Raw genomic sequence first — 288,358 nt, 5'->3', positions numbered from 1 at the left:
TCACCACCTGTGCACTTGACCCCATCCCATCCCACCTCCTCCCCAACCTCACCACCACACTTATCCCATCTCTCACTCACCTCTTCAACCTGTCACTAACTTCTGGCACCTTCCCTTCTGCTTTCAAACATGCCACAATCACACCTATCCTTAAAAAGCCAACCCTCGACCCAACAGCTATGTCCAACTATCGCCCAATATCGCTGCTCCCATTCGCTTCCAAACTCCTGGAGCAGCATGTCCACGCTGAACTTTCCTCCCACCTCTCATCTAACTTGCTCTTTGACAATCTACAATCTGGTTTCTGCCCCCATCACTCAACTGAGACAGCCCTGACCTACTTACAGCCAAAGCTAATGGACAATACTCTGTACCAGAGGCGTAGCTAGGGTTTTGGTCCAGGGGGGGCGAAGCTTCTGAGTGGGCCCCTAACCAGGTAACCTTGATTACAACTCGGTGACGTGCCCAAATACTGGAGGAGAACCTCAGCAGATGACCACGCTGTTACTGAAGATAATCTCTATATAAAGACCAATATGGATATTACCGCCATATGGTCAGTGGTAGATACCAGCCCTACAGAACATATAACAGATCACAGCACAGTTACAGATGGTGACTTACCGCTGACATTCTTTCTGATGAAATCTTTCATTTTTCCCGTCTTTTCCATTTGACCCAGACCGACATGACAACTTCTTCCAGCAACGACTCACCTGCAGAGAATACAACAAAGACATATTTAACTTCTCATATTCCAGCCCCATCACCAGCTGTTCCCAACCTGCACAAACTCCTCATCCTGCTGATACCCCATTACTGAGCCGCTGCTGCCGTATGTGTCCCTATTACTGCACCTGATACCCCAATACTGAGCCGCTGCTGCCGTATGTGTCCCTATTACTGCACCTGCTGTGTGGTTCTCTGTGCCCTCTAAATTCTAAAGCACCCCTCTATAATATAGTAATGCCGGGTGCAAGTGCCCTAGAAAACAGTGCCCATATTTTGCCCCTAGAAAGTAATAATGTCAGGTGTGCCCCTTTGATATCCACAGTAACCTGAGTTCCCCTATAACAATAAGTGCCCACTTTACATTTAATAAAGTCCCGAGTCTCCCACAGTACAGCTCCCCTTTACACAGCATGATGCTCTTATACACAGTATACTGACCCCTTAGTGGCCCCCAAACTGTTTGATGGCTTCAACAATGTATAATGACCTCCACACTGTAATCTCCATACTGTATGAAGGCCCCCTAGATAGCCTCCATATACAGTAGCATAATGCACCAAATAGTCCATATTATAGTATAATGCACTCCCCATAGGCAGACTCTATAACATAAGACAGCCCCCATAGGCAGACACTGTAATAAGGCAGCACCTGTAATAAGGCAGCACCCCCATATAGGCAGACCCCGTAATAAGGCAGTACCCCATAGTCAGACCGTGTAATAAGGCAGCACCCCCATAGTCAGACTCTGTAAAAAAACAGCCCCTGTAATAAGGCAGCACCCCCATAGTCAGACCCTGTAATAAGGCAGCACCCCCCATAGTCAGACCCTTGAATGAGGCAGCACCCCTATAGTCAGACCCTGTAATAAGGCAGCACCCCCCATAGTCAGACCCTGTAATGAGGCAGCACCCCTATAGTCAGACCCTGTAATGAGGCAGCCCCCATAGTCAATCCCTGTGATAAGGCAGCCCCCTTAGTCAGACCCTGCAATAAGGCAGCACCCCCATAGTCAAACCCTGTAATAAGGCAGCCCCCATAGTCAGACCCTGTAATGAGGCAGCACCCCTATAGTCAGACCCTGTAATGAGGCAGCCCCTTTAGTCAGACCCTGTAATAAGGCAGCCCCCTTAGTCAGACCCTGTAATAAGGCAGGCCCTATAGTCAGACCCTGTAATGAGGCAGCCCCCATAGTCAGACCCTGTGGTAAGGCAGCACCCTTAGTCAGACCCTGTAATAAGGCAGCCCCCCATAGGCAGACCCTGCAATAAGGCAGCCCCCATTTAAAAAAATAAATAAATACTCACCTCTCTTCTTCCTGGTTCCTTTGCTGCTCCCGCTGATCTCCGGCAGCAGGCGCTGGGTAGTGACATCATCACGCCCGCTGTCAGTGTCGGCGACGCCAGACACCGGCACTGACAGGGGGATGATGGGAGAAGGAGCGCAGTGCTCCTTCTCCTATCAATGCAGTCAGCTATATCGGCTAAATGCCGGTACAGCTGATCTTCCGATGACGGCGGGGGACCCACTGCTCTGTCACAGAAGGTAACTGTATCGGCGAGCTGTGCGCGCCGATACAGTTACAGTAGCGTAGCTCCGGGTGGGCCCCCTCAGAGCATCGGGCCTGGGGCACCTGTCCCCTCTGCCCCCCCGGTAGCTTTGCTACTGCTCTGTACTCCTCCTTCTAGACCTGTCCTCTGCTTTTGACACAGGTGACCACTGCCTCCTACTACAGATTCTCTCCTCCTTTGGCATCAAAGACCTCACCCTATCCTGGATCTCCTCATACCTTTCCAACTGCACATTCAGCATCTCCCACTCCCACACTACCTCCTCATCTCACCCTCTCTCTGATGGAGTCCCCCAAGGCTCTGTCCTAGGACCCCTACTCTTCTCAATTTACACACTTGGCCTGGGACAACTCATAAAGTCCCATGGATTCCAGTACCACCTTTATGCTGATGACACTCAGATCTACCTTTCTGGCCCAGATGTCACCTCTCTGCTGTCCAGAATCCCGGAGTGTCTATCAGCCATATCCTCCTTCTTCTCCTCTCGCTTCCTCAAACTCAATGTGGACAAATCTTAATTCATCATCTTTCCTCCATCTCATAGATCTTCCATACCTGACCTATCTATCGCAATTAACAACACCACGCTTTCCCCCATACCGGAAGTCCCCTGCCTCGGAGTAACCCTTGACTCTGCCCTGTCCTTCAAACTGCACATCCAAGCTATTTCCACCTCCTGTCGCCTCCAGCTCAAAAATATCTCCAGAATCCGTCCTTTCCTCAACTGTCAATCTACTAAAATGCTTGTGCATGCCCTCAACATCTCCTTGACTACTGCAACATCCTTTTCTGTGGCCTCCCTGCTAACACCCTTGCACCTCTCCAGTCCATCCTTAACTCTGCTGCCCGACTAATTCATCTTTCTCCTTGCTACTCCTCCACTTCCCCTCTCTGCAAATCTCTTCACTGGCTCCCATTCCCTCAGTGTATCCAGTTCAAATTACTAATACTGACCTACAAAGCCATCCATAACCTGTCTCCTCCATATATCTCTGAACTAATCTCCCGATGTCTTCCCTCACGTAATCTCCGGTCCTCCCAAGACCTCCTTCTCTCCTCCACACTTATCTGCTCCTCACCCATCCGCCTCCAAGACTTCTCCAGAATATCCCCCATCCTCTGGAATTCTTTGGCCCAACACATACGACTATCAACCACATTCGGATCCTTCAGACAGAACCTGAAAGCCCACCTCTTCAGGAAAGCCTACAGCCTGCACTGCCCCCTCTGCCTCCTCACCACTACTGAAGCTACCGCCTCACCAACACCGGAGCTCCTACAACCCTCAACCTATAGTCTCCATCCCCACCATCCTGTAGAATGTAAGCCCGCAAGGGCAGGGTCGTCACCCCTCTGTATTAGTCTGTAATTGTTAGTTTGCTTACTGTAAGTGATATCTGTAATTTGTATGCAACCCCTTCTCATGTACAGCACCATGGAATCAATGGTGCTATATAAATAAATAAATAATAATAATAAATAATATGGCGCTTCTTTCCTTCTGAATTTTGCACTGTGCCTCAAAAGTAGTTTTCAACCACAAATGGGGTATTGGCGTATTCAGGAGAAATTGCACAACAAATTTTGAGGTCCATTTTTTCCTGCTATCCTTGTGAAAATAAAAAAATGGGGCTAAAATAACATTTTTTGTGAGGAAAATGTGATTTTTTTTAATTTTCACGGCTCAATTTTATTAACTTCTGTGAAGCACCTGGGGGATCAAGGGGCTCACCACACATCTAAATAAGTTCCCTGAGGGGTATCGTTTCCAAAATGGTGTCATTTGTGGGAACTTTCCACTGCTTAGGCATATTAATTGCTCTCCAAACCAACACGGCATTTACATTACTCCAGTAAATTTTACATTCAAAAAGTCAAATGGCGCTTCTTCCCTTCCGAGCTCTGCTGTGTTCCCAGTGAAAAAAACTGTAGTTTTTCCCCACATATGAGGTATCAGTATGCTTAAGAGAAATTGCAAAACAAATTTTAGGGTCCATTTTTTCCTGTTACCCTTGTGAAAATAAAAACAATTAGGTCTAAAGTAAAATTTTTATGCCAAAAAGTTAAATGTTTATTTTTTCCTTCCACTTTCCAAAAATTCCTGTGAAGCATCTGAAGGGTTAATAAACTTCTTGAATGTGGTTTTGATCATATTGAGGGGTGCAGTTTTTAGAATTTTGTCACTTTGGGGTATTTTCTGTCATATAGGCTCCTCAACGTTATTTTAACATTGCAGAAAATAGCATACTGAACAGGGTTGGAGCAAGCACACAGCCTTGTTTTACACCGTTTGTTACTGGGAAAGCCTCAGATTCGTCTCCATCATTCAGAACCTTCACCATCATGCCATTATGGAGCTGCCGGACGATTGAGATGAACTTGCTCGGGCAGCCGAATTTTGCCATAATCTTCCACAGGCCGTCTCTACTGACTGTGTCGAAAAGCCTTGGTCAAATCAACAAAAGTTACATAAAGGTCACGGTGTTGCTCCTGGCACTTTTCCTGAAGTTGACGTGCTGAAAAGACCATATCTACTGTTCCACATTTAGCACGGAAACCACACTGGCTTTCGGGTAATAGGCCTTGCTCAAGGTGATGTAAAAAGCGGTTGAGCAAGAGACGAGCCAATATCTTGCCTGCAGTGGACAGAAGGGAGATGCCTTCGATGGTTGTCACAAGATTGGCGATTACCTTTCTTCTTGTATATGTGAAGTATGCTGGCATCTTTCATCTATTGTGGAACCTGTTCCTTTTTCCACATATACTGGAATAGTTTGGTCACGGTTTGCATCAGAGCAGGGCCTCCAGCTTTATATACCTCAGCAGGTATAGCATCATTTCCGGGTGCTTTTCCACAAGAAAGTTGTTTTACTACTTTTCTGACTTCATCTCCAGTTGGAAGAACCTCAAGGTCCTTGTTGATTTCTTAAGTATTATACAACCAGGTAGATGGTAGACCTTACAAGGAGTTTATCAGGCAACCTGGTTGCTACCCTGCTTTTCAATAAACCAATGAACTTTTTTTTAGGACAACTTCCCTAGCACGTTATGTGAATCTCATAAACGGGAATATCGTGCTTGATATTCGCCACTCTAACTGCAGAAATTGAGACTGTGGAGTCCCTGTGAACATAGCTCTAGTGGACCTGAGATGTGCAAGTATTTCATGGAGATCCATGCAGTTGAAATTATATGGCTAGATGTAAATTTGACAATCAGTAGTCACAGCAGTGATGCATTAACAATAAAATTATTGTAATAACTTTTAATTTAAGAGAAACTCAAGTCTCCTCTATTTCCCTACACTTCTGCTCCTTCATAAATAGTTTATGTTTAATAATTATAAATATACAGTACTAACATACTGCATAGATTTACAGTTAATAGAAAATGCAATATTTATATAATTAAAATGTATTCATTTCCCTAGCCTCTTATGAAAGTAAACATGTGACAAATTAGGCATTTAATAAATTAATTATACAATATTTATAATATATAATAATTGAAGTTAAAGCTGGACTTGGTACATTTAAATGTTAATTCATCTCTACCACTAGGTTGTGCTAATGTATCACACCATAATCTGTCCGAATGCTCTTGCCAACATCAAAAACATTTCTGTTTTACTTTAGATATTTCCACAGAAAAAAAGCTATATTCTCTACTTTCTCCCTTTTATCCTCTGTCTCTCTGTCTGATAATGTTCTGTACTACATTTTTTACTTTATGCCTCACATTTTTTCTGTTTACATTAATATCAAAAGCCAATTTTCAAATGGAAGAACAGTTAGATCTTTAGGGATTTCCATCCGGAACTTTAAAAAAAAAAAAAGTGTGCCTAAACACTAACAGGTATGTAGTTGTTAACTACCTGCCTGTTGCCCTTCTTCGCCAGCACAGAGTGGACATAGATTGCTCCTGATGGCATTTCAGCTGTCTCGACTGATGTCATTTTGACAGAGGCAACATATTTTTCTGTCCTGCACTGTTTACAGAGTGGTACTGAACACGTCATTCTTATTGAGGGCTGGATCCCTGCAGCCTATCTGGGGGAGCCAGCTATCAGCATGACTTCAGTAGTCTGCCCCTCCACAGGGCAGAAAAGAAGCCGTTGGTCTGCCGACATGATGTCAGCAGAGGCAGCTAAATCACCACCAAGAGCGGACTTTGACTGCTCTGTGCTGGCATAGAACGGCGCCGGGCACAACAGGAAAGTGGGTATCAACTGTCGGCCTGTTAGCACTTTTTTTTTACAAAGTTCCGGATATCCTCTTTAATGCTCTTAATATATTTCTGAAATTTGCATTACTTTTCTTTACAAAATAAACTAATCCTTATTTCAGAAAATTGTGCAAAACCCTCCTTTTAACCCAAAAAGACAATAAAATAGTCCCGTAGATGTGACATATGTCCTGTCCCATATGTGTCCCTCCAATGATTGTGGTGCTTGTGGAATAATGATTTTTTTTTTTCACTTCACATCAGCAGATCATATTCTGCATCACATCAACTATGGCTCAGTAGTTATCACAGTAGCCTTACAGTGCTGAGGTCCTGGGTTCAAATCTGACCATCAGCTGAACGGAGTTTGTTTGTTCTCCTTATTTTTGCATGTTTTTCTTCCAAATCTCCAAAACACACATAAGGAACTTGGATTGTGAGTTATGACAATGTTCTCATGGAAATCTCAGTGGAATAAGCATAATAAATAAACAAACTATACATTATTGTAAGAGTTTTTTTCCATTCACCACTAAATTGTTGGTAGACTTTAAACATCTAATTGTAACTTATGAGATAAGCATTTATAACGCTAATGATTGATTTTGCACATGTTAAAGTCTAAAGGGAATGAAAAATATTTTGACTATATGACTTGATTAACAGTGTTAATTAGTGATTCATAGTCATTTTGCGTAAAGACTTGCAAGACCAACTGTGACTTGGCAAACCTTGCAAGTATAATTTATTCCAAGCAAGTGGAGCATTGCATATTTTGATTTATATTATTTGTAGTTTAAAAAGCCCTCTTTTTAGTTAAATGGTGCCATCTGGAGGTTACATTATGGAAAGCTCTTCAGGACTGTAATTGAATATCCCTCTACAATAAATGTAAATTAAATAGAGACAGAAAAGCAAACAATGTATCTAAAATGATAGCTCAGAATAACAAATTAATTATTTTATTGAAAATAGTTGGAATGTGGCTGATTTTATTTGTAAATGTCATACCTCTCACTCTAAAACTCTGAAGATGTGTTTCTTGAACATATGTGCACACTACATATTATGAATCCATCAAACTTCTGAGTCTATGAAGCCGCAATGTACCCAGTGCTTCCAAACTACTTCAGTGTTCTGTACTAAGGGAATATTTTCATTGAAGATATTGATGGCAAATACACAGGATAGACCATAAATCCATGTGAAATGTAGTGTGTGTCCAACCTCTCCCAGACTACCAGAGAGGCTCCTACTTAAAACCCCCAACATATGTTATATAAGGGTTCCTGGAAAGATGAGAGGAGGACAATCTATATTGGCATTACAGGCAAACATGTCAAAATCATCATTACCTTAAAGAAGTTGTCCACTACTTTTTCATTGATGACCCAACCTAAGGATAGGTCATCAACGTCTCATAAGTTGGAGTCCGACACCCTGCCCCCCGCCGATCAACTATTCTTGGTGGCCAGAATTGCTCAATTGCGGAGCTGCTCTGCTGGGAGTTGGATATATAGTACCCTGCTGCAGCCACTATCAGAAGACAGCAGCTCCGCAATTGGGCAGTCCCTGCCGTCGCCACCAAGAACAGTTTATCTGCGAGGGTATCGGGAGTCGGACACCAATCGATCACACATTGATGACCTATCCTAAGGATAGGCCATCAATGAGAAAGTAATGGACAACCTTTTTAAGAATGCCCAATGACTGTGATAGCCACATTATCCTCATAACTTTGACAGCCATGAGTGCTCACCACAATTCCTTCAATTGATGTGAACGATAGTTCCCAACTAGTACTAGTCACAGTATCCTCAACAACCAGTGTCCTCAACCAAACAACTCCAGTGCCCCCAAGTAGGACCATGTGGCAGTAACCATGCCCTCATTGATGCAAATCACAGTGACCCCACCCCATGAAAGGCATGCCTTCATATACTCAACTTCTTGTGTTATGTAAGTTACATATAAGCAGCCATCAGAGGTCACTAACATGTAAATTACCATTGATTGACCAGTTTATACCTCCAAAACTATGCTCATTAGAGAGACATTACACATACTGCTAAGATTCTCTCACAAGTGCCTGTTAGAGCTAGCCAAGATGAACCCTCCAGCTTACTGTAACTAAGACACCTATTAGATGATATCATTTAAAGAGGTCTACTGGCTTACAGATCAGATTATCTTTAAAGAGGCTGTCATAAATTCTAAAATAGGTAAAACGCTTATTAACCCCTTCCCGACCTTTGACGCATACGCTGCGTCATGAAAGTCGGTGCCAATCCGACCTGTGACGCACTGTATGCGTCATGGAGGGATCGCGTCCCTGCAGATCGGGTGAAAGGGTTAACTCCAATTTCACCCGATCTGCAGGGACAGGGGGAGTTGTACTTTAGCCCAGGGGGGGTGGCTTTGCCCCCACGTGGCTACGATCGCTCTGATTGGCTGTTGAAAGTGCAACAGCCAATCAGAGCAATTTGCAATATTTCACCTATGAAAATGGTGAAATATTGCAATCCAGCCATGGCCGATGCTGCAATATCATCGGCCATGGCTGGAAATCCTGATCTGCCCCCCCCACTGCCACCGATCTGCTCCCCGGTCCTCCGTTCAGTCCGGTACTCCCCTGCGTCCACCTGTCCGCTCCCCCGTCCTAGTGTCCGCTCCCCCCTGTGCTCCGATCCACCCCCCTGTGCTCTGATTCACCCCCCCACCACCCCTTCATACTTACCGATCCTCCCGGAGTCAGTCCGTGTTCTCCCTGGGCGCCGCCATCTTCTCCCTGGGCGCCGGCCGGCAGATTCGTTCAATGTACATTTTGATCACTGTGATATAACCCATCACAGTGATCAAAATAAAAAAAATAGTAAATGAACCCCCCCCTTTATCACCCCCATAGGTAGGGACAATAATAAAATAAAGAAAATATTTTTATTTTTTTTTCCACTAGGGTTAGGGTTAGGGGTAGGGTTAGGGTTAGGGGTAGGGTTAGGGGTAGACTTAGGGGTAGAGGTAGGGGTAGGGTTAGGGCTAGGGTAAGGCTATGTGCACACGTATTCTGGTACTCTGCGGATTTTTCCGCAGCGGATTTGATAAATGCGCAGTGCAAAACCGCTGCGGATTTACCACGGTTTTTCTGCAGATTTCACTGCGGTTTTACAACTGCGTTTTCTATTGGAACAGTTGTAAAACCGCTGCGGATTCTGCAGAAAGAAGTGACATGCTGCGGAATGTAAACCGCTGCGTTTCCACGCAGTTTTTTCCGCAGCATGTGCACAGCGTTTTTTGTTTCCCATAGCTTTACATTAAACTGTAAACTCATGGGAAACTGCTGCGGACCCGCAGCTGCGGAAACGCTGCTGCGGACCCGCAGCTGCAGAAACGCTGCTGCGGACCCGCAGCTGCGGAAACGCTGCTGCGGATCCGCAGCTTTTTCCGCAGCGTTTTCCGCAGCATGTGCACATACCCTTAGAATTAGGCTATGTGCACATGGTGCGGATTTGGCTGTGGATCCGCAGAGGATTGGCCACTGCAGATTTGTAGCAGTGTTCCATCAGGTTTACAGTACCATGTAAACCTATGGAAAACCAAATCCGCTGTGCCCATGGTGCGGAAAATACCACGCAGAAATGCTGCGTTGTATTTTCCGCAGCATGTCAATTCTTTGTGTGGATTCTGCAGCGTTTTACACCTGTTCCTCAATAGCAATCCGCAGGTGTAATCCGCACAAATAACACTGGAAATCTGTGGTAAATCTGCATGTAAAACGCAGTGCCTTTTACCTGCGGATTTTTCAAAAATGGTGCGAAAAAAATCTCACACGAATCCGCAACGTGGGCACATAGCCTTGGGGTTAGGGTTGGAATTAGAGTTAGGGTTGGAATTAGGGCCGGGGTTGGAAATAGGGTTAAGATTAGGCTTGTGGTTAGGGTTATGGTTAGGGATAGGGGTGTGTTGGGGTTAGGGTTGTGGTTAGGGTTAGGATTAGCGTTAGGGTTGGGATTAGGGTTAGGGGTGTGTTGGGGTTAGGGTTGTGGTTAGGGGTGTGTTGGGGTTAGGGTTGTGATTAGGGTTATGGCTAGAGTTGGCATTAGGGTTAGGGGTGTGTTGGGGTTAGAATTGAGGGGTTTCCACTGTTTAGGCACATCAGGGGTCTCCAAACGCAACATGGCGCCACCATTAATTCCAGCCAATCTTGCGTTCAAAAAGTCAAATGGTGCTCCCTCCCTTCCGGGCCCTGATGACGTGCGCCCAAACAGTGGTTTACCCCCACATATGGGGTACCAGCATACTCAGGACAAACTGGGCAACAACTATTGGGGTCCTATTTCTCCTGTTACCCTTGTGAAAATAAAAATTTGCAGGCCAAAAAATCATTTTTGAGGAAAGAAAAATGATTTTTTATTTTCACAGCTCTGCGTTGTAAACTTCTGTGAAGCACTTGGGGGTTCAAAGTGCTCACCACATATCTAGATAAGTTCCAAGGGGGGTCTAGTTTCCAAAATGGGGTCACTTGTGGGGGGTTTCTACTGTTTAGGCACATCAGGGGCTCTGCAAATGTAACATGATGCCCGCAGGCCATTCCATCAAAGTCTGCATTCCAAAGCGTCACTACTTCCCTTCCGAGCCCCGGCATGTGCCCAAACAGTGGTTTTCCCCCACATACGGGGTATCAGCGTACTCAGGAGAAACAGCACAACAACTTTTGGGGTCCAATTTCTCCTGTTACCCTTGGGAAAATAAAAAATTGTGGGCTAAAAAATCATTTTTGAGAAAAGAAAAATTATTTTTTATTTTCATGGCTCTGCGTTATAAACTTCTGTGAAGCACTTGGGGGTTCAAAGTGCTCACCACATATCTAGATAAGTTCCTTGGGGCGTCTAGTTTCCAAAATGGGGTCACTTGTGGGGGGTTTCTACTGTTTAGGCACATCAGGGGCTCTGCAAACGTAACATGATGCCCGCAGTCCATTCCATCAAAGTCTGCAATACAAAGCGTCACTACTTCCCTTCCGAGCCTCGGCATGTGCCCAAACAGTTGTTTTCCCCCACATATGGGGTATCAGCGTACTCAGGAGAAACTGGACAACAACTTTTAGGGTCAAATTTCTCCTGCTACGCTTGGGAAAATAAAAAATTGAGGGCTAAAAAATCATTTTTGAGAAAAGAAAAATTATTTTTTATTTTCATGGCTCTGCGTTATAAATTTCTGTGAAGCACTTGGGGGTTCAAAGTGCTCACCACACATCTATATTAGTTCCTTGGGAGGTCTAGTTTCCAAAATGGGGTCACTTGTTGGGGAGCTCCAATGTTTAGGCACACAGGGGCTCTCCAAACGCGACATGGTGTCCGCTAATGATTGGAGCTAATTTTCCATTCAAAAAGCCAAATGGCGTGCCTTCCCTTCCGAGCCCTGCCGTGCGCCCAAACAGTGGTTTACCCCCACATATGGGGTATCATCGTACTCAGGACAAACTGGACAACAACATTTGGGGTCCAATTTCTCCTGTTACCCTTGGGAAAATAAAAAATTCCGGGCTAAAAATAATTTTTGAGGAAAGAAAAATTATTTTTTATTTTCATGGCTCTGCGGTATAAACTTCGGTAAAGCACCTGGGGGTTTAAAGTGCTCACTATGCATCTAGATAAGTTCCTTGGGGGGTCTAGTTTCTAAAATGGGGTCACTTCTAGGGGAGCTCCAATATTTAGGCACACAGGGGCTCTCCAAACGCGACATGGTGTCCGCTAACGATTGGAGCTAATTTTCCATTCAAAAAGTCAAATGGCGCGCCTTCCCTTCCGAGCCTTGCCGTGCACCCATACAATGGTTTACCCCCACATATGAGGTATCGGCGTACTCAGGAGAAATTGCCCAACAAATTTTACGATCCATTTTCTCCTGTTGCCCATGTGAAAATGAAAAAATTGAGGCTAAAAAAAATTTTGTGTGAAAAAAAGTACTTTTTCATTTTTATGGATCAATTTGTGAAGCACCTGAGGGTTTAAAGTGCTCACTATGCTTCTAGATAAGTTCCTTGGGGAGTCTAGTTTCCAAAATGGGCTCACTTGTGGGGGAGCTCCAATGTTTAGGCACACAGGGGCTTTCCAAACGTGACATGGTGTCCGCTAACGATGGAGATAATTTTTCATTCAAAAATTCAAATGGCGCTCCTTCCCTTCCGAGCCTTACCATGTGCCCAAACAGTGGTTTACCCCCATATGTGAGGTATAGGTTTACTCAGGAGAAATTGCCCAACAAATTTTAGGATCCATTTTATCCTGTTGCCCATGTGAAAATGAAAAAATTGAGGCTAAAATAATTTTTTTGTGAAAAAAAAAGTACTTTTTCATTTTTACAGATCAATTTGTGAAGCACCTGGGGGTTTAAAGTGCTCACTATGCCTCTAGATAAGTTCCTTGTGGGGTCTAGTTTCCAAAATGGGGTCACTTGTGGGGGAGCTCCAATGTTTAGGCACATGGGGGCTCTCCAAACGCAACATGGTGTCCACTAAAGATTGGAGCCAATTTTTCCTTCAAAAAGTCAAATGGCGCTCCTTCCCTTCCGAGCCCTGCCGTGAGCCCAAACAGTGGTTCACCCCCACATATGAGGTATCAGCGTACTCAGGACAAATTGGACAACAATGGGAAAATTATTGGGAAAATAAAAAAATTGTTTCTAAAAGATCATTTTTGTGACTAAAAATTTAAATGTTCATTTTTTCCTTCCATGTTGCTTCTGCTGCTGTGAAGCACCTGAAGGGTTAATAAACTTCTTGAATGTGGTTTTGAGCACCTTGAGGGGTGCAGTTTTTAGAATGGTGTCACTTTTGGGTATTTTCAGCCATATAGAACCCTCAAACTGACTTCAAATGTGAGGTGGTCCCCAAAAAAAATGGTTTTGTAAATTTTGTTGTAAAAATGAGAAATCGCTGGTCAAATTTTAACCCTTATAACTTCCTAGCAGAAAAAAATTTTGTTTCCAAAATTGTGCTGATGTAAAGTAGACATGTGGGAAATGTTATTTATTAACTATTTTGTGTCACATAACTCTCTGGTTTAACAGGATAAAAATTCAAAATGTGAAAATTGCGAAATTTTTAAAATTTTCGCCAAATTTCCGTTTTTTTCACAAATAAACTCAGAAATTATCAACCTAAATTTACCACTAACATGAAGCCCAATATGTCACGAAAAAACAGTCTCAGAACCGCTAGGATCCGTTGAAGCGTTCCTGAGTTATTACCTCATAAAGGGACACTGGTCAGAATTGCAAAAAACGGCCAGGTCATTAAGGTCAAAATAGGCTGGGTCATGAAGGGGTTAACAAATAATTTTTGTTCTGAAGTTTGGATGAATTTTTAATTTTATAGCGTACAACTCATTGCCTAGATTACTGACCACCCTGCAGTCTCAGCTTGGCCATTAACCTAGGTAAGGAGCTTACGCCACTTGAAGGCCAGGGGCGGATTATCAGAGGGTCAATATGGGCGGTAGCCCAGGGCCCAGTGGCTTGGGGGGGCCCTGGGCCACCGCAGATTGACCCTCTGATAATCTGCCGGAGTGTGACTGAATGCCCGGCCCACTGGAATTTATGTGCCCCGCCCCCCGGACCCGGTGGGCAGAGAGAGGGGGTCCACATCGGGCCCCTTCTCATCTGCTCACCGGGCCCCTTCCGGCGCTGCGGCGCTTTCCTATTGACGTGCGTGCGCGCGCCCGCACCTCAATAGTTAACAACAGCCGCCAGCCAGCCAATTGGAGGCTGGCAGCTGAAGTCGGCCGCAGCTCACACGTCTCCGGCGTCTGACGTCATTGTCAGTCGCCGGCGAGTGTGTGATCTGCTGGAGGGAGCTCGCCGCGTGGAGCGCTGGTAAGGTGAGGAGACTGTTTTTGGGGTTTTTTTCGGGTTTTATTTATAAGCTAACGGTGGACTGTGGACACATTGGGGGCAATGCTGTAGACACTAAGGCAATGCTGGAGACACTGGGGCAGATTGCTGGACACACTGGGGCAGATTGCTGGAGACACTAGGGCAATGCTGGAGACACTGGGGCAGATTGTTGGAGACACTGGGGCAATGCTGGAGGACACACTGGGACAGATTGCTGTAGACACTGGGGCAATGCTGGAGACACTGGGGCAGATTGCTGGACACACTGGGGGCAATGCTGGAGACACTGGGACAGATTGCTGGAGACACTGGGGCAGATTGCTGGAGACACTGGGGCAGATTCCTGGAGACACTAGGGCAATGCTGGAGACACTGGGGCAATGCTGGAGACACTGGGGCAGATTGCTTGACACACTGGGGGAGATTGCTGGAGACACTGGGGCAATGCTGGAGACACTGGGGCAATGCTGGAGACACTGGGGCAGATTGCTGTAGACACTGGGGCAATGCTGTAGACACTGGGGCAATGCTGGAGACACTGGGGCAGATTGCTAGACACACTGGGGGCAGGACTGGAGGCATGGGCAGAATGTAGACACGGGGCAGAATGAAAGACATGGGGCAGGATTGGATCATGGGGCAGGAGAATACGATGGAGACAGATGGGGCAGGATGGGGAGATCACATGGGGTAGAATGGATACTCATGAGTGCAGGATGGGAGAACATATGGCTGGAGCCAGGAATGAGACACACGGGGCCAGGGTGGGGAATATTATTACCATAGGGGCTAATTAAGGGATATTATTACTGCAGTGATGTATTTATTTTATTTTTTGAGTATACTGTTTTAAATGGGGGGGCGGTCCTGTTACTGTGCAGAGTGACTCTATATCGCCTTTTTTCTCCATGTGTAATGTAGAAGTTGTGAAAAATTAAGTAATGTGTTCTGCAAGCAGAGCTCGAGATAACTGTGTTATTTCCTGCAGAAACGAGTCCTGGCTGGAAGAAATGATGGCGGTCTGTGCTGGATGAAAGATGAAGGACTTCACCTAGAGACGTCATTGGTGAGTCAGTGTTACCTGTCATGTTCTCAATGGCAAGAGAACATAGCATCAGCATATATAGGAACTAGCTCTTGGAAGATGGGAACTGAGCTGACCATGAACTAAACCTAACGCACAACTAGCAGTGGCCGGGTAGCATGCCTACGTTGATTCTAGATGCCCAGCACCAGCCGGAGGACTAAATAATGCTAGCAGAGGAAAATATTAGTCCTAGCTCACCTCTAGAGAAATACCCCGAAAGGAGACAGAGGCCCCCCACATGTATTGGCGGTGAATTAAGATGAAATAACAAACGTAGTATGAAAATAGGTTTAGCAAATTTGAGGTCCACTTACTACATAGCAGAAGACAGAAAGGACACTTTCATGGTCAGCTGAAAACCCTATCAAAACACCATCCAGGAATTACTTTAAAACTCTGGCATTAACTCATAACACCAGAGTGGCAATTCCTGTTCACAAGAGCTTTCCAGACACAGTAACGAAACTACAGCTGTGAACTGGAACAAAAATGCAAAAACAAACATGGACAAGAGTCCAACTTATCTAGTAGTTGTCTAGGAGCAGGAACAAGCACAGAGAGGCTTCTGATAACATTGATGACCGGCAAGAAACTAACAGAGCAGCAAGGTTATATAGCGACTCCCACATCTTGATGGGAACAGGTGAACAGAGAAGATGAAAACACCAGTTCAATTCCACCAGTAGCCACCGGGGGAGCCCAGAATCCAAATTCACAACAGTACCCCCCCCTCAAGGAGGGGGCACCGAACCCTCACCAGAACCACCAGGGCGATCAGGATGGGCCCTATGAAAGGCACGAACCAGATCAGAGGCATGAACATCAGATGCATTCACCCAAGAATTATCCTCCTGGCCGTATCCCTTCCACTTGACCAGATACTGGAGTCTCCGTCTGGAAACACGAGAGTCTAAGATTTTCTCCACAACGTACTCCAACTCACCCTCAACCAACACCGGAGCAGGAGGCTCAACGGAAGGCACAACCGGTACCTCATACCTGCGCAATAATGACCGATGAAAAACGTTATGAATAGAGAAGGATGCAGGAAGGTCCAAACGGAAGGAAACAGGGTTAAGAATCTCCAATATCTTATACGGGCCGATGAACCGAGGCTTAAACTTAGGAGAAGAGACCCTCATAGGGACAAAACGAGAAGACAACCACACCAAATCCCCAACACAAAGCCGAGGACCAACACGACGGTGGCGGTTGGCAAAAAGCTGAGTCTTCTCCTGGGACAACCTCAAATTGTCCACCACCTGCCCCCAGATCTGATGCAATCTCTCCACCACAGCATCCACTCCAGGACAATCCGAAGATTCCACCTGACCAGAGGAAAATCGAGGATGAAACCCCGAATTACAGAAAAACGGGGACACCAAAGTGGCAGAGCTGGCCCGATTATTGAGAGCGAACTCTGCCAATGGCAAAAAAGCAACCCAATCATCCTGGTCAGCAGACACAAAACACCTCAGATATGTCTCCAGGGTCTGATTAGTCCGCTCGGTCTGGCCATTCGTCTGAGGATGGAAAGCGGACGAAAAAGATAATTCTATGCCCATCCTAGCACAGAATGCCCGCCAAAATCTAGACACGAATTGGGTCCCTCTGTCAGAAATGATATTCTCAGGAATACCATGCAAACGAACAACGTTTTGAAAAAACAGAGGAACCAACTCGGAAGAAGAAGGCAACTTGGGCAGAGGAACCAAATGGACCATCTTAGAGAAACGGTCACACACCACCCAGATGACAGACATCTTCTGAGAAACAGGCAGATCTGAAATAAAATCCATCGAGATGTGCGTCCAAGGCCTCTTAGGAATGGGCAAGGGCAACAATAATCCACTAGCCCGAGAGCAACAAGGCTTGGCCCGAGCACAAACGTCACAAGACTGCACAAAGCCTCGCACATCTCGTGACAGGGAAGGCCACCAGAAGGACCTTGCCACCAAATCCCTGGTACCAAAAATGCCAGGATGACCTGCCAACGCAGAAGAATGAACCTCAGAGATGACTCTGCTGGTCCAATCATCAGGAACAAACAGTTTATCAGGTGGGCAACGATCCGGTCTATCCGCCTGAAACTCCTGCAAGGCCCGCCGCAGGTCTGGAGAAACGGCTGACAATACCACTCCATCCTTAAGGATACCTGTGGGCTCAGAGTTACCAGGCGAGTCAGGCTCAAAACTCCTAGAAAGGGCATCCGCCTTAACATTCTTAGAACCCGGTAGGTATGACACCACAAAATTAAACCGAGAGAAAAATAATGACCAGCGCGCCTGTCTAGGATTCAGGCGCCTGGCGGTCTCAAGATAAATCAAGTTTTTGTGGTCAGTCAATACCACCACCTGATGTCTGGCCCCCTCAAGCCAATGGCGCCACTCCTCAAAAGCCCACTTCATGGCCAAAAGCTCCCGATTCCCAACATCATAATTCCGCTCAGCGGGCGAAAATTTACGGGAAAAGAAGGCACAAGGCCTCATCACGGAGCAGTCAGAACTTTTCTGCGACAACACTGCCCCAGCTCCGATCTCAGAAGCGTCGACCTCAACCTGAAAAGGTAGAGCAACATCAGGCTGACGCAACACAGGGGCAGAGGAAAAACGGCGCTTAAGCTCCCGAAAGGCCTCCACAGCGTCAGGGGACCAATCAGCAACATCAGCACCCTTCTTAGTCAAATCGGTCAATGGCTTAGCAATATCCGAAAAACCAGCAATAAATCGACGATAAAAGTTAGCAAAGCCCAAAAATTTCTGAAGACTCTTAAGAGAAGAGGGCTGCGTCCAATCACAAATAGCTTGAACCTTGACAGGATCCATTTCAATGGAAGAGGGAGAAAAAATATATCCCAAAAAGGAAATCCTCTGTACCCCAAAAACACACTTAGAACCCTTCACACACAAAGAATTAGACCGCAAAACCTGGAAAACCCTCCTGACTTGCTGGACATGAGAGTCCCAGTTATCCGAAAAAAATCAGAATATCATCCAGATACACAATCATAAATTTATCCAAATAATCGCGAAAAATATCATGCATAAAGGACTGGAAAACTGACGGAGCATTAGAAAGACCAAAAGGCATCACTAAATACTCAAAGTGGCCCTCGGGCGTATTAAATGCGGTTTTCCACTCATCCCCCTGCCTGATTCGCACCAAATTATACGCCCCACGAAGGTCAATCTTAGAGAACCACTTGGCCCCCTTTATGCGAGCAAACAAATCAGTCAGCAACGGCAATGGGTATTGATATTTTACAGTGATTTTATTCAAAAGCCGATAATCGATACATGGTCTCAAAGAGCCGTCTTTTTTTGACACAAAGAAAAAACCGGCTCCTAAGGGAGATGACGATGGACGAATATGTCCCTTTTCCAAGGACTCCTTTATATATTCTCGCATAGCAGCATGTTCAGGCACAGACAGATTAAATAAACGACCCTTTGGGTATTTACTACCCGGGATTAAATCTATGGCACAATCGCACTCTCGGTGCGGAGGTAATGAACCAAGCTTGGATTCTTCAAAGACGTCACGATAGTCAGACAGGAACTCAGGAATTTCAGAGGGAATAGATGATGAAATGGAAACCACAGGTACATCCCCATGAGCCCCCTTACATCCCCAGCTCAACACAGACATAGCTCTCCAGTCGAGGACTGGGTTGTGAGATTGCAGCCAAGGCAATCCTAGCACCAAATCATCATGTAGATTATACAGCACCAGAAAGCGAATAATCTCCTGGTGATCCGGATTAATACGCATAGTTACTTGTGTCCAGTATTGTGGTTTATTATTAGCCAATGGGGTGGAGTCAATCCCCTTCAGAGGAATAAGAGTCTCCAAAGGCTCTAAATCATACCCACAGCGTTTGGCAAAGGACCAATCCATAAGACTCAAAGCGGCGCCAGAGTCGACATAGGCGTCCGTGGTAATAGATGACAAAGAGCAAATCAAGGTCACAGATAGAATAAACTTAGACGGTAAGGTGCAAATGGAAACAGATTTATCAAGCTTTTTAGTGCGCTTAGAGCATGCTGATATAACATGAGTAGAATCACCACAATAGAAACACAACCCATTTTTCCGTCTAAAATTCTGCCGCTCGCTTCGGGACAGAATTCTATCACACTGCATACTCTCTGGCGACTTCTCAGTGGACACCGCCAGATGGTGCACTGGTTTGCGCTCCCGCAAACGCCTATCGATCTGAATAGCCATTGTCATGGACTCATTCAGACCCGCAGGCACAGGGAACCCCACCATAACATCCTTAATGGCATCAGAGAGACCCTCTCTGAAAGTCGCCGCCAGGGCGCACTCATTCCACTGAGTAAGCACAGACCATTTACGGAATCTTTGACAGTAAATTTCCGCTTCATCTTGCCCCTGAGATAGGGACATCAAAGTTTTTTCTGCCTGAAGCTCCAAATGAGGTTCGTCATAAAGCAACCCCAAGGCCAGAAAAAACGCATCCACATTGAGCAACGCAGGATCCCCTGGTGTCAATGAAAAAGCCCAGTCTTGAGGGTCGCCCCGGAGCAAGGAAATCACAATCCTGACCTGCTGTGCAGGGTCTCCGGCAGAGCGAAATTTCAGGGACAAAAATAATTTGCAATTATTTCGAAAATTCTGAAACCCAGATCTATTCCCCGAGAAAAATTCCGGCCAAGGAATTCTCGGCTCAGATACAGGTGCATGACAAACAAAGTCTTGCAAATTTTGTACCTTCGTGGCGAGATTATTCAAACCTGCAGTTACACTCTGAAGATCCATTACAAGCAGGTGGACACAGAGCCATTCAAGGGTTAAGAGGAGGTAAGAAGCAGCTAGACAGCAATTAAGGGCTAGGCAGCAAAACTCTGAGGGGAAAAAAAAAAAAAAAAATTCCCTTAAACACTTCTTTTTCTCCTGCTTCAGCCCAAACAATTAACACTTTGTGGGCCGGTCAAACTGTCATGTTCTCAATGGCAAGAGAACATAGCATCAGCATATATAGGAACTAGCTCTTGGAAGATGGGAACTGAGCTGACCATGAACTAAACCTAACGCACAACTAGCAGTGGCCGGGTAGCATGCCTACGTTGATTCTAGATGCCCAGCACCAGCCGGAGGACTAAATAATGCTAGCAGAGGAAAATATTAGTCCTAGCTCACCTCTAGAGAAATACCCCGAAAGGAGACAGAGGCCCCCCACATGTATTGGCGGTGAATTAAGATGAAATAACAAACGTAGTATGAAAATAGGTTTAGCAAATTTGAGGTCCACTTACTACATAGCAGAAGACAGAAAGGACACTTTCATGGTCAGCTGAAAACCCTATCAAAACACCATCCAGGAATTACTTTAAAACTCTGGCATTAACTCATAACACCAGAGTGGCAATTCCTGTTCACAAGAGCTTTCCAGACACAGTAACGAAACTACAGCTGTGAACTGGAACAAAAATGCAAAAACAAACATGGACAAGAGTCCAACTTATCTAGTAGTTGTCTAGGAGCAGGAACAAGCACAGAGAGGCTTCTGATAACATTGATGACCGGCAAGAAACTAACAGAGCAGCAAGGTTATATAGCGACTCCCACATCTTGATGGGAACAGGTGAACAGAGAAGATGAAAACACCAGTTCAATTCCACCAGTAGCCACCGGGGGAGCCCAGAATCCAAATTCACAACAGTTACCTATACATTGACACTATACACTATACTATATACAGAGGTCCTGTGTACAATGTAACCAGTGATCACTGTATTACCTATACACTATATACAGAGCTCCTGTGTATAATGTCACCAGTGATCTCTGTATTACCTCTACACAGACACTGCATACTAAGTATAGATCTCCTGTGAATACTGGCACTTATGGTGATAGTATTGTGTTTTTTTTTTTTATTATTACTGATCAGTATTGTAGTATTCAGTCACTATGTGGTGGTAATATGTGGTCTGGAAATGGTGTTGTGGTATTTGTCCCTTGAATGTGCTATTTGGTCACCAAGTGGTGGTAATATGTGGTCTTGACATGGTGCGGTGGTATTTGTTCCTTGTATGTGATATTATTCGATCACTGTGTTTGTAATTTGTGCTCTGGTCATGGCACGGTGGTATTTGTTCCTTGTATGTGATATTATTGGTCAAAATATACCTAAATTATATTGCAGATTTTAACAAATATTTAATAGGTTACAGTAGAGTAGGGCCCGGCCATTTTTCTGGAATAATCTGGTTCGGGTATAATATGACCCCCCCCCCGTCACATGACCCCCCCTGTCACATGACCCCCCCCCATCACATGACCCCCCCCCCCGTCACATGACCCCCCCGTCACATGACTCCCCCCGTCACATGACCCCCGTCACATGACCCCCCGTCACATGACCGGGGGGGCCCACAGTGTCTGAACAGCCCGGGGCCCTGGCTACCCTTAATCCACCCCTGTTGAAGGCTGTATGATTTTCTGCCTGTTTGCTGCACTCTGCAGCTGACTGGATCGCTGGATCTGGCCGGCTTTAGCATACCTTCCTTTCTCCCATGTTGCAGAGGCAAAGTTGCCTTTGTTATCAACTAAGTGAACTCAGTTTGGGCCAGAAGCACGACCATGTCACTGGTCCAAACTGACTTTCTTCAGAAGTACTCTACCCTAGCAAAGCAGGAAGGGTGGGAGGTATGGGGCAGGATCGACGTGCTCCTGGAGAAATAACAATACAAAATATATTCAAAACTAAATAGAGCTATCAGAATTAATAAAACTAACAGCTCAGTTGATTGCCTTGAGTACTAGAATACATATTTTGCTTCCTTTGTATTCAGTAAATGCAGCTAACTAACCTTTTGTCCACTACTTTCTTAGAGAATATGAGTTTTAAGCTTGTTTAGCTATTTATAAAGGACTTTTTACTTGTATTGTCTGTAAGCATGAGTAATACTGATTCTATTATTAATACATTGTGTTTGGTCCACAATAGGAATGCCAGAGGAAGTCAATTTTTTCACCATTCTTTATGGAGAACACAAATTACTAAAATTCCAGTAATGTATTCTTCAGCAACTAACCAAACATGAAGAATAAGACTAGATTTCCTCCTCTGTGCTTGATAATTATTTTTTATGTTATAATGTCATTTTTAGTAAGTGCTTAAATGGCAGCAAGACCCAGTTTTAGCTCATTATTCCGCAGTTATAAATATGTTCTGGTATAGTAAAATTGTCCCTCTGGAGAAATGTGCTATTAAAATGACAAATATTTAAGAAAAGTCACACCCTGCTCTGACCAAATGGTTCATGTCATATACTATTAGATCAGACAGTTTAGCTACTTTACAACACTGAGAAACACAGTGCTCTCTCAAAAACTAAACTTTATGAAAAAGCACATTTTTCCTGAAATAGTAAGTGAATTCATAAATGGTTTCCTCTGAATAAGTAAACTTGAGATCAGCATTGTTGAAATACATGTATTCTGAAGGATATGGATAGTTTTACACTAACATTTCAACTGAAGAGCAAAAGGGTGATAATACAGTAAAAATGCAGTGACATGACAAGAGTCTGCATAACTAATCATATGCTAAAAAGTTGCAAGTCAACTTTATGTATGGGATAGCCAAGATGATTGTCTATGAAATTATGGTAATCTCATGTTCAAAGCAATAGTGGATGGTGAGATATGGAGTCTGAAAGTCAAAGGTTCAAAACATTTATACTTGATGAGTGAATACATTCGGCACTATTGGTTACTCGCATGAATAGTACGGTATTCGTGCAATTTGTTACTCGGCGAGTAATTAGAATTAGGTATTCGCCTCGGTATATTGGAGTAACCTGCCCAGCATGTTTGGCGCTTTATATGCAACCAATGAACATGCTGGGTTGGCTTGCCAATCACAGTAATGCTGGCGCCATTTTGGTGTGGCATTATTGGAATTGGCCTTCAAGCATCATAGAGGATATTTAAAGGGTGCCGTCGCCATCTTGCATACATTGCAGCTGGAAACGGAGTAAGGGGGGCGTAGTTTGAGGATAGGGAGCATGATAAAAGTTTATAGTGAGAATTATTCATTCTAAAAAGCTCTTTTAAAAGCTGAAGATTGTAAAGATTAGTTGTTTGTTAGGTGGGGATCGTGTAGGGAGAGATTTAATAGGAGGGTGAGGTAAAGTCGGGCACACGGGTGTTTAATCATCATTGCATGTACATGCTGCAGATCAATGCTATTTTACACTGTGTTGTAAAGTAGTTAGTATTAGGAACAGACTGTGGGTTGGGGTGAAATAGATAGGCATACACGGCTGTCAAGGGAAAATGCAGACAGACTGACTCTTATAAAATTGAACAAGGGCTAGATTTCCTCTGACTTTGTAAGCCCTACAAATGACAGCAACTTAATGTAAATGCAGCCCAAATGTTGTTGTTTGGAAGTTGTCTTAGCGTGCATCCCTTGCCATCCAAACCCATTTTGTTCAGGAAATCACCTCCTCCTCCTGCTTCTGCAACAAGTACTCAGTGTTCATTTATGTATACCCCATGTGGGGAATGTTTTGTACTTTTTGAAACCTTTGCACTTTGTGCAATGGTGATACTTGTGCTCCATATCTCTTCCTCTTGTTATAACTGCAACGTGTATTGTGATGTCACCATCACGGTCTCTTTCAGCTGGTCTGATAGAGACCCCTTGGGTAATTTTTTGAAACCTTTGCACATTATGCAATGGTGAAACTTGTACTCCATATCTCTTCCTCTTGTAATAACTGCAAAGTGTATTGTCATATCCCCATCACGGCCTCATTTAGCTGGTCTGATATAGACCCCTTGGGGTAATTTTGTAAACCTTTGGACATTGTGTAAGGGTGAAACTTGTACTCTCTATCTCTACCTCTTCTGATAACTGCTAAATGTATTGTGAGGTCCCCATCACGGCCTCTTTCAGCATGTAAGATACAGACCCCTTGGGGTAATTTTTGGAAACCTTTGTACATTGTGCAATGGTGAAACTTGTTCTCCCTATCTCTACCTCTTCTAATAACTGCTAAATGTATTGTGAGGACCCCATCAAGAGTGTATGATACAGACCCCTTGGGGTAATTTTTGGAAACCTTTGTACATTGTGCAAAGGTCAAATTTGTACTCTCAATCTCTATATATATTATATTATTATAACTTTTTTATTGTATTGCCCATCTCATGGTCTCTTTATGCGTGTATCTGATAGCCGGATGTTGATTTTTGGGTCTTCACTTGGACATTTTGGAAAATGAATGCATTAATATGCTTCACACAATTCCTTAGGTTTCAGCCTTATGCAGAATAATATTATGAGTAATGAAACACGATCTATATATATGCTGCTAGTTAAAAAAATCTTACCCACACATCCCTCTATAAAGGGCAATTCAACATAATACCTCTGTTAGCATATACTGCTCATATACAAAGCACCCCAGTAGGTGGGCGGAATGGCCGAGTGTAAAATCTGTGTCTGACAGTGAAACACTGGCCCTTCCCCTGTGCGACGTCCTTCCCAATCTGCTGTCCAGGAAGGAGGCGCTGATGCTTCCTGTCCACAACCTGCAGTTGCACAGGCACAACAGTCAGCGACTCGTCCACTTCGTTGTCTAAGCACAGAATTCAGTTGTACCTTGTCAGCATATACAGTATGTCTGTTTACAAATTGTTAGTTAGATAGGGCATACATATTCGTTAGCAATTTACATTGTCCGGTGCTGGACAAAGACCATTGTTGACTTTTCTAGGATCCTAAAGGAGACCTCTGTCTCTTTATTAAACTGTCACTTCCCTTACATTTTCTAAATTTGGGTCCTTACAAAAAAATGGTGGTTTCTGTACATTTTAAGCACGTCTAAGAGACTGGGATATTTACGCTCCAGAGACCTTTTCAGGCTGCAGCTTTACACATATTGGGACATGGTCATTGCCACACTAAGGCCTTTACCTGAGCTCTGTAGCATTGCCTGTCACCTGAGTAATACACTCCACAGACCTTGACATGCTCTAGGACATATCCTGTAATTACTCCATTGGTGGTCAAAACCAAGCAAATGATATATTCTGCCTGGTTGGGTAGTTTCCAGAAGAAGTGCGTAGGCTTGTGCAGATTGGTCAATGACCATGCCTGTCTCTTTCCCTTGAGGAGTCTGCTTCCAAGTAAAATGAGGCTTGTACATGATCCTGACATGGGTTTCAAGCATGACAGACTGAGCACAATACAGGCCCTCATTTGCATACACTGTATTCAGAATTTAATTCTAATGCTTTTGGTGTCTTGTAGAATTAAATTTAATGACATTGATTATACAGCTCCCCCAACTCCTGTATTATATTCACCAACGAGTTGCATTTTGGTGCGGTCGCCGCATCGTCAAAACATCGCATGCGGAGGCATCCGCATACATCGGCATGGCCTGCGTTCCTAATGGTAAAGATAGGGTACGCACGCCGCATGCCAACGTAGGCGGAGCTGATCGGAGGAGGTGCGGCAGTGGGCGGAACTTCACAGAGGACGTATGCAGCCCTCCGCAGCACCTCCATCCACAAATGTGAAACCAGCCTTACTTAATGTGTGCACATACCCGAAAAGAAAAGTCTGAAACTAGGAAGAGTCTAATGCATATCAGTGGGTCTGAAAATGAAAGAATGAATGAAGATTGCAGAGTGAAACTTTGTACCTTTTTAATTATTACTTTGCGATAAAAAGTTATATTTTATGTTAAAACATCTTTTTCAATGTCAAAGGTATGATGGCCTTTAAAAAATAAAATTATAAATTGTTATTATTACCATACTATGTTACTAAAAAGAGTTTTCTATAGGAACAGTGACATATAGGCCACAGATGCTTTATCTTTGAAAACACTTGCAAGAAAGTAAAGTAAAAAAACAAAACAGCAAACACTGAATCAGTTTACTTTCTGTCTTCAGAAGTTCATCCAGTTAGGAGCATTGTTGCTTTCCTGGCAGACAGGGCGTCTGTCTCAGTGTTGCAAGGTCAAACAAAGTTGAAGAGAAAATTGACGCTCCTGTATAAATGTGGAGTAGGATGTATAATTGTACATAATTCAAAAACTTGGGCATACAGAGTGCAGCATACAGGTCAGAAAAATAGTGTGCATTTTATCTGTGTAATGAGGGCTCATACTCCTTGAGACAACAGCGACTTCAAGCTGTGGTCCTATTTCAGCCCCGAACCACAGTGCAAATTAAACCAAGAGAAGGCAAAGAAAGCAATCTAGTAACACTATTTCATTCCCGCGGAGCAAAATATATGGTGTGGAAAACTGTATCACAGATTGTTTCAAAAGTCTGCAAAGTGTTCAAAGCCAGAAAATTAGAGGGCATATGATATATAAAACGAGTATTAAAAACGCTCTAAATATTTATAGAAAACATTCAAAACAATTGGAAAAGAATGATTTGATGGACCATTCATTTCTGAATTTTACCTTTTTTGCTTTTCATAGGGTTACAAGCTATGAAACGTTATATTTTGATAACTTTTATGTGATATATATATATATATATATATATATATATATATATATGAAACTTACAGTAGTCCTAATCATCACTAGAAATGTCTTACAACTTAAATTAGTCTAAAGTATCTTTGACAGGATGTACATTTGTAATTGTTTGAAAATATGTGTTGTAAAGGTTTATACCTGTATTGTAATCCACTGCTCATGAAATGTTTGATGTTAGGATTCAACTGTTTTATTCGGATGAATGCTATGCATGATTTTGATGAATAGCACTCGTACCCATGTTAATTTATGGGGGTGTGCAAGTGTCCGATTTTTTTCCTCGGACGCAGGACCCGAGAAAAAACTATTGCGGTATGCATGATTTGCCTCCAAGAATCAGGAGGCACTTGCCCATTCATGTCTATTGTTCCGTGAAAAAAAAAATCATAAAGCACTTGGATGATATCTGAGTGCAGTCCGATTTCCAAGGACTGACAGAATGGAGAGGGTGGAAAAACTTTTTCTGCCCACCACCGAGAAAATCTGTTCTCACTCTGGTCAGAATCGGATTGGCATAATCAGACCATTTCTCTTGGATGGAGACAAAACAAAACAGTTGTGTGACCCTAGACTTAAGTCTCTTGTAAGGTTGCTTTTAAGAATGTCATTTAATCATAAAAATACCTTGCAAATACAAAAAAAGAAGTTGGATATAACAGAAAAAATGTGATATATTTATTACAAAAAGTAAAAAATGTATAGAACTAAACAACACTTAATAAAGGAGTTAAGTGGTCTTCAAGAAAACTTTCGGTAAGTACAAGTGGTTAAAGAGACTCTGTCACCTGAATTTGGAGGGAACAATTTTCAGCCATAGAGGCGGGGTTTTCGGGTGTTTGATTCACCCTTTCCTTACCCGCTGGCTGCATGCTGGCTGCAATATTGGATTGAAGTTCATTCTCTATCCTCCGTAGTACATGCCTGCACAAGGCAATCTTGCCTTACGCAGGTATAACACAAGTGGGTATAAGAACCCACAGAAAGCAGTTACTATGAGCTATTGCACCATTGCCCAGCAGTGGATAAAAAGAAAACAGTGTGACCCAAGATTATAAATTAGGACACTGAAACTGCTCACAACTGTGAAAAGATCATGTATGTACAGGGTCGCACTGGAGTGCCTAGGGCCCACCAGGGGAATTAATTCTAGGGGCCCACTCTACAGCTACCATAAATATTCTTTTTATATAATACTAGAAATAGGCCCAATGCTATCGCATCGGGAGTGCCTTAAAAGGATTGATAAGAAAAGGCCATTCCAAAATTTAGGGGAGATTCACAAGGAGTTGACTGCTGCTGGAGTCAATGCTTCAAAAGCCACCACACACAGACATATCCAGGACATGGGCTACAAGGGTATCATTCCTTGTGTCAAGTCACTCATGACCAATAGACAACGCCAGAAGCATCTTACCTGGGCCAAGGAGAAAAATAACTAGACTGTTGCTCAGTGGTCCAAGGTGTTGTTTTCAGATGAAAGTAAATTTTTGCATTTCATTTGGAAACTAGGGTCCCAGAGTCTGGAGGAAGAGTGGAGAGGCACACAATCCAAGCTGCTTGAGATCTAGTGTGAAGTTTCCACAATCAGTAATGGTTTAGGGAGCCATGCAATCTGCTGATGTAGGTCCATAGCATTTTATCAAGACCAAAGTAAGCGCAGCTGTCTACCAGGAAATTTTAAAGCACTTCCTGCTTTCCTCTGTCGACAAGCTTTTTGGAGATGGAAATTTCATTCTCCAGCAGGACTTGGCACCTGTCCACACTGCCAAAAGTACCAGTACCTGGTTTAAAAACAACAGTATCACTGTGCTTGATTGGCCAACAAACTCGCCTGACCTTAACCCCATAGAGAATCTATAGGGTATTGTCAAGAGGAATATGACAGACACCTGATCTAACAATGCAGATGTAGCACAGGTATTCAGATGCATTGACACAAACGCACAGAGCAGGGGTTAACAATTACTTATTTTATGAAACAGATATAACCTCCTCGCAGGGAGCAACAGGGAAAAAACAAATAAAGGATGAGGGGAAAACAAGGGGGAAATGTCATTCAGAATGGCAGTCTATATATCAATTCCACTTAGCATGAATCCACTGTACATTTCTACTCCTGGATCAGACGGTTGGTTGGCCACTGGCTGAGGCCAGTGATGAGTTCTTCAGGCTTCCCCACCTAACAAGCTGTCCTCACTTCTGGTGGCAGCGGGCGGTCACCAGTCTTACCCGCTGAGCCCCTAGTCCGATATACCACAGCTCCAGCAAGTGATGTTCACCACAAACCCCGGAGCCCGCACTGTTCCCGGTCTCTATCAGTACTGCACAACTTTTCTTTCCCCGCAGTTCAGCACCGGTCCTCCCTGACTACTTTCTCTGGCAGGAAGCCCCTCTCTTTTCCCATGCAAACCCTTTTATACCTTTCTGGCTCACCACGCCCCTTCTGCCAGATTCAAGGTTTGCTCCATCTGTTATGATCCCAATGGCAGAGGATCTCTGATATTCCGGCAAGATAGCAAAAATATAAATACTGCTCTAGGGAGGTGGAAACTGGGCTAACCGCATACCTGATCCTGACACAAACAACTAAAAGTAGCCGGTGAACGTGCCTACGTTGGTTCTAGACGTCTCGAGCCAGCCGGAGAACTGACTACCCCTAAAGGGAAAAAATAAGACCTCGCTTGCCTCCAGAGAAATTGAACCCCAAAGATATAGAAAGCCCCCAACAAATAATAACGGTGAGGCAAGAGGAAAACACAAACGTAGAGATGAACTAGATTCAGCAAAGTGAGGCCCAATAGTCTAGATAGCAGAAAATAGATAGTGGACTATGCGGTTAGCAGAAAACCCTACAAAACATCCACGCTGAACATTCAAGAACCCCCACATCGACTGACGGTGTGGGGGGAGAATATCAGCCCCCTAGAGCTTCCAGCGAGTCAAAAATCAAATGTAAAGCAAGCTGGACAAAAACACTGAATAATGCAAACGATCCAAATTGTACAAAACAGACTTAGCTTTTCTTGCATGAGGCAGACTGAAATTAATCTGGAGGAGACCAAATAGGTCTGGATACAACGATGCCAGGCAAGAGACTGAGAATAGAGGAGACTCAAATAGGAAACACCCGCTGCTTAACGACACAGCTGGAGCTCAGGCCTGCAACAAGACATACCTAACACAATACTGTTAGTGACCACCAGAGGGAGCCCAGAAACACAGTTCACAACAGTACCCCCCCCCTTGAGGAGGGGTCACCGAACCCTCACCAAGACCCCCAGGGCGATCAGGATGAGCAGCGTGAAAGGCATGAACCAAATCAGCCGCATGAACATCAGAGGCGACAACCCAGGAATTATCCTCCTGACCATAGCCTTTCCACTTAACTAAATACTGGAGTTTCCGTCTAGAGATACGAGAATCCAGAATCTTCTCCACCACGTACTCCAACTCGCCCTCAACCAAAACCGGGGCAGGAGGCTCAACAGCAGGAACCATAGGCACCACGTACCGCCGCAACAAGGACCTATGGAACACATTATGAATAGCAAAAGACGCTGGAAGGTCCAAGCGAAAAGACACCGGGTTAAGGATTTCCAAAATCTTATAAGGACCAATAAAGCGAGGCTTGAACTTAGGAGAGGAGACTTTCAAAGGAACATGCCGAGAAGACAACCAAACCAAATCCCCAACACGAAGTCGGGGACCCACACCGCGACGGCGGTTGGCAAACCGCTGGGCCTTTGTCTTGTGACAATTTCAAATTGTCCACCACATGGTTCCAAATCCGCTGCAACCTATCCACCACAGAATCAACCCCAGGACAGTCAGAAGGTTCAACCTGACCCGAGGAGAAACGAGGATGAAAACCAGAGTTGCAGAAAAAGGGTGAAACCAAGGTGGCAGAACTAGCCCGATTATTAAGGGCAAACTCGGCCAGTGGCAAAAAGGTAACCCAGTCGTCCTGATCAGCGGAAACAAAACATCTCAAATAAGTCTCTAACGTCTGATTAGTTCGCTCGGTCTGGCCATTAGTCTGAGGATGAAAAGCCGACGAAAAAGACAAATCAATACCCATCTTAGCACAAAAGGATCGCCAGAATCTGGACACAAACTGGGATCCTCTGTCAGATACAATATTCTCAGGGATGCCATGCAAACGAACCACATTCTGAAAGAACAAAGGAACCAAATCAGAGGAGGAAGGCAACTTAGGCAAGGGCACCAAATGGACCATTTTAGAAAAATGATCGCACACCACCCAGATGACAGACATCTTCCGAGACACCGGAAGATCCGAAATGAAATCCATGGAAATGTGCGTCCAAGGCCTCTTCGGGATAGGCAAGGGCAAAAGCAACCCGTTGGCATGAGAACAGCAAGGCTTAGCCCGAGCACAAATCCCACAGGACTGCACAAAAGAACGCACATCCCGCGACAAGGAAGGCCACCAAAAGGACCTGGCCACCAAATCTCTGGTACCGAAAGTCCCAGGATGTCCCGCCAACACCGAAGAATGAACCTCAGAAATAACTCTGTTGGTCCATCCATCAGGGACAAACAATCTCTCTGGTGGACAACGATCAGGCCTATCAGCCTGAAATTTTTGCAGCCCTCGTCGCAAATCTGGGGAAATGGCAGACAAAATTACTCCCTCTCTGAGAATACCAGCCGGCTCAGAGACTCCCGTAGAATCAGGCACAAAACTCCTAGAAAGTGCATCAGCCTTCACGTTCTTCGAACCAGGCAGGTACGAGACCACAAAGTCAAAACGGGAGAAAAACAACGACCAACGGGCCTGTCTAGGATTCAGGCGCTTGGCAGACTCGAGGTAAATCAGATTTTTATGATCAGTCAAGACCACCACACGATGTCTAGCTCCCTCGAGCCAATGTCGCCACTCCTCAAATGCCCACTTCATGGCCAACAACTCCCGATTACCAACATCGTAGTTCCGCTCAGCAGGCGAAAATTTCCTTGAAAAGAAGGCGCATGGCTTCATCACGGAGCCATCAGAACTTTTTTGCGACAAAACAGCCCCTGCACCAATTTCAGAAGCATCAACTTCAACCTGGAAGGGAAGAGAGACATCCGGCTGGCACAAGACTGGCGCTGAAGTAAACCGACGCTTCAGCTCCCGAAAGGCCTCCACGGCCGCAGGAGACCAATTCGCAACATCAGAACCCTTCTTGGTCATATCCGTCAAAGGTTTAACCACGCTGGAGAAATTAGCGATAAAACGACGGTAAAAATTAGCAAAGCCCAAGAACTTCTGCAGGCTCTTAACAGACGTGGGCTGAGTCCAGTCATGAATGGCACGGACCTTAACTGGGTCCATCTCCACAGTAGAAGGGGAAAAAATAAAACCCAAAAAAGAAACCTTCTGTACCCCAAAGATACATTTTGAGCCCTTCACAAATAGAGCATTCTCCCGCAAAACCTGAAACACCATCCTGACCTGGTTCACATGGGACTCCCAATCATCAGAAAAAACCAAAATATCATCCAGATAAATAATCATAAATTTATCCAGATATTTCCGGAAGATGTCATGCATGAAGGACTGAAACACAGAAGGAGCATTAGATAATCCGAAAGGCATCACCAGGTACTCAAAATGACCCTCAGGCGTATTAAATGCCGTTTTCCATTCATCTCCCTGCTTTATGCGCACAAGGTTATACGCACCATGAAGATCTATCTTGGTGAACCAACTGGATCCCTTAATCCGAGCAAACAAATCAGACAACAATGGCAAAGGATACTGAAATTTAACAGTGATCTTATTCAGAAGACGATAATCAATACAAGGTCTCAGAGACCCGTCTTTCTTGCCCACAAAAAAGAATCCTGCACCAAGAGGGGACGAGGATGGGCGAATATGTCCCTTCTCCAAAGACTCCTTTATATAACTCCGCATCGCGGCATGCTCTGGCACAGATAAATTAAAGAGTCGTCCCTTAGGAAACTTACTACCAGGAATCAAATCTATAGCACAATCACAGTCCCTATGAGGAGGAAGGGCACTGGACCTGGCCTCATTAAATACATCCTGAAAGTCTGACAAAAACTCAGGGATCTCAGAAGGAGTAGAAGAAGCAATAGACACCAATGGAGAATCGCCATAAATCCCCTGACACCCCCAACTAGACACAGTCATAGCTTTCCAATCTAAAACTGGATTATGGGCCTGTAACCATGGCAGACCCAAAACGACAACATCATGCATTTTATGCAGTACCAAAAAACGAATCACCTCCTTATGTACAGGAGTCATGCACATGGTCACCTGCGTCCAATACTGAGGTTTATTCTCTGCCAATGGCATAGAATCAATTCCTCTAAGAGGAATAGGATTTTCCAAAGGCTCCAGGACAAAACCGCAGCGCTTGGCAAACGACAAATCCATCAGACTTAAAGCAGCACCAGAATCCACAAAAGCCATAACTGAGTAAGAAGATAATGAACAAATTAAAGTCACAGACAAAATAAACTTAGGCTGAAAAGTACCAATGGCGACAGGATTAACTTTTTTCTTTAAACGTTTAGAGCATGCTGAGATAACATGTGTTGAATCACCACAGTAGAAACACAACCCATTTTGACGTCTATGATTTTGTCGCTCGGCTCTGGTCAGAATTCTGTCACATTGCATAGAATCAGGTGACCGTTCAGACAGCACCGCCAAAGAATTATCAGATTTGCGCTCCCGCAAACGTCGATCAATTTGAATGGCTAGAGCCATTGAATCATTTAGACCTGTAGGGATAGGAAACCCCACCATCACATCTTTAATGGCTTCAGAAAGACCATTTCTGAAATTTGCGGCCAGTGCACACTCATTCCATTGAGTAAGCACGGACCAGTTCCGAAATTTTTGGCAATATACCTCAGCTTCGTCCTGACCCTGAGAGATAACCAGCAACATTTTTTCAGCCTGATTTTCAAGATTAGGCTCCTCATAAAGCAAACCAAGTGCCAGAAAAAACGCATCAACATTCACCAATGCAGGATCTCCTGGCGCCAGAGAGAAGGCCCAATCCTGAGGGTCGCCGCGCAAGAAGGAAATAACAATCTTAACTTGCTGAGCGGAATCACCAGAGGAACGAGGTTTCAGAGACAGAAACAATTTACAATTATTCCTAAAATTCAGGAATTTAGATCTATCTCCAAAAAACGGCTCAGGAATAGGTATTTTTGGTTCAGACATAGGGCTATGGATAACAAAATCCTGAATACTTTGCACCCTAGCAGCAAGCTGATCCACACTAGAAGTCAGAGTCTGGACATTCATATCTGCAGCAGAGTTTCAGCCACTCAGAGAAAAAGGGGATAGAAGAAGCTAGGCAAACTGCAGCAAAAAAAAAAAAACAACAAAGCAAAAAAAAAAAAACTCAGAACTTCTTTTTAATCCCGCTTCTGCGATGCATTAAACATTTTCTTTTGGCCTGGCATTCTGTTATGATCCCAATGGCAGAGGATCTCTGATATTCCGGCAAGATAGCAAAAATATAAATACTGCTCTAGGGAGGTGGAAACTGGGCTAACCGCATACCTGATCCTGACACAAACAACTAAAAGTAGCCGGTGAACGTGCCTACGTTGGTTCTAGACGTCTCGAGCCAGCCGGAGAACTGACTACCCCTAAAGGGAAAAAATAAGACCTCGCTTGCCTCCAGAGAAATTGAACCCCAAAGATATAGAAAGCCCCCAACAAATAATAACGGTGAGGCAAGAGGAAAACACAAACGTAGAGATGAACTAGATTCAGCAAAGTGAGGCCCAATAGTCTAGATAGCAGAAAATAGATAGTGGACTATGCGGTTAGCAGAAAACCCTACAAAACATCCACGCTGAACATTCAAGAACCCCCACATCGACTGACGGTGTGGAGGGAGAATATCAGCCCCCTAGAGCTTCCAGCGAGTCAAAAATCAAATGTAAAGCAAGCTGGACAAAAACACTGAATAATGCAAACGATCCAAATTGTACAAAACAGACTTAGCTTTTCTTGCATGAGGCAGACTGAAAGGAATCCGGAGGAGACCAAATAGGTCTGGATACAACGATGCCAGGCAAGAGACTGAGAATAGAGGAGACTCAAATAGGAAACACCCGCTGCTTAACGACACAGCTGGAGCTCAGGCCTGCAACAAGACATACCTAACACAATACCATTAGTGACCACCAGAGGGAGCCCAGAAACACAGTTCACAACATCCATCCTCATTCTCCTCCCCCCTGCAACAGTAGGTGCGATCCCAACAGTTCCGGACCCGGTTTCCTGTCAGCACTCATAGCCCGGTCTTCTCTCCTACTTACCTGTTCTCCTTTAACTCGCCATTCTACAGATGAGAGCTCCTTCACCAGATGTTCACATTTCTTCACATCCTGGATAAGTGGGAGGCACTCCAGCCATTGTCTGCCCTGATTAGCGTAATCCAGATTGACTGATAGAGGTTCGAGAGCTACTCTAACCCGACGGTCCTGTCACTCCAGTGGCTTCAAACATTGTTGCTTCAATGTTCACTTCCCGGGGAGTAACAGGCAGAAAATCGTTGCAGTCTGGGGGCAAGACTAGCATCTCTTCTTTGTCAAAGTCGAGAAATGTCGAAGTGGGTACCTTGGTGCTTTTTGGTGATTCTCCTGCCTCTTCGGGCCCTTTGGACAGGCAGGGCCGTAAAATGCTATGGTGAACTACACACATACATTGGTCCATCAGAGCCGACTCGTCATGTTTCTCAATGCGGAGTCCGCTCCCATCGGCTTTCCAGCTTTCCTCGGGGTGGCTTTTTCCGGACCAACACTCAGTCTCCTGATCTCAGAGCTGTCCCTCGAATAGGTGTCGCGTCATGATGCCTGGGTTCTTGAAACTTTGTCTGCACCAACCGGCGGATGGTCTGCAGTCTATGTCAGTGTTCTCGGACCCAAGAATACATCCCCATCCATGGGTAGTACTCTTCAGGGCTCAACTCCAACTCAGTGATCTCTCGTCCCTTTTGCCAGAACGGTAAAGTATATGGAGTGAACCCTGTCATACGGTGCACTCGATTGTTGTATACCCACACAAACTCAGCAACGAACTCAGGCCATCATATCTTCTGATCTTCCTCTAATGTTCAAAGCATCTGGATCAGCGTCCGACTGAAGTGTTCACAGGCCCCATTTCCCTGAGGGTGGTAAGGAGTAGTTCTTGACATCTCAATCCGGTACAAAGAGTGCAACTCTTCCATCACTCGGCCTTGAAAGCAGGCTCCCTTGTAGGAGTGGATCTTTTTTGGACATCCGTACACTCAAATGAAATCTTGACAGATGTCCTGCACAGCTGATTTAGCAGTCTGGTCTCAGGTTGGGGTTACCACAGCAAACTTCGTGAAATGATCGGTCGTTACCAGTCAATCTTCATATTTGAGATGCCCCGGCCCTACAGTCAAGCAATCGATCATTAAGTCCTACAAGGGAGCAGAAGTCACAATGGTCTGTATTGGAGCCCTCTGTTCTTGGGGCTTGGCCCACTCACAGTTCCAACATTGTTGGCAAAATTCCTCCACCGCAGCCCTCAAACGTGGATGATGCACAAACTTCTGTAACCTCTGAAAAATCTTCTCTGGACCGAAGTGAGCCCCTCTCTCATGGGCCTCTGTAGCCACTACTCTGATCAACTTCTCCTGGAGCACTACTTGCCAAGTAACCACCACTTCTTGCAGCAGCTGTACTCTCCGGTATAGTAATTAGTGTTGAGCGATACCGTCCGATACTTGAAAGTATCGGTATCGGAAAGTATCGGCCGATACCGGCAAAGTATCGGATCTAATCTGATACCGATACCCGATACCAATACAAGTCAATGGGACTCAAGTATCGGACGGTATCCCTGATGGTTCCCAGGGTCTGAAGGAGAGGAAACTCTCCTTCAGGCCCTGGGATCCACATTAATGTGTAAAATAAAGAATTAAAATAAAAAATATTGCTATACTCACCTCTCCGACGCAGCCTGGACCTCACTGAGGGAACCGGCAGCGTTCTTTGCTTAAAATGCGCGCGTTTACTTCCTTCCGTGACGTGACGGCTTGTGATTGGTCGCGTGCCGCCCATGTGGCCGCGACGCGACCAATCACAGCAAGCCGTGACGTAATTTTCAGGTCCTCAATGCCTAATTCTAGGCATTCAGGATTTTAAAATTACGTTCCGGCTTGTGATTGGTCGCGTCGCAGTCACATGGGCGACGCGACCAATCACAAGCCGTGACGTCACGGGAGGCAGGAAACGCGCGCATTTTAAAATTACATCACGGCTTGTGATTGGTTGCGTGCCGCCCATGTGACCGCGACGCGACCAATCACAGCAAGCCGTGACGTAATTTCAGGTCCTGAATGCAGAATTAGGCATACAGGACCTGAAATTACGTCAAATTTACCCTGGTTACCCGGGGACCTCGGCATCGTTGGTCGCTGGAGAGCGGTCTGTGTGACAGCTCTCCAGCGACCAAACAGCGACGCTGCAGCGATCGGCATCGTTGTCGCTATCGCTGCAGCGTCGTTTCGTGTGAAGGTACCTTTAATGGTTGGTAGGGGATCAAATACTCATTTCTCACTGTAAAATGCAAATACATTTATATAATTTATGCAATGTGATTTTCTGGATTTTATTTTTGATATACTATCTCTCAATGTTAAAATTAACCTACCCTTAAAATAATAGACTGGTCCTTCACCTCCCACATACAATCTCTTACCCGCTCGTGCCGCTTACACCTAAAGAACATCTCTAGAATCCGCCCTTTTCTCACCATGGAGACAACAAAAACTCTCACTGTCGCCCTAATCCACTCCCGCCTGGACTACTGCAACTCTCTTTTAATTGGCCTCCCCCTCACGCGACTTTCCCCTCTCCAGTCTATCCTTAATGCTGCAGCCAGGGTCGTCCATCTGGCTAATCGTTACTCGGACGTTTCCGCTCTTCGCCAGTCATTACACTGGCTGCCCATTCATTACAGGATACAATTCAAAGTACTTGTTCTCACCCACAAAGCTCTCCACAGTGCGGCACCCCCTTACATCTCCTCCCTCATTTCTGTCTATCGGCCTAGCCGACCGCTGCGCTCTGCAAACGACTTTCGACTAACCTCTGCACTAATCCGTACCTCCCACTCCCGACTCCAAGACTTCTCCCGTGCTGCGCCAATCCTCTGGAATGCTCTACCCCAAGATATTAGGACCATCCACAACTTGCATAGCTTTAGGCGCTCACTCAAAACTCATTTGTTCAGAGTGGCCTATCACCTTCACTAATCAGTCATTTTATGTTTGTGTGTGTGTGTGTGTAGCCCATTCACTATCTCATCTACCCCCCACCCCCTGAAGATGGCTGGACCATCATTGTAAATACATCATTGTAAATACACACCTGTACTTTGTATCTCCCCACCTCATTGTAGATTGTAAGCTCTCACGAGCAGGGTCGTCTTATTTTGCTTTATTGCTGTATTGTTAACATTGTTACCTATGATTGTTGTTTGAAACTGTTAAACTGTAAAGCGCTGCGGAATATGTTGGCGCTATATAAATAAAGATTATTATTATTATTATTATTATTATGTCTTTGTCAGTGGGCAAACTTACAAAATCAGCAAGGGATCAAACACTTATTTCCCCGACTGTACCTGTCTATCTATCTATCTATCTATCTATCTATCTATCTATCTATCTATCTATCTATCTATCTATATCTTTGCACATTTTTAGCACCTAAAAGTCTTTCATTTCTGTACACATGGATGGTATGTATGAATGGCCAACAGAAAATTTGTAAAAACGGACCGTCTCTCGAGTACATTTTTTTAAGTGGACATGTTAAGGGAGCCTAGATCTCCTGGAGCAAGTGTTTTATGGAGAGAGTAACTATTTGATGGCCCCAATGCTGATTTTCAGTCATAGGGGCGTACACAGATCGATTCTGGCATCAGTCAAATGTCCCTTCGGCAGATATTAGCTACCCAAATATGGCACCCTTACAAAATCCAGCTTCTGCAGCATCTTAACAAGGATTACCCAGATCGGTGAGCTGAATTTGCAGAATGGGCAAAACAAAAACTGGAACAGGACCCTCAGTTTACACAAAACATTATGTTCAGTGATGAGGCAAACCTTTTTGGGTGGGCCATTTATATGGATACACCAAAATAACATGGGAATGGTGACAGTTTTCTTGCATAGGGTGTCTTGCATTGAAATCTGCTGCAATGACCCAGTTACTGCGTTCACCAGACATCAACACAATTTCTATCTGCTCCTCACGTGTTAACCTCTGTGACATGTCAATGGCTGTAAATAAAGAGAAACTTGTAAATAACTGATGAAATAGCAAGGTTACATTAAAACCAAGCACACCATTGTTTTTCTTGTGAAATTCTCAATAAGTTTGATGTGTCACATGACCCTCTTCCCATTGGAAAACATAAAGTTGGATCCAAAATGGCCGACTTCAAAATGGCCGCCATGGTCACCACCCAACTTAAAGTTTTCCCCCTCCCATATACTAATGTGCCACAAACAGGAAGTTGATATCACCAACCATTTCCATTTTATTTAGGTGTATCCATATACATGGTCCACCCCGTATATAAAATTCAACTCTTTTGCCACTACGTCTTCTTGAGCAATGCTCACCATCTCACAAAAAGTTCCAGGACATGTTTACAGGTAACCGATACATTACATTCATATGACTGAAAGCCGGGTGCCCCCGAGAAGATGTAAGTTCATTTTTAGCAAGGCAGCCGGGCAGCATTATAATGCTGTTTAGCTGCAGATTATCCCAATATCTGCAGGTAAATAGTGTTTTCCGAGATGATAGGTTCCCTTTAACTGTAATATTGACAGGCTGTAATCAAATGAAACACAAATCATCATTATATATAAACTAAATAAAACACAGCTTTAGCATTGTTTTCAGGCCCTTTCAAAAAACAATTGTTGGGATTGAAATTGATGGAAAATATTACATAGGCTGAGAATGCTTTTGTGTAACATCAGACATTACAAATAGAATCAAAGACTATAAGCTAACAGAAGAAAAATTGTAGTGAATGTGTTAACATCAAGGTCAGTGAAAGAATATGCACATAATAATTTTTAATGCAACTCTGGGTCAATAGAAAAGCAAGACTCAATATTGCTGTTACATAACAAGAGTAGGCTTTGTAAATCAACACTTTGATGCTATGTTCCTAGTTTTTGGTGAATTTTTGAAGCTGGAGAATTTCTGCTCCATTTTTGCACCTATTATTCAAATTAGCTTACTTGCGGTTTTTCATTCGTTTTTTGTGTGCTTTTTTAACATGCATTTTCATCGTGTTTTTGATGCTGCATTTTTTGTCTCTTTTCGGTTTGTCATACCTTAAATAAAGCTACTTTATTTTGGATACTTCCTGGTATTTGGCTTTGACAAAATTTTATTGACATACTTATGTGCAGTTTAAATGTGTTTAGTATACGTTTCTGCCTTGAAAACGCGCTAAACTCTCATGTACGTTTTTTCCTAGTGGATTCTCAATGGGGAAAATCTGCAAATAAAACTCCCCATACCCGCAAGAAAAATTGACATTGTGTGTATTGAAACACACACTGCAGGTCAGTTTACGCTGGGCAGGAGATTTCTATATATCTATATAGAAATTCTATTCTAATTCTATATATCCCATCCACTTTGCTGTATCAAAAATACACCAAAATCTCATTGTGGGAACTTAGACTGAGTGCAAAGTTACCTTAGGTGACTATATACTAAAATTAAAGTTCTGTCTATAGTTAAGCATCAACTGTGTACACGTGAATCAAGATGGCAACTTTCCTCTATCTCTCTGTAGGAGAAGCGGCGGCATAATTTGAAGGTGCTGACACACTGAACACTATAAAAGTGGTTAACAATTTAGCTCTATCATGTAAAATCTTTTCTAAGTCCTTTGACTTCCTTAAAACTCTTGCATCTGCTAAACCTACTGAATGGTTTGTGAAGCTGTCATTTCCTTCCTTTCAAGAATGTTCCCCTCCTGCAAACTCCACAGTTCTCAACAAGAAGCCGCTCACAGTGCAAAGCAAAAAAGAAGCCTTTCATCATGCTGTTTACATATTCACATTCATATAGTTAACATTCAGATGCAAGATGTGATTAAATTCTGGGAGCATAGGCACAACAAAGTGTCTAAACTGCATGTGGAAAATAATAATGGCTAGAGCATTGCTTCCCTATATTAAAGGGGTTATCCACTACTTAGACAACCCTTTCTCAATCCTCATGTTCCCCTTTGTAAATTAATAACACTTATACTCACCTACAGCTTTCTGGATCTCCCAGGGACTGCGTCACAGTTTTGTCACGTGATCCATGTGGCCAATGAGCTTTGGCTTCAGTCTCCCTGCCTTCGGACATACCACATACATCCAGAGGAAATAAGAGAGCAGCAGCTCTCACTTCCTCCAGATGTGTTTGATTTGTCCGAAGGCATGGCCCCCCCAGCACCCAATGTTTCACAGAATATGTCAAATTATATTTTTGGGAGGTCATGTGATGAACGCACATGCTCTGGTGCACATCTGTAGACCCCAATTTTTTTCCCTTGCGCACAGCGCTAAACATAACATTACAGAATACTATGAAATAAGGGTTGGAGATATACAACAAATCTTCCCCTTATGTTCAGCGCTGAACATAAGAGAAGTCCATGAATATTAAGGGTTGCCACTCTACATACTAAGAATGTTTCTTTTGCCAAAAAATTATTACTACAAATATCTCTATGCAAATAAAGCTGAATTTACACTGAAAGATAATCATTCCACGCGTTCTTATGATATATCTGGCACAGGGCTACCGCAACAGAGAGGAGCTAGAAGACCGCAGCGTCTACTCCTGCACTGAAAAGAAGCACTTCTCCTTCTTTTTAAATGGTGTTTATTTCTTTTGGCAGAACACAGATTAATCGGCCATGATGGAAACTCTGGGAGTATGAGCTCTCAGCTGAGCTAAGTTATCCACTCCCATCCCCATTATAATCTGGGTCCTGATTCAAACCCATGTCAGAGCTAGCTTTTGCTACATGGCTGGGTGGAGAGGTGTTTATATGAGAAGGAGTTTTGGAGGAATTATCTGTGACTGTTGTGTAGTTTGTAAGTGTGATAATTCCCCCGTGCTCCACTTCCGGTGCATTCCTCTGTCATGTGAGTGAATTTTTGTATGCTTGATATTTCAGTTTACCCTTATTTGTGTTGCCTTGTTTGTCGGGTTGGTGTACTGCGATGCACAGTAGGCCCCCTCTTCCCTGAGTGGGGGAAGTGAACAAACAGATGGCTGATTCAGTAGATAAGGCAAGGGTTACGGCCCTGGCATCTTCACCTTCAGAAGGATCCTGGGGAATAGGGCGAACTAGGGCACCCACTAATGGTAGGCACAGGGAAAGAGCCCCTGGTAACCATTTTCTAATCCATTATGGATCCTATTACTGCTTTGAAGGGGCAACTGCAGCAGCTCAGTCTGGAGGTGGCAGATTTAAGCACGGTTCTGTTGCAGCATCCCAATACATTTGGTGTAGGAATCACGTCTCCCAGGCAAACCATAGTGGAGCCCAAGATCTCTTTGCCTGGCAGGTTCTCTGGGCAGCGTGACAAGTTTGTCCTTATTTGCCTTTATTCTGTCTATTCAGTAGGACTATCAGCTGTGTATCCACCAGACTTCTGCACAACACAACTGATGGTCCCAACCCCATTTATAAGGCAAGAAATCCCACTTATTAAACCTGACAGGGCACACCTATGAAGTGAAAACCATTTCCGGTGACTACCTCTTGAAGCTCATCAAGAGAATGCCAAGAGTGTGCAAAACAGTCATCAAAGCAAAAGGTGGCTACTTTGAAGAACCTAGAATATAAGACATATTTTCAGTTGTTTCACACTGTTTTGTTAAGTATATAATTCCACAAGTGTTAATTCATAGTTTTGATGCCTTCAGTGTGAATTTATAATTTTCATAGTCATGAAAATACAGAAAAATCTTTAAATGAGAAGGTGTGTCCAAACTTTTGGTCTGTACTGTATTATCTCTGTTCCAGAAAAGCAGGCCATGAAGGACTACATCGTGGAAAGTTTGGCAAAGGGTCATATCAGACTATCGTCATCCCTCATTGCCATGGGGTTCTTTTTTGTAAAGAAAAAAGATGGGGGGGTTCCGCCCATGCCTAGATTTCCATGAACCCAATATGATCACATTCCGAGATCCATATCCATGCCCTCTCATCCCAGACCTCTTTAATTAGATTGTAGGAGCAAGATGGTTTTCAAAACTGGATCTCAGGGGGGCGTATAATCTCATTTGCATTAAAGAGAAGGATGAGTGGAAAACAGCATTCAATACACCTGAGGGACACTATAAGAACCTGATGATGCCTTTTGGGTTGACAAACGTGCCTGCCGTGTTTCAGCGCTTTGTAAATTACATCTTTAGTCACCTGGTAGGCAGATTTTTGGTTATCTATCTGGATTATATATTAATTTATTCACCTAACCTTGAGTCACATCAGGTACATGTCAGGCAATTCTTACATATTCCCAGAGACAATAAATTATATATCAAACCCGAAAAGTGTATGTTCTCAGTTAAGGAGATCCCTTTCCTAAGATAAGTGTTGTCATCCACCAGTTTTCACATGGATTCGGAAAAAGTCCGGGCGGTATTGGATTGAAATCACCCTGAGGATTTGAAGGCATTACAAAGGTTTTTAGGTTTCGCCATCTACTAAAGTAAGTTCATCAAAAACTTTTCGGTAGTAGCCAAACCTCTCACGGATATGACTAGGAAGGGGCCTGACTTTTCCAAGTAGTCCAGTCTGGCCAGGGAGACATTTTATAATTTGAATAGGTGTTTTTTATCTGTGCTGATCCTCATACAGCCAGACGTCTCTCAGCCTTTTATAGTTGAGGTTGTGGTGTCTGGGGTGGGAGTGGGCGCTGTGTTGTCACAGGGTGTGTTTCCTGGTGAATGGCGTCCATGTGCTTATTTTTTGAAAAACTGTCATCTGCAGAGAAAAATTATGACATCGGTAACAGGGAACTCTTGGCAATCTAGTGGGGTTTTGAAGAATGGCGTCATTTTTTGACGGGAGCTATTCATCTGGTTATCGTGATCACGGGTCAGAAAAATTTGGTATATTTGGAATCGGTGAAACATCTAACGCCTCGACAAGCAAGATGAGCATTGTTCTTTACCAGGTTTAACTATTTTGTCACATATAATAATAATATAATAATAATTTTTATTTATATAGCGCCAACATATTCCGCAGCGCTTTACAACTTATAGAGGGGACTTGTACAGACAATAGACATTACAGCATAACAGAAATCACAGTTCAAAACAGATACCAGGAGGAATGAGGGCCCTGCTCGCAAGCTTACAAACTAAGAGGAAAAGGGGAGACACGAGAGGTGGATGGTGACAATTGCTTTAGTTATTTGGACCAGCCATAGTGTAAGGCTCGGGTGTTCATGTAAAGCTGCATGAACCAGTTAACAGCCTAAGTATGTAGCAGTACAGACACAGAGTCCTATTAACTGCATAAAGTGTATGAGAACACGATGCAAGGAACCTGATTATGTGTTTTGTTTTGTTTTTCTATTTTTAATAGGCCACACAGGGATAGTTAGGTTAATGCGTTGAGGCGGTAGGCCAGTCTGAACAAATGCGTTTTTAGGGCACGCTTAAAACTATGGGGATTGGGGATTAATCGTATTAACCTAGGTAGTGCATTCCAAAGAATCGGCGCAGCACGTGTAAAGTCTTGGAGACGGGAGTGGGAGGTTCTGATTATTGAGGATGCTAACCTGAGGTCATTAGCGGAGCGGAGGGCACGGGTAGGGTGGTAGACTGAGACCAGAGAGGAGATGTAGGGTGGTGCTGAGCCATGGAGTGCTTTGTGGATGAGGGTAGTAGTTTTGTACTGGATTCTGGAGTGGATGGGTAGCCAGTGTAATGACTGGCACAAGGTAGAGGCATCGGTGTAACGGTTGGTGAGGAATATGATCCTGGCTGCAGCATTCAGGACAGATTGGAGCGGGGAGAGTTTGGTAAGAGGGAGGCCAATTAGTAGAGAGTTACAATAGTCCAGACGGGAATGAATAAGAGAAACAGTAAGAGTTTTTGCAGAGTCGAAAGTAAGAAAAGGGCGAATTCTAGAAATGTTTTTGAGATGCAGATAAGAAGAGCGAGCCAGTGATCGGATGTGGGGGGTGAATGAAAGCTCGGAATCAAGGATGACCCCAAGGCAGCGGGCATGTTGCTTTGGAGTAATGGTGGAACCGCACACTGAGATGGCAATGTCAGGCAAAAGTAGGTTAGTAGAGGGAGAGAACACGAGGAGTTCAGTTTTTGACAGGTTCAGTTTCAGATAGAGGGAGGACATGATGTTAGAGACAGCGGTAAGACAATCACTGGTGTTTTCTAAGAAGGAGTGAAAGCAGGAGAAGAGGTGTATAATTGGGTGTCATCAGCATAGAGATGGTACTGGAACCCAAATCTACTGATTGTTTGTCCAATAGGGGCAGTATACATATAGGCCGGGGAAAGAAAACATTAAGGTAGATGCCTTTTCTCGTTGTTTTCCTGGGGGAGGAAATAATTGTGAACCAGTACCTATTCTACAAAAAAGGGTGGTTATAGCGTCTATGTGCTCTGATCTTGAAAGGGAGGGTTGTTGACGCTCAGGGGGATGCCCCTGCTGCCTGTCCACTAGGTAAACTGTTTGGTCCTGTTAATCTTCATCTAAGAGTCCTTAGTGAACATCATGATTTGGTCTTCGCCAGACATCCTGGTAATAAAGCCACCAATGAGCTTTTTACTCTGCATTTTTGATGGCCAGGGGTTCATCAGGATGTCCGGGAGTATGAAGCCTCCTGCAGTTTCTGTGCGCGTTCTAAAATCTCTCATACGCGTCCGTCTGGGGCTCTCCAACCATTGTAAATTCCCAGCAGACCTGGGACTCACTTTGCCAGTCGATTTTTTCATGGATCTACCCGTGTTGGGGGGAAAACTGTAATTCTGGTGGTGGTAGATAGATTCAGTAAGATGTCTCATTTTATTGCATTACCAGCTTTACTGAACGCAAAGTCCTTGCCGCAAATTTTCGTGAGGGGAAATTGTAAAATTGCATGAGATCCCAACCAATATAGTTTCTGACCAGGGGTACAGTTTGTTTCCAAGATTTGGAGGGCATTTTGCACCCATCTGGGGATACAGCTGTCATTTTCTTCTGCATTTGATCCGCAGTCTAATGAGCAGACTGAACGGGTTAACCAGAATCTGGAGACTTTTTGTTGTGTCTGAGAATCAGGAGAATTGGGTTACCCATTACCGTTAGCTGAATTCACAGTAAATAATCGCCATGAATCAACTGATAAGTTACCATTTTTCAGGGTGTATGGGTTCCATCCTCAGTTCAGCTCATTTAATAAAAATCATCCTTCTAGATTACCTAAAGAGGAACAGTTTTCATCATCTATTACATCCATATTGTAGGGGGTTACTAATAATTTGAGGAAGATGGAATCCAAATGGAAGTGCGTGGCTGATCGGAGACGTTTGGTGGTCCGGCCCTGTGTGTTGGTGACTTGGTGTGGTTGTCCTCTAGGAACATTAATTTGAAGGTTCCATCTTGGAAACTGGGTCCCAGCTTTATTAGTCCTTATAAGTTCGTAGTCATGGTCAATCCCTGACTCAGTACTGACTTTTACATGATATTGCCCTGGTACATCAGTAGTATTTTGTCCACCCAGCTTTTCCCTAGTCCATTTATGTTTTTGACCTTTCATTCACCCCTTACCTTCCTTCTTGTCCTCCTTCATCTAATTATATTGCGTTTATATGGATTTTGTATGACTTATTCTTATTTAAGTGTACAGTAAAAAATTTTGTAACTTTTATTCATATTGTGGTTTGTTGCTACTCCGTCTTCTTTTGTGGTTGTGATCATGGTCAATCCCGTAGCATTCTGCCTTGCTTTGCTGCCCACCTTTAGGATCCAGAATGCATTTAATCGAACTCTCATCAAAAAATGTTAGGCTGGGTTCACATTAGCTTATTTGTGCACAGCCTATGCCTGCGTACAGATCTGCATAGATCTGCATGCGTCTTGCATTCCTTCAACATTGTGTATGCAGGGACATGCATGTGCATCAGTTGGGTGTGGATGCGTCCGCATGCGTTGTTTTGCCGCGCACACTGAACGCAAAATTTCACATTTTTGATCCGTCAAATATGCGCAGGCATGGACATACGGATGAATGCGTCAAAACAACGCATTACTTTCTATGGGAATACATTGGTACGCATGGATATGCACATGGATGCGTTCGATACGCATACGTACTTCAGACTAAGCATGTCCAGGCACTGCTGCCGTCTCAGGGTTGTGCTGCCATCCCAGTGTTCTGCTGCTGTCCTGGTGTTGTACTGCTGTCCCGGTGTTGTACTGCTGTCCCGGTGCTGTGCTGCTGTCCCTGTTCTGTGCTGCCTGACTGTCTGCACCTTCTGTCTACACCTTCCCTTGTGTCTCTCCCTTCCAATGTGTCTATCCCTTCCAATTTGTATTCCACTCCTAAGGTGTCTTCTTCCCCCAATAAGCCAATCCTCCATTTTGTTGCCACTTCCCCTGTAACCACTCCCTCATCCACTGCTATCCAATTATCCCAGCCCGACACCCCCCTGGTCCACAATGTCACGCCATCGAACAGACCTCGAACCTAAACCCCATTTTTAATTATTGTTTTCAAATTAATGTTTGTTAAATTAAAAATTATTGTTATTTTTGTTAATAAAAAATCTTTTGTTTTCACAATCACTGTGTTTATCTCTTTATTTGAAAACGTACACATGTGTGTATTGCATAACAGGTGTTACAGTGGAGGTGTTATTATTATTAAAGTCAGCAAACAATACAGGTAGATTTAGAAGCGGATTAAACCATTTTGTCTTGCCATGCCACATATCCAATATCAGAAACAAAGTAAGCAGCAAAGTTATCCCTCACTGGGATAACTTCCAATGTAGTACTCAGCTACAGGTTCCGCAAGTTCTAAATGGTGTCACTCTTTCACCAGGATGTAATTGTACAGAACAACACACGCTTTCACTACCTCATCAATTGTCTCAGTTTTTAGATTTTTAGATTGATGGCTGTTCCCAAAATGCGCCATTTAGATGTCAGCAATCCAAAGGCACATTCCACAGTTCTTCGTGCCCTTGTCAATCAGTGGTTGTAAATCCTTTTTGTGTGATTCAAGTCCCGACTCGAGTATGGTTTTATGAGGTTGGCACACATTTGAAACGCCTCAGGTCGTAGTGTTGGAAAATTGAAATTATTCCCATACAAACGTTGGCCAATGTCAGAGTCTTTGTAAGTCTGAGAGTCATTTGCTCATTCAAATGAACCAACGTCCACGGCGACAAATCGACAGTCAGCATCTGCAATCGTCATGAGAACAAGAAAAGTATTTTTTGCAATTGAAATACTCAGACCCACTTCCAGCAGGTTTCAGAATCCAAATGTGTTTGCGGTTCACAGCCCCCAAACAGTTTGGAAAATTACAAATGTCCAGTAATTTTGCAGCATTTTCCAGCCAGAGTTTAGTTGTGGGTTGGGGGAGGAAGTCTTCACGCAGGACGTCACATAAAGTCTGGCTGGTGTCTGCAACTATCCCAGAAAGGGTGGACACTCCAATCCAAAATTGAAAATGTATAGATGATAAGGTCCCTCTAGTAGCCAGGAATCTGCGGAACAGAATGGAAAAAAAAATCAGTTGATGGCTTTTATAACAATAATAATAATGACGTGTTTCTTTTTCAAAATTATGTACCTCAGGGTCACCAACAGATGTTCCTCAGCAGGTATTGCTTGATGTAACTGTGTGTCCTGCCTGGTGATGGATCCTCAGACACATTGCAGCAAGTCATTGAAGTTTTGTTCCAACATCCTTTTGTAGTCGTAAAACTTCTCTGGGTTTTCACGCAGCTCAGTGTACAACGAGTGGTAAGCTCCACGGCTCTCTCGGACTTCAACGATGGGGTGTTGCCAATAGCGACTATGACATCTTCTCCGTCTTTCTTTTCTTCTTTCTTCTTCACAAGACACAGCTAAGGAAAAGCCAATTTCAGTGACAAATCATCTTGAAGCTGTATATAGCAGCAAAAGACAAGGATTTCATCTCTGCATGATATATATATATATATATATATAAATACTATGCGACACGCCCATTGTGTGTGGCTTGTGTCAAGGAAATTCTACTGGAAAAGCATTGTCCGCATACCCAATTCCCCTGGAAATATCAAAAGCATGCGCGAAAACAACACAAACGCATGCAAAAATGCATACAAACGCATGCACATGCAGCGTTTTTTTGGCGTCATGCGTAAGCGGATAAAAAATGCAGTGTAAGCATGCATTTAAATGCGTTTTGGCATGCGTTTACACATGCAGATGAAATGCTGTGCACAGATACGCTAATGTGAACCCAGCCTTACATCTTCGATACCATTACCACTACCACCATCTACTGTCATTGTAGATGGAAACTTTCAGATTGTGAGAATCATGGATTCTGGTTTAGTTCGTCGGTCGCTTCAGTATTTGGTACATTAAAGGGGGTATAGTCATGAGGAGAGGATGTGGGTACTGATGTCCATGTGGCCAGACTTATCCATTCTTTTCAATTGGCATAACCTGATAAACCTGGTCGTGAGGTTCCTGATGTCTCTCAAAGAAGAGTTACTGTCACGGGGTCACGACAACAGAGAGGAGTCAGAAGATGCAGATGCAGTGTCTGATTGCTCCTACTCATGCACTGAAAAGAAGCACTTCTTCATTTTAAATGGTGTTTATTTGTTTTGGCAGAACAGAGGTTAATCGGTCATGCTGGAACCTCTGGGAGTATGAGCTCTCAGCTGGGCTCGGTTAGCCACTCTGTTATGACCCCAATGGCAGAGGGTCTCTGCAATAAATACCAAGTCTGCAAACACAAAAAACCAGCTCATAGGGCAGTGGTAACTGGGCTGACCGTATATCTAATCCTAGCACCACAAATAGCAGCAGCCGGGGAACGTGCCTACGTTGGTTCTAGACGTCTCGCGCCAGCCGGAGAACTAACTAACCCTAGAAGGGAAAAGATAGACCTTTCTTGCCTCCAGAGAAAAGACCCCAAAAGTTGGATACAAGCCCCCAACAAATAATAACGGTGAGGTAAGAAGAAAAGATACACGTAACAATGAACTAGGAATTTAGCAAAGAGAGGCCCACTGACTAATAGCAGAATATAGTAAGATGACTTATACGGTCAGCAAAAACCCTATCAAAAATATCCACGCTGGATATTCAAGAACCCCCGAACCGTCTAACGGCCCGGGGGGAGAATACCAGCCCCCTAGAGCTTCCAGCAAAATCAGGAATCACATTAGTACAAGCTGGACAAAAAATAAGAGCAATACAAATTACCAAAAAACAAGGAAGCAGGACTTAGCTTAATTTTGCATGAACCAGGACCAGCAGACAGGAGCAAACAGAAAGGACTGATTACAACGATGCCAGGCACCAGACTAAGAATTCAGGAAGTTCATATAGCAACACCCCTGGACTAACGACCCAGGTGGGTGCCAAACTAGGGAAAGACAATCTCAGAGTCATACCACTAGTGACCACAAGGGGGAGCCAAAAAAGTCTAATTCACAACAGTACCCCCCCTTTAAGGAGGGGTCACTGAACCCTCACCAAGACCACCAGGGTGATCAGGATGAGCAGCGTGAAAGGCACAAACTAAATCGGCCGCATGCACATCAGAGGCAACCACCCAGGAATTATCCTCCTGACCATAGCCCTTCCACTTGACCAGATACTGAAGCCTCCGTCTGGAGAGATGAGAATCCAAGATTTTCTCCACCACGTACTCCAACTCACCCTCAACCAACACCGGAGCAGGAGGCTCAACAGAAGGAACCACAGGTACAACATACCGCCGCAACAAAGACCTATGGAACACGTTATGAATGGCAAACGACACCGGAAGATCCAAGCGAAAGGACACAGGATTAAGGATTTCCAATATCTTGTAAGGACCGATGAAGCGAGGCTTGAATTTAGGAGAGGAGACCTTCATAGGAACAAATCGAGAAGACAGCCATACCAAATCCCCAACACGAAGTCGGGGACCCACACCGCGGCGGCGGTTGGCAAAACGCTGAGCCTTCTCCTGTGACAACTTCAAGTTGTCCACCACATGATTCCAAATCTGCTGCAACCTATCCACCACAGAATCTACCCCAGGACAGTCAGAAGGCTCCACATGTCCCGAGGAAAAACGAGGATGGAAACCAGAGTTGCAGAAAAATGGCAAGACCAAAGTAGCGGAACTAGCCCGATTATTAAGGGCAAACTCAGCCAACGGCAAGAAGGTCACCCAATCATCCTGATCCGCAGAAACAAAACACCTCAAATAAGCCTCCAAAGTTTGATTAGTTCGCTCCGTTTGTCCATTAGTCTGAGGATGAAAGGCAGACGAAAACGACAAATCAATGCCCATTTTAGCACAAAAGGATCGCCAGAACCTGGAAACAAACTGGGATCCTCTGTCAGACACGATATTCTCAGGAATGCCGTGTAAACGAACCACATTCTGAAAGAACAAAGGAACCAGATCGGAAGAGGAAGGCAGCTTAGGCAAAGATACCAAATGGACCATCTTGGAAAAGCGATCACATACCACCCAGATGACAGACATGCCCTGAGACACCGGAAGATCTGAAATGAAATCCATGGAAATGTGTGTCCAAGGCCTCTTCGGGACAGGCAAGGGCAAGAGCAACCCGCTGGCATGAGAACAGCAAGGCTTAGCTCGAGCACAAGTCCCACAGGACTGCACAAATGACTGCACATCCCGCGACAAGGAAGGCCACCAAAAGGACCTGGCCACCAAATCTCTGGTGCCAAAAATTCCCGGATGCCCTGCCAACACCGAGGAATGAACCTCGGAAATGACTCTGCTGGTCCATTTAACAGGAACAAACAGTCTGTCAGGTGGACAAGAGTCAGGTCTACCAGCCTGAAATCTCTGCAACACACGTCGCAAATCCGGAGAAATGGCTGACAAGATTACTCCCTCTTTAAGAATACCAACTGGTTCTGCGACTCCAGGAGAGTCAGGCACAAAGCTCCTTGAAAGAGCATCAGCCTTCACATTCTTTGAACCTGGTAAATACGAGACCACAAAGTCAAAACGGGAGAAAAACAATGACCAACGGGCCTGTCTAGGATTCAGGCGTTTAGCAGACTCGAGATACATCAGATTTTTGTGATCAGTCAAGACCACCACACGATGCTTAGCACCCTCGAGCCAATGACACCACTCCTCAAATGCCCACTTCATGGCCAGCAACTCCCGATTGCCAACATCATAATTCCGCTCAGCAGGCGAAAACTTCCTAGAGAAAAAAGCACATGGTCTCATTACAGAGCAACCAGGGCCTCTCTGCGACAAAACGGCCCCTGCCCCAATCTCAGAAGCATCCACTTCAACCTGAAAGGGAAGTGAGACATCAGGCTGGCACAAAACAGGCGCTGAAGTAAACCGGCGCTTCAACTCTTGGAAAGCCTCCACGGCTGCAGGAGCCCAGTTAGCAACATCAGAACCTTTCTTGGTCATATCCGTCAAAGGTTTAACAACGCTAGAAAAATTAGCGATAAAACGACGGTAGAAGATAGCAAAGCCCAAGAACTTCTGAAGACTCTTAACTGACGTGGGTTGAGTCCAATCATGAATAGCTCGGACCTTGACTGGGTCCATCTCCACCGCAGAAGGGGAGAAAATAAAACCCAAAAAGGGAACCTTCTGTACTCCAAAGAGACACTTTGAGCCCTTAACAAACAAAGCATTCTCACGCAAAACCTGAAACACCATCCTGACCTGCTCTACATGCGAGTCCCAATCATCAGAAAAAAACAGAATATCATCCAGATAAACAATCATAAATTTATCCAGATACTTCCGGAAAATATCATGCATAAAGGACTGAAACACTGAAGGAGCATTAGAGAGCCCAAAAGGCATCACTAAGTACTCAAAATGACCTTCGGGCGTATTAAATGCAGTTTTCCATTCATCTCCTTGCTTAATGCGCACAAGGTTGTACGCACCACAAAGATCTATCTTGGTGAACCACTTGGCACCTTTAATCCGGGCAAACAAGTCCGACAACAGAGGCAAAGGATACTGAAATTTAACAGTGATTTTATTCAGAAGCCGATAGTCAATACAAGGTCTCAAAGATCCGTCCTTCTTGGCCACAAAAAAGAATCCCGCACCAAGAGGGGAAGAGGATGGACGGATATGCCCCTTCTCCAGAGATTCCTTGATATACGAACGCATTGCGGTATGCTCAGGTACAGACAGATTAAATAATCTTCCCTTAGGAAATTTACTACCCGGAATCAAATCTATAGCGCAGTCACAGTCCCTATGAGGAGGAAGAGCACTGGACCTGGACTCGCTGAATACATCCTGATAATCAGACAAATACTCAGGAACTTCCGAAGGAGTAGAGGAAGCAATAGACACCGGTGGGGAATCACCATGAATTCCCTGACAGCCCCAACTTGACACAGACATTGCCTTCCAATCCAAGACTGGATTATGGGTCTGTAACCATGGCAGACCCAAAACGACCAAATCATGCATTTTATGCAGAACAAGAAAACGAATCACCTCCCGATGTTCAGGAGTCATGCACATGGTTACCTGTGTCCAAAACTGCGGTTTATTTTCCGCCAATGGCGTAGCATCAATACCTCTAAGAGGGATAGGATTTACCAATGGCTCAAGAACAAAACCACAGCACTTGGCAAATGACAGATCCATAAGACTCAGGGCATCACCTGAATCCACAAACGCCATAACAGGGTAGGAAGACAATGAGCAAATTAAAGTCACAGACAAAATAAATTTAGGTTGCAAATTACCAATGGCGACAGGGCTAACAACCCTTGTAAGGCGTTTAGAGCATGCTGATATAACGTGTAGAATCACCACAGTAAAAACACAACCCGTTCTGCCGTCTATGATTTTTCCGTTCATTTCTAGTCTGAATTCTATCACATTGCATTAAATCAGGTGTTTGTTCAGACAACACCACCAGAGGATTAGCAGTTTTGCGCTCCCGCAAACGCCGGTCAATTTGAATAGCCAGCGCCATGGAATCATTCAGACTTGTAGGAATGGAGAAACCCACCATCACATTCTTAATGGCTTCAGAAAGGCCATTTCTGAAATTTGCGGCCAGAGCACACTCATTCCACTGAGTAAGCACGGACCATTTCCGAAATTTTTGGCAATACACTTCAGCTTCATCTTGGCCCTGAGAAATAGCCAGCAAGGCTTTTTCTGCCTGAATTTCAAGATTGGGTTCCTCGTAAAGCAATCCGAGCGGCAGAAAAAACGCATCAATATTCGCCAATGCCGGATCTCCTGGCGCTAGCGAGAAAGCCCAATCCTGAGGGTCGCCCCGCAAGAAAGAGATAACAATAACTTGCTGAGCTGAGTCTCCAGACGAACGGGGTCTCAGAGAAAGAAACAATTTACAATTATTCCTGAAATTCCTAAACTTAAATCGATCTCCAGAGAACAGTTCAGGAATAGGTATTTTAGGTTCAGACATAGGACTACTGGTAACAAAATCTTGTATGCCCTGCACACGAGCAGCAAGCTGGTCCACACTTGTAATCAGAGTCTGGACATTCATGTCTGCAGCAAGCTTAAGCCACTCAGAGGTAAAGGGGAGGAAGAAAGAGAGGAAAAAAAAAAAAAAAAACTCAGAATTTCCTTTCTTATTATCCCACTTCTGCAATGCATTAAACATTCAACCTTGGCCTGGCATACTGTTATGACCCCAATGGCAGAGGGTCTCTGCAATAAATACCAAGTCTGCAAACACAAAAAACCAGCTCATAGGGCAGTGGTAACTGGGCTGACCGTATATCTAATCCTAGCACCACAAATAGCAGCAGCCGGGGAACGTGCCTACGTTGGTTCTAGACGTCTCGCGCCAGCCGGAGAACTAACTAACCCTAGAAGGGAAAAGATAGACCTTTCTTGCCTCCAGAGAAAAGACCCCAAAAGTTGGATACAAGCCCCCAACAAATAATAACGGTGAGGTAAGAAGAAAAGACAAACGTAAGAATGAACTAGGAATTTAGCAAAGAGAGGCCCACTGACTAATAGCAGAATATAGTAAGATGACTTATACGGTCAGCAAAAACCCTATCAAAAATATCCACGCTGGATATTCAAGAACCCCCGAACCGTCTAACGGCCCGGGGGGAGAATACCAGCCCTCTAGAGCTTCCAGCAAAATCAGGAATCACATTAGTACAAGCTGGACAAAAAATAAGAGCAATACATCTTCACCTTCAGAAGTATCCTGGGAAATACGGCAAATTAGGGCACCCCTTAGTTGTAGGGATGGTGAAGGAGCCCCTGGTCCCAGGTCACCCAACAGCTGAGTCATGACAATATCCTTCCAATGTGAACAGGCTACTGATCACCTGATTAATGAGCATCAGGTGAAATTATTTTTTGTGCAGCACAAAAGATCATCATCTTCTGTAAACAGGACTCACACTGCTGAGAACAATGATCGTGGTTTGCTGATCATTGGTGTTTTGTGGCACTGATCACCCATGTAAAACTTTGAATGGTGGAAATACAGAATAAATATTTGCAGCCAGTAACTTTCCGCTAATGTCTTGACTCATTACAACCTTTTTCTTTGTTTTTTTTCTCCATCTTGCTAACCCCTTCACGTACATGTACGGCGCATGTTCTGTCCCTCCCTTTGATGTGGGTTTCGGCGCTGAGCCTACATCTTTCCTGGAACATGTCAACTGTTTTGAACATGGAGACTATTGAAACAAGTGAAAAAAAGTGAAAAGTTAAAAAAAGTTTTAAAAATATTAAAGTAAAAAAAATATAAAAGTTCAAATCACCCCTATTTGTCCCATTCAAAATAAAATAATTTAAAAAAATACACATATTTGGTATTGTCACATTCAGAATCGCCCGATCTAGCAAGCTATGATAATAATTAATCCGATCGGTAAATGGTGTAGCGAAAAAAATTCAAAATGCCAGAATTACATTTTTTGGTCGCCGTAACATTGCATGAAAATGTAATAACGGGTAATCAAAAGATCATATCAACATCAAAATGGTATCATTAAAAATGTCAGCTTGACATGCAAAAAAATAAGCCCTCACCCAGCCCCAGATCACGAAAAATGGAGACGCTATGGGTCTCGGAAAATGAAGGAGTTAATGCCCTGATGGCAGCACTGCACCATCCAGTCTCAGTAGCCAAGAGGCTGGGCTTCTGAATCCTCAACACGGTCCTCATTCCTGCTACCATCAAGAGTCCCAGGAGACATCCCCAAGGTTGGCCAATCTGAGGAACTGTTTACGTACCCTTGTAATTTGTCAGGCCTCTCAATGTGCACCATTAAAGATGGTCATGAGGAGGTTGAGTGCAGTGATGCCCAAACATTTGACACCCAGGAGAAAGCCACGTTGGAGAAGGTCAATTGATGTCTGAAGAGGTGGAAGATAAACATGATGAACATTTGCCATCAGTTCAGCCTAAAATCGCAACTCAGAAGGAGGATCAAATTGATGAATTGGAAGACAATGTGGTCGATGATGAGTCCACTGATCCAACCTGGCACAGCCGCATGCCTAATGAGCACAGCAGTGCAGAAAGGGACAGATCCATAACATGAAAACAGGCAAGAAGAGGTAGTGGTTTAACCCAAGAGAGAACCTGGTCAACTGTTCCACAGAGCCCCCCCCACTCAGCTACATAACAGGCTAAGGGTGCCTTGTTCCCCTGTATGGCAGATTTTCCTGATATTCCTTCAGACAAAACAACTGTAATTTTCAGCGTCTGCCAAACCAAGCTAGGAAGAGGCAAGAACACTGCCAACCTGAGTACCACCAGCGTGCAAAAGCACATGGCAGTCAAGCACCCCAGTAGGTGAGCGGAATGCCTGGGTACAAAATCTGTGTCTTATGGTGAAAACACTGCCCCTTACCCTGTGTTACAGTTTCCCATTCTGCTATCCATGAAGAAGGCACTTATGCCTCCTGTCCACAACCTGAAGTTGCACACACAACAGTCAGCAACCACATCCAGTTTGTTGTCCCAGAGCACTGTTCAGTTGTCCCTGCCCCAGATGCTTAACAGAATGCAGAAATATCCAGCCACCCACCCACAGGCCCAAATGCTAAACACCCACATTGCCAGATTGCTAGCCCTGGAAATGCTGCAGTTTCAACTTGTGGGAACCGAGTCTTTCAGCGATCTCTTGGCGGTGGCAGCCCCATGGTATTCGATTCCCAGCCGCCACTATTTTTACCAGTGTACCATCCCCGCGTTACGTAAGCACGTGTTACACAATATCAGCCATGCTCTGGCCAACACAATCACAGGGAAGGTCCAAGTAACCACAGACACGTGGTCAAGTTCTTGTGGACAGAGACGCTACATTTCGCTGACTGCACACTTGGTTACCCTGGTGGAGTCTGAGAAGGAGTCAGACACTGGGACATTACACATCTTATTAACACTAAGAATAGCAGGCCCAAATTCCATCAGTGTTTCAGTCTCCTCTTATTCCAGGTTCTGTCTCTCCTCCTCATCCTCAGCAGAACTTGCCTCCCCATCACTCCCCAGCTGGAAAGTCTGCAGCACTGCCTTGGCAAAGTGGCAGCACACTTTGCTGAAGCTCACCTGTTTAGGTGGTAAAGCTCACAATGCCTCAGTTGAAAGGGAAAAAAGAACAGACCAATCAGTGGCTCTACCCGCTGAACCTGCCACCAGGTTTGGTTGTGTGCGATAATGGGTGTAACTTGGTGGTGGCTTTAAAGCTCGTCAAGCTGGTACATATTCCATGCCTGGCCCATGTGCTGAACTTGGTTGTACAGCAGTTTTTAAAAACATACCCTGACTTGCTGGACCTACTTGCCAAGGTACGCCGTTTCAGTCAGCGCACATTTTGAAAGTCATCTCAGACTTTCACCTGTCTAGCTTCGCTGCAGGCTGACTCGTCTAAAACTGAACAAGGCCTGGATTTCCTCCAGCTTTGTAAGCTCTACCGATGACAGCAACGTAATATGAATGCAGCACAAATGTTTTAATTTGGAAGTTGTCTTAACATCCATCCCTTACCAATCAAACCTACTTTGTTCGGGAAATCACCTCCTCCTCCTGCTTCTGCAACTAGAACTTAGTGGTCATCTATGTGTACCCCATGTGGGTAATGTTTTGTACTTTGTAAAACCTTTACACAATGTGCAATGGTGAAATATGTACTCCCTGTCTATAACTCTTCTAATAACTGCAAAGTGTATTGTGATGTCCCCATCACGGCGTCTTTCAACTGGTCTGATACAGACCCCTTGGGTAATTTTTGGAAACCTTTGCACATTGTGTAATGGTGAAACTTGTACTATCTATATTTATTCTATTATTATAATTGTATTTATTGTGTTGCCCTTCTCATGGTCTCTTTAAGCATGTATCTGGTAGCCTGATGTTTATTTTTGAGTCTGCACTTGGACATTTTGGAACATCAATGCATTAATATGCGCCAAACAATTCCTCAGGTATCAGCCTTACACTGAATAATATGAGTAATGAAACATGCTTTGTACATGCTGCTAGTTCATACATCTTACCCACACATCCCTTTATAAAGGGAAATTCGACATAATACCCCTGTTGGCATATGCTGTTCATATACGCAGCACCCCAGTAGGGGAGTGGAATGCCTGAGTACAAAATCTTTGTCTGATGGTGAAACCACTTGCCCTTCCCCTGTGTTACGTCCTTCCCAATATGCTGTCCAGGAAGGACACGCTGATGCCTCCAGTCCCCAACCTGCAGTTGCACAGACACAACAGTCAGCAATCATGTTCAATTCGATATCTCAGTGCAGCATTCAGTTGTCCCTTGTCAGCATAGACGTCTGTTTACAAATTGTTAGATAGATAGGGCATACATATTCGACTTGTGTCTCTTTATTAACCCCTTAGTGACAGAGCCAATTTGGTACTTAATGACCAGGCCAATTTTTACAATTCTGACCACTGTCAATTTATGAGGTTATAACTCTGGAACGCTTCAACGGATCCTGCTGATTCTGAGACTGTTTTTTCGTGACATATTGTACTTCATGTTAGTGGTAACATTTCTTCGATATTTCTTGCGATTATTTATGAAAAAAATGGAAATATGGCAATTTTCAAACTTTGTATTTTTATGCCCTTAAATCAGAGATATGTAACAAAAAATAGTTAATAAATAACAGTTCCCACATGTCTACTTTACATCAGCACAATTTTGGAAACAAATTTTTTTTTTGTTAGGGAGTTATAAGGGTTAAAAGTTGACCAGCAATTTCTCATTTTTACAACACCATTTTTTTTAGGGACCACATCACATTTGAAGTCATTTTGAGGGGTCTATATGATAGAAAATAACCAAGTGTGACACCATTCTAAAAACTGCACCCCTCAAGGTGCTCAAAACCACATTCAAGTAGTTTATTAACCCTTTACGTGCTTCACAGGAACTGAAACAATGTGGAAGGCAAAAATGAACATTTAACTTTTTTTTGCAAACATTTTACTTCAGAACCATTTTTTTTTATTTTAACAAGTGTAAAAACAGAAATTTAACCATAAATGTTGTTGTGCAATTTCTCCTGAATACGCCGATACCCCATATGTGGGGGTAAACCACTGTTTGGGCGCACCGCTGAGCTTGGAAGAGAAGGAGTGCCGTTTTACTTTTTCGATGAAGAATTGACTGGAATTGAGATCGGATGCCATGTCGCGTTTGGAGAGCCCCTGATGTGCCTAAACAGTGGAATCCCCCCACAAGTGACCCCATTTTGGAAACTAGACCACTTAAGGAACTTATCTAGATGTGTGGTGAGCACTTTAAGCCCCCAGGTGCTTCACGGAAGTTAATAGCGTACAGCCGTGAAAATAAAAAGTCGCATTTTTTCTACAGAAATGATCTTTTTGCCCCCAAATTTTTATTTTGACAAGGGTAACAGGAGAAATTAGAAAACAAACGTTGTTGTGCAATTCCTCCTGAGTACGTCGATACCCCATATGTGGGAGTAAACTACTGTTTGGGCACACCGCAGAGCTTGGAAGAGAAGGAGTGTCGTTTTACTTTTTCAATGTAGAATTGGCTGGAATTGAGATCGGACACCATGTCGCGTTGGGAGAGCCCCTGATGTGCCTAAACAGTAGAAAACCCCCACAAGTGACCCCATTTTGGAAACTAGACCACTTAAGGAACTTATCTAGATGTGTGGTGAGCACTTTAAACCCCCAAGTGCTTCACAGAAATTTATAAAGTAGATCCGTGAAAATAAAAAATCCTTTTTTTTTCCTCAAAAATGATTTTTTAGCCTGCAATTTTTTATTTTCTCAAGGGTAACAGGAGAAATTGGACCCCAAAATTTATTGTGCAATTTATGCTGAGTAGGCTGATACCCCATATGTTGGGGTAAACCACTGTTTGGGCGCATGGCAGAGCTCGGAAGGGAAGGAGCGCCGTTTTGGAATGCAGACTTTGGTAGAATGGTCTGCGGGCGTTATGTTGCGTTTGCAGAGCCCCTGATGTACCTAAACAGTAGAAACCACCCACAATTGACCCAATTTTGGAAACTAGACCCCCCAAGGAACTTATCTAGATGTGTGGTGAGAACTTTGAATGCCCAACTGCTTCACAGAAGTTTATAATGCAGAGTTGTGAAAATAAAAACTATTTTTTTTTCCACAAAAAAGATTTTTTAGCCCCCAAGTTTTTATTTTCACAAGGGTATAAGAGAAATTGGACCCCAATAGTTGTTTTCCAATTTGTCCTGAGTACACTGATACCCCATGTGTGGGGGGGACCACTGTTTGGGTGCACGGCAGAGCTCGGAAGGGAAGGAGCGCCGTTTTGGAATGCAGACTTTGATAGAATGGTCTGCGGGCATTATGTTGTGTTTGCAGAGCCCCCGATGTACCTAAACAGTAGAAACCCCCCACAAGTGACCCCATTTTGGAAACTAGACCCCCCGAGGAACTTATCTAGATGTGTGGTGAGAACTTTTAATGCCCAAGTGCTTCACAGAAGTTTATAACGCAGTCGTGAAAATTTAAAATTAAAAATTTTTCCACAAAAAAGATTTTTAAGCCCCCAAATTTTTATTTTGACAAGGGTAACAAGAGAAATTGGACCCCAAAAGTTGTTGTCCAATTTGTCCTGAGTACACTGATATCCCATGTGTGGGGGGGACCACTATTTGAGCGCATGGCAGAGCTCGGAAGGGAAGGAACGCCATTTTGGAATGCAGACTTTGATAGAATGGTCTGCGAGCGTTATGTTGCGTTTGCAGAGACCCTGATGTACCTAAACAGTAGAAACCCCCCACAAGTGACCCCATTTTGGAAACTAGAGCCCCCAAGGAACTTATCTAGATGTGTGATGAGAACTTTGAATGCCCAAGTGCTTCACAGACGTTTATAATGCAGAGTTGTGAAAATAAAAAATATTTTTTTCCACAAAAAAGATTTTTTAGTCCCCAAGTTTTTATTTTCACAAGGGTAACAGGAGAAATTGGACCCCAAAAGATGTTGTCCAATTTATCCCGAGTACGCTGATGCCCCATATGTGGGGGTAAACCACTGTTTGGGTGCACGGCAGAGCTCGGAAGGGAGGGGGCACCATTTGACTTTTTGAGCGCAAAATTGGCTGTGGCGTTTAGAGACCCCCTGATGTACCTAAACAGTGGAAACCCCCCAAATCTAACTCCAACCCTAACCCCAACACACCCCTAAGGCTTCTTTCACACTTCAGTTGTTTGGCGTCAGTCAGCTCCGACATAGTGACGGATCGACGGATTCGTCACAATTGTTGAGAAAACGGTTCTAACGGATCCGTTTTTTTGACGGATCCATTACTTGGGGGTTGTCTGGGAAAATTATCTACTTTTTGGAGCATGCGCAATTGAAAAAGCGGATTGGGGCGACGGATCCACCGAAATGATGGTAACGACGGATCCGTCGCCCATAGGCGGCCATTCTATGGAACGATGAACGCGACGGATCCGTCGCAAACCGCCATTTCGGCGCAGACAAAAAAAGTTACAATGGCGTCAATGTCTAGATGACGTCCGCCAAATCTCGACGGATCCGTCGCATGGCAGATGGAACGGACGACCATCCGCCACAATCCGTCGCTAATGCATGTCCATGGGAAAATAGTGGATCCGCCCAAAAAAAATGGCAGATCCGCTATTTGACGAAAATGGCAGTTTCAGACTGACGCCAAAAGACTGAAGTGTGAAAGAGGCCTAACCCTAATGCCAACCCGATCCATAATCCTAATCACAACCCTAAGGATAATCGCAACCCTAACCCCAAAACAACCATAACCCTAATCAGAACCCTAAATCCAACACACCCCTAATCCTAATCTCAACACTAACCTCAAACCTAACCCTAGTCCCAATACTTCCCTAATCCCAACCCTAACCTTAACCCTAATCCCAAACCTAACCCTAATCCCAAACATAACCCTAATGCCAACCCTAATCCAAACCCTAATCCCAACTCTAACCCTAACTTTAGCCGCATCCCTAGTCCTAACTTTAGCCCCAACCCTAACCCTAACTTTAGCCCCAACTCTAACTCTAGTCCTAACTTTAGCCCCAACCCTAAGCCTAGCCCTAACCCTAAATTTAGCCCCAGCCCTAACCCTAAATTTAGCCCCAACCCTAACCCTAAATTTAGCCCCAACCCTAACCCTAGCCCTAACCCTAACCCTAACCCTAGCCCTAACCCTAACCCTAACCCTAATTTTAGCCCCAACTCCTCTCTCCTGCCGGCCGGCAGATGGCAGCAGAGAGCGGGCGCACTGCGCATGCGCCCGCCATTTTCTTTCCATAGGAAGAAGTCGGTGGGCAGGAGAGGACGCAGGAGGACCCAGGGACACCGGTAAGTATGATAGGGTCCCCGTATCCCCCTATTTCTCTGTCCTCTGATGTGCGATCACATCGGAGGACAGAGAAATTAAATGGGAAATCGCGTTTTTGCTTTTTTTTTGCGACCGCCGGTAAACGGTTAATTACCGGCGATCGCAACTCGGGGGTCGGTAAAAAAACCCCGAATCATGTTCTCTGGGGTCTCGGCTACCCCCGGTAACCGAGACCCCAGAGAAAATCCGACTCTGGGGGGCGCTATTCACTTTTTCCACAGCGCCGTTAATTAACGGCGCTGTGGTTTAAGTACCCTTAGCGGCCGCCGTTAAAAGGCGTATCGGCGGTCGTTAAGGGGTTAAACTGTCGTTCACCTTACATTTTCTAAATTTGGGTCCTTACAAAAAAATTGATTGTGGGGTATTAGCCAGTTTCGGTACATTTTAAGCATGTCTAAGAGACTGGGTTATTACGCTCCACAGACCTATTGAGGCCGCAACCTTACACATATTGGAACATGGTCATTGCCACATTAAGGTCTTTACCTGAGCTCTGTAGCACTGCCTGTCACCTGAGTAATACATTCCACAGACCTCGACACTCTCTGGGACATATCCTGTAATTACTCCATTGTTTCTCAAAACCATGCAAAATATACATTCTGCCTGGTTGGGTAGTTTCCAGAAGAACTTTGTAGACTTGAGCAGATTGGTCAATGGTACTCCTGTCTCTTTCCATTGAGGAGGCTGCTTCCAAGTAAAATGAGGCTTGTATATGTTTGTGACATGGGTTCAGGGCCGGCTCCAGGTTTTTGAGGACCCCGGGCGAAAGAGCCTCAGTGGGCCCCCCCTTTAACACATACCATGATTTATGATGCACAGATACAGCATAGAAATATAGGTATAGTACAATGCCAGATTTAACTTCTTACATGAGTGATAACTATTGTAAATTCTGCAGTGTATATATACAGGAGGAGTGGTACTGTGCAGTGTATATATACAGGAGGAGTGGTACTGTGCAGTGTATATATACAGGACAGGAGGAGAGGTACTGTGCAGTGTATATATACAGGACAGGAGGAGCGGTACTGTGCAGTGTATATATACAGGACAGGAGGAGTGGTACTGTGCAGTGTATATATACAGGACAGGAGGAGTGGTACTGTGCAGTGTATATATACAGGACAGGAGGAGTGGTACTGTGCAGTGCATATATACAGGACAGGAGGAGTGGTACTGTGCAGTGTATATATACAGGACAGGAGGAGTGATACTGTGCAGTGTATATATACAGGACAGGAGGAGTGGTACTGTGCAGTGTATACATACAGGACAGGAGGAGTGGTACTGTGCAGTGTATATATACAGGACAGGAGGAGCAGTACTGTGCAGTGTATATATACAGGACAGGAGAAGCGGTACTGTGCAGCGTATATATACAGGACAGGAGGAGTGGTACTGTGCAGTGTATATGTACAGGACAGGAGAAGTGGTACTGTGCAGTGTATATACACAGGACAGGAGGAGTGGTACTGTGCCGTGTATATACACAGGACAGGAGGAGTGGTACTGTGCAGTATATATATATATACAGGGGGAGAGGTACTGTGCAGTATATATATATACAGGGGGAGAGGTGCTGTGCAGTGTATATATACAGGGGGAGAGGTGCTGTGCAGTGCATATATACAGGGGAGAGGTGCTGTGCAGTATATATATACGGGGGGAGAGGTGCTGTGCAGTGTATATATACAGGGGGAGTGGTACTGTGCAGTATATATATACAGGGGAGAGGTGCTGTGCAGTGTATATATATACAGAGGGAGTGGTACTGTGCAGTATATATATACAGGGGGAGAGGTGCTGTGCAGTGTATATATACAGGGGGAGAGGTGCTGTGCAGTGTATATATACAGGGGGTGAGGTGCTGTTCAGTGTATATATACAGGGGGAGAGGTGCTGTTCAGTATATATATACAGGGGAGAGGTGCTGTGCAGTGTATATATACATTGGGAGTGGTGCTGTGCAGTGCATATATACAGGGGGAGAGGTGCTGTGCAGTATATATATACAGGGGGAGAGGTGCTGTGCAGTATATATATACAGGGGGAGAGGTGCTGTGCAGTATATATATACAGGAGGAGTGGTACTGTACAGTGTATATATACAGGAGGAGCGGTACTGTGCAGTGTATATATACAGGGGGAGAGGTACTGTGCAGTGTATATATACAGGGGGAGTGGTACTGTGCAGTGTGTATACTTCAGCATTTCAGCTGCAACCTGCAGCCGCCCAGCTCACCCAGAACCCCAGAATACAGGGATATCATTGCACTCACTCAGGCGCCGGTAGGAGCTCCTCCAGAATCTGCAGTTTAGCAGTGCAGCCATGGGCAAAGAGCAGAGCAGGAGAACGTGCTCTCCGCCCACAAACAGTCACGCTGGCTGCTTTCTTAACCCCTATGTGCCTGCCTGGCTGCACTGACTGAGTGAGAAGATGCTTGTGCTGTATCTATGACAGCGTGAGTGGGCCCCCCCATCTCGCCAGGGCCCCGGCACTTGCCCGGGTGTGCCGGGTGTTCACGCCGGCCCTGCATGGGTTTCATGCCTGACAGACTGACCACAATACACGCTTGTATACACTGTATTCAGAATTTAATTCTGATGCTTTTGTTGTCTGGTTGAATTTAATTTACAGACATTGATTATACAGCTCTCCCGACTCCTGTATTATATTCACCACAGCTTCACCCGCTATGACAGTGGCTCCATTGGGATTCGGTGGCCAAAATGAACTGTGGAGCTCACAAAACTCAGGTTTCACAGCACAAGTTGGCCCTCTGAAAATGTGAAGCAAGGGCCACATAATGACATGGCGGTGGACATGGTGATGGTGGTGGTGGACAAAGCCCAAAATTCTAATGGGCATTTTTTAACTGGCATTGTAAAGGGATGGGGAATGTGTATTCCACTATCTTGCTAAGTACAGTTGTGCTCAAAAGTTTACATACCCCAGCAGAATTTTAGCTTTCTTTGCCTTTTTTCAGAGAATATGAATGATAACACCAAAACTTTATCTCCACTCATGGTTAGTGGTTGGGTGAAGCCATTTATTGTCAAACTACTATGTTTTCTTTTTAAATCATAGTGACAACCCAAAGCATCCAAATGACCGTGATCAAAAGTTCACATACCCTGGTGACTTTGGCCTGATAACATGCACAGAAGTTGACGATGGGTTTGAATGGCTACTAAAGTTAACATCCTCACCTGTGACCTGGTTTGCTTGTAATCAGTGTGCGTGCATAAAAGCTGAGTGAGTTTCTGGAATCCAGACAGAATCTTGCATCTTTCATCCAGCCACTGACATTTCCGGATTGCCATGGGGATAGCAAAAGTCAGGTGTAGGAAGCTAAACCAATGAGTCTTTAATCTGGTCCAAAAGTCCAATATGGAACTGTTGGTGAAGAGCTTAATTGTTGATTTTGAGTAGCCCAATGCTGAAACTCTGTGCATTATTCTTCAGCAACACATTACCCCTGGTGTTGAGTCATAAGTAGTGATGAGCGAACACTAAAATGTTCGGGTGCTCGTTGTTCGAGTCGAACATCTCCCGATGTTCGAGTGTTCGTTTCGAATAACGAACCCCATTGTAGTCAATGGGAGACTCGAACATTTTTCAGCGGGACCAAAGCTCTGCACAGGGAAGGTCGCCTAAAAACCTGGGAAGCTCAGAAAATGATGGAAACAACACTGGAATGGACAGGAAACAGCAGGGGCAGCATGCATAGTTGCCTCTGAGGCTGCCCAAATGCACCATTACGCCAAATTATGGCCAACAGCTTTGTGGTGACAGAGTGACCCACTTTGATGAGGTAGCAGGTGAAACACACCGAAATTGAGCCTGACACAGCATGGCAGCTATGGGCACGGCATGCGGAGGCAGCATCAGGCCGGAGAGCGGCACAGTGACGGACCCTTGAGGAGGCGGCAGCAGCATCATTCCTTACACATTGAGGCCACAGAGTGGCACAATTACATAGTTTGGAGGTAGCGAAGACCCAGCATGTGGAGGCGTCAGCACGGAGAGTGGCACAGTGACGGACCCTTGAGGAGGCGGCAGCAGCATCATTCCTTAATCCTTACACATTGAGGCCACAGAGTGGCACAATTACATAGTTTGGAGGTAGCGAAGACCCAGCATGTGGAGGCGTCAGCACGGAGAGTGGCACGGTGACGGACCCTTGAGGAGGCGGCAGCAGCATCATTCCTTTCACATTGAGGCCACAGAGTGGCACATTTACATAGTTTGGAGGTAGCGAAGACCCAGCATGTGGAGGCGTCAGCACGGAGAGTGGCACGGTGACGGACCCTTGAGGAGGCGGCAGCAGCATCATTCCTTACACATTGAGGCCACAGAGTGGCACAATTACATAGTTTGGAGGTAGCGAAGACCCAGCATGTGGAGGCGTCAGCAGCGTCAGCACGGAGAGTGGCACGGTGACATGACAGACTTCAGTTTGAGCTGCTTTAACACGGTGGCGAGTGGAAATCTGTAGAAATCCATGCTTTATTCATCTTGATAAGCGTCAGCCTGTCAGCGCTGTCAGTTGACAGGCGTGTACGCTTATCGGTGATGATGCCACCAGCTGCACTGAAGACCCACTCTGACAACACGCTAGCGGCAGGGCAAGCCAGCACCTCCAAGGCGTACAGTGCCAGTTCTGGCCACGTGTCCAGCTTTGAAACCCAGTAGTTGTATGGAGCAGAGTGATCATGCAGGACGTTGGTATGGTCACCTAGGTAGTCCTTCACCATCTTTCTGTAAATCTCGCCTCTACTCTGTCTAGACTGTGGATTGGTGGCATACTCTTGCATGGGTGACATAAAACTGGCAAAGGCCTTGGAGATTGATCCTCTGCCAGCGCTTGACAAGCTGCCTGCTCCCCTCCTCTCCCTCGCTTGTTGGCCCTCAGAACCACGTCCTCTGCCGCTAGCGGTGTCAGATGGGAAGGCTATTTTCAGCTTGTGCACCAGGGCCAGTTGGTATTGATGCAGTCTCATACTCCTTTCCTCTATAGGAATTAGAGTGGAAAAGTTGTGCTTGTACCGGGGGTCCAAGAGGGTGAACACCCAGTAATCGCTGGTGGAAAATATTTTTCTCACGCGAGGGTCACGGGAAAGGCAGCCTAACATGAAGTCAGCCATGTGCGCCAGAGTCCCAACACGTAAGAATTCCCCCTCCGCAACAGGCCGACTCTCCATTTCCTCCTCCTCCTCCTCCTCCAACTCCTCCTCCTCAGCCCAAACACGCTGAACTGAGAAGAGGGAATGGGTACCGTCTTCAGTCTCGCCCACAGTCTCCTCCTCTTCATCCTCATCTTCCTCCTCCCCCTCCTCAGTTACACTCTGAGAAACAGACTGGCTGGTGTTCTGGCTCTCAGTCAACTCTTCTTCCCCCATCTCCTGTGACAATCGATGCGCCTCAGACTTCATGCTGAGCAATGATTTTTTCAGCAGACAAAGCAGCGGGATGGTGACGCTGATTATGGCGTCATCCCCGCTGACCATCAGTGTTGACTCGTCAAAGTGGCTTAACACCTTACATATATCAGACATCCACGTCCACTCCTCATTGTAGATTTGAGGAAGCTGACTAACTTGACTACCGGTTCTGGTGGAAGTGGTCATCTGACAGTCTACAATGGCTCTGCGCTGCTGGTAAACCCTGTTTAACATGTGTAGGGTGGAATTCCATCTCGTTGGCACGTCGCACAACAGTCGGTGAGCTGGCAGTTGTAAGCGCCGTTGCACTGCCCACAGGGTGGCAGCATCAGTGGTGGATTTGCGGAAATGGGCACAGATGCGTCTCACCTTGGTGAGCAAATCTGACAGATTGGGGTAGGTCTTGAGGAACCGCTGAACCACCAGATTGAACACGTGGGCAAGGCATGGAACGTGTGTGAGTCTGCCCAGTTGCAGAGCCGCCACCAGATTACGCCCGTTGTCACACACGACCATGCCTGCTTTCAGGTTCAGCGGCGCCAGCCAAAGATCCGTCTGAGCCGTCATGCCCTGTAACAGCTCCTGGGCAGTGTGCCTCTTGTCACCTAAGCTCAGCAGTTTTAGCACCGCCTGCTGGCGCTTGCCCACTGCGGTCCTGCTGCGACTGCAGCTGCCGACTGAAGGTGGCGTGTCCACGGATGGAAATTTACAAGTGGTGTTTGTGGAGGAGGAGGAGGAGGAGGAGGGGGGAGAAGTATAGTAATCCTGGGAAACAGTCACCGAGGTAGGCCCCGCAATCCTGGGTGTGGGCAACACATGAGCTGACCCCGGTTCAGACTCTGTCCCAGCCTCAACCAAATTAATCCAATGTGCCGTCAGGGAGATATAGTGTCCCTGCCCCCCAGCACTGGTCCACGTGTCCGTGGTTAAGTGGACCTTTTCTGTAACCGCGTTGGTCAGGGCACGGTTGATGTTCTGAGACACGTGCTGGTGTAGTGCTGGGACGGCACATCGAGAAAAATAGTGGCGGCTTGGGACGGAGTAGCGAGGGGCAGCCACCGCCATCAGGTTGCGGAATGCCTCCGTCTCCACCAGCCTGTAGGGCAGCATCTCCAAACTCAGGAGTTTGGAGACGTGGACATTTAAGGCCTGTGCATGTGGGTGGGTGGAGGCATATTTGCGCTTGCGCTCAAATGTTTCATGCAAAGACAGCTGAACACTGCGCTGGGACACATTGGTGGATTGTGGGGGGGATGGTGAAGGTGCAGGGGTGGTTGCATGGCGGGAGTCGCTGGTGCCGGGCTCCTGGGCTGGGGAGTTACTGGCAGAGCCAGCATGTGACACAGGGGAAGGAGCAGCGGTGCGACCAGAAGGAGGTGAACGGCCTTGATTCCAATGAGTTGGGTGTTTAGCACTCATATGCCTGCGCATGCTGGTAGTGCTTAGGTTGCTAGTGGTGGCTCCCCTACTGAGCTTGGTGTGGCACAGGTTGCACAACACAGTCCGTCGGTCCTCCTCACTTTCTTTAAAGAAGCTCCAGACTTTAGAACACCGAGGCCTCGACCAAACTGGTTCACTTGTTGAACCTCTGTCTGATGAAATTACTCTGGCCCTGCCTCTCCCTCTGGTCGCACGTCTACCTCTTGCAACGTTTTCTGATGTTACACTTGCCTCCCCCTCCGAAGCACTCTCTTGACTAGGCCTAACAACCCAGCTGGGGTCAGTCACCTCATCATCCACCGGCTCCTCCTCCTCCCATTCATCAGCCTGCTCCCCCCTGGGAATTACTGCACTGACAAGCACCTCACTGTCTGACACCCGTGTCTCATCCTCAGACACCTCTCCACAGACTATTTGTAAATCCCCACTTTCATCACCCACAGACTGGGAAAGCTCTCTATTTTGGGCATCGGGACAGACCCACTGGTCAGGTTGCTGCTCAGCAGTGCTTTGTGAATCTAGGAAGGGTTGGGAAAACAGTTCCTGGGAGTATGCAGGATTTGAATCACTAATTTCCAAGGAGGGGCCAGGCTGGGCGGGAGGAGGTTGAGCTGAAAGATCCTGAGGTCCACTCCCTTGGCTAGCGTTGGTGGACTGCGTGGAAGACTGGGCGGTGGATAAACTACTGGATGCATTATCCGCTATCCAGTTGATCACCTGTTCGCACTGCTGGGGATCCAATAGGGGTGTGCCACGTGACACTGTAAATTGGGACAGGAAGCTAGAAAAGGGTACTCTGCGGCGTTCCAGTGCTCCATCAGAAGCAGGTACTGTGTCACCCTGCCCAGGACTACGGCCTCTGCCTGCAACCTCACTTTGACGCCCACGACCACGTCCTCGTCCTCGTCCCTTACCCCTGGGGTTCACCATTGTAAAGGTTATGCTAGAAAAGCTAGTTATGAAGGTGAAATACACTCTATTTGTCCAAACAGAGGATATATTGCGTGTTGCAAAAAGGACTATTCGGTAAAGAGCGTATTTTATGCAACCAAACCTTGGTTTACAGCAAACTGATGTGTATCAGTAACAGATATAAAACTGTGTTTTATATTTGTGGTATTTCTTCAGATCAAATACCCCTTCTTTATGTAACTATTAGATATGGCGTGCACAAAACTGGCCACAGGCCTAGTCACTAAATACAGAGCTTATTTTTGGACCACAAAACTTGGGTACCAGTAACAGATATAAAACTGTGTTTATATTTGTGGTATTTCTTCACATCAAATACCCTTTATTTCTTTAACTATTAGATATGGCGTGCACAAATCTGGCAACAGGCCTAGTCACTAAATACAGAGCGTATTTTTGAACCACAAAACTTGGGTACCAGTAACAGATATAAAACTGTGTTTATATTTGTGGTATTTCTTCACATCAAATACCCTTTATTTCTTTAACTATTAGATATGGCGTGCACAAATCTGGCAACAGGCCTAGTCACTAAATACAGAGCGTATTTTTGAACCACAAAACTTGGGTACCAGTAACAGATATAAAACTGTGTTTATATTTGTGGTATTTCTTCACATCAAATACCCTTTATTTCTTTAACTATTAGATATGGCGTGCACAAATCTGGCAACAGGCCTAGTCACTAAATACAGAGCGTATTTTTGAACCACAAAACTTGGGTACCAGTAACAGATATAAAACTGTGTTTATATTTGTGGTATTTCTTCACATCAAATACCCTTTATTTCTTTAACTATTAGATATGGCGTGCTATAAAAATGCAATTTTTATCTAATGCGGTTTTTTGGACACACAAAACCTTGGATTAGAATGTAGGGTATTCTATACTATATATATATACTATATATGTGGCAGAATTGCGTATTCTGTACACTGCGCTTATGTGTACGCTAAACAAATATTTTTGGGCCAGGTGTGGTATATCTGTATCACTCAAAAATGCATTTTTATATCTTATGCGGTTTTATTTTTAGGCCGCAAATATTTCCTTTTTTAATTTATTAATTATTGTTATTAATTAATATTATTATTATTAAATGAGGTGACAGCGTGTGCTGTACCACTCTACGGAGTCTGAGGCACTACAAGTCCCAGACAGCAGCACAAATGAGGTTACAGCGTGTGCTGGAGTCTGAGGCACTACAAGTCCCAGACAGCAGCACAAATGAGGTTACAGCGTGTGCTGGAGTCTGAGGCACTACAAGTCCCAGACAGCAGCACAAATGAGGTTACAGACAGCGTGTGCTGGAGGCTAAATGGAGTCTGAGGAACATCCAGCAGCCGATATTCTAATAGTGCGGCGTTCGCCCAAAATGGCGGACGCCGCACTATAAAGCCCAGCCTAATGCACACACGATCCCTGCCTAATGCCTAATGCCTATAAAGATTGACTTGGAGACTGAGATTGAGACTTGGCACTGAGACAGTGAGTGCGCAGCTAAGATGGCGGCCGCTGCACTCCTGGTCCCAGCTGCCACACAGCTAGCCAGCAAATACAAGAGAGGACTAGTAGTAGTAAACGTAGATTAGCCCTGACAAGGGCTGTTGATTTCTGCACCCTGCCTGCCTGATTAATTCTGGTCTTTGTCCCTGCTCTAGTCCCTATCAATTCCCAGTCCCCCCAGCACGTCTGTCCCTATGCTCTTTCACACTGCAAATGGCTGAAAGCGCCGAACATAATGAAAGCAGTCTATTGGCTGGTCAGGTCACCTGATCTGGCCAGCCACTCACTGCTCTCGTCTTGTACATGTCCCTACGTCATGCTAGTAGCTTAGAAGGCTCACCTAACATGATTGGCTCCTTGAAAAACCGCCAAAAATGAGAAAAACAAAAACGAGATTTCACTCGAGTACCGCGAGATGTTCGGCCGAATACCGAACACCTTCGAACGCCCTAATGTCCGATCGAACACCAGGTTCGAGTGAACACGTTCGCTCATCACTAGTCATAAGCTTATTTTCCACAAATGCTAAATTGCCAGAGTTATCATACAAAAGACCAAGGGCTCCAAAAAGGCGTTGACTTAGAAGTAGTGTTGAGCATTCCGATACCGCAAGTATCGGGTATCGGCCGATACTTGCTGGTATCGGAATTCCGATACCGAGATCCGATACTTTTGTTGTATCGGGAATCGGTATCGGGATTAATATCAATGTGTAAAAGAAAGAATTAAAATAAAAAATAGGGATATACTCACCTCTCCGGCGCAGCCTGGACTTTACCGCCGTAACCGGGAGCCGTTGTACCTAAGAATGCGCGCTTGAAGGGCCTTAGATGAGGTCACTGCGCTCTGATTGGTCCGTAGCGGTCGCGTGACCGCTACGCGACCAATCACAAAGCCGTGACGTCACCTAAGGTCTTTTAAGCGCTTGAAATACCTTAGAAGACGTCACGGCTTTGTGATTGGTCGCGTAGCGGTCACGCGACCGCTACGCGACCAATCAGAAGCTGCGGACGTCTTCTAAGGTATTTCAAGCGCTTGAAAGACCTTAGGTGACGTCACGGCTTTGTGATTGGTCGCGTAGCGGTCACGCGACCGCTACGGACCAATCAGAGTGCAGTGACCTCATCTAAGGCCCTTCAAGCGCGCATTCTTAGGTACAACGGCTCCCGGTTACGGCGGTAAAGTCCAGGCTGCGCCGGAGAGGTGAGTATATCCCTATTTTTTATTTTAATTCTTTATTTTACACATTGATATGGATCCCAGGGCCTGAAGGAGAGTTTCCTCTCCTTCAGACCCTGGGAACCATACAGGATACCGTCCGATACTTGGTGTCCCATTGACTTGTATTGGTATCGGGTATCAGTATCGGATTAGATCCGATACTTTGCCGGTATCGGCCGATACTTTCCGATACCGATACTTTCAAGTATCGGACGGTATCGCTCAACACTACTTAGAAGATTTGGGGGCATCAGGAGTAAGGGAGAATGATTATACCTGGGGGGGCACCCTGCAGCAATGATATAACAAGTCCCACAAGATGATTTTCGGTGCTTGAAAAGTGTGGACAGAGGCGAAGATACAATTTTAAGCTCTCCATAAATGTAAACATTTTCTTGTAGCCATCAATGGAGCATTGCAGCTTTAAGTCTCCTCAGCTCGGCATGCTTAACATGTCACTCTCCATAAGGAGAAATTATACTTCTTAGATCCTGGTCAGTTGCCTCTCACACAGCCAAATCAGATCTCACACTTTGCACTGACGAGGTGCAGTACCCTGAAACACAGTGTCTGCAAACTGAGATTCTGGTTTGGCTTTTATCCTTAGTCATGTGACAAGGCTCATTAAAGGGTCGACATTGACTGTTAGGATTGCTACTTCCAATAGGAGTGCTAGTCCTCTTCCTCTCTGAAGAGACAATTTGCATATTTCCCAGAGGAGAATTGCGGCTTTAAGTCTCCTCATCTCGGCATGCTTAACACTCTCAACAAGGAGAAACAATACTGATTGTAGCCACCAGAAAAGGGGTCTGGTAAGTTTATGTTCAGTTCTTGGGGTGGTTGGTGAAGTCACAGCTGCTTGGGCCTGAGCAATTTCGTGAAGCTGGAGGCGTACCTTCAAATCATGAACCAGCTGGGTGAGGGATTGAATCTGCTCAATTACTGCTTAACCCCTTAACGACTGCCGATACGCCTTTTAACGGCGGCAGTTAAGGGTACTTAAACCACAAAAAGTGAATAGCGCCCCCCAGAGTTGGATTTTCTCTGGGGTCTCGGTTACCAGGGGTAGCCGAGACCCCAGAGAACATGATTCACAGGTTTTTACTGACCCCCGGGTTGAGACCGCCGGTAATTAACCGTTTACCGGCAGTCGCAAAAAAAAAAACGCGATTTCCCATTTAATTTCTCTGTCCTCCGATGTGAACGCACATCAGAGGACAGAGAAATGGGGTCCCCGATCGCCCCCCGATACTCAACTCTCTCCCCCGGTGCTCCTCGTGGCTCCCGATGGGCGCCGCCATCTTGTTCCGGCCAAAAAATGGCGGGCGCATGCGCAGTGCGCCCGCGGGCCAGCACTCGGAAGATCTTTGAGGTCTCGGCTGCCGGGGGTAGCCGAGACCCCGAAGAACATGATCGGGGTCGGTTTTTACAGACCCCTGTTTTGCGATCGCCGGTAACTAACTGTTTACCGGCGACCGCAAAAAAAAAAAAGCCATGTGTAATTCTCTGTCCTCTGATGTGATCGCACATCAGAGGACAGAGAAATAGGGAGATTCGGGGACCCTGTTATACTTACCGGTGTTCCTGGGTCCTCCTGTGTCCCCTCCTGGCCGCCGGCTTCTTCCTCCGGTAAGAAAATGGCAGGCGCATGCGCAGTGCGCCTGCCATGATCTGCCAGCCGGCAGCTAGAGGAGTTGGGGCTAAATTTAGGGTTAGGGTTAGGGTTGGGGCTAAATTTAGGGTTAGGGTTAGGGCTAGGTTTGGGGCTAAATTTAGGGTTAGGGTTATGGTTGGGGCTAAATTTAGGGTTAGGGTTTGGGGCTAAGTTTAGGGTTAGGGTTGGGGCTAAATTTAGGGTTAGGGCTAGGGTTGGGGCTAAAATTAGGGCTAGGGTTAGCGTTAGGGTTGGGGCTAAAGTTAGGGCTAGGGTTAGGGTTGGGGCTAAATTTAGGGTTAGGGTTAGGGCTAGGGTTAGGGTTGGGGCTAAAGTTAGGGTTAGGGTTGGGGCTAAAGTTAGGGCTAGGGTTGGGGCTAAAGTTAGGACTAGGGTTGCGGCTAATGTTAGGGTTAGAGTTGGGATTAGGGTTAGGGTTTGGATTAGGGTTGGCATTAGGGTTACGTTTGGGATTAGGGTTAGGTTTGGGATTAGGGTTAAGGTTAGATTTGGGATTAGGGTTAGGGGTGTATTGGGATTAGGGTTAGGTTTGAGGTTAGGGTTGAGATTAGGATTAGGGGTGTGTTGGATTAGAATTATGGATCGGGTTGGGATTAGGGTTAGGGGTGTGTTGTGGTTAGGGTTGGAGTTAGAATTGGGGGGTTTCCACTGTTTAGGTCCATCAGGGGGTCTCTAAACGCCACAGCCAATTTTGCACTCAAAAAGTCAAATGGTGCTCCCTCCCTTCTGAGCTCTGCCGTGCGCCCAAACAGTGGTTTACCCCCACATATGGGATATCAGCATACTTGGGATAAATTGGACAACTTTTGGGGTCCAATTTCTCCTGTTACCCTGGTGAAAATATAAACTTGGGGGCTAAAAAAATCTTTTTTGTGGAAAAAAATATTTTTTATTTTCACGACTCTGCATTATAAACTTCTGTGAAGCACTTGGGCAATCAAAGTTCTCATCACACATCTAGATAAGTTCCTTGGGGGGTCTAGTTTCCAAAATGGGGTCACTTGTGTGGGGTTTCTACTGCTTAAGTACATCGGGGGCTCTGCAAATGCAACATAACGCCCGCAGACCATTCCATGAAAGTCTGCATTCCAAAATGGCGCTCCTTCTCTTCCGAGCTCTGCCATGCGCCCAAACAGTGGTTTAAATTGCACAATACATTTTGTATCCAATTTCTCCTGTTACCCTTGTGAAAGAAAATATTTGGGGGTGAAAAGATCACTTTTGTGGAAAAATGATTTTTTTTATTTTCATGGCTCTACATTATAATCTTCTGTGAAGCAGTTGGGGGTTCATAGTGCTCAACACACATCTAGATAATCTCTTTGGGGGGTCTAGTTTCCAAAATTGGGTCACTTGTGGGGGGTTTCTACTGTTTAGGTACATCAGGAGCTCTGCAAATGCAACATGACGCCCGCAGATCATCCCATCAAAGTCTGCATTCCAAACAGTGCCCCCCCCCCACACATATGGGGTATCAGTGTACTCAGCACAAACTAGTCAACATATTTTGGGGTCCAATGTCTCCTGTTACCCTTGAGAAAAGAAAAAATTGCAGGCTAAAAAATAATTTTTGAGGAATAAAAAAGGATTTTTTATTTTCACGGCTCTACGTTATAAATTTCTGTGAAGCACTTGGGGGTTTAAAGTGCTCACCACACATCTAGATAAGTTCCTTAAGGGGTCTAGTTTCCAAAATTGTGTCACTTGTGGAGCGTTTCCACTGTTTAGGCACATCAGGGGCTCTCTAAATGTGACATGGCATCCGATCTCAATTCCAGCCAATTCTGCATTGAGAAAGTCAAATTGCTCTCCTTCTCTTCCAAGCTCTGCGGTGCGCCCAAACAGTGGTTTACCCCCACATATGGGGTATCAACGTATTAAGGAGAAATTGCACAACAAAATATATGGTTAAATTTCTGTTTTTACACTTGTGAAAATAAAAAAAAATGATTCTGAAATAAAATGTTTTAAAAAAAAAGTGAAATGTTCATTTTTTCCTTCCACATTATTTCAGTTCTTGTGAAGCACGTAAAGGGTTAATAAACTTCTTGAATGTGGTTTTGAGCACCTTGAGGGGTGCAGTTTTTAGAATGGTGCCACACTTGGTTATTTTCTATCATATAGACCCCTCAAAATTACTTCAAATGTGATGTGGTCCCTAAAAAAAAATGGTGTTGTAAAAATGAGAAATGTTATTTATTAACTATTTTTTGTGACATATATCCCTGATTTAAGGGCATAAAAATACAAAGTTTGAAAATTGCAAAATTTTAAAAATTTTCGACATAGTTCCATTTTTTTCATAAATAATCGCAAGTAATATCGAAGAAATGTTACCACTAACATGAAGTACAATATGTCATGAAAAAACAGTCTGAGAATCAGCTGATCTGTTAAAGCGTTCCAGAGTTATAACCTCATAAAGTGACAGTGGTCAGAATTGTAAAAATTGGCTCGTCATTAAGTACCAAATTGGCTCTGTCACTAAGGGGTTAAAGTTGCACCATGCGGATTCTATTTGGGTCACTTACAATGTAATGAACAGAGGCAGCAAGGAAGAGGTAACACAAGGTCAGGTAAGCTGTGTCAAAAACCAGGATATCGATAAGAGATGGCACAATCATCTGGCGAGAAGGTAATCAGAGATCAAGCCTGGGTCAATTACAGGATATAGTCAAGCAGAAAAACACAACCAGGTAGCAATGCTAAGCACAAAGCTATAACTGACAACCATGGACTGACTACTGAGTTTAAATAGCCAGGAACACCGCCCATGGCTCCAACAGAAAGCTAATCAAGGTTAACCCCTAAAGTACCAAACAAAAACAGAGAACAGAGAGAGCACAAGTCCAGCAGGCCTAGGATTTAGCTGAGCAACACTTATACTGCCCAGCAGCAACCATGACCTTAACGCTGTGCCGCCTAGTAGACGTGGCCAGCATGTTTGGAGCTTTATCACAAATGGATATACACCATGGAAATTTTATGCTAATTTAGTGTAAGTGCAATGGAGCTGGTTGTTAAGCTTGATTTTTTCCACAGCTCAGCCTCCCTCCAGTATATTACTAACAGGTCAATGCTTTTTCAGTGACCTATCTCCTCTATAGAAAATTTTGCGAAGGCGCTGTCATTTCCTGGGGTAGTGCATAAAAATCAATTTTCCAGCTCAATGGCATTATTTGAAGGTGCCTGCATGAGATTTTAGTCAGACAAGGCAGGTCACTGAAAAAATATAGAGAAGGAGATTACATTAGCTCACCGATGAGGGTAGTTGCTCCTGTATGCGTGTGGTGAAAGGAGGAAAAATCCAGCTACCTTATTAACACATGTTAAAAAATAGTTCAAAACATGGGAAACACTAGGTCTACATGTTTCAAACAAAAAAAGCTCTTGGTTAAGAGTTGACTAACCCCCCTAATACCCCCCCCCCCCAAGTGACCCCATTTGGGATATTATAAACCTTTGGGAATTTATCTACAAGTGTAGTGATGATTTGGCTACATTATATACCTATATTGCTATCTAAACAGGCTGCTCAGGATTGAATTAAGTGCCAAACGCCAGTGCCGTATATTCTTTCTGTTTAGATACCAAATATGTGTCCTTTTTTACATAAAAATATTTATTTATGGATACAATATATATATATTTTTTTATTTTTCCACATGGAGAAAAAAGAAGAACCGGAGGATAAAAGCCGCGCAGACCACAATGAAGATAACAGAGTTACACACACACTCTGTTTATTAGCCTACGCGTTTCGTGGCAGACAAGCCACTTCATCAGGGTTGCCCTGATGAAGTGGCTTGTCTGCCACGAAATGCGTAGGATAATAAACAGAGTGTGTGTGTAACTCTGTTATCTTTATTGTGGTCTGCGCGGCTTTTATCCTCCGGTTCTTCTTTTTTCTCCATGTGGATCCATACTGTTTGCAGGGAGCCTGCTGCGACCATACGTCCTTATCCAAGGGAGTTGTGACCTGTCACAACCAGACCAGGTGAGTCTGTTTTGTGGGGGTCCACGTGATTGCAATACCTGAAGGTATTACTCTATGTGCGCTTCTTTTTCTTGTTTTTTTATTTTTACAATTTGTTTTTACTTTGGTTACCAATTTTAGGCCACGCCTCTGACCACACCTATTTATTACTAGTCACACCCATATCCCCATCCCAACCACACCCATTTAGCACTGCTGATCACACTGTTTCATAAAGAATAATCATAAACAAAAAAATATGGCCACACATGATGCTCAATACTGTATAATGGCCCCACAATGCTCCACACTGTATAATGGCTATACATGATGCTCCATACTGTATAATGACTGCACATGATGCTCCATACTGTATAATGGCCCCACATGATGCTCCATACTGTATAATGACCGCACATGATGCTCCATACTGTATATTGGCCGCACATGATACTTCGTACCGTATAATGGCCACACATAGCTACTTCTACACACGCGGCTGCGCTCCGTACACTTTGCACACACGGCTCTGCTCCGTACACATGCACTCCGCTCGATACACCTTGTACACATGTGGCTCCGCTCCATACACCCCATACACACACAGCTCCACTCCATACACCTCATACACACACGGCTCCACTCCGTACACCTCGTACACATTCAGCTCCGCTCCATACACCTTATACACACATGGCTCCACTTCATACATGTCATACACACATGGCTCCGCTCTGTACACCTCGTACACATTCAGCTCCGCTCCATACACCTTGTACACACACGGCTCCGCTCCATACACCTCATACACATTCAGCTCCGCTCCATACACCTCATACACAGACGGCTCTGCTCCATACACCTCCGAGCGGAGCCGCGTGTGCGTACGAGGTGTACCGAGTGGAGCCACGTGTGTGTATAAGGTGTACCGAGCGGAGCCGCGTGTGTGTGTGTACCGAGCGGAGCTGCTTGTAATTTTTGCTGCTTACATTGCGGCACCCAAGCTGTGTTCAGCAGGTAAGCCCTGGTAAGGTGGTGACTGTGTTACGTACCTCAAAGAAGAAGTGTCCCTCTCTCTCCCTCTCTGAACTGTACCGCACACGCACACTGGAAGACTCAGGAACATACGGCAGGGGAAGGGGCGTGGCCTAACACAAGGGGGCGTGTGATGGCTGCTTCTCCTGTTGTCTGCGGGAAGCAGAGTGTCCCGTGCGGGACAGCGGGGAAAAGCATCAAAACCGGGACAGTCCCACACAATGAGGGACGGTTGGGAGCTATGGTGTTATGAATACAGATTTGACATAACCTGGGCCAACCAACTCGTTGACACATATCTGCCATCCAGGACCTAACCTCCTACTTTCTCACATAGGATATTTGAAAATGATGAAAACATAGCGTTACATACTTGTACACTATATCTCTACTTTTTCATACGGCTCATAATGGACTGGTAGTGAGAAATACAATTACTTTAGTGGCAAAACATTTATAATACTGAAACAGTAACATTAGATTTTCTAAAGAATCACCAAAAACTCCTTTATATACAATGCAGGACTGACACCAGACTTCTGATCATCTGAACACTAATTTTAATTCTTTAGAGTTTTCTAAATGTTAATTCTTAAAGGAACAAACCTCTGAAGTTCAAATAGGAAGCATAACCATAGCAATCTATATTATCTGCATCCTCCATGAGTTTCCTCCTTCCTCTCATTGCCAGAAAATTTCTTCCCATTTACACATTTTAAATTAATAGCAAGCTGGAGTTAGTGTTTTTTTATAATGATCCCAACAGAAGGTATTCACGTGATTGTACCAGCTTAAAACATTCTGAGGTGTTATCAATGGGTTTAGGAATGTTTACGTTACATTTAGGCCACTTTTATACCCTATTTTTCATTGTTATGGTAACGAAAGGCAAAGTGGAAGCAACAAACTCTTCTGTTTCAAGACTGAAAAATTCGTATAATTTTGGCAAAATCTTTCTTGGACTTAACAAGTGTAATGCCTGTGTTGGAACCTCAGCCTGCAAGAAGTTTTTTAAAGAAGAAATCAGGTCAGAAATCTATCATAACTATTTCATATTATGTGATAAATGTGATAAATGCAACATAGATAGATAGATATGAGATAGATAGATCGATAGATAGATAGAGTGCTGCCTTCATTTTTTCCTAGATAGATAGATAGATAATAGGCAGATAAATATGAGATTGATTGAAAGATAGATATGAGATTCATAAATAGGTAAATAGATAGATGTGAGATAAATAGATATGAGATTAATTGATAAATAGATATGTGTTTGATAGATAGATAGCTATGAGATAGGGAGATTATCTTTGAGATTGATGGATAGATATGAGATAGATAGATAGAAAATAGGCAGATAGATAGATATGAGAGTGATTGATAGATAGATATGAGATTGATAAATAGGTAAATACACTGTGTGCAGAATTATTAGGCAAGTTGTATTTTAGAGGGTTATTTTTATTATTGATCAACAACTATATTTTCAATCAACCCAAAAGACTCATAAATATCAAAGCTTAATATTTTTGGAAGTTGGAGTGGAATTTTTTAGATTTGGCTATCTTAGGAGGATAACTTTGTGCAGGTAACTATTACTGTGCAGAATTATTAGTCAACTTAATAAACACCAAATATATTCCCATCTCACTTGCTTATTTTCACCAGGTAAACCAATATAACTGCACAAAATTTAGAAATAAACATTTCTGACATGCAAAAACAAAACCCCAAAAAATTAGTGACCAAAATAGCCACCTTTCGTTATGATGACACTCAACAGCCTTCCATCCATAGATTCTGTCAGTTGCTTGATCTGTTTACGACCAACATTACGTGCAGCAGCCACCACAGCCTCCCAGACACTGTTCCGAAAGGTGTACTGTTTTCCCTCCCTGTAGATCTCTCATTTTATGATGGACCACAGGTTCTCTATGGGGTTCAGATCAGGTGAACAAGGGGGCCATGTCATTATTTTTTCTTCTTTGAGACCTTTACTGGCCAGCCACGCTGTGGAGTAGTTGGAGGCATGTGATGGAGCATTGTCCTGCATGAAAATCATGTTTTTCTTGAACGATACTGACTTCTTCCTGTACCACTGCTTGAAGAAGTTGTCTTCCAGAAACTGGCAGTAGGTCTGGGAGTTGAGCTTCACTCCATCCTCAACCCGAAAAGGTCCCACAAGTTCATCTTTGATGATGCCAGCCCATACCAGTACCCCACCTCCACCTTGCTGGCGTCTGAGTCAGAGTGGAGCTCTCTGCCCTTTACTGATCCAGCCTCTGGCCCATCCATCTGGCCCATCAAGAGTCACTTTCATTTCATCAGTCCATAAAACCTTTGAAAAGTCAGTCTTAAGATATTTCTTGGCCCAGTTTTGACGTTTTATCTTATGTTTCTTGTTCAAAGGTGGTCGTTTTTCAGCCTTCCTTACCTTGGCCATGTCCCTGAGTATCGCACACCTTGTGCTTTTTGTTACTCCAGTAACATTGCAGCTCTGAAATATGGCAAAACTGGTGGCAAATGGCATCTTGGCAGCTTCACGCTTGATTTTCCTCAATTCATGGACAGTTATTTTGCACCTTTTTAGCCCAACACGCTTCTTGCGACCCTGTTGGCTATTTGCCATGAACGCTTGATTGTTTGGTGATCATGCTTCAAAAGTTTGGCAATTTCAAGACTGCTGCATCCCTCTGCAAGACATCTCACAATTTTGGACTTTTCAGAGCCCGTCAAATCTCTCTTCTGACCCATTTTGCCATTAGACAAATTAGACAACACCCCTCCTCATTACAGAAATGCACATCACCTGATTTACTTAACTGGTAGTTGGCTCTTAAGCCTGAACAGCTTGGAGTAGGACAACATGTATAAAAAGTATCATGTGATCAAAATACAACTTGCCTAATAATTCTGCACACAGTGTAGATAAATGCGAGATAGATATATTAGATAGATGGCTATATAGATATTAGATTGATTTATTGATAGATAGATATGAGATTGATAAATAGATAGATATGAGATTGATAGATAGATATGATATAGAGAGATTAGCCCACGCCCATAAGTGCCCCTGTCACACGACCGCAGGACGCCGAAGGGCTGGCACGACAACCTGGGGTCTGCCGGAGACTACTGTGGTTGTTATTGCCATTCTATCAGATGACAGCGTGTAAAATACACACTCAAGGTAACCTTAGTTTACAGCCTTCATGTGTTCTAGCAGCTGGAAACTTCAGTATCCTTAAAATGCCCTCCAAAGTTTCTTATGAGGTTTCCGGGCCTCGCAGCTGCCAGGGAACCCGGTGGCTCTCAACTCTGGTAACCTGAGATCAAGCCACCGGAACACACAGTAGCTCCAGTGCCGGATTGTTTAACGCTGAAGTGACTAGTGCCGGAATCGCAGCCGTTCATCAGTCCGGGACTGGCACTTGCAAAGCAGGAGAAACAGCTGCTATGAGCTCAGGTGACCTTACTGTTCTCGTTAACAATCAAAAAAGTAATTGAAAAAATACATGGTAGGGTCCTCCATAATTTTCATAATTAGCAGAGGGAAAGCCGACTGCTGGGGGTTGATGTTATTTTTCTGGGAATAAGACAATATTCATAAAGGTTCCCAGGCGAATTAATATCAGCTCACAGCTATATACTTAGCCTTTCCTCATTACCCCTTCACGACATGCGCCGTACTATTACAGCGCATGTCGTGTCTCCCCCTTTGATCTGAGCTCTGACGGTGAGCCCAAATCAAAGTCGCGACATGTCAGCTGTTTTGTACAGCTGACATGTGCGCGCAATAGCGGCGGGTGAAATCGCGATTCACCCGCCACTATTAACCTGTTAAATGCCGCTGTCAAACGCAGACAGCGGCATTTAACCGGCGCTTCCGGCCGGGTGGCCGGAAATGACCTCATCGCCGACCCTCGTCACATGATCGGGGGTCGGCGATGCATCAGGATGGTAACCATAGAGGTCCTTGAGACCTCTATGGTTACTAATGCCGGCCTGCTGTGAGCGCCCCCCTGTGGTCAGCGCTCACAGCACACCTGCATTTCTGCTACATAGCAGCGAACATCAGATCGCTGCTATGTAGCAGAGCCGATCGAGTGGTGCCAGCTTCTAGCCTCCCATGGAGGCTATTGAAGCATGGCAAAAGTAGAAAAAAAATGTTTTTAAAAATATGAAAAAAATAAAAAAAAATGAAAGTTTAAATCACCCCCCTTTCGCCCCATCCAAAATAAAACAATAAAAAAAATCAAATCTACACATATTTGGTATCGCCGCATTCAGAATCGCCCGATCTATCAATAAAAAAAGCATTAACCCGATCGCTAAACAGCGTAGCGAGAAAAAAATTAGAAACGCCAGAATTACGTTTTTTTGGTCGCCGTGACATTGCATTAAAATGCAATAAGGGGCGATCAAAAGAACGTATCTGCACAAATGTGGTATCATTAAAAACATCAGCTCGGTACGCAAAAAATAAGCCCTCACTCAACCCCAGATCACGAAAAATGGAGATGCTACGGGTATCAGAAAATGGCGCTTTTTTTTAGCAAAGTTTGGAATTTTTTTTCACCACTTAGATAAAAAATAACTTAGACATGTTTGGTGTCTATGAACTCATAATGACCTGGAGAATCATAATGGCAGGTCAGTTTTAGCATTTAGTGAACCTAGCAAAAAAGCCAAACAAAAAACAAGTGTGGGATTGAACTTTTTTTGCAATTTCACCACACTTGGAATTTTTTTCCCATTTTCTAGTACAAGACATGGTAAAACCAATGATGCCTTTCAAAAGTACAACTCGTCCCGCAAAAAACAAGCCCTCACATGGCCATATTGACGGAAATATAAAAAAGTTATGGATCTGGGAAGGAGGGGAGCGAAGAACGAAAACACAAAAACGAAAAAGGGCCGCGGCATGAAGGGGTTAAAATGGGGAAACTCAAAAAAAGTGACGTAGGGTCCCCCTATATTTAACAACAAGCAAAGGCTAGGCAGACCCCTGCAGGCTGATATTAATGGCCTAAAAAGGGGCCATGGATGTTACTTAAATAATTAAAAAATATGGCTTGAGGGCCCCTCTATTCTTGATAACCAGCCTTGCTGAAGCTGACAGCTGAGGGTTGCAGCCCACAGCTGTCAGTTTTGCCTGGCTGATTATCAAAAATACAGGGGAACCCCACATCATTTTTTCTATTATTATTTATTTATTTATAGCGCAGCCAGCGGCTGATGAATACTCCCATCAGCCACAGCTTGCTATCGCTGTTAACAGTTGAATACAACTTTCAACATTGTCTCCTGCTAGTCACACCCGAGCAGGGGACCGTGATGTAAGCTGTCTTTACTTCAGTACCTAGTGCCAGGGAACAGCACAAACAGTACCGCTGGTGCCAGTACATGTCACACTGATGACACATGTCATCATTCTGCACGTGTGCGGGACTTTTTGCGGCCCATGCTGCTACCGGAAACACTGACATCTGAAATACACCTTTGTGAACACGGTCATTTACCTAACTTTAGCCAACTTTTGTTGATTTTCAGGACAAATGCTTGGGAATCAGAACACGAATCCAAATGAGCTACATTCGTGCCGGATTGGCAAACATTTTCCGACCATTGGCGAATGTTTTCGCTCATCTCTAATCTCCATGTGGTGCTATATCACTGTATGCATATGCCTGTACTGTGAGATCACAACGGACATTATTACCATGCTGTAGAATCAACGTGTGCACTAGCCTTGTTCTTTGTCATCACTCCGTCCACCATCCTTGTGTGACCGGCATAAAGTAATGATACTAAGAAAATAATATAATAGCATGCAAATATTATTTTTATGTTCTAAGCTTGCCAGTGAATCTGGTCAACGTGAAGAAGGACACCACTTAAAATTTAGCAGTAACTTTCATGGACAGAGATACAAATTAGATGAGAACAGAAACAGAGTCATTTCTTTTGATGTAAAGTGTTTTTTACATAAATAAACCCATAAAAAATCTATATTTTATTAAACAATTATTGAAAATACTGTAGACAAACACCAACACATAATAAAGCAAAGAGGCAAAGAGCTGGCTACAAATATTGTCTTAGGATACATCAGGTAAACATTGACACTCTGTTAATATCACCACTACACACAGATACAACTGCTACACAAACTGAATTTGCCCCTGATAGTTTTTCCTTCTTTATGTGGGGGTTTGAACTGTACTGATAGACTACTTCTGGTACCCCCATCAATAAGTAGTTTCCTAAAGTCAGTCATGAGGATAATATGACGGAAAAAATAATCCAATCGAGATGTGAGATAAGTAAAGTTTAGCACTAAAGAAAATACTGGACAAAAAATATTCAAATAAAATTGCCTTTATTGAACAGAATGATGGCAAAAAGTAGTACTACATTAACACGTGCCTGTATTAGGAATATACATTAAATAATTCAAAAATCTGCATACTTTTTTTTTGTGGTAAACAAATAAAAAAATTAACGAGTAACAAAGGGGGTCCCCTGACGAAGGAATTTATTCTGAAATGCGTGTCGGGGGGTGTGCTCTATTAGGATTGGCGGTCTTTAAAGATACAGGACCCCTTTGTTAATTGCTAATGCATTGCTACTTTTTTGCACTTATTATGGCCATATTGTATTTTGCACTTGCACAATGTAATATTGTGTTAGCACTAACACATACTAATCCTTTCACATCATTGTTTGGCCCTTTTGGCAGTTTCCTTCTTTTCACTACCTGAGGCATATACTGTATAACTCCCCTTTTCTTTCTGTTTGTTTATCACTTGTGCATATTCGCTTTGGTTTTTAGATATTTTTTTCTATATGATTACTTGTATTAATTCTCTTTCATATATATTTTTTGGGGCCTTTTTATGTGATCATAATTTAATTTTTTTTGTGTGATGACAATTATTTATATTTTCCCTTTCCTTTGTCTGCCGCTTTGTAGTATTGAATATATATTTTAAAAAAAATGTATACAAATTTTTAAATTATTTCATGTATATTCCTAGTATGGGCACATGTGTCAATGTAGTACTACTGTTTGCCATCATTCTGTTAAATAACGGCAATTTTATTTGAATATTTTTTTGTCCGGTATTTTCTTTAGTCCACTGTTCTGGGTATTTCCATTTGGCTTCTCTGCTATTCGAGTGGTTCCCACTCTTTGTCACAAAGCACCTGTGGTATTCACTAAATAAATATATTTTTATTGAAGTATTCTATCATTTTGTGATTTGCAGGTGTTACTGTATGTGCTAACTTTAAAGTTCAGCACCAGTAGATATATAGTGTACTTATCCATCCACATATTGTGCCTCAAAGCATTTCCCTCCTCTAGATAAAGGTTCTTCAGGAGGTCATTGAGTATAACGACAGATGCCCATTTAAGTAACCAGATGAGAGTGAGGTAGAAGCCCTCAGAATTCCCCAGTTTAAATCCACTCAAGCTGCTGATGTCATATTGCTTGAGCTGCATAGGGGACAACTCCAGCATGTTTCCACTGTTTCTCTTTGTCTATACACATGCGTTCGATGCAGGGGCGAGGACATGGAGTTCAGTGAACCAATAGAGGTCTTTACCAGTATTCCGCGCCTGCGTGTGTGCCTCGGTCAGGACTCTTCCTCTGCTCTATGCGCATGCGCGAGCTGTCCACTCTGACATCAGCCGGTATATCAATACTGTTTCTTGTGGTCACATGATGTATGTATTGCGCATGCGTGCATTTACTGGCTGGCCACCACTTGTACAGATGTGTAACCTAGGTAACGGTAGCTTATTAGTCTCCTCTCCCCACCTCTAGCCTTCCTGCAGATCCCTCCGCTATTAGCCAGATATTTTGCTCCTATAGGGAGGTCAAAGGGGCTGTTTTATAGCGGATTTATAGATGACAATATGCATAGAATGGCATATAAATGTATTACAATTTTGGCACTCTGGAATGTACAATGGCTTCTGTATATTTCTGTTTCAAAATATATCTAGCTATATTCCACCTGAAATGGAAGGATCTGGGAAAACAACAATTAGTTGAAACTACCTAGTGAAGATATACATTTATAATGGAGGAATATGGTAAGTATGGATAAATAGGATAAAGATATCATGAGTACAAATTATCACTATCAATATAAGTGGTCCAATGGCTTATTGAAAAAAATCAAGACACTAATCTAATCAAACAAAGCAGATTTTCTCAATAACCCATTGTCAATAGAACCCATGTTACCAATTGTCATATGCCTGGGGTTCCATGCTAGATGACCACTCATATTCATAGAGATAATTGGTCCATTAGATATAAATTGATTGTTGTATTCCCATATCCCTCCATTTTGCTATGTGAGATTATGTTTCTTGCCCTCTTTTTACATTTAAGTCCAAATACTGTACATATGTTTCTATTATATCATCTAAACTAATCTAATTTTAAAATACTTTAATGTTTTTATATTATCGCTGTTTTGTAAGTATCTAGACGTCATCTCCACTTTGACTTAAAATAAGTGACATTGAGGCTTTTCCTACGCTGAGTATAAGCTGCTATTCATTATAATTGCTAATCTATGATTTGCACTTTACAATTTACATTTCATTCCGTTCTGAATGTATGAATGCTGCAAACACAAAGTTAGGCTTTTTTTCTTAGCTTTTAAAAGTTTCAGACTTAAACTAATCCTGTAATAATCACTAAAAGTACACTACTTAACCTCCAAAGGACTTGTCCATATTAGGCCTTTAGGACACAGTAATTTTTTAAGTTTTGTCATATTCCAAATAGCTTCTTTTTTATTGACTGACTTTTAGCTGTTGTATCCAGAAAAAAATTGCATATGTTAGGTGCAGCATTTGGGGGTACATATAACTTATAGTGAATATAAAATACACTACATACACCTATTAAAATACCAGGTTTTCATTATATAAAAAATCAAAGAAGAATTTATGAACTTTTTCAACCTGTATTGTCCCCTATAATCTGTACTTTTTAATGGAAAAGGAAGCAGAATTAAAAATAATATGGTTGCAAAAATATGAATAAACTATAAAAACTATTTATTTTATTTATTATCTACTATTTAAACTTTTAAACTAAAACTATATATATATATATATATATATATATATATATATATACATATACATGTGCATCTCACAAGCACCAGACCCAACAATGCAGACGAGCTGATGGCTGCAATCAAAGCAACCTGGGCTTCCGTAACACCTCAGCTGTGCCACAGTGTGATCACCTCCACGCCACGCCACATTGATGTAGTAATTGATGCAAAAGGAGCCACTACCAAGTATTGAGTGCATTTACTGAACAAGCATTTCAGTAGGCCAACATTTCGGATGTTAAAATCATTTTAGCAAGCTGGTGTTATAAAGTATTCTAATTTACTGAGACAATGACTTTTGGGTTTTCATTGGCTGCAAGCCATAATCCTCAACATTAAACAGAAATAAACACTTGAAATACATCACTCTATCTGTAATGACTCTAACATATGAGTTTCACTTTTTGTATTGAAGAACTGAAATAAATTAATTTTTTGATGATATTCTAATTTTGTGAGGTGTGTGTGTGTGTGTATATATATATATATATATATATATATATATATATATATACCATATCTATAGTTAGAATATAATGTAATATTTTGTGTGCAATACCCTTTGAATTTATAACAGCATTCACTCTCTTGGGAGGATTTGAGGATACAGGGGGCATCTTCTGTGTTCATCTCATTTCAGGTCAACCCACAGATTATCAATTGGATTCAGGTCTAGGCTCTGACTTTTGCCATTCCAAAACGTTGATCTTCTTTTGGTGAAGTGTTGTTCTTTTGGTAATACCTTGGTTACACCAAACATAGTTTTTGAAATTATGACCAGTTTAACCTTGGTCTCATCAGACCATAAAACATGTTCCCACATGCTGTTGGTGGACTTGATGTAGGTCTTAGCAAAGCATATCCAAGCTTGGATGTTTTTCTTTGCAATAAAAGACTTATGGTTTGCTTCCCCACACTAACCGTGTGGCAAGACAAATGAAGTGATTGTTGTCACAAACAGTACAAGATCAGTATTTTCCAGAAATTCTTGCAGATGCCAAAAGCTGTAGGCATCTTGGCAGCTTCCTGGACCAATTTTCTTGTCTTTCATTCTGTCATAATTTTTTGACAGACGTCTAATTCTAGGTATTCTCACTATTCTGACAAATTTAAGCCACTTCTTGATGGCTGTCTTCACAGTGTTCCATGGAACATACAGTAGTGTTCAAAATGATTGCAGTCTAATAGGAAAAACCAGATTACTCACTGCTTTTGGTATAAATTATATTACCACATGTTAAACAATTTATCAGTTGGTGCGGTAGATTCTAAGAAAACCAACAGACTCAGCATTCATGATCTGCATGTTTTTTAGTCTGTGTATTAGAATAATTAATTGAAAGGGAATCTGTCACTCCAAAAATCGTGTATGAGCTAAGGCCACCGGCATCAGGGGCTTATCTACTGCATTCTGTAATGCTGTAGATAAGCCCCCGATGTAACCTGAAAGGTAAGAAAAACAGGTTATATTATACTCACCCAGGGGCGGTCCTGGTGTGGGGCGGTCCTGGTGTAGTCCGGTCCGATGGACGTCGTGGTCCGGTCCGGTGCCTCCCATCTTCATACGATGACGTCCTCTTCTTGTCTTCCTGCCGCGGCTTCGGCGCAGGCGTACTGTGTCTGCCCTGTTGAGGGAAAAGCAAAGTACTGCAGTGCACAGGGGCCGGGCCTCTCTGACCTTTCCCGGCGCCGGTTGATCTTGAGGAGTGGGTGCAGAAGGTCGACTGGGTCGAGAGGTGCAGAATTCTCATTGACAGTTACAGGAATCATTTGATTGCAGTGATTGCCTCAAAAGGTTGTGCAACAAAATATTAAGTTAAGGGTACCATCAATTTTATTCAGGCCTATTTCATGAGTTTCATTTTTTTCTTTTAAATCTGCAGAAGCATGGTTGAAAAGCAATGTCTGACTTTCATTTGTTCATTTTCAGAGATCTTTTATTTATTATTGCTTTTGTCAGATTCAAGTTATTTCCGTGATCATTGTGGGTTTTTCTGTCATTAAACGAGGGGTACCAACAATTTTGAACACGTGTGTATTTTTTTGCATCATGCTCTCACAGCTGTAACTCTTTATCATTTTTTTCATTTATAGAGCTGTATGTGCACTTTTTCGTTTTTTTGTGAGGAGGGAAAAATAAAAAAGGCAATTCTGGACTTGTTTTTTTTTTTCCTTTTGCGGTGTTTACCTTGTAAGTTAAATAATTATGTTGTGTTTTAGTAAATGTCATAACAGATGTGGCAAAATGAAATATTTGACTTTTATGCTATTTTTATTTATTCCTGACTAAACCATTTTCTTCCTTGTGAAATCTGGGATTTTGCTACGAGCATTTATTTATTTATTTTTAAAACTTAAAAGCATTTGTTATTAGTCACTCAAAGGGATGTGAACATGCGATCTTATGATTGCATTGGTAATACACAATACTGTTTAAGTAGTGTTGTGTTTTACATCATCCTGTCAGTTCCTGACTCACAGGTAGCCTATGAGGCTTCGCCTCCCTCGGAATCTGATGTGGTGAATGACAGATCTGAAAGCCTTTGTCTGAATTCCAGTTACCATAGCACACCATTGAAACCCTACAATCATGCTGCAGGGGCGTCAATAGGATGATAGACGTTGAGCTTTCCTTCTATGAAACTCCTCGTGTGCCGCTCTCATTATTGATAGCGGCATATGAAGGATAAAACTGCTAGTCTATGCGAGACCTCCATTCTTAGCAGTTACAGCAAAAGCCTGGCTATGTATAGCAGTCAGGATCCTGCAGCTGATCAGTACATCAATCACTATGACAGATACATCTGGATGTACCTTGTTTTAGTCTGTAAATATTCTGCTTATATTTTGGGAATAAAATTTTGTGTATTTTACTCACATGTGGATTGGACTGTTTACTCCGAGAGTTACTTGTAGGATTCATGTCTTGGGAGTGTCCTTAATGTTAACCCATTTTGTCCCTTTATGGGCATATGGCCTCTTATCTTGATTATTATGTATCAGTGGAACCTCTTTACAGAAACCAGCCCCGGTAGCATGGAAAGTTAAACCGAGAATGAAGATGTTGATTCGTGGATCGATAAAAAAGAGCAGCCCAAGGTTAAATTATATATTTAATCACCTTAAGGGCACACTAGACAAAGCACTGTAAATATAATGGTTATATATATATACAATGATCCTATAGGCAAATGTAATTTTATTAGGACAAAATATGTAGTTCTTCCCACACAATATGTTGTTGTGACCTCCCCAGAGAAAAGCAATAGGCAATGCTTTACATAAGCTTTTAACCCCTTTGGGTAACTCCCTTCCTGCTCTCTGGTGTGATAGAAATATATATATCATGTAGATCTCACTTGCATGTATACTCCTCTATAATCAAATATATACATTATAATCAATGGTTTAAAATGGCTGACACGAACTAATATAACCCAGACAGATCATATGGGGTTTTCCGTCACAAATGCGGAACAGTGTCAGATGTTTTGACTCCTGATCAGATGTCTCCACTCTGTCCTACATGCAGAGAGCTACATTTTACTTGCTTGGTCAGCAGTCATATGAGCATTAATCACAATATTCCATATATGTTTAGATAACCAATGACAGAGGAGCTAGACAATATGGTAATTAACTAACCACCCCTGACAACCCCTAACCACTCCTTTCTATGTGAAAATATAAAACTACTAGATGGTGGCCCGATTCTAACGCATCGGGTATTCTAGAATATGCATGTCCACGTAGTATATTGGCCATTTACGTAGTGTATTGCCCAGCTACATAGTATACAGCACAGCAACGTAGGATATTGCGCAGCTACGTAGTATATTGCACAGAGCCACATAGTATATTGCACAGCTTTGTAGTATATTGCCCAGCCTTGTAGTATATTGTCCAGCCACGTAGTCTTGTAGTATACAGCAGAGCCACGTAGTATATTGCCCAGCCTTGTAGTATATTGCCCTGCCACGTAGTGTATTGCCCAGCTACATAGTATACAGCACAGCAACGTAGGATATTGCGCAGCTACGTTGAGATTGCACAGAGCCACATAGTATATTGTCCAGCCACGTAGTATATTGCCCAGCCTTGTAGTATACAGCAGAGCCACGTAGTATATTGCCCAGCCTTGTAGTATATTGCCCTGCCACGTAGTGTATTGCCCAGCTACATAGTATACAGCACAGCGACGTAGGATATTGCGCAGCTACGTTGAGATTGCACAGAGCCACATAGTATATTGCCCAGCCACGTAGTATATTGCCCAGCCTTGTAGTATACAGCAGAGCCACGTAGGATATTGCCCAGTGACGTAGTATATTACCGAGGCACGTATGTCACAGAGCCAAAAAATAAAAAATAAACATACTCACCTAACGATCCGAGGGCCCCTTGTAGTGTATCATACTCACCATTCTTGTCGCTGCTCCTCAGCGTCCCGCCTCTCCTCTTCGTGGGATCCTGTGCAGATGGTAGTGCTCAGCTTCAGGAAAATGGCCGCGGGATGCCGCGCATGCGCAGATCGAGATCGCGGCGGCCATTTTCCTGAAGCCGAGTTCCATTGCAAGTGCCAGGGCTGGTGGGAGCAGGACCTATGAAGACGTCACGGTCACATGACCGTGACGTCACGGCAGGTCCTTGCCGCACACCAGCCCTGGGACGGGACCGAACCGCAAGCTGACGGTTGTAATGGAGCGGTCCGGGGAGCGTGGCGAGGAGCGAGAAAGGCGGCGGAGGGTGAGTATAGCAGGTTTTTTTTTTTTTTTATTATTTTTAACATTACATTTTGTACTATTGATGCCGCATAGGCAGCGTCAATAGTACAAAGTTGGGGACACACAGGGTTAATAGCAGCGGTAACGGAGTGCGTTACACGCGGCATAACGCGGTCCGTTACCGCCGGCATTAACCCTGTGTGAGCTGTGTATGCGGGCGCGCCGGCAGTGAGTGCGGGGAGTAAGCGGCCATTTTTTCTGGACTGTGCGCGTCGCTGATTGGTCGCGGCAGCCATGACAGGCAGCTGCCGAGACCAATCAGCGAACGAATAACCATTACAGAAGGACAGACGGAAGTACCCTTAGGCAATTATATAGTAGATGTATGTACAATAAAGTACCAGTATTGATGGAATGTTGTTCTGTCACAGTTGTGTACAGTCCATTCTTGATGAGCGCTCAAAATACTCAGTTTAATTGGGAGCGGCCGCAGCACACACGGAGGGATACATTTATCCAACCCAAATATTTCCATAACATAATGGCGCCCAACAGCGAGGCACGGATGAAACGCACACAGGGACCCACTACTGACCGGAGAGAAGGAGGTTGTGGCCGTGGCCTTGGCACAGGGGCAGGAGACTGCGCAGCTCCATAAGTAAGGTAAGAAAATGTTATCATCTTACCTGAAAGGCCCCTGTGCCCAGTCCAGGTCTATACCTCTTGCCGGTCAGGTGTGGTCACCAATTCCCAGGTAGTGTAAAAAATCCGTAGCCACGAATCCAAACCCTGGGAGGTGTCTGCTGTGTGCCGTGTATGTGTTATGTGTTTGAGTAAAATCCGGGAGAGGAAGGAAAAAGTGACTTTTGCTTGTGGTTGCTGGGTAACAGACCGCAGGAGGTCAAATCGCTCGATAAGTTATTGCAGGATTCCTGTGCATAGGAGGAACAGGTAGAGTTCCGGGGCAGGTAGTCCCATGTTCCAGGCACGGGTAGTGATAACTTAGAGGGCTACTGCAGATTCCCGTAGTGCCGGCGATCCAGTCAGGACGTCCGGACCGGGGTGGTAGATTTCCCGCTTGTTGTGGTTCTCACTCAGGCGGCCCGGGCACAGGTGTACTCAGTGCGATTGGCAGTAGTCTGTTTCCCAGAGCAGTTAGCAACCTGCACGTGTCACAGAATTAAAAAGGGTGATTCTCCCGGACGTGTCTATTTGTATCTGTTTCTGTTTGTCAACTATTGCCGCTTTAAGAAGCATGAAATAGTAAAAGAGTTTTGTTTTTTTTCCTCTCTCTTGAACTTCCTCTTTTTTCAGCTGAAGCAGAGATGCACTGTAAATCACACTGTCACATCTGGGTTTTTTTTCCTGACTGTTTTCAGCTGCAATGCTGGCTATGTGTAGCTATTTGTGAAGAAACAAATTGTATCTATCATTTTTGGTGCGACATACGTGTTTTCAGATACGTGATTTTAGTGATATTGATTGCAATAGCATACGGAACGAAAAGAGGAAGTGTGTCTCTGACTGTATTTGAGCGCAGAGATTCTAAAAGAAAAAAGGAGAAGAGAAAAGCCGTTTTAATTTTTAATTTTTTTTACTCTCTTAAAGGGTCTTTTTCTTTTTGCGGCATTTTAAAGTTTTTTAATTAAGTTTTCCTCAATCTTCAATCTCTTTACCTTTTTACTTTTTTGGGGGAAAAAGTTTTTTTTTCTTTTGTATCAAAATTTTGAGTTTTTGGTTGTGAACTAAGTTTTTGACGGTTTTTCTTATCGTTTTGGGTTTTTCTTAGAGTTTTATATACTCATTTTTAGAAGTTTTTTTTTTAGTACTGTTTTCTTTTTTTTCATTTTTGTGTGTTTTTCATTTTTTGCTTTTGCCATGGGGAATAAGTGGGAGAAGTGGCTGAGCAACAGGAGAGTCTTTTATTTCCTGATGAGCAAACAGCCCCTAGATAGTGGCAGAACACGAAGGTGTTAAGTATGTGAAGATTTTGGAAGGTATAAAGTACGTGAAATTCATTAGAATGGCAGACTTCAAGCTGCATAATGGCATGACGTAGAAAGGAAAATAAGGGAAGTTAGCTGATGTTAGATTGCTGAATGCCAATACATGGTATGAAGTAGCAGCAGAGCTTACATCATTTAGGTGGTACAGAAAGTTATGTGAGCAAACCAGGAAGTGATTTTTGTGGGTATGAGACGGGAGAATCTGCGCAGTCTGCTTTTAGCAGAATCCATGGTATAGGTAGTTTTTTTTTTTTGCACAGTATGTGGCGCGCCCCGTCTCTCCCTACAGGGAGAAGGCATAATTGCTCCTCTCTATTATTCTTGTTGTTCTCCTCTATCCTCCTTTTTCTCTGTCAGTCTTTTCTTTCCGCATTCTTCTCTCTCTCTCTCTCTCCTTTCCTCTCCTCTTCCTCCACACTTTTCTCTTCTCTCTCTCCCCCTCTCTATCTCTCTCCTCCATACCCTCCATCTTCTCCTCCCTCCTTCTCCACTCCCCCACCACACCTTTCTCCTCCTTCTTTTCCTTCTCCACACCCATCTCTCCTCACCCTCTCTCTCCCCTCCTTCTCCACTCCTCTCTTCTCCTCCCTCTCTCTCTCTTCCACACCTCCCATCTTCTCCTCCCTCTTGTCCACATTATCTCTCCCCTCCTACTATTCCTTTGTCTCACTCATCAACCCCTCCTCCTTCTTCTTCTTCCTCTTTTTTTCCTCTTCGTTGCCGGCTGGGCCAACGCCCAATTCAAACAATATGGTGCTTACAGCACAAGATTTCCCTTCTATGCCCCAGGCACAGTCCAGCCATCCAGCCATTGCCAGTTGTGATATCGGGGAAAGAAAGTGAAAATCCCCCTACACACAATGCAGTGGGCAGCCCCCAGACACATCAGGTAGCAGACAGCTCAGCCCTGGGTGCAGAGGGGGGAGGAATGATATCAGAACGAGCTCACTGACAGATCCTCCGTTACCTCATTTCACAGTCAATAATATTGTAACCCTTAAGGTTTTACATGAACTTTGATATCACCATGTATTGATAATGTACAACTTCAGCACCGGTCAGAGCTGCCTACATTCACACCAACATAGAACTATAAGCCTAATCCATCACAGCTTCAGCAAGGGGGGAGACATCCTCACATAAAAAAGCAACTTCTAAGTCCAATATCAGTCAGTGTACGACCCCAGTACAAGCTATCACAACTATTCCTCTGATGAAGATGAAGAGGGAACATCATACATGCTGTCCAGTACTAGAAAAGAAACCCACAGGCACCAAGAATGCAGGGGCAGATAGAAGCACCACCATTACACTATGTGCACTGCACTTCAAGTCAGGTGACAATCTTCCAGACCAAGGGATGCATCCCATGCCATTTTACTGAAGAATGTAGCAGAACCAGTGAAAATATGCAGCCACCTGGAATGATCTCTGGGCCATGAATGAAAATAGAAGCAGGTGATGCACTCTGGCCAATCATGAAGGAACAATTCAAACTTCCAGCAGAATCAGACGTACACGCTTGGGAGTCAGGGCCACAGCTAATTGAACAGCTCAGAGAGTGGGCCAAAGGCAGATTGGCAGGACAAGCCATGACATGAGCCAAGATAAGACAGAGTCTGTAAAGAAGTTTCATTGCAGAGTAATGCAAGTATTCCAAGACTTGGGCTTCACCATTCATGACCAGATACACAGGTCTTTGGGCATGGACTGAGACAGCCAATCTGGAAACCACTGATAGTGGCTAGGCCTAGGAACAGGTCAATAGCAGTGGACTGACCCAGAAAAAATGTTTTATGTGCGCCTAGGAGACTGTTTATTGCCGATTGTCACCAAAATTGCCACCATTATAGCACCACAAAAGAGCACAAAGAAGGAAAAGGGTGCCGTGCTGCTGATAACGCCGGAAGGGAAGCCATAGGTGAAGACACTGCAAAGTGCCGATCAACACACCGGAAGAACAGCTGCAGACTCCAGAGAGGAGACACCGACCTCAATAAGGTTAGCAAAGGGGAGAAGCTATGTCGGAGCAGGAGGAAGAAGTGATGGCAGATGCAGCCACAGCCCCTGTAATGCCCCAAGACCTTGGGTTGGATGCAACCACCGGTCTCATGGCACCCCGGGCCTCGCCACGAATGCACCTGCAGGCCCCGTCTTACCACCGCAGCTTCAATGAGCAGGCCGGACCCCGCTGCCGCTACAGTACCCATCATGCCGTTGTCCACAGTAGCCAAAGGGATTGAGTCCCAACCAGGGGTGCAGAAGACAGCCCCTCTCATGGTGACCACTGACCTGGAAGTGCAACCACCCTACAAAGACAGAAGAAGTGTCAAGAGTTACATCTGTGGCAAGTTTGGCCATTTCCAGAACCAGTGCAGGGCACCCACGCCCCCGAAGAGACTGGACCCATGCAATCCAAGAGTTGGTCCAGAGAAACAGGTCAAGGAAGAAGTGCAGAAAGCAGTAAAGTACCCCGTCCATAGGACAGAGGCAAGCAAGCCAGGTCCGCAAGACACTACGCTCCTGACATGTAAAACTTCATCTGCAGGACCAATACGTCAAATTACCCTTAAAATGGATGGCGTTGTCAGATCCAACGTGGTGCAGCCAGAAGTGTGATGACACCTGTGGAACTCGCTGATCCCACCTGCCTATCAGAATCCTCTGTGTCTCGCATGGGCATTGATGGTCAAGTCAGACATTCTCAGCTTACAAAGCCACTGAGCGTGTGCACTCAGCCAGGACACTCTATCCTGTCCCAGTTTGTGGTGTAAAGGACCTGCCACTCAACCTGCTGGGAGCGAACCTACTGCAGAAGCTGAAGGCAACCGCAGTGTTCCAGGGAGATGGGACAGTGACACTTTCTTCATCCCTGACCCAAGAAGAGTCATGCTGGCGGCCCTACAAGAACATTAAACAATCGATGAGGCCTACCCAAGGAGGTACTGGATGTAGTACCAGAAAGTCTATGGTCTAAGGGACCCCAGCACATGAGAAAACCTCAAGTTGCCCCAGTACGGGTGTCACTCAAGCCATGTACCCCGTACCCTCGTAAGGCCCAGGCCAGGCCTAGAGTCAAGCTGCCTCTGACCAACTGAAGGTCTACCTGGAAATAGGAATCATTGTTCCTCGCACATCGCCTTGCAATACCCCGCTTTTCCCCGTCAAGAAAAAGACTGTAAAAGGAGAGCCAGCCAAGTTCAGAATGGTATATGGCCTGAGAGCTGTGAATGACGCCACGGTGTTTGAAACTGCAATTATGCCGAATCCGCACACTCTGCTCTCAAATGTGCCTGCCACAGCAAAAGTGTTCACAGTGAACAACCTGGCTAATGTTTTCTCCAGTGTTCCCCTTCATCCGGAAGACCAGTTCCTGTTTGCCTTAATGCACCAGGGGGGACACCACACATGGACAGTGATGCCACAGTGGGCCCAGAACAGCCCTTCACAGTTTACCAAAGCAATGTCCACAGTCCTCACCAACTGGGTCACAGACCATGCAGAAGTAACCCACCTACAATACATGGACGATCTACTCCTTTGTGCAATTGACTTTGACACGTGTAAAGCCCATTCCTTGTATCTCATACTCTACCTGGCGGAGCAGCACTGCAAGATCTCAAAGAACAAGGTCCCGTGGTGTCTGAAGCAAGTTACGTTCCAGAGACACTGTATTGCTCACCAGGCGAAACGCCTGACAGATGACCGGAAGACCACAGTGGAGAAGATGGTTCCTCCAACAACTCCAAAGGTGCTACAGGCCTTCCTTGGTCTAGTTTCGTATTGCAGAGCCTGGATCCCTGATACCTCAGTCCTAATGCAGCCTCTGTGTGAATACGTCAACGTGACCCCATTCCTCCAGACAGATGTGGCCTTCAGTTCGTTCAAGAAGTTAAAAGGTTCTGTAGTCTCAGCGCCAGCACTAGGCCTATCTGACTACGAGAAGCCATTCCGTCTCTACTTGATGAGAAGAGAAGGCCTTGCTACTGGAGTCCTGACGCAGCTTCAGGGGGGAAAGCAGAGACTTTCGGACTACTTTTCAGCTTGCCTGGATCCAGTTGCAAGGGGAGCCTCTTCCTCCCGCATGAGAGCAGCAGTTGCAGCACACGCCCTCCTGGACAGGACTACTGACATCTCAGCAATCCTCAACCAAACCCAGCTAAAACATCTCTCCACTGCCAGGCATCTTCGCCTCCAGTGCTCTCTACTCCTGCCCAACAATGTCACCATCTCCAGATGCACAGTCCTCAATCCGCCCACTCTACTCCCACTCCCAAGGGGGGATACAGATACGGATCCTCAGATAAAAAAGTCTACACAGGATGCAGGAGGAGTGCAGGGAAGCGGACGCCGGGCACCGGAATGTGAGTATGTGTTTTTTTTTTTTACTTTTACAATGGTAACCAGGGTAAACATTGGGTTACTAAGCGCGGCCCTGCGCTTAGTAACCCGATGTTTACCCTGGTTACCAGTGAAGACATCGCTGGATCGGTGTCACACACACCGATTCAGCGATGTCAGCGGGAGATCCAGCGATGAAATAAAGTTCTGGACTTTCAGCAACGACCAGCGATCTCACAGCAGGATCCTGATCGCTGCTGCGTGTCAAACACAACGATATCGCTATCCAGGATGCTGCAACATCACGGATCGCTATCGTTATCGTTGTAAAGTCGCTTAGTGTGAAGGTACCTTAAGTGGCAGAAAGTGGCTGGAAGATATCTGAAAAAATCCAAGGACTGTAGTACAATTTCAATCTCCCTACAATGATCTCAGGACTAGTATGGCAGCAATAAAAAGGACTGCTGCACACAAAAGTGCACTGTGGACAAATAAACAAGATAACTGCAGAAAGGAGCAACAGGATTTTTGCTTTTAAAAAAGCAGTTGGTTTGCACAGCAGCGGTGCAAACAGCAATGCAGCTATCAGGGAGCCTTATAAGGCAGCCTAATAAGCTACAGAGCTGATGCACAAAGATATAGCCTCCACTGTCCCTGCAAAACAAAGGTGGTGTTGGACAGTGGAAATCGCTACAGCACAAGCAGTGTGGGGGTTAATCTTCCCTCCCTAACTATAGCCCTTCTTCTGACGAAGCTGCAGCAACCTCTCCCTATGCTGAAGTAAGATGGCGGTCGGCGTGCACGCCCCTTTATACCCCCTGTGACGCCGCAGAAAGCAAGCCAATCACTGTCAAGCCCTTCTCTAAGGTGGGGACCGAGACCTATGTCATCACGCTGCCCATACTCTGCGTCCTTCATTGGCTGAGAAATGGCGTTGAACGCGTCATACGAAACGCGACTTTGGCGCGAAGATCGCCGACCGCATGGCCGATCCCACACTGGGATCAGGTCGGGTTTCATGAAACCCGACTTTGCCGAAAGTCGGCGATTTTTGAATTTGTCCGATCCGTTTCGCTCAACCCTAGTCATTAGCGCATAACATTTAAGTTATAGCATAGCTGATTGTGATTGCAAACACTTCCAAATCTCCTCTGGGAACAGTGTCGGCGTGAGGGGGAGGTGTAGCTGACAGCTGTGAGAGGAGAGCTGCAGCTGCAGACATGTTTATAATGACAGGCAGCTCTACTGTATTCTCCCTCCCCCCACACTGACTTCCATAAAAGTAGATCTATAAGTGTTTGTAATCACTCTTAGCTCTAATCTATACTGCACAATAGTTGCAGAGATCAGAGCTGACATCAGGATGTGTTTTTTTTTCATCTGCCTGATGCCTCCTGCTTATTATTGGTCAATGTCATGCAGGGGACGAAGTACGTCCCTCCAGAGAAAAATCTCTAGTTACGCCCAGTAGGGTTTATCATAAATGATAAACTTTACAAGCTAATATATCTCCACAATAGAGATGAGAAATTAGAAAATAAAAAATACACAATTGTTTTGCAATCATTCTACAAATTTAAAACCTTCAAAAATTATGGCAGAGAAGGGAAACCTGTACCCTCCATGATGTAGTTTGAAGAGATTTATATCAGATGGTTAATTGGTCAAATCTAAAATATGGATAAACTTAAAAAGCTTTATTACCTGCACACTTGTGGTATTGTATACAGGGCACACATAGAAAATAATGCAAAGTACTAATTACTTTGAGACATTCCTATAAGAAACAGGCATAGTACATTCCTCCCCATCTTTTTCGTAGTATGCCTGGCATACCATGGATTATTATGGCGCGGTAGAACTTTTAAAATTTCACAAACTAACAATATAATTTTATATAAATGGGAAACATCGAACATTATATATATAGACCTCTATTTAACCGCACATTTAAATCCATGTTTTTGTAGTTACAAAAACATTTCCAGTCTGAAAAACATTACCCATGTTTTGTCGTTCAAGGTTTCAGAACTGGCTGGCTCCACATCTGCAGCTTCCCCTTCCAGATCTTCATAGTTATGAAGGGAACTATAGTGATGACGGAGAAAGCTGGAGACCTGTTGAGATTTCTCGGTTATCTACAAAAAGGCAACATGACTTGGGTGATCAGAGGATCTGCATTAATTTTACCAAGAGGAAATCCTGCAGCATTGAAGGAATCCTAAGGAGGACGGAGAGATTTAAGAAGTGGACCACAGCTAAGCGTCTTACTCCAGATTTAGTACAAGTGAGTGTTATCTAAACTAAAATGGTACAGTATGAGTCAATATTCAAAAACTGTATTTACAGAAATCACATAATATGCATTTGCTAATGGACAAGCTCTTTTCATTGGTGGAAAGCCAGAATTTACTGTCATCTACAGGCTTTGCCAAAAAATATATATAGGCTCAATTTCATTTATGGTAATAGACTGGAGTGGCATTGTATGTGGAATATTACTGATCTTTAAAAAGGTTTACAGGAATACTATATTGAACATTTGTACAGATCATCAATATCAAATCTGTTGGAATCGAACACCCGGCACTCCCACTGATCAGCTCTTTTTAGCTCCATCAATGCCTCATGTAAACATTGAAAGGAATTGAACAACACAACTCAATTTGATGTGTAGCTGTAGAATCCAAGAACTGCAGATCAGCTTCTATTTAAAGGTAGAAAAGAGGAGCTGATCGATTTGTGGGATTCCAGTCCAGCGTCCAGGCCAATTGTACCTAGTGACTAGACTGGAGACCTGCAAATCTACTACCTTCCTGCATCCACACTGCGGCTTTTGATTAGCCAGGGCTGGTGCAACTTCATCTGTGCTTAACGTCACACAAATGATCTTGCCCCAGCCTGGGGACACCGGAAGGTAAGTGATTTGCAGAACTGTCATCAAGCCACCAGGTACCACTGATTTAGGTGGTGTCCCGGAGTCCAGTCAATTGATCCGCTCATTTCTATACAAAAAGTGATCTGCAGTTCTCAGACGCGGCCACTACTCTGAGCAGAGCTATCCTGTTCATCTTCCTTCAATGCTTATATCTAGCCACCACTGGAGCTAATAACAGCTGATAGGTGGGAGTGCCCAATATTCAATCCCCACAAAACTTATATTAGTCAATAACACCAGGGAAAATGAAGAGATACATAGTAGTAAAATTATATAACTCTATTAATAATGGTTAAAAACAGTAAATACATTAAACAAATTTAAAAAGCACAGTGCCTCACAAGGGAGACGCCATAGACTCATGCTGCCACATGAGGTAGTGATGTGTAATGGTGACAAAAAATGGTAGGAACGATCAAGACATAGTATGGAAAGGTATCTTAAAACAATTGATGCCCCCGGAAGAAGCCAGTGGCGAAGCGCGTGTTGTGGTGTGGGGACGCCACTCCGCTACATTTAAGGTAAGCTACTCTGTATCTATTTCAGCTTTAGGGCTTCATAGGTATTTTCTCCTCACTTTTGGGTACCAGCCTTTTGGCTGTGGAGACACCTACACTCAAGCCCATGTATCGGTGGCATTGCATAGCAGCAATATTCCACTGTGAATCTGGTATACCTTTCATTGTATTTGAAAAGACTGCACATTATACTGAACACCTACTAAATCATTGCTTTAAGATAACTATCCATACTATGTCTTGAGCTTTATATATTTTTACTACTATGGAACTCTTCATTTTCCCTGGTGTTATTGGGTACCAGGATTCAGTGATCAAATTTGATGAAGGCAGATTTTGCTATAGATGTCCCTTGGATGTAATCTTATGCATTGCAAGTAGTGATAGCAAGGGTTCTCAGATAAGGTGTTATCTGAGCATGTTGGTGTCCTATTCGAGTATTTTGACGTGCTCGAGAAAAATGCTCAAGCCGCTGCATGTCTCACGACAGCTGCAACACATGCAGGGATTGCAGGTTTGCTAGAGAATCTCTGCATGTGTTGCTGCTGTTGAACAGCGAGGAGACATGCAGCCGTGGCGAATTGAGTATTTTTTTCGAGCACTCCAAAGATACTCAATTGGACATGAGCATGCTCTGATACCACCTTATCCGAGAACCCTCGCTCATCACTATTTGCAAAGCATGGAATTTATTGTAAAAATCTGCAGCATAAACTGACATGCTACAGATTTTAAATGAGCTTTCAAAAAATGTCACGCACTTTGTTACTACAGTATTACATTGTCCAGGCAGAAAACCTGATGAAAACCCATCTCATGAAGAAAAACCCAAACTAGGTTGTCCATTTAAAAAATATCTATCAGATGTTCAGATATTAGCACCATTTTCAGATAATGTTCAACCCAAGTTTCCTGTGTGGGCACTTGTCAGGACCTAATTACCTGGCACAGTTCAAAGCTGAACCTGACCACATTTCTGTTTATGCATCAGCATTGATAGAGAACAAAGGAAATTTAAAGGAACTATTTCCTAAAAATGTCTACAATTGTTAAAAAAATATATATTCATTATTGATGGTGTAATATATAAGAATCTTTTTAAAATGTGCGGTTTTCAAACACTAGGGGGAGCAACTGCTGATATTTGCAATTAATACCTAGTGTACTCCTAGCTCGCATTATGAGGGTATGTGCACACACTGCAGATTTTGCTGCGGATCCGCAGTGGATTTGACGCTGCGGATCTGCAGCTGTTTTCCATGAGTTTACAGTACCATGTAAACCTATGGAAAACAAAATCCGCTGTGCCCATGCTGCGGAAAAAAACTCATGGAAACACAGCGGTTTACATTCCGCAGCATGTCAATTCTTTGTGCGGATTCCGCTGTGATTTACACCTGCTCCATAATAGGAATCCGCAGGTGTAAAACCGCAGGTGGAATCCACACAAAAACCGCGGTAAATCAGCAGTAATTCCGCAGGTAATCCGCAGTGCGGTTTACCTGTGCATTTACAAAAACAGGTGCGGAAAAATCCGCAGACATCCCACCTACGTGTGTACATACCCTCTCAGTAGTAAATGTGGGCAGGATCTGCTCCATGTTCATGATTCCCCCCTTCCCTTCCCTTGTGGGCGGTGGCAAAAGAATAAGCGAGGATGATGTTTAGGGTACGCTCACATTGGCATAAATAGATGGCATCATGAGAAAAGAAGATTATGTGGCAATACTGAAGCAACAACTCAAAACATCAGCCAGGAAGTTAAAGCTTGTGTGAAAATGGATCTTCCAAGTAGACAATGCCCCTAAGCATACTGCCAAAATGACAACAAAGTGGCTTAAGAATAACAAAGTCAATGTTTTGGAGTGGCCATCAAAAAGCCCTGATCTCAATCCTATTGAAAATTTATGGGCAAAGCTGAAAAGGCAGGTGTGAGCAAGGCGCCCTACAAACCTGGATCAGTTACACCAGTTATGTCAGGAGGAGTAGACCCAAATTCCGACCAACTATAGTGAGAAGCTTGTGGAAGGATATCCCAAATGTTTGACGCAAGTCTTTCAATTTAAGGGCAATGGTACCAAATACTATTGAAATGTATGTACACTTTTGACTTTGCGGTAAGTAATAAAAAAAAGCCTTAAAACATTCTCTCTCTCTCATTATTCTGGGATTTGGCAAGTATTAATAATTATGGTAATCCTAATTGACCAAAAACAGGAAAGGTTTATTCTGATTTCATGTCAGATATTGAGAAAAACATCCATATGTGTCTTTTTATATAGTGCATGGAAATTTCCGGTTTCAATTGTACATACACACACATAGATACACACATATATATATTTCTTCATACACACACATAGTAATCTATGACATCATGTGTTTAGATGAGCCCTGGAGGAGGTCAGCCACAAAGTTCAGAGTTCAGCTGGAGAGAGCTGCAGAACCTATTGTGGGGGATGGGGACACAGCAGAGAGGACTGATATAAGCCAACTGCTGCTGCCATGCTGTCCCTTGCAGTGAGCCCTCCGCCCCTGACCTCTTCTCTGTGGGGAGATACTGCTGGGAATGGAACAGTGGAGGGAGCAGAAGACACAACATAAGGCCTGCTCTTCCTCCACTGTTGTTCCCTGTGTGCTGTGAGGCCCGCGCCCCCGGACTACAGGTGAACACTCACCATTGGGACTCGCCATGCAGGAGGACAGAGATGGCAGCCAGTGGGCACTCTCATCAGTCTGGTGGGGAAAGCGTTCATTGGCTAGCATCTCTCCCTGCATGACATGGCCCCTTTTTAATCCCAGCATTCTGCGTACCACCCTATCCATGGCTATGAGTATCCACTTGATTACGGGAGGCAGTAAAAGGGCCCATTCCTGCATGACACCGGGCCCTTCTCACTCCTGCCTGTAATCTTGAGTGAGTGGCTCATATATAATGAGCAACACCATTCCTATTCCCTCAGGGTTGACAACAAAATATAGCTATGGAGGATATCCCAATGTTAAAACATAACCTTTAATACTGTTGAATTAAAAATCTTGGACACCCAACAAAACATAAACAAAAGAGCTCAAGTGAACTAGTGCTCAAAGATAAAAATTGGATCAGCCTCACCAATAAAGACGGACGTATCAATATAGAAGTTTGCTTCTCAGTCTCCCAAGCTGGAGAATGGTGGTCCAGGGGTATGGGCAAGGGGTAGGGTTATTTACGCTATCTTCCCTGTTGTGCTCCTGTAGTACTCCTGTCCTAACAAGGACAGGTCCCACGTGAACCCTACTATGGACAACAACCATGAAATATAGATACCTGATGTTCCTCTTCTCCCTACGCGTTTCAACTCCAATAATGGAGAATCATCAAGGGAGTTCAAATAGAAGTAGGTGCCAATAGGCACAACCAAGAGTTCAGCAACAAGTCCGTATGTATCATGGGTCCCGCAGTGGCTAGGTACCCATAGGTCAGGATGACTGTCTGTGTTTGCAGCCTAAAGTAAGTCCTTTAGGCTGCAAAGTAAGGACTTACACAGACAGTCATCCTGACTATCCATAGCTATATTTTGAATGGCTCCATAGCAGCTGTATACTCTGTCACTATGGGCAGTACACTCCTGCCTGTAGAGGGCCCCCCTCTGGGCCAAAATGGAATTGCACCAGCAGTATGTCTGCCCCTGCACAGGAGCTCTGTATATAGTGTATAGTGTACATGCAATATAGTGACCACTAGTGACATTATACACAGGAGCTTTGTACATACTGTAGTGTCAGTGTACAGGTAATACAGGGATCACCAGTGACATTTATACACAGAAGCCCTATATAATGTGCATAGTGTAAAGTGTACAGGTAACACACTGACTCACCAGTGACATCTCTACTTGAAGTCCTTAATCTTCACTTTTCGTCTTTATCCAGCACAGTTCACCACCACATCTTCCAGCCAGGACTGGTTTCTGCAGAAAATAACACACAATTATATAGAGCACCACTTCCAGATCACATTCCCTCCTCCTTGCTTCTACTCACCGGGCCCCATACACCAGAAAGGGCACTAATGCCCTGAAAGAGACAATGATTCCGCATAACAGTTCATCTTTTCTCACAAGACTGGATTGTACAATGTCCGAATATATGACTTGCAAGGTGTTTAAGTCTCCTCATATTGGCCTGCCAAACCAGGCATGTCACTCTCCACAAGGAGAAAACTTACCTCTTGGATATTTGACATGATTTAGGGTATGTGCATTAAACGCCGCAGGTTGGACACTGCGTACTTGTGCAGCGTCCAACCCACAGCATCCAGATGTTACAGCATAGTGGATGGGATTTCAAGAGATCCCATGCCCACTATGCGTGCACAGACGACCGCTGATCACCTGTGGAGGTCAAGATGCGGAGCGTCTTTCCAGACCATGTATATTTAGCTTGCGGATTCACCTGAGCTCAATAGCTGAAGCACTTTAGATGCAGAACATGTGCTGCGTCCAAAGCGCTGCCAATTCATGAAAGTCTGCATATACCCTCACTCATGGGCTGTGTAAGGTATATTATAGGCACTGTAAGACTTGTCACAAATAGACTCCTGAAGTATAAGCTAGAGTTACCGTATGTAATGTAGAATGGGTTCTTTTATTGCTAGAGATGAGCACCTGTGAGGGAAACCTCCCAAGAGGGTAACGCTTATATATTACTGTGGATATTACAATGTAGCATTGGCAGCTGTAATGTTTATGTTACTTGTATTTTCTTTAGCTACATTTGTAGCTCAGACATTTATCCTAATATTTTTATATATGGTGTTTTCTTACTATTTTCCAAAATGTAAAACTGTTAGAAAATTATTTTGAAAAATACACCAGTGCCAAAAAAAAGAGCAAGCAAAAAGCATAAGCAACAAAACAAACTCAACACTATTGCTTTGATGCTCCTAAAGGGGGTCTGTGAAAGTTACACTGCAATAAATGTGCCCAAACTTGATTGAATCTACCATCTGTTAGGTATGCATATGAGATAGTTATTGCCTGTTCTCACTATTTTGGAGAAATTCCAGAAATCACTTTTGTAAATATTTTGATTGCTTGTATTTTTATCAAATTTGCTTGGGAATCCTATCGCAATTACAGAAGTAGTTAATGAGGACATGTGCAAAATGCAATTAACACAACATTGAGAAAAAGGATCCTTGGCTACATAACATTTCAAGTAACATTTCCTGAAAAGGCAAGCTGCTTGCTTTCTCAGCAATTAGCATAAGATGCATTTGATGTGATTTGAATATGATTGAAGTAATTATTTGAGAGTGACACATTTGTTTAATAATAGTCAACATGTGGTATTAGTAAGAATTAACATATCAGGAGCATATAAAGCTCTATAATCAATGGTTTAATTAGTGCTGAACTTGGGATGATGCATTTTTCAGGAAGGGGTTGTCTGCTTTATAAAATCTACTTTTCAATGTGATATTAGGATATTCTAAGTTCACAGTGCCAGAGGATGTTTCATTATGGCGGACCCTACATGTCCATTCATGTAATTTAGTTTTTTGCTACATGCATTTAGAAATTGATAACAATGTTACTTTTTTCATGATCATTATTAAAATCATAATGAGTAATTTTCACATTGACCACTTAGGCTATTTTAGACTTCCTGCTTTTTCAGGAACAGTTTTCAGCTTCCTTATCAGCAGAGGCAAGATTACAATGACAGATAATAAGTGTATGTACAGCTGATATCAAAGGATCCACCACTCACAATAGGCAATGTCAGCTGACTCTGCTCCCCCTCCTTTCACAATGACCGTTGTATAGGTGCAATGCTGATACACAGACTATGTAACGCTACTGGATGTGGACCCACTGCACCATGACCCGGGCTTACCCTTGAGGGGTGTAATTTGGTGTCTCCTGGGAATTCACTAGAGCCTCTGGTGGTAATGTGAGAGTGGGCCAGGGTGGTAGTCAAGGCTGAGAGCAATCCCTGTATCACACCCTCTCTCCTCGCAGTACAATAGTGCCTTTCCTTCGGCATACCTGCGTTCTGGGTCTCTGCGCCATCAGGTTCCTCCCTGGGCTGCTGAAGGTTCCTTGTCGTTGGTATCACACCAAAAGAGACACAGTCCAGCTCAACTATAACAACAATTGCTCTACTTGGTTCTTTACACAGCATATCCGAGTTATTTCCAGCATCCACATCAAGTTTCACAATGTGCAACTCCTCTTCTGTCCCTGTCCTTTTTTCTCTGTCACTAAACCCGCTTTTGGGACGGACCATACCTTTCCACCCTTCAGTGTCCTCTCTGTAGAGCAATACTCCATTCGGGGTCTCCCTCAGCCGTTTCACACCAGTTCTGAGGGTTCCAGCCCACGCAATAAGCTGCCACATGCTGAGCAACCTGCCCGTACTGCTTAGCCTTTTCTAGAAACTGTAGTCCGACTAATACTGCACCGCTAGCACTGTTGCTGTTGCTTCTCCTGATGAGGTCCAGACCAGTGATGCTATATGGCTATATGGCTGGGCCCTGTTCTTCTTTAACGTTTCGTGGCATGGTGTAAGCCCAGGGCTAGCCAACCCAAGTGAGCTGACGGGCGCCCTGTTCCCAACTGAGATCTGTCAGGAAGTCACTCCTGCCTTATCTACCATGCCCCTCCTATGTTAACTATTTACAGTGCTATATCTGGAACTACGATGTACCCCATCTTGTGGCTAAACTTGAGTACTACACTTTCCTTATGACGAACACTGAACATCTTAGCAACAGTAATAGGTATGTACAATATGACACATACGCGATAGCAGTAGACAAAGGTAAAACATTACATTATAAACAATTATTCACTATAACATACAGTACCGGGGCAAACAGGGAATGCAAGGACATAGTTTACCCCCTTACATTAAGGGTAGTCTGGACTGTCAGTAGACACCAGCTACTATTCCAGGGCAGTCCCTCGAACTGAAGTAGCTGATTGGAGGGTCAGAGCTACTAACTTGGGTATATTTGAAGAGACTGCCAATACCTTTAAACCACGCGGCTACTATGAGGACCTTCTATAGAGGGGGTCCAGTGCCAGCATCGGGTTCCCTGCACAAAATCGCACTTTCAACTGTATTGGCATCCTGGATGTATTACCCTGACAGGCAAACTATTAGGCTTTATATTGTAAACAGATATTTGTGGCAGGAGGACATTTATTAAGCTATAGTTATCATAATTGTGTCATGGGAGGTGATGAGCTAAAAGTGATTGCCCAGTCTGTTAATACTAAATAGGTTTCTCAAGAGGCTCTGCAGCTCAACCTAACGTAGAGCATACACAAGGGCAAGAGGGGAATGTGCTAATGTCACGATCATGTGAATCAGAGCACGCACATGACCGCTGCATGCTCTTCAACAAGCACAGTTATATGAAAAAGTTTGGGCACCCCTATTAATCTTAAGCTTAATGTTTAATAAAAATTGTTTTTTTTGCAACAGCTATTTCAGTTTCATATATCTAATAACTGTTGGACACAGTAATGTTTCTGCCTTGAAATGAGGTCTATTGTACTAACAGAAAATGTGCAATCTGCATTCAAACAAAATTTGACAGGTGCATAAGTATGGGCACCCTTAGCATTTTCTTGTTTTAAATACTCCTACCTACTTTTTACTGACTTACTAAAGCACTTTTTTTGGTTTTGTATCCTCATTGAGCTTTGAACTTCACAGCCAGGTGTATGCAATCATGAGAAAAGCTACTTAAAGTGGCCACTTGCAAGTTGTTCTCCTGTTTGAATCTCCTCTGAAGAGTGGCATCATGGGCTCCTCAAAACAACTGTCAAATGATCTGAAAACAAAGATTATTCAACATAGTTGTTCAGGGGAAGGATACAAAAAGCTGTCTCAGAGATTTAATCTGCCAATTTCCACTGTGAGGAACATAGTAAGGAAATGGAAGAACCCAGGTACAGTTCTTGTTAAGGCCAGAAGTGGCAGGCCAAGAAAAACATCAGAAAGGCAGAGAAGAAGAATGGTGAGATCAGTCAAGGACAATCCTCAGACCACCTCCAGAGAGCTGCAGCATCAACTTGCTGCAGATGGTGTCACTGTGCATCGGTCAACTATACAACACACTTTGCACAAGGAGAAGCTGTATGGGAGAGTGATGCGAAAGAAGCCGTTTCTGCAAGCACACCACAGAGTTGGCTGAGGTATGCAAAAGCACATTTGGAGAAGCCAATTTCTTTTTGGAAGAAGGTCCTGTGGACTGATGAAACCAAGATTGAGTTGTTTGGTCATACAAAAAGGCGTTATGCATGGTGGCAAAAAAACACAGTGCGTTGTATAGTTGACCGATGCACAGTGACACCATCTGCAGCAAGTTGATGCTGCAGCTCTCTGGAGGTGGTCTGAGGATTGTCCTTGACTGATCTCACCATTCTTCTTCTCTGCCTTTCTGATGTTTTTCTTGGCCTGCCACTTCTGGCCTTAACAAGAACTGTACCTGTGTTCTTCCATTTCCTTACTATGTTCCTCACAGTGGAAATTGACAGGTTAAATCTCTGAGACAGCTTTTTGTATCCTTCCCCTGAACAACTATGTTGAATAATCTTTGTTTTCAGATCATTTGACAGTTGTTTTGAGGAGCCCATGATGCCACTCTTCAGAGGAGATTCAAACAGGAGAACAACTTGCAAGTGGCCACTTTAAGTAGCTTTTCTCATGATTGCATACACCTGGCTATGAAGTTCAAAGCTCAATGAGGTTACAAAACAAAAAAAAAGTGCTTTAGTAAGTCAGTAAAAAGTAGGTAGGAGTATTTAAAACAAGAAAATGATAAGGGTGCCCATACTTATGCACCTGTCAAATTTTGTTTGAATGCAGATTGCACATTTTCTGTTAGTACAATAAACCTCATTTCAAGGCAGAAACATTACTGTGTCCAACAGTTATTAGATATATGAAACTGAAATAGCTGTTGCAAAAAAAACAATTTTTATAAAACATTAAGCTTAAGATTAATAGGGGTGCCCAAACTTTTTCATATAACTGTAGAGTTACTTGGTTACTGTAAGCCGTTTCCAAACCCTGAATTCATGGTCACCTTGCCTAAGAAGGTTTAACGTTACATTCATAGCTCTGTCAGAGAATGGAGCCATTGAAACTGTTGGCAAGGATTTAAAGAATAATATACAAATATGTAAACTGGGGTTAAAAGTAGTCAGTAACTCCAACATGATAGGTAATAACACAGCATAAATGTCAAACATAAACCACCACATTGAAAACACCAGGTTACAACATGGTGTTTTCTATTGACATTTATGCTGTATTATTATCACCAAGTATATTTATTTATCATATTGAATAACCTCTTTAAGTTATTACTTTTTTTGTGAACATATGCGATTGAAGCTTAAAGAGAAACTACATTTTTGACTATTTTTTAAATATAATTAGTTCTGCAAATTGGTGGAAGTCTGGTTCCGAGCCCTCCACTGCGAGCTCTTAACCACTAAGGCCACATTCACACGGTCAGCATTTGGTCAGTATTTTACATCAGTATTTGCAGCCAAAACCAGGAGTTGAACAATGAGAGGAAAAGTATTATAGAAACACGTCACCGCTTCCGGATTTTTCACCCACTCCTGGTTTTGGCTTACAAATACTGATGTAAAATACTGACCAAATACTGATAGTGTGAATAAGGCCTTAGTGACTGAGCTCATTTTTTACCTTAACCCCTTCGCGACATGGGCCATAAATTCATGGTGATGCAGGAGCTGCGTTCCTGCAAAACTGCCTAAGGCTACGTTCACATTTGCGTTGTGCGCCGCAGCGTCGGCGCCGCAACGCACAACGCAAACAAAAAACAAAAACGCAGCAAAACGCATGCACAACGCTGCGTTTTGCGCCGCATGCGTCCTTTTTTTGATTGATTTTGGATGCAGCAAAAATGCAACTTGCTGCGTCCTCTGCGCCCGGACGCGTGCGCCGCAGTGACGCATGCGGCGCAAAACGCAAGTGCGACGCATGTCCATGCGCCCCCATGTTAAATATAGGGGCGCATGACGCATGCGGCGACGCTGCGGCGCCCGACGCTGCGGCGCAGACCGCAAATGTGAACGTAGACATACATATACTTTGTGGAAATCGTGCAGGCTAACGTTGACTGCCGCCATGATCAAATGCAGATGTCAGCTCTATATGAGAGGTGACACCCTACAGCAATGCCCATGATTGCTTTTAGTACTGATCTCAAGTGTTAAACCCTCTGATGCTGCTGCCAATACTGATATCGACATTAATGGGCATCGCAGAGGGAGTGAGTCCCCCTCTCTCCTCCCATCAGCACAATGCAAAATTGCAATCGCATTGTGCCAATGGTGTTTGTGGTAACCCTGGGTCGAAAGATAGCCACAAGGTCACCCAGGGACGGTGGCCTGAAAGCGTCTGCTCAGAGCAGGAGCTGACACGAATCCTCCCTGCCTGCAAGACACTGATCTGATGCTCTGCAATGCAAAAGTATTGTACAGTATTAAATCAGTGATCAGGGCAGGAAAAGTTGATTATTCATCCTGAGACAAGGTAAAAAACAAAAAAAAAAGTTTAAAAAAAATTGTAAAAAAAAAAAAAAAAAATCACAGACTAAGGAACAAAACAGATAAAAAATTATGAATCAAATGTCTTTATGTAAAAACAAATATAAACAAATAAAGTACACATATTTGGTATTGCCACGTCCAGAACAACCCAACCTATAAAACTGTCCCAATGATTAACCCCTTCAGTGAACTCGGTAATAAAAAAATGTGGCAAAAAGCTATGGTTTTTCCTCATACCGCTGAACAAAAAGTGGAATAAAATGCGATCAAAAAGGTGAATGTTAATAAAAATGGTATTGCTTAAAACGTCATCTTGTCCTGCAAAAAATAAGCCACTAAGCAGCTCCATCAAGACAAAAATAAAAAGTTGTAGCCCTCAGAATAAAATGATGCAGAAACAATTCTTTTTTCTATTAGTTTTTATTGTGTAAACGCGCCAAATGAAAATTATATAAATCACTATGGTATCACTGTAATCGCACTGTCTGAAAAATAAAGCTGCATTATCTCTTTTACCACACAGTGAATGGCATAAACAGAAAAAAATCCTGAATTGATGGTTTTTTTTCAATCTGATTACAAAAAATCGGAATAGAAAGTGATCAAAAAACTTTGTCAGCGAAAATAGTACCAATAAAAACATAAACTTGTCCAGCAAAAAACAAGCCCACATATGACTCTGTTGGCCAAAATACAGAAAAATTGTAGCTCTTAAAATATGGCAATGTAAAAACTTTGTTTTACAAAAAAAAAACATCTTTTAGTGTGTGACAGCAGCCAAACATAAAAAAAACTATAGAAATCTGGTATCGCAGTAATCACATCGCCCCAAAGAATAAAGTCTTCTAATCACTTATGGAGCGCCCGCTAGGGGCCATGGGGCACTCGGTACGGAGTCTGGTGGTGCTTAACCCCTTAATCCCATATGATGTACTATCTCGTCGAGGTGGGGTGGGCCTTAATTCCTCTAGTACGTCATATGCGATCCCCCCGTGAGCGCGGCCGATCACGGCCGGGTGTCAGCTGATTATCGCAGCTGACATCCGGCACTATGTGCCAGGAGCAGTCACGGACCGCCTCCGGCACATTAACCCCCGGCACACTGCGATCAAACATGATCGCAGTGTTCTGGCGGAATAGGGAAGCATTGCGCAGGGAGGGGGCTCCCTGCGTGCTGCCCTGAGACCCTCGGAGCAACGTGATGTGATCGCGTTGCTCCGAGCGTCTCTTACCTCCTATCCCTGCAGGCCCCAGATCCAAAATGGCCGCGGGGCTGCATCCGGGTCCTGCAGGGACTACTTCCGGGTCCAGAGCAGGCGCTGGTAAGCCTGCTGCGCTGTAAGTCAGATCGCTGATCTGACAGAGTGCTGTGCAAACTGTCAGATCGGCGATCTGTGATGTCCCCCGTGGGACAAAGTAAAAAAGTTTAAAAAAAAAAATTCCACATGTGTAAAAAAAAATAAAAATTCCTAAATAAAGAAAAAAAAATATTATTCCCATAAATACATTTCTTTATCTAAATAAAAAACAATAAAAGTACACGTATTTAATATCGCCGCGTCCGTAATGATCCAACCTATAAAACTGTCCCACTAGTTAACCCCTTCAGTAAACACCGTAAGAAAAAAAAAAACGAGGCATAAAACAACTCTTTATTATCATACCGCCGAACAAAAAGTGGAATAACATGCGATCAAAAAGACGGATATAAATAACCATGATACCGCTGAAAACGTCATCTTGTCCCGCAAAAAAGGAGCTGCCATACAGCATCATAAGCAAAAAATTAAAAAAGTTATAGTCCTCAGAATAAAGCGATGCCAAAATAATTATTTTTTCCATAAAATAGCTTTTATCGTATAAAAGCGCCAAAACATAAAAAAATGATATAAATGAGATATCGCTGTAATTGTACTGACCCGTAGAATTAAACTGCTTTATCCATTTTACCAAAGGCGGAACGGTATAAACGCCCCCCACCAAAAGTAATTCATGAATAGCTGGTTTTTGGTCATTCTGCTCACAAAAATCGGAATAAAAAGCGATCAAATACTGTAACGTGTCCGAAAATGTTACCAATAAAAATGTCAACTCGTCCCGCAAAAAACAAGACCTCACATGACTCTGTAGACCAAAATATGGAAAAATTATAGGTCTCAAAATGTGGAGACGCAAAAACTTTTTTGCTATAAAAAGCGTCTTTTAGTGTGTGACAGCTGCCAATCATAAAAATCCGCTATAAAAAACACTATAAAAGTAAATAAAACCCCCCTTCATCACCCCCTTAGTTAGGAAAAAATAATAAAATTAAAAAAATGTATTTATTTCCATTTTCCCATTAGGGTTAGGGTTAGGGCTAGAGCTAGGGTTAGGGTTAGGGTTAGGGCTAGGGTTAGGGCTAGGGTTAGGGCTAGGGTTAGGGTTGGGGCTAAATTTAGGGTTAGGGTTTGGATTACATTTACGGTTGGGATTAGGGTTGGGATTAGAGTTATGGGTGTGTCAGGGTTAGGGGTGTGTTTAGGGTTACCGTTGGGATTAGGGTTAGGGGTGTGGTTGGATTAGGGTTTCAGGTAGAATTGGGGAGTTTCCACTGTTCAGGCACATCAGGGGCTCTCCAAACGCGACATGGCGTCCGATCTCAATTCCAGCCAATTCTGCGTTGAAAAAGTAAAACAGTGCTCTTTCCCTTCCGAGCTCTCCCGTGCGCCCAAACAGGGGTTTACCCCAACATATGGGGTATCAGCATACTCGGGACAAATTGGACAACAACTTTTGGGGTCCAAGTTCTCTTGTTATCCTTGAGAAAATAAAAATTTGGGGGGCTAAAAATCATTTTTGTGGGAAAAAAAGGATTTTTTATTTTCACGGCTCTGCGTTATAAACTGTAGTGAAACACTTGGGGGTTCAAAGTTCTCAAAACACATCTAGATAAGTTCCTTGGGAGGTCTAGTTTCCAATATGGGGTCACTTGTGGGGGGTTTCTACTGTTTGGGTACATCAGGGGCTCTGCAAATGCAACGTGACGCCTGCAGACCAATCCATCTAAGTCTGCATTCCAAATGGCGCTCTTTCCCTTCTGAGCTCTGCCATGCGCCCAAACAGTGGTTTCCCCCCACATATGGGGTATCAGCGTACTCAGGACAAATTGGACAACAACTTTTGGGGTCCAATTTATCCTGTTACCCTTGTGAAAATACAAAACTGGGGGCTAAAAAATCATTTTTGTGAAAAAAAAATATATATTTTCTCTCTGCGTTATAAACTGTAGTGAAACACTTGGGGGTTCAAAGTTCTCAAAACACATCTAGATAAGTTCCTTAGGGGGTCTACTTTCCAAAATGGTGTCACTTGTGGGGGGTTTCAATGTTTAGGCACATCAGGGGCTCTCCAAACGCAACATGGCGTCCCATCTCAATTCCAGTCAATTTTGCATTGAAAAGTCAAATGGCTCCTTCCCTTCCGAGCTCTGCCATGCGCCCAAACAGTGCTTTACACCCACATATGGGGTATCAGTGTACTCAGGCCAAATTGCAAAACAACTTTTGGGGTCCAATTTCTTCTCTTACCCTTGGGAAAATAAAAAATTGGGGGCGAAAAAATCATTTTTGTGAAAAAAATATGATTTTTTATTTTTACGGCTATGCATTATAAACTTCTGTGAAGCACTTGTTGGGTCAAAGTGTTCACCACACATCTAGATAAGTTCCTTGAGGGGTCTACTTTCCAAAATGGTGTCACTTGTGGGGGTTTCAATGTTTAGGCACATCAGGGGCTCTCCAAACGCAACATGGCGTCCCATCTTAATTCCAGTCAATTTTGCATTGAAAAGTAAAATGGCGCTCCTTCCCTTCCGAGCTCTGCTATGAGCCCAAACAGTAGTTTACCCCCACATATGGGGTATCGTCGTACTCAGGACAAATTGCACAACAACTTTTGGGGTCTAGTTTCTTCTCTTACCCTTGGGAAAATAAAAAATTGGGGGCAAAAAAATCATTTTTGTGAAAAAATATGATTTTTTATTTTTACGGCTCTGCATTATAAACTTCTGTGAAGCACTTGTTGGGTCAAAGTGTTCACCCCACATCTAGATAAGTTCCTTAAGGGGTCTACTTTCAAAAATGTTGTCACTTGTGGGGGTTTTCAATGTTTAGGCACATCAGGGGCTCTCCAAACGCAACATGGCGTCCCATCTCAATTCCAGTCAATTTTGCATTGAAAAGTCAAATGGCTCCTTCCCTTCTGAGCTCTGCCATGCGCCCAAACAGTGCTTTACACCCACATATGGGGTATCAGCGTACTCAGGCCAAATTGCAAAACAACTTTTGGGGTCCAATTTCTTCTCTTACCCTTGGGAAAATAAAAAATTGGGGGCGAAAAAATCATTTTTGTGAAAAAAATATGATTTTTTATTTTTACGGCTATGCATTATAAACTTCTGTGAAGCACTTGTTGGGTCAAAGTGTTCACCACACATCTAGATAAGTTCCTTGAGGGGTCTACTTTCCAAAATGGTGTCACTTGTGGGGGTTTCAATGTTTAGGCACATCAGGGGCTCTCCAAACGCAACATGGCGTCCCATCTTAATTCCAGTCAATTTTGCATTGAAAAGTAAAATGGCGCTCCTTCCCTTCCGAGCTCTGCTATGAGCCCAAACAGTAGTTTACCCCCACATATGGGGTATCGTCGTACTCAGGACAAATTGCACAACAACTTTTGGGGTCTAATTTCTTCTCTTACCCTTGGGAAAATAAAAAATTTGGGGCGAAAAATCATTTTTGTGAAAAAAATATGATTTTTTATTTTTACGGCTCTGCATTATAAACTTCTGTGAAGCACTTGTTGGGTCAAAGTGTTCACCACACATCTAGATAAGTTCCTTAAGGGGTCTACTTTCCAAAATGGTGTCACTTGTGGGGGTTTTCAATGTTTAGGCACATCAGGGGCTCTCCAAACGCAACATGGCGTCCCATCTTAATTCCAGTCAATTTTGCATTGAAAAGTAAAATGGCGCTCCTTCCCTTCCGAGCTCTACCATGTGCCCAAACAGTAATTTACACCCACATATGGGGTATCAGCATACTCAGGACAAATTGCACAACAATTTTTGGGGTCCAATTTCTTCTCTTACCCTTGGGAAAATAAAAAATTGGGGGGGGGGGAAAAAAATCATTTTTGTGAAAAAATATGATTTTTTATTTTTACGCTCTGCATTATAGACTTCTGTGAAGCACTTGTTGGGTCAAAGTGCTCACCACTGTTATGGACTGGTAATTTAGGAGCGACATGCGACTAGCTCTGGGCAGGTGGTAACTATACAGATCGCAGTTCCTGATCTTAACACAACACTAGCAGTAGCCGTGGAATGTTCCTGTCACTCCCTGGACATCTCGTCACAGCCGGAGAACTAGCTACCCCTAAAGGGAGAAACAGGAAAGCTATCTTGCCTCAGAGAAAATCCCCAAAGGATAGGACAGCCCCCACAAATATTGGCTGTGAGAGAAGAGGGAAATGACATACGTAGTATGAAACAAGATTTAGCAAAGGAGGCCAATTCTAGCTAGATAGATAGTACAGGAAAGAAACACTGTGCGGTCAGTAATAAAAACTAGAAAAAGTTCACCGCAGAGATATGCAAAAATCTCCACACCTGACTAAAGGTGTGGAGGGCAAAATCTGCAGCCCAGAGCTTCCAGCTTAGCTGAATAGATCCATACCGATAAGCTGGACAAATGAACAAAACATAAAAATGTGCTGAACAATAAGTCCACAACAAGTGGACTGCAAAAGGACAAGCAAGGACTTATCTTTGCTGAACGGGTCAGAGTGTCAGGGAAATCCAAAGAGCCGTGCCTCCAAGCAGGAACAATTGACAACCGGCATTGATTGAGGGATAAAGCCAGACTAAAATAGCCGAGCAGAAAGACGATCAGTGGAAGCAGCTGCTGATGCTAAATCCAAGAAGCAGCTATACCACTCAAAACCACAGGAGGGAGCCTGTTGTGAATTTGCTTTTTGCTCCCTCTAGTGGTTACTAGTTTTTTGACTCTGGTTTTTCTGTCATTCCTTTTATCCGCACCTGGGTCGTTAGTTAGGGGTGTTGCTATATAAGCTCCCTGGACCTTCAGTTCAATGCCTGGCAACGTAGTTATCAGAGCTAGTCTGCTGTGCTCTTGTCTACTGATCCTGGTTCCAGTTATATCAGCTAAGTCTGCCTTTTGCTTTTTGCTATTTGTTTTGGTTTTGTATTTTTGTCCAGCTTGTTCCAAATCTATATCCTGACCTTTGCTGGAAGCTCTAGGGGGCTGGTGTTCTCCCCCCGGACCGTTAGACGGTTCGGGGGTTCTTGAATTTCCAGTGTGGATTTTGATAGGGTTTTTGTTGACCATATAAGTTACCTTTCTTTATTCTGCTATCAGTAAGCGGGCCTCTCTGTGCTAAACCTGGTTCATTTCTGTGTTTGTCATTTCCTCTTACCTCACCGTTATTATTTGTGGGGGGCTTCTATCCAGCTTTGGGGTTCCCTTCTCTGGAGGCAAGAAAGGTCTTTGTTTTTCCTCTACTAGGGGTAGCTAGATTCTCCGGCTGGCGCGTGTCATCTAGAATCAACGTAGGAATGATCCCCGGCTACTTCTAGTGTTGGCGTTAGGAGTAGATATATGGTCAACCCAGTTACCACTGCCCTATGAGCTGGATTTTTGTATTCTGCAGACTTCCACGTTCCTCTGAGACCCTCGCCATTGGGGTCATAACAGTTTGCCAGGCCAGTATTAAATGTTTAATGCATTGCAGAAGAGGGATTATAAGAAAGAAGATTCTGAGTTTTTTTTTTTTTTTTTTTTCTTTTTCCCCTTTACCTCAGAGTGGCTATGCTTGCTGCAGACATGAATGTCCAGACCTTGATTACAAGTGTGGACCAGCTGGCTACTCGTGTGCAGGGCATACAAGACTATGTTATCAAAAATCCTAGGTCAGAACCTAAAATACCGATTCCTGAACTGTTTTCCGGAGACAGGTTTAAGTTTAGGAATTTCGTGAATAATTGTATTGTTTTTGTCCCTGAGACCCTGTTCATCTGGAGATTCTGCTCAGCAAGTAAAAATTGTTATTTCGTTCTTACGGGGCGACCCTCAGGATTGGGCTTTTTCGCTGGCGCCAGGAGATCCGGCATTGGCTGATCTTGATGCGTTTTTTCTGGCGCTCGGTTTACTTTATGAGGAACCCAATCTTGAGATTCAGGCAGAAAAGGCCTTGCTGGCTATGTCTCAGGGGCAGGACGAGGCTGAAGTGTATTGCCAAAAATTTCGGAAATGGTCCGTGCTGACACATTGGAACGAGTGTGCACTGGCCGCTAATTTTAGAAATGGCCTTTCTGAAGCCATTAAGAATGTTATGGTGGGTTTTCCCATTCCCACAGGTCTGAATGATACTATGGCATTGGCTATTCAAATTGACCGGCGGTTGCGGGAGCGCAAAACCGCAAATTCCCTCATGGTGTTGTCTGAACAGACACCTGATTTAATGCAATGTGATAGAATCCTGACTAGAAATGAGCGGAAAATTCATAGACGCCAGAATGGCTTGTGCTACTACTGTGGTGATTCTACACATGTTATCTCAGCATGCTCTAAACGTATAGCTAAGGTTGTTAGTCCTGTCACCGTTGGTAATTTGCAACCTAAATTTATTCTGTCTGTAACTTTGATTTGCTCACTGTCGTCTTTTCCTGTCATGGCGTTTGTAGATTCAGGTGCTGCCCTGAGTCTTATGGATCTGTCATTTGCTAAGCGCTGTGGTTTTACTCTTGAACCATTAGAAAATCCTATTCCTCTTAGGGGTATTGATGCTACGCCATTGGCAGCAAATAAACCGCAGTATTGGACACAGGTTATCATGTGCATGACTCCTGAACACCGCGAGGTGATACGTTTCCTGGTTTTACATAAAATGCATGATTTGGTTGTTTTGGGGCTGCCATGGTTACAGACCCATAATCCAGTCCTGGACTGGAAGGCTATGTCAGTCTCAAGTTGGGGCTGTCGTGGTATTCATGGGGATTCCCTGCCTGTGTCTATTGCTTCTTCTACGCCTTCGGAAGTTCCGGAGTATTTGTCTGATTATCAGGATGTCTTCAGTGAGTCTGAGTCCAGTGCACTGCCTCCTCATAGGGACTGTGACTGTGCTATAGATTTGATCCCGGGCAGTAAATTTCCTAAGGGAAGACTGTTTAATCTGTCGGTACCTGAACATACCGCTATGCGTTCATATATCAAGGAGTCTCTGGAGAAAGGACATATTCGTCCGTCTTCTTCCCCTCTTGGTGCGGGATTCTTTTTTGTGGCAAAAAAGGACGGATCTTTGAGACCTTGTATTGATTATCGGCTTTTGAATAAGATCACTGTCAAATTTCAGTATCCTTTACCGCTGTTGTCTGACTTGTTTGCCCGGATTAAGGGTGCCAAGTGGTTCACCAAGATAGACCTTCGTGGTGCGTACAACCTTGTGCGCATTAAGCAAGGTGATGAATGGAAAACCGCATTCAATACGCCCGAAGGTCATTTTGAGTACTTAGTGATGCCTTTTGGGCTCTCCAATGCGCCTTCAGTTTTTCAGTCCTTTATGCATGACATTTTCCGGAAGTATCTGGATAAATTTTTGATTGTTTATCTGGATGATATTTTGGTTTTTTCTGATAATTGGGATTCGCATGTGGAGCAGGTCAGGTTGGTCTTTAAAATTTTGCGTGAAAATTCTTTGTTTGTCAAGGGCTCAAAGTGTCTCTTTGGTGTACAGAAGGTTCCCTTTTTGGGGTTCATTTTTTCCCCTTCTGCTGTGGAGATGGACCCAGTCAAGGTCCGAGCTATTCTTGATTGGACTCAGCCCTCGTCAGTTAAGAGTCTTCAGAAGTTCTTGGGCTTCGCTAACTTCTACCGTCGTTTTATCGCTAATTTTTCTAGCATTGTGAAACCTTTGACGGATATGACCAAGAAGGGCTCCGATGTAGCTAACTGGGCTCCTGCTGCCGTGGAGGCTTTTCAGGAGTTGAAACGCCGGTTTACTTCGGCACCTGTTTTGTGCCAGCCTGACGTCTCACTTCCCTTTCAGGTTGAGGTGGATGCTTCGGAGATTGGGGCAGGGGCCGTTTTGTCGCAGAGAGGCCCTGGTTGCTCTGTTATGAAACCTTGTGCCTTTTTCTCTAGGAAGTTTTCGCCTGCCGAGCGAAATTATGATGTGGGCAATCGGGAGTTGTTGGCCATGAAATGGGCATTTGAGGAGTGGCGTCATTGGCTCGAGGGTGCTAAGCATCGTGTGGTGGTCTTGACTGATCACAAAAATCTGATGTATCTCGAGTCTGCTAAACGCCTTAATCCGAGACAGGCCCGCTGGTCATTGTTTTTCTCCCGCTTTGATTTTGTTGTCTCGTATTTACCAGGTTCAAAGAATGTGAAGGCCGATGCTCTTTCTAGGAGCTTTGTGCCTGATGCTCCTGGAGTCACTGATCCTGTTGGTATTCTTAAAGATGGAGTTATCTTGTCAGCTATTTCTCCGGATCTGCGACGTGTGTTGCAGAGATTTCAGGCTGATAGGCCTGAGTCTTGTCCACCTGACAGACTGTTTGTCCCGGATAAGTGGACCAGCAGAGTCATTTCCGAGGTTCATTCCTCGGTGTTGGCAGGTCACCCGGGAATTTTTGGCACCAGAGATCTGGTGGCCAGGTCCTTTTGGTGGCCTTCCTTGTCAAGGGATGTGCGGTCATTTGTGCAGTCCTGTGGGACTTGTGCTCGAGCTAAGCCTTGCTGTTCTCGTGCCAGCGGTTTGCTCTTGCCCTTGCCTGTCCCGAAGAGACCTTGGACACATATCTCCATGGATTTCATTTCTGATCTTCCGCTATCTCAGGGCATGTCCGTTATCTGGGTGATATGTGATCGCTTCTCCAAGATGGTCCATTTGGTTCCTTTGCCTAAGCTGCCTTCCTCTTCCGATCTGGTTCCTGTGTTTTTCCAGAACGTGGTTCGTTTGCACGGCATCCCTGAGAATATTGTGTCAGACAGAGGATCCCAGTTCGTTTCCAGGTTCTGGCGATCCTTTTGTAGTAGGATGGGCATTGATTTGTCGTTTTCGTCTGCTTTCCATCCTCAGACTAATGGACAGACGGAGCGAACCAATCAGACTTTGGAGGCTTATTTGAGGTGTTTTGTCTCTGCGGATCAGGACGATTGGGTGACATTCTTGCCGTTGGCTGAGTTTGCCCTTAATAATCGGGCTAGTTCCGCCACCTTGGTTTCGCCTTTTCTCTGCAACTCTGGTTTCCATCCTCGCTTTTCTTCGGGTCATGTGGAGCCTTCTGACTGTCCTGGGGTGGATTCTGTGGTGGATAGGTTGCAGCAGATCTGGAATCATGTGGTGGACAACTTGAAGTTGTCACAGGAGAAGGCTCAGCGCTTTGCCAACCGCCGTCGCGGTGTGGGTCCCCGACTACGCGTTGGGGATTTGGTATGGCTTTCTTCCCGCTTTGTTCCTATGAAGGTCTCCTCTCCCAAATTTAAACCTCGTTTTATTGGGCCTTACAAGATATTGGAAATCCTTAATCCTGTATCTTTTCGTCTGGATCTTCCTGTGTCGTTTGCTATTCACAATGTATTTCATAGGTCCTTGTTGCGGCGGTACATTGTGCCTGTAGTTCCTTCTGCTGAGCCTCCTGCTCCGGTGTTGGTTGAGGGCGAGTTGGAGTACGTGGTGGAGAAGATCTTGGATTCTCGCCTCTCCAGGCGGAGGCTTCAGTACCTGGTCAAGTGGAAGGGCTATGGTCAGGAGGATAATTCCTGGGTGGTCGCCTCTGATGTTCATGCGGCCGATTTAGTTCGTGCCTTTCATGCCGCTCATCCTGATCGCCCTGGTGGTCGTGGTGAGGGTTCGGTGACCCCTCACTAAGGGGGGGGTACTGTTGTGAATTTGCTTTTTGCTCCCTCTAGTGGTTACTAGTTTTTTGACTCTGGTTTTTCTGTCATTCCTTTTATCCGCACCTGGGTCGTTAGTTAGGGGTGTTGCTATATAAGCTCCCTGGACCTTCAGTTCAATGCCTGGCAACGTAGTTATCAGAGCTAGTCTGCTGTGCTCTTGTCTACTGATCCTGGTTCCAGTTATATCAGCTAAGTCTGCCTTTTGCTTTTTGCTATTTGTTTTGGTTTTGTATTTTTGTCCAGCTTGTTCCAAATCTATATCCTGACCTTTGCTGGAAGCTCTAGGGGGCTGGTGTTCTCCCCCCGGACCGTTAGACGGTTCGGGGGTTCTTGAATTTCCAGTGTGGATTTTGATAGGGTTTTTGTTGACCATATAAGTTACCTTTCTTTATTCTGCTATCAGTAAGCGGGCCTCTCTGTGCTAAACCTGGTTCATTTCTGTGTTTGTCATTTCCTCTTACCTCACCGTTATTATTTGTGGGGGGCTTCTATCCAGCTTTGGGGTTCCCTTCTCTGGAGGCAAGAAAGGTCTTTGTTTTTCCTCTACTAGGGGTAGCTAGATTCTCCGGCTGGCGCGTGTCATCTAGAATCAACGTAGGAATGATCCCCGGCTACTTCTAGTGTTGGCGTTAGGAGTAGATATATGGTCAACCCAGTTACCACTGCCCTATGAGCTGGATTTTTGTATTCTGCAGACTTCCACGTTCCTCTGAGACCCTCGCCATTGGGGTCATAACAGGAGCCCAAGAGCAGAATTCACAAAAGTGCTACTTACAACCACCGGAGGGAGCCCAAGAGCGGAATTCACAACACACATCTAGATAAGTTCCTTAAGGGGTCTACTTTCCAAAATGGTGCCACTTTTTGGGGTTTCAATGTTTACGCACATCAGGGGCTCTCCAAACGCAACATGGCGTCCCATCTCAATTCCAGTCAATTTTGCATTGAAAAGTAAAATGGCGCTCCTTTCCTTCCAAGCTCTGCCATGCTCCCAAACAGTGGTTTACCCCCACATATGGGGTATCAGTGTACTCAGGACAAATTGTACAACAACTTTTGGGGTCCATGTTCTCCTGTTACCCTTGGTAAAATAAAACAAATTGGAGCTGAAATAAATTTTGTGTGTAAAAAAGTTAAATGTTCATTTTTAGTTAAAGATTCCAAAAATTCCTGAAGGGTTAATAAACTTCTTGAATGTGGTTTTGAGCACCTTGAGGGGTGCAGTTTTTAGAATGGTGTCACACTTGGCTATTTTCTATCATATAGACCCCTCAAAATGACTTCAAATGAGATGTGGTCCCTAAAAAAAAAATGGTGTTGTAAAAATGAGAAATTTCTGGTCAACTTTTAACCCTTATAACTCCCTAATAAAAAAAAAAATTTGGTTCCAAAATTGTGCTGATGTAAAGTAGACATGTGGGAAATGTTACGTATTAAGTATTTTGCGTGACATATCTCTGTGATTTAAGGGCATAAATATTCAAAGTTGGAAAATTGCAAAATTTCAAAATTTTTGCCAAATTCCATTTTTTTCACAAATAAACGCAAGTTATATTGAAGAAATTTTACCACTATCATGAAGTACAATATGTCACGAGAAAACAATGTCAGAATCGCTAAGATCTGTTGAAGCGTTTCAGAGTTATAACCTCATAAAAGGACAGTGGTCAGAATTGTAAAAATTGGCCCGGTCATTAACGTGGAAACCACCCTCGGGCTTAAGGGGTTAAAGGGGTGGTCACAGTGGCAGTGACCCGATCCGTGGCCTTGGGCATCCAATAAAAGGGGATGTGAATGGGAAATAAAGTTTATGAAAGTTATTTGTTCGTGACTAGTGTTGAGCATTCCGATACCGCAAGTATCGGGTATCGGCCGATATTTGCTGTATCGGAATTCCGATACCGAGATCCGATACTTTTGTGGTATCGGGTATCGGTATCGAAACAACATTAATGTGTAAAAGAAAGAATTAAAATAAAAAATATTGCTATACTCACCTCTCCGACGCAGCCTGGACCTCACCGAGGGAACCGGCAGCGTTGTTTGCTTAAAATGCGCGCTTTTCCTTCCTTCCGTGACGTCACGGCTTCTGATTGGTCGCGTGCCGCCCATGTGGCCGTGACGCGACCAATCACAGCAAGCCGTGACGTAATTTCAGGTCCTTCTAGGCATTCAGTATTTTAAAATTACGTCCCGGCTTTGTGATTGGTCGCGTCGCGGTCACATGGGCGACGCGACCAACCACAAGCCGTGACGTCACGGGAGGCTGGAGATGCGTGTTTAAATGCGCGCGTGTCCAGCCTCCCGTGACGTCACGGCTTGTGATTGGTCGCGTCGCCCATGTGACCGCGACGCGACCAATCACAAGCCAGAACGTAATTTTAAAATCCTGAAGGACCTGAAATTACGTCACAGCTTGCTGTGATTGGTTGCGTCGCGACCACATGGGCGATGCGACCAATCACAAGCTATGACGTCACGGGAGTCTGGACACGCGCGCATTTTAAAATGCGCGCGTCTCCTGCCTCCCGTGACGTCACGGCTTGTGATTGGTCGCGTCGCCCATGTGACCGCGACGCGACCAATCACAAAGCCGGAACGTAATTTTAAAATACTGAATGCCTAGAAGGACCTGAAAATTACATCACGGCTTGCTGTGATTGGTCGCGTCGCGGCCACATGGGCGGCACGCGACCAATCAGAAGCCGTGACGTCACGGAAGGAAGGAAAAGCGCGCATTTTAAGCAAACAACGCTGCCGGTTTCCTCGGTGAGGTGAGTATAGCAATATTTTTTATTTTAATTCTTTATTTTACACATTAATATGGTTCCCAGGGCCTGAAGGAGAGTTTCCTCTCCTTCAGACCCTGGGAACCATCAGGGATACCATCCGATACTTGAGTCCCATTGACTTGTATTGGTATCGGGTATCGGTATCGGATTAGATCCGATACCTTGCCGGTATCGGCCGATACTTTTCGATACCGATACTTTCAAGTATCGGACGGTATCGCTCAACACTATTCGTGACGCAACCTGTAGTATTCAGCCAGGGATGGCCTGTGCTGCTTAAAGGGGTCCTCTGGGGATGATGGTATTGGAGCAGAGGTGGTATAGTTGCCCACAGGTAGAACTTAGTCCCCAGGACCCCCAGTGTAGTTGGTAAGAATTATAGATGGTGACGTGCAGGAAAGAATTAGAGGACACAAGGTTGCAGTCTCTTTATGTTTTACTGGTAGCATGCAGCCACAGTCCAGTGTACGGATCACAGGTGATGGTGAGGTCCAGCCAGCCTGAAAGCGATTCAGAATCCTCCTAGCCTTCTTTACTGCACTGTGGTATAAGTCCCTTGCTGCCTGAGGCTTCGTACAAGGTCCTCTCTTTCTCTCTCTGTCCTACTAGTAGGACAATATCCGTAGAGCAGGCAATTCGAGCCTTTTAACAGGTGTCCCTAACTTGCGGTGACTCCAGGCTCTATATGCTGCTGTGCCTTCGGATGTAATGGTGGACAGGCGACTTGAAATCTCCTGCCCCCCAGTTTCTGCTGTGGGGCATACAGTTACCCCCACAAACTTGGAATTCCAGCTTCCGGTTACTTGCACCGATTCTGGAGTGAGCCCTCTCGCAGCTCCACTCCCAGTATCTTTCCTCTCCTTTGCGTCTTCTCCCCTCGCAGTCTCTCACAGGCTGCTCTGTCCCTCTCTTCTCTTTCCAGGAGCTGCAGAACCACGTGTCTGCACGGCCCCAGATTTCCACTCCTCACTCCTCTCTGACAGACTTACCCTAATTCCTCCTAAAGCCAGAATATATAGGGAAGCCACTCACAAACTGGATCAGAGCTCCCCCTTATGGCCTGGAGTCAGAACAGTGTTTTGTGTACGTGCTACCTGTTAAAGGGATCTTCCTCACTTCCAAGCATGGCATCACCCTCTCCGTGAGGAAGGCAATACCACTGCGACAACTGAACTCATGGGGTGTCACATTCATATCGCATGAGAAACAGCATAAAAATAGAAAATAAAACCAATTCTTCACCTAGTGTGGATTTGTTCATTCTGTCTCACAAAGATCACAGTAAGGTTCGGCTCGCATTTATAATGCGCTCTACACCAAATGCTTACACCAGGGTTTCCATGTAAATCTCTAAACATCATGATTGTGACAGAACTCTGACTGAAGATTCCCTATAATAAGGCAGATGGAGGCATATTGGACGCCGTCCGTTCTGTTATCCAACGGAGTCTGTGTTTTTAGACATACATAAAAGAGCGGTGGGCCACAGTTTAGTGCACCTCTGAAAAGAAGGGAGCTGCAGAACAGAGGCCAGATAGAGTCCAGAGTAAAGGTACCGTCACACTCAGCAACTTTGCAAAGAGAACGACAACAATCCGTGACGTTGCAGTCTCCTGGATAGCGATCTCGTTGTGTTTGACACGCAGCAGCGATCTGGATCCCGCTGTGCCATCGCTGGTCGGAGCTAGAAGTCCAGAACTTTATTTCGTCGCCAGGTCGGCGTGTATCATCATGTTTGACATCAAAAGCAACTACGCTAACAATGGATGTAATGGAGCTAACAACCAGCGAGAACGAGAAGTGAGTCGCCGTTACGTCACTGGATCGCTCCTGCATCGTTCTGGAGTTGCTGTGTTTAACGTCTCTACAGCGACCTAAACAGCGACGCTCCAGCGATCTAGTTTAGGTCGGCTCGTTGTCTATATCGCCACAGCGTCGCTGAGTGTGACGGTACCTTTACTCTGCTGCCTCATTACCTCATTATAGTGAATAGATCCCTTAGGAGTTTAATTTGAATTAATTCAGAGATTTAGATGGAAACCCCAATGTAAGTGCTCAGCATAGAGCACAGGACAAGTGAAAAAAAAGCAAGTTCACACTCAGGTTCGACATCTATCAATGGAAATATAGGGGGCTTCCATGTTACTGGTAGAACAAACGCTCTGAAAAAGCGTTATGGTTCCTTGTCCCCTAAAAGAAATCCAGTGAATTCTGCTCTCTTAAATTGAAATGCTTCCCTCCCTTCTGAGCCCCCACTATATCTAAACCACATTTATCATCCACATGTTTGGCATTTCTGTAGTGATGAAAGGACGCTTAATTTACAGGTGCATGTCTCCAGAAGCACGAGCTGAGCATAATGTAGGAGCACTTCAATGTACAGGACACTACACTGGCAGATTTGCAATTTTCACTCAGCAACATTCACTGCAGCTTGTTTCTGGGAAAGACCCATGGAGTCAAAATCATCACTGCATCTGTAGATAAATTCCCAGAGGGGTGTAATTTCCAAAATGGGGTCACTTGAGAGGGGATTCTGCTCTTCTTGCACTTTGGGTCTCTGTATATTGAGCCCACAAAGTACTCTACAATAATTTGTTCTCCAAGTGACAAATATTGCTCTGTCCCTCCCAAGTCTCGCCATGTGGCTAAGCAGTACTGTACAGGCACATATTGAGTATTGCCATGTTCAGCAGAAATTGTGTGACAAAATTTAAACATTTCCCCATGTGACAATGTAAAATCTGGGGCTAGGTAGCTGCTTAGAAGAACCCATGGCTGCTGTTTTTTGGCATAAGATTAAGGAGACTGGGTTTTTATAAAGCTGGGAAATTTGCATCACCTGGCCTTTCCTAACGATGATAGTGAACAAGCCATAATCTTAACAATCTAATTAAGGTCTGAAACTTTGGTAAAAGTTATCTGAGCACACAATTCTCAAAGTGTTCCCAAACTTTTGCATTGACCTATTGTCCTTATTGTAATTTTTAAAATGTAAAAAAATGACTTTTTTGCCTTTATTAAAAAGAAAATGTGTCATCTTTAACTTTAAGCCTTTTAGAGATAATTTCATCTTCAACTTACTTAACTGTTCACAATAACAGTAATTTTGACCAGGGGTGCAAAAATTTTTTCACGCTACTCTAAAGGATGAATGTGTACTTCATGCTTCCCTCTGCCAACAAGCTTTTTGGAGATGGAAATTTCATTCTCCATTTATTTCATTCTCCAGCAGGACTTGGCATCTGTCCACACTGCCAAAGGTACCAATACCTGGTTTAAAAACAACAGTATCACTGTGCTTGATTGGCCTGTAAATTCGCTTGACCTTAACCCCATACAGAATCTATGGGGTATTGTCAAAAGGAAGATGAGTGACACCAGACCCAACAATGCAGATGAGCTGAAGGCTGCTATCAAAGCAACCTGGTCTTCCATAACGCCTCAGCAGTGCCACAGACTGATGGCATCCATGCCATGCCGCATTGATGCACTAGTTGATGCAAAAGCAGCCTTGACCAAGTATTGAGTGTATTTACTGAACATACATTTCAGTAGGCCAACATTTTGGATTTTAAAATCATTTTTCAAGCTGGTGTTATAAAGTATTCTAATTTACTGAGATAATGACTTTTGGGTTTTCATTGGCTGTAAGCCATAATCATCAACACTAACAGAAATAAACATTTGAAATACATCACACTGTTTGTAATGACTCTATGTAATATATGTGTTTCACTTTTTGTATTGAAGAGCTGAAATAAATTAACTTCTTGATGATATTCCAATTTTGTGAGTTGCACCTGTATATAAAGTTAGAAGAAAAAAAACTAACAGCGAAAAATAACCCGAACACATATCCAATATTTAAATAAAGAAAAATATGTATTCAAGGATACATATACCATAAGGAGGGGTGGGAAAATACCAAAGAAAGGACAACATAGGGGACAATGATGATTTGAACTCAGTACAATGTGGCCAAAGCATCATATCATAGTATAGTTGTCAAGAAAATCTAATCAAATGGTCATTATGCCACAGAAATGCAAGTATCATAAGGTCTAACCAAAAAGAAAGTAAGTATAAAGACGTGTGCAGGCATTTTAGGAGTTAATGTGAGATGCACAAAAACATACAAGGGGGCTGGAATGGGACAAATTGTCTCAAAGCATATGTATGCATCCATCACTAGAGTAAAGTAAATGCATTTGATGGCCACCCAGTAAATTACCTTGTGCCTGTACGTATGTCCAGAGTCCCCATGATGCACCCTGCCCCGAAGCGTGTTTCGGCATCTGCCTTCGTCAGGGGGGTGGCAAATAGTGGTATTATTTATAATATAGCTAAGTTCCTAGGGCCACGGGTATAAAGCAAGTGCATATAGTACAAGCCTGTGTAACACAGACCACAAAGAAACAGATCAAACATATAGCTTACCCATATTGCCGTAAACATCCCATCCGCCACACCACAGATGCCCCAAACAGGAGACACTCAAAAATTTTCCCCTGAAATTGGAAAAAAGTGAGTACTCCTTGAGACTTCTTGTAGAGGACACAGCTGTTATTAAACCAGGCCCTGGTCTTTCACTTCACCAGATATGGTTGAAGCACCTCCCATTAATTTATTTTAAGACTTCCGATCCGTGTGCATCTCTGATGCGTACACCCAGGTTCAGAGGCTCAGTGCTGTGGGGGCACAAAGACACACGCATACGCAATATTTGTACAATACTGGTGATGACGCCAGCTCTTGTAAGCCATGTTATTATGCCCACAAAGGCGTGATAACTTGCTAAGTGGGCCAACCAGTCTGGAGAAAATAACGCCCCATTGACTAGTCAAAGGCCTCTATTACATATCATAAACGGACTTTAGGAATACTTTTTGTAAAGATCTGTTTATGTGCCCAATCTAATAAATGGACTGTTAGGCAGGGAATTTAGATAGACAAAACTGCTGGTGGTTCTGGGGGTACTGGAGACCTTATAGGTTCCCTTTAAATGCATAATAGACAGTTGCAAAAAAAAGCAATTATCATTATGAACCGAATTTTCAAACTTTCTGCTGTTTGCAATAAGTACAAAGGGATGAATAATTCTGAGACTGCAGTGATCAGTAAAAGTCACATTTTAAAAATAAAAATTTGAAGAAACTATTTGTAATGTTAGTTGAGTTGAGTTATTTAATTGGTGTTGTTTATAGGTTTATTGCAAAGTAAAAAGTTTGTAAACTTTGCTAATAATCCTGATTTGCAATTTAGGTCGTATGATTTGAATTACAACTGTTTGTATGAGTGTAAATATAACGTGAGCTTTGAGCAGCATCATATATTTGCTATAAGACTTGCTCTACTTTCTATGAGCTTACTTTTATCTAGAGAAATCAGCTAGCATCCTGTGGAAGTGGTTGCACCTAAACCACAGCACTATGAGATACACCTCTGGGTTTCATATATAGATTACGGTAACTTTCCAAGAATGGTGTAATCCTGCCCTGCGCTTTAGAAAAGGTCCAAGTGAATACGTCTTCTTTTTCTCTAAATATTCATGTAATGTCACCGATATTTACTGTGATGGTAAAATATTCTTAAAGTGAACCCTTCACATTGAACATTCTGTTGACTGCTTACTATAGTAAAGGCTGTTAGTACTTCTTAAATGTGTTGTTCAGGCTTGATGTGACTGCAGACAGCTGAATCGTGACCACATATGATACACATGTGGTCATGACTCCCTATTCTTGCCAAAGCGAGAGGGCGGTCATGTGAATGTATGAATGCAAATTGCATATATGCCGTCACGTTACCGATAGCAAGCTGTCACAATTTGGCAGTCTGCATTTTGATTACAATCATCACTGCTACTTGTTTTTGGTCTTTAATTTAGACCATCTGTTTTATTCTACATGTTCTTACAATATTTTTTAGCTATTAACATGTGTTTTTGTTATATTTATGTCTCTATTATCAGTAAATGAGTTACTTTGATACATATGTTTGTGAGGTGCGCATTAATCAGTGTACATCTTTTTTTCTTTCGTCAATCATTGTCTTCTTTATACACATAGGCAGCACTCCTCTTATAATGGTGGTGCCCAGTTATTTACAGCAACAATAATTTCCTAAGAAGCAGTGCTATCATATAATCCAATAACATCACATAATAGGTCAATATAGTGTATTTGTAACCTACAGCTGAAGAAAAGGTGGCATGGAAAAAACTAACTGACACCTGAAGACGCAGGGTGAAACGCACATTTTGGTGCAAAGTCATGCAGATGGTCAGCTATTTTAAATATAAGCATTTACTACTTTGACCTTTTTTCTGCGACAGATTACTAATTGATGCACTTTGTTGACATATCATGTGATATTGTCTCATAGTACAATAGCAAGTTGTGAAATTATTGTTTTTACCTACTGGTCACAGCCCTGTCTTTTTCATTGAGTTACATACAGTACCTTGATAATTCTTTCTAAATGTAGCTTTCCTGCAATCTTTTAAATTTGTTCAAGAAAGATATGTTTAAATATTTTTACTTTTTTTTGGCAATCTGTTGGGAGCACATTAAAAAAATGTATTAAATAGAAACTGGAGCAAAGATTAGTTGATCTCTATGGCTTTTGCTTCAGAAAACCTGGGTAATCAGCTGTTACCCCCAGGGAAAAATGTCACTAGCTATACATCCAGCTATGGTAAGACTATACTAATGGCAGGGCTTAACAGACCTCCTGTCATTGCAAAACTGACAGGCCTAATACCCTGCAACATATCAGTACTGCAGGGTATTAGATCATTGATCAGGTCAGCAAAAGTTCAAGTCGCACAGAAGTATAAAAAAGTCTAACAAAATTTCTAGAAATATTAAAAAAAATATAATAAAGTTTTCCAATAAATGTCATAAATAAATGCAAATTTTATTGACCACTCTCTAGAGCAGGGATCCCCAACCTTTCTTACCTTGAGAGCCATATTCCGCTATGAAAGTTGGTCGAGAGCCACAATGCAGATAGTCATAGAAAAACCTAGAGAAGGCACAAATAATAACATGTAGATTTTCACTTTCACTCTATCTTTATGTATTTTACATTATTGTTATGCAAACTGAACTCTAGTGCCACCTATTGGAAGTAGCAATCTTAAAAGTCAATACCCTTTAACAGTCCCATAAGATGCTTCAAAACCTGAATTGAACCTGAAGGGAACTGAAGGTAACTGGCCAGTCACTGTAAACAATGTTTCTGTTTGTTGTCACTTTTACCCCTATATTCTTTCACTTTCTGATACCTCCCCCAATCCCCACACCAAGTAAGGAACTGTTCATCTCCTCTTCAATCCTCCCCATCCATCTCACCTCCTCCTCAGAACTGTTCCTTAACATACAATCCTCTGTCTCAAAGCACAGGCAGCCCCCTCACGCCCTCTCCTGCTCCCACCTGCTAACACTTTCTCTGCTACTTCTCACTGCTGGTGATATCTCTCCAAATCCTGGTCCTCCTCACCATATTCCCACAGTCATTTCTACCTCCCACCCACGCTCCATCACAAACTTCCGTAACCTCTCTAACCTTATACCCATTCACCCAGCCCCCGCTTCCCCAGTCCCACTAACAGGAGCTCTGTGGAACGCTCGCTCTGTCTGTAACAAGCTTCCCTACATCCATGATCTTTTTGTTACTACCAAACTTTCCTTCCTCACCATCACCGAAACCTGGCTCACCCCTTCTGACACAGCCTCCCCTGCTGCACTCTCTTACGGTGGCTTCCACCTTTCTCACACACCCCGCCCCAGCAGCAAGCATGGCGGAGGAGTTGGTTTTCTCCTGTCAGATAACTGCTCCTTCACCCCAATCCCACTGCCACCCTCTGTTACCCTCCCTTCCTTTGAGGTGCACTCTGTGCGCATCTACTCCCCCTCCAACCTCCAACTGGCTGTCATTTACCGCCCCCCAGGGCCAGCCACCATCTTCTTTGACCACTTCACCACCTGGCTACTTCATTTCCTTTCTGCAGACATCCCCACTATCATCATGGGCGATTTCAACATCCCCATTGACACTTCCCTCTCAGCTGCCACTAAACTTCTATCTCTCACTTCCTCCTTCGGCCTCACTCAATGGTCTTCTGCAGCCACTCACAAAGATGGTCACACACTGGACCTCATCTTCACCCGCCTCTGCTCCCTATCCAACCTCTCTAACTCACCTCTTCTTATCTCTGACCACAACCTTCTCACATTCTCATCTCTCTCCACTCCATGTCTACAATCCCCACCCCACAAACTTTCACACCCTCGCAGAAATCTTAAACATCTTGACCTACATTCATTCTCTGAATCCCTCCTCCCTCTCACAGACATAAGTTCCATACACAATGCGGATGAAGCTGCCACTCTATATAACACCACAATAGCTGTAGCTTTGGAATCTGCTGCCCCACTTACACATACCAAAGCTCGCAAAATCAACAGACAGCCCTGGCACACCAGCCTGACCAAAGAACTGAGGCAAGCTTCCAGGGCTGCTGAGCGCAGATGGAAAAGATCCCACTCCAACGACCACTTCATCGCATTCAAACAGTCCCTCACTACTTTCAAGACCACACTCGCCACAACTAAACAAACCTTCTTCTCATCTCTCATATCCTCCCTGTCTCACAACCCCAAACAGTTATTCAACACCTTCAATTCTCTCCTCCGTCCCCCAGCACCTCCTCCCTCCCCACTTATCTCCGCTGAAGACTTTGCCTCATTCTTCAAGCAGAAGATTGATAACATCAGAAACAGTTTTGGTCAACAAGCCCCAGAGCCCTTCCTCCCAACTTCCCTACCCTCCACCTCCAAAACCAACTTCTCCACCATTACAGAAGATCAACTCGCCACTCTACTCTCAAGATCGCATCTCACCACCTGTGCACTTGACCCGCTCCCATCCCACCTCATCCCAAACCTCACCACAATCTTCATCCCAACCCTAACCCATCTCTTCAACCTATCACTAACAATTGGTGTTTTCCCCTCAAGCTTTAAACATGCCTCCATCACACCTATCCTCAAAAAGCCCTCACTTGACCCATCCTCTGTATCTAGCTATCGCCCTATATCACTTCTCCCCTATGCCTCAAAACTACTGGAACAACACGTCTACCTTGAACTGTCCTCCCATCTCTCTTCTTGCTCCCTCTTTGACCGCTTACAATCTGGCTTCCGGTCACACCATTCCACTGAAACTGCCCTAACTAAGGTCACCAATGACCTCTTAACCGCCAAGAGCAAGCGACACTACTCTGTTCTCCTCCTCCTCGACCTGTCGGCTGCCTTTGACACAGTGGACCATTCCCTATTATTACAGACGCTCTCATCCCTTGGCATCACAGACTTGGCCCTATCCTGGATCTCCTCATACCTAACAGACCGGACATTCAGCGTCTCCCACTCACACACCACCTCCTCACCTCGCCCCCTATCTGTCGAAGTCCCACAAGGTTCAGTCCTTGGGCCCCTGCTCTTCTCCATTTACACCTTTGGCCTGGGACAGCTCATAGAATCTCATGGCTTTCAGTATCACCTCTATGCTGATGACATACAGATCTACATCTCTGGACCAGATATCACCTCCCTACTAACCAGAATCCCTCAATGTCTGTCCACTATTTCATCCTTCTTCTCCGCTAGATTTCTGAAACTTAACATGGACAAAACAGAATTCATCATCTTTCCCCCATCTCACGCGACCCCCCCCCAACGAACCTATCCATTACAGTAAATGGCTGCCCACTCTCCCCAGTCCCACAAGCTCGCTGCCTCGGGGTAATCCTTGACGCTGATCTCTCCTTCAAACCACATATCCAAGCCCTTTCCACTTCCTGCCGACTTCAACTCAAAAATATTTCACGAATCCGTTCATTCCTCAACCAAGAATCTGCAAAAACCCTAGTCCATGCCCTCATCATCTCTCGCCTCGACTACTGCAACCTCCTGCTCTGTGGCCTCCCCTCAAACACTCTCGCACCCCTCCAATCTATTCTAAACTCTGCTGCCCGACTAATCCACCTGTCCCCCCGCTATTCTCCGGCCTCTCCCCTCTGTCAATCCCTTCACTGGCTCCCCATTGCCCAGAGACTCCAGTACAAAACGCTAACGATGACATACAAAGTCCAAAATAGAGAAAAAAAGCGCACTCACCGGTAATTCAGCGAAAAGCAGTTTTATTCATGTGCAAAGTTGCAGTGCAGGGAGGGTAGACAGTGCATAAGCGGATACTGCACTGCAACTTTGCACATGAATAAAACTGCTTTTCGCTGAATTACCGGTGAGTGCGCTTTTTTTCTCTATTTTGGACTTTTCAAATACTGTTGTCTTTCAAAGCAGCACCCAGGTACAGCAGAAATATTTTGCAATTTCCTTTTCTGGCAATAAAGGCTTAAAACGGTATATCCCTGAGGCACGAGGGTCCAACGTATAACGGCAGTGCTGCCGCTTTTTTTCTTTGGACTGTGTGCTGATGACATACAAAGCCACCCACAACCTGTCTCCTCCATACATCTGTGACCTCGTCTCCCTGTACTTACCTACACGCAACCTCCGATCCTCACAAGATCTCCTTCTCTACTCCCCTCTTATCTCCTCTTCCCACAATCGTATACAAGATTTCTCTCGCGTATCACCCCTACTCTGGAACCTTCTACCACAACACATCAGACTCTCGCCTACCATCAGAATCTTCAAAAAGAATCTGAAGACCCACCTCTTCCGACAAGCCTGCAACCTGCAGTAACCACCGATCAACCAACCGCTGCACGATCAGCTCTATCCTCACCTACGGTATTCTCACCCATCCCTTGTAGATTGTGAGCCTTCACGGGCAGGGTCCTCACTCCTCCTGTACCAGTTATGACTTGTATTGTTTAAGATTATTGTACTTGTTTTTATTATGTATACCCCTCCTCACTTGTAAAGTGCCATGGAATAAATGGTGCTATAACAATAAATACTACTACTACTACTAATAATAATAATAATATATTATTGGCCCCACATACTGCTCCATATGTAATTGGCCCCATATACTGCTCCATATGGAATTGGCTCCATATACTGCTCCATATGGAATTGGCCCCATATACTGCTCCATATGGAATTGGCCCCATATACTGCTCCATATGGAATTGGCCCCATATACTGCTCCACATGGAATTGGCCCCATGTACTGCTCCATATGGAATTGGCCTCATATACTGCTCCATATGGAATTGGCCCCATATACTGCTCCATATGGAATTGGCCCCATATACTGCTCCATATGGAATTGGCCCCATATACTGTTCCATATGGAATTGGCCCCATAAGATGCTCCCTATAGAATTAGCCCATAAGATGCTCCCTATTAAATTGGCCCCATAAGATGCTCCCTATCGAATTGGCCCCATAAAATGCTCCATATTAAATTGGCCCCATAAGATGCTCCCTATTAAATTGGCCCCATAAGATGCTCCCTATACATTTGGCCCCATAAGATGCTCCCTATTAAATTGGCCCCATAAGATGCTTCCTTGTTGTGAACTCTATTTCTGGGCTCCCTCTTGTGGTCACAAGTGGTACTGTGTGAGTGCTGTCTTTCTGCAGGTTTGTGACTGGCATCAGCTGTCTCGTTATCTGTGGGCTGGTTTTCTATTTAAGCTCACTTGGACTCTCAGTCTATGCCTGCTGTCAATGTATTCAGTGCTATTCTGATTCCTTCTGACTACCTTGCTCCCAGTCTCTTCAAGAGAAGCTAAGTTTCCGTTTTGTTCATTTTTTGATCATCAGTGTTCTATATGTTTCTTGTCCAGCTTGCTAATATGTGATTTCCCAGCTTGCTGGTAGCTCTGGGGGGCTGAGTTTCTCCCCCCACACCGTTAGTTGGTGTGGGGGTTCTTGAATTCTCAGCGTGGATATTTTGGTAGGGTTTTTTACTGACTGCACAGTTCGCTATCTGTCTTCTGCTATCTAGTATTAGCGGGCCTCATTTGCTGAATCTGTTTTCATTCCTACGTGTGTCTTTTCTCCTTACCTCACCGTTATTATTTGTTGGGGGCTTCCTATATCTTTGGGGTGATTTCTCTTGAGGCAAGTGAGGTCTTGCTTTCTCTTTAGGGGTAGTCAGTTTCTCAGGCTGCGTCGAGATGTCTAGGATTTTAGGCACGTTCACCAGCTACCTTTAGTGTGTGGATAGGATCAGGTTTTGCGGTCAGTCCAGTTACCACCTCCCTAGAGATCGTGTCTATGTTTAGTTACTTAGCTAGTATTTCCTGTGATCCCCAGCCACTGGGATCATAACAGTACAGCAGGACAAAAAGTGTTTTATGCATTGCATGAAGTGGGATAAAAGAAGTCCTTAGTACAATTTTTTTTTTTTTTTTTTCGTCCTTTGCTGCAGTCTGTCTAGCTTCTCTCATCCCCTTAATCTCTGGGTGGTTTTGAGCTCAGCTGCAGACATGGATATTCAGAGTCTGACTTCTAGTGTGGATCATCTTGCTGCAAAGGTGCAAAATATTCAGGATTTTGTTGTTCATAGCCCTATGTCTGAGCCAAAGATACCTATTCCTGAGTTGTTTTCTGGAGATAGATCTAGGTTTCTGAATTTTAGGAATAATTGTAAATTGTTTCTATCTTTGAGACCTCGTTCCTCTGGTGATTCCGCTCAGCAAGTTAAAATTGTTATCTCCTTGTTACGCGGCGACCCTCAAGATTGGGCTTTCTCTCTGGTGCCAGGAGATCCTGCATTGCTGAATGTGGATGCGTTTTTTCTGGCGCTTGGACTGCTTTATGAGGAACCTAATCTTGAGAACCAGGCAGAAAAGGCTTTGCTGGCTATCTCTCAAGGTCAGGATGAAGCTGAGGTGTACTGTCAAAAATTTCGGAAATGGTCAGTGCTTACTCAATGGAATGAGTGTGCCCTGGCTGCAAATTTCAGAGAGGGTCTTTCTGAAGCCATTAAGAATGTTATGGTGGGGTTCCCCACGCCTGCAAGTCTGAGTGATTCAATGGCTTTGGCCATTCAGATTGATCGGCGTTTGCGGGAGCGCAAATCTGCGCATCCTCTGGCGGTGTTCTCTGAACAGAGACCTGAGTCAATGCAATGTGACAGAATTCTGACTAGAATTGAGCGACAAAGTCATAGACGTCAAAATGGGTTGTGCTTTTACTGTGGTGATTCTACTCATTTTATCTCAGCATGCTCTAAGCGCTTAAAAAAAATCACTAAACCTGTCACTATTGGTACTATACAGCCTAAGTTCATTTTGTCTGTTATTTTAATCTGTTATTTGTCATCCTACTCGGTTATGGCTTTTGTGGATTCAGGTGCTGCCCTGAATCTCATGGATTTGTCGTTTGCCAAGGGCTGTGGTTTTGTTCTGGAGCCTTTGGAATTTCCTATTCCACTGAGGGGAATAGATGCTACGCCATTGGCTGAGAATAAGCCTCAGTATTGGACTAAAGTGACCATGTGCATGACTCCTGTACATCAAGAGGTGATTCGCTTTCTTGTGCTGCATAATTTGCATGATGTTGTAGTTTTGGGTCTGCCATGGCTGCAGGCCCATAATCCAGTTCTGGATTGGAAAGCTATGTCTGTGTCAAGTTGGGGTTGTCAGGGGATTCATGGCGATGTCCCTTTGGTGTCTATTGCTTCTTCCACTCCTTCTGAGGTCCCTGAGTTTTTGTCGGACTACCAGGATGTATTTGATGAGCCCAGATCCGGTGCCCTGCCTCCTCATAGGGATTGTGATTATGCTATAAATTTGATTCCTGGCAGTAAGTTCCCTAAGAGACGACTTTTTAATTTGTCTATACCAGAACATGCCGCGATGCGGAGTTATATAAAGGAGTCTTTGGCGAAGGGACATATTCGCCCATCCTCCTCCCCTCTTGGTGCAGGATTCTTTTTTGTGGCCAAGAAGGATGGTTCTCTGAAACCTTGTATAGATTATCGTCTTCTAAATAAAATCACGGTCAAATTTCAGTATCCTTTGCCATTATTGTCTGATCTGTTTGCTCGGATTAAGGGATCCAGTTGGTTCACCAAGATAGATCTTCGTGGTGCGTATAACCTTGTGCGTATCAAGCAGGGGGACGAATGGAAAACAGCATTTAATACGCCCGAAGGCCATTTTGAGTACTTGGTGATGCCTTTTGGACTCTCTAATGCTCCTTCTGTGTTTCAGTCCTTTATGCATGACATTTTCCGAGAATATCTGGATAAATTTATGATTGTGTATCTGGATGACATTTTGGTCTTTTCTAATGATTGGGAGTCCCATGTGAAGCAGGTCAGGATGGTGTTTCAGGTCCTGCGTGCTAATGCTTTATTTGTGAAGGGCTCAAAATGTCTCTTCAGAGTACAGAAGGTTTCCTTTTTGGGTTTTATTTTTTCTCCTTCTACTATTGAGATGGACCCAGTCAAGGTCCAGGCTATTCATGACTGGACTCAGCCTACATCTGTTAAGAGTCTTCAGAAGTTCTTGGGTTTTGCTAATTTTTACCGTCGCTTCATCGCTAATTTTTCTGGCGTGGTTAAGCCCTTGACGGATTTGACCAAGAAAGGTTCTGATGTGACTAATTGGTCTCCTGCGGCAGTGGAAGCCTTTTGGGAGCTGAAGCGCCGGTTTTCTTCAGCTCCAGTCTTATGTCAGCCTGATGTCTCTCTTCCTTTCCAGGTCGAGGTGGATGCTTCTGAGATTGGAGCAGGGGCTGTTTTGTCGCAGAGAAGCTCTGATGGCTCTGTGATGAAGCCTTGTGCCTTCTTTTCAAGAAAGTTTTCACCTGCCGAGCGGAATTATGATGTTGGTAATCGGGAGTTGTTGGCTATAAAGTGGGCATTTGAGGAGTGGCGACATTGGCTCGAGGGAGCTAGGCATCGTGTGGTGGTCTTGACTGATCACAAAAATCTGATTTATCTCGAGTCTGCCAAGCGCCTGAATCCTAGACAGGCTCGTTGGTCGTTGTTTTTCTCCCATTTTCATTTCGTGGTCTCGTACCTGCCTGGTTCGAAGAACATGAAGGCTGATGCCCTTTCTAGGAGTTTTGTGCCTGACTCTCCGGGAGTTTCAGAGCCGGCTGGTATCCTCAAAGAGGGAGTGATTTTGTCTGCCATTTCCCCAGATTTGCGATGAGTGCTGCAGAAATTTCAGGCTGATAGACCTGACCGTTGCCCACCAGAGAGACTGTTTGTCCCAGATAGATGGACCAGCAGAGTTATTTCCGAGGTTCATTCTTCGGCGTTGGCAGGTCATCCTGGGATTTTTGGTACCAGAGATTTGGTGCCTAGGTCCTTCTGGTGGCCTTCCTTGTCGCGGGATGTGCGTTCCTTTGTGCAGTCCTGTGGGATTTGTGCTCGGGCTAAGCCTTGCTGTTCTCGTGCCAGCGGTTTGCTTTTGCCTTTGCCTGTCCCGAAGAGGCCTTGGACACACATTTCCATGGAGTTTATTTCAGATCTTCCAGTATCTCAGAGAATGTCTGTCATCTGGGTTGTGTGTGATCGTTTTTCCAAAATGGTCCATTTGGTGCCCTTGCCTAAGTTGCCTTCCTCCTCCGATTTGGTTCCTTTATTTTTTCAGAATGTGGTTCGCTTGCACGGCATCCCTGAAAATATTGTGTCTGACAGAGGATCCAAGTTTGTGTCCAGATTTTGGCGGATTTTTTGTGCTAAGATGGGCATTGATTTGTCTTTTTCGTCGGCCTTCCATCCTCAGACGAATGGCCAAACCGAGCGAACTAATCAGACGTTGGAAACTTATTTAAGATGTTTTGTTTCTGCTGATCAGGATGATTGGGTGACTTTTTTGCCATTGGCCGAGTTTGCCCTTAATAATCGGGCTAGTTCTGCTACTTTGGTTTCGCCTTTTTTCTGCAATTCTGGTTTTCATCCTCGTTTTTCCTCGGGTCAGGTTGAGCCTTCTGACTGTCCGGGGGTGGATTCTGTGGTGGATAGGTTGCAGCAGATTTGGAACCATGTGGTGGACAATTTGAAGTTGTCACAGGAGAAGGCTCAGCGCTTTGCCAACCGCCGTTGCGGTGTTGGTCCCCGACTTTGTGTTGGGGATTTGGTATGGCTGTCTTCTCGGTATGTTCCTATGAAGGTTTCCTCTCCTAAATTCAAGCCTCGCTTCATCGGTCTTTATAAGATTTTGGAAATCCTTAACCCGGTGTCTTTTCGTTTGGACCTCCCAGCATCGTTTGCCATTCATAATGTGTTCCATAGGTCTTTGTTGCGGAGGTATGTGGTGCCTGTGGTTCCTTCTGTTGAGCCTCCGGCTCCGGTGCTGGTTGAGGGCGAATTGGAGTACGTGGTGGAGAAGATCTTGGATTCTCGTATTTCCAGACGGAGGCTTCAGTATTTAGTTAAGTGGAAGGGCTATGGTCAGGAGGATAATTCCTGGGTTGTCGCCTCTGATGTCCATGCGGCCGATTTGGTTCGTGCCTTCCATGTGGCTCATCCTGATTGCCCTGGGGGTTTTGATGAGGGTTTGGTGACCCCTCCTCAAGGGGGGGGTACTGTTGTGAACTCTAGTTCTGGGCTCCCTCTTGTGGTCACAAGTGGTACTGTGTGAGTGCTGTCTTTCTGCAGGTTTGTGACTGGCATCAGCTGTCTCGTTATCTGTGGGCTGGTTTTCTATTTAAGCTCACTTGGACTCTCAGTCTATGCCTGCTGTCAATGTATTCAGTGCTATTCTGATTCCTTCTGACTACCTTGCTCCCAGTCTCTTCAAGAGAAGCTAAGTTTCCGTTTTGTTCATTTTTTGATCATCAGTGTTCTATATGTTTCTTGTCCAGCTTGCTAATATGTGATTTCCCAGCTTGCTGGTAGCTCTGGGGGGCTGAGTTTCTCCCCCCACACCGTTAGTTGGTGTGGGGGTTCTTGAATTCTCAGCGTGGATATTTTGGTAGGGTTTTTTACTGACCGCACAGTTCGCTATCTGTCTTCTGCTATCTAGTATTAGCGGGCCTCATTTGCTGAATCTGTTTTCATTCCTACGTGTGTCTTTTCTCCTTACCTCACCGTTATTATTTGTTGGGGGCTTCCTATATCTTTGGGGGTATTTCTCTTGAGGCAAGTGAGGTCTTGCTTTCTCTTTAGGGGTAGTCAGTTTCTCAGGCTGCGTCGAGACGTCCAGGATTTTAGGCACGTTCACCGGCTACCTTTAGTGTGTTTGGATAGGATCAGGTTTTGCGGTCAGTCCAGTTACCACCTTCCTAGAGCTCGTGTCTATGTTTAGTTACTTAGCTAGTATTTCCTGTGATCCCCAGCCACTGGGATCATAACACTTCCTATTAAATTGGCCCCATAAGATGCTCCCTATTAAATTGGCCCCATAAGATGCTCCCTATAGAATTGGCCCCATAAGATGCTCCATATTAAATTGGCCCCATAAGATGTTCCATATTAAATTGGCCCCATAAGATGCTCCATATTAAATTGGCCCCATAAGATGCTCCCTATATTACTGGCCCCATAAGATGCTCCCTATATTACTGGGCCCATAAGATGCTCCATATTAAATTGGCCCCATAAGATGTTCCATATTAAATTGGCCCCATAAGATGCTCCATATTAAATTGGCCCCATAAGATGCTCCATATTAAATTGGCCCCATAAGATGCTCCATATTAAATTGGCCCCATAAGATGCTCCCTATATTACTGGCCCCATAAGATGCTCCCTATATTACTGGGCCCATAAGATGCTCCATATTAAATTGGCCCCATAAGATGTTCCATATTAAATTGGCCCCATAAGATGCTCCATATTAAATTGGCCCCATAAGATGCTCCCTATATTACTGGCCCCATAAGATGCTCCCTATATTACTGGCCCCATAAGATGCTCCCTATATTACTGGCCCCATAAGATGCTCCCTATATTACTGGCCCCATAAGATGCTCCCTATATTACTGGCCCCATAGGATGCTCCCTATATTACTGGCCCAATAAGATGCTCCCTATATCACTGGCCCCATAAGATGCTCCCTATATTACTGGCCCCATAACATGCTCCCTATATCACTGGCCCCATAAGATGCTCCCTATATCACTGGCCCCATAGGATGCTCCCTATATCACTGGCCCCATAAGATGCTCCCTATATTACTGACCCCATAGGATGCTCCCTATATCACTGGCCCCATAAGATGCTCCCTATTTTACTGGCCCCATAGGATGCTCCCTATATCACTGGCCCCATAAGATGCTCCCTATATCACTGGCCCCATAAGATGCTCCCTATATTACTGGCCCCATAGGATGCTCCCTATATCATTGGCCCCATAAGATGCTCCCTATATTACTGGCCCCATACGATGCTCCCTATATTACTGGCCCCATATATTGCTCCAAATATTTTAAAAAAATGAAATACTCACCTCTCGTTGCTTGACGCTGCTCTGCTCTGGACTCCTCACCGTCGGCGTCTTCCTGCTCTGCGCTGTGACTGCTCAGGCAGAGGGCGCACACTGGTGACGTCATCGCGCCCTCTGACCTGAACGTCACAGTCAGAGGATGGAAGACGCTGCAGCGCTGGAACCAGGAGAGGTAAGTATCACAAGTGCCGGAGCACGGAGCAGGCGGGGGGTCCACTCACGGGGGCCAGCACCATAGCACGCCAGTGTCCCCGATGGTGAGGGGGCCCCCTGCCTACTCAGGGCCCCGGCACTTGCCCGGGTGCTGACGCCCGCCCTGGGTGGGTATTACAGGCAGCGGGGCGGCTCCCTATGGACTTTTTTTCTGTGATCGTCGGCGAGCCACATGTCAGGGGCAGGCGAGCCACATGTGGCTGGCGAGCTGCGGGTTGGGGACCCCTGCTCTAGAGAATAATGTATAAAAACAAATCTCATAATCACTTTATTAAGTGTGTCTTGATAATTGCCAATAATTTCCATCTGTTGTCTATTCCATTTGCACAACAGCATGTGAAATTGATTGTCACACAGTGTTGCTTCCTAAGTGGACAGTTTGATTTCACAGAAGTTTGATTTAGTTGGAGTTATATTCTGTTGTTTAAGTGTTTATTTTTTTGAGCAGTGTATATTGTAATTTTTTAGATTTTAAAAATTAAAAAAAGAAAATGGGCTGATGCAAATGTTTGGTAACCCTTGGAGATTTGTGTGTTCAGATAACTTTGACCAAGGTTTCAGACCTTAATTAACCTGTTAGGGTTATGGCTTGTTCAATATCACCGTTAGGAAAGACCAGGTGATGCAAATTTCTCAGCTTTATAAAAACCCAGCCTTGTTCCAAAAATCAGCAGCCATGGGTTCTTCTAAGCAGCTGCCTAGCACTCTGAAAATTAAAATGGTGGAGGCCCACAAAGCAGGAGAAGGCTATAAGAAGATAGCAAAGTGTTTTCAATTTGCCCTTTTCTCAGTTTGAAATGTAATTAAGAAATGGAAATTAACAGTAACAGTGGAGGTCAAAATAAGGTCAGGAAAACCAAGCAAAATTTCAGTGAGTGCTGCTCGTAGGATTGTTAGAAAGACAAATCTGAATCCCTGCTTGACTGCAAAAGACCTTCAGAAAGATTTAGGAAATTCTGGAGTTGTGGTACATTGGTCTACTGTTCAGAGACACCTGCACAAATATAGCCTTCATCGAAGAGTCATCAGAAAAACTCTCCTGCATCCTCATCATAAAATTCAGCCTGATGCATCTTGGACACAAGTGCTGTGTACAGATGAAGTTAAAATAGAACTCTTTGGCCACAATGATCAAGCGTAGGTGTGGAGAAAAAAGGGTCCAGAATTTCAGGAAAAGAACATGTCGCCAACGATTAAGCATGGGAGTGAATAAATCATGCTTTGAATTGTGGTGCAGCCAATGGCAAGGGGAACATTTCACGGGTAGAGGGAAGAATGGATTCTATGAAATTTCAACAAATTCTTGATGCAAACATAACACCATCTGTAAAAAAGCTAAAGTTGAAAAGCGGACGGCTTCTACAGATGGATAATGATCCTAAACATGTTAAAATCCACAATAGACTAACTAAAAAGGCACAAGCTGAAGGTTTTACAATGGCCGTCACAGTCCCCTGATCTGAATTTCCTTGAAAATCTGTGGCTAGACCTCAAAATAGCAGAGCATGCAAAACAACCCAGGAATTTTCCAAGGAAGAATGGATGAAAATCCCTGAAACGAGAATTGAAAGACTCCTCACTGGCTACAAAAAACATTTACAACCTGTGTTACTTGCAAAAGGGCTTGCTAATATGTACTAACCATGCAGAGTGCCCACATTTTTGCATCAGCCCATTTTCCTCTTTGTAATTTTTAAAATGTAACAGATGATTTTTTTTTTTTGGGTGCAGAGAAGAGCGACCAAGGTTATTAGAAGATTGGGGGGTCTGCTATACCAAGATAGGTTATTACATTTGGGGCTATTTAGTTTGGAAAAAGGAAGGCTAAGGGGTGATCTTATTTTAATGTATAAATATATGAGGGGACAGTAGAAAGACCTTTCTGATGATCTTTTTAATCATAGACCTGAGACAGGGACAAGGGGGCATCCTCTATGTCTGGAGGAAAGAAGGTTTAAGCATAATAACAGACGCAGATTCTTTACTGTAAGAGCAGTGAGACTATGGAACTCTCTGCCGTATGATGTTGTAATGAGTGATTCATTACTTAAATTTAAGAAGGGACTGGATACCTTTCTGGAAAAGTATAATGTTACAGGGTTTATACACTAGATTCCTTGATAGGGCGTTGATCCAGGGAACTAGTCTGATTGCCGTATGTGGAGTCGGGAAGGAATTTTTTTCCCCAATGTGGAGCTTACTCTTTGCCACAAGGGTTTTTTTGCCTTCCTCTGGATCAACATGTTAGGGCATGTTAGGTTAGGATGTGGGTTGAACTAGATGGACTTATAGTCTTCCTTCAACCTTAATAACTGTGTTACTATGTTACTAATGATAAAAACTTAGCTGACATCAGATGATGTAGGTGCAATGCATAAGGTTTATATGATACAGGACATCCAAGTCCAATCCCCTCTGATTGAGTGCCTGTCTGTGGCTCTGTAGACTTCACTGTACTATGAAAGGTCATAATGTTATATACTACCTATGTGTCACCTATCCATGTTTTGGTATTAAAGCCAACCACTTTTGACAACTACTACACAACATTTAATCTTGACACTAAGCACTTTATTCATCACCCTTTCCCTCTCACTATGCTAATTGGCATTTACATCCAGTAAGGGACATAAGTGATAGCCGCTGACAAGCGGGGGCACCACTCTCATTGCCTCTAGGGCACCAATCCTTGCTGTTAGGCAGTTCAGAATAACATAGGGGCAAGTGGACTACCAGCACTTCTACACAGATAATTCCTTTTTAGTTGATAAATGAATAAACCCTAATATTCTTCAGTACAATATACATATTCAAACATCCTGACACCTTTATCCACCTGTGTTGTCTTTTTTTCTTTCTCCTTTTCTCCACAACTGGGCTGATAGGGCCAGCAGGGTGAGCCGTCAATGAGTGGGGGCGCCATTGAGCAGGATTTAGGGTGCCAACCTCCACTATTAGGTAGGGTAACTACAGTGCATTGTAGGAATAGACACTTCCCTAGGTATCCTTTATAAGTGTCTGTATGTCTGTCTTATAAGTGTCTGTATGATACTTTGGTGGTGGTATGTGTTTATTTCGCTTGATTGGCTAATTTTAATATAAATATTAAAGGTTATATTTAAATGTATAAAAAAATTAGGTTTTTTGTATACAGGTGTTATCTATCATTATAATATTGCCTCTGATAATGAAGAGCCTGCTGAAAACTTTTCATGTAAACACAGGAAGTAAGTTTCTAAAATAGCCTTGGCTGCCAGTGTGAAAATTGCAATATTACAATTTTTTTATGGATATGAAAAAATTACCATTTATTTTAATTTGTGTAAAACAAAAGCCTGATTTAAATAATAAGTAATTTTCTGATAATAACTTCTCTTTAAAAATTATTGGATACATTTTAATAGAAACACTATGAAAAAAAATCTTGTTGTAACATTTAAAAGTTAATAGGTTAACAAAAGTGATAACCACACTTAGAATACTGTGTACAGTTCTGGTCTCCGGTGTATAAGAAAGACATAGCTGAACTGGAGCGGGTGCAGAGAAGAGCGACCAAGGTTATTAGAGGACTGGGGTGTCTGCAATACCAAGATAGGTTATTACACTTGGGGCTGTTTAGTTTGGAAAAACGAAGACTAAGGGGTGATCTTATTGCAGCGCCCCAGAGTCCTGGTCGTTGCAGTACTGTGGCTCCGCCACTAAGGGGAGCTATGGTACGTCTGATGGCACTGAAGGAGTTCATCTGACCAGCTATCACAGACACCAATACATTTCACAGCTGGGCCTCCAGGGGGAGCTAAGGGTACTATTCATTAGGCCACTCCTCACATACTGGTAAAACTGGGGGTCAGGCAGGAAGTTAGCGAGAAAGCTGACTGGGTTGGAACCAGGCAACACCTTGTGGCAGAGGGTGTTGTGGGGGGAAGATTCGGTAGGGCCCCTGTCAGGGGTGGGATCCTGACAGAGGCCTGGCAACTTGAGAGAATGTCACGGGACCGTGCCTGCTCAGGATAGCGGCGGTGCCCAAGGAAGGATTAGAAGCGAGATAGATTGTGCTGAGTGAGAAACGAGATCAAAGCGACAAGGAGAATACCAGTAGGAGTCGTGCTGTGAGACCGAGGCAACATCCTACTGAGGCGCACAACCGGTTGCCGGAACGCCGAGGGAGTATTTATAAATCTAGCTTCAAGCAATACTTTAAACCAACGGCAGGACAGTCAGTCATAGGCGGGCTGTCTCACCTAAATCACCTACGAAGACATAGGGGGCAACTTGTGGAGAGGGGCGACTCTAGGGTCCCGGAAGAGCTCCGAGCCTACCCGTCATACGGGTGCCGTCCTAACCGTAACATCAGGGAGGGATGGAAGATTAGCAGAACATCATCTAATCGAGTTGTGAGGGAACTTAAGAAACAGACACAACAGTTGTGGGGACTTTCCGTAAGCACAGCAGGGAAGGACCACAACACATAGCGCTAGCAGGAAGGCACAGATTTCCACCTGCAAAGAGAACTCTGGAGGTGCCATTGGACCGGCTGGACTTGCGCAGCCTGGTTAACCGTATTCCGGATTGAGGACCCAGAGATCTTCAGTAAAGAGGTAAAGAGACTGCAACCTGGTGTCCTCGTTATTTATTGCGTCCTGCACCACACACCGAACTGTTATCCCTTTTATTGGGCACCCCACAGCAGCAGGGTCACGGACCGGGCCTAGCCACCATGACAACCCCAGAGCAGAGACTCTGAGGCCCGGTACCGGGTACTCCTCCGCCCTGCGGCGGTGGGGGCGCTACAACTTGGCGTCACGAACAGGATCTACTTAAGCCTGAAAAATCGGGTCATGTGTGCCTTGGAACTGTGATTTATTATACTTGGACTGTACTTTATTGCAAAGACTGTGCCGTGCCATTTACCGTCAAAATCCGCCGCCATTACAGCGCTGAGGAGAGCGCAGGAAGAGAAGAGGGGCGTGGAGTGGGCGTAGACGAGCTGGAGAGCGCGAAGGACAATGGCCGCCCAGTCTAAATATTTCTGCACTGTGAGGACGTGTCCGTCAGCAGCAGAGATCCACCTCCTGATCCTCAATGGAGGGCGGAGACCGAGGAAACGACACCGCCCACGAAGGAGAGAGTGGGAAAAAGACCCGGAAGCGACCCACGCGGGGAACGCCATGGCCAGCAGCTCTGAACCTGAAAGTGGGGTTGAAGCGGGAGTCTCCCCCAACTACCCGGAAGAGCGCAGCAGCCAGTTCTTCGTGGACAGCACCGAACTCCTGCAGGTCGAGATGGAGAGCTTGCTCGACCAGCTCCTTCAGCTGAATGTGAAGGCCCAGGCTCCGCACCAGGTGGCGCCGGACAGCAGCCTTCCAGCATCGGATCTTATACTGCTGCGGAGGTCCTCGCTGACACCGCCAGGGGAACCCGCCGTGGAGGAAGAGCCTGCATCGGCTGGTGAGTCCGCCGACCCTGTCCCGCCGGCCGAGGGCTTCCTAGTAGGCCCCGTTGCGGCACCCCCTCTCCCTGGGACCCATAGACTTCAGTGCCTGTTGCCATGGGAGGAGCCTACGGGTATGGAACACCGCCTGAAAGCCCCGCTTCGACCCACTGCTCTGCTGTGTGAAGTCCGTGCAGAGCGCACAGTGTGCCGATGGGTGAACCCAGGATCTAACCTTATGGGGTTCCCCGGGGTGAAGACCCAGGAGGGAGAGATGGTACAGGCCCTAAGCTGGGAGGAATACCAGGTCCAGCTAGAGCAGCAATGGGAGGAGAAGCAGAAAGAATACCAGGCCGGGCTAGAGACCTACCACCAGAAAGATTTGGCAGTCAAGGATCGGGCCCGCAAGGACCCCACCGCTCACCAGGCCCCGCGCAGGCAGGGCACCATCGTCACTTTCAGGCTCCGCGGAGGTTGGGGCTTCATCAAAGAACCGGGCCTGTATGCGGAAGTGTTTGTTAATCGGAGGGATGTCGAGTCTCACTTGAGGGAGGGTCACCCAGATCGGGACCTCCACCCCGGGGATGAAGTTACCTACACCCAGCACTTTGGGGAGAAGGGATGGTTCGCTTTAAATGTCCACAAGAAGAAGCTGGTGGAACCCCCGACTAAGGTGCCGGAGACGATCTCTCCCGTAGCCAAGGTGCCCCCTTGTGGTCGGCCCACGAACACCACTGAGGCCACCATGGTCACCCCAACGGGCATGATTATGAAGGCTACGACTTGCCGCGTTATAACCTCCACCGCTGTCGGGGCCACGCAGGTGCCTCCTCAGGTGACCCGCGTGTCTACTGCCCCAGAACTGAAGACTGTGGGTACACATTCCCCCAGCTGGGATAACAGACTCCCTTATGCAGTACCGGGCGGTTCGCAATACCCAAAGGGGTTGCCTCCGCCGGTACTGCCTCCTGAATGGTTCAAATAAATGTTTTAGTATTCTGAACATGTACATAGTTCTTTAGACTGTTTGTTTCCTGCCTTTGCTGCTAAACCCGTTAGGGTTAACTCTTAAAGGGATCCCTTTGTTGACCCGGGATCCCTACTGCTTTTTGGTTGTTTTCTATCTTCTTCTTCGCTACCAAGAACTGCCGCAATCATGAACAGTGCATGATACAAACTGCTTGTAAATAGTTTGCACCTTCTTAAAGGTGCTCCCTACTGGTTTTACTTAAAGAAGGACTCTTTGCGAAGATACCGCACCGGAGCCTTTGCTGAGTACGGACTGGTAGCTTGAGAAGATGTGCTACCTCATACTGACTGGATCCCCTCTTAAAGGGGATGTTCACTTGTTGCACTTAAAGAATGGTATTGCTTTAAGACAGATAGATAGCAATAATGTCTTGACAAAAAGAAAGTGATGATGATGCTTACGTGTAAAAGTTATATGTATCCAGCTAGTTGATTGTAAGAAATGTTTGATAACGTTGATAGAAAAATGAGGACAGAAAGTGAACCCGTACGGGGTTAGTCAGTGAGTCCTCTTAGGAGCCATGTGGGATGGCTCAGTGCTTTCAAACTGAAAGTAAATGTTATGTTCTATACTGTGTATAGTAGTTGAAAAGGCAGTAGGCCCGGGCTGAAAGGGGCGGTCCTGTAAAGAAAGGAGAGGCAGCAGGCCTGGAGCAGTTAGGACAGGCGGTCCTGCAGATTTAACGAAGGAGAGTGAAAGAGAAAGAGTTAATTAATATTATAATGTTCAGAATAATTCTTTAGTGGATAGGAAGTGTACGTCCTTAAGGACAGTGTTAACTTATTATTCAAAAGTTTGCACTGAGTAGAATACCCGGTTGGGTAACAGGAGTTGTTTATAGCCTGTAATTTATAATGTTTAACCATGTTTGTAACGTTCAAGTGTCCTCACCTCCCATAAAGGGAAGCTCTGTTCAAGCTTACTTATCGTTATTGCATTTTCAAAATTGTATGTCTTTTTGCTAACCTGTATTGTTGTTTTCTTCCCAGTCCAGGAGTACTGGATTTAACCGGGGGGGAGTGCAGCATCCCAGAGTCCTGGTCGTTGCAGTACTGTGGCTCCGCCACTAAGGGGAGCTATGGTACGTCTGATGGCACTGAAGGAGTTCATCTGACCAGGTATCACAGACACCAATACATTTCACAGCCGGGCCTCCAGGGGGAGCTAAGGGTTCTATTCATTAGGCCACTCCTCACATACTGGTAAAACTGGGGGTCAGGCAGGAAGTTAGCGAGAAAGCTGACTGGGTTGGAACCAGGCAACACCTTGTGGCAGAGGGTGTTGTGGGGGGAAGATTCGGTAGGGCCCCTGTCAGGGGTGGGATCCTGACAGAGGCCTGGCAACTTGAGAGAACGTCACGGGACCGTGCCTGCTCAGGATAGCGGCGGTGCCCAAGGAAGGATTAGAAGCGAGATAGATTGTGCTGAGTGAGAAACGAGATCAAAGCGACAAGGAGAATACCAGTAGGAGTCGTGCTGTGAGACCAAGGCAACATCCTACTGAGGCGCACAACCGGCGGCCGGAACGCTGAGGAAGTATTTATAAATCTAGCTTCAAGCAATACTTTAAACCAACGGCAGGACAGTCAGTCATAGGCGGGCTGTCTCACCTAAATCACCTACGAAGACATAGGGGGCAACTTGTGGAGAGGGGCGACTCTAGGGTCCCGGAAGAGCTCCGAGCCTACCCGTCATACGGGTGCCGTCCTAACCGTAACATCAGGGAGGGACGGAAGATTAGCAGAACATCATCTAATCGAGTTGTGAGGGAACTTAAGAAACAGACACAACAGTTGTGGGGACTTTCCGTAAGCACAGCAGGGAAGGACCACAACACATAGCGCTAGCAGGAAGGCACAGATTTCCACCTGCAAAGAGAACTCTGGAGGTGCCATTGGACCGGCCGGACTTGCGCAGCCTGGTTAACCGTATTCCGGATTGAGGACCCAGAGATCTTCAGTAAAGAGGTAAAGAGACTGCAACCTGGTGTCCTCGTTATTTATTGCGTCCTGCACCACACACCGAACTGTTATCCCTTTTATTGGGTGTTATGACCCCAATGGCGAGGGTCTCAGAGGAACGTGGAAGTCTGCAGAATACAAAAATCCAGCTCATAGGGCAGTGGTAACTGGGTTGAAAATATATCTACTCCTAACGCCAACACCAGAAGTAGCCGGGGATCATTCCTACGTTGATTCTAGATGACACGCGCCAGCCGGAGAATCTAGCTACCCCTAGTAGAGGAAAACAAAGACCTTTCTTGCCTCCAGAGAAGGGGACCCCAAAGCTGGATAGAAGCCCCCCACAAATAATGACGGTGAGGTAAGAGGAAATGACAAACACAGAAATGAACCAGGTTTAGCACAGAGAGGCCCGCTTACTGATAGCAGAATAAAGAAAGGTAACTTATATGGTCAACAAAAACCCTATCAAAATCCACACTGGAAATTCAAGAACCCCCGAACCGTCTAACGGTCCGGGGGGAGAACACCAGCCCCCTAGAGCTTCCAGCAAAGGTCAGGATATAGATTTGGAACAAGCTGGACAAAAATACAAAACCAAAACAAATAGCAAAAAGCAAAAGGCAGACTTAGCTGATATAACTGGAACCAGGATCAGTAGACAAGAGCACAGCAGACTAGCTCTGATAACTACGTTGCCAGGCATAGAACTGAAGGTCCAGGGAGCTTATATAGCAACACCCCTAACTAACGACCCAGGTGCGGATAAAAGGAATGACAGAAAAACCAGAGTCAAAAAACTAGTAACCACTAGAGGGAGCAAAAAGCAAATTCACAACAGTACCCCCCCTTAGTGAGGGGTCACCGAACCCTCACCACGACCACCAGGGCGATCAGGATGAGCGGCATGAAAGGCACGAACTAAATCGGCCGCATGAACATCAGAGGCGACCACCCAGGAATTATCCTCCTGACCATAGCCCTTCCACTTGACCAGGTACTGAAGCCTCCGCCTGGAGAGGCGAGAATCCAAGATCTTCTCCACCACGTACTCCAACTCGCCCTCAACCAACACCGGAGCAGGAGGCTCAGCAGAAGGAACTACAGGCACAATGTACCGCCGCAACAAAGACCTATGAAATACATTGTGAATAGCAAACGACACAGGAAGATCCAGACGAAAAGATACAGGATTAAGGATTTCCAATATCTTGTAAGGCCCAATAAAACGAGGTTTAAATTTGGGAGAGGAGACCTTCATAGGAACAAAGCGGGAAGAAAGCCACACCAAATCCCCAACGCGTAGTCGGGGACCCACACCGCGGCGGCGGTTGGCAAAGCGCTGAGCCTTCTCCTGTGACAACTTCAAGTTGTCCACCACATGATTCCAGATCCGCTGCAACCTATCCACCACAGAATCCACCCCAGGACAGTCAGAAGGCTCCACATGACCTGAAGAAAAGCGAGGATGGAAACCAGAGTTGCAGAAAAAAGGCGAAACCAAGGTGGCGGAACTAGCCCGATTATTAAGGGCAAACTCAGCCAACGGCAAGAATGTCACCCAATCGTCCTGATCAGCAGAGACAAAACACCTCAAATAAGCCTCCAAAGTCTGATTGGTTCGCTCCGTCTGTCCATTAGTCTGAGGATGGAAAGCAGACGAAAACGACAAATCAATGCCCATCCTACTACAAAAGGATCGCCAGAACCTGGAAACGAACTGGGATCCTCTGTCTGACACAATATTCTCAGGGATGCCGTGCAAACGAACCACGTTCTGGAAAAACACAGGAACCAGATCGGAAGAGGAAGGCAGCTTAGGCAAAGGAACCAAATGGACCATCTTGGAGAAGCGATCACATATCACCCAGATAACGGACATGCCCTGAGATAGCGGAAGATCAGAAATGAAATCCATGGAGATATGTGTCCAAGGTCTCTTCGGGACAGGCAAGGGCAAGAGCAAACCGCTGGCACGAGAACAGCAAGGCTTAGCTCGAGCACAAGTCCCACAGGACTGCACAAATGACCGCACATCCCTTGACAAGGAAGGCCACCAAAAGGACCTGGCCACCAGATCTCTGGTGCCAAAAATTCCCGGGTGACCTGCCAACACCGAGGAATGAACCTCGGAAATGACTCTGCTGGTCCACTTATCCGGGACAAACAGTCTGTCAGGTGGACAAGACTCAGGCCTATCAGCCTGAAATCTCTGCAACACACGTCGCAGATCCGGAGAAATAGCTGACAAGATAACTCCATCTTTAAGAATACCAACAGGATCAGCGACTCCAGGAGCATCAGGCACAAAGCTTCTAGAAAGAGCATCGGCCTTCACATTCTTTGAACCTGGTAAATACGAGACAACAAAATCAAAGCGGGAGAAAAACAATGACCAGCGGGCCTGTCTCGGATTAAGGCGTTTAGCAGACTCGAGATACATCAGATTTTTGTGATCCGTCAAGACCACCACATGATGCTTAGCACCCTCGAGCCAATGACGCCACTCCTCAAATGCCCATTTCATGGCCAACAACTCCCGATTGCCCACATCATAATTTCGCTCGGCAGGCGAAAACTTCCTAGAGAAAAAGGCACAAGGTTTCATAACAGAGCAACCAGGGCCTCTCTGCGACAAAACAGCCCCTGCCCCAATCTCCGAAGCATCCACCTCAACCTGAAAGGGAAGTGAGACGTCAGGCTGGCACAAAACAGGCGCCGAAGTAAACCGGCGTTTCAACTCCTGGAAAGCCTCCACGGCAGCAGGAGCCCAGTTAGCTACATCGGAGCCCTTCTTGGTCATATCCGTCAAAGGTTTCACAATGCTAGAAAAATTAGCGATAAAACGACGGTAGAAGTTAGCGAAGCCCAAGAACTTCTGAAGACTCTTAACTGACGAGGGCTGAGTCCAATCAAGAATAGCTCGGACCTTGACTGGGTCCATCTCCACAGCAGAAGGGGAAAAAATGAACCCCAAAAAGGGAACCTTCTGTACACCAAAGAGACACTTTGAACCCTTGACAAACAAAGAATTTTCACGCAAAATTTTAAAGACCAACCTGACCTGCTCCACATGCGAATCCCAATTATCAGAAAAAACCAAAATATCATCCAGATAAACAATCAAAAATTTATCCAGATACTTCCGGAAAATGTCATGCATAAAGGACTGAAAAACTGAAGGCGCATTGGAGAGCCCAAAAGGCATCACCAAGTACTCAAAATGACCTTCGGGCGTATTGAATGCGGTTTTCCATTCATCACCTTGCTTAATGCGCACAAGGTTGTACGCACCACGAAGGTCTATCTTGGTGAACCACTTGGCACCCTTAATCCGGGCAAACAAGTCAGACAACAGCGGCAAAGGATACTGAAATTTGACAGTGATCTTATTTAAAAGCCGATAATCAATACAAGGTCTCAAAGATCCGTCCTTTTTTGCCACAAAAAAGAATCCCGCACCAAGAGGGGAAGAAGACGGACGAATATGTCCTTTTTCCAGAGACTCCTTGATATATGAACGCATAGCGGTATGTTCTGGTACCGACAGATTAAACAGTCTTCCCTTAGGAAATTTACTGCCTGGGATCAAATCTATAGCACAGTCACAGTCCCTATGAGGAGGCAGTGCACTGGACTCAGACTCACTGAAGACATCCTGATAATCAGACAAATACTCCGGAACTTCCGAAGGCGTAGAAGAAGCAATAGACACAGGCAGGGAATCCTCATGAATACCACGACAGCCCCAACTTGAGACTGACATAGCCTTCCAGTCCAGGACTGGATTATGGGTCTGTAACCATGGCAGCCCTAAAACGACCAAATCATGCATTTTATGTAAAACCAGGAAACGTATCACCTCGCGGTGTTCAGGAGTCATGCACATGGTAACCTGAGTCCAATACTGCGGTTTATTTGCTGCCAATGGTGTAGCATCAATACCCCTAAGAGGAATAGGATTTTCTAATGGTTCAAGAGTAAATCCACAGCGCTTAGCAAATGAGAGATCCATGAGACTCAGGGCAGCACCTGAATCTACAAACGCCATGACAGGATAAGATGACAGTGAGCAAATCAAAGTTACAGACAGAATAAATTTAGGTTGCAAATTACCAACGGTGACAGGACTAACAACCTTAGCTATACGTTTAGAGCATGCTGAGATAACATGTGTAGAATCACCACAGTAGTAGCACAAGCCATTCCGGCGTCTATGAATTTTCCGCTCATTTCTAGTCAGGATTCTATCACATTGCATTAAATCAGGTGTCTGTTCAGACAACACCATGAGGGAATTTGCGGTTTTGCGCTCCCGCAACCGCCGGTCAATTTGAATAGCCAGTGCCATAGTATCATTCAGACCTGTGGGAATGGGAAAACCCACCATAACATTCTTAATGGCTTCAGAAAGGCCATTTCTAAAATTAGCGGCCAGTGCACACTCGTTCCAATGTGTCAGCACGGACCATTTCCGAAATTTTTGGCAATACACTTCAGCCTCGTCCTGAGACATAGACAGCAAGGCCTTTTCTGCCTGAATCTCAAGATTGGGTTCCTCATAAAGTAAACCGAGCGCCAGAAAAAACGCATCAAGATCAGCCAATGCCGGATCTCCTGGCGCCAGCGAAAAAGCCCAATCCTGAGGGTCGCCCCGTAAGAACGAAATAACAATTTTTACTTGCTGAGCAGAATCTCCTGATGAACAGGGTCTCAGGGACAAAAACAATTTACAATTATTCACGAAATTCCTAAACTTAAACCTGTCTCCGGAAAACAGTTCAGGAATCGGTATTTTAGGTTCTGACCTAGGATTTCTGATAACATAGTCTTGTATGCCCTGCACACGAGTAGCCAGCTGGTCCACACTTGTAATCAAGGTCTGGACATTCATGTCTGCAGCAAGCATAGCCACTCTGAGGTAAAGGGGAAGGAGAAAGAAAAAAAAAAAAAAACTCAGAATCTTCTTTCTTATAATCCCTCTTCTGCAATGCATTAAACATTTAATACTGGCCTGGCAAACTGTTATGACCCCAATGGCGAGGGTCTCAGAGGAACGTGGAAGTCTGCAGAATACAAAAATCCAGCTCATAGGGCAGTGGTAACTGGGTTGACCATATATCTACTCCTAACGCCAACACTAGAAGTAGCCGGGGATCATTCCTACGTTGATTCTAGATGACACGCGCCAGCCGGAGAATCTAGCTACCCCTAGTAGAGGAAAACAAAGACCTTTCTTGCCTCCAGAGAAGGGGACCCCAAAGCTGGATAGAAGCCCCCCACAAATAATGACGGTGAGGTAAGAGGAAATGACAAACACAGAAATGAACCAGGTTTAGCACAGAGAGGCCCGCTTACTGATAGCAGAATAAAGAAAGGTAACTTATATGGTCAACAAAAACCCTATCAAAATCCACACTGGAAATTCAAGAACCCCCGAACCGTCTAACGGTCCGGGGGGAGAACACCAGCCCCCTAGAGCTTCCAGCAAAGGTCAGGATATAGATTTGGAACAAGCTGGACAAAAATACAAAACCAAAACAAATAGCAAAAAGCAAAAGGCAGACTTAGCTGATATAACTGGAACCAGGATCAGTAGACAAGAGCACAGCAGACTAGCTCTGATAACTACGTTGCCAGGCATAGAACTGAAGGTCCAGGGAGCTTATATAGCAACACCCCTAACTAACGACCCAGGTGCGGATAAAAGGAATGACAGAAAAACCAGAGTCAAAAAACTAGTAACCACTAGAGGGAGCAAAAAGCAAATTCACAACAATTGGGCGCCCCTCAGCAGCAGGGTCACGGACCGGGCCTAGCCACCGTGACAACCCCAGAGCAGAGACTCAGAGGCCCGGTACCGGGTACTCCTCGGCCCTGCGGCGGTGGGGGCGCTACATTATGTTAATGTATAAATATATGAGGGGACAGTACAAAGACCTTTCTGATGATCTTTTTAATCATAGACCTGAGACAGGGACAAAAGGGCATCCTCTACGTCTGGAGGAAAGAAGGTTTAAGCATAATAACAGACGCGGATTCTTTACTGTAAGAGCATTGAGACTATGGAACTCTCTGCCGTATGATGTTGTAATGAGTGATTCATTACTTAAATTTAAGAGGGGACTGGATACCTTTCTGGAAAAGTATAATGTTACAGGGTATATACACTAGATTCCTTGATAGGGCGTTGATCCAGGGAACTAGTCTGATTGCCATATGTGGAGTCGGGAAGGAATTTTTTTCCCCAATGTGGAGCTTACTCTTTGCCGCATGGTTTTTTTTTGCCTTACTCTGGATCAACATGTTAGGGCATGTTAGGTTAGGCTATGGGTTGAACTAGATGGACTTAAAGTCTTCCTTCATCCTTAATAACTATGTAACTATGTAACACAGCCTAAGAAAAAAAATGTTGGTGTCTTAGTTTTTAGGCCTGTTCCTGGGATCATTTTAGGGTGCTGATTCAGAAAATTGCATTAGATAGACCACATCAGCTCTTGTTTCTTTGATATGGTCACTGGTACTGGTCGCTACTCCAGTATGAAAGAAGATTACAAGGCCATCTTTTTAGTCTTGGAAAATATATATTGCAAAAAATATTCATTGTTGATTTTGTAGACTTGAAGATGGTTAATTTTCTTCTTGGTTAACAAATTGGCAACGCAAAATATCCTTTCTTCTTAATCTCAGTCCAGCCCTTTCACTGTCAGTTGCTCACAGCCGTATTTAACCACCGCAATCCAGGTCAGATGTTAGTTCAGGTGGACATTGGCTTCCCTGCGATTTTGTCAATGAGTTGCTGTGGTAGCCTGAGGCCGGCTGAGCGACTCCATGCCTGTGATGTAATCAGTTCTGTAACATTCGGCCTGTGGCTGGGCACCAGAGGAGAACATACCATAATGCCAATAATACCATATACAAAATCCAGTAATACCAATAACTGTGGTAATGTTGTACATAGCACAAGCGATCAGACGATCACAGGTCTATCTACTAACTTGAATCACCACCCGCACCCCATTCTCCATAATTAACAATAAAGAAACATAAAAAATGAAAACAATATATATTTGTTATTAACATGTTCAGAAAAGTCTGATCTATTAAATCTGATCTACAATGTAGTAACTCGATGTGTAAAACCCATAAGGAGAAAGGAAATAGAAATGCCAGAATTTCTGGTTGTGGCTACTGTAACTCAACAACAGCTAGCCAAAAATAATATCATTAAAAGCATCAGGTCACTACCTACACAAAAAACAAGCCCTCACACAGCTTCATCGACCAAAAAAAAAAAAACGTTATGGGTTTTAAAAAATGGAGACTCAATCTAATTTTTTTGACAAATTTCAGAATTTTGTTTCACTGCTTAAATAAAAAGATAAATAAAAAATGCAAGTTTTGTACCCTTGTAATTGTACTGACCTGGACAATCATATTTCCAAGTCATTTTTACTGTAGAATGAACACCGAAAAAATAAAACCCAAAAAACAGGTGTGAAATTGTGTATTTTTCACAATTTCACTTCACTTGAATTTTTTTTCCCATTTTCCAGTAAATTGTATAATAAAATAGATGGTGTAATTCAAAAACACTGCTAATCCCACAAAACACAAGCCCTTAAGAGAAAATAAAAAAGTTACAGCTCTTGAATGAAGTGGAGGGAGAAATTAAAGTGCAAAAACGAAAATTTTCTAGGTCCTTAAAGGATTTAACATCTTTTTCTAATTACTGTAATTACAGTTACATGACCTGGACCAATTTAGCAAAAATGCCCAGCAGTGCTTAGTGGACAAAATTCTCTAAAAATGCAAAACAGGCAAACATTAATTTCTCAAATGAAATTTATGGGAATGAGGGGTATCTTAATTTCTACATGATAATGATGACCTAATCAGCCGTGCTCATGACACAGATAAATTCTATGAAGGTTTAAAAATAGGAAATTTGATTGAAAAAGGTGAAATACTGTGAAATGTCACACATTTCTAAGTCAGTTTGTTAATGTATACTTTGGGATGGAAGATGTTCACGCCTAACAGTGAACAATGTGTCGCTATCAGTCAGAGAGGAACTATTCCTGTCTGCCTAAATGCACTTAGAAAGTGCTGTGTAAATGCTAGTTACATGATCACTGTTTTTAAGGTGAGAAATTCTAAATCTAAAATATAAATATAAAATATAAAAAGTCACATTATTTTAAAGTAAAACCAACCAAATGAAAGCACTCATTCTATTAGTAATATTTTATTATTATACTTATACATTTACAAGTATATACTGTATATAAATAAGTCAAAATGTACAAAAAAGGTACAAAAGCCTCACCGTGTGGCTGAAGAGCTGCTCCCATCAACATGTGCATTAATCCAGTAAATGGCGTAGAAAAAAATGTGAGAAACTGGATAAACACTTCTTTATTCCTTCATATTTAAACAGGATATTAAAAAAAGACAAGGATAAAATTATGTTAAGCTAACGCGTTTCTGGCGCAGAATATATTGCAGAGACAGACTGAAAAGCACTACTTCTGTCCTATGGTTGTGTATTGAGTTTCTCTCTATTCACTGCAATATTAAATTTTGCCAAAGATCTAAAAAATACTTTCTAATCTCACAAGACATGATCCAATCTCATTATTGGCACTGGATAAACCATTCATGCCATAATGTGGCCATGTGCACAAAGCATTTTAAAAGGCTTTCCAGGATTACAATATTGATGACCTATCTGCAGGCCATGTTCACATGTTCGGTATTTGGTCAGTATTTTACATCAGTATTTGTAAGCCAAAATGAGGTGTAGAACAATCAAAGGAAAAAATATAATTGAAACATGTCACCACTTCTGTATTTATCACCCACTCCTGGTTTTGGCTTACAAAAACAGATGTAAAATACTGACCGAATACTGCTAGTGTGAATGTGAACTCAGAATTGGTCATTAATATCAGAGCATCACCACCCCTGATTGGCTCTTAGCAGGTCCCACAGCCACCAAAGATTCAGTGTACAAAGCCAGAAATCAGCAGCTCCTTGCAGTGTGTAGTGGTGCTGGTTCGCCAGTACTGCAGCTTAGCTCCTGTTGACGTAAATGTGAACACAAATTCAGTACAATAGTCAATACACAGTTTTCGGAGTTTTGACGATTCTGATTCGTATACTATAAACTTCCAGTGACTGCCGGACCTGGTAACAACTGAAGGATGATAGTGCCATGTGTTAAACCCCAACCGATCTGGTATGGATTACCTATCTTTAGAATAGGTCATCAATGTTGTATTCCTTGAAAAAAAAAATTCTAAATTTTGCAGCATTTATAGGGTAAGACACAAGATGACTCCACCCGTGTGAAATACCGCCAGGATTGGACTAGCCCACAGGAGGACATGAGAATCCTCTGGTGGGCTCCTGTGCAACAGTGGGCCACCACCCTCATATATGAGCAGTACTTAGCACAATATACTTGAATCACTATGTACAGACCTTACAGCATCTTATTCAGTTAACATACTATCCAGTTCAATGTTATATACATTTGTGAATGAGGATAATGTCACATTTGCATGTAGTTGAAAAGTGGGGCCCTGGGACTGGTTATTGGGTGGCCTTTGACTCCTCAGTCCGACACTGAATACAGACATATATCTTTATCCAATTTGAACTATATTCCATTAACTTCGATGTCTCAATCTGTCAGTACCTACAGTGGAATGTAAAAGTTTGGGCATCCATGGTCAAAATTACTATTATTGTGAACAGTTAGGGTATGTGCACACGTTGCAGATTTGCCTGGCGATTTTTCAACACTAAATCCGCAGCTCTTGGCAAAAAACGCAGGTGCGCGGTTTTGATGCGTTTTTTGCACGGTTTTGATGCGTCTTTGTATGCGTTTTTGAAAGCTAAATAAAGATGTATTATTGAACAAAAAAAAGATTTGTGATGTCATGTCTTGTCCAACCTCCTCTTTTACATTTGTCCAACCCACACTCCATTACACACATGGATAGACAGATAGAAGGAATGAGATAGATAGATAGATGTAGATAGATATATCTATGGATAGATGTAGATAGATATATGGATAGTTAGGCTACTTTCACACATCAGCTTTTTGCCGTCAGGCATATTCCAGCGAGTTTTGAAAAAAACAGATCTGTTTTTTTTTTTCGCCGAATCCGTTTTTTTCTCATATTAGCGCTGGATTGCGCCTGATGGCCACATGTTTTATCCGTTTTTTGCTGAATCTGTAAAAAAAAAACTTTCCGGGGGATGGAGAAAACGTACAGAGGAAAGTTTTTTCTGCCCGGTGAAAAACCGCCTAGCGACGGATCCGGCGAAAAACGTATAAAACTGAGATGTGAAATGTTGAATCCGGCCTCCGAATCCGGTTTTTCATGCATTTTTCCATTGAAATCATGCACATTTTCCATTCTCTCTTTCTCTCTCTCTCTAAAAAAAACCGGATCAGTTGCATCAGTTTTTCACTATTTGCAACGGATGCGTTTTTTCAAAAATTCGCTGGATCCTGCCTGACGGAAACAAACTGATGTGTGAAAGTAGCCTAACTATCCATATATATATATCTACATCTATCCATCAGGCAGGATCTGGCGAATTTTTGAAAAAACTAATTCATTGCACATAGTGAAAAACTGATGCAACTGATCCGTTTTTTTGAGAGAGAGAGAGAGAACGGAAAATGTGCATGATTTCAATGGAAAAATGCATGAAAAACCAGAGTCGGAGACCGGAGTCATCATTTCACATCTCAGTTTCATACATTTTTCACCGGATCCATCGCTGTGCGTTTTTTCGCCAGACAGAAAAAACGTTCTTCTGTATGTTTTCTCCATCCGCCGGAAACAGGTTTTCTGAAGGATCCGGCAAATAACGGATGAAACGTGTGGCCATCAGGCGCAATCCGGCGCTAATACCACTCTATGAGAAAAAAAAAGGGATCCAGTGGAAAAAAAAGGATCTGTTTTTTTCAAAACTCACTGGATTGTGCCTGACGGCAAAAACCCGATGTGTGAAAGCAGCCAGATATATGGATAGAAACATCTATGTATCTATAGATATAACTATCTATCTATAAATATATCTATAGATAGATATAGCCATAGTTATCCATCCATAGATATATAGATTTATCTATGGATATATCCATAGATATATAATAGCAAAGCCGATGTTTCTTAATGAACGTTTAATTAAAAAAAATGTTAAAAAAAGGAAAAATATGGCGTGGGCTCCCGCACAATTTTCTGCACCAGAGGGGGAAAGCTGACAGCCGGGGGCCAATATTTGTAGCCTGGGAAGGGGCTAATACCCATGGCCCCTCCCAGGCTATGAATATCAGCCCGCAGCTGTCTGCGTAGCCTTTACTGGCTATTAAAATAGTGGACCCCCCAAAAAAATGATGTGGGGGTCCCCCTATATTTTATAGCCAGAAAGGCTATGCAGACAGCTGTGGGCTGATATTCATAGCCTAGAGAGGGGCCATGGATATTGGCCCCCCTGCTACAAATACCAGCCCGCAGCTGCCCCAGAAATGGCGCATCTGTAAGATGCACCAATTCCGGCACTTAGCCCCTCTCTTCCCACTCCCGAGTAGTGGTGGGATATGGGGTAATAAGGGGTTAATGTCACCTTGCTAATGTAAGGTGACTGTCATGAATCCCCAATGGCTAGGGATAGCACAGGACAAGCAAAGTACAAATAAATAATGGACGAGCTCTAGGGTGATGGAACCTGGGCTGACCGCTGCCCTACGCCTGACAAACGCAACTAGAGATAGCCAGGGAGCGTGCCTATGTTGGTTCTAGACGCCACGCACCAGCCTAAGAGCTAACTAGTACTGCAGAGAAAATAAAGACCTCACTTGCCTCCAGAGGAATGAACCCCAAAAGATATAGTTGCCCCCTCACATGTATTGACGGTGAAATGAGAGGAAGGCACACACATAGAGATGATATATATAGATTTAGCAAATTGAGGCCCGCTGTAAACTAGAAAGCAGAACGATACAAAAGGGGACTGAGCGGTCAGCAAAAAACCCTAATCAAAAAACCATCCTGAGATTACAAGAACCCATGTGCCAACTCATGGCACATGGGGAGAACCTCAGTCCACTAGAGCTACCAGCTAGCATAGAGACATAATAAGCAAGCTGGACAAAAAAAAACCAAACAACTGAAAATCAGCACTTAGCTTATCCTGAAAGATCTGGGAGCAGGTAGGCAGGAACCAAACAGAGCACATCTGAATACATTGATAGCCGGCAAGGGAATGACATAAAGGCCAGGTAAAATAGGAAACACCCAGCCTCTGATGGACAGGTGGAAACCAAAGGCCGCAACCCACCAAAGTCACCCAGTACCAGCAGTAACCACCAGAGGGAGCCCACAAACAGAATCCACAACAGTACCCCCCCCTTGAGGAGGGGTCACCGAACCCTCACGAGAACCCCCAGGGCGATCAGGGTGAGCTCTATGGAAGGCGCGGACCAAATCAGTCGCATGAACATCGGAGGCGACCACCCAGGAATTATCCTCCTGACCATAACCCTTCCACTTAACCAAATACTGGAGTTTGCGTCTGGAAACACGAGAATCCAAGATCTTCTCAACAACATACTCCAATTCTCCCTCCACCAGCACCGGAGCAGGAGGCTCAACCGAAGGAACAACGGGCACCTCATACCTCCGCAACAACGACCGATGGAACACATTATGAATAGCAAACGATGCTGGGAGATCCAAACGAAAAGATACAGGGTTAAGAATCTCCGAGATCCTATAAGGACCGATGAACCGAGGCTTGAACTTAGGAGAAGAGACCTTCATAGGGACAAAACGAGAAGACAACCACACCAAATCCCCAACAAGAAGTCGGGGACCCACGCGGCGATGGCGATTAGCAAACTGCTGAGTCTTCTCCTGAGATAACTTCAAATTGTCCACCACCTGATTCCAAATCTGATGCAGCCTGTCCACCACCATGTCCACTCCAGGACAATCCGAAGACTCCACCTGACCAGAGGAAAAACGAGGATGAAACCCCGAATTACAAAAAAAAGGAGAGACCAACGTGGCAGAACTAGCCCGATAGAGCAAATTCGGCCAGTGGCAAAAAAGCAACCCAGTCATCTTGGTCAGCAGAAACAAAACACCTCAAATAAGTTTCCAAGGTCTGATTAGTTCGCTCCGTCTGGCCATTCGTCTGAGGATGGAATGCAGACGAGAAAGACAAATCAATGCCCATCTTGGCACAAAACGTCCGCCAAAATCTAGACACAAACTGGGATCCCCTGTCCGAAACGATATTCTCCGGAATCCCATGCAAACGAACCACGTTCTGAAAAAATAAAGGGACCAACTCCGAGGAGGAAGGCAACTTAGGCAAGGGCACCAAATGAACCATCTTAGAAAAGCGGTCACACACAACCCAGATAACGGACATTTTCTGTGAAACCGGGAGATCAGAAATAAAATCCATGGAAATGTGCGTCCAAGGCCTCTTCGGGATGGGCAAGGATAACAACAACCCACTGGCCCGAGAACAGCAAGGCTTAGCTCGAGCACACACTTCACAAGACTGCACAAAGGTACGCACATCCCTAGACAAGGAAGGCCACCAAAAAGACCTGGCCACCAAGTCTCTAGTACCAAATATTCCAGGATGACCAGCCAACACAGAAGAATGGACCTCGGAGATGACTCTACTGGTCCAATCATCCGGAACAAACAGTCTTTCTGGTGGACAACGATCCGGTTTATCCACCTGAAACTCCTGCAATGCATGTCGCAAGTCTGGGGATACGGCGGACAATATTACCCCATCCCAAAGGATACCAGTAGGCCCAGAGTCTCCAGGAGAGTCAGGCACAAAACTCCTGGAAAGAGCATCTGCCTTCACATTCTTTGAACCTGGCAGGTATGAAACCACGAAATTGAAACGAGAAAAAAACAACGACCAACGAGCCTGTCTAGGATTCAAACGCCTGGCAGACTCAAGGTAAATGAGATTCTTGTGATCAGTCAAGACCACCACACGATGTTTAGCACCCTCAAGCCAATGACGCCACTCCTCAAATGCCCACTTCATGGCCAAAAGCTCCCGATTACCCACATCATAATTGTGCTCGGCGGGCGAGAATTTTCTAGAGAAGAATGCACATGGCTTCATCACCGAGCCATCAGAACTTCTCTGTGACAAAACCGCCCCCGCTCCAATCTCGGAAGCATCAACCTCAACCTGAAAAGGAAGTGAAACATCTGGTTGACACAGCACAGGAGCGGAAGAAAACCGGCGCTTAAGTTCCTGAAAGGCCCCCACAGCCGCAGGAGACCAATTAGCAACATCAGCACCCTTTTTAGTCAAATCAGTCAAAGGTTTAACAATACTGGAAAAATTTGCAATGAACCGACGATAAAAATTAGCAAACCCCAAGAACTTCTGTAGGCTCTTAACAGATGTAGGTTGTGTCCAGTCACAAATTGCCTGAACCTTAACGGGATCCATCTCAATAGTAGAAGGAGAAAAAATGTACCCCAAAAAAGAAATCTTCTGGACTCCGAAGAGACACTTTGAGCCCTTCACAAACAGAGAATTGGCCCGCAGAACCTGAAACACCTTCCTGACCTGTAGAACATGAGACTCCCAGTCATCAGAAAACACCAAAATATCATCCAAATACACAATCATAAACTTATCCAGATATTCACGGAAAATATTGTGCATAAAGGACTGAAAGACTGACGGAGCATTGGAGAGTCCAAAAGGCATTACCAAATACTCAAAATGGCCCTCAGGTGTATTAAATGCGGTTTTCCACTCATCACCTTGTTTTATCCGCACCAGATTATACGCACCGCGAAGATCTATCTTAGTGAACCACCTAGCCCCCTTAATGCGAGCAAACAAGTCAGTTAATAATGGCAATGGATACTGATATTTGACTGTAATCTTATTTAGAAGGCGATAATCTATACAAGGCCTCAGGGAACCATCTTTTTTTGCCACGAAAAAAAAACCTGCTCCCAGAGGGGACGAAGATGGACGAATATGTCCCTTTTCCAAGGACTCCTTAATATAATTCCGCATAGCAGTATGCTCTGGTAGTGACAGATTAAATAAATGACCCTTAGGGAACTTACTGCCAGGAATTAATTCTATAGCACAGTCACACTCTCTATGAGGAGGGAGCGAATTGAGCTTAGGCTCCTCAAAAACATCCCTATAGTCAGACAAAAACGCAGGGATCTCAGAAGGAGTAGATGAAGCGATTGAAATCGGAGGTGCATCACCATGAACCCCCTGACATCCCCAGCTTAACACAGACATTGTTTTCCAGTCCAGGACAGGATTATGAGTTTGTAACCATGGCAGACCAAGCACTAGTACATCATGTAAATTATACAGTACAAGGAAGCGAATCACCTCCTGATGAACGGGAGTCATGCGCATGGTCACTTGTGTCCAGTACTGCGGTTTATTCATAGCCAATGGTGTAGAGTCAATTCCCTTCAGAGGAATAGGAACTTCCAGAGGCTCCAGACTAAAACCGCAGCGTTTAGCAAATGACCAATCCATAAGACTCAGGGCAGCGCCCGAATCCACATAGGCATCGACGGAAATGGAAGACAGTGAAAAAATCAGAGTCACAGACAAAATGAACTTAGGCTGCAGAGTACCAATGGCAAAAGATTTATCAACCCTTTTTGTGCGTTTAGAGCATGCTGATATAACATGAGCTGAATCACCACAATAAAAACACAATCCATTTTTCCGCCTATAATTTTGCCGTTCACTTCTGGACTGAATTCTATCACATTGCATAGTCTCAGGTGCCTGTTCAGAAGACACCGCCAACTGGTGCACGGGTTTGCGCTCCCGTAAACGCCGATCAATCTGAATGGCCATAGCCATAGACTCATTCAGACCTGTAGGCGTAGGGAACCCCACCATAATATCCTTAATGGCCTCAGAAAGACCATTTCTGAAGTTTGCAGCCAGGGCGCACTCATTCCACTGAGTAAGCACCGACCATCTCCGAAATTTTTGACAATATATTTCCGCTTCATCATGCCCCTGAGAGAGGGCTAATAAAGCCTTTTCAGCCTGAATCTCCAGGTTAGGTTCCTCATAGAGCAATCCCAATGCCAGAAAAAACGCATCCACACTGAGCAATGCAGGATCCCCTGGTGCCAATGCAAATGCCCAATTCTGAGGGTCGCCCCGCAGGAAAGATATTACAATCTTGACCTGTTGAGCAGGGTCTCCAGAGGAGCGAGATTTTAAAGAAAGAAACAATTTACAATTGTTCCTGAAATTCAGGAAGGTAGATCTATCTCCAGAAAAGAACTCTGGAATAGGAATTCTAGGTTCAGACATGGGAGTGTGAACAACAAAATCCTGTATGTTTTGAACTTTTGCCGCGAGATTACTCAGGCTGGAAGCCAAACTCTGGACATCCATGTTAAACAGCTAAGATCAGAGCCATTCAAGGGTTAAGAGGAGGTAAGAAGCAGCTAGACAGCAATTAAGGGCTAGGCAGCAAAACTCTGAAGGAAAAAAAAAAAAAAAAAAAAATTTCCCTTAAACACTTCTTTTTCTCCTGCTTCAGCCCAAACAATTAACACTTTGTGGGCCGGCTATACTGTCATGAATCCCCAATGGCTAGGGATAGCACAGGACAAGCAAAGTACAAATAAATAACGGACGAGCTCTAGGGTGATGGAACCTGGGCTGACCGCTGCCCTACGCCTGACAAACGCAACTAGAGATAGCCAGGGAGCGTGCCTACGTTGGTTCTAGATGCCACGCACCAGCCTAAGAGCTAACTAGCACTGCAGAGAAAATAAAGACCTCACTTGCCTCCAGAGGAATGAACCCCAAAAGATATAGTTGCCCCCTCACATGTATTGACGGTGAAATGAGAGGAAGGCACACACATAGAGATGATATATATAGATTTAGCAAATTGAGGCCCGCTGTAAACTAGAAAGCAGAACGATACAAAAGGGGACTGAGCGGTCAGCAAAAAACCCTAATCAAAAAACCATCCTGAGATTACAAGAACCCATGTGCCAACTCATGGCACATGGGGAGAACCTCAGTCCACTAGAGCTACCAGCTAGCATAGAGACATAATAAGCAAGCTGGACAAAAAAAAACCAAACAACTGAAAATCAGCACTTAGCTTATCCTGAAAGATCTGGGAGCAGGTAGGCAGGAACCAAACAGAGCACATCTGAATACATTGATAGCCGGCAAGGGAATGACATAAAGGCCAGGTAAAATAGGAAACACCCAGCCTCTGATGGACAGGTGGAAACCAAAGGCCGCAACCCACCAAAGTCACCCAGTACCAGCAGTAACCACCAGAGGGAGCCCACAAACAGAATCCACAACAGGTGACATTAAGCCCGGTTAATAATGGAGAGGTGTCAATAAGACACCTATCCATTATTAATCCAATAGTAGTGAAAGAGTTAAAAAAATAAAAATAAAGACACAGTCAGAAAAAAGTATTTTAATATTCTTAATTTAACCATACTTACCATACTTGTTCGCCTGCAAAAAATTAAAAATAATAAACCGTATACTCCCTGTCTGACGCAGTCCAATTAATAACGAGTGTCCCACGACGATCTTCCCTATAGAACAGTGACATCAGGTGATGTCACTGCCCTATAGGACCTCCAGTGACACACTGACAGGAGACAATGGCTCCTGCAGTGCATCACTGAAGAGGTTACCTGAGTTGAGGGTCTCACTTTATGGCAAAGCTGCATGGGAATTTTCCCACATAGCAGTGCCACAAGTGAGACTAGGGACTATTTTTTACAGTGGCGGAGGACTACATTGCGGAAGGATACCTTCCGTCATTGTATTCCTGGAGCCCCTGGAGAGCGGTCGCACCAGCTGATGCTGCTGCTCTCCACGGGAGATTGTCGTGGGACACTCGTTTTAATTGGATATCTGCGGACACAGGGAGTATATTGTTTGTTTGTTATTTTAATATTTTTTACAGGTGACACCGGCTTCAGTGATCAAGGTTGTATGTATGTACTGTAAGTATGTATTGTATGTTATATGTTGTATGTACTGTTATATGTTGTATGTACTGTTAAATGTTGTAAGTACTGTTATATGTAGTATGTTGTATGTTATATGTTATATGTTGTATGTACTGTTATATGTAGTATGTTGTATGTTATATGTTGTATGTACTGTTATATGTTTTATAATATATGTTGTATGTACTGTTATATGTTGTATGTTGTATGTACTGTTATATGTTGTATGTTATATGTTGTATGTACTGTTATATGTTGTATGTTCTGTTATATGTTGTATGTTGTATGTACTGTTATATGTTGTATGTTATATGTTATATGTTCTGTTATATGTTGTATGTTATATGTTATATGTTCTGTTGTATGTTGTAAGTTCTGCTATATGTTGTATGTTATATGTTGTGTTGTATGTTCTGTTATATGTTGTATGTTATATGTTGTATGTACTGTTATATGCTGTATGTTATATGTTGTATGTACTGTTATATGTTGTATGTTCTGTTATATGTTGTATGTTATATGTACTGTTATGTTGTATGTTATATGTTGTATGTTCTGTTATATGTTGTATGTTGTATGTACTATTATATGTTGTATGTTATGTTGTATGTACTGTTACATGTTGTATGTTATATGTTGTATGTACAGTTATATGTTGTATGTTATATGTTCTGTTATATGTTGTATGTTATATGTTGTATGTACAGTTATATGTTGTATGTTATATGTTCTGTTATATGTTGTATGTTATATGTTTTATGTTCTGTTGTATGTTGTAAGTTCTGCTATATGTTGTATGTTATATGTTCTGTTGTATGTTCTGTTGTATGTTCTATGTTGTATGTACTGTTATATGTTTGTGTTTTTTTGTTTTTTTTTTACATTCAACACATTAGCCGGATGATGGGACTACTATTGTCCCATCATTGGCTAATGTGTCAGTCACTGTAGCAGGCATAGCCCCATGGGACTTGTAGTCCCATCGGACGATGCCTGCACACACACAAATACCCCCATACAGACCCCCGACAGCCCACAGAGACCCCCGAGAGCCTCACACAGACCCCCAGAAGCCTTGCACAGACCCCCGGCAGCCCGCACAGACCCCCAAGAGGCCCACACAGACCCCTGGCAGCCCCGCACAGACTCCTGACAGCCCTGGCAGACCCCTGGAAGCCCCGCATAGACCCCCGAGAGCCCCGCACAGACTGAGAGCCCCGCAAAGACCCCCGGCAGCCCGCACAGACCCCCAAGAGCCCTGCACAGACCCCTGGAAGCCCCACACAGACCCCTGGGCAGCCCGCACAGACCCCGAGGGCCCTGCACAGACCCCCGGCAGCCCCGCACAGACCTAACCCGCACACACAGACATGCACAGTCACCACCCACACTCCGCCCACACTCCGCCCACACACTCCCCCCTCCCAATCTGCAGCATTTCACCCGCAGATAAACCACAGATCTTTTTTACATCTGCGGTTTTGCTGTGGATGTGCCCGACTCAATGCAAGTCTATGGGTGCAGAAACGCTGCAGATCCGCATAAAGAATTGACATGCTGTGGAAAAAACAACGCTGTGTTTCCGTGCGTTTTTTTCCGCAGCATGTGCACAGCGGATTTGGTTCTCCATAGGTTTATATGGTACTGTAAACCGCATGGAAAATTGCTGCAGATCTGCAGCATCAAAAACGGCGCAAATCCACGGTAAAATCCGCAACGTGTAAACATGGCCTTAAGCAAGTTGAAGATGAAATTATCTCTAAAAGTTAAAGTTGACACATTTCCTTTTTAGGCCAAAAATATATATCTTGTAAATTTTTTACATTTTAAAAATTAAAAAAAAAGAAAATGGGCTGATGCAAACGTTTGGGCACCCTTGGAGATTTGTGTGCTCAGATAACTTTGACCAAGGTTTCAGACCTTAATAAAGCTGTTAGGGTTATGGCTTGTTCACTATCATCAATGGGAAAGGCCAGGTGATGCAAATTTCTCACCTTTATAAAAACCCAGCCTCCTCTACCCTTGTGCCAAAAAACAGAAGCCATGGGTTCTTCTAAGCAGCTGCCTAGCACTCTGAAAATGAAAATGATGGAGGCCCACAAAGCAGGAGAAGGCTATAAGAAGATAGCAAAGCGTTTTCAGTTTGCACTTTCCTCAGTTCAAAATGTAACTAAAAAATGGTAGTTAAAAGGAAAAGGGGAGGTTAAGATAAGGTCTGGAAGACCAAGCAAAATTTCACTGAGAGCTGCTCGTAAGATTGGTAGAGAGGCAAATCAGAACCCTCGCTTGGACTGTAAAAGACCTTCAGAAATATTTAGCAGACTCTTGAGTTGTGGTACATTGTTCTACTGTTCAGAGACACCTGCACAAATATGGTCTTTATGGAAGAGTCATGTCAGGACTCTGAACATTTTTTACCTTTTGTGCATTACTGCCCTTTTTCAAGATGGCGTCTTTGGTCTCATGTGCACTGTGTCTCCTGCTATAAAACTCCAACCCAGCCTTCAGTCTGTGCTAGAGTATTCTGCCTTGCATCCAGCTCCTGACCTCTGATTACTCCCTGGCTATACACCTTCTCCTGTGAACCTGTGTGGTGATCCTGCTACTCTGCTCTGAGTTCCTGCTGCATACACAAGTTTCCAGTAATCCTCCTTCATCTGCTGTCTGTTCGTGTTTACTTCCATCTGCATTTGCTGGACATGTAAGCTGTTGCTGCTTTGCAATAACCTGAGACTATTAACCAGGCCTCCCTGGTTGAGCTAAGATATGATTTGAACTGCCTAATAAGCATATCTATCTGTGCCTGGACTAAGGCAAGGATTTATTCGTGTCAAGTATCCTCAAGAATAACTGTGCTTCATAGACTTTCTGCTTGGTTGCATTTTCCTCTGAAGTTTCCTATAGACTGCTAAGCTGCGTTTATTATTTGCACCAAGTGTTGTGGACTTGAGTTTCTCTCTGCACCTGTTTGAAACACCGTGTGATAGTATAGACTTTACCACTTACAAAACTGTGTCCTGTAGTTGTCTTGTTCCACGCAAAGAGTCTCCTGAGTTATCCCCTATAATTATTACAGGATACTCTAGCCTAAAAAAAAAAAAAGAAAAGGAGACTGCTGGAACAATGACTGCAGAAAGCAAATTAGAGCAGGTGTTATCCATAATTAGATCACTGCAGAAAGATGTGGAAGGTCTGCAAAAGACGTTTGGAAGCTTTGAACACAATCAACAAGTGTTTGGACAAACTTTGCAGGACTTGAGCAACCGCATGGTAGCCCAGGAAAACAAACTTGCTGGCATAGAGTCCCAGTATGGATGGGCTTTTCAGGACATATGCACGCAAATAGCTGCACAAGTGACTTTACCCTCTGGGCAACCGCCACCAGCTGGCACACACAAGTTGCCCCCGTTCAGATTTAATGGTGATCGTGACAAATTTAGTGGCTTTCTGAATCAATGTATGCTATATTTTGATGTGCATGCTGACCGTTTTCCTACTGATAGATCCAAAGTATTGTGTGTAATAATGCTACTGACCTCACGAGCGCTTGCCTGGGCGAATCCGATGATTGAGTCTCGTGACCCACGGTTAAATGACTTGGATGATTTCTTGGCCGCTATGGCATTAATGTTTGATGACCCTAATCGCCGTGCAACCGCTGAATCTGCTTTGTTGTCTTTACGTCAGGCTAAACGTTGTTATTGACTATGCCACTGAATTCAGGAGATTGGCGGTAGATACCAATTGGGACAGTTATGCACAATTGCCTATTTTTAAAAGGGGTCTGTCTAGTATTGTAAAAGATGAACTAGCCCGCTCTGAGTCACCACAAGAGCTAGAGACATTTTTACAGCATTGTGTGCGCATAGACATTCGCCTTACTGAGCGTAGGCAGGAGAAATTTGCTGCATATAACCGTGTTTTTAACTTTTCCCTTCCTTCCAAAGAGCCTGCAGGTAAAACCTCTTGGGAGGTGGAGGAGGTGCCCATGCAAATTGATTCCGTTCAGAGGCATGAGATCAATGAGCGCCGGGAGCATCGCCTGCGTGAAAGTCTATGTTTCTACTGCGGCCAGTCTGACAACTTCTTGATCAATTGTCCTAAGTGTCCTAGATGGCCTAACAAGGTGCTAGCAGCAATAGGGGAGTATGACAACTGTGATGATGAATCTGACATCTCTGAATGTAGCCTGCCTTTAAACGCTGTATTCCATTCACTTTCTATGACTTCACCCCCAAGGAGCTGAAGGAAAAGAACTCTCACTGTTCTCTCCCTATTAAGATCCTGTGTCATGGTTCCCAATGGCAAGGGAACGTAAAAAACACATAAGTAACGAACGAGCTCTCGGGTGATGGAAACTCGAGTTGACCGTGAGCTAAATCTACCACACAACTAACAGTAGCCAGGGAGCATACCTACGGCTTCCTATATGCCACGCGCCAGCCGGAGGACTAACTAAGCCTGGTAGAGGAAGAGACAGACCTGGCTTACCTCTAGGGAAATACCCCAAAAGATGATAGCAGCCCCCCACATGTAATAACGGTGAATTAAGAGGAAAAGACACACACAGTATGAAAGTAGATTTAGCAAAGAGAGGTCCACTTACTAGATAGCAGAAGGATACAAAAGAGGACTTCACGGTCAACTGAAAACCCTTTCAAAAACCATCCTGAAATTACTTTAAGACTCCTGTGTCAACTCATGACACAGGAGTGGCAATTTCAGCCCGCAAGAGCTTCCAGCTACAGAGAATTACAAAAACTGCAAACTGGACAAAAGGAACAAAACAAAAGGACAAAGTCCACTTAGCTGATCAGCAGACTAGTAGCAGGAACATGCAACCGAAGGCTCTGGTTACAATGATGACCGGCAAGGAAATGACTGGAGAGCAAGGCTAAATAGGAAACTCCCAAACACTGATGGAAGCAGGTGAACAGAAGAAGCAAAGTGCAAACAAGTCACCAGTACCACCAGCAACCACCAGGGGAGCCCAAAAAGCGGACACACAACAATCCTGTGTTCAGGACAGTGGATTTCCAGTTCAGCTATGATTGACTCTGGTGCAGGTGGCAATTTCATGGATATCGCATTTGCCAAGGAACATGGTATTAAAATTCAGCAAAGAGCCTCTCCAATTACCATGGAAACAGTGGATGGGTCACCTTTAATCTCTGGGCCTGTGGATCAGGAGCAACTTTCTTTCTTGCTAATTTCTTCTCCTCATTTTCCTGTGATTTTAGGCATTCCTTGGTTGCGTTCTCAGAACCCAATTATCAACTGGGAGACCAAGGAGATTATCTTCCCAACAAGGAGCAACTCAGCATTAACAGAAGCTGTCCCTGAGTCCACGGCTACGGAACCACATGTACAGGTATTTTCTTTACCCCCAGCTTATAAAGAGTTCTCTGACATCTGTGAAAAGAAGAATGCAGATCAGCTTCCTCCACACAGGCATTATGACTGTCCCATTGAGCTGCTTCCCGGGGCAGCCATTCCTTTTGGTAACGTATACCCTTTGGCGGCACCTGAGCTTCAAGCCTTAAAGGAGTATATTGATAAAATCTGGCCAAAGGCTTCATACGTCCTTCTTCCTCACCAGCAGGGGCACCTATCTTTTTTGTAAAGAAGAAGGATGGGAACCTGAGACCCTGTGTTGACGATCGAGAACTCAATAAGGTAACCGTACAAAACCATTACCCTTTGCCTCTGATTCCCGAATTACTGGAAAGAGTCCACCATGCTAAGGTGTTCTCTAAACTGGATCTTCATGGGGCTTATAATTTTGTGCGTATTTGTCCAGGGGATGAGTGGAAGACAGCATTCAGATGCCGGTATGGACACTTTGAATCTCTTGTGATGCCCTTCGGGCTTTGTAACGCCCCTGAAACATTTCAACACCTTGCTAATGACATTTTCAGAGATTTGTTGGATCAGTTTGTAGTGATCTATTTGGACGATATACTAATCTTTTCTGACTCTCTACAGGAACATGAAGAACATGTCAAAACTGTTTTAAGACGTCTGAAAGAGAACCATCTGTATATTAAGCCGGAGAAATGCGAGTTCCATCATTCTGAGATACAGTTCTTAGGTTATATCATCTCTCCCCAGGGGCTGAACATGGAATCTGGTAAGATTCAGGCTATCCTTGACTTGCCGGTACCCAAGAACATTAAGGAGGTGCAACGTTTTATTGGTTTTGCAAATTCCTACAGATGTTTTATTCAAAATTTTTCTGATATTGTCCATCCCATTACTTCCTTGACAAAGAAGGAAAAGCCCTTTAAGTGGTCATCACAGGCTCAAGAAGCTTTTGATCGGCTTAAGATCTGTTTCACCTCAGCACCGCTGTTGATACACCCAGATCCAACACTTCCTTTCATTGTGGAGGTGGACGCTTCTGATAATGCTTTGGGGGCTATTCTCTCCCAAAGAACTGGAGAGAAGGGTCTGCTACATCCTTGTGCTTTCTTTTCCCATAGACTAACCTCAGCAGAGAAGAATTGCAATGTGGGAGACAAGGAATTGCTGGCTATTATTGCAGCTTTCAAAGAATGGAGGCATCATCTGCAAGGAGCTGCACAACAGATCATAGTGCTAACTGACCATCGCAATCTAAAGTTCCTCAGATCCGCTAGATGTCTTTCTCATTGTCAGGCTCGTTGGAACTTATTTTTAAATCAATTTAACTTTGTTATCTCGTACCGTCCAGGTTCTCGTAATGGGAAGGCTGATGCTTTATCCCGAAACCATGCTGCGGATTCCGTACCTGGAGCCCCATCCAAGACCATTCTATCTGATGCCAATTTCATCGGAGTTATCCACAATCAGGACTTGTGGAAGGAGTGCAGGGAGGCCTATGAAGGTGATGTATTTCTGGCCAACCCACCTGTGGATATTAATCTTTTCTTTAAGGGTGACATGTGGTTCAGAGATCTATGTATCTACACCCCGGAGGTCATCCGTCTGCAGATCCTCAAGTTGGTACATGACTCCAAGTTGGCTGGTCACAGGGGGGTACAGAAGACACAAGAGTTCCTGAGCTGATTCTTCTGGTGGCCAACTTGCCTGAAGGATACCAAGGACTATGTTCTCTCTTGCGAGGTATGTGCCTGTTACAAGACTCCTCATGTGGCACCTATGGGTCTTCTACAACTATTACCTGTTCCGTCCCGCCCTTGGGGGTCTATATCAATGGATTTTATTGTGGAGCTGCCTACATCGGGGGGCATGAATACAATCATGGTGGTAGTTGATCGCCTGACTAAAGCTGCTCATTTTGTTCCGTGCACCGGCCTCCCCTCAGCTAAAGATACAGTGAACTTGGTTATACAGAATGTCTTTCGGTTGCACGGGGTTCCGGATGAGATCATCTCTGACCGTGGAGTACAGTTCACTTCAAGATTCTGGAAGGGGTTTTGCTCTGCACTCAATATTAATGTCTGTCTCTCTTCTGCTTACCATCCCCAGACAAATGGTCTGACTGAGCGTACCAACCAGACGCTGGAACAATATCTAAGATATTATGTCAGCCATCTCCAGGATGATTGGTTGGAGTTGTTGCCGTTAGCCGAATTTTCATATAATAATTCTCAGAGCGCCTCCACTAAATTTACACCTTTCTTTGCCAATCTGGGTTATCATCCGTGTATTTTACCTAGGTCTCCAATTAATTCTCAAGTTCCGGCAGTGGAGGAAAGGCTGACTGCGATGAGACAGAATCTGGAGGTTCTGAAGGAATCCCTGACCACAGCTCAAGAACGTTATAAGAGATCGGCTGATAGATTCCGTAAACCTGCACCCATGTTCAAGATAGGAGATTCCGTGTGGTTAGCAACTAAGAATCTGAAGTTAAACGTTCCTTCACAAAAACTTGGACAGAAATTCATTGGCCCTTTCAAGATCAACGGTATTGTGAGCTCTATGGCCTGCCGGCTGAAGCTGCCTAGGACAATGAAGGTACACCCAGTTTTTCATGTATCTTTACTAAAGCCTGTATCTCCTAATGCCTTCCAGGGATGTGTTGTGCCACCTCCGCAGCCTGTGGTGATTGATGGGCAAGAACAATTCGTGCTGGAGGAAATTATTGATTCCAGGATTTGCAGGAATCGGCTCCAATATCTGATAAGATAGCAGGGATATCCCCCTGAGGAAGACTCTTGGGAACCTGTGAAAAACATCAATGCCCAACAGAAGATTTCTCGTTTTCATCAGAGATTCCCTGAGAAACCAGGTCCAGGATCATCCTGAGGCCGCTTCTAAGGAGGGAGTAATGTCAGGACTCTGAACATTTTTTACCTTTTGTGCATTACTGCCCTTTTTCAAGATGGCGTCTTTGGTCTCATGTGCACTGTGTCTCCTGCTATAAAACTCCACCCCAGCCTTCAGTCTGTGCTAGAGTATTCTGCCTTGCATCCAGCTCCTGACCTCTGGTGACTCCCTGGCTATACACCTTCTCCTGTGAACCTGTGTGGTGATCCTGCTACTCTGCTCTGAGTTCCTGCTGCATACACAAGTTTCCAGTAATCCTCCTTCATCTGCTGTTCGTGTTTACTTCCATCTGCATTTGCTGGTCATGTAAGCTGTTGCTGCTTTGCAATAACCTGAGACTATTAACCAGGCCTCCCTGGTTGAGCTAAGATATGATTTGAACTGCCTAATAAGCATATCTATCTGTGCCTGGACTAAGACAAGGATTTATTCGTGTCAAGTATCCTCAAGAATAACTGTGCTTCATAGACTTTCTGCTTGATTGCATTTTCCTCTGAAGTTTCCTATAGACTGCTAAGCTGCGTTTATTATTTGCACCAAGTGTTGTGGACTTGAGTTTCTCTCTGCACCTGTTTGAATCACCGTGTGATAATATAGACTTTACCACTTATAAAACTGTGTACTGTAGTTGTCTTGTTCCACGCAAAGAGTCTCCTGAGTTATCCCCTATAATTATTACAAGTCATCAGAAGAAAACTTTTCCTGCATCATCACTTTAAAATTCAGCACCAGAAGTATGCAAATGAACATCTAAACAAGCCGGATGCATTTTGTAAACAAGTCATGTGGACCAATGAGTTTAAAATAGAACTCTTTGGTCACAATAATCAAAGGTACAGTTGTAACCAGAAGTTTACATATACTTTAAAAAAAGACACATATGCATGTTTTCTCAGTATCTGACATGAAATCAGAATAAACCTTCCCCATTTTAGGTCAATTAGGATTACCATAATTATTAATATTTGCCAAATGCCAGAATAATGAAAGAGAGAGAATGTTTTAAGGAATTTTTATTACTTACTGCAAAGTCAAAATTTTACATACACTAAGATTACTATTCCTTTGGACAATTCTGTACTGCCCATATGACAATGTCATGTGTTTGGAAGCTTCTTTTTGGGTCCAACCCCCAAACTCTGCATTCAAGTCACAGTACACTCTGAAGACAGTGAAGCATGGTGGTGCAAGCATCATGATACGGGCATGTTTCTCTGACTATGATGCCCGACCTATTTACCGCATAGCAGGGATCATGGACTAGTTTGCATATATTAAAATACTTCAAGATGTCATGTTGCCTGACGCTGAAGAGGATATGCCCTTGAAATGGGTGTTTCAACAAGACAACGACCCTAAACACACCAGTAAACGAGCAAAATCTTGGTTCCAGTCGAACAAAATTGAGGTTATGGAGTGGCCAGCCCAATCTCCGGACATTAATCCAATAGACCACTTGTGAGGTGACATTAAAAATGCCGTTTCTGAAGCAAGGTCAACGAATTGCACAAAATTGTGGGATGTAGTCAAAGAAATCCTGGGCTGGAATAACAATTGACAGGTGCCAGAAGTTGGTTGACCCTATGCAACATAGATGTGAAGCAGCTCTAAAAAAACTGAGAGGATATACAACTAAATATTAGGTTAGTGATTCACAGGAATGCTACATCCACAAAAAAAAGTGTGGTTTGTGAATTTGCAAAGATAAATGCAGACACTGCTTTTTTTTAGAACAGTCCAATGTTTATTTTTTGTTATTTTCTGTAAAGTAATTTAAAATTATATACATTTATCTTCATGTTTTGAATTAGAAAACAGTGTGCAATGTTTCCAATGCATGGAAATAAAAACTAGTATAAAGATTTTGTGATTAACTCATGTTTTTGAACACTACTGTTGGTAGATATTAGCAGTTTATACACTAAAAATGCATTGTATAGGGTCTAGCACTATGCTAATGGTCTAGTTTTATGATTAATGATTATTCATAATTATTTTACATTTGTTTGTTTTCTTTCTACCATTATAGCTATAATAATTTGCTCTTGATGTGTATTTTCTAGGGTCTACCAGTTCAATTCCTTCGCTGCCCCTCACAACGTCTCCTAGATCGAATAATTCGGCGCTATAGTGAAGTGATTGATGCTGGCAGTGTCTATATGACCCACCTGACAGACAAGGACAGAATGAGGTTGCTGTATACACTCTCAATTAACATATACCCAATTGTTTTACAGGTAAGATGAAGCTACCCTTTAGTTATCAATATAGGATCATTTACGTTTTTACCATATCAGGCTCACACGTTGGAAAATCATGTTGTATGGTTTTGGCTTCGAAATGCTGATGCTACATACTATCCAAATGCAGATGTGTGAATAAGATAAATAAGTTCCATGGCCTTGATTTATCAAGACCATCAATTTTCACTCCCGTCTTGATCAGGGGCATGGTGGAGTCAAATGCTCCTGATTCATTTAGAGGTGCATTCCTCTTTTTGAATCATGAGCGTCTGACAAATGGTATGCACTTACATTCACCGCACCACGGCTCTTACTCCAGTCTGTGAATGGAGGAAGATTTCTGGTATAAGGAATGCAAAAGATTGTTATGAATTTGATGAGCTGTGGCATCACGCCCCATCACACCCTGCCCCACACCAGCTCTGCCAAACACAAATGAACCCGCTAAAAGTCATAATTTTTTGGCGCAGTTTTGCAAAAATGTTATGACTTTTCTAAGCTTTTTATGCCAGTCTTCTAGAAATAAATCTTTGATGAATTGAGATGAAAGTCTACACAGAGCATTTTTAATGCTTCTATCTTGGACTGTATGCTGAATAATAGGAAACAAGAATCAGCATCTACCCTTACGTGGACAAAGTTTTGCCCCTCCCCGGATTGACATGTGTAAGGCTAGGGTCACAGGACCAATTCTTTACTCAGCCGAGAAAATCAGTCCGATTATGCTAATCCAGCTCTATTCACACTCTGATTAGAATTTGATCAGAGTGTGATCATAGTGTGATCTGATTGTCTCGAATAAGGATAGGATGGGAAAAAAGTCTCCATCTTCTTCACTCTGTCAGTCTGTAAGATATTATCCAAGTATGGTCCAATATTTTTGATTGATCCATTGATTTGCATGACCTAATGTAATCTACATATTGAAATATTGGATGCCAATCACGCATGCTGTAATTTTTCGGAAGTGTGCATGGTCCCCATTGAAAAACATTGGTCCGAGTGTGCTCTGATTTTATGCCTTCTAAAATTCTCTCTTGCTACTTGCCCTCAGTTTCATTTTTGGGATTAACAAACGTGTCTTAGTTTTATTTGCTATATGTGAAAAAAGAGGCACAGATTCTAATGATGGAATTTTTATCTCTGAGCTCAGTCTCACTCCTCTGCAACAAGCCTGCAAATGTTCCATGTTCTGTATGTTAATAAGAGCATTACCATGGACCATTTGCTAGCATAAAGGGAGTTAATGTGGGATTAGAAATAATAATGACATTGTTGTAATTTAACCCCTTTACCCCCAAGGGTGGTTTGCACATTAATGAGCGGGCCAATTTTTAGAATTTTGAGCACTTTCCATTTATGAGGTTATAACTCTGGAACGCTTGCATGGATCCCGGTGATTCTGACATTGCTTCCTCGTGACATATAGTACTTCATGTTAGTGGTAAAAATTCCTTGACATTACTTGAGTTTATTTGTGAAAAAAATGGAAATTTGGGGAAAATTTTCGCAATTTTCCAAATTTGAATTTTCATGCCCTTAAATCACAGAGATATGTCACACAAAATAATTAAAGGGAACCTGTAACCCCCAAAATCGAAGGTGAGCTAAGCCCACTGTCATCAGAAGCTTATCTATAGCATTCTGTAATGCTGTAGAAAAGCCCCCGATGTATCCTAAAAGATGAGAAAAAGAGGTTAGATTATACTCACCCAGGGGCGGTCCCGGTCCATTCCGATGAGCATCGCGGTCCGGTCCGGGACCTCCCTTCTTCTTACGATGACGTCCTCTTCTTGTCTTCACGCTGCGGCTGCGGCACAGGCGTACTTTGTCTGCCCTGTTGAGAGCAGAGCAAAGTACTGCAGTGCGCAGGCTCCGGGAAAGGTCAGAGAGGCCCAGCGCCTGCGAACTGCAGTACTTTGCTCTGCCATCAACAGGGCAAACAAAGTATGCCTGCGCCGGAGCCACAGCATGAAGACAAGAAGAGGACGTCATCTGATGAAGATAGGAGGCGCCCCTGGGTGAGTATAATCTAACCTCTTTTTCTCATCTTTTAGGATACATCGGGGCTTCTATACAGCATTCCAGAATACTGTAGATAAGCCCCTGATGCTGGTGGGCTTAGCTCACCTTCGACTTTGGGAGTGACAGAATCCCTTTAATAAGTAACATTTCCCACATGTCTACGTCACATCAGCACAATTTTGGAACCAACATTTTTTTTGTTAGGGAGTTACAAGGGTTAAAAGTTGACCAGTAATTTCTCATTTTTACAACATCATTTTTTTAAAGGACCACATCACACTTGAAGTCACTTTGAGGGGTCTATATGATAGAAAATACCCAAGTGTGACACCATTCTAAAAACTGCACCTCTCAAGGTGCTTGAAAGCATTCAAGAAGTTTATTAACCCTTCAGGTGCTTCACAGGAATTTTTGGAATTTTTTAAAAAAATTAACATTTTACTTTTTTTCACAAAAAATGTATTTCAGATCCAATTTGTTTTATTTTACCAAGGGTAACAGGAGAAATTGGACCACAAAAGTTGTTGCACAATTTGTCCTGAGTACTCCGACACATCAAATGTGGAGGTAAACCATTGTTTGGGCACATGGCAGAGCTCGGAAGGGACGGAGTGCCATTTGACTTTTCAATGCAAAATTGTCTGGAATTGAGATAGAACGTCATGTCGCGTTTGCAGAGCACTTGATGTGCCTAAACAGAGGAAACCCCTCAAAAGTGGCATCATTTTGGAAAGTAGACCCCCTAAGGAACTTATGTAGATGTTTGGTGAGCACTTTGAATCCCCAAGTGCTTCACAGAAGTTTATAATGTAGAGCCGTAAAAATAAAAAATCTTAATTTTTTTTAACAAAAATGATTTTTCGCCTCCAATTTTTTATTTTCCCAAGGGTAACAAGAGAAATTGGACCCCAAACATTGTTGTGCAATTTGTCCTGAGTACGCTGATACCCCATATGTGGAGGTCAACCACTGTTTGGGCGCATGGCAGAGCTCAGAAGGGAAGGAGCGCCATGTGACTTTTCAATGCAAAATTGGCTGGAATTGAGATAGGACACCATGTCTCGTTTGGAGAGCCCCTGATGTGCCTAAACAGTGGAAACCCCCCAAAAGTGACCCCATTTTGGAAAGTAGACCCCTAAGGAACTTATGTAGATGTGTGGTGAGCACTTTGAACCCCCAAGTTCAACGCATAATTGTATGGATTGAGATCGGACATCATGTTGCGTTTGCAGAGCCTCTGGTGTGCCTAAACAGTGGAAACCTCCCAATTCTAACTCCAAACCTAACCCCCAACACACCCCTAACCCTAATCGCAACCCTATCCACACCCCTAACCCCAACACACCCCTAACCCTAATCCCAACCCTAACCACACCCCTAACCCGAACACACCCATAACCCTAATCCCAACTCCAACACACCCCTAATCCCAACCCTAACCATACCCCTAACCCTGACACACCCCTAACCCAACTGTAAACGTAATCCAAAACCTAACCCCAACCCTAACTTTAGCCCCAACCCTAACTTTAGCCCCAACCCTAACCCTAACCCTAATGGCAAAATGGAAATAAATAATTTTATTTTATTATTTTTCCCTAACTAAGGCAGTGATAAAGGGGGTTTTATTTACAATTTATAGCGGGTTTTTATGTTTGGCAGCTGTAACATACTAAAAGACGCTTTTTATTGCAAAAAATATTTTTTGCGTTACCACATTCTGAGAGCAATAATTTTTCCATATTTTGGTCCACAGAGTCATGTGTGGTCTTGTTTATTGTGGGACAAGTTGATGTTTTTATTGGTACCATTTTCGGGCACATGACATTTTTTGATCGCTTTTTATTATGATTTTTGTTTTAGGCAGAATGAACAAAAACCAGCAATTCGTGAATTTCTTTTGGGGGGACGTTTATATCGTTCCGCGTTTGGTAAAATTGATAAAGCAGTTTTATTCTTCGGGTCAGTACGATTACAGCGACACCTCATTTATATCAATTTTTTATGTTTTGGTGCTTTTATACAATAAAAACTATTTTATAGAAAAAAATATTATTTTTGCATCGCTTTATTCTGAGGGCTATAACTTTTGAATTTTTTAGCTGATGATGCTGTATTGCGGCTCGTTTTTTGCTGGACAAGATGACGTTTTCGGCGGTACCATGCATATTTATATCTGTCTTTTTGATCGCGTGTTATTCACTTTTCATTCGGCGGTATGATGATAAAGCATTGTTTTTGCGGTGTTCACTGAAGGGGTTAACTAGTAGGACACTCTTATAGGTCGGGTCGTTACGGACGTGGCGATACTAAATATGTGTACTTTTATTGTTTTTTTATTATTTACATAAAGAAATGTATTTATTGGAACAATATATTTTTTTTAATTTATTTAGGATTTTTTTTTTTACACATGTAAATATTTTTTTTCTTTTACTTTTTTACTTTGTCCCAGGGTGGGACATCATGCTATAGTGTCAGATCGCTGATCTGACACTTTGCACAGCACTGTGTCAGATCAGCGATCTGACAGGCTGTGCTGCAGGCTTGCCGGTGCCTGCTCTCAGCAGGCACTTGCAAGCCACCTATCTGCAGGACCTGGAAGAAGCCCCGTGGCCATTCTAGATCTGGGGCCTGCAAGGAGGAGATGCTCGGAACAACGCGATCACATTGTGTTGTTCCGAGGGTCACAGGGAAGCATGCAGGGAGCCCCCTCCCTGTGTGATGGTCCCTATGCTGCAGTTTGATCGCAGTGTTCCAAGGGTTAATGTGCCAGGAACGGTTCGTGACCGCTCCTGGCACATAGTGCAGGATGTCAGCTGTAATAATCAGCTGACACCCGGCAGCAAGCCGCCGCGCTCCCCTCGTGAGCGCGGCTGATCGGTTATGACGTACTATCCTGTCGGTGGTCATAGGGGCCCAGACCACCTCGACGGGATAGTACGTCTCATGTCAGAAAGGGGTTAAGGGGCCAATTTATCAAACTGTTTATGACGAAGTTGTGCAAAAAACTTTTTTTGCGGTTTTCATGGATCTTTGTGGAACTTGAAAGGAGAAGTGGTGTAGCTACAACCACCCATCAAATTAATACAATTTCTGGAGAGGCTTGAGGAGGCACATGACATTGAAAGGATACACCAAACTCATCTAGGGGCAGGCTTCTCTTAATTTAGCTTCATCAAACCATTGATTAAAGAAGCGGTGCCATCACAGTTTTTATCCTCTTAAAATACTGCAATCATAATACTATACAGCACTCCGTACTTTCCATTGCTCATTTTGCCCTTCTACCCAGTTAATTATTTTCTTTTTCATTAGGTTTATGACATTGCATGCATAAAAACAGACTAGCTGAATTCTTCTACTACTACTAACAATTATCCCATCTGAATGTTAACATTAACCTTTCTCTGTTAAGTAATTATTTAGAAATTATATTTTTGAATATGCTGTAGAACAATTCTACTAAATGAAATGTAGAAAACGTTTCCCCATAAAACATTTGCATTTCACAGTGTCATCACTTACAAAGCTGTCTTTGAATACTTTCTATGGAAAACTTGAAAATAACGAGAAATTAGCAATTCTGGAATAAAGTTGGGTTTTATTTGAATACTACTGTGATATAATCCAAAATTCTAAAACTCCACTTCATGCTCCTTTGTAGAAATCCACATGTTGGTCAACCCTGTCTAGACCATCAAGTTTTGCTATAGTCCTATATTCAGCAATCTATTTTTTATAGCATAATTAAATATGTTAATTCACTATTAGGGCATATTCACATTGTGTCTTATTTCTGTGGTCAAAAACATTGTTCAAACAAAAAAATGCTTAATTGCTCTTTTTCTCTGGGCTTTTATAAACCCGAAGCATCATTTTTCTTCGTCTATTGGTTGTTTTATGAGCGCTTTTTTAATAATTTATCCACTGGTATTTTTAGCTTTTTTTTCTGTGTTTTTGGGGTCATCTTTTTACTGGTGTTTTCAAGACAGCACCATCTTACACAGGAAATTGAGTAACCATCTTTTTCAGCTTCTCACAGCATTCTAGGGCTCTTCCCTCTCCTTGCCTTTTCACGGTCTACATTAACCTTGCCACTTGGTTGCCATCACGGGATCACCATGATTAATACCTCTTCAATGATAATTGCATTTTTCAGAAATGGAGAGGACACCCATTACCACTTCCTCAAAATGATTCCTTGACTAGGCATTTTATTTGCACAGGTCATTATATACTACTATGTATAATTACAATATTGCATTATAATATACATAACTTATACCTTTATTTATGGTCATGAAAAATAATGATGTAAAAGAAAAAAATGGAGAAACAATGACTAAGGTTTTAAAATGAAATATAAGCTAATGAACAAATAAAAATCATAGATATCCTAATTTAATATCCTCATATTTCTAACATCATCATGATTTTTAGATTACATCCCGATTTTTCCCTTATTTATATTGAAGGCATTTTTACATGTCCATTTATTTTTTGGCACATTAGATGGCTTATAATCTAGTATTTACTGCATATAATGATGGAACAGCCTAGAATAAGGAGGGTAACACACAATGCCAGCTGCTGCCATTTGCCTGCATTATTCCTAGTCAGTAATGGCTGTCAACTGATAATTCGCAACAAATAATTTTAAATTATTCCTACCATAGGAAGAGCTTAGCTAAAACATTATTCTATTTACCTGCAAGCTGACTGAGGCCTCTTTCACATTTCCATCGGTACAGGCCCGTCGCAATGCATCGGGTTGACGTACCGACGGACGTTGTCAATTCTCTGCATGATGTGGGCAGCGGATGGACGCATCCGCTGCCCATTCTGCAGTCCGGGCAGAGTTTCGGCCGCGCATGTGTGGTCAAAAATGGCGGACCCGTCGCACGAAAAAAGTTACATTGAACTTTTTTTGTGATGATGGTCTGCCAATTACCGACCGTGATGCATCGGTAATGCAAGTCTATGTGCAACGTCTTTATAAAGACGGAAGTGTGAAAGTAGCCTTAATTGGTTGACTCAATGGTCCTCATTATGCAACATGTTGTCCATTTTAATTTTTTTTACTATCTACTGAGTGTGGGAGAATTCTAAATCTCTTGCTCATTATGGGGAGGCCCACGCTGCAACGAAAATTGACAATGACCCTCTCGCTGACACTTCATCAGTGTTTTTTTTCAAACCACAAATTCACTCTCAAAATGTTTACATTCATGTGAAACAGTGAAGTTTAGGAAATTCAACCCAAACTCGATCCTCCGTGGATCGATCTGATCATCTCTAATATTGACTTCTCCTTCACTACTGTAAACTATATTTGTAGACATCTACAGTATATTATAAGTAGTAAAATTAAAACCAATAGCTACCAGCAGATCCATCTTCTAAAATACTTGAATGTTTCACATGATTCTAGTCAATAGGAACCTCTGACACTTCAATCAATCTTCATTATTTAGTGTTACCAAGTTTCGTGGGAAAGATCATTTAAAAGAAGCACCAGCCTATTATGTGGGACAATATAACAATCAATAAGAATTAATCAAAACAATATACAGTGATGGCCAAAAGTGTTGGCACGCTTGAAATAAAATTAATTTCAGAAAATGAAGTATTTCTTCCAGAACATTTTTTCAATTACAACTGTCTAGTTATATACTTGTTTTTTTCCTTTGTGTGTATTGGAATAACACAAAAAAACACAGAAAAAAATGCAAATTAGACATAATTTCACACAAAACCCTAAAGATAAGCCAGACACAATTTTTGGCACCCTCAACTTAATATTTGGTTGAACACTCTTTGAAATAAATAAATGCAATCAATCACTTCTGATAACCATCAACAAACTTCTCACACCTCTCAACTGAAATTTTGGACCAATCTTTGTTTGCAAATTGCTCCAGGCTTCTCATATTTGAAGGGTGCCTTCTCCCAACTGGAGTTTTAAGATTTCTCCACAGGTGTTCAATGAGTTTTAGATCTGGACTCATTGCTGGCCACTTGAGAACTCTCCAGTGCTTTGTTTCCATCCATTTCTGGATGCTTCATCAAGTACGTTTGGGTTAATTATCCTGCTAGAAGACCCATGACCCATCTTTCTGACATTGGGTATTACATGGAGACCCAAAATCCTTTGTTAATCTTCAGATTTCATGAAGCCTTGCACACAGTCAAGGCACCGAGAGCCAGAGGCAGCAAAACATTTTTGAACCTCCACCATATTTGACTATAGGTACTGTGTTCTTTTCTTTGTAGGCTTCATTTCATTTTAGGCAAACAGTAGAATGATGTGCTTTACCAAAAAGCTCTATCTTGGTCTTACCTGTCCACAAGACGCTTTCCTAGAAGGATTTTGGCTTATTCACGTACATTTTGGAAAACTACAGTCTAGCTTATTTATGTCTTCTTGTTTGCAGTTGGGTCCTCCTGGGTCTCCTGCCCTAGCATTTCATTTCATTCAAATGTTAACATATAGTTTGCGCTGACACTGATGCACCCTGAGCCTGCAGGACAGCTTAAATTTCTTTGGAACTTGATTGGGGCTGCTTATCCATCATCTGGACTATCATGCCTTTCAACTTTTCAACAATTTTTCTCTGCCGTCCACGTCCAGGGACATTAGCTAGACTGACGTGGGTTGTAAACTTCTTGATTCTCTCAGGGAATACCAAGTTGTTCTCATCAAAAGGATTTTTAAAATGTGTATGTAAGTGGCAATATTTTAATAAGAAACAAGAGCTTAAACTACGGCTTGGTATAAATCATGAATAATGTCATTTACTCTATTGAATGCAATATTCGTAACATGAAGTACATTGGTTGTACCAGTAGAAACTTGAAGAAAAGGTCAGCTGCACACCTTCAGAATAGTAAGCCATAAAACCAATAATAATAATAATAATCTTTATTTTTATATAGCGCTAACATATTACGCAGCGCTTTACAGACATTATCATCACTGTCCCCAATGGGGCTCACAATCTAAATTCCCTATCAGTATGTCTTTGGAATGTGGGAGGAAACCTGAGAACCCGGAGGAAACCCACGCAAAAACGGAGAGAACATACAAACTCTTTCTAAAATTGGATACTAATGTCTACATTAATGAACAACATTTTTAGGCAGGTATGGAGAAATACTGCAAAGTAAGTAGGCTTTTTAAAAATAGAAGCGTTAATATTTTATTTTTATCAATTAATACATTGCAAAGTGAATAAATAATAAAGAAATTTAAATTAATCAATATTTGGTGTGACCACCTTCTACACTTGAACAAAGACAGGGATTATGTAGGTTTAAGTAACCAATCATGCAAAACAGGTGATTATAATTATTATTTTCATGAGTAAGTTGAAACATTGATATTAACTGAAACAGGAACAACTGTGTAAGAGGGTTAAAACAAGGCGAGGAACAACCAAATTCTGCTACAAAGAGGTTGTGGAAGACAGATTTATGTCATAGGTCATACACAATGGCAAGACTTAGCACAGGAGCAAGTCACAAGATAGTTATACCAGTTATACCACACGCACAAAGACTAGTGCTAACCTTTGACCACTGAGCTGCCCATTTGTATGTGACATATATTGAATGTTAGGTATCTGACACATGCCTTCTCTGTTCTTTTAGCTTTTTCCGAGAGCAGAAGGATGGCCTTTTTCTAAGTATTTAGGTTCCTGTGGACGTTTATTTGTGAGCACAAGTACTCAAATATTGAATTCCTTAAACATCTCTGGTCCAGACATGGCAGCGGATCTAGCATATCAGCTTCTTGAAATCATTCACCAGTTAAATGCCAACGACTTAAATTATTTCTTTTATTTCACATCGATTGATGGAACAACGTTTGGAATATTTAATGATGGTCGCTTGTTTATAAGGGACACAAGCAAGATGGGAATTATTGACAAACTGCAACGTAAGTACTTAAGGCCGTTCATCATTTACTACTTAGGAATCATGGCTGTTTTAATCTTTAAAGGCAAATGATACAGTGGGTACGGAAAGTATTCAGACCCCTTTACATTTTTCACTCTTTGTTTCATTGCAGCCATTTGGTAAATTAAAAAAAGTTCATTTTTTCTCATCAATGTACACTCTCCACCCCATCTTGACTGAAAAAAACAAATGTAGAAATGTTTGCAAATTGATTAAAAAAGAAAAACTGAAATATCACGTGTAGTGATGAGTGAATATATTCGTTGCTCGGGCTTTGCCGAGCACACTCGAGTGGTCTCCGAGTATTTGTTAGTGTTCGAAGATTAAGTTTTCATCGCGGCAGCTGAATGATTTACAGCTATTAGCAAGCCTGAGTACATGTGGGGGTTGCCTGGTTGCTAGGGAATCCCCACATGTAATCAAGCTGGCTAATAGCTGTAAATCATTCAGCTGCGGCGATGAAAACGTAATCTCCAAACACTAACAAATACTTGTAGATCACCTGAGCGTGCTCAGGAAAACCCGAGCAAGGAGTATACTCGTTCATCACTAATCACATGGTTATAAGTATTCAGACCCTTTGCTCAGTATTGAGTAGAAGCACCCTTTTGAACTAGTACAGCCACGAGTCTTCTTGGGAATGATGCAACAAGTTTTTCACACCTGAATTTGGGGATCCTCTGCCATTATTCCTTGCAGATCCTCTCCAGGTTGGATGGTGAACATTGGTGGACAGCCATTTTCAGGTCTCTCCAGAGATGCTCAATTGGGGTTAGGTCAGGGCTCTGGCTTGGCCCATCAAGAATGGTCACAGACTTGATCTGAAGTCAATCCTTTGTTATTTTAGCTGCGTGATAAGAGCCATTGTCTTGTTGGAAGGTGTAGCTTTGGCCAAGTCTGAGGTCCAGATTACTTTGGAAGAGGTTTTCATCCAGGATATCTCTGTACTTGGCCGCATTCATGCTTCCTTCAATGGAAACCAGTCGTCCTGTCCCTGCAGCTGAAAAACACCCCCATAGCATGATGCTGCCACCACCATGTTTCACTGTTGGGATTGTATTGGGCAGGTGATGAGCAGTGCCTGGTTTTCTCCACACATACTGCTTAGAATTATCACCAAAAAGGTCTATCTTCGTCTCATCTGAACATCTCCTCTATGTAGCAGAGCCGATCGGGTTGAGGCAGACTCTAGTCTCCTATGAAGACTATTGAAGCATGCCAAAAGGAAAAAAAAGTTATTAAAAATATCAAAAAATATAGAGTTCAAATCACCTTCCTTTCTCCCCATTAAAAATAAAAACAAAATCAAACATACACATATTTGGTATCACCGCTTTCAGAATGGCCCGATCTATCAATAAAAAAAAGATTAACCTGATCGCTAAATGGCGTAGAGAGAAAAAAGTCAAAACACCAAAAATTACGTTTTTTTGCTTGTCGCAAAATTTTAATGCAATGACGGGCGATTAAAAGATTGTATCTGCACCAAAATGGTATCTTTAAAAATGTCAGCTTGGCACTCAAAAAATAAGCCATCACCCAACCTGAAATCATGAAAAATGGAGATGCTGTGGGTATCAGAAATAGCGCAATTTTTTTTTTATAACAAAGTTTGGAATTTTTTTTCACCTCTTAGATCAAAAAGAATCTAGATATGTTTGGAGTCTATGAACTCGTAATGATCTGGAGAATCATAATATCACGTCAGTTTTAGAAATTTAGTGAACCTAGTAAAAAAGCCAAACAAAAAACAAGCGTTGGATTGCACTTTTTTTTACAATTTCACCGCACTTGGAATTTTTTTCCCGTTTTCTTGTACACGACATGGTAAAACCAATGGTGTCGTTCAAAAGCACAACTCGTCCTGCAAAATACAAGCCTTCACATGGCCATGAATCCATAGAAGAAAAGAGAGAGCACTCACCGTCCGTGTGTTCAAGTCCGGTCTTTATTAAAGTGGCTTTACGATAAAAAACAGAGCATGGCAGGGAGATGCAGTGGAGGGACGACAGCTGTTTCGCGCTCCTGCGCTTCAACAGGTCCGATGGTGACTGCAGGTGGGTGATACCTTTACTTATACACTTTCGCTCTGGGAGTGCAAACCCAGCTGGAGTCATCACCACTAACCATACTCCTACTAATGGATAAAAACAATTAAAAACAACTTAAATAGAGCAACACTGAGATTGAATCCTTAGTGAATACAGAACACACCATAAATGATTATAAAAAGACAGACATGTCGGTTCTCTCATTGAGCCCCAAGGGACCCGTAGCATTAACCCTTAATATCCACCTTCCTTCACTTCTTAGCAATAGTCTATTGTGGTCTCCTCCCTGTTCTGGTAACTCGATTTTTTCTATTCCCGCAAATCGCATGCAAGTCGCGTCACCGTCATGAACAGAACGTATATGGTTAATGAGTCTTGGGACTCCTTTACCGGTACTAATAGATCTAAAGTGTTCCCTGAAACGGACAAATAAGGGGCGAATGGTTTTCCCTATGTAATAGAGACCACAAGGGCAAAACAATACGTATACCACATATGTGGTCCTGCAAGAAATGAAATCTTTCACTACTTTGCGTATGGGGCCAATTTGTAGAATTTTACCTGTAAGATGATATTTGCAGAAATTACAATGGCCACACTTTATATTGCCCTGTGGAATCCCCCGGGATAGCCAATTTTCGCGATTAGTTTTAACCCTATTGTGCACCAGAATATCTTTTAAGTTTGTGCCCCGACGACAGGCAAACAGAGGACCTGCATTTACCGGATCATTTATTACCGGATCACTTTCTAGGATATGCCAGTGCTTGCGTATAGCCGTTCTGATACATTTGTCCATAGGGCCATATTTAAAGCTGAAAACAAGTTTTCTAGATTTGGCTTCTGGTGCAGTGTCCTGTTTCCTTTCCCTGTTTGCCCCAGTATTAGCTCCTTCTGTTCTCGCCAAAGCCTGGTCTAAAACGGGGGGGAGGATAACCTCTGGCTCTAAATCTGTTATATAATTCGCGTGACTGACGTGTAAAACCTTCCTGACTGCTATTGACTCTTTTGACCCTGAGAAACTGGCTATAAGGGAGTGATGTCTTGGTGTAATGGGGATGCGCACTTTTAAAATGTAAGAGAGAGTTTGTTGCTGAAGGTTTAAATTTGTGCCTGTCATCGGGGCACAAACTTAAAAGATATTCTGGTGCACAATAGGGTTAAAACTAATCGCGAAAATTGGCTATCCAGGGGGATTCCACAGGGCAATATAAAGTGTGGCCATTGTAATTTCTGCAAATATCATCTTACAGGTAAAATTCTACAAATTGGCCCCATACGCAAAGTAGTGAAAGATTTCATTTCTTGCAGGGCCACATATGTGGTATACGTATTGTTTTGCCCTTGTGGTCTCTATTACATAGGGAAAACCATTCGCCCCTTATTTGTCCGTTTCAGGGAACACTTTAGATCTATTAGTACCGGTAAAGGAGTCCCAAGACTCATTAACCATATACGTTCTGTTCATGACGGTGACGCGACTTGCATGCGATTTGCGGGAGTAGAAAAAATCGAGTTACCAGAACAGGGAGGAGACCACAATAGACTATTGCTAAGAAGTGAAGGAAGGTGGATATTAAGGGTTAATGCTACGGGTCCCTTGGGGCTCAATGAGAGAACCGACATGTCTGTCTTTTTATAATCATTTATGGTGTGTTCTGTATTCACTAAGGATTCAATCTCAGTGTTGCTCTATTTAAGTTGTTTTTAATTGTTTTTATCCATTAGTAGGAGTATGGTTAGTGGTGATGACTCCAGCTGGGTTTGCACTCCCAGAGCGGAAGTGTATAAGTAAAGGTATCACCCACCTGCAGTCACCATCGGACCTGTTGAAGCGCAGGAGCGCGAAACAGCTGTCGTCCCTCCACTGCATCTCCCTGCCATGCTCTGTTTTTTATCGTAAAGCCACTTTAATAAAGACCAGACTTGAACACACGGACGGTGAGTGCTCTCTCTTTTCTTCTATGGATTCATGTGGATTAGCTTTTTTTCTGTATGAGCACCCTTGGTCCGTAGTGGTAGTGAAACGTTCCTAAGCCGAAGGGAGGTGAAACAGGAAGCCCAGGCTGAACAGTGCGCACGTCTTTTGTTTTACTGAGTTTATCTTCACATGGCCATATTGGTGAAAAATAAAAAAGTTATGGCTCTGGGAAGAAGGGGAGCGAAAAACGAAAACACAAAACTTAAAAAGCTCCAGGGGTTAAGGGGTTAATAAATATGCAAAAAATACTACATTTCTGTTTTTTTCAGTCAAGATGGGGTGCAGAGTGTACATTAATGAGGAAAAAAAATAACTTTTTTGAATTTACCTAATGGCTGCAATGAAGCAAAGAGTGAAAAATTTAAAGGGGTCTGAATACTTTCTGTACCCACTGTACATGGCTGTGTTTGGTAACCCCCGGTGGCATATTACATGATGCTGATGTTGGCAGGCTGGCTTCTGAAGGACTTGTTGGGTAAGGAGACATCTGAAATTTGCACTCTGAAGTGTATCAGTGTGTCAGATGATGTGAAAAGCATTTGAGCCTTTCTATGGCAGTATCTTCTGCTGGGAGCAGAACATTTTTTACATCTGGCATCTTTGAGATGATCAAAGTGATAAAGATACTGAGGGGACACTTTTGATATAGCTCATAATGATTATGCAGTCTATCATATATAGCCTTCCAAGATTCTAGATTACCAAGTTGATCTGTGTCAAAAATGTGGACTCTAAAGAAGTCCCAAGATTGAAGCAGCAATAAAAGTTTCAGACTAAGGGCTGGTGCACACAGTCCTAAATTCTCTCATTTGAGAGAACTGGGCCAATGATGCCAAATACACTCTGATCAATCTCTGATCAGAGTTTGATCAGAGGGTGATCATAGCCTGATCTGATTCTCTAGGATGAGAAGATGGAGAAAACTATTTTTCCCATCATCTCCATTTTGTCAGTGTGTGGAAATTAGATGTCATCCAGTTTCAGTTCAATGAATTCCATGCACTCATCGACTTGCATGGCCGACTGAGATCATCGGATGAAACCTGGGCATGCATTGATTTTTTCCTCTGACAGGCTCTTTGGAGGAGAAAATTGGACATGTGCATGGCCCCATAGACTAACATTGGTCCTGTTGCGATCCGATGTTATGTCGGATTGCACTCGGATCAATAATATGGTTTTCTTAACAAGCCCTAAAAGTTGGCAAATAATCTGGGATATTGCAGGATTCTGTCAGGAAAGATGATGTTATTTTTAACCCCTTACTGCCATTGGACAGGATAGTACGTTTTGATGTGGGCTCCGGTGGTGAGCCCGGATCAAAGCCGGGACATGTCAGCTGTTTTGAACAATTAAAAAAAAATCAAACATACACATATTTGGTATCCCTGCATTCAGAATCACCCGATCTATTAATAAAAAAAGGATTAACCTGATCGCTAAATGGCGTAGTGAGAAAAAAATTAAAACGTCAGAATTACGTTTTTTTGGTCGCCACCACATTACATTAAAATGCAATTACGGGTGATCAAAAGAACATATCTGCACAAAAATTGTATCATTAAAAATGTCAGCTCGGAGCGCAAAATAAGCCCTCACCCGACCCCAGATCATGAAAAATGGAGAAGCTACGGGTATCGGATAATTGAGCAAAATTTGTTTTTGCAAACTTTGGAATTTTTTTTCACCACTTAGAAAAAAAAGAACCTAGACATGTTTGGAGTCTATAAACTCGTAATGACCTGGAGAATCACAATGGCAGGTCAGTTTTAGCATTTAGATACAAATAGAACCTGAAACTCAACTTAAGTGTGAGTAACTCTGTATTTTTATTCCGTATTTTTATTCATATCATATTTATTAGTGAACCTAGCAAAAAAAACAAACACAAAACAAGTGTGAGATTGCACTTTTTTGCAATTTCACCACACTTGGAATTTTTTTCCCGTTTTCGAGTACACGACATGGTAAAACCAATAGTGTCATTCAAAAACACAACTCGTCCCGCAAAAAATAAGCCCCCTGTATTTTGATGGAAAGATAAAAAAGTTATGGCTCTGGAAAGAAAGGGAGCGAAAAACGAAAACGCAAAATCGAAAAAAGCTCCGGTCATAAAGGGGTTAAGATGACTCTTCCCTAGATGAATAGTTGAAATGAGTTCATGTTCTGGAGATCTGACTCATTTAATTTCAATCATATTCTGGCTTGGCTAGATGGAACTAGATTTTTGGGGTATCTTTAGTTAAAAAAATTATAGTACATTAACCCACTGCTGACCTACCTTAACCAATTTTATTTTTTGTGCTTTTGTTTTCTCCTACTCTTTTTCTCAAACCCTTAACTTTTTCAAATTTCTGTATTCATATCTGCAATAAGAGTTTTTTGTGGGACAAGTTTTGAATTACCCCAATCACTTTATCATATAATGTACTGAAAAAATTAAATGTAAAGTCAAATAGTGAGTAAAATGACCTGAGTACCATAATCTACTGGTCAGTATGGCAACAGTGGTACAAAATTTGCATGTATATTTTTAAATCTTACTTTTTAAAAAAAACGAATTATTTTAATAAAAATACAGTTGGTTTGTGATGCTGCTTTCTGAGACCCAAACATTTTTACTTCTCAGTTGAAGGAGTTGTGTGAGAGCTTGCTTGTTTGTAGATTATTTTTTATTTTAGTTTTGCAATGTTCACCATACAGAATAAATAATTTTTGGACCAAATGTTTTACAGATGCCGAATACAAAAAGGGAGTATTGTAATTCAAATTTCTTGTTTTTATTTTTAAAATACTCTTTACATTTTTTGGGGGAGGAAGAAAGATATATTTCTTCTAAAAGTAAAACAGAAACTTTATTAGTTTTAATAACAGTATACTTTAAATTATGGATTTGTTTTAATTGCTCTTTTTGCTTGTGACTGATGTTTTTATATTCAACATCTCAACCTTCTTTTTTAATTGCAGAAAAATCAATGTATGAAAAGAACAATGAAGAAACTGATATTTTCAGCTGCCTATCCTCTGATTGCCCACCAACGCTTTCATCTTGTGCCAATATTACGGAGAAACAGAACGTTATTCTATTATGTAAAGATCTGTTGCCTTACTTAACAGCAGAAAAATTTCCTAATTCCACCCAGGAGAAAATTGATAAGCTTCTTAAAGACTGTTCAAAAAAGATTATTAATGACCTGGAGGCACGTAAATTTATTAATGAACTAATGGCGATCTTGAGACCTTGGAGGACATGCGATGCCAGATTTGCATACAGATATCCAGATTGTAAATATATAAGTCTGATGGGATGACACCATTAGTAAGGGTGGATAAATTCTACTATCTCTAAAAGTGACAAGACATTGAAATATAGAGCTGTGTTAGTAAAATGGCTCATTATTGCAGACTATAGATGCTACAAGCTTATGTTACTTTACAATGTTTCAACAAGAGTTAATATACAGTTGTTCAGTCAAGATACATTTTGCAAAAGTGTCCTTGAGATAATATGTCTATCCTTGGTCAATATAGTAAAAAAAATATACTGCAATATACAATCTGTTTAGATCCCATTTTTGACGAGAAAACAGATGTAGCAGATCATGGTCTTCAGTCCTGTAAAACGAGAAAAAAACAAAAAACATCATACAAACACTAATAGGAAGGACAAAATGTGATTTGATCTAGGACTTAATCTTTCAGCCTTGTGTGGATTATTCTTTATTTCAATTTTTATCATGTAACTGTAGCGCCCCCACTGCCGCAGGGCCGAGGGGTACCCGGTACCGGGCCTCTGGGTCTCTGCTCTGGGGTTGTCATGGTGGCTAGGCCCCGGTCCGTGACCCTGCCGAGGGGCGTACAGTGATAGGTATGATGTGGAGATGGGGATAGATGGTGGTAAGGCTGTAGTGGTGCAGTGCAGTAAATAACGAGGACACCAGGTTGCAGTCTCTTTACCTCTTTACTGAAGATCTCTGGGTCCTCAGTCCAGAACACGGTTCACCAGGCTGCGCAAGTCCGGCCGGTCCAATGGCACCTCCAGAGTTCTCTTCACAGGTGGAAATCGGTGCCTTCCTTCTAGCGCTATGTGTTGTGGTCCTTCCCTGCTGTGCTTACGGAAAGTCCCCCACAACTGTTGTGTCTGTTTCTTAAGTTCCCTCACAACTCGATTAGATGATGTTCTGCTAATCCTCTGTCCCTCCCTGATGTTCTGGTTGGGACGGCACCCGTTCTCCACAAGTTGCCCCCCAAGACTGCATAGGTGATTTAGGTAAGACAGCCCGCCTTAAACTGACTGTCCTGCCGCTGTTTGGAGTATTGCTTGAAGCTGAATGTTATGATACTACCTCGGCGTTCCGGACACCGGTAGTGCGCCTCAGTAGGATGTTGCTTCGGTCTTACAGCACGACTCCTACTGGTATTTCTCCTTTGCGTGATCTCGTTTCTCACTCAGCACAATCTATCTCGCTTCTAATCCTTCCTTGGGCACTGCCGCTACCCGGAGCAGGCGCGGTCCCGTTACGTTCGTTCAAGTTGCCAAGCCTCTGTCAGGATCCCACCCCTGACAGAGACCCTACTGTATCTTCCCCTACAACACCCTCTGCCACAAGGTGTTGCCTGGTTCCAACCCAGTCAGCTTTCTGATCTAACTTCCTGCCTGACCCCCAGTTTACCCACTATGGTGGGGAGTGGCCTAGTGAATAGAACCTTTAGCTCCCCCCGGAGGCCCGACTGTGAAATGTATTGGTGTCTGTGATACCTGATCAGATGAACTCCTTTGGTGCCATCAGACGTACCATAGCTACCCTTAGTGGCGGAGCCACAGTACTGCAACGACCAGGACTCTGGGGCGCTGCACTCCCCCCTGGTTAAACACAGTACTCCGGGACTGGGAAGAAAACAACAATACAAGTTAGCAAAAAGACATACAGTTTTGTTGAGTGTAATAACAATAAGCATATTTAAACAGGCTTCCCTTTATGGGAGGTAAGGACACTTGAACGTTACAAACGTGGTTAAATATCATAGCAATGTGCTATAAATAACTTTTCTTACCCAACCGGGTATTGTACTAAGTGCAAAATTGTTGAACAATAATTTAACATTGCCTTTAAGGACATACACTCTAAATCCACTAAAGACCTTCCTATAATCACATTATAAGGTAATTTAACTTTTCCATTCTCCTTCTTTAAATCTGCAGGACCGCCTGTCCTAACGGCACCAGACCTACTGCCTCTCCTTTCTATGCAGGACCGCCCCGTTCAGCCCGGGCCTACTGCCTTTTCCACCACTATACACAGTATAGAACATAACATTACTTTCAGTTAAGAGCACTGAGCCATCTCTACATGACTCCTAGGAGGACTCAGGGTTTACCTTCTATCCTAATTATCTATCAACGTTATCAAAAACATTTTCTATTAAACATTAAGCCTTCTCACTATCTTTCTCACTATCATGCATGCTGGACACCACGTCTACCCCTACGGGCCCACTGCATCCTTCTTCTATCTTTCACTTTCTTTCGGAGAACATCATCAACATTTCTTCACAATTAACTAGTTAAATACATATAACTTACTCATATAAACATTATCATCACTTTCTTTCATCAAACATTATTGCCATCTGTCTTAAAGCAATATCACCATTTACGTGCAACAAATGAACATCCCCTTTAAGAGAGGACCAAGTCTCTATGAGGTAGCGTGTCTTCTCAAGCTACCAGTCCATACTCAGCAAAGGTTCCAGTGTGGTATCTTCACAAAGAGTCCTTCTTTAAGTAAAACCAGTAGGGAGCGCCTTTAATAAGGTGCAAACTATGTACAAGAAGTTCGGATCATGCACTGTTCATGATTTCAGCAGTTCTTTTCAACTAGAAACTTGTGCAAAAACTTTGGAAAAACAAACAAAAACAAACAATAGGGATCCCGGGTCAACAGAAGGATCCCTTTAATAGTTAACCCTGGACGGGTTCAGCAGCAAAAATCAGGAAACAAACAAACAGTTAAGGAACTATTTACATGTGCAGAAGTAGTAATATCCTACTCATCTTTCGGTAGCCCCCACCGAGGCTTCACCTGGCAGGTGGCCCTCTGTGGTCCAGGCGGGTCGGACTCCAGGTTCACTCCCGCGGCCAGGTGCACCCCGTGGGCTCGGGTCTTCTGCACGACCAGGTCGTGCGCTGCAATGAGGGTCTGTGTGGGCCGATGGATAATGCTGGCAGCAGCAGCGGCGGCAGCAGCAGCTTCAGCGGCGAGCTCCTCCCCCTCGGTGCGGGATACCGCCAGAACGGCGGTGCAGCGCTGCATATCCCGGGCCCACCAGCCGCTCCCCTTTAGGTACCGGCGGTAGGTGACCACATCCCCCGGCTTCAGGGAGGACTTGGCGCCGTCTCCACACAGGCAGGGCTCCACTTCTCGGGTAATGCGGACTCTCAGGGCTGTCCCGATCTCCTGCACGAAGCCCTTTCCCGTCTGGGGCAGGTACACAACCACAACGCCCCACTTCGGCAGGGAGCCCTCCAGCAGTTCACCTCGCGCCTCCAGCTCCACCTCTCGCTGGAATTCTGCGATCAGGTGGTTCCGATATTCCCCCCAGGGGAAGGGCCCGAGGTCATGCCCCCCCGGTGCATTGGTACCAGACGGCGGGGACATCGGGGCACTACTGGTCGCAGCAGGGGCTGGGTCGTGTGCAGAGGTGAGGTGGCCTCCCCGGGAGTCGCGGCATTGGGTACCTTCACCCACGGTAGCTCCTCCGGCGCCGCTCTCCTCTCCTGCGGAAGGCGTACGAGCTGGAGACCATTCAGGCACGGGGTGCCCCATCGGCAGCTCCCAAGGGTCCAACTCTTCCAGCGGGGGCATATCAGAATAATCCACTGGTGACGGGGGTCGATGTGGGGCCATTCTTTTCTGCAGGCCTGTCCTGGTCTCCAGTTCCACCTCATCTGAGTCATAGTTTCGTTTCTTCGGTTTCTGCCCAGCATAGAAAATCAGGAGGCGGGTCTCGACTGCTGACGGACACGTCCGCAGGACACAGAAATATTTAGACTGGGCGGCCATTGTTGTTCGCGCTCTCCAGCTTGCCTACGCCTACTCCACGCCCCTCCTTTTCTCCTGCGCTCTCCTCAGCGCTGCAATGGCGGTGGATTTTTGGCGGTAAATGGCGCAGCACACAGTCTCTCAATAAAGTACAGTAAATCACAGTTCCAAGGCACACATGACCTGATTCTTCAGGCTTAAGTAGATCCTGTTCGTGACGCCAAGTTGTAGCGCCCCCACTGCCGCAGGGCCGAGGGGTACCCGGTACCGGGCCTCTGGGTCTCTGCTCTGGGGTTGTCACGGTGGCTAGGCCCCGGTCCGTGACCCTGCCGAGGGGCGTACAGTGATAGGTATGATGTGGAGATGGGGATAGATGGTGGTAAGGCTGTAGTGGTGCAGTGCAGTAAATAACGAGGACACCAGGTTGCAGTCTCTTTACCTCTTTACTGAAGATCTCTGGGTCCTCAGTCCGGAACACGGTTCACCAGGCTGCGCAAGTCCAGCCGGTCCAATGGCACCTCCAGAGTTCTCTTCACAGGTGGAAATCGGTGCCTTCCTTCTAGCGCTATGTGTTGTGGTCCTTCCCTGCTGTGCTTACGGAAAGTCCCCCACAACTGTTGTGTCTGTTTCTTAAGTTCCCTCACAACTCGATTAGATGATGTTCTGCTAATCCTCCGTCCCTCCCTGATGTTCTGGTTGGGACGGCACCCGTTTGACGGGTAGGCTCGGAGCTCTTCCGGGACCCTAGAGTCGCCCCTCTCCACAAGTTGCCCCCCAAGACTGCATAGGTGATTTAGGTTAGACAGCCCGCCTTAAACTGACTGTCCTGCCGCTGTTTGGAGTATTGCTTGAAGCTGAATGTTATGATACTCCCTCGGCGTTCCGGCCACCGGTAGTGCGCCTCAGTAGGATGTTGCTTCGGTCTTACAGCACGACTCCTACTGGTATTTCTCCTTTGCGTGATCTCGTTTCTCACTCAGCACAATCTATCTCGCTTCTAATCCTTCCTTGGGCACCGCCGCTACCCGGAGCAGGCGCGGTCCCGTTACGTTCGTTCAAGTTGCCAAGCCTCTGTCAGGATCCCACCCCTGACAGAGACCCTACTGTATCTTCCCCTACAACACCCTCTGCCACAAGGTGTTGCCTGGTTCCAACCCAGTCAGCTTTCTGATCTAACTTCCTGCCTGACCCCCAGTTTACCCACTATGGTGGGGAGTGGCCTAGTGAATAGAACCCTTAGCTCCCCCCGGAGGCCCGACTGTGAAATGTATTGGTGTCTGTGATACCTGATCAGATGAACTCCTTCGGTGCCATCAGACGTACCATAGCTCCCCTTAGTGGCGGAGCCACAGTACTGCAACGACCAGGACTCTGGGGCGCTGCATAACATTCAAAAGGGTTTACATCTAGGATAAATGGAACTAGTTTCCTAAAGGGGTATTTCAATATTGGCATGATATCTCATAAATGTCTAATGTATGCACCTCTTGGACCCACTACTGTCTGGACAACTGGGGTCATCTTGTACCTCTAGGAATGTAGATGCGGAGTTTGAGAAATCAGTTGTTCTTGATACATCCCTCATCATTAAAATTCTAACACACAAGAAGGAAAAGTCATGGAATTATGGAAATCACAGGATTGATAGACATGTTAATGATATGCAAATGATGAAAAAATAGAAATATCTCGATTTATTCAGGGTTGAATATGAGCGCAGTGTGCAAAAATACCCGCACTTACCCATGTTGGCTGCTATCAATTTGGTCATTAATGTCGGAGGATGCAGAAAAGATGTATGGAAGGAAGGAGTGTGGCATTCTAGGGGTGCTTTGTTGGTGACAATGTGTTGATTTATACAGAATTGAAGGCACACTTGACCAGCATGGCTACCACAGTATTTTGTTGTGTCATAACATTGCATCCCATTGGTCCTTAGTTGGATGTTTGTTTTTCAACAGGAGAATGACTTAAAACACAACTCCAGGCTGTGTAGAATATAGGTTAACCCCTTAACCCCCTGAGGTATTTTAGTTTTGCGGTTTCATTTTTTGCCCCCCTTCTTCCCAGAGCCATAACTTTTTTATTTTTCCGTCAATATGGCCTTGTGAGGGCTTGTTTTTGCGTGACGAGTTGCACTTTTGAATGACACCATTGGTTTTACTATGTTGTGTACTAGAAAACGGGTAAAAAAATTCCTAGTGCGGTGAAATTGTAAAAAGAGTGCAATCCCACACTTGTTTTTTGCTTGACATTATGATTCTCCAGGTCATTACGAGTTCATAGACACCAAACATGTCTAGGTTCTTTTCTATGTAAGTGGTGAAAAAAATTCCAAACTTTGTTGAAAAAAAAAATTGCACCATCTTCCAATACCCGTAGCGTCTCCATTTTTTGTGATCTGTGGCTGGTTGAGGGCTTATTTTTTGCACGCTGAGCTGATGTTTTGAAGGATACCATTTTGGTGGAGATAGAATCTTTTGATCGCCCGTTATTGCATTTTAATACAATGGGCCGCCGCGGCCAAAAATAAGTAATTCTGGCATTTTGACTTTTTTTCTCACTACGCCGTTTAGCGATCAGGTTAATCCTTTTTTTATTGATAGATCGGGTGATTATGAATGCGGCGATACCAAATATGTGTATGTTTGTTTTTTTATAGTTTTATTTTAAATGGAGCGAAAGGGGGGTGATTTGAACTTTTTATATACACTGCTCAAAAAATAAAGGGAACACTTAAACAACAGAACATAACTCCAAGTAAATCAAACTTCTGTAAAATCAAACTGTCCACTTAGGAAGCACAGCACTGTTTGACAATCAATTTCACATGCTGATGTGCAAATGGAATACACAACAGATGGATCTTATTGGCAATTATCAAGACACACTCAATAAAGGAATGGTTCTGCAGGTGGGGACCACAGACCACATCTCAGTACCAATGCTTTTTGGCTGATGTTTTGTTCACTTTTGAATGTTGGTTGTGCTTTCACACTCGTGGTAGCAAGAGACGGACTCTACAGCCCACACAAGTGGCTCAAGTAGTGCAGCTCATCCAGGATAGCGCACCATTGCAAGCTGTGGCAAGAAGGTTTGCTGTGTCTGTCAGCGTAGGGTCCAGAGGCTGGAGGCCCTACCAGGAGACAGGCCAGTACACCAGATGTGGAGGGGGGCCATAGGAGGGTAACAACCTAGCAGCAGGACTGCTACCTCAGCCTTTGTGCAAGGAGGAACAGGAGGAGCACTGCCAGAGCTCTGCAGAATGACCTCCAGCAGGCCACAAATGTGCATGTGTCTGCACAAATGATTAGAAAATGACTCCATGAGGATAGTCTGAGTGCCCAAAGTCCACAGATCGGGTTGTGCTCTCAGCCCAACACCGTGCAGGATGCTTGGCATTTGCCACAGAACACCATTATTAGCAAATTCGCCATTGGTGCCCTGTGCTCTTCACAGATGAAAGCAGGTTCACACTGAGCACATGTGACAGTCTGGAGACACAGTGGAGAGCGATCTGCTGCCTGCAACATCCTTCAGCAGTGGGTCAGTAATGGTGTGGGGTGACATTTCTTTGGAGGGCCGCACAGCCCTCCATGTGCTCGCCAGAGGTAGCCTGACTGCCATTAGGTACCAAGATGAGATCCTCAGACCCCTTGTGAGATCATATGTTGGTGCGGTTGGCCCTGGGTTATTCCTAATGCAGGACAATGACAGACCTAATGTGGCTGGAGTGTGTCATCAGTTCCTGCAAGATGAAGGCATTGAAGCTATGGACTGGCCGGCCCGTTCCCCAGACCTGAATCCAATTGAACACATATGGGACATGTCTCGCACCATCCACCACTGTCACGTTGCACCACAGACGGTCCAGGAGTTGGCGGATGCTTTAATCCAGGTTGTTTTTTCGAAGGATCTGACTAGCGGATCTGGCTAAATAAATCGGAGCATGCTCAGTTAAAAAAAAATGAAATCCATCACTGGATTCTGTCATTTGACGGAACCAGCGCCCATAGGATTCCATTCAAGCAAACGATGGAAGGCGACAAATCTGACGTACACAAAAAACGATACTTTGTCCGTTGTATCCGGCCGCCGGACAAACAATTTTCAATGGACCCGGCAAACGACGGATGAAACGTGAGGCCATCCATCGCAATCCGTCGCTAATACAAGTCTATGAGAAAAAAACGGATCCGGCGGCATCAGTCACCGGATTCGTTTTTTTCAAAATTCGACAGATTGTGACTGGTAGCAAAAAACTGATGTGTGAAAGGGGCCTTAGTAGGACACAAACATTCACAATTGGAAATATTTGCTCCTGGAAAAGACCTAGTCTTCACAGAATTGAATTAAAATGAATGCATTTAGAATAAGAGTTACAAACAAAAAGGAATAGATGAAGAGATAAAAAGATACGTATACGGGGAACCAAATTAATATAAAAAATTGATCTGACCTGCTGCCAAATGGTGCAGTTTCTAAATCACAATTTTGACTCTCAGCCATGTTGTCTCTGTGCAAGTCTAAAAGCAAAATAATATTGCAGGTTTGCATAAACAATTTCAGGTATCATTTTTATCCCCAAAAGATCAACCTACTGTTCTCAAACAAAGTCAGCGTTTGTCCTTCAGTTATAGAAAAGACCACCATATCAAAACCCTGTCACGGGCAGCCCAATCACCAGACCTGAACCCCATTGAAAAGCATGGCAAAACGTATGAAAGCTGTGATTAAAAATCATGGTTATTCCACAAAATATTGATTTCTGAACTCTTCCTGAGATAAAACCTTAGTATTGTTGTTTCTAAATGATTATGAACTTATTTTGTTTGCATTATTTGAGGTATGAAAGCACTGTTTTTTTGTCATTTTGACCACTTCTCCTTTTCACATAAAAATACAAAATGTATTGCTTGGAAACTCTGAGACATTGTCAGAAGTTTATAGAATAAATGAAAAATTTACATTTTACTCAAAAATATACCTATAAAGAGAAAAATCAGACAAACTGAACATTTTGCAGTAGTCTCTTAATTTTTGCCAGAGCTGTATACAGTGCCTTGCGAAAGTATTCGGCCCCTGGAACTTTTGAACCTTTTCCCACATATTATGCTTTAAACATAAAGATACCAAATGTAAATTTTTGGTGAAGAATCAACAACAAGTGGAACACAGTTGTGACGTTGAACGAAATTTATTGCTTATTTTAAATTTATGTGGAAATTCAAAAACTGAAAAGTGGGGCATACAATATTATTCGGCTTCTTTACTTTCAGTGCAGCAAACTCACTCCAGAAGTTCATTGTGGATCTGTGAATGATCCAATGTTGTCCTAAATGCCTAGTGATGATAAATATAATTTACCTGTCTGTAATCAAGTCTCCGTATAAATGCACCTGCTCTGTGATAGTCTCAGGGTTCTGTTTGAAGCACAGAGAGCATCATGAAGACCAAGGAACACAACAGGCAGGTCCGTAATACTGTTGTGGAGAGGTTTAAAGCCAGATTTGGATACAAAATGATTTCCAAAACATTAAACATCCCAAGGAGCACTGTGCAAGTGATCATATTGAAATGGAAGGAGTGTCATACCACTGCAAATCTACCAAGACCTGGCCGTCCCTCTAAACTTTCATCTCAAACAAGGAGAAGACTGATCAGAGATGCAGTCAAGAGGCCCATGATTACTCTGGATGAACGGCAGAGTTCTACAGCTGAGGTGGGACAGTCTGTCCATAGGACAACAATCAGTTATACACTGCACAAATCTGGCCTTTATGGAAGAGTGGCAAGAAGAAAGCCATTTCTCAAAGATATCCATAAAAAGTGTTGTTTAAAGTTTGCAACAAGCCACCTGGGAGACACGCCAAACATGTGGAGAAGGTGCTCTGGTCAGAGGAAACCAAAATCAAACTTTTTGGCAACAATACCAAACGATATGCTTGGCGTAAAGGCAACACAGCTCATCACCCTGAAAACACCATCCCCACTGTCAAACATGGTGGTGGCAGCATCATGGTTTGGGCCTGATTTTCTTCAGCAGGGACAGGGAAGATGGTTAAAATTGATGGGAAGATGGATGGAGCCAAATACAGGACCATTCTTGAAGAAAACCTGTTGGAATCTGCAAAAGACCTGAGACTGGGACAGAGATTTGTCTTCCAACAAGACAATGATCCCAAACATAAAGCAAAATCTACAACGGAATGGTTCACAAATAAATGTATCCAGGTGTTACAGTAGTCAAGTCACCGTCCAGACCTCAATCCAATCGAGAATCTGTGGAACGAGCTGAAAACTGCTGTACACAAATGATCTCCATCAAACCTCACTGAGCTTGAGCTGTTTGCCAAGGAAGAATGGGCAAGAATTTCAGTCTCTCGATGTACAAAACTGATAGAGACATACCCCAAGCTACTTGAAGCTGTATTCGCAGCAAAAGGTGGCGCAACAAAGTATTAAGTTAAAGGGGCCAAATAATATTGCACGCCCTACTTTTCAGCTTTTGAATTTCCACAAAAATTTAAAATAACCAATAAATTTAGTTCAACTTCACAATTGTGTTCCACTTGCTGTTGATTCTTCACCAAAAATTTACATTTGGTATCTTTATGTTTGAAGCATAATATGTGGGAAAAGGTTGAAAAGTTCCAGGGGCCGAATACTTTCGTAAGGCACTGTATATAAACATTCTTTTATAGATATTTATATATACAGTAGATGCACTAGAGGCACCCGGTTGTTTCTTCTTTAGCTTTGTAATGTAGCAGGTGATTCCTTGATATTCTGGTGGCTCTTGTAAGCTGGTTTTCAATTGTTCTTGGATGGTAGCCCTGATTCAAAAAGATCTTTCTGAGGCGACCAAGGTGTTCATCTCTATCCATGGGGTTGAAATATATACGATTGTATCCGATGGCTTGGCTGTAGACAATAGAATTTTTTATGTGTTTTGCATGGAAACTGTCCCATTTAAGGTATGTTGGATGGTCAATTGGCTTCTGATACAGGGATGATTCTATTTTACTTTTCTGCAGCTTAATGATGGTGTTCAAAAAGTTAATTTCAGTGCAGGATTAGTTGAGTGTTAAGTTGATGGTAGGATGAACTTGACTAAACTGTTCATGGAACATCTTTAGCTGTGGCTCAGACTCCATCCAGATGATTAAAATATCATCAATGTAGCGGTAGTAGGCCAAAGCAGAAAACAACCGGGTGCTTCTAGTGGTCACCTACAATCCAAATCTGGAGGTGCTAAGGGTAGCTGCACGGAAATTTCAACCTTTACCACAAAAAGATGCCCGACTACAATCCATTTTTCCAGATCCCCACTATAGTGTTTTAGGCAGCCCTCAAATCTAAGAAGCATCATTGTCAGAAGCTCGCTGTCCTCTCCAACGGCTGCAGGAACTTTTCCTTGCAACCAGAAAAAATGTAAAACCTGTCCATTTATAATGACCATGGACAAGATAAAGATCCCCAACTTACATCAGGACTACAAGATACCAGGTACTTTCAGCTGCATCACATCTATTGTGGTGTACTTAATTATTTGTACTAAATGTCCAACTGGGGGTCTGTATGTAGGGGAGACAGGGCAAAAGCTTAGAACAAGAATGAATTCTCATCGCCATACAATAAGAGAAAAAAGAATGGATCTACCCGTGGCAATACATTTTTGTCTCCCCAATCTTAACATTACAAACATGAAATTACTTGTATTAAAAGGTAACTTCAAATATAAGAGAAACAGAAGAGTGTGGGACTATAAGTTGATGATGACCATTGACACTCTCAGTGCAGGAATGAATGTGTCACATGGATTTATGTCTTTTTTTATACTAACTAAGGAATTTGCTCCTCAGACCATCATAACAGAACCAGAACCAAATCAGAGGACAATAAAACATTATCTATGAACTCCACCAACATTTATGGACATAACTGTTTATCACTCACATACTGGCAATTCTGCTTCCTGTTTAGGTGTTAACTTCCGTGGTTGGCCTGGACATCTCTTTGAGATGGTTGCAGTTCCATCATTGCTCATTTTTGTTTCACTTTTGCTACAGTATTCTGACTGATAAGTAAAGCTTTGCTGATCTTCTAGTAGTCTTCACCTTTCTTGTGTAAAGAAATTATTTTCTTACTCAGGTCCAGTCCAGTTCTCTTCCATATGGTGACATTGCCGACATCATGAAATGGGAAGGGTTTTCTTTTTAAAAGGGGTTGTCATGTTTTTTTTTTAAAAGTCTGTTGTCACTCTATGTGCGGAGCGTGATATGTGACGACTCTTCAGTGCCGTCGGCAATATGCATACATCCGACCACATTTTGACTAGATGTGTGTGGCCTTATTCAATAAAAAGGAATAGAGCACGGCTGTGCAAGTTTAGTCAAAATGTGTCCAAGAGCATCCAAAATGCATACTTGTGGTCACACGACCGCTCGGTCTTGCCACCGGCAATGAAGAATGCCGCGCGCAATGTAAGGATTTAGGCTGAGTTCACACGTAGCAGAATTGCCGCGGAAATTTCCGCGGCAATTCTGCGCCTCCTGCCGCGGGTATATCGCATGCAGAATTTGCATGCATATACCCGCAGAAAACTAGCGTTTTGCAAGCATAATTAGCTTGCAGAGTGCTAGCGTTTTCCAAGCGATCTGTAGCATCGCTTGGAAAACTGTTTGACAGGTTGGTCACACTTGTCAAACATAGTGTTTGACAAGTGTGACCAACTTTTTACTATAGATGCAGCCTATGCAGCATCTATAGTAAAAGATAGAATGTTAAAAATAATAATACAAAAAAAAAAAGGTTATACTCACCTGCAGACCTCAGCAGCTTCCGTTCCTAATGCTGTGTGTTCAGGACCTTCCATTGACGTAGCGGTCACGTGACCGCGACGTCATCGCGGTCATGTGACCGCGACGTCATCGCAGGTCCAAACACACCTCGGAAGCCTCTGAGAGGGTCGGGCCGCCAGAAGGTGAGTATATCGCTATTTTTTATTTTAATTCTTTTTTTTTTACCACTTATATGGTGCCCAGTCCGTGGAGGAGAGTCTCCTCTCCTCCACCCTGGGTACCAACCGCACTTGATCAGCTTACTTCCCGCATGGTGTGCACAGCCCCGTGCGGGAAGTAAGCAGATCAATGCATTCCTATGTGTGCAGAATCGCCGCGATTCCGCAATTTTAATGAACATGCTGCGTTTTTTTCTGGATTGCGATTCCGCTTAGGAAAAAGATGCAGCATGTGCACAAAAAATGCGGGATGCAATCTGTTACATAGGATGCTTAATGTTAGCGTTTTTTTCGCGGTTTTATAGCGTTTTTATAGCGAAAAACCACGAAAAAAACGCAAAAAATCTACTACGTGTGCACACAGCCTTAGAGTTACAGCAGACTTTTGCGATAAACATTGACAACCCTTTTAAGTAACGCCCTTTTCATTAATAATTAGACTTACTTGTGGTTATTTAAAATTTTGCAGTCTAAACAATGGCTTTGTTCTTAAGACTTTCATTGGAGTGTATTCATTTTTGCAACATGGTATTGAATTAATATGTTCATAAAGCTACTTTTTTGGGTGTGCAAAATAACAAATCTTGTTTGCAATCAATGGCTCACATTTGTGAAATTGTTAAATCTGAAAGTAAACTAAAGACATAACAGATGTTATATACAATTATTTCCTTAGAACAACAGCAAAAAAATAGAGAAAGAAAGGCAAATTGGACATAATTTCACACAAAACCCCCAAAATTGGCAAAAAAAATTGTTTGCACCTTTCTAAAATTGTTGGTTAATCAACTGTGTTTCAAGCATGTAATGCTCGTTCAAGCTCTTCAGGGGCAAGTAACAGGTTTGGGCAGTATGAAAATCACATCTGAAACCAGATAAAAAGGGGAGAAGTTGACTCAATCCTTGCATTGGGTGTCGGAGTGTGCCCCACTAAGCTTGGAGAACAGAAAGAGAAGAGAACTGTCTGAGGACTTGACAACCAAAATTGTTGAAAAATATCAACAATCTCAAGGTTACAAGTCTATCTCCAGAGATCTTGATGTTCCTTTGTCCACAATGCGCAACATAATCAAGAATCTTACAACCCATGGGACTGCAGCTAATCTCCCTCTCCATGAGAAAAATTGACGAAAGGTATGAATGCAGGATAGATCGAATAGTGGATAAGCAGTCCGAATCATGTTTCAAAGAAATTCAAGCTATTCTGCAGGTTCAGGGTGCATCAGTGTCGATATTTGAATGAAATGGCAGGAGACCCAGAAGGACCTCATTGTTTACAGAGAGTCATAAAAAAGCTAGATTGCAGTTTGCCAAAATATACATGAGTAAGCCAAAATCCTTCTGGGAAAGTGTCTTGTGGACAGATGAGACCAAGATAGAGCTTTTTGGTAAAGCACATCATTCTACTGTTTACTGAAAACGGAATGAGGCCTACAAAGAAAAGAACATAGTACCTACAGTCAAATATGGTGGAGGTTCAAAGATGTTTTGGGGTTGTTTTGCTGCCTCTGGCACTGGTTGCCTTGACTGTGTGAAAGTCATCCTTTAACCCCTCTCTGACCTTAGACGTACTATCCCTACTATCAAGGTGACCTGGGCCTATTTGACCCTCGACGGGATAGTACATCATAGCGATCGGCCGCGCTCACGGGGGGAGCGTGGCCGATCGCGGCCGGGTGTCAGCTGACTATCGCAGCTGACATCCGGCACTATGTGCCAGGAGCGGTCACAGACCGCCCCCGGCACATTAACCCCCAGCACACTGCGATCAAACATGATCGCAGTGTTCCAGCGGTATAGGGAAGCATCGCGCAGGGAGGGGGCTCCCTGCGGTCTTCCCTGAGACCCCCGGAGCAACGCGATGTGATCTCGTTGCTCCAAGGGTCTCTTACCTCCTCCTCCCTGCACCAGGCCCGGATCCAAAATGGCCATGGCATCCGTGTCCTGCAGGGAGGTGGCTTCACAGCGCCAGCTCAGAGCAGGCGCCGGGAAGCCTGGAGGAGCTGTGCACGTCAGGTCGCCGATCTGACACAGTGCACAGCAAAGTGTCAGATCGGCGATCTTACACTATAACATGATAACAAAATATATATATTGTTCCTATAAATACATTTCTTTATCTAAATAAAAAAAACAAAACAATAAAAGTACACATATTTAGTATCGCCATGTCTGTAGCGACCTGACCTATAAAACTGTCCCACTAGTTAACCCCTTCAGTGAACACCGTAAAAAAAAAAAAAAAAAAAACGAGGCAAAAAACAACGCTTTATTATCATACTGCCAAACAAAAAGTGGAATAACACGCGATCAAAACGACGGATATAAATAACCATGGTACCGCTGAAAATGTCCCGCAAAAAACGAGCCACCATACAGCATCATCAAAGAGAAAATAAAAAAGTTATAATCCTCAGAATAATGCGATGCAAAAATAATTATTTTTTCTATAAAATAGTTTTTATCGTATAAAAGTGCCAAAACATAAAAAAAGATATAAATGAGGTATCGCTGTAATCGTACTGACCCGAAGAATAAAACTGCTTTATCCATTTTACCAAACGCGGAATGGTATAAACGCCTCCCCAAAAAGAAATTCATGAATAGCTGGTTTTTGCCTCACAAAAATCGGAATAAAAAGCGATCAAAAAAGTCACGTGCCCGGAAATGTTACTAATAAAAACGTCAACTCGTCCCGCAAAAAACAAGACCTCACATGACTCTGTGGACCAAAATATGGAAAAATTATTGGTCTCAAAATGTGGTAACGCAAAAAATATTTTTTGCAATAAAAAGCGTCTTTCAGTGTGTGACGGCTGCCAATCATAAAAATCCGCTAAAAAACCCGCTATAAAAGTAAATCAAACCCCCCTTCATCACCCTCTTAGATAGCGAAAAGTAAAAAAAATAAAAAATGTATTTATTTCCATTTTCCAATTAGGGTTAGGGCTAGGGTTAGGGTTAGGGTTGAGGCTAGGGTTAAGGCTACAGTTGGGGTTGGGGCTAAAGTTAGGGTTAGGGTTGGGGATAAAGTTAGGGTTTGGATTACATTTACGGTTAGGAATAGGGTTGGGATTAGGGTTAGGGGTGTGTCAGGGTTATGGGTGTGGTTAGGGTTACCGTTGGGATTAGGGTTAGGGATGTGTTTGGATTAGGGTTTCAGTTATAATTGGGGGGTTTCCACTGTTTAGGCACATCAGGGGCTCTCCAAACGCGACATGGCGTTCGATCTCAATTCCAGCCAATTCTGCGTTGAAAAAGTAAAACAGTGCTCCTTCCCTTCCGAGCTCTTCCGTGCGCTCAAACAGGGGTTTACCCCAACAAATGGGGTATCAGCGTACTCAGGACACATTGGACAACAACTTTTGGGGTCCAATTTCTCTTGTTACCCTTGAGAAAATACAAAACTGGGGGGTAAAAAATAATTTTTGTGGGTGGAAAAAAAAGGATTTTTTATTTTCACAGCTCTGCGTTATAAACTGTAGTGAAACACTTGGGGGTTCAAAGTTCTCACAACACATCTAGGTAAGTTCATTGGGGGGTCTAGTTTCCAATATGGGGTCACTTGTGGGGGTTTCTACTGTTTAGGTACATTAGGGGCTCTGCAAGCGCAATGTGACGCCTGCAGACCAATCCATCTAAGTCTGCATTCCAAATGACGCTCCTTCCCTTCCGAGCTCTGCCATGCGCGCAAACGGTGGTTCCCCCCCACATATGGGGTATCACCATACTCAGGACAAATTGGACAACAACCTTTGGGGTCTAATTTCAACTGTTACCCTTGGAAAAATACAAAACTGGGGGCTAAAAAATAATTTTTGTGGAAAAAAAAAAGATTTTTTTATTTTCACGGCTCTGCGTTATGAACTGTAGTGAAACACTTGGGGGTTCAAAGCTCTCGCAACACATCTAGATGAGTTCCTTGGGGGGTCTACTTTCCAAAATGATGTCACTTGTGGGGGTTTCAATGTTTAGGCACATCAGTGGCTCTCCAAACGCAACATGGCGTCCCATCTCAATTCCTGATAATTTTGCATTGAAAAGTCAAACGGCGCTCCTTCCCTTCCGAGCTCTCCCATGCGCCCAAACAGTGGTTTACCCCCACATATTGGCTATCAGCGTACTCAGGACAAATTGGACAACAACTTTTAGGGTCCAATTTCTTCTCTTACTCTTGGAAAAATAAAAAATTGGGGGCGAAAAGATCATTTTTGCAAAAAAATATGATTTTTTATTTTTACGGCTCTGCATTATAAACTTCTGTGAATCACTTCATGGGTCAAAGTGCTCACCACACATCTAGATAAGTTCCTTAGGGGGTCTACTTTCCAAAATGGTGTTACTTGTGGGGGTTTTCAATGTTTAGGCAGATCAGGGGCTCTCCAAATGCAACATGGCGTCCCATCTCAATTCCAGTCAATTTTGCATTGAAAAGTCAAATGGCGCTCCTTCACTTCCGAACTCTGCCATGCGCCCAAACAGTGGTTCACCCCCACAAATGGGGTATCGGCGTACTCAGGACAAATTGTACAACAACTTTTGGGGTCCATTTTCTCCTGTTATCCTTGGTAAAATAAAACAAATTGGAGCTGAAGTAAATTTTTTGTGAAAAAAAAGTTAAATGTTCATTTTTATTTAAACATTCCAAAAATTCCTGTGAAACACCTGAAGGGTTAATAAACTTCTTGAATGTGGTTTTGAACACCTTGAGGGGTGCAGTTTTTAGAATGGTGTCACACTTGGGTATTTTCCATCATATAGACCCCTCAAAATGACTTCAAATGAGATGTGGTCCCTAAAAAAAATTGGTGTTGTAAAAATGAGAAATTGCTGGTCAAATTTTAACCCTTATAACTCCCTAAAAAAAAAATATTTTGGTTCCAAAATTGTGCTCATGTAAAGTAGACATGTGGGAAATGTTACATATTAAGTATTTTGTGTGACATATCTCTGTGATTAAATTGCATAAAAATTCAAAGTTGGAAAATTGCGAAATGTTCAAAATTTTCGCCAAATTTCCGTTTTTTTCACAAATAAATGCAGGTAATATCAAAGAAATTTTACCACTATCATGAAGTACAATATGTCACGAGAAAACAGTGTCAGAATCACCAGGATCCGTTGAAGCTTATAACCTCATAAAGGGACAGTGTTCAGAATTGTAAAAATTGGCCTGGTCATTAATGTGCAAACCACCCTTGAGGGTAAAGGGGTTAATCTGAAGATTAACAAAGGATTTTGGTTCCCAATGTAGTGCCCAGTGTCAGAAAACTGGGTTTGCATCCTAGGTCATGGATCTTCCAGCAGGATACTAATCTCAAACATTCATCAAGAAGCACCCAGAAATAAATGGGTGCGTTAAATAAGATTTGGTTGCGGTGATCACCTAATCAAAAGCACATTATGTAGAATGAGGTACATTGTGCAGTGGTCTCTTAATTTTTGCCAGATCTGTGTGTATATATATATATATATATATATATATATATATATATATATATATATTATATTATATATATTATATATATATATATATATATATACACACTATACACACAAATATGTATATATAGAGAGAGCAAAAACTGTTCTTAGGAATGCACATTTAATTTGAGCTAGACAGTTTTCTTATTTGAACATCTTTATAAATTATACAGAAAAGTAACTGTCAAGTTCTGTTTCGGAAAATGTGAATATCTGTTGACTGACAGTAATTTGTGGCAAATTATTCAAATTATATGCAATGGTAATCTGCATATAAAATGTGTGGTGCATTAGAAAATAAACTGGCTGCTGCAGAACTATTGAACTGGAAAAGATAAACAGTCTAAAACTGAGTTACACAAACACAAAACCTCCTTGTGCTGACAGTGTATAGGTTGTGACTTCTCTTTCCTTTGTATCCTGATCATGTCCAAAATTCTGTTCTTGCTAACCTCTAGAGTTGACAAAAGATATTTGTAGGATTCTGGTATGATGGCCATGTCAGTAGCATGTCACCATCGGATCCCTTTCTACCTACTAGCATCCATTGTGCCTCTTTCGGACTAATAGACCTAACACAACGTTATGCCTGGCTTACTAATCAGAAGAGGTGCCATGGATCCCAAGAGCTAGGAGGTGTGTAGGACTCTGCAAAAACAGTACAAAAAATACAGGCAGATTTTTTTAGTCTAATTGATATAGTAAAGTTTTCCATGTTCTGGGTTTTCTGCTGCAGATGACATAACATTTGGCAGAGTGTATGTCTCCTCTTTTTGATGACATGGATAGATTATAGCCTTCCATTCCACTCATTTTTGAGACAACATCACTGACAAAATGTACAAAGGAACAGGAAATGCCAGTGGCCCCAATGAGCATATGTGGGTCTTTAGAAGACCGTATTCAAGCCCAATAAGGCTGTGTGCACATGTAGCAGATTTTTTGTGTTTTTTTTGCGGTTCTTCGCTATAAAAACACTATATAACCACGAAAAAAATGCTCACATTAAGCATCCTATTTAATAGAATGCAATCCGCATTTTTTGTGCACATGCTGCGTTGTTTTCCCGTTGTTTTCCTGAGCGGAATCGCATTCCAGAAAAAAACGCAGCATGTTCATTAAATTTGCTGAATCGCGGGGATTCCGCACACATAGGAATGCATTGATCTGCTTACTTCTCGCATGGGGCTATGCCCACCATGCGGGAAGTAAGCAGATCATGTGCGGTTGGTACCCAGGGTGGAGGAGATGAGACTCTCCTCCACGGACTGGGAACCATATAATTGTTAAAAAAAAGAATTAAAATAAAAAACAGTGATATACTCACCTTCTGATGGCCCCCGGAGTCTTCCCGCCTCTCATCGGTGCACGTGGCCGCTTCCGTTCCCATGGATGCTTTGTGTGAAGGACCTGCGATGACGTCGCGGTCATGTGACCGTGACGTCATCACAGGTCCTGCACACAAAGCATCTATAGGAACGGAAGCCGCCGCGTGCATCGCTGAGATAGGCTGCCTTAGGAAGGTGAGAATAACCATTTTTTTTTATTATTTTTAACAATATATCTTTTTACTATTGATGCTGCATAGGCAGCATCAATAGTAAAAAGTTGGTCACACTTGTCAAACACTATGCTTGACAAGTGTGACCAACCTGTCAATCAGTTTTCCAAGCGATGCTACAGATCGCTTGGAAAACGCTAGCATTCTGCAAGCTAATTATGCTTGCAAAACGCTAGTTTTTAGCAGGAATATCCATGCCAATTCCGCATGCGATATACCCGCGGCAGGAGTTGCAGAATTGCCGCGGAAATTTTCGTGGCAATTCTGCGACATGTGCACTTAGCCTAAGCTTGTAGCCACACACATACTCCATGGATTCATTTAACAGACATTTGTGGATATGGAAACATGTTAAGCTGGATACACTGTCTTCTTACAAAGAGGAGTGACAGGCCCAAACTACAGAAATATCCCACACCAAGAAGCCAAAACTTGAAACAGGCTGCACTCAGGCAGCAAAGCCTGGAGGACTTGTTTCACCAAGTAACAGTTGAAATGCATAATTTTTTTGGGGGGGTTTACAGCACTGAGTCTAGCAGGAGCGGTGCCCCCATACCAAGGATTTCAGTCATATAGCAGGGGTGAGCTGGTTGTTCTTATTTTGACACAGTAACTTGTCTGCTTTATGATTTTCAGCACTAATGCTTACAAGCTGTAAAACTGATGTAACACAAAACATGGAGGCTTCACAATTTGTTTAGGTTGTGCATTATTGTCGTTCAAAACATTGACCGTGAAAGGCATGTACTATCCTTGTTCATAATTGCTACTCTGAGTGTGCATGGTGCAGTGCACTTTTGAGGTCAAAGACAAGTCAAGAAATTGGAGCAGGTCTATTTTACATGTGAACGTACACAGTGCATCACTTTCTATGAGAAATAACAGAGGTTGTCTATCTTCCATTTCTCGAAAGGCATTGAACTCCACTAAATGGTACAGCACCACCAGAATCTTGACTAGGAGGGAGTTGAGTTGCCATACAAGCAGATGACTGGGATTGCATGCATGTTTCCTTGACACACATCAGGTATAGATATGTCGCAGTGGAACAGAGAAGTACAGTAGTAGTTGTAGTATGACAAGCATTATATTTGGATGACAATGTGTGAGATGATGACACCAACCAGGTATTACTTAAGAAAGCATCCTGACTACCAGAAAGGCGAGTATGATGAGAAGGGATGGGAGTACAGCTTGAACCTTGCTAATATTACTGGCTACCTTGCTTTTCTCAAACGAGCAGGTGATGTTACTTCATGTGCTGATAGCCAAAGTTTCTAGTCTATTTGAGACTGGAATTTCATAGCTTACTTACCTCATGAAGAGCCTGAAAAAGCCAAAGATGACAACGTGAAAATGAACTCTAGCACACAAGATGGCTGCATATAGGACTCACCATGGTAACACAAACCCCACACAACACCCATAAATAAAGACACAAACACAATAAATTAATTTGGAAAGAAATTGGCCGTGGCGTTTATTTTTGGGTAACTAAAAGGAAATAATTTAATAAAATGAATAAACCAAAAACTCCATTAAAATATTACCATATAACAGTATAACTTCACCAAAATAACGTCCACATCCACCCGAGAGCGGGCGATTTACCCCACAAAATAAATGACACAACAAAACATATGTAACCAAAAAGAAAAAGGGGGAGGGAGGGTGGGATCTTCAGAACTCTCTTGAGGTAACTGCGCTGAGCATCCCCGAAACAGCTGTTTTATAGTCCAGAAATCTTCCTGCTCACAGCGCTTGACCAATTAAAATCCATAAAAATTGCGGGAATAACCCCTGAGGAAAAACCGGTTTAAACCAGCAAAAAACCTGCTCGTGTGAGACACAGCTTACTAAAAAGAATCAATTAACCAATCTTATGACAGAAAATATTGAACAATTAAAACATGTAAAAACATATTACTATCGTGGTGGCTGTGTTCTCATGTGCCCCCCCTAAGATTTCACTAAGGGGGGGGCGTTCATGGTAACACAAACCCCACACAACACCCATAAATAAAGACACAAACACAATAAATTAATTTGGAAAGAAATTGGCCGTGGCGTTTATTTTTGGGTAACTAAAAGGAAATAATTTAATAAAATGAATAAACCAAAAACTCCATTAAAATATTACCATATAACAGTATAACTTCACCAAAATAACGTCCACATCCACCCGAGAGCGGGCGATTTACCCCAAACGCCGAGCCTCATAAAGGCAAGGCCCCCCAAAACGCCTCAGCCAATTCTCGACAATGGCCTGCATATCCAAGTTGAAGATATCCAGGCCAATGTCGGACAAATGAATAAGGTCCCTCCTATACAATCCAGGGACCCGACCCTCAAGGTCGACATGCCTGAAAGAAAAGCCCTGAATTAATGGCATAAAATTGTGAATGTTCCTGTTCACTCGTTTCCTAATTCTCTCAAGGAATGAAGAACTCTTCTGGAACCATAGAAATCTAGGAACAATTTCGGAAAATACAAATGTAGAATTAATAAACTCTGCTTTAAGCAAACACAAATCCCTCTTAATGCAGGAAAGAAGGTCAAGAGTATTCATTTTTCCAATGTCATTACCACCTAGATGAATAATTACTAAATTAGGATATGGCCTTATCTCAGCTACTTTACGAATTTCAGGGATCAAGTTCTGCCAGACCATTCCTCTCCTGCTATGCCAAAAAATTTGTATGAGGGAATTATCAAAGGATAAATTCTCAGTATAACACCTTACGAAAGCCCTCTTCTGGGCCCAGTGTACAAACGAATGTCCGATTATCCAGATAGTGAAAACACCTGAAAGATGAATAATATGTTAATCATACAATTCTGGACGCACGTATAATTTAAAGCGACTAGATTCCCATCTCCCAATTTTCTTTATGCGGGACTCACTAAGCCCGATCATTGAAGCCTCAGTAGCTGCTCCAATCCGAAAGGAATGGGATGAAATTTTTTGGTCTCCCAAACCCAAATAAGTCAACGATTTCTTCAAAATGAAATTAAATTGAAAAATAGTCGCTGGCTCATTATTCATATGTAAAAAGAACGAGCCACTGGAATTAGGACGGAAAGACAACCATCTCCTCGCATTAGCAACTGGGCAGATGCTCGTGTCTGAGATAGCATTGAGTTTCACCGATGTGCCTCTGCCCAGTTGATCAGTTTTGGACTTTTGAATAAATAAGGTCAAGTGGTGACCGTGAACCGAAACATGTTCTAATGACAAATCGGACGGGGATGATTTTTTGAGTGAAACAACCTCGCTCATCCTAAGAGCCCCAAAGAAAGCAAAAGAGAAGGCAGTGGAAAAAAGAGATGCTTCGAAAAAATCCATACAAACCGACGGCAGAGATAAGCAAATATCCTTCAGTAAATTAACCGAAATAGGACGACGCGAGTCGGGCAAAAAGGTAGCCTTCCTGAAACCCTTTAAAAATTGTTTCACTACGAAAAATTCCGATAACGGTCTTTTACCTAAAATTTTCAGAAAAAATGAGATACCCGCCAAATTTTTTGAAATAGCTGAGAAGGAAAGGCCATTCTTTACTAATTGTTCAGCAAAACAGAGAGCTACTGTAGGGGTAACTTCATGACATGAGTAGCTATTCCGATGACAAAATCTGACCCACATATGCCTTGCGGCTGAATAATCAGCCCATGTTTTATGTGCCAGCGAATTCTTCACACATGCAAGTATTAGAGTTGGATTAACTCCCATATCTGGCGAGGACAAGTTAATCTTCCCATGTCCGACTCTGAGATTCGTTCCAAGGGTCGAGACGCCTGGCGGTGACAAATAAGCTGAGCGTTATTTATACTGTTAGGAATGGAAAAAACAGCTTTGAGCCAGATATTAAATTTAAGACAAAGAAAGGTCAGTTGTCTGAGAATAACCGCAGACAAATGGTTCTTGGAAGAGAGTGTATTTAGCATGAACACTAGGCCTTGCTTGCTAGAACGGAAAACAATGCGTTTGTTGGCAAAATGCTCACCCCAAAAATGGAAAGCTACAAAAATGGAAAAAAGATCCAAACATGCTAAGTTCCTAGTAATCTTGTCAGCAACCCAAGAATTGGGCCAAGATTCAAAAATCCAAAAGTCCGAAAATACTAAGCCCATTCCAAGGTGTTCGTTAGTAAAGAAAGACAAACCAATTTCTTCCGAAGAAACGAAAGGCGATTGCCAAATATTTTTACCATTAAATTCTGAAAAAAATTTCCACCAAATTCTTAAATCATCTTTAGTATCTGTGGAGAGACGTATATGGGCATGGGGAGAAGAGTGCCCAGAAGTGAGATCATACAGACGCTTGGAGAAAACGCGGCCCATAGGGATAACCTTTAGGGCAAAATTTAACATTCCTAACAACGATTGGAGCTCCTTAAGTGTAACCTTATCCCTAACTAAAAAAACTCAAAATTACCGTACGTAACCTAAAGGTTTTATCGTTCGGAAGGGAGCAAGTCATGGAAACTGAATCTATGTGAATACCGAGAAATTCCAAAGAAGTGCAGGGTTGAACTGTTTTTTCCTCGGCGATCGGGACACCGAAATTCTCACAAATTTTTCGAAAGGTGCACAGGAGTGAAGAACAAGTATCAGAATCCACAGGGCCAACAAACAAAAAATCGTCGAGGTAATGTAAAACTCCCCCTTTAGCTACCGAATGCTCCACCACCCAGTGTAAAAACGAAGAGAATGATTCGAAATAATAACAGGATAATGAAAAACCCATGGGGAGGCATCTGTCAAAAAAGAAATTGTTGTCAAAAACCAGACCCAGGGAATTAAAACCTTGTGGATTGACTGGCAATAACCTGAAGGCAGACTTTATGTCCGATTTAGACATGAGTGAATTCTTTCCAAACCTTTGAAGAATTTCAATTGCTTCATCAAAGGACGAATATTTCACTGAACAAATATCGGTGTTCACCTCATCGTTAAGGGAGGCTCCCCTCGGGTAGGACAAGTGATGTATTAACCGAAAGGAGCCTGTCTCCTTTTTAGGAACTACTCCGATAGGAGAAATCCTAAAGTTTTGAAACGGAGGGGATTCAAAAGGTCCAGACATTCTACCAGATTCAATTTCTTTAAACAATTTCTCTCTAACAATTGCAGGGAATTCGTCAGCAGAAGGCAAGTTCTGAACTACTTTACAACCCTCTCCCTTGAATTGAGGAACGAAAAACCCTTCAGAAAAACCATGGAAGATAAGGGAACTAATCTGCTGATTTGGAAAAAGACCTAACCAAGGTACCATGTTTGGAAGGCTCACTGGGGTCAGCGCCTTTTGTAAGGGATTCTTTAGTGGACCCTTGCTGACCCGATTGGAATTGTTTCCTATAGCACTTTGACATTGGGTGAGTGCCCCCGCAAAAAGAACATTCATGCCGAAAGTGGCAATTAAGGGACCATTTGCAACTACCTTCATTGAAGGCAAAGCAAATACCTTTCTTTGTAGGGGCATTCACGTTCTGTCTTGATGCCGGAAACCTCTGAGGCAACATCAAGTTGATCCACAGTCCAATATCCTTCTTTCCCCATGATAAGTTGGGATACATGGCCAGTTTTTGTCTGAATGATTCGTCATATTGGAGCCATGCCATACCCCCAAAATTTCTATAGGCTTCTAAGATGGCATCAAGATGTTGGAATAAACCGGAGCAAACATTGGGGAATTTTTCCCCTAGGACTGCAGCATAGATAGAAAAGGCTTGTAGCCAATTATTAAATGATTTAGGATTATAAGCTTTCCTCTTATCATCATTATCCTCTTTCTTATCGCCCCTGTGCTGCTGCTCTTTTGAGGAGGGTAACAGGGAAAAAATATCCATGTATTCCTTTCTCCAAATTTGCTCTTTCACAGAAGGGCTCAGGTGAAAACCCAAGGGAGTCACCTCACAAGTCATGGACTCTTTTAGTAATATTTCCGGTAAACCTGGTTTTAAGATAACACTCCCAGAAACAGATTCGACCCTAGCAGCAGTAGGACCGCCAATTGAGGGAAGGGAACCGGTAGAAAAACATTCTAAAATAACCTCCCTGACTACCGATTTAAGATTAGATGAAGAGACAAACGGGGGCACATTTAACACCTCACCCCTGTCCTGATGCATGACCTCGTCCTCCATGAAGACCTCTGCACTCGGGACCCCATGAGTTGGAGAATTCTGACGAGATGGTTGGCAGTTATCCTCTTCATATTCTGACACTGGTGACGCCGACCTCCATGAAGCTGCCGCAGCGGCAGCTGCGCTCACCTGTCTTGCTTGAAGACCTCTGGCTTGTCTGCTGGCCGTCGCTGCAGCTCCCTGGGCCCCCGCAGCTCTTTTATGGCTGCGGTGGCTAGATGAGCCTTTCTCTGTACGCCCTGCTTCTGGTTTCCCGGAACAAGGCGAGCGCCACCTAGTGGAGGATCCGGCGGCTGGCACTGAAGATACCTGCGACGTGGGCTGCGCTCCTCTGAGTTCCCGCGGTGGGCTGCGGGACTTTTGACGCGACGGCCTCCTGCTCCTGTTGCGTGGCACCGGCCTTAGGTCAGTCACTCTGGAAGATGGCGGCGGTGAGTAAGAGCTTCTGGGCCGGCGGCTCCTCGCTGAGCTGCGGCATGGAATCGGCGGTGGAAGCGGCTCCTGGGGTACCGGAGGAGAGAGCGGAGACTGTGGGACAGAAGCTGAAAAAACCTCCGGAGCTGAGGAAGGCTTTATGGTAGGTTGTATAGAAAGACAGCTCTGTAACCATTCTATTCCGCCCTCATTCTCCGCCCTGCGGAGCAGCTGCTGCATCAACTCGTCCATCATGTGATATCTTCTATCTTCAGAACTCTCTTGAGGTAACTGCGCTGAGCATCCCTGAAACAGCTGTTTTATAGTCCAGAAATCTTCCTGCTCACAGCGCTTGACCAATTAAAATCCATAAAAATTGCGGGAATAACCCCTGAGGTTTTAAAAACCTGTTTAAACCAGCAAAAAACCTGCTCGTGTGAGACACAGCTTACTAAAAAGAATCAATTAACCAATCTTATGACAGAAAATATTGAACAATTAAAAACATGTAAAAACATATTGCTATCGTGGTGGCTGTGTTCTCATGTGCCCCCCCTAAGATTTCACTAAGGGGGGGGGGCGTTCATTACCACAACAAGGCCTTTCCTGGCATTATTGAGCTCCCCCACCAAAAGCACATGCAGCATCACCTGCTCCCAAGCTAAGCAGAGAAAAAGTGATTTTGCCTTGGCAGATCTTTTGGCCACATGTTATCTCCACTTTTTAGCAGTGAGGCCGACACCCTCCTCCTCTGATCACATTATCTCCTTGGCACCCAAATCTGGTTCCCAAATCTTGTCCACTATACAATCATCATCATCTCTGACTCAGCTGACAGTTGTCTAAGGGTACCGTCTCACATAACGATTTACCAACGATCACGACCAGCGATACGACCTGGCCGTGATCGTTGGTAAGTGGTTGTGTGGTCGCTGGGGAGCTGTCACACAGACAGCTCTCCAGCGACCAACGATGCCGAAGTCCCCGGGTAACCAGGGTAAACATCGGGTTACTAAGCGAAGGGCCGCGCTTAGTAACCCGATGTTTACCGTGGTTACCAGCGTAAAAGTAAAAAAAAAAAAACAGTACATACTTACATTCCGGTGTCTGTCCCCCGGCATTCTGCTTCTCTGCACTGTGTCTGCGCCAGCCGGAAAGCACAGCGGTGACGTCACCGCTGTGCTCGCTTTCCGGCTGGCCGGCGCTCACAGTGCAGAGACGCAGAACGCCGGGGGACAGACACCGGAATGTGAGTATGTACTGTTTGTTTTTTTTTACTTTTACGCTGGTAACCATGGTAAACATCGGGTTACTAAGCGCGGCCCTGCGCTTAGTAACCCGATGTTTACCCTGGTTACCAGGGGACTTCGGCATCGTTGGTCGCTGGAGAGCTGTCTGTGTGACAGCTCCCCAGCGACCACACAACCACTTACCTACGATCACGGCCAGGTCGTATCGCTGGTCGTGATCGTTGGTAAATCATTATGTAAGATGGTACCCTTAGGGACTAAGGGGCAGAACAGGTAGAGGTGCCACTAAATAGAATTGAAAGTCCACAATGCAAGAGATTAAGTGTTGCGGTAGCGAAGGAGGTGTACCGCGTATAACACTGACTGAAACTGGCCATACTACAGTCAGAGGTAACATAATCTTGCTTTGACTGAGATGAGTGATGTGTCATATATTCCATTAAACCCTCTGCTTCCTCCCCACAAATCCTCTTGCCAGAGTCAAAGAAGTCCAATTATGACCTGGTACTTCTGCCCAGACGGCTGATGCTAGTGATGCTGCTACTTGAGGCTTCCACATTCTTAGATGTGGAGTCTTCTTTCTTTCCTACTAACCACTACATTACTATTTTTTTAAACATATATTTTGTGCACAAGCATAATTAACATTTCCAAAAATTTTAAACCAGTCATTCAACCCTTGACAAAATGAAACGCACAAAAAATACTAGGCAAGCACACGTAACTCGCAAAAAGCCTAATGTAATAACAGCCCATAGAATTGATGCGGCTTGAACGGGTCTCAAACTTGACTACTGAAATACGGTTGCAAAAACAGATCTGCACAGTTAAATATATCCGTGTTTTTTTTCAATTTTGTTAATTAAGTTTAGTCCCCTTTCCCAAAAAGGACATGAAAAAAAATGCCAGTTATGTACAGTTGTAAAACTAGACTAAATGGAACAGATATGCAAAAAGTTAAATGCATAAATTGTTTTTTTTTCCTGTTCTTTTTAACACTATTTTCAACAAAAAAGCTATGTTGTTAGGTACAGACCCGGAAACCAAAATATGGTAATAGGCTACAATATTGTTGTGGCAAGCATGGAGGTTAAATTGGATTCCTAAAACAGGTATAAAATGTGTAACTATTCTCATGTTCTATCTTTAGTGCTGCAGTTATACACCACACTCTGTCTGAATTTAATTGTCCAATGTTTTGTTCATGTTCCCTAATGCTGAGCTATGCACTCTGATTTCCTCTTCATGGCCTGTAAAACCCTAATAGATGCTCCATTCCTTGCCTCAGCTTTTACAGTAGCTGTGAGAGTGCATCCTGATTGGCTGTGCTGTACCATATGATTTGAAAGCATCATAATTCTGCTGCCTTATAGAAGGTCGACTTCTTTTTGAGGCACACAGAATTCAGCTTTGGTCTGTACAGTTTTCTTCAGGAAAATGTTCTTTTAAATTTGGGAGACCTTCTTATTTGAGAATCAAAAAGCCTGATTGTTTTCCTAGATTGTGGAAAAAATAACCCTTTGCTTTCACTTAGCTACTTGAGTGTCTCATCCAGCTGTGAACAAAAAAAAAATGTGAAGGCTAAAAGGGCATGGCACAAACATGTCTCTTTGAGGCCATGTGCACACGTTCAGTATTTTTCACGTTTTTTTCGCGTTTTTTCGCTATAAAAACATGATAAAAACGCGAAAAAATGTGAAAAAATGCTGACAGATGCCTCCCATTATTTTCAGTGTATTCCGCATTTTTTGTGCACATGCTGCATTTTTTTCCGTGAAAAAATCGCATCGCTGAAAAAAAAGCAACATGTTCATGAAATTTGCGGAATTGCGGGGGTTCCGCACACCTAGGAATGCATTGATCTACTTACTTTCCGCATGTGGCTGTGCACACCATGCGGGAAGTAAGCAGATCATGTGCGGTTGGTACCCAGGGTGGAGGAGAGGAGACTCTCCTCCACGGACTGGGCACCATATAATTGGTCAAAAAAAAATAATTAAAATAAAAAATAGTCATATACTCACCTTCGATGGCCCCCGGAGCCTTCCCGCCTCTCCGGTGCATGCTCTCTCTTCCGTTCCTATAGATGTGGTTCAGGACCTGCGATGACGTCGCTGTCTTGTGATTAGTCGCGTGACCGCTCATGTGACCGCTCACGTGACCATGACGTCATCGAAGGTCCTGAACCACACCATCTATAGGAACGGACGCCGCTGAGGAGGTCGACTGTCTGCAGAGGGTGAGTATAACCATTTTTTAATTTTTTTTATAATTTTTAACCTGATATCTTTTTACTATTGATGCTGCATAAGCAGCATCTATAGTAAAAAGTTGGTCACACTTGTCAAACATTATGTTTGACAAGTGTGACCAACCTGTCAGTCAGATCGCTTGGAAAACTTTAGCATTCTGCAAGCTAATTACGCTTGCAAAATGCTAAAAAAACGCGAAAAAAATGGGAAAAAAGCGCAAAAAAAATGCGGATTTCTTGCAGAAAATTTCCGGTTTTCTTCAGGAAATTTCTGCAAGAAATCCTGACGTGTGCACATACCCTGAAGCAACATTTCTGTACCCATGCTTGATCCACAATGCTCCCCTTGCTGAGTTGGCAGTAGCCAGAGATATTGAGGAGCATATCAAGAAGTGCATCACATAAAAAGTCTGCAGCAGACTTAAGATATGGGAGTTTATCCAAAATCTGATAAGCACAGAACCAGACCGCAGAACAAACATTTCTTAAGGGTCCATAACTACCTCTACACACATTCATAGAAAAGGACATAAAATTCAAAAAACACCACAGAAAAAAGGGCAGGTATTTACCAATGCACAGTATTAAATGCACAGTAGGATGAGGAAGCCCCCATGATAATGGATGAGGTAGTACAGGTCACAAATACAGGAATAAACACTCACACGCTGACCATTCATGGAGGCCAATTATTACAAATGCATATGGGTCAGGTTTTTCAGGGCACCAGGCACACAGATAAGTAGTTCAGTGTGTGATTTAGAGCTTGATGGTGACACCCAAACTATTAGATCAGGTGTGCTGCCTATGTAAGTGCACCCCACAAGGATAGACATCTCAATTCCCCAAGCCAGCACTAAAGGGTCTGGCTGCGCCTTGCAAAAGATGAAAAATGTGCAACAAAAAAGATGAAAATACATGTATAAAATGCATGAGGCATTGGTCAATATTTTGTCCAAAATATGCAAACTTAGAACCCACATCAAGGGCCCTAATTGTCTTGCAAGTCCCTATATTAAAATTCAAAGCATTTATAGAAAAGGACATAAAATTAAAAAAAAACACCACAGAATAAAGGCAGCTATATCTACCAAAGCTCTATAACAAATGCACTGCCTTTATTCTGTGGTAGTTTGTTAAATAAAGTGCTTATCTGACGTCAACCAGAGGTGACACAAGCAACTGAAAATCTATAGGACATAAGTTCAGAAGAAACAGCATACACCCGTAGACCAAAAGAAGAGCGCACACGAGCAATACCTACTTCTTTCAAGTTTGTGTCACATCGTTATATCTCTATTGGTCTTTGAGTGTCCACGCATCAGAACTTCCGGTGTTTGCAGTGTCCTCATGTATTGGGACATCTGTGAAAAGAAGAGACGCCAGTTGAATGTCTAGTCATAAAGACATTTTGACTGTGTCCAGAAGCAGTAACAACAAATCCGATCGATACACCAGAGAATTCCTACACAGGTGCTCGCATGCGTATACAGTATATAAAATCTGGGTTAACCCGAAGACACGTTCACTCACTGATGAAGAAAGACCATTGTAGGAGCAATTCCCAGTTTTTCTGCAAAAGGCCCTCGAGATGTTGGTAACGTCACAAATTGAGGTTTGTTCCGTATCTTACTCTGCATATTTGACCTACTGGCCGAAACGCGGTAAATGCCAACTGGACTTCTTGCTACCGAATGAGCACAGTTGTGGACTTGAGGACCCCTACTTCTACTTATTTGGATTCTAATATACATCATTACATGCTGTGACCCATGGACTATAGTTGTGACCCGTCTGGACACGAGTAAGCTTGGCAGCCAATAATCTTGCCGATATGTGGACACCACTACCATTGTTTCAATATAACAAAATAAGAGATCTCATTTACTACCAAGTCCCTGACAAAGGCATTTATTAGAACGTGATGAAACGCGTAAAGCTGTTCTGTAGGACGATTAGTTGGGTTTCAATCTATATAATTTGTTTCAATTATTTTCACTCTCTTCGATCAGTGTTTTTTTCTCCTCTACTATCTAGCCGAAAGCAAATGAGTAACTTTTGGCTTCACTATTGACAGTGTGCAACAAGGAAAAATAATTATAATTCTGTAATACTGCAACCTAAAACTGCACAGTATACATTTATCAGACTATGAGAACTACTAGCAGCAAAAGCATCCACAACGCTGTTCAACATTTAGGAGGAATATTATGAGTGGAATACATGGATGCGAGTAAGGGTACTGTCACACAGTGGCACTTTGATCGCTACGACGGCACGATCCGTGACGTTCCAGCGATATCCATACGATATCGCAGTGTCTGACACGCTACTGCGATCATGGACCCCGCTGGGAATCGTACGTCGTAGCAGATCGTTTGAAACTTTATTTCGTCGCTGGATCTCCCGCTGTCATCGCTGGATCGTTGTGTGTGACAGCGATCCAGCTATGCGTTCGCTTGTAACCAGGGTAAACATTGGGTTACTAAGCGCAGGGCCGCGCTTAGTAACCCGATGTTTACCGTGGTTACCAGCGTAAAAGTTAAAAAAAACAAACCGTACATACTCACATTCCGGTGTCCTTCAGGTCCCTTGCCGTCTGCTTCTCGCTCTGACTGACTGCCGGCCGGAAAGTAAGAGCAGATCACAGCGGTGACGTCACCGCTGTGATCTGCTTTCACTTTATGGCGGCACTCAGTCAGAGCGAGAAGCAGACGGCAAGGGACCTGAAGGACACCGGAATGTGAGTATGTAAGGTTTTTTTTTTTTTACTTTTACGCTGGTAACCACGGTAAACATCGGGTTACTAAGCGCGGCCCTGCGTTTAGTAACCCGATGTTTACCCAGGTTACCCGGGGCCTTCGGCATCGTTGGTCGCTGGAGACCTGTCTGTGTGACAGCTCTCCAGCGACCACACAACGACTTTCCAGCGATCACGGCCAGGTCGTATCGCTGGTCATGATCGTTGGAAAGTTGCAGAGTGTGACAGTACCCTAATTCTAAGGCTAAGTTCACATTAGCGTTCGGGGGCTTTGTGGAGGGCTGCGTACTTTCTCTGTTAAGCTCCTTCTTATCTTAGGGATGAATCACAACTCCTGCTGAGCAGCTAATAGCTCCTGCTCCAATAATGGTACTCTGTTCCTCCTTGACGTTTCTGCTATTCTGACCGTACTTTTCTCCTGCATTTTACTCCCGTCAGTCTAGGATCTGTTCTGCTGGAAGCAGTACTGCTTATGTTAGCAGATCTGAGGGCTCCATGAATATGGCAGCAGAACACTCCCACTAGAGACTGATGGGAGAGACACAGTAACCGCTGGTGATAGCAGATCATAAGGCAGTCACTCACAAAATGGCTCTGCCCTGTGATGCTACTATTAATTCTGCTTCAGGGATACTAGACCACCCAAAAGGGGAGGGAAATGGTGATGTCAGCAGTTACTGCACCAATTTTGCTGCTAACAGTAAAGCCTTACTAGAGTAGGGGGAAAATGTGTGTAAATGGGTAAGTAACTGGCTTAGTGATAGAAAGCAGAGGGTGGTTATAAATGGTATATTCTTTAACTGGGTCGCTGTGACGAGTGGGGTACTGCAGGAGTCAGTGTTGGGACCTATTCTCTTCAACATTTTTATTAACGATCTGGTAGAAGGTTTACACAGTAAAATATCGATATTTGCAGATGATTCAAAACTATGTAAAGCAGTCAATGCAAGAGAAGATAGTATTCTGCTAGATGGATCTGGATAAGTTGGAAACTTGGGCCAAAAGGTGGCAGATGCAGTTTAACAATGATCGATGTAAGGTTATACATATGGGAAGAAGGAATCAATATCACCATTACACACTGAACGGGAAACTACTGGGTAAATCTGACATGGAGAAAGACTTGGGGATCCTAGTTAATGATAAACTTACTTGGAGCAGCCAGTGCCAGGCAGCGGCTGTCAAGGCAAACAGGATCATGGGGTGCATTAAAAGAGGTCTGGATAAACATGAGAGCATTATACTGCCTCTGTACAAATCCCTGGTTAGACCACACATGGAGTACTGTGTAGTTTTGGGCAGCGGTGCTCAGGAAGGATATAATGGAAATAAAAGAGATGGGGAACTACAATACCCAAAGAGATTAGCAAAATTAGGATTATTCAGTCTAGAAAAAAGACGACTTAGGGGCGAACTAATAACAATGTATAAGTATATAAGGGGACAATACAAATATCTCTCCAAGGATGTTTATACCAAGGAAGATGATGGTCACAAGGGGGCATTCTCTGCGTCTCGAGGAAAGGTTTTTCCACCAACATAGAAGAGGATTCTTTACTGTTAGGGCAGTGAGAATCTGGAATTCCTTGCCTGAGGAGGTGGTGATGGCGAACTCAGTCGAGGGGTTAAAGAGAGTCCCGGATGTCTTCCTGGAGCATAACAATATTGTATCTTACAGTTATTAGGTTCTTTAGGAGGACGTAGATCTGGGGATTTATTCTTAAGGAATATAGGCTGAACTGCATGGACAAATGTCTTTTTTCGGTCTTGCTAACTATGTTACTATAGCTCCTTGAGATCTAAAATGGAAAATGCTCCCCCTAGTGGTAATTATATATTTATAAAAAAATATATATTATTCATATAGAAATGTTTGCAAATATTGCATCAATACATTTAAATTACTATTTTAAGCTTAATCTCACAAAAAAAACTACAAGAAAACTGGTAGCACCTTCCATTTAACTATGTTTATTAGTTCTAGTACTTTTAGTACCTAAAATCATTTGTTTAATGTATTGCAGTCTATTATAAAAATACCAGACTCCTAAGAGAGTTTCATTGGAGAACAAACCAGGCAGACTCCAGGACGTTGGAGCCGGTACCATTCATTAAGTGCATACATCCATTGTATGTTTGTAGTGGATGTTTACTTACGGTATATACACTGCGTGCAGAATTATGAGGCAAGTTGATTTTTGGATCACATGATACTTTTTATACATGTTGTCCTACTCCAAGCTGTTCAGGCTTGAGAGCCAACTACAAATTAAGTAAATCAGATGATGTGCATCTCTGTAATGAGGGGGGGTGTTGTCTAATGACATCGAAACCCTATATAAGGTGTGCTTAATTATTAGGCAACTTTCTTTCCTTTTGGCAAAATGGGTCAGAAGAGAGATTTGATGGGCTCTGAAAAGTCCAAAATTGTGAGATGTCTTGCAGAGGGATGCAGCAGTCTTGAAATTGCCAAACTTTTGAAGAGTGATCACCAAACAATCAAGCGTTTCATGGCAAATAGCCAACAGGGTCGCAAGAAGCGTGTTAGGCAAAAAAGGCACAAAATAACTGCCCATGAATTGAGGAAAATCAGGCGTGAAGCTGCCAAGATGCCATTTGCCACCACTTGTGCCATATTTCAGAGCTGCAATGTTACTGGAGTAACAAAAAGCACAAGGTGTGCGATACTCAGGGACATGGCCAAGGTAAAGAAGGCTGAAAAATGACCACCTTTGAACAAGAAACATAAGATAAAATGTCAAGACTGGGCCAAGAAATATCTTAAGACTGACTTTTCAAAGGTTTTATGGACTGATGAAATGAGAGTGACTCTTGATGGGCCAGATGTATGGGCCAGAGGCTGGATCAGTAAAGGGCAGAGAGCTCCACTCCGACTCAGACGCCAGCAAGGTGGAGGTGGGGTACTGGTATGGGCTGGTATCATCAAAGATGAACTTGTGGGACCTTTTCAGGTTGAGGATGGAGTGAAGCTCAACTCCCAGACCTACTGCCAGTTTCTGGAAGACAACTTCTTCAAGCAGTGGTACAGGAAGAAGTCGGTATCATTCAAGAAAAACATGATTTTCATGCAGGACAATGCTCCATCAGATGCCTCCAACTACTCCACAGCGTGGCTGGCCAGTAAAGGTCTCAAAAGAAGAAAAAATAATGACATGGCCCCCTTGTTCACCTGATCTGAACCCTATAGAGAACCTGTGTTCCCTCATAAAATGTGAGATCTACAGGGAGGGAAAACAGTACACCTCTCGGAACAGTGTCTGGGAGGCTGTGGTGGCTGCTGCACGCAATGTTGGTCGTAAACAGATCAAGCAACTGACAGAATCTATGGATGGAAGGCTGTTGTGTCATCATAAAGAAAGGTGGCTATATTGGTCACTAATTTTTTTTTGTTTTGTTTTTGCATGTCAGAAATGTTTATTTCTAAATTTTGTGCAGTTATATTGGTTTACCCGGTGAAAATAAACAAGTGAGATGGGAATATATTTGGTTTTAATTAAGTTGCCTAACAATTCTGCACAGTAATAGTTACCTGCACAAACAGATATCCTCCTAAGATAGCCAAATCCAAAAAAAAAACACTCCAACTTCCAAAAATATTACGCTTTGATATTTATGAGTCTTTTGGGTTGATTGAGAACAGTTGTTGATCAATAATAAAAACTAGATGGGCATTTCCTGAAGGAAATATATGGTGCTTGAACAGCGCTGCCAGCTTTACAGCAGCACTTACTTTTCACACACAGGACCGGGGGGCACTTACTTTTCACACACAGGACCGGGGAGGCACTTACTTTTCACACACAGGACCGGGGGGCACTTACTTTTCACACACGGGACCGGGGGGCACTTACTTTTCACACATGGGACCGGGGGGGGGGCACTTATTTTCACACACGGGACCGGGGGGGCACTTGCTTTTCACACATGGGACCGGGGGGGGACACTTACTTTTCACACACGGGACCGGGGGGGGGGGGGGGCACTTACTTTTCACACACGGGACCGGGGGGGCACTTACTTTTCACACACGGGACCGGAGGGTGTCATAGTCACTTTATTCTGATGTTTGACTTTGATAAATGATCATGTCCTAAAATGGACACCGTACATTTGCATAGCTGCCATCTTTGGAAGGTCAAGTTGGGGGTCATGGAAAGGTCGCCATTAATTCCTATGGGATTTTTTTTTTAAATGCGATTTTTAAAAAAACTACAAATCGGATCGACTCCAAAAATACATAGCACACCTATCCCCTCCGAGGGCTTCGAAACGCCACCTGAACAAGGTCTCTACGCCGAGCGGTTCGGGCCTCATTAATTGCGGAAAATGCGGAGAAGAAGAACTAGATGGGCATTTCCTGAAGGAAATACATGGTGCTTGAACAGCGCTGCCAGCTTACCAGCAGCACTTACTTATCACACACAGGACGGAGGGGCATTTATCACACACAGGACGGGGGCACTTACTTATCGCACACAGGATGGGGTGGCACTTACTTATTACACACAGGATGGGGGCACTTACTTATCACACACAGGACCGGGGGGCACTTACTTTTCACACACAGGACCGGGGGGCACTTACTTTTCACACACAGGACGAGGGGCACTTTTCACACACAGGATGGGGGGGCACTTACTTTTCACACACAGGACGGGGGGCACTTACTTTTCACACACAGGACGGGGGACACTTACTTTTCACACAAAGGACAGGGGGCACTTTTCACACACAGGACGGGGGGCACTTACCTTTCACACACGGGACGGGGGGGCACTTTTTTCACACACGGGACCGGGGGGGCACTTTCTTTTCACACACAGGACCGGGAGGGCACTTTCTTTTCACACACGGGACCGGGGGGGCACTTACTTTTCACACACGGGACCGGAGGGTGTCATAGTCACTTTATTCTGATGTTTGACTTTGATAAATGATCATGTCCTAAAATGGACACCGTACATTTGCATAGCTGCCATCTTTGGAAGGTCAAGTTGGGGGTCATGGAAAGGTCGCCATTAATTCCTATGGGAATTTTTTTTTTTTTTTTTTAAAAAAGCGATTTTTAAAAAAACTACAAATCGGATCGACTCCAAAAATACATAGCACACCTGTCCCCACCGAGGGCTTCAAAACGCCACCTAAACAAGGTCTCTGCGCCGAGCGGTTCGGGCCGCATTAATTGCGGAAAACGCGGAGAAGAACTAGACCGGCATTTCCTGAAGGAAATACATGGTGCTTGAACAGCGCTGCCAGCTTTACAGCAGCACTTACTTATCACACACAGGACAGAGGGGCACTTATCACACACAGGACGGGGGCACTTACTTATCGCACACACGATGGGGTGGCACTTATCACACACAGAATGGGGGGCACTTACTTTTCACACACAGGACGGGGGGCACTTACTTTTCACACACAGGACGGGGGGCACTTACTTTTCACACACAGGATGGGGGGCACTTACCTTTCACACACGGGACGGGGGCACTTTTCACACACGGGACCGGGGGGCACTTACTTTTCACACACGGGACGGGGGGCACTTACCTTTCACACACGGGACCGGGGGGCACTTACTTTTCACACACGGGACCGGGGGGCACTTACTTTTCACACACGGGACGGGGGGCACTTACTTTTCACACATGGGACCGGGGGGCACTTATTTTTCACACACGGGATTGGGGGGGCACTTTTCACACACGGGACCGGGGGGCACTTACTTTTCACACAGGGGAACGGGGGAGCACTTACTTTTCCCACACGGGATGGGGGGCACTTACTTTTCACTCACGGGACAAGGGGGCACTTACTTTTCACTCACGGGACAAGGGGGCACTTACTTTTCACACATGGGACCGGGGGGCACTTACTTTTCACATACGGGACCGGGGCACTTATTTTTCACACACGGGACTGGGGGCACTTACTTTTCACACACGGGACCGGGAGGCACTTACTTTTCACACACGGGACAAGGGGGGCACTTACTTTTCACACACAGGACAAGGGGGCACTTACTTTTCACACACGGGACAAGGGGGCACTTACTTTTCACACTGGGGACCGGGGGGGCACTTACTTTTCACACACGGGACCGGGGGGGCACTTACTTTTCACACACGGGACCGGGGGGGCACTTACTTTTCACACACGGGACCGGGGGGCACTTACTTTTCACACACGGGACCAGGGGGAGGACACTTACTTTTCACACACTAGACCGGGGGCACTTACTTTTCACACACGGGACCGGGGAGCACTTACTTTTCAAACACGGGACCGGGGGGCACTTACTTTTCACACACGGGACCGGAGGGTGTCGGGTGTCATAGTCACTTTATTCTGATGTTTGACTTTGATAAATGATCATGTCCTAAAATGGACACCGTACATCTGCATAGCTGCCATCTTTGGAAGGTCAAGTTGGGGGTCATGGAAAGGTCGTCATTAATTCCTATGGGAATTTTTTTTTTTAAATGCAATTTTTTTTAAAAAAAACTACAAATCGGATCGACTCCAAAAATACATAGCACACCTCTCCCCACCGAGGGCTTCGAAACGCCACCTGAATGGTCTCTGCGCCAAGCGGTTCGGGCCGCATTAATTGCGGAAAACGTGGAGAAGAATAAAATATAAGAAATCGGATTACAATATGTTGCTTGAACCTAGAGGGTTCAAGCACCATAATAATCCTCTGAAATACAACTTGCCTAATAATTCTACATGCAGTGTACTCCCATTTCCAGATTTACACAAATCTCCCTTTAATGGCCTTGACGCCCCAGAAACTCCACTTCCAACCTTGCGCTTCACATAGGAGTGTTTTCTACTTAAATCAGCAATTTTGTGGCCGTACTTTTACGTTTTTATGGTATAGTTTTATCATCAGATTTCTAACATGGAAAGTGAGGGGGGGGGGGAAAGAAAAGCAAAGGGCAAAGCATAGTGGCGAGATCCGATCAGTTAGGCAATTATGGTTTGGGCTACCAAAGCCAGAAGTGTCCAGATCTATACATGATATGGAGACCTGGTCATCAGTCTATATACAGCACTAGTAGTTCTAAGTTTATTTCTGTTATAAATAGCATGGCTTCAAGCTCACCGTTGTTGTTAACTAGTGATGAGCGAATATATTCGTTACTCGAGATTTCTCAAGCACGCTCGGGTGTCCTCCGAGTATTTTTTAGTGCACGGAGATTTAGTTTTTCTTCGCCGCAGCTGAATGATTTACATCTGCTAGCTAGCATAAGTACATGTGGGGATTCCCTAGCAACCAGGCAACCCCCACATGTACTTATGCTGGCTAACAGATGTAAATCATTCAGCTGCGGCAATAAAAACTAAATTTCCGAGCACTACAAAATACTCAGAGGTCACCCGAGCGTGCCCGGGAAATCTCAAGTAACGAGTATATTCGCTCATCACTATTGTTAACCCAATCTGTTCGGGGATCGGACTCCGACTCTGCCACAGCCGTGATAATCAAGTAATAAGGGAGGAAATACATCTCTACTAAAGCACACTGTTTGTTAGGCAATCCCTGCCAGTGTTGCGGTTGTCATATACCTGCGAGACTTGCAGCCGCAGTGACTCGAGCAGAGTTTGAGCATGCCGAAGACACTCTTACACTCCAGCATGCTCGCTCTGAACTATTCTATATTCAAACATAGTTCATATAGAGGACATAGGATAATGTGAAGGTAAATAGACTTGCACTGGAATAGGGGTGAATCCACCATGCAGATTATTATTTTTTTTTTATTGGCTGGTATCCATAAATTAAAGAGAAAATTTAGCAGAACTTGATCATAAATGTTTTTAAATTAAATTACACTTGAAAAATGCTGCTTGAAGCAGTATTCAAATCTTTCAGATCAGTATTTTGTAGAACCACCTTTTGCTGCAAAAACAGCTGTAAATGAGCTACAGAAAGTATCTTCCAGTTTTGAATTGCTTGGAATTGTTTAACCATTCCATCCTTATGGATTGCTTGTCAGAATCGGTTTACACGAAGGGAATCTAACCCCACTAGAAATCCCCCTTACCTTTACACAAAGGGTTAATATGGAGGTAAATAGCATTAACCCCTTACTGGCCTTTGATGCAGAGTATGCGTCATGAAAACCTGTGCCAATCCGACCTGTGACGCAGCATATGCGTCATGGTCGGGTCTCGCTACTGCAGGTTGGGTGAAAGGGTTAACTGTAATTTCACCCGACCTGCAGGGACAGGGGGAGTGGTACTTGAGCCCAGGGGGGTGGCTTCGCCCCCCGTGGCTACGATCCCTCTGATTGGCTGTTGAAAGTGATGTTTCACTTTCAATCAGAGCAATCGTAATATTTCACCAATGAAAATTGGTGAAATATTACAATCCAGCCATGGCCGATGCTGCAATATCATCGGCCATGGCTGGAGACCACGATCTGCCCCCGCCGCCACCACCGATCCACCGCCCGTGTCCTCCATCCTGTCCTCTGCTCAACTCCGTCCTCCTGTCCGCTCCCCTGTGCTCCGATCCCACCCCCCCATACTTACCAAGCTCCGGTGTCCCTCCCGTTGTCCGTCCGTCTTCTCCATGGGCGCCGCCATCTTCCAAAATGGCGGGCGCATGCGCAGTGTGCCCGCCGAATCTGCTGGCTGGCAGATTCATTCCAAGTACATTTTGATCGCTGTGATAGAACCTATCACCGCGGTCAAAATAAAAAAATAATAAATAAACCCCTCTTTTATCACCCCCATAGGTAGGGACAATAATAAAATAAAGAAAATATATTTACTTTTATTTTTCCACTAGGGTTAGAACTAGGGTTAGAACTAGGGTTAGGGTTACAACTAGGGTTAGGGTTAGAACTAGGGTTAGAGTTAGAACTAGGGTTAGCGTTAGAACTAGGATTAGAACTAGGGTTAGGGTTGCAATTAGGGTTAGAATTGGGGTTAGGGTTGCAATTAGGGTTAGAGTTAGAATTAGGCTACGTGTACACGGTGCGGATTTGGCTGTGGATCCGCAGCGGATTGGCCGCTGCGGATTCGTAACAGTTTTCCATCACGTTTACAGTACCATGTAAACCTATGGAAAACCAAATCCGCTGTGCCCATGGTGCAGAAAATACCACGTGGAAACGCTGCGTTGTATTTTCCGCAGCATGTCAATTCTTTGTGCCGATTTTGCAGCGTTTTACACTTGTTTCTCAATAGGAATCCGCAGGTGAAATCCGCACAAAAAACACTGGAAATCCGCAGTAAATCCGCAGGTAAAACGCTGTGCGTTTTACCTGCGGATCTTTCAAAAACTGTGCGGAAAAATCCTCACATGAATCCGCAACGTGGGCACATAGCCCTAGGGTTAGGGTTGGAATTAGAGTTAGGGTTGGAATTAGGGTTAGTGATGGGGAATATGGCTTGTGGTTAGGGTTATGGTTGGGATTAGGGTTATGGATTAGGGTTAGGGGTGTGTTGGGGTTAGGCGTGTTGGTGTTAGGGTTGTGATTAGGGTTATGGCTAGAGTTGGGATTAGGGTAGGAGTGTGCTGGGGTTAGTGTTGGAGTTAGAATTGAGGGGTTTCCACTGTTTAGGCACATCAGGGGTCTCCAAACGCGACATGGCGCCACCATTGATTCCAGCCAATCTTGAGTTCAAAAAGTCAAATGGTGCAACCAAACAGTGGTTTACCAAAACATATGGGGCACAAGCATACTCAGGAAAGATTGCACAACAACTTTGGGGGTCTAATGTCTCCTGTTACCCTTGGGAAAATAAAAAAATGGGGGCTGAAAACTTATTTTTGTGGGAAAAAAATGATTTTTTATTTTCACGGCTCTGCGTTATAAATTTCTGTGAAGCTCTTGGGGGTTCAAAGTGCTCACCACACATCTAGATAAGTTCCTTGGGGGGGTCTAGTTTCCAAAATGGGGTCACTTGTGGGGGGTTTCTACTGTTTAGGCACATCAGGCGCTCTGCAAACGTAACGATGCCCGCAGACTATTCCATCAAAGTCTGCATTTCAAAACGTCACTACTTCCCTTCAGAGCCCTGACGTGTGCCCAAATAGTGGTTTCTCCCCACATATGGACTATCATAGTCAGGACAAACTGGACAACAACTTTTGGGGTCCAATTTTTCCTGTTACTCTTGCGAAAATAAAAAATTGCGGGCTAAAAAATAATTTTTGACGAAAGAAAAAATAGTAGTTACTCACCGATAACGGTGTTTCTCTGAGCCCATGACGGCACCACGGAGAGAGGGGATCCGCCCACCAAGGACAGGAAACCTACAGATAAAAAGGCGGTACCTCTCTCCCGCATCAGTTTGTTTACAGAGTATAAAGGGAACATCAGGTTAACGATCACAAATGTTACTACATTACTAAACCTTTAATAAAGATACCGCGTGCTTATAAATCATATACATAACTAAACATTATAAATGTGTGCACACCCAGCGTGAGGGAGGGAATGTACGGGTGCCGTCATGGGCTCAGAGAAACACCGTTATCGGTGAGTAACTACTATTTTCTCTGTCCCCCATGACGGCACCACGGAGAGAATTGCAGAGACTGTCTACATTAGGGAGGGACTACCGCTTCCAGAACCCTTCTACCAAAGGTAAGGTCTGAAGAAGAATTTAAGTCCAACCGATAGTGCCTAAAGAAAGTTGAGGGTGAAGACCAAGTAGCAGCTTTACATATCTGGTCTATTGTCGCTCCGGCTCTCTCTGCCCAGGAAGCCGCCATCGCCCTAGTTGAATGAGCTTTAACTTCCCCTGGAGCTGTCATCCCGCTTGAAGTATATGCGAGATTGATGGCATCCCTGATCCATCTTGCTAGCGTACCCTTGGAGGCCTTCTTGCCTTTCCGAGGGCCCTGAAAACACACAAAGAGAGAACCTTCCTCTCTACACTCCCTAGTAGCCTCCAGGTAATGGATGAGACACCTTCTAACATCCAATGTGTGTAGTAATTTTTCCCCCTCGTTTTTAGGGTTAGGACAAAAGGAGGGAAGAGAGATCTCTTGGGACCTATGGAACCGGGAGGCCACTTTTGGTAAGTATGCCGGATCAGTTTTTAACACCACCCTGTCCTCTAATATTAGCGTGAAGGGTGGCCCGGCTGACAAGGCTTGTATGTCGCTAATTCTTCGGGCTGAAGTGAGGGCTACCAAAAGGGAGATCTTAAAGGATAGAATCTTTAAGGGAAGTTCTTTTAAGGGCTCAAAGGGTGCTTTGGTGAGGGCCGTAAGAACTAGATTTAAGTCCCACTGTGGGGCTCTACGTGTGGGTAGAGGCCTAGATCTTTCTGCCGCCTTAATGAATCTGGACACCCAACGATTCTTTGCTAGATTATAATTAAACAGTGCCCCCAGTGCGTCAATGTGAACCTTCAGTGTATTAGTGGCTAGGCCTTTTTCCAGCCCATTTTGCAGAAATTCTAACACTGATTTGAGAGGGATTCCTTCAGAGATTTTTGCCCCTGAGGAAGAGAGGAATTTCTTCCAGATTTTACCATACTGTCTAGTAGTTGTTAATTTTCTACTTTTTAAGAGAGTTGACACTAGACCTTGAGAAAAGCCTTTCTCTATCAGTAACCGCCTCTCAAATTCCAAGCTGTCATGTGTAATCTCGCTACCTGCGGGTGTGATACTGGACCCTGGAATAGGAGATTGGGCAGGTCTGGGAGTATCCAAGGGTCTGTTATGGACATCCTTCTGGCCCAGGAAAACCAAGTTCTCTTCGGCCAGTAAGGGGCAATCAATATCACCCGGGCGCTGTCCTCCCTTATTTTCCTCAGAACCGCTGGTATCAGTGTGATAGGGGGAAACGCATATGCCAGTTTGTGCTTCCAAGGAATCATGAAAGCATCCAGCGCCACCGGGTTCCCTGCTGGGTTTATGGAACAAAAGGGGGTCACCTTCTGATTTAGATTGTTCGCGAAGAGATCTATTGTCGGAACCCCCCACATCTCCGTTATTCGATTGAATATGGACTGGTTCAGTTCCCATTCCCCCTGTTTTAGGCAGACCCGACTTAGGTAGTCTGCCTTGACATTGTCCACCCCTTTTATGTGAAGTGCCGTCAAGGATGCTAAATTTTCCTCGGCCTTCTGTAAGATTGAATGTGTGACTTCCATCAGTGGTTGAGAGTGTGTTCCCCCCTGATGGTTTATGTAGGCCACTACCACTCTGTTGTCTGAAAACAGTCTTACATGATGTGAGTGAAGGGGTTTTTGGAATTCTGTAAGGGCGAATTTTACTGCCAGTAACTCCCTCATGTTGGAGGATGCTTCTTTTACGTCGTCTGACCATGTCCCCTGAACTACTAGATCGTGTAGGTGAGCCCCCCAGCCGAAGGGACTTGCGTCTGTGGTTACCACTTTTGACACTGGGATCACCCATGGTAGACCGCGGCCCAAGTTGCTGTCTTTTGTCCACCAATCTAGCGAGAGAATTGTGTTTAATGAGAAGGTGAACCGACCTTCTAAATTTCCCTTCAGGGAAGTTTCTTCCGCTAATGTCTGCCATTACAGTTCCCTTGTATGTGACTGGGCCCATTGGACGGCAGAAATGCAGGCTGTCATGGACCCGAGGAGAGACATTGCCTCTCGAAGTGATATAGAGGGGAGATTTCTTGCCCTGGACACTAACCCCACTACTTTTTGGATCTTTTCTTGGGGTAGGCGACATTCCTGGGAGATGGAATCCAACGTGATCCCCAGGTACTCCTGAATCTGACTCGGTATTAGTCTGGACTTCTTCAGATTCAGGAGCCACCCCAAGTTTTCCAAAGAGTCCATAACTAACTGTAGCTGGTTTTTGCAATGTTGGGGAGAGTTGCCTATTATCAGGAAATCGTCCAGGTATGGGACGATTAGGGTGTTCTGTTTCCTCAGATCTGCCATGACTTCCGCTATCAATTTGGTGAATACCCGTGGGGCTATTGCGAGACCGAACGGGAGGGCTGTAAACTGATAATGCTTTACCATCCCTTCTATTTCGATTGCCACCCTGAGGAATTTTTGGAAGTCTTTGTGAATGGGGACATGGTAGTATGCGTCCTTTAAGTCGAGCACTACCATGAAACAATGCGGAAACAACATTTTGACTGCTGTCTTTATTGTTTCCATTTTGAAAGGTTCCACAATCAGGTGTTTGTTTAAATTTTTTAAATTGATAATCGTCCTGAAAGATCCGTCTGGCTTTTTCCTGAGAAAAATCGGAGAGTAGAACCCTCTTCCTCTTTCTCGGAGAGGGACCTCCAGAAGAACCCCTTTGTCTAGCAACGTTGTGACTTCCTGTTCCAGAGCTATCCGCTCCTGCGGAGAAGCTCTCTGGGATGTCACCAGGAAGGACGGCTGAGGGAATGTAAGAAATTTGAATTTTAGTCCCGACTGTACCAAATCCAGAATCCAGGCACTGCTGGTTACCTTTTCCCAGGCTGAGAGGAATAGGGACAATCTTCCTCCCACCTGGGGCAAAAGTTCATTGTGCGGGTTTTTTGGGATCGGTGGGGCTTTTGTTGAAGATAAATCCTTTGCTCTTATTCTTTTTGTCTTCCCATCTGTCCTGCGGTCTAGGTGGCTTCCTACGGAAGAATTTTTTTTTCCGAAAAGGACGTTTATAAGATGGGTATTGCAGGACGGGAAAGGACTTCTTTTTGTCCCCTGCCTTTTCCAAAATATCATCCAGAGTAGAGCCGAAAAGAAATTCTCCCTCACATGGAATATTACAAAGTTTAGCCTTTGTTTGGGGGTCTCCGGGCCAACATTTGAGCCAGAGGGCTCTTCTGGCTGCATTGGAGAACACCGCTGACCTGGCCGAAAGCCTGATGGAGTCTGCTGACGCATCGGACAGAAAAGCGGCTGCCCCTTTCATTACTGGTAGGGTATTCAGTATACTGTCTCTGGATGTTTTGTCCTTGAGCTGGGATTCCAGCTGATCAAGCCACACCATAAGGGAGCGGGACGTGCAAGCTGCGGCTACCGCTGGTTTTAGGCCCCCTCCTGCTGCTTCCCAGGAACTTTTTAGGAAAGCATCTGCTTTTTTATCCATGGGATCCTTTAAGACCCCCATGTCTTCAAAAGGTAGGGCAAACTTTTTTGACGCTTTAGCGATTGCTACGTCTAATTTAGGTGCTTTTTCCCAAAAGGAGCATGCAGGGTCTTCAAAAGGGTATTTCCTTTTGGGTGTAAGTAGGGCCTTTCTTAAAGGTTTTTTCCATTCTTTATTTATTAAGGCTTGTATTTTATCATTAAGGGGAAACACCCTTCTTTTTTTCTGCTCCAGTCCACCGAACATGATATCTTGGACTGATTTTTTAGTGTGGGAATCAGCGAGGCCCATGTTACTTCTGACTGCTTTAATTAGGGAGTCTGTTTCTTCTAATGGGAAACAACTACGACCTCTCTGAGAAGATGATGATGAAGAGGATGATGAAGAATCTGAGGAATTTGAACTAATCTCCCCACTATCCGAGGCACTAGAGTCAGATATAGGGACATTTTGTTTAATTTTTTTACGTTTTTTACCCTCCTGGAGAGACTTAAAGGTATCTTCCACCTTAGTTTTAATTAATGTTTTGAGTTCTGTGGCGAACCCTGGAAGCCCTTCACAGAGAGTCTCCTCCATACAGGATTTACATAGTCTTTTTTCCCATGAGGCCGGTAAATCTTCCTTACAAAGCGCGCAATTCCTATGTTTGGACTTCCCTGCGCTCTTCCTTCCCTAAAACAACAAGAGAAAAGTAGGCTCTATTAGCCGGAGCATTCACGGAGATCACTCACCACCTGTGTACCCTCAGTACCGGCTGTGGATGGTCCGTATCGACAGTATGGTGCTTCTTCGATCCGGATGCAGCACTAGAATTTTTGCTGTGCTGAGATCCAGACCGTGCTCCAGTTGCACGCCGCTGGACATGAGAGGTTGCTTGCCCCTGCTGCCGGCGTTTCTGCTGCTGCTGCTGCGGTGCCTGCGTTTGCTGTGCTGGTGAGCCCTGTAATTCGGGGTCACTCATAGCTGCTGGGGAACGCTGAGTGTACTCCATTAGAGCAACTAGCCAGGGAGACAGGCCCATTTAAATACTCAGCGCGCCGGTTTCCGCGCGCTTCCTGATGCTAGGTTGTGCACATGCGCGAATCCCAGCATGCACCGCACCGTCCCAGCAAGCCTTGCGCCGCCCAGAATGCCCTGCTTCGACCAGCAGGCATTGCGGCACCCGCGCATGCGCGTTACTAACCCGGAAGTGCGGCCCCATGCCGCTTGATGCTTCCTGGTGTGCCGTTCACGCGCGCATTGCCGCGCCGTGCTCCACCTATGGAGGGACCCCTCACCGTGGTTTTCGCGCGGGTGTGTGCCATGTGGAACCCCCACGCAGTGAGGATTCCTCTAGGAGCCGCAGCGCTGCTGCTGCGGTCCCCCGCTCACCCTAGAGACCTACTGATCCCAGCGGTGGCGCATCGGGTGGCCCAGCCTAGCCAGGGAACCCCCGCTGCCTGAACCGGTCTGACTGGCCCCGGAATCCAACGACGATCTGAGGTAAGATCTGCTGCAGGTCCCGTCAAGGACAGGAAACCAAACTGATGCGGGAGAGAGGTACCGCCTTTTTATCTGTAGGTTTCCTGTCCTTGGTGGGCGGATCCCCTCTCTCCGTGGTGCCGTCATGGGGGACAGAGAAATGATTTTTATTTTCACGGCTCTGCGTTATAAACTTCAAGCATTTGGGGGTTCAAAGTGCTCATGGCACATCTAGATTAGTTCCTTGGGAGGTCTAGTTTCCAAAATGGGGTCACTTGAGGGGGAGCTCCAATGTTTAGGCACATCAGAGGTTCTCCAAACGCGACATGGTATCCGCTAACGATTGGAGCTCATTTTTCATTCAAAAAGTCAAATGGCGCTCCTTTCCTTCCGAGCTCTGCCGTGCGCCCAGTGGTTTCTGACCACATATGAGGTATCGGTGTACTCAGGAGAAATTGCCTAACAAATTTTAGGATCCATTTTATCCTGTTGCCCATGTAAAAATGAAAAAAATGAGGCTAAACATTTTTTTTGTGAAAAAAAAGTACTTTTTCATTTTTATGGATCAATTTGTGAAGCACCTGGGGGTTGTTCAAAGTGCTCACTATGCATCTAGATAAGTTCCTTGGGGGGTCTAGTTTCCAAAATGGGGTCACTTGTGTGGGAGCTCCAATATTTAGACACACAGGGGCTCTCCAAATGCTACATGGTGTCCGCTAAAGATTGGAGCCAATTTTTCATTCAAAAAGTCAAATGGCGCTCCTTCCCTTCCGAGCCCTGTCGTGCGCCCAAACAGTGGTTCCCCCCCACATATGGGGTATCGGCATACTCAGGACAAATTGTACAATAACTTTCGGGGTCCACTTTCTCATTTTACCCTTGGGAAAATAAAAAAAAATGTTGCCAAAAGATCATTTTTGTGACTAAAAAGTTAAATGTTCATTATTTCCTTCCATGTTGCTTCTGTTGCTCTGAAGCACCTGAAGGGTTAATAAACTTCTTGAATGTAGTTTTATAGACCCCTCAGACTAACTTCAAATGTGAGCTGGTCCCTAAAAAAAATGGTTTCGTAAATTTTGTTGTAAAAATGAGAAATCGCTGGTCAAATTTTAACCCTTATAACTTCCTAGCAAGAAAAAATTTTGGTTCCAAAATTGTGCTGATGTAAAGTAGACATGTGGGTAATAATATTTATTAACTATTATGTGTCACATAACTATCTGGTTTAACAAAAAATCGATGAATCCAGCAGGAATGTAGTAAGATCACTAAATTTATTTCTTCATTTTTTTTTTAAAAAAGGAAAGGATTGTATCCTATGGTACACCACGTACCATAGGATACAATCCTTTCCTTTTTTTAAAAAAAAAATGAAGAAATAAATTTAGTGATTTTACTACATTCCTGCTGGATTCATCGATTTTTCTGTGGACTGAGTGCTCAACTTTTCCATGCAGGAACAGGTGTGGAATAGCCTATATTCAGGTGAGCTGACTATCTTTTGTTTTTTTGTGGATATATCTGGTTTAACAGAATAAAAATTCAAAATTTGAAAAGTGCAAAATTTTCAAAATTTTAGCCAAATTTCAGATTTTTTCACAAATAAACGCAAAAATTATCGACCTAAATTGACTACTAACATGAAGCCCAATATGTCACGAAAAAATCTCAGAATCGCTAGGATCTGTTGAAGCGTTCCTGAGTTATTACCTCATAAAGAGACACTGGTCAGAATTGCAAAAGAAAGGATTAACCTGATTGCTAAACAGCCTAGTGAGAAAAAAAATCAAAACGCCAAAATTACGTTTTTTGTTTGCCGCAACATTGCATTAAAATGCAGTAACGGGCGATCAAAAAAAACGTATCTGCACAAAAGTGGTGTAATTAAAAATGTCAGCTCGGCACGGAAAAAATAAGTCCTCACCCAACCCCAGATCACAAAAAATGGAGACGCTACGGGTATCGGAAAATTGCGCAATTTTTTTTTTTTAGCACATTTTGGATTTTTTTTTCACCACTTGGATGAAAAAGAACCTATACATGTATGGTGTCTGTGAACTCACAATGACCTGGTGAATCATAATGTGAAGGAGGGGAGCGAAAAACGCTCCGAATGTTAAGGGGTTAATCATAGTGTAATGGTTCTCTTCGAGTCACTGAGGCGCTGAAAAAGAGAGAGATTTCATCACTGCTCAGTATACTCTCTGGAATCATGCCCTGACACTTGAGTGACAGCTCGCTGTCCGCACACATGCTGCTGGCAGGCTGTCACTCAAAATGCCAGAGTATACTGAGCGGTCATGTAATCACTCTCCTGCAGCGCCTCACTGACTTGGGAGAGAGACGATACACAATGATTACACCAGGGTTAAAACTTACCGTAATTCTTTCGATGTAACCAGACTTCAAATCAGCCAGGTTATAACACCATTTGCCTGCACATTAACCCTTTGTCTGCAGGTACATCACATTTATGATTGTCAAATTCCCTTCAAAAGTTACTTGAGTTGGATCATCCTTGAATAAACTTGGTGTGACAGCGATATAAAAAAATAAAAAAGCAACATGTATCAGCCTACTTGAATTCAAAAACATTTATCATGGGAAAGGGGTTCTTTAATTGGAGGAGGCCAAATGACACTGTGGACAGATGTGGCGCTGTTTGAAGGGCAGACCTGGTTCTCTATTTCTGGATAAAAAAAGAGAAAAGATATTTCTTTTTTCTTATTTACTAAGTATAACGTACCTGAAATTCCTCATTTAAGTGGACAGTGTTCAGGATTATAAGGAATTTAACTATATGACAGCAGACTAGTGAGCCATCACATGGCACTATGACTATTCTCCAATGCCAGAAACGGCAGGTGCATGACCACAAGTATATGATATGCATACATTCACGTGACAACTAGACATGCGAAGCCATGCTCAATGCAAGTGTATTGAGACAGGACACATCTAGTCGGAATGTGTCCTGAAGTATGCAAATCGCATACTTGCTGTCACATGATCTCCCACTCATGGAGAATTCCCAAAGCGTGCAGTGAGCTACACTGCAGGCGTGTAGCCTAAGGCCAGACAGCACCTTTAAAGATTTTATTATACAGTATTTTCAGAAATCTAAAAATGAATGATCCAATTTTTTTTTTTTTTACTTATTGCACAAAATAAAACAAAAATGTGTCGATGAGCCATGGTAACCGTATGTGGATTACCTTTACCTACAACTTCAAACCACACCAAGTAGAAGCAAAGCTGGGCATTTATTTAGCAGAAATAAGCAGGTGAAGACTGCAGCTCATCCAAATCAGAACATTAAAGCAGCAAACTTTTTTTTTTTCAGTGCTGAAGTGGCGCTTTAAATTTAAGTCTATATTAACAGTATTAATTAAAACTCTTATTTAACCCCTTTGACATTAGATGTACTATCCCGTCTAGGTGGGCCCGTATGACCACAGACGGGATAGTACGTCATATGCGATTGGCCGCGCTCAAGAGCAAGCGCTGGTAAGCCTGCAGGAGTGCACATCAGATCGCTGATCTGACACAGTGCTCAGCAAAGTGTCAGTTCAGCGATCTTACACTGTAACATGTGTTAGGGCTAGGGTAATGGTTGGGGCTAGGGTTAAGGCTACAGTTAGGGTTGGGGCTAAAGTTAGGGTTAGGATTACATTTACGGTTGGGATTAGGGTTAGAGGTGTGTCAGGGTTAGGGGTGTGGTTAGGGTTACGGGTGTGTTTGGATTAGGGTTTCAGTTATAATTGGGGGGGTTTCCACTGTTTAGGCACATCAGGGGCTCTCCAAACGTGACATGGCGTCCCATCTCAATTCCAGTCAATTTTGCATTGAAAAGTCAAATGGCGCTCCTTCCCTTCCGAGCTCTGCCATGCGCCCAAACAGTGCTTTACTCCCACATATGGGGTATCAACGTACTCAGGACAAATTGTACAACAACTTTTGGGGTCCAATTTCTTCTCTTACCTTTGGGAAAATAAAAAATTGGGGGCGAAAAAATCATTTTTGTGAAAAAATATGATTTTTTATTTTTACGGCTCTGCATTATAAACTTCTGTGAAGCACTTGGTGGGTCAAAGTGCTCACCACACATCTAGATAAGTTCCTTAGGGGGTCTACTTTCCAAAATGGTGTCCATTGTGGGGGTTTTAAATGTTTAGGCACATCAGTGGCTCTCCAGACGCAACATGGCGTCCCATCTTAATTCCAGTCAATTTTGCATTGAAAAGTCAAATGGCGCTCCTTCGCTTCTGAGCTCTGACATGCGCCCAAACAGTGGTTTACCCCCACATATGGGGTATCGGCGTACTGAGGACAAATTGTACACCAACTTTTGGGGTCCATTTTCTCTTGTTACCCTTGGTAAAATAAAACAAATTGGAGCTGAAGTAAATGTTTTGTGAAAAAAAGTTAAATGTTCATTTTTATTTAAACATTCCAAAAATTCCTGTGAAACACCTGAAGGGTTAATAAACTTCTTGAATGTGGTTTTGAGCACCTTGAGGGGTGCAGTTTTTAGAATGGTGTCACACTTGGTTATTTTCTATCATATAGACCCCTCAAAATGACTTCAAATGAGATGTGGTCCCTTAAAAAAAAAATGGTAAAAATGAGAAATTGATGGTCAACTTTTAACCCTTATAACTCCCTAACAAAAAAAAATTTTGGTTCCAAAATTGTGCTGATGTAAAGTAGACATGTGGGAAATGTTACTTATTAAGTATTTTGTGTGACATATCTCTGTGATTTAATTGCATAAAAATTTGAAGTTGGAAAATTGCTAAATTTTCAACATTTTCACCAAATTTCCGTTTTTTTTTCACATATAAATGCAGGTAATATCAAAGACATTTTCCTGCTAACATTAAGTACAATGTCACGAGAAAACAATGTCAGAATCAGCGGCATCCATTGAAGAGTTCCAGAGTTATAACCTCATAAAGGGACAGTGGTCAGAATTGTAAAATTTGGCCTGGTCATTAACGTGCAAACCACCCTTGGGGGTAAAGGGGTTAAATGCACCTTTGCTTTTTTACTTAGTTACATCAGGGTTTTCGCTTACTTTTTTCTCTTGTAGGTTTTATAGCTCTCAATACAAGTATATGAAAGACAAAATGAGGCTCTTGGACTTGCATTGAAAAGTGACCTCTGCACAGCACAGAGACACATTGGATCTGCAGGCAGGTCACTTACTAGAGATAAATGGGAGCGGACGGCAAAAACAGATGAAAATGCCGGAAGGTGAATATCAGACAGGGAACTTACATTTAAAGCACAACTCCGGAGGTGCAATAAAAAAAAACCCCGGCTGGAATGGTGCTTTTAGCATACTTTTCTCAGTCCCTCATGACAGCACAATGGAGAGGGGATCCACCCTTCAGGGACAGAAAACCTACAGATAAATGGGCGGTACCTCTCCCTCACATCAGTTGGTTTCCTGTCCCTGACGGGTAAACCTTCAGTGTGCGGTACCTGGGAAGAAGAGGGCAGGAGCCGAAGATCCGGGGCCGGTCAGTCCAAGTAATGGCAGCGGACAGGCCCCTGCCATGGCTGGCGAGGCGCCCGAAGCCACCACCACTAGGACCGATGTGTCTGTAGGGTGCGCGGGGCTGCCGCTCCATAGAGGCTACCAGGGTCCGGTCAGAGGCACATGAGAACGGTGCCAGAGGATGCAGGTGGAGCAAGATGGCCACCGCTCCGGAAACAGAGTACTACTTCCGGGTACCCAGGTGGGCGCATGGGCAGAGACGCTCCCCAAGTAACGCGGTGCAGGGGAGGACCGTAAGTGACGTCACACGCATGGCAGTTTTAAATACTGCTGCAATAGAATATTCCTGGCTAGTCCCTCTTAAAATGGAGGACAGCGACCAGTAGCAGGAGCAGCCACAGCCTAGGCGGCAGCAGCAGCACCGCTGTCACGAACGGCCAGAAGGATCGAGGAGAGAGCCGGTCCAGTAGCCACTCCACGCAGCGCAGAAGATCTGCTGTGATGAGCAAGTCACCTTTCGTGGATGATCCTCTACAGGATCCTATTCCTCCTCCAGAACTGGTACCTGCGACCGCATCCACTGGTGAGTGACCTTCGAGAAAGTTCACCATTGTAATGTGGGACCCTTCTCTTCCCCTTAATAGGGAAGGAAGAGACCGTGGAAAATGAAAAACAGGAGTTGTCCCACCTGTAACAGAGCCTTGCTGGAATCTTGGAACAAGAAGCTCTGCGACTCTTGTATACAACAAAATACTTTTGTGAGGAAACCCCGGATTTTGCTTCTGAACTTAGATCTGTAATCAGATCAGAGGTCCATAGTGCCCTTTCATCCCTAAAACAAGGGAATAAATCTAAAAAAGGGGATATCGTAATTTCCTCACAATCTGACCCCTCTTCCTCAAGGGGCATAGACTTGGATATATCAGACTCCTCCTCTTCCTCAGATGAGCGAATAGGGGCACCACGCTAGTAAAAGCAGTTAGATCCACTATGGGGGTGGTGGGCCCTTGTCCTGATAAATCTGTCCAAGATATTGTGTTTGGAGGATTAGGCCAAAAGAAATGCAGGGTGTTTCCACTTAATTAGAATATCCCAGCCTTTATTAAAAAAAGAATGGGGGAGGCCGGATAGAATTTTTCGGTACCTTCCCTTAAAAGTAAATATCCCTTTGAAGAGGAGGCATCCACATCTTGGGACAAGGCCTCTAAACTGGACGTTGCGGTCCCTAAAGCCTCTAAGAAATTCGCCCTCCCCTTCGATGACATGTGTACACTTAAAGACCCCTTGGACAAAAAAGCCGATACCTTTCTTAAAGGGGCTTGGGAGTCAGCAGAAGGAAACCTTAGGCCAGCTATAGCGGCAACATGTACCTCCAGATCCCTAATGGTATGGGTGGATGAGCTGGAGAAACAACTGAGGGAAGAGGCACCCAGGAATAAAATCTCAAGAATCCATTCCCATGATAAGAGGTGCAGCGGCCTTTATGGCAGATTTGTCGGCTGACTCTGTCCGATTAACATCGAAGTCTGCAGCCCTCTCAAATGCAGCACGGAGAGCTTTATGGTTTAAATGTTGGCCAGGGGACTTACAAACAAAACTTAAGTTATGCTCGTTCCCATGTGAGGGCCAATATTTATTCGGGGAAACACTACATGATATCCTCCAAAAAGCCGGGGATAAGAAAAAGGGATTCCCGAACCTTGGACCTGTGTCATTTAAATAGTCCTTTTGGAGCAAAAAGTTTTTACGTAAAAAAACCCCAAGAGAGCAAAACAGATGGGATGAGGAGGGGAGAAGAAAAAATAGAGGGTACGTCTTTGGCAGTTCACCCAAGACAACAAATCCTTGAAGTGATGGTTTCCCCAGGGTGGGGGGAAAGATTAAAGGGAACCTGTCACCCCAAAATCAACGATGAGCTACGCCCACCAGCATCAGGGGCTTATCTACAGCTTTCTGGAATGCTGTAGATAAGCCCCTGATGTATCCTGAAAGATGAGAAAAAGAGGTTAGATTATACTCACCCAGGGGCGGTCCGGCCCGATGGGCGTCGCGTCGCGGTCCAGTCCGGGGCCTCCCATCTTCTTACGATGACGTTCTCTTGTCTTCACGCTGCGGCTCCGGCGTACTTTGTCTGCCCTTGTCTGGGCCTCTCTGACCTTTCCCGGCGCCTGCGCACTGCAGTACTTTGCTCTGTCCTCAACAGGGCAGACAAAGTACGCCGGCGCCGCAGCGTGAACACAAGAAGAGGACGTCATCGTAAGAAGATGGGAGGCCACGGACCGGACCGCGACGCCCATCGGACTGGACCGCAGCGGGACCGCCCCTGGGTGAGTATAATCTAACCTCTTTTTCTCATCTTTCAGGATACATCGGGGGCTTATCTTCAGCATTCCAGAATGCTGTAGATAAGCCCGTGATGCTGGTGGGCTTAGCTCATCATCGATTTTGGGGGCGACAGGTTCCCTTTAACCCCTTTCCTTCTGGCCTTGGAAAAAAAATCTCAAACAGCCCTTGGATCTTAAATTTAATCAGGTCAGGCTTGCGGATAGACGTTTTCTCTCAGTCCCCCTCAAAATTACGTGGTGACTTGCCCAAGATCTTCTATACGGGAAAAAAAAGCCTTAGAAAGCGAGGTCATGAACCTGGCAGAAAAATCAGTCCTTCAGGAAGTCCTCTCTCAAGAGATCGGAAAGGGTTTCTACTCCCCGTTATTTCTAGTATCGAAACCAGATGTCACTTATAGGACAATAATAAACTTATGGAAACTGAATGGATACATCAAAAATCAAAGTTTCAAGATGGAATCAATAAACTCCATCAAAATACTGTTCTCGAACTGTTTTATGAACATCTTGGATCTCAGTGACTCTTACTATCACGTCCCAATCCACGAACAGTCACAGAAATTCCTCAGATTAGCAGTTTCCATTAGAGAAATAAGGCAATTCCAATACAGGGCCCTTCCCTTCAGAATATCTATAGCCCCCCACGTATTCACAAAGCTGGTAGCAGAAATGATGGCGCATCTGAGGGAGCAGGACATTCTTTTAATTCCCTATTTGGATGATTTTTTTTAATAGTGAGTGTCTCGGCCTAAAACTGCAGAGAGCAGAAGGAGAGTAATGAGCATAGGAAACCTGGGCTGGCTTCTAAATCTAAAGAAATCAAGGCTAGAGAGCCCAGCAGAGTACAAGAATTCCTATGGCTAACGTTGGACTCCCAAACACAAGAGTGTCGCCTGCCAGTTTACAAAACAGAAAAAAATATTTATGTAGTGACAAAAGCCTTACGGAACCCCTCCATGACACTGAGGGAAGCCATGTCACTACTGGGATCCCTTTCCACCTGTCTACCAGCAGTCCAGTGGGCACAACTACACACATCTCCAATGGGATATATTCGAAAATCAGCGGGCACTAAAAGGTCAATTAGAGGGTCACATAACTTTAAATTCTTCTATTCATTCCCTATTGTGGTGGAAGGATATCAACAACCTATCCAGAGGGATCCCCTGGGTAACAAGAGTGTCCCACGTAATACCGATGCAATCCCTATGGGATGGGGGGCTCACATGCATAACCGGGTTACTCAGGGGGAGTGGGGAGCCAGGAACTAGGAGCTTCCTCAAACAAGAAAGAACTCTGGGCTGTGGGTCACGCTGTCAAAATTTCTACCTTTTCTGCGAGGACCTCACGTCCGCATATTCTCAGACAATCAAGTAACGGTACCTTACATAAACCATCAGGGGGAAACCAAGTTCCGAGCTCTGAAGGAACCTCCTTCAGGATCCTCAGCTTCGAGAAAAACCTTCTGTTCCTTTCTGCACTTCACATTCGGGGGGTAGAAAATCAAAAAGCAGATTTTCTGAGCCGCACTCAGCTAAGGCAGGGCAAGTGGGTTTTAAATCAGTTCATTTTCGAACAGATTGCAAAAATGTGGGAAACCCTGGAGATAGATTTGCCAATTTCAACAAAAAAGTAGAAGCATTTTGTGCTCTGAATCCCTGTGGGAATCCTCGGGCCCTAGATGCCTTCACGATCCCATGGACTCACAGCTTAACATATGCCTTTCCCCCAATCATCCTTATTCCAGCAGTCATACGGAAAGTCAGGGAAGACAAGACAAAGATGGTACTTATAGCCCCTTTCTGGCCAAGAAGAACTTGGTTCTCCTGGCTGAGGATACTATCGATCACCAACCCTTGGATCCTACCATATCTCCCGAACCTTCTATCTCAGGGGCCGATGTTACATCCTCAGGCGGCGAACCTTCATTTAACAGCATGGAATTTGAAGGGGCACTGCTGAGAGAGAGGGGGTTTACGGAGAACTTCGTTTCTACAGTGTTAAAAAATAGGAAACCAGTTACTACAAAGTCTTATGGTAAAGTCTGGAAACAATTCCTGTCCACCTCCAGGGTAAGATTTCAGGATGGGGTCCCAATTGCTGAAATCCTTGAATTCCTACAGAAGGGACTACAACGAGGCCTGGCAGTCAATACTCTAAAGGTACAGGTCGCAGCTTTAGGGGCACGATATAATCAAGACATTGCAGGTAACCCATAGGTTACACAGCGATAGTCAGAAACTACCATCTTGGGATCTAAATCTGGTACTATCCACGCTAACAGGTCCCCCATTCGAGCCCATAGATGCAGCCCCTCTCAAGATCTTATCCTTTAAAACCATCCTCCTGGTAGCCCTCACATCGGCCGCAGATATTCATGCCCTATCTGCGGGTCCACCTTTTACGAAAATTTTAGATGCTAGAGTAATCCCTAGAGGTAGTCCTTCCTTCCTTTTGCTCAGATCCTAGGAATAGAGAAGAGGAAAAATTTCACACCCTAGACATTAAAAGATGTCTGGTTCAGTACCTAGATTCCACCCAGAGTTGTAGGAAGGCTCTCTATTTGTGCATTTCCAGGGGCCTAGAAAGGGACTCAAGGCGTCCAAAAGTACCTTAGCAAGGTGGATAAGAGATGCGATCGCCTTGGCCTACTCATCCAGCGGGAACATAGTTCCAGAGGGCTTGAAAGCTCATTCCACAAGGCGACCTCATGGGCAGAGAGGTCTGAGGTATCTATAGAACAAATCTGTAAGGCGGCCATATTTGGTCATCACCTTCAACCTTTTTTAAACACTATCGTCTAGGCCTAGCCTCCGCGTCTGACTTGACCTTTGGAAGAAGGGTTCTTCAGGCTGTGGTCCCTCCCTAAAACTACAAATCTCTGTAATTCTCTCCGTGGTGCTGTCATGGGGGTCTGAGAAAAGCAGAGTTACCGATAACAGGTATTTCTCAGAGCCCATGACAGCACCCACTTATTTCCTCCCATCATGTGTGTGGTGAGCATGTTTTACTGTTCGTAGGGTGTTTTTGTATATGCACGTTGTTTCTTCTGATAAGCAGTATTAAAATGTATATATATATTTCTGTTGTTGTCATTAACCTGGAGGTCCTCCAATACCAACCAACTGATGCAAGGGAGAGGTACCGCCCTTTTATCTGAAGGTTTCCTGTCCCTAAAGGGCAGATCCCCTCTCTCCGTGGTGCTGTCATGGGCTCTGAGAAATACTGTTATTGGTAAGTAACTATGCTTTTCTACATGACTGGTGTTTGATATCTAGTGGAAAACATAAAACACTACACAAATTTGCAAAATCAAACAGCTGAAAATGCACTCCTTTTTATTTGTGTCGTGTTTCAGGCTGGAAAAAAATAATCTTGTTTTTCATTAGTGACTGGAAGAACAGAATTTATATGATATTACAATTAATGACAGTCATGTTTAATGCAGACTTAGAGTGATACATGGAAACACAGAAATCCACTTTAAAATGAGGACTATAAATTCTAGTACCAGGTGAGAAGTTTATTACACAATAGTTTCTTTGGGATACACTGCAGCCTAGAAAAATAGGTATTCTTTAACGAGCTGTCCTCCATACTTTGCCTTTACTCGCTCTAAAGTCGGGCTTTGGAATGTCAGACTATTTAGCATTCTGAATTGCGCGTATAGAAATATCACATTTTCCATTCATGCCAAGGAAAACAAAGCTTGCCTGTAACTAAATGGACAACCATCTCAATTTTATAGCAGAGCTTAACAAATGTTTTTTGTTTTATTGCATCATTGACCATTAAACATAAAAAAACAAAATCTGAAGGACACGGCAGATCATGATCACATACTATATATTTAAAAAGTTTTGTAAGCAATACTTACAGTAGACAACTTTTATCTACTAGTGATATAGTCCTTATATAAAATGTAGTTTCCCTCCCACACAATAGTTGATATTTATTTACATATATACACACACACAAGTGCATATATAAATATATATGTAAGTAGATCTGAACATGAATAAAAGACTAAGCACTGTACATTGATTCTGGTAAAATTCAAACAAAAACGCCTTAAACATTAAACAATTTTAATAAAAGTTTCTGTACAATGCTAAGCAGTTTTATTTACACATAGAAAATGTAACAGGAGTAGTGTTTCAAATGACAGAACTCCTTAAATTTCAATGGCAGGTAATCTGGAAAAAAATAACAGCATTCCATTCACAAATATCTTCAAGCAATAAATATGTATTTATAAATAGTGTAAATTTACATCAAGATTAGAAACAAAAATCACAAATCTGAAGTTTATTCCTTAGTCTATGTGCAACCCATTTATCTTTGTGACTTGGCTGTTAGGTTTTCTTATTTTATTTTTTTTATATTTTTTTTATTCATTTTCTTTATATGAAACATAAATTGCAACCGTCATGGTTCTTTTTCTTTTCCTTCCAAAAACAAGACAGAAAAGAGAAACTTAAAGTGGGTTAAGGAAAGCAAAAAATAAAAATTTATCTTTCACATTTAAAAAAAAATTGTTCAAAAGACATAAAATATTTAAACTACCTTACAAAGACGACCAGCTAAGTTAGTACTTAATAAAAATGAAACTGAAAAGGGATGAGGGATGCGAATGAAACATTTTCAGCCCAAAATAAGGTGAAGAGAACAAAAAATTAAAGCAAGAGAACTAAAGTGATTTTCAAGTCAGTAGTCTGTATAACGTTGCCAGTCTTGTCAGATATATACAAAACATGAGTTTCTTTTTATGAACAGCTGGATCAGCATTTTTATAGTAAAGTCCTGGAGTAGGAGCACGCCTCCTGTCCAGTTGGTTGACACTCCGCACTTGGAAGGTTGCATAGACGCAGCTTTCAGCCAGCAGCCTAATGGAACAGCTACCTAACAAAAAGGATGGAGGGAAAACACACAAAAAAGTAGAAGGGAAAAAAAACAAAAACAGTGGTACAGAACTGGGTCGCTTCCTGAATATCAGAAATGTTCTCATTTACTGTCCTTTGAAAAACATCAAGATGATGGCGAAGGCATCGGAGGAGCCTGGGGAAACAAAAGAATAGTTACAATATTAAAACTAAAGATACAAGAGCAAACTTGTACATACAAGTGTCTCCCCTTTTCCTCATAGTTTGTAAGCTTGCGAGCAGGGCCCTCATTCCTCCTGGTATCTGTTTTGAACTGTGATTTCTGTTATGCTGTAATGTCTATTGTCTGTACAAGTCCCCTCTATAAGTTGTAAAGCGCTGCGGAATATGTTGGCGCTATATAAATAAAAATTATTATTATTATTATTATACAATTTTCAAGACCACCATGACACCCACCTTTAAGACCTGGCAACTTTTGGCATTAACGACTTAAAATAATTTTTTTTTTTATGTCTATGCATTTTGGTGGTCACAACTTTATAATTTAGAATATACTCTTTTAGCATCATTTTTAGATTTACATGGTAATAGTCATATTAAAAAATATATTGCTTTATTCTCTAATAAAAAGTTGGTTTGCTCTAATGGCAACCTGTGTGATTATACTGTGAAATCCCTGAACTAACCATCCCAAATTGTCTTTTAGAGGGGGGAATCATCTCAAAGATCGTGATCAATTTATAATAAATGATACAACTGAAAAGCAATCAGATATATGCAAATAAAGAATAATGTAAACTCATTATTAGTAAAACTCTCACTATGGAATTTAAAAAAAATAGATAAAAGCAGGGTGGATAAAAATCAATGTTTTTTTAAAAAAATCAAAAAAATCGGATTTTTTTGATTTAAATCGGATTTTTTTCAATAAACTGCTTTTTGAGGAAAATATTTTACCATCCAAAGGTTCTTCCATCATGAGATAAAGCTGAGTTGTTTAACTCAGTAGAATAAAGGCTGTATATGTGTAACATTCACAATGCCATGCTCTTCCAGAGGTTTCTGTAGGATGCTGACTATCCAACAAGTTTGGGCATGTCAACTGAATGGAAAAAGAAACTAGACCAAAAGTGAAACCAAGCTAGAAGTGTGGAATTAAAGGGGCAGTATGAACAAAATGTGGAGGCTATTAATAGTTTATACAATTAAGACATGCTGCTTTTAACCCCTTCACCCCCAAGGGTGGTTTGCACGTTAATGACCGGGCCAATTTTTACAATTCTGACCACTGTCCCTTTATGAGGTTATAACTCTGGAACGCTTCAACGGATCTTGGCGATTCTGACATTGTTTTCTCGGGACATATTGTACTTCATGATAGTGGTAAAATTTATTCGATATAAGTTGCGTTTATTTGTGAAAAAAATGAATATTTGGCAAAAATTTTGAAAATTTCGCAATTTTCCAACTTTTAATTTTTATGCCCTTAAATCACAGACATATGTCACGCAAAATACTTCATAAGTAACATTTCCCACATGTCTACTTTACATCAGCACAATTTTGGAACCAAAATTTTTTTTTGTGACGGAGTTATAAGGGTTAAAAGTTGACCAGCAATTTCTCATTTTTACAACACCATTTTTTTTTAGGGACCACATCTCATTTGAAGTCATTTTGAGGGGTCTATATGATAGAAAATACCCAAGTGTGACACCATTTTAAAAACTGCACCCCTCAAGGTACTCAAAACCACTTTCAAAAAGTTTATTAACCCTTCAGGTGTTTCACAGGAATTTTTGGAATGTTTAAATAAAAATGAACATTTAACTTTTTTTCACACAAAATTTATTTCAGATCCAATTTGTTTTATTTTACCAAGGGTAACAGGAGAAAATAGACCCCAAAATTTGTTATACAATTTGTCCTGAGTATGCTGATACCCCATATGTGGGGGTAATCCACTGTTTGGGCGCATGGCAGAGCTCGGAAGGAAAGGAGCGCCATTTGACTTTTCAATGCAAAATTGACTGGAATTGAGATGGGACGCCATGTTGCATTTGGAGAGCCCCTGATGTGCCTAAACATTGAAACCCCCCACAAGTGACACCATTTTGGAAAGTAGACCCCCTAAGGAACTTATCTAGATGTGTGGTGAGCACTTTGACCCAACAAGTGCTTCACAGAAGTTTATAATGCAGAGCGGTAAAAATAAAAAATCATATTTTTTCACAAAAATGATCTTTTCGCCCCCAATTTTTTATTTTCCCAAGGGTAAGAGAAGAAATTGGACCCCAAAAATTGTTGTGCAATTTGTCCTGAGTACGCTGATACCCCATATGTGGGTGTAAACCATTGTTTGGGCGCAGGGCAGAGCTCGGAAGGGAAGGAGCGCCATTTTACTTTTCAATGCAAAATTGACTGGAATTGAGATGGGACGCCATGTTGCATTTGGAGAGCCCCTGATGTGCCTAAACATTGAAACCCCCCACAAGTGACACCATTTTGGAAAGTAGACCCCCTAAGGAACTTATCTAGATGTGTGGTGAGCACTTTGACCCAACAAGTGCTTCACAGAAGTTTATAATGCAGAGCCGTAAAAATAAAAAATCATATTTTTTCACAAAAATGATCTTTTCGCCCCCATTTTTTTATTTCCCCAAGGGTAAGAGAAGAAATTGGAGCACAAAAGTTGTTGTGCAATTTGTCCTGAGTACGACGATACCCCATATGTGGGGGTAAACCACTGTTTGGGCGCATAGCAGAGCTCAGAAGGGAAGGAGCGCTATTTTACTTTTCAATGCAAAATTGACTGGAATTAAGATGGGATGCCATGTTGCGTTTGCAGAGCCCCTGATGTGCCTAAACATTAAAAACCCCCACAAGTGACACCATTTTGGAAAGTAGACCCCCTAAGGAACTTATCTAGATGTGTTTTGAGAGCTTTGAACCCCCAAGTGTTTCACTACAGTTTATAACGCAGAGCCGTGAAAATAAATTCTTTTTTTTTTTTTCACAAAAATGATTTTTTAGCCCCCAGTTTTGTATTTTCACAAGGGTAACAGGATAAATTGGACCCCAAAATTTGTTGTCCAATTTGTCCTGAGTATGCTGATACCCGATATGTGGGGGGGAACCACTGTTTGGGCGCATGACAGAGCTCGGAAGGGAAGGAGCGCCATTTGGAATGCAGACTTAAATGGATTGGTCTGCAGGCGTCACGTTGCATTTGCAGAGCCCCTGATGTACCCAAACAGTACAAACCCCCCACAAGTGACCCCATATTGGAAACTAGACCCCCCAAGGAACTTATCTAGATGTGTTGTGAGAACTTTGAACCCCCAAGTGTTTCACTACAGTTTATAACGCAGAGCCGTGAAAATAAATTCTTTTTTTTTTTCACAAAAATGATTTTTTAGCCCCCAGTTTTGTATTTTCACAAGGGTAACAGGATAAATTGGACCCCAAAATTTGTTGTCCAATTTGTCCTGAGTATGCTGATACCCGATATGTGGGGGGGAACCACTGTTTGGGCGCATGACAGAGCTCGGAAGGGAAGGAGCGCCATTTGGAATGCAGACTTAAATGGATTGGTCTGCAGGCGTCACGTTGCATTTGCAGAGCCCCTGATGTACCCAAACAGTACAAACCCCCCACAAGTGACCCCATATTGGAAACTAGACCCCCCAAGGAACTTATCTAGATGTGTTGTGAGAACTTTGAACCCCCAAGTGTTTCACTACAGTTTATAACGCAGAGCCGTGAAAATAAATTCTTTTTTTTTTTTCACAAAAATGATTTTTTAGCCCCCAGTTTTGTATTTTCACAAGGGTAACAGGATAAATTGGACCCCAAAATTTGTTGTCCAATTTGTCCTGAGTATGCTGATACCCCATATGTGGGGGGGAACCACTGTTTGGGCGCATGACAGAGCTCGGAAGGGAAGGAGCGCCATTTGGAATGCAGACTTAAATGGATTGGTCTGCAGGCGTCACGTTGCATTTGCAGAGCCCCTGATGTACGCAAACAGTACAAACCCCCCACAAGTGACCCCATATCGGAAATTAGACCCCCCAAGGAACTTATCTAGATGTGTTGTGAGAACTTTGAACCCCCAAGTGTTTCACTACAGTTTACAACGCAGAGCCGTGAAAATAAAAAATCTTTTTTTTCCCACAAAACTTATTTTTTGGCCCCCAGTTTTGTATTTTCCCAAGGGTAGCAGGAGAAATTGGACCCCAAAAGATGATGTCCAATTTGTCCTGAGTACGCTGATACCCCATATGTTGGGGTAAACCCCTGTTTGGGCACACGGGAGAGCTCGGAAGGGAAGGAGCACTGTTTTCCTTTTTCAACGCAGAATTGGCTGGAATTCAGATCGGATGCCATATCCAGTTTGGAAAGCCCCTGATGTGCCCGAACAGTGGAAACCCCCCAATTATAACTGAAACCCTAATCCAAACACACCCCTTACCCTAATCCCAACAGTAACCCTACCCACTCCTCTAACCCAGACACACCCAACCCTATTCCCAACCGTAAATGTAATCCAAACCCTAACCCTATCTTTAGCCCCAACCCTAACTGTAGCCCCAACCCTAGCCCTAACCCTAGCAATAACCCTAGCCCTAACACTAGCCGTAACACTAGCCCTGACCCTAGCCCTAACCCTAGCCCTAACCCTAGCCCCAACCCTAGCCCCAACCCTAGCCCCAACCCTAGCCCCAACCCTAACCCCAGCCCTAACCCTAGCCCTAACCCTAGCCCTAACCCTAGCAATAACCCTAGCCCTAACTCTAGTCCTAACTCTAGTCCTAACTCTAGCCCTAACCCTAACCCTAATGGGAAAATGGAAATAAATACATTTTTTAATTTTTTTATTTTTCCCTAACTAAGGGGGTGATGAAGGGGGGTTTGATTTACCGTACTTTTATAGCGGGTTATTTAGCAGATTTTTATGATTGGCAGCTGTCACACACTGAAAGACGCTTTTCATTGCAAAAAATATTTTTTGCGTTACCACATTTTGAGAGCTGTAATTTTTCCATATTTGAGTCCACAGAGTCATGTGAGATCTTGTTTTTTGCGGGATGCGTTGACGTTTTTATTGGTAACATTTTCGGACACGTGACATTTTTTGATCGCTTTTTATTCCGATTTTTGTGAGGCAGAGTGATCAAAAACCAGCTATTCATGAATTTCTTTTTGGGGAGGCGTTTATACCGTTCCACGTTTGGTAAAATTGATAAAGCAGTTTTTTTCTTCGGGTCAGTACGATTACAGCGATATCTCATTTATATCATTTTTTTTATGTTTTGGCGCTTTTATACGATAAAAACTATTTTATAGAAAAAATAATTATTTTGGTATCGCTTTATTCTCAGGACTATAACTTTTTTATTTTTTTGCTGATGATGCTGTATGGCGGCTCTTTTTTTGCGGGACAAGATGACGTTTTCAGCGGTACCATGGTTATTTATATCAGTCTTTTTGATCGCGTGTTATTCCACTTTTTGTTCGGCGGTATGATAATAAAGCGTTGTTTTTTGCCTCGTTTTTTTTTTTTTTTTCTTACGGTGTTTACTGAAGGGGTTAACTAGTGGGCCAGTTTTATAGGTCGGGTCGTTACGGACGCGGCGATACTAAATATGTGTACTTTTATTGTTTTTTTTTATTTTATTTAGATAAAGAAATGTATTTATGGGAATAATATTTTTTTTTTTCATTATTTTGGAATATAATTTTTTTAATTTTTTTTACACATTTGGAAATTTTTTTTTTTACTTTGCCCCAGGGGGGGACAATACAGATCGGTGATCTGCCAGTTTGCATAGCACTCTGACAGATCACCGATCTGCGAGAAGTGCAGGCTGCTTCACAGTGCCTGCTCTGAGCAGGCTTCTGTGAAGCCACCTCCCTCCCTGCAGGACCCGGATCCGCGGCCATCTTGGATCCGGGTCTGGAGCAGGCAGGGAGGGAGGTAAGACCCTCGCAGCAACGCGATCACATCGCGTTGCTGCGGGGGGCTCAGGGAAGCCCGCAGGGAGCCCCCTCCCTGCGCGATGCTTCCCTGCACCGCCGGCACATCGCGATCATGTTTGATCGCGGTGTGCCGGGGGTTAATGTGCCGGGAGCGGTCCGTGACCGCTCCTGGCACATAGTGCCGGATGTCAGCTGCGATATGCAGCTGACACCCGGCCGCGATCGGCCGCGCTCCCCCCGTGAGCGCGGCCGATCGCGTATGACGTACTATTCCGTCCTTGGGAAGTAGGGCCCACCCCACATGGACGGAATAGTACGTCTAATGACAGAAAGGGGTTAAACACCTACCTATTGCCATATAGTAAAACAAAAAAGATTTTTACTTACTTTGGGGTCCCCCCCTCACCCTGGCGTTAGATCGTTGCCCCTAGTTTCGTCCGTGTAACTATGGGCGCACATGCGCACTGCTCTCACTTCTCATTTTAATCGTGATTTATATTAAAAAAACCCTTTTGATTTAAATCAGTGATTTAAATCATGATTAAAATCATGATTTAAATCGATCCGATTTAAATAGAAAAAAATCTTTTGATTTAAATCGTGATTTAAATCATGATTTAAATCGGCGTGATTTAAATCAATCCACCCTGGATAAAAGTAAAATATCTTTAGCGAAAATGTAAAAACAAACAAGAAAACCTCACAAAAACAAAATCACATCCCCGCTGAATCCTGTCTGCAGGCATGGACGTTAGAGCAGGTTTTGCAAACGCTTAACCTCATCCCACCGTGGTCAATGTAGTTTTTCCTGCCCTTCTTCCTAGAGTCCCTTTTTTTCCCATCAAAATGAGGCTTATTGTAAGAAGGACGGGTTGTAGTTTTGAAGGACACTAATCACTTTACATATAATGTACAACGAAAGCGGCAAGAAATTTCAAGTGTTGTGAAACATAACAATTCTGCCATTGTTTGGGTTTTCTTTTGAAGGTGTTCAGTGACACAGAAAATTACATTTTTAAGATTTTTATTTAAAAAAATCACAGATTCTTACGAAGCTCTTCAGCAGGGCTCCAGTTAGCTTTGCGACAGATTGGCATTTTGTACCATTTACCGTAATTAGTGCCGCAAAAACAAAAAAAAACAATGCTGTAATTGCATTTAATTCACCATTTCACCCAACATGAACTTTTTTCCAGTTTTACAGTACATTAGATTGGTAAATATAATGGTGTCCTTCAAAACCACAACTTGTTGCACAAAACACAAGCCCTTCAATGCCTGTATGGATGGGAAAAAAATAAAAAGTTATGCCTCTTGGAAGAAGGCAACACCATGAAGAGGTTTTCACAAGGGAACGTAATTCCAGCCCAATTCCTGGACCCCTCTAGTCTTCATTTCAGGTACAATAACAGCTCGACATCACATTGATTTGGTTGCAGAACCAGTGGTGCGGCCATTTCTCCAAAGTGTCTCAGGAGCAGTTTTTCAACACGACAACTCCAGGCCGCATGTTGCTTGTGGTACCATGAGAATCTGCGTGGCCTAAGTGTGCTGCCACAGCACGCAGTGTCTCTGGACTTTTAAATACGGTACCTTTACTTACAATAAATAAAGCAATAAAATCCGGACAAAGTGGAGTAGATAAAGCACACCTTTTTGCTATATAAAACGTATTTAGAAAAATGCTTAATATTTAAATGTGTATTTATTTTAAGTACCGTACATTTCTTGGAGAACTCCTTTAAGGGTTTGCATGTCCAAGTGTATTCGGTATAGCAGAACGCTCCTCCGACAACCATTAATGACATACTAAGGCAAGTGCTTGCATTTTGAAAATTTTACTTCTATTTCTGAAATCATTTGCATATCATTAATATGTCCATCGATTCTGTGATTTCTATAATTCCATGACTATTCTTTTTTTGGTGTTGCAATTTCATAGCTGAGAAATAAATTTATATTTACGCAGACATTATTTTAATACTTGGGGGGAAAAAAATAAATGCGGTGCCAGTGAGCAGCAACTTATGTTTATGTCCATAGAGTATAATGAGGGATTTTTTCCCCTCATTGGGTAAACTGCAGTTTTTTTGTACCATTTTGGGGTTTACATGACTTCCTGCTCTCTCTTCCAAAATTAGTCTGACTGGTCTGCACATGAGCTTTAGTCAGGCTGCGATAATCAATCAGCTGATAAAATGTTATTTTATTAAAGTGCTGTGGAATATGTTGGCGCTATAGAAATAAAAAAAAATATTATTATAAAACACTGATTGTATTCAAACTGTAGCACAGCCTAGTAAGTGAAAAATCCAAGGAACCTCTCTCTTACACTATATTATATGCAGCTTTCAGATTACATAGCAAAAACTTGCTGACAGTATCCCTTTAAAAAGTTTGTGACTAGAGCAAATTTCAACATCAGCACTTGGATGACGGCAGTGAAATGCAGCAGACAGCATCATGTAGTCAGTGCACACATTGGCTGTGAACTATAACTCAATGTTAGATCTTCATTATAGCCTTATGTACTAGCAAAATTGTACAGATTCATTTTTATTCTTATACAGTTTTTTGAGTGTGTAGTATAAGAACATGTATACTTACTAATGTAAACAAATCATATATTTGCATTAGTTCCTCCACTTTGTACTGTTCTAGCACCACAAAGTTTTCCAGGTCTAAACTAGTTTTTCGTGCGCAGTCATGGCAATGAACAATGTAGGTCTTCCGAGAATTGCTTTCATTCGTTACAAAAAGCAGATTGAAGACTTCCACCTAGAATGGCAAAAAAAAATATCATGACAAAAAAAAGATTCTCCAGTAAACCAAGTTACAATATGATATAATAAATAGCACTGTAACAAAACCAACCCAATGAAAAGAAGCCACATTTACTAACCTCACAGAGGCTGCAGTAATGAGCAGGCTCCTCTTTTGATCTTCCGTGCCACATAATTTCTTTTCCCACAGCAATAAGAGCTTCTCTTAGTGCCTGGCATTGCTTCAGAGTCCTCAGTAGGCAATATCTGTAAGGATAAGGAAAAAAAAATAAACATTTAGATACCTAATGAGAGCACAGAACCATTTTTTACAGGGATGTTTTTCTTTACATAGTGAGCCTTATACAGGTAGTCCTCGACTTACAACGTTGATTCGTTCTTACACGGTGTCGTAAACCGAATTTCGATGTAAGTCGGACCATACGTTCATACAGTACTGTACCATAATAACAGTACAGTACTGCAAACACTTAGCCTATCCTAACACAGTACCCTACATAATTAGGGTGTTATGGCGTGCAGGAGACTCGTTTTCCTCTTGTAACCGGGTACAGTGTACAGTACTGGACTCTATTCTTCCGCCGCTGCACGTAGTTGCAGTAGTTCGACTTACGACGCAAAACCGCGTAAGTCGGAATGAGGCGTCGTATAAAGCGTTGTAACCACGAAACGATGTAACTCGAGACCGTTGTAACCCGAGGACTAACTGTATAGGTTTTTTTGTGTTTTGTGTTGAAGTTTATATGATGCAGATTTAATGTAGAAATTTTAAACTGAAAAATGAATTCCATAACAAAATTCTGCAAGCCCAAACAAACATGATCAGTCACAAAAGTTTCTGCAATCAATCTATCGCATGTAAACATTCATGATTTACTTTACTTCAGACTGAAATGTGAGCAAAGACCAAACCCAAGAAAAAAAAACAAAAAACAACACCAAACATCAAAAACAAAATGAGCATATACCCTGTATAAAGTAAATAGTAGCAGTACTTGTAAATAACATAGGGTTACTTAGAAACACCATATTGATCAAAAACGTGTAAAAGCAATCCCACCGCAACAAGGCGTACCCAATCAAGATAGTCAAATCCTGTCTTTAGTATTGAAACCTCACCTCCTGCCAGCTGACCTCAATGTAGATAAGGGCAGAGCAGGACCCAAGTCCGACTGTTCAGACCAGACACTTGCCCATGGAAAGCTATATACATCAAATGCTTAGCTCAAAAAGGGGGGGCACGTCACTGTTTGTACAAACAACAAGAACTACAGCAAAACCAAAGAAATGAGCCGGAGCATATATCAGTATCTGTGCAATGTGAAACAGCATGGTCACATTGTGGCCTTTTCACAGACAAAACCCAAGAAAGAAGAAGAAAAAAATATAACCCCCCCACCCAAGATAATATGCATATACCCTGTAGTAAGTAAATAGTAATAGTACATGTAAATGATCGTGTAAAAGCCACCCCACCGCAACAAGGTGTACCCAATTGGGACGGTCCTATCCTGTCTCTAGTATTAAAACCCCAACTTGTGTTTTAATACTAGGGACAGGATAGGACCGTCCCAATTGGGTACACTGCAGTGGGGTGGCCTTTGTGCTTTAGTGATTTACATGTACTATTTACTTACTTACAGAGTACAGTGCTAATTTTCTTTTCTTTTTAGTCTGAGAAATGGCCACAGTATGACCATGCGCTTACATATTCCACATATAACAATTTACACCATGGCTCATTTTTTTGATTTTGCGTAAATGGGAGTATATCAGATTGGCATTTTTTTTTTCATTATTTGCGTTCAAAATCTAACTGGTGATATGTGGCTGTACATACCCTTTAAAAATCAATGAAGGTATTAAACGATACAGTGGCAGGACTATGACTTTGCAGTATACAAGAACAACTTACTTTATCATCTCAAAGAGCTTTGGATCTGATACTTTGATGTTCCTTGCCATGTTCCAGGAGAGATGAACCATTGGTACTATTGATTTCACGCACTGTAGTTTGTTCCATTCGTACCGCTCCACAGCAAGTTTATACTGATAAGCTGAAAGGGCAGTAAAAAGAAAACATACTTTACAATATATCTGCACTTGAAAATGTATTCTTGTAAAGTTATATATATCCCACTGTTAAATGGCATAAACGCCCGGCCGTATACCTGCTAGAGGCCCAACATTCCATGCAATGTTGTTACACCAACCAATGGCCTGAACCCAATGGACTGTGCCAGCGTTTATCCAAACCAAGTCCCCAGGTCTTTGAATGAACCTGTATACTGGAACATTTGCTTCATGTAAGTCTTCAAGATTTGGCCACCATGATCCCAGTAGGAAATTTATATTACTTCTGCAAAGAGGAGACATATGTATATTTCTTCATGATACAATGAATGCATTGAAAGCTCAATATATTTTGGGATCTGAGGGAAGAGCACGCACTGAAAGACTACAGGTCATAGCAGATCCCTTGTACTAAGCTGTACAGTATTGGACCTATTGCTATACCAGGTTCTTCTGCCTAACAGTAACAATTGTAACAATCTAGAAATTTGCATTTCAAAAATCCTTCATTTATGCATGAACAGAAGTTTGTATACATCTGCTACAATTTCAACTATTTAGTGCTTATGCCGCACTGGCAATAGGAAGATCCTTTCAATCCCATAAGAAAAAATATTGTGAATGTGACCCCTCGTTCCTTATAAACCAAAATCTGCATCCACTCTGGATCGCAGCCAGTAAAGGGCGAATCTTGCCAAGATTGATCCCAAAACTTTCAGTTTCGCCTTTTAGTGCATTTTAGAGTATGTATTACATAAATACTAGCATGTCAATATATTAGGTGCCTTTACATAGTATTTGCCTTTTTTCACTTACTTTTCACAAAACTCATTCATTACACACCAGTATGACTCCGGGACAACAAACCATTCACAGTCTCCAGGCCCAATATTTATATTCACTGAACAAAAGTTGTTGTTTTCTTGATGACCTGGAATAATAATAAAAAACAAAATCAGACAAGCCATTAAAAGGGACAAATATTGGTGCTACAATAAGCAGCATCAAAACAAGAGAAAAATGGTTAAAGCCATTTCCCCAAGAATAGAGAAAAAACCTAAATGAAATGTCAATATAAATAAATTCCTAGGAAGGTAATCACTATTTAAATGGCCAATGCTGTAGAGACATGGAACGTACATACAAAAATCATACATTGATCATATTCCGCTAGGCAAAAATTTACAAAACTGAACATGAGGTTCTTAGTTTAACATATTGATCAGACTGAATGAAGCCCACTGCCACGTCACAGAAATACATTCACTAGGTAATTTGGTGTAAAATATGAATAGTAAAAAATCTAACCAAAAATACAGTTAATTATATTTAATAACCCAAGGCTTAAAAAAATTACTGTTGAGAAATCCCTTTACAACTTATTCAATCCTGGTCATTAAAGATTTATCTACAAAAATGAAGTCAAGTAAAGTTCTGTTCACATTGTGCTTTTTGCCCTATGCTTAGCAGGAGAGTCCAGTAAAGGAAGCTTTCATGGCACTTATCTTCAATGGAGTTAAAACAAGTGATATAACAGGGCTTTACAGATGAGAAACAGGCAACGTCATACAGCTGGAGAACTTAAAATTCCAACCTGGAGTTCTGCTCCCTGGAACCTTCATGTACAACTGAACAGTATTCATTCCTAGAATGGTGTGACCAACATGACTTAAGAGATTACCAGCTGACACAACACGTGCAAATGCGGGTAGTTTGGTTAATTCATGAAGCTGTAATTTCCACCTTTAAGGAGAAAAATGCATTTTAGAGTGAATATTTTGCTCATAAATAAATAAATAATAATAAAAAAAAAAATTAACACAAACTACATTTTTAAGTGCTGTGGTTTTTCTTTTGCAAGTCAAAATAGCTATTTTTTCTGGCTATTTTTCCCCCTAAAATCTTGGTGGAAGTCCTAGGTCTTTTGATCCACGTCTTGTTTTTTTAATGTAGAATGCTCTAGCTATGGCTTTCTCCAGGCTACTTCTCAATTATGTTGTTTTTCATGTTTTGTATATATATAAAAAATGTTTTTGCAAGCAAAAAAAAAAAGCTACAAAAAAAGAGGTGTTTCGGCTCATTGTATGACATATGCATTTTCAGGTCCGAATTACGCAAGACTTGGCCCAATGAACAGCATCATATATGCTTACTATGGTCATAGCCTGAGTTAGGAGATCGCAGTGAGCCAAGAATTGGATATAAAAACGACACGAAAATACAGCAGCTGTGCAGTCGAATGAATAAGAACAAACTTAAAAATGGTCACACTGGGCGCATAAACTCAATATCAGCAAAGAAACATAGCTCTTATTTTTTAAATATATTCTTACTTTTTCTCATCAGATAAGTCAATGTTGGTCCCAAACTTAATTGTCTTAAATGGTCCTTTCCTTTTCCGACCACAACTACAAAGGAAGTAAAAAAAAAAATACTAATACATCACAAATGTTTACATACCAATATTACCAATGTATGTAACATCATTAATAAGGGTGACACACATCAGATGGTACGGCTACATTACAACACTGACGGTCAGCAGATGTTCTATTGAATATTCTGCATTTTCCTGAAAATGATATGCTGCAAGAGCAGCATTCAGCCACATTCCTTACATTACATTATAGCCTTGCACCTGACACATTTTACTTTCTGCATAAGTTTAGTATAAGTAAATCTAAAAACAATTCCAAAGATCTAACAAAATAAAGTAAGATGTTATTACTTACTTGTCTGAAGATGTAGATTCACTATCTGAGTGGTCCTTGTGGATTTTCTTCTCATTTTCCTCCTAAAATAGATAAAAGATAAGGCCTTAAAGAGGTATTCTCTATATTGGAAGTTGAGGACCTTCAACAGTCCTATGAACCACGACTTTGAAGAGGGTGAATGGAGTGGAAGCACACAATCGACCAGTGCTCCATTCACTTTGTCACAAAGGCCTATTTCCCATGATTAAAGGGGGTCCCAGTGATGGGAATAGCTTCAAAACTTGAGACTACCAAAATGCATAAAAAGTAGATGTCTGTAGACTTCCAATATTTAATACTATTATATGATAGATTTTAAAAGGAACCCATCCGCTATTTCCAGCATGGCTGCGGTGACTCTGTATATACACACACACAAGGGAGAGACCTGTCAATGCCAGCTGTGAAGGCAGAAGAACTGGCTCTTTAAAGCATATTTTAACTGAATAGCCAGAGCATTCAAAGTGATCAATATACCTTCAAATGTGCAGCAAAACAGATGTAACCATGTCCGCTACTAACCCTTAGTGATTCCTGGAATGAAGCAGCCTGGTACTGGGCATATTTTGCAATGGTAGTATGTGATCGACTACTTTCACAACGCCAGATTTTCTTTGTTCCAGTTGGATCCCAGTTCTCGTCAGACGGCTGTAACAACTGCGTACGAACTTCAACTATGTGTTCAGTATTTGCTTCTACCAGAGTTTTGGTAGAAAACAGACCTAGGTCTGAAGAAGAAACAAAACAGTGTGAAGAGGCGTACTATCTCTATATAATAACTGAAAAACTAATATGGCAAAAGGTGTTCATATTATCCAACTATGTGCCTCAATTCCACTAAACAGGACCCAGTGTTTCATGCTGCAATTCCCTGCGCAGCTGGGTGGCCGAAAACACTGCTGTGCAGAAAAATATACACGAGCAGGTAGTGTTAGGGTATGTGCACACGTTCAGGATTTCTTGCAGAAATTTCCTGACAAAAGCAGGACATTTCTGCCAAAAATCCGCATGCGTTTTTTTTCCGGAGTTTCCCAATGCATTAAATAGCGGGAAAAACGCAAAAAAATCTGCAAAATTAATGAACATGCTGCTTTTTTTTTTTACCGCGATGCGTTTTTTTCGCTGAAAAAAAAAACCGCATCATGTGCACAAAAATTGCGGAAAGCATTCTAAATGATAGGATGCATATGTATGCGTTTTTTATTGCGAAAAACCGTGAAAAATCCTGAACTTGTGCACATACCCCTACACTGGTGATGCTGACTTTTCAATCCTAGTCTTTGTGGGGGTTCCACCTCTTTATATATTGGCAAATAATTATGCAGCTTCATGTTGACCATACAAGCAAAAAGGGCGGAAGGCTTTCATTGCACATGGGGAGCACTTCGGTATGTTTTATTATATATATATATATATATATATATATATATATATATATATATATATATATATATATATACACACATACATACATATATATATACACACACACACACCGTATTTTACGCTTTGTAAGACGCACTTTATTTCCCCCAAGTTTGGGGGGGAATGTGGGTGCGTCTAACAAAGCGGATATACCGCTTACCATTACAGGCTGGGATGAGGGGGTGTCCGCCGCCGCTACCGCCCGCCGCCGCTGCCGGGGTTGTCCGCTGCTGCCCCGGGTGATGCTGGAGGCTCCGGTGCTGCGGGGGGCTCTGGCGACATTTTGTGAAAGACCAGAGCCCCCCGGCAGTTCATCAATGCGTTCCAGTATGACTAATTCCGGGAAAATGGCCGCCGGAATCTCGGGAGATGAGATTTCAGCGCTGAGATCTCATCTCTCGAGATTCCGGCGGCCATTTTCTCGGAGTCAGTCATACAGGAACGCATGGACGAACTGCCGGGGGCTCTGGCCTTTCACAAAATGTCGCCAGAGCCCCCCGCAGCACCGGAGACAGCCCTGCAGCATCGGAGACAGCCCTGCAGCACAGGAGCCCCCTGCAGACCCCTCATCCCAGCTTGCAGCACAGGAGCCCCCCTGCAGACCCCTCATCCCAGCCTGCAGCACAGGAGCCCCCCTGCAGCACAGGAGCCCCCTGCAGACCCCCTCATCCCAGCCTGCAGCAATGCTCCACTCCTGCCTCCAGCAACGACCCTGGGACCCTGATCCACCACAGCCACAACCCCTGGTAAGTAATAAGACGCATGGATTATAAGACGCCCCACCAATTTATTAAAAAAAGGTTTTTCCTATTTTTCTCCTCAAAATTTGGGGTGCGTCTTATAATCCGGAGCGTCTTACAAAGCGAAAAATACGGTATATTTATATATATATAGCTACAGAGTAGAAATACAGACTGTGGACACAAGGCAAACAACAAACATTCACAGGAGATCGCATGGCGCAGTACCTAACTTAAGTGCTCCAGCAAGGCCACGGATAACAGTAACAGGATTGTTCGGATTCGTGCAGAACTGATGAAGAGGTGGAAAGAAAGCATCTCTCTTATTCTCCAGCTGATAAGAAGAAAAAAAGAAGTTACCCACTGCATAATAACCCAGCACACTGTACTGGAGAGGTCAAGTAACCTTTACATTACTAGCTAGTTTACATGTACAGTACAAGAAGAAGTGAAGATCACGCCCGCTGCACACATACTCACATAGATGCTTGGTGTTGGAGGATTTAATTTATCTGTTGGTAAGGGAGGATAAGGTGGTGGAGGCGGCCTGGGAGGTGGGCACTTGTCCAGTAAAATGCTACTGTTTGATAAACCATTTTTCCCCAGATTCCTAATGGTATAGAAAAAGAAAATCACTATAAGAAAACAGTATTTCAGCAGATCTGAGTTAGGTCAGGTTCATAAGCTCAGGATTCTTTCAGACTCTGGATGCGGATTCCACCCTTAATCTCAGGGTGTTTATAGACACCATACTCCTACATACAAACAAACAATACATCTATTATTTAAAACTATACATTTCCTACTGTTTAGGAAAATAGCAATAAAACAATAAATCTACAAAAGATCTGTCCAAGACAGAACTGAAGGCATATTTTATGTTGCTATCTGTCACAAGGTTTTTGCTAGTTTATCTGAAAGCAGCATGATGTAGAGGAGGAAGACTGATTCCAGCAATGTATCACTTACTGAGATGCTTGCTGCAATTTGCATAAAATCACTTATCTGCTGCAGATCTCACAGTTCTCTGAATGTTGAGCTCTGTACAACCCCACCAACATCCCTGATTGTCAGCTTTCTGTGTACACTGTGCATAGGCAGAAAGCTGACAATTACTGTAGTGATGAGGGTGGGGTTATATAGAACTTATGAATAAGGAAGACTACATGGCAGCTGTGTTACTAGCCATCTAGTAAATCTCCTGCACCCACTTGATGCTGCTCTCTGATTAAATGGCAAAAACTGGATTTCCTTTAATGAGTTAACTCAGACAAGCGTGGAGATCATGATATCAGTGTTCATACAGCCATAAATCACACATTACCAGTAGATTCTAAAGTTAAAACTCAAAAATTGCAGTTGTACAATAATGCAGACTCTCTTACAAAAACAAACAAATGTAAATCCTTTCCAGTTGTAGTAGTAAATCAGTAAAAGACGATACTTGAACAAGCATCCAGCATTCATGTGTGCACAAAGTGTCCAGACAAACCGAACAGAATAAGAGCATGGTTACTAATCAAAATTGGGGTTTCCTATTATGGAAAAAAAAGTGGTCATAATGTTCAGCAGTCCCTCCAATATCAAAACTAGATGGTCAGGATACAGCATTTTCTGTTAAAATCCAATATGAAGCAGCCTCACATGAAACGTTACCAGTGTAAGACATGAAACTAAAAAAGGACAGTAGAACTGAACTTGGTCTCAAACACATTTGCTGCAGCTCTTGAGCATTGCAACAATATTACAACCTTGCCTGTGAGATGGAAGCTGGGAGGAACCTGTATATGTGTTAGGTATAATCACACACAGCTCTGCAGTGAGATCAGGAGAGCAGAGATCGGCCATCACACATCACGCTGGTAATGTCATCTTTTATCAAAAAGAATCTCTGGAAGCAGATTCTCATCCAAATAGTGTCCGCCCAGAGCCTGGAACAGCATTTGCATACAAGAAAAATGTGGATTTCTCTGGAATAAGACATCAGATCACAGATACCAAGATATCATTTTATTCAGATTTTAATGACCTATAGACGGCTTAAGAGGGTTGATCTTACTGACAGAATTTAAGATGTTCTAATAAATATCAGTAACTTCTGTATCTCACCACGTAGCTTTAAGGATTGCTACATCAACAGGATTTTAAATACTTCTGTAAAACTATATCCCTAGTTCTAGTCACCAGCTCTGAATGTTTTCCTAACGTCATTAACACCTGCAGGCTATGGTGCCATTTCCTACTGTCATTTGCGCAAAACTGAGGCAAAAAAAACCCCCATAACCCCTTCCCGACCTGTGACACAGCGTATGCGTCATGAAAGTCGGTGCCAATCCGACCTGTGACGCATATGCTGTGTCACAGAATGATCGCGTCCCTGCAGATCGGGTGAAGGGGTTAACTCCCATTTTACCCGATCTGCAGAGACAGGGGGAGTGGTACTTCAGCCCAGGGGGGGTGGCTTCACCCCCCCGTGGCTACGATCGCTCTGATTGGCTGTTTCACTTTCAACAGCCAATCAGAGCGATTTGTAATATTTCACCTATGAAAATGGTGAAATATTACAATCCAGCCATGGCCGATGCTGCAATAGCATCTGCCATGGCTGGAGACCCCGATCTGCCCCCACCCCACCGATCACCTCCCCAGTCGTCCTTTTTGCCCCGATCTCCGTTCCGCTCCCCTCCTCCCTCCTGTCGGCTCCCCCGGTCCTCCTGTCCGCTCCCCAGGTCCTCCGATCCCCCCCCCCCCCCCCCCCCCGTGTTCCAATCCCACCCCCCCATACTTACCTAGCTCCGATGTCCCTCCCGGTGTCCGGCCGTCTGCTTCATGGGCGCCGCCATCTTGGAAAATGGCGGGCGCATGCGCAGTGCGCCCGCCGAATCTGCCAGCCGGCAGATTCGTTCCTGCACATTTTGGTCGCTGTGATAAGTTCTATCACAGGGATCAAAATAAAAAATAGTAAATAAATCCCCCCCTTTATCACCCCCATAATAAAATATAGAAAATATAATTATTTTTATTGTTTTTCCATTAGGGTTAGGGTTAGGGGTATGGTTGCACTTAGGGTTGCACTTAGGGCTAGGGTTGCACTTAGGGATGCACTTAGGGCTAGGGATGCACTTAGGGCTAGGGATGCACTTAGGGCTAGGGATGCACTTAGGGCTAGGGATGCACTTAGGGCTAGGGTTATAATTAGGGTTAGAATTAGGGTTAGAATTAGGGTTGGAATTAGGGTTGGAATTAGGGTTGGAATTAGGCTTGGAATTAGGGTTGGAATTAGGCTATGTGCACACGGTGCGGATTTGGCTGCGGATCCACAGCGGATTGGTCGCTGCAGATTCGTATCAGTTTTCCATCACGTTTACAGTACCACGTAAACCTATGGAAAACCAAATCCGCTGTGCCCATGGTGCGGAAAATACAGCGCGGAAACGCTGCGTTGTATTTTCCGCAGCATGTCAATTCTTTGTGCAATTCCGCAGCGTTTTACACCTGCTCCATAATAGGAATCCGCAAGTGAAATCCACACAAAAAACACTGGAAATCCGCGGTAAATCAGCAGGTAAAGCGCAGTGCGTTTTACCTGCAGATTTTTCAAAAACTGCGGAAAAATCCACACAAATCCGCAACGTGAGCACATAGCCTTAGGGTTAGGGTTGGAATTAGGGGTAAGACTAGGGTTAGGGGTGTGTTGGGGTTAGGGTTGTGGTTAGGGTTGGGATTAGAGTTAGGGGTGTGTTGGGGTTAGTGTTGGAGTTAGAATTGAGGGGTTTCCACTTTTTAGGCACATCAGGGGGTCTCCAAACGCGACACGGCGCCACCATTGATTCCAGCCAATCTTGCGTTGAAAAAATAAAATGGTGCTCTCCCCATTCCAAGCCCCGACGTGTGCCCAAACAGTGCTTTACCCCCACATATGGGGTACCAGCGTACTCAGGAGAAACTGATCAACAACTTTTGGGGTCCAATTTCTCCTGTAACCCTTGGGAAAATAAAAAATTGCGGGCTAAAAAATTATTTTTGAGGAAAGAAAAATGATATTTTATTTTCACGGCTCTGCGTTATAAACTTCTGTGAAGCACCTGTTGGTTTAAAGTGCTCACTATGCATCTAGATAAGTTCCTTGGGGGGGGTCTAGTTTCCAAAATGGGGTCACTTGTGGGGGAGCTCCAATGTTTAGGCACACAGGGGCTCTCCAAACGCGACATGGTGTCCGCTAATGATTGGAGCTAATTTTCCATTCAAAAAGCCAAATGGCGTGCCTTCCCTTCCAAGCCCTGCCGTGCACCCAAACAGTGGTTTACCCCCACATATGGGGTATCATCGTACTCAGGACAAACTGGACAACAACATTTGGGGTCCAATTTCTCCTGTTACACTTGGGAAAATAAAAAATTCTGGGCTAAAAATCATTTTTGAGGAAAGAAAAATTATTTTTTATTTTCACGGCTCTGCGTTATAAACTTCTGTGAAGCACCTGTTGGTTTAAAGTGCTCACTATGCATCTAGATAAGTTCCTTGGGGGGGGTCTAGTTTCCAAAATGGGGTCACTTGTGGGGGAGCTCCAATGTTTAGGCACACAGGGGCTCTCCAAACGCGACATGGTGTCCGCTAACGATTGGAGCTCATTTTCCATTCAAAAAGTCAAATGGCGCGCCTTCCCTTCCGAGCCTTGCCATGCGCCCAAACAGTGGTTTACCCCCACATATGAGGTATCGGCGTACTCAGGAGAAATTGCCCAACAAATTTTAGGATCCATTTTATCCTGTCGCCCATGTGAAAATTAAAAAATTGAGGCTAAAATAATTTTTTTGTGAAAAAAAAGTACTTTTTCATTTTTACGGATCAATTTGTGAAGCACCTGAGGGTTCAAAGTGCTCACTATGCATCTAGATAAGTTCCTTGGGGGGTCTCCTTTCCAAAATGGGGTCACTTGTGGGGAAGCTCCAATGTTTAGGCACACAGGGGCTCTCCAAACGCGACATGGTGTCCGCTAACGATGGAGATAATTTTTCATTCAAAAAGTCAAATGGCGCTCCTTCCCTTCCGCGCCTTACCTTGTGCCCAAACAGTGGTTTACCCCCACATGTGAGGTATCAGTGTACTCAGGAGAAATTGCCCAACAAATTTTAGGATCCATTTTATCCTGTTGCCCATGTGAAAATTAAAAAATTGAGGCTAAAATAATTTTTTTGTGAAAAAAAAGTACTTTTTCATTTTTACGGATCAATTTGTGAAGCACCTGGGGGTTTAAAGTGCTCACTATGCATCTAGATAAGTTCCTTGGGGCGTCTAGTTTCCAAAATGGGGTCACTTGTGGGGGAGCTCCAATGTTTAGGCACACGGGGGCTCTCCAAACGCGACATGGTGTCCGCTAAAGATTGGAGCCAATTTTTCATTCAAAAAGTCAAATGGCGCTCCTTTCCTTCCGAGTTCTGCCGTGCGCCCAAACAGTGGTTTACCCCCACATATGAGGTATCAGCGTACTAAGAACAAATTGGACAACAACGTTCGTGGTCCAGTTTCTCCTTTTACCCTTGGGAAAATAAAAAAATTGTTGCTAAAAGATCATTTTTGTGACTAAAAAGTTAAATGTTCATTTTTTCCTTCCATGTTGCTTCTGCTGCTGTGAAACACCTGAAGGGTTAATAAACTTCTTGAATGTGGTTTTGAGCACCTTGAGGGGTGCAGTTTTTAGAATGGTGTCACTTTTGGGTATCTTCAGCCATATAGAACCCTCAAATTGACTTCAAATGTGAGGTGGTCCCTAAAAAAAATGGTTTTGTAAATTTTGTTGTAAAAATGAGAAATCACTGGTCAAATTTTAACCCTTATAACTTCCTAGCAAAAAAAAATGTTGTTTCCAAAATTGTGCTGATGTAAAGTAGACATGTGGGAAATGTTATTTATTAACTATTTTGTGTCACCTAACTCTCTGGTTTAACAGAATAAAAATTCAAAATGTGAAAATTGCAAAATTTTCAAAATTTTCGCCAAATTTCCATTTTTTTCACAAATAAACGCAGAAATTATCGACCTAAATTTACCACTAACATGAAGCCCAATATGTCACGAAAAAACAATCTCAGAATCGCTAGGATCCGTTGAAGCGTTCCCGAGTTATTACATCATAAAGGGACACTGGTCAGAATTGCAAAAAACGGCAAGGTCATTAAGGCCAAAATAGGCTGGGTCATGAAGGGGTTAAAGTGATAACACAAAACAAATCAGCATGTTCAGTAGTTTAGCGTAACTTTGCATTTTTTTGCCACATCACAAAACTTGCACGTATAAATCAATCACCTCAAGTCGGGTACATGCAATTTAAAAAGGCTTATGTAATTAAACATAGAAAAAATAAACAGTCTTTGGCTTATGACAAAGACTGACTGGCACTTCCAAGCTAATGTGAACATGTGCCAACTAACTAGGAGCAGCTACCTTCATATACAATATGTGGTGGATTTTAATTGCAGCAGGGTCCTTCCTACCTATAAAATCAGACTTGGAGAAGTATTCAACATCTACAGTACCCATGATTTCAGACTTTAGTCTTAGAGAGGTATTGACATTAGACTTGTTAGAACCCATCAGTTTTGAGACCACCTTGTCCTTGGTTGATGGGCATGCATGAATTGGTTAAATTATGTGGTAAGCGTCTCTCTTTTTTCCTCAGTATCCAGAAGCAGCATTGCTATTCATTTTTCACACTGACATGCTTTAGTATGACAGGGTGCAACTTATTTTGTTTATAGTCTTTGGCCTAGCCGGAGAGTTAGGGTACCGTCTCACAGTGACACTTGTCGCTACGACGGCACGATCCGTGACGTTCCAGCGATATCGCTGTGTCTGACACGCAGCAGCGATCAGGGACCCTGCTGAGAATCGTACGTCGTAGCAGATCGTTTGGAACTTTCTTTCGTCGCTGGATCTCCCGCTGTCATCGTTGGATCGGTGTGTGTGACACCGATCCAACGATGCGTTCGCTTGTAACCAGGGTAAACATCGGGTTACTAAGCGCAGGGCCGCGCTTAGTAACCCGATGTTTACCCTGGTTACCGTCGTAAATGTAAAAAAAACCAAACAGTACATACTCACATTCCGGTGTCCGTCAGGTCCCTTGCCGTCTGCTTCCCGCACTGACTGACTCCCGGCCGTAAAGTGAAAGCACAGCACAGCGGTGACGTCACCGCTGTGATCTGCTTTCACTTTACGGCCGGGAGTCAGTCAGTGCGGGAAGCAGACGGCAAGGGACCTGACGGACACCGGAATGTGAGTATGTACTGTTTTTTTTTTTTTTTACATTTACGACGGTAACCAGGGTAAACATCGGGTTACTAAGTGCGGCCCTGCGCTTAGTAACCCGATGTTTACCCTGGTTACCCGGGGACCTCGGCATCGTTGGTCGCTGGAGAGCTGTCTGTGTGACAGCTTTCCAGCGACCACACAACGACTTACCAACGATCACGGCCAGGTCGTATCGCTGGTCGTGATCGTTGGTAAATCGTTTTGTGAGACGGTACCCTAAAGCCTGGTTTACATGAGCTGATAATCCGAGAGCATTTATATAATAATGCTCATTTCTGATAGTTTGCCACCGATGAGCTGACAAACAAGCAAAACGCTCACTCACTAGCCAGTCATATCATTAACGTAGACAAAAGAAAATTAGCCAGGCCAATAAGGAAGGCCTTCGACACCCTGGCAATCACTCTTCTTGCTGAGGGTGAGGACTTGCTCTGTGATCCTGACTATTTTCACTATTTGAGCCATACAGTTCAACATGAGGAAAGAAACAACGTTTTGCAAAAAAGGACTCATTCGTGTTCATAATGCATTCAGATTGTCAATAAAGTAAATATCTGCCTACCATATATTGTCATTCTTAGCATCACCTACATTATACCAATTGTCAAAATCATCACAAGATTCAGAAACACTATTCACAGCTCATTTCCATGTGTCTAAAGTCCACATTCTCTGAATGACTATAAACTATTTCCGGCAGAATCATGAATGGGAATGCGCATTACGAGCAGCAATAAATGTTACAGCCACAATCCAGTTTACACCACAGAAATATAGGCTGTGTAAACTACTTGCAGATCAAGGCCACCAGGTGGCACTGTACATATCAGGCTTTATGCAGAGGAAAAAAAAAGACAGGACCCTTTAAAGGCCAAAGTAAACCTCACTAAGATACACACATTTTAAAACACATTATGTAAATTTTATAAAATACACACACTAGAGCAGAGGTCCCCAACGTTTCTGACCTTGAGAGCCACATGCAGCTCTGAGAGAGGGTCGCAAGCCACATTCCGTTCCCACCCCCCTCGCAATAGTGGCAACCAAAACCCCCATTACAGCCATAACGTTAACCAAAGCTTTTCCACAAAAATCATCCCAAAGTAGTATATTAAGATCCAGGGGTTCCCACAATACCCCAATTTAGTATTCTCCTATAAAGCACTCCCAAGACACTGTCACATCCAGCTTCAAAAACCTCCGCTGACAGGTTTGTCATCCAGTCTCCAGAGAACCATACTTAAATTATCTCTAAACCCCTAAGACGAGTATATGTGCATGCAGATCTGCTATTTCGTGTAGAGCTGCTCACAAAATTCACCATTTTCAGATGTGCTCTTCATACCTGTTTGATAGATATGGAGATAATGCACCAAGCTGGCAGACAGCCGTGAGCCACAATTCATGGGACCGCGAGCCACATGTGGCTCCCGAGCTACAGGTTGGGGACCCCTGCACTAGAGCATGGTGTATAGATGCTCAGACTATTGAGCACACCCACTGCTCTGCATTAGCTGTAGCACAAGCAATACGTAGTGGTCTCAGGACAAGGGTCGCCACTGATCCACACTACTGCATTGTGGCTATAATGTACGAATAATTACGGTATTTGAAGTTTTGGTTTTATTTTAAAAACAAGTAAACACCTGATACTTCTGAGGGCTTTAATACTTTTTTTTTAATCTTTCAGTTTTCGGTTACAGATGGATCTAGATGTTTAAAATCTCCAGGATGTAAAATCTCCAGTAGTGTGAAGTGGACACTTGCTTCACAAAATCACCACAAAGAGAAGGTTTATCTGCCATGCATATACTAGTTAAAATCCGAACTGACAAACACCCTAATTGGTTATAAAAGGCAAAGATTAAAGCGGCTGTTCCACAAACAAAGTATATATTTTAATCAATAGATCTAGAAAAAAATATAATTTCCACAATTGGAAAAGAATCTGATTCTCTCGGACGTATAACATTTTATAGAAACCAGCAGCAGTGAGGGTGACCCCGGCTGTAATATCTGTATACTCTCTTGCTTCCTCCCCCGTCCAGGAGCTGTGGTATCAGACCATGTCCCTGCACGGTCAGACACGGCCATTACACAGCACACAGCAGGGGTACATGTATAAGATCATCTCAGCACAGGAACATTATTTTTTACATTCAACTGTGGAACATATTTTTATGTCAAGATCTACTAATGAAAAATGCACTTTGTCCATGGGAATCCCCTTGGTCTCACACTTTAAGGCTATGTTCACATGCAGCCTCGTATGCAAAGAAGTGCCAGCACAAGCTGTGAGGTTTCTGAAATCTCATGCACATGCTTTTACCCCTGACAGAACTTGTGAATTACATCATGCCAATACTTTCTGCACTTTTGCATCAATAGAAACTGAATTAATGCTACAAAAAAAGGCAACAAACTTATTGCAGCGCTTGTGGTGAATAAAACTAAATTTATTAAACATGGTCTGTAGACCAAACACACATGAAATTCACACTAAAAAAAAAAAAGCTAAGTTGCAGCAAAAAGTGCGTTTTTACTGCCATGAAAGCAATTGTCGAGCTTTGAATGATTATCCCTTTAGTCCAGATAGCCATACCACAGAAAAACATTAATAAACGACATTTCCCACATGTCTGCTTTACATCAGCACATAACAGAAATGAAGACATTTTTACTATCAAAATGTTGCTAAATTCTGAACAGGTCGTTGGAGCCAGCAGACTTTAATGCCATTATTTGGCCATGAAATGACAAACATCAGGACCACACAATCAAGATCTCAAAGTGCCGATGGGGTTAAAGAGGGAGCCCCAACACTCAACCATCTAGATGCTGTAGTCTTTAATGACAACAGCATTTAAGGGGTTAAACGATTATGGTTGATACCAACACCAATCAAGGCTGATACAACAAGTTGTC

General features: G+C 43.5%; 2 protein-coding genes across 5 annotated transcripts in view; one reads left to right on the top strand and one right to left on the bottom strand.

Annotated features, from left to right (window-relative positions):
• Window positions 1-81,209: 81,209 nt before the first annotated feature.
• DIPK2B (divergent protein kinase domain 2B) lies at window positions 81,210-201,726 on the top strand. Its single transcript, XM_077299480.1, has 5 exons — window positions 81,210-81,528; window positions 102,748-103,012; window positions 183,976-184,149; window positions 193,834-194,122; window positions 201,142-201,726. Exons 1-5 carry the CDS (start codon window positions 81,317-81,319, stop codon window positions 201,483-201,485), a joined length of 1,284 nt encoding a protein of 427 aa, XP_077155595.1. The 5' UTR covers window positions 81,210-81,316; the 3' UTR covers window positions 201,486-201,726.
• A 59,490-nt stretch (window positions 201,727-261,216) lies between these two features.
• Window positions 261,217-288,358, bottom strand: part of KDM6A (lysine demethylase 6A) — a 223,882-nt gene continuing 196,740 nt past the window's right edge. For all 4 annotated transcript variants that reach the window (XM_077294825.1, XM_077294827.1, XM_077294826.1 and 1 more), the window contains 12 exons: window positions 278,603-278,732; window positions 278,351-278,456; window positions 276,480-276,685; window positions 275,937-275,998; window positions 275,538-275,612; window positions 274,799-274,947; window positions 274,021-274,135; window positions 273,303-273,490; window positions 273,047-273,188; window positions 271,251-271,377; window positions 270,956-271,126; window positions 261,217-262,538 (listed from right to left, as the gene is read on the bottom strand). In XM_077294825.1, coding sequence (XP_077150940.1) covers window positions 262,509-262,538; window positions 270,956-271,126; window positions 271,251-271,377; window positions 273,047-273,188; window positions 273,303-273,490; window positions 274,021-274,135; window positions 274,799-274,947; window positions 275,538-275,612; window positions 275,937-275,998; window positions 276,480-276,685; window positions 278,351-278,456; window positions 278,603-278,732 — 1,501 coding nt within the window. In that variant the 3' untranslated portion in view covers window positions 261,217-262,508. The remainder of the gene's footprint in view (window positions 262,539-270,955; window positions 271,127-271,250; window positions 271,378-273,046; window positions 273,189-273,302; window positions 273,491-274,020; window positions 274,136-274,798; window positions 274,948-275,537; window positions 275,613-275,936; window positions 275,999-276,479; window positions 276,686-278,350; window positions 278,457-278,602; window positions 278,733-288,358) is intronic.

This window comes from Ranitomeya variabilis, chromosome 3 (assembly GCF_051348905.1).
Source record: "Ranitomeya variabilis isolate aRanVar5 chromosome 3, aRanVar5.hap1, whole genome shotgun sequence".
NCBI classification, from domain to species: domain Eukaryota; kingdom Metazoa; phylum Chordata; class Amphibia; order Anura; family Dendrobatidae; genus Ranitomeya; species Ranitomeya variabilis.
The sequence above is the reverse complement of the archived record's forward strand: the minus strand, read 5'-3'. Positions and strand labels throughout refer to the sequence as shown.

What these genes read in the sequence shown, in the direction of transcription:
- DIPK2B (XM_077299480.1), top strand. Translation starts at nt 81,317, where the DNA reads ATGGGTTTAGGAATGTTTACGTTACATTTAGGCCACTTTTATACCCTA. An exon ending in TTACTCCAGATTTAGTACAA is followed by an intron (nt 103,013 to 183,975) that starts GTGAGTGTTATC and finishes TGTATTTTCTAG; the next exon opens with GGTCTACCAGTTCAATTCCT. An exon ending in AATTATTGACAAACTGCAAC is followed by an intron (nt 194,123 to 201,141) that starts GTAAGTACTTAA and finishes TTTTAATTGCAG; the next exon opens with AAAAATCAATGTATGAAAAG.